This window comes from Tyto alba, unplaced genomic scaffold (genome assembly GCF_018691265.1).
Source record: "Tyto alba isolate M040663 unplaced genomic scaffold, T.alba_DEE_v4.0 Super-Scaffold_6, whole genome shotgun sequence".
Taxonomy (NCBI): Eukaryota; Metazoa; Chordata; class Aves; order Strigiformes; family Tytonidae; genus Tyto; species Tyto alba.
The window spans coordinates 41,806,679-42,066,661 of record NW_024881327.1 but is presented as its reverse complement, the minus strand read 5'-3'; the positions used below and the strand labels follow the sequence as shown (position 1 = coordinate 42,066,661).

At 38.8% G+C, this 259,983-nt stretch overlaps 2 protein-coding genes across 5 annotated transcripts; one reads left to right on the top strand and one right to left on the bottom strand.

The window, feature by feature from the left end:
• Positions 1-34,291: 34,291 nt before the first annotated feature.
• On the bottom strand, positions 34,292-209,228 carry STK32B (serine/threonine kinase 32B). 4 transcript variants are annotated; one of them, XM_042808432.1, is made up of 13 exons: positions 208,929-209,010; positions 202,299-202,451; positions 179,556-179,611; positions 171,010-171,161; positions 116,872-117,045; positions 91,564-91,601; positions 82,479-82,568; positions 67,490-67,593; positions 62,883-62,999; positions 61,690-61,815; positions 57,554-57,685; positions 56,717-56,781; positions 34,292-34,875 (listed from the first exon to the last, which is right to left on the bottom strand). In XM_042808432.1, exons 4-13 carry the CDS (start codon positions 171,126-171,128, stop codon positions 34,737-34,739), a joined length of 1,104 nt encoding a protein of 367 aa, XP_042664366.1. In that variant the 5' UTR covers positions 171,129-171,161; positions 179,556-179,611; positions 202,299-202,451; positions 208,929-209,010; the 3' UTR covers positions 34,292-34,736. The 4 variants fall into 4 exon arrangements, with proteins under 4 accessions (XP_042664366.1, XP_042664362.1, XP_042664363.1 ...); XM_042808428.1 differs by lacking the exon at positions 202,299-202,451 and having other exon boundaries at positions 208,929-209,228; XM_042808429.1 differs by lacking the exons at positions 202,299-202,451; positions 208,929-209,010 and adding an exon at positions 208,613-208,665.
• Positions 209,229-234,941: 25,713 nt separating this feature from the next.
• CYTL1 (cytokine like 1) lies at positions 234,942-237,621 on the top strand. Its single transcript, XM_009976377.3, has 4 exons — positions 234,942-235,186; positions 235,294-235,338; positions 236,661-236,789; positions 236,949-237,621. Exons 1-4 carry the CDS (start codon positions 234,968-234,970, stop codon positions 237,030-237,032), a joined length of 477 nt encoding a protein of 158 aa, XP_009974679.2. The 5' UTR covers positions 234,942-234,967; the 3' UTR covers positions 237,033-237,621.
• Positions 237,622-259,983: the final 22,362 nt, after the last annotated feature.

Genomic DNA, 259,983 nt, shown 5'->3' with positions numbered 1-259,983 from the left:
TAATCCACGCAGTAAAAACTGACCTACTGGCAATGATGTAATTTATTGAAGAAATTATTCTCCTTGCTGGACTAATAAACTATAGCTTTTTGTTATCATTTCTTCAACGTGCACCTAAGTAATGTTATCTTGCAGTCTGCATTCACTGCACAGCGCATCCCGTGTGCCCAGGGCACTGCTTGGGCACAACCTGGCTCCCGGCTCGGGATTTTCAGGAGGCTTGTTAGTTGTGCACATACTCCTTGGTGTTGTCATTACCCCAGCTTTTTGCTCATGGTGTGATCCCTCATGAAGGACCACATAGTGTTTGTCAAAGCAGAGGTATGCATTGTTAGGGAACAAAATGGTGGCACCATATAAAGACTCAAAATTATTTTGAGATACTTCGGTCCTTTTAAGATTAAATGGGCGCTTACTGGAATGTTTAAAATTGTCAAGGCCCTCAGTGTCCACAGATTTAAACAGAATCAGTAGCCATATGCTTCTGGACCTGTACAACTCTTTGCAGTGGGGTACGTAATTATACACCAGAATTTCTGCTGTGTCATACTGTGATCCTGTCATTCATGTTGTATGCTGTAGTTTCCTCATGAATGCATTTACTGAAGTCTAATTAATTTGAGTAATGAACTTCTTTTTGCTACATTTCTTAGTAGAGTTGAAACAAAAATCACGGTGTCAGATAATAGCATGATGCCTGCATAGTTCCCCCTAGAAAGGATAAGATTTTAGAAGATTGTTTATTCTCCTTGCAGTATTTTTGGCTTGGCATAACAGAGATGTAGATACTAGATTAGCATGCAAGACGTGTTGCTCACTTAATTGTTTAGTTTAACTCTAAGATCAAGCTTTTATTTAAAAGATTTTATTTTAAAGGTTTTTTTCAGTAAAAAAGATCCCACATGGTGAAAAACATCTTAGGGAAGATGTACACAAAATATTGTTCTGCAGAGATTGATCTGAAAATGTTTCTGTGAAACATGAGTTGAGATTTCCTACAATAAGTTTCCATTTCATTTCCCTGTCCTCAGTATTATGTATTAATTTGTTATAAAGTAGAATACACACACTAAGCCTAATGAAGAATAATTAATACCAGGGATGAATGACTGAATATTCTGGTAGAGACCTTCAACATTGTGTCAAAAAGTCAATCAATCAATTAAAAGTGAAGATACATATATGGACCTGGCACTTCACTACAGAAAAATGTGAAAATGGAAGTAAAAAGATTGACGTTTTTGTGGAATTGTTATGTTTAGTAGAGAACTTTATCTTCACTTATTGCTAGTTTTGTTTTCAGATTAATTTTTAAAGTGACAAAGTCTCTTTAATAAGGTCAATTCTGCAAAATACTCGTTTGCTTTATTTGAACCTGGGGAAATCATGCTGCTTTCTTTTATTATCTTGTATTTACCCAGCTGCTTTTTTAACACCTTTATTTCTTCTGGGGAATGTTAAGGTTTTTATGCTGTTATCTTAATACAGCCCAGTGCCAATAATTACACTGCCTTTCATCATCAGCTCTCACTTCCTGAGGGATTGACAGCAGGATTTTCAAAGCACCAAACGCCATGCCCGCTCAGCCGACCCAGTTCCCTCTCTGCCCTATGCTGAAATGTTTTGCTGCTGTGCTGATATAACTGGTGCAGACATAGATGGACCAGCATAAAGCTTATTTTCCTTACTGAATTATAAAAGCTATGTTGTCATGGGCTGTTGAGAGCTGAATGAAAGTTCACACGAACACGTGTACCAGCTGAGCAGCATCGTGCAAGTGATGAACATTATGCTTCTAGCCGAGTACTCCAGGTAGGATCCAGCCTTTGGCACCTTCTGCTTCTCCACTCAAGTCCTCTTCTGCAAAATGGCTGGCAAAGGCCACCAGCTTAGGTCTTCAGTGCTCTCTTTCCATTTGCTTTCTTGTTGTTCACAGGGAGAAAGGCTGGGAAAGTCAGGCTCAACACTTGTGAAAGGGTATACAGTGTGCTTACCATTAGTATTGCAGACAAGCTGTGATATAAATGGTCCATTTAACAAGAACTGATAATGCCCATCTCTGTGTTTGAGCAGTCTGTGCTTGTTGATGTATAAAACTACTAGTTATTTTTCCCACCTCAGCTGTACCGAGAAGCTTCAGAGCCATGTTGACTGAAAGTAATTTGTTTTCCCCAAGGTTCAGATAATCCTCTAGAGAGCAAGATATAGACATTTGGTTATACATGCAGGGAAGTGAATTATATTTTGAAAAAGTCAACTTCTTTGGAGCATCTTTAATTATGCCAGAGAAGCTGACTTCAAAAAAGAGGATGTATATTTTCAACAACTTTTGTTTGAAGGAAGATAGCTGAATAAGAAAATAAGTTAAAACCTGGAAGTGGCAGGTATTCCAAGCGAAAATAGCACTCGGAATCTGAGGGCAGAACTTGGTAAGTTTGAACATTGATGTTTGGCTTTAGTCCTTGATTTTGTGCAGTTGAGAATGACATAAATATGAGAATGGTTTTGTAGTTACTCAACAAAAGTATCCCTATGCAGAATATTTCAGAAGGAATAAAAAATTACTTTCAGGAGTATGAATTGAAAGGCCATTAGAAAATATTTTGAGTGGATAGATGTGCAATGTCTGTATTAATTAGAATAAATGTATAATTGTCAGATTTTTCCAATGTATTTTTCTTCTGCTTGTGGCTTGACCATCCCTAGTAATTAAATCTGGTCAAATCTGCCAGCAGATTTTTGTTCATTTGCTATTGATCACTGGTAATTCATTGCTCTAAAATTACCGTCTTGGCTGAATCTGCAAATTGGACTTTATGCATATTGCATACACAGGAGTATGTTTGTCATTTCTCTTTGTGTACTGTAGAAACTGGGTAATTCAGGATTGCATTACTGAAAGTGATCTTTTTCAAAGGGACCTCTGCTTCCGCATCCTTGTGGGATGCTCCCTGACTGGTTCAAACCTGTATGAATACCTACCTTTTTAAAACATTATTACTATTTTTATTTTCCCTTTAGTTATATGGTTAAATGATAGTTTGATGAACACTGAGTAGCTTTGTGGTTAGCTAGTGAGCTGCTGGTGTCCGAGTCTGTCTTGGTGGGATACTGCACACTGCTTTTCTGCACACACCTTTTAAGAAAAATACCACCCAAGCCCTCCTTACCCTCCTGCCCAGCTAACGCAGTCCTTCCAGCTGTAGAGTACAAGTGATTTGAGGTGTTCAGAAGAGTCTTTCCTATAGTGATAGATTTTATCAACTTCATATAAATCATATACAACATTTTCCCCCTTGCCCATAGTTTTTTACAGCAGGGTAACGTTGCTAACCATGTCTCTAATTCATCATCCATGCCGTTCTCAGGACCATACACTCCACATATCTTTAATGGCATTACAATGTTTTCTTCAGACAGTTCCTTTGGCTGATTAAAACTCCTTCAGATTTTGATCTTGTCCTTCAGTGTGCTTGTTGCCTTCCCCAGTTTGGTATTGTTCACAAATTTTATAAAAATACTCTTTATTTCATTTTCCAGGTCATTAGTAAAAAGAAATGGAACATCTTCCAATTTTCAATAAAAGAATCCACAGTTTTTAGCAGTCATAATAAAGTAGAAGGGAAATCAGAAGTAATCCAAGACATGAGCTCACATCTTCAGCTCATACCTGCAGAGAGGCAGGTTTTAGACAGAGGCTGTCATACTGTCGTGGTTTGAGCCTGATCGGCAGTCAACCACCGCAGCTCGTCACCCTCCCTTCCCCCTCCCCACCTGGGAATGGGGGAGGGAATTAGGGGGGTAAAGGGGGACTCACAGGCTGAGATAGGAACAGTTTAATAATGGTAATAAAACAAGAACAATGACAATAATAGAAAAAAAAAAATATAAACAGGCAATGCACAACGTAATTGCTCACCACCTGCTGACCAATCCCCAGCCCGTTCTCGGCCAGCGACCCCGAGATACCAAGATCCCACAGTCGCAATCCCAGAAGCGAGCGAGATTGAGAGAGAGAGAGCTCCTTCCCAACCAACCCTCCTCCATATAGTGAGCATGATGTCCCATGATATGGAATATTTCATTGGCCAATTTGGGTCAGGTGCTCTGTCCATGCTCCCTCCCTGCTCCCTGTGCCCTTGCACACGGGCAGGACATGGGGAGTCGGAGAGTCCTTGAAGTCTCGATAACAGCTGAAAACATCAGTGTGCTATCAGCATTCTTCCCATACCAAACCCAAAGCTAAATCCAAAACACAGCACTCTTTTAGTTCCCAAAAAGGAACATTAACTCTATTTCAGCCCAAAACAGGACACATACCTTTGTCCTAATGAGTATCTAATGATCTATTTTGTTGCAGGGATACTACAGTGTAAACCAAGTCATGCGGTGCTCTGCAGGGAGGAAGGGGAGAGATGTTTTTCTGCTTTCAAGTACTGTATAAAATACTTATTGTGCCATGTTTAAAAAAACACCAACAGGATTGCTACAGAATCAGTATAATTTATGCAGCTTTATTGAGAGATACAAGCCTTTGAGCAAGCTCTAGAACAATGCAACTCTTTTGCAGTAGAGGAGAAGCCCCACATCTAACCAATTCAGTTGATACAAATGTTAGATTCACAATTCTGTTTAGTAACATTTGACTTTATTTGTATAATAAGGCAACATGCTGTTAACATGATCGTCTTTTGAAGGGATATAGTACTACTTTTTGTAGCATATGTTATTGGTTGCAGAGATACCAGAACAAATGAGGTCCTGGGTTCCGTGGGGGACCAGCTCAGACAGTGGTGGCGGTGAAGAGCTTTTTCTGCAGTCAGAACCTGTCAGCACCATCAGTACAGTGCTGATCTCGAAGAGCTCCAGTTTGCCCAGCTAGTGACAGCAGAGCTGAAATTATGGAGTTCTCCCGGGGTGAAGAGAGTGGCTCTCTGCAACAGCTAGTGATGGCTGCAATGTGCTAGAAAAAATGTTGTGTTCCCTGTTAAGGAAGATAATCCTTGGGGGAGTCTTTTCTTTTTTTTTAATGAGGTCTACTAGCAATATTAAATATATAAATATAGGCTTACTTTACAATCTCATTCTTTCTTCTACATCCAGTCCCAATTATATAAGCACTAAGAGGCTGCTTACAGCATTAGGTACATATCTTCAGTTTCCAAGCCCAGATTATCATTCTGCTTCCGGTGAAGACATCAGTTTTCTGATTCCTTTTTCCATCTCTGCTCAATACTCTCAGGAATCAACCAGGATGAACCTGTTCTGTACAGGTCCTACCTCACCCTCCAGAGTCTCTGCATTATTGCACGGAGATGTGTACCATGTCACAGGCAATAAGAGCCAAACACCTAAAGGCAGCCCTTGGCATTTTTGCCAACTCCTTCCATCCAGATTTGTTTTTTTGTTGTTAGTGAGTTAAACGAAGAAGCCTGTGTGAATCCCAGAGGTGGATGAATAAAGGTCTGGGAACTGAGACCCCAGTGTACTGCATTACACTTGTGAATAAAACAAGTGAAAAATCTTACCAACACTGGGATAGAATAAGGCAGTTTGCAGCCAACTGTTGAATATGAAACATGGTCTCTTGTGGGAATTGACTCCTGAATAGCACTGCAGTGGGGAGAGAGGGTTCATGAGCTGTCCATCTCCTTCTAGCCAGGCACAGAAAAGCGGTGAGTTCCTGTAGGCTTCTGATGCAAAGTAGGAAGCTGTAACACTAATGGAGCGTGTGCTGACAAAGGTCTTTAAAAGCATCTTGTATGTTGCTGTCAAGAGTGAAGTTAATTTCTGATACCAAGCCTGGACTGTGGAATGAATAAAATCAAATTACAAAACGACTTTATTCTGAGAATAATTGTGTTACTGCCTTTTTGTGTGTGTCTGGGAGGTTTTCTTCCTAATTGAAGTGTATGAAGAGAACACTTCTAGCATTTGGAAATAATATTTGCCAAGAACATGTGATAAGAAAACTATGATAAGAAAAGGTCTATAAGTTTTAAGGAGAAAAAAAAACCCTGCAGAAATCACCATGCTTCTTCCTGTCTCCTCCAATATTTATGCATATATATAGTTCCTTAAATGCAATAATACTATTTACATGAATAAAGATGTCAGGATTTGGTTAATACTATCCCTGTACACTGTGATTCGGTGTTGTATCAGACTAGAGAGTAATGCACATAGTCCTGCTAGCGTGTTCTGGCTGGCAAAGTGTGCTCTGTGCACTGGTCATGTGCTGCAGTTTGTTTTGCTTTATTTTGACCATCTAAATATCACGGTGTCTAATTGAAGCTAAATGTCGTGGCTTTCCCCATAACTGAAACAGATACAGGCACTACCTTAGGATGCTTCATCTAACACCTACAACAAGCTGTATGGCTTGTGTTTTGAATAACTCTCTCTTACTGCTTTGTTACTAAATGAAAAGAGATGAGGAACTGGGAAAACTGTCTCCTTACTATCAAGCAGGAAAAAATATTCAAATAAAAATCTGTTTCTCCTTCTGTTGAACTTTTCTGCTGTGTGTAACTTCTACAAAGCAGAGAGAGAGGTACATTTTCAGTGTGGGTCTCAGAACCTTTTTACAGAGAAGAAACTGAGTGTCAGACATCATGGGTAGGAGGGAGAAGAATTATATTTTATTAGACTAACAAGTATACCTGGCCAAATATCTTTTCAGCATTTAAGTCTTTCTTCAAACAAAACCAGAACTTTTCAGCTCCTGGCTGCAGTTGTCGTGGGAACAATTCCAAACAAATATGTGATTAGAGCTGGTCAATATTTTTAATGAAGAAATGGCTTTTATTGCAAAACCAAACTTGTTTAACACATATTAAACAAAATTGGAAATAAAAAACATTTAGTCTGATTTGTTTCTGCTTTCCTTTTTCCTCTTTTGCTGAATTCTTTAAAATGGCTGAAAATCTTATTTTTTCTTTTTTCCTTGAATTTATGAAAATCAGCCTTTTTTAATAGGGCAAAACATATTACAAAATTCTTGGTTAAAAGAGTTGGTCATTTTAAACCAGTTCTTTAGGCCTAAATCCACAATCTTGTGACCTTGTATTAGTGACAATAATAGGGTATGTATTTAAGTATCCAGTAGCCAAAACGTGATCTTCAGTGAATTCTCTGCTACAGTCTAAGGGCACCTATATTTCAGAAGCCTTGAACCTTTATTTTCCACAGTTGCCTAAACTTTTATTAGTAATTATGTGCCAATTGTCCCAAAGTAGTCTGGTCTCAGTGGGGCTACTTAGCTTGATGTTTTATTTATCCTGAAACATGTTTACCATCTAGAAATTAGATGGGGCTAGCTCAATCAAATGTCTTAATTTCAGGGACTAAAAATGCCGCCACAAGTTAGTGGGTCAAGAAACATGAGGCACCAAAGTCATTTGTGGTCAGCGTTTGACTTGTTCAGGACCGTTGGTGCAGTCAGTCTGAAGGGAAGCTGAGTAACCCCTTTGCTCTTTACCTGTTGATGTTAAGCAATACTTTAGACTATCACTTCATCATTATAAGATTTTTGAATGAGTGAAAGATTTCTGGCAAACAAAGTTTGGCACTGTCACACTGAGAAACACATCTTTGCTGAAAGCAATTCACTTACTGCGTGGAGCAACTGCTGCCAGTTTGCGTGCCCGCAGCTCTTGCTCCCTCCCCAGCTTCTGCGAGCAAAGACTGAGGCTGAGCCCTGGGGGGAGTTAGGTATGGACCCTTTACAGGAGACCAAAGGATATTAGGAGGCCAACATGCTCAGGATGTTGCCGTGCTCAGCTGTAACATGCTGTGCTGTGGGAGAGAGTCTTGGTTTTATCACTGTAGACTGTGTTAATCAAAATGAACACCAACAAATCTTTAGACTCCTTTCATGACAGTTAATATCTACCGAGCATAAAAGGCTATCTTGAAGATACATTTGCCTGGGAGTTCACAGCTGTATTGCTGACATAAGAAATCTGCTAATTCTTGTTGAAGAAGATGCCATTGTGCCCAGCAACGCCTGCTGCAGTGGGCTGAAATGCAAGCAGTTACTCATGTGCCATACAATTGCATTACAGAAATTAAAAGTGTTGATCATCTCTTTCCATCAGTCCCAAGCGGAAATTTTATATTTTGTTTTGTTTTTTTTTTTCTTAGTTCTTCCTGAGGCTTGAATTAACTAACCAGCAAGCTAGGTATGCATATATACTTTATGAACAGTGGTGTTATATTACACATCTGTGAAAATTTCACTTGGAGCCAGATCTTGAGCACAGATCCATTAATGTTAACAGATGTAGCTTAAGTGATGCCCTTTGAAGGTCTGTTGATGATTCATATGTTTCTGCTCCATTGGTTTTTTTTTTTTTTAACTTCTCTTTTTGCTTTAGCATAAACATATAAACACAACGAATAAATATATCTGTGCATAATTTATGTATTGTAACCAGAAACAAATCCTTAGACCTGAAATCCAGTTCTGCTCTATTCATCCTTGTATACCTTCCCACTGACTAGGGAATTTTCATTTCATTTGATTCCCACCACAGTTAAACTGAATAATCCTAATTACTCCTTTGCGTTTGGACTGTTTGGTAATATGGAGCAGCCTTGCAGGGTATGGAGAATTGCAGGTGGAATGGCAATTACCAGTCTGATACTGCACACTGTGGGTGTGTACATCAAAGTGTAATTTGCATCTCTTACTTTTACTCACTTTGAGTTATTTTTATTCTTTTAAAATGCAGTTCTTTTTGTTTCAGTCATATGGACTTCACACTATTTCCATTCCTCCAATATATTTTTTAAATAAAACAGTAGAGAATAGTGCTCCTACCATTTAACAGAGGGAAAAATGAAGCTCAGAATAAATAAATTCAAGGAAAGAGAGAGTGGTCTTTCCAGGAGGTGCTATTGTGTAGCATTTATCCCACGAACCTCGGTTATGAGTACATGAAGCCATCCCTTCCCAACGAGGGTTGAAGAACAGCTGGTGCTATTTCACAGGTGCCCTAAACACAAAGCCTGCAAGAGCATTTTTGGGAAAAAGAAGGCAATAAGAGAAGTACTTCATGAGCATGCAACGATTTGAAGGAAGAACTGAAACTGTAACTTCAGATAACACAGGCTGGTTTTTAAAAAGAACATCTTTATTACTGACATAATTTCGGTTATTCCTTGAGAATACTGTACATTTCAAAAGTGCTTTAGTTTCTATGCCACTGTGAAGCTAATCACTTTTTAAAAAGCTAATCACTTTTAAAAAAGGTGATTGCAAAGAAGTTAGTGTAGAAATTAAGGGCTATCAAGCCAATTCTACCACTATTTCAGTGAAATGTGTGTGGAGAAAGAGAGGGATGTGATGTGAGTTTCTCTCAATGAATAAAAACCTGTTCACAGGGTTAAATGAATATAATGTCAGATCTAAAATTCACAGGTATGCATAGACTCACCAGGAAACATTGCAATCAGCATGCAGAGAGCATAAAAGCTTTAAAAAGACGTCTCTGGCTACATCCCTCCTGAAGCTCTCTTTCAGGTGGTAGTTCTTGAATACCAATGAATTTCCTGGTCTAGCAGACTAAGCACTGAGTCAGGAGTAAGCAATGGGTGCAGAGTTATTTCTTATATTGTCTTGGATTAGTCACTTCATATTTTGTCTGAAGTGCTGATGTTAATAGCATAAAATAATGATATTTAAATTGCTGTAATCATAACTGTTGATTGTAGTTGATTGGAAAATAGCTATTCTGGTTGCTTTTTCTTAAATAAAATTTTTATTTATTTCCACAAAGATCACAAAAGTAACATTTTGAGCAAACGTCAAGTGTTCTGATTAAAAATAGGTCTCCATGCTCTGCTGGGATTGCAGTTCAGGACTGTATTCCTCATGCTGTGCTATGGGCAGGGCTCATTAACTGGGCATAGGGGAAGACACATATTTTAATTATTTCCAGAGTATTTCAGACCATGAATTCTGGTCTGTGCATTATTACCAAATGGAGGTACAAGCGATTACTAGGAAGGGAATATTTGTAGAGGCTTAAAACTCAAGCTGGCTGAAGTATGAGTCCTTATTATACGAGTTTTTGCAAGCAGTATAAAACCCTAAACCCGTCAAAACAAAACAAAAGGCCTACCGCTGCCACCAAGATCAAAAGTTACCTGGAAGACAACATGAAAAAGAAGCTTTGATTTAAGCTTAACTGGTAGACAAATTGAGAGAACAGGTTGTTCCCTGTCTCAGTTCCTTCCCTTGGTCCATAATTTTTCAGGTGGTGTGAAGAAGGCAGGCGGACTGACAGGAGCGAGCCCATATCTGGGGGCTGTTTGGATATCCCCACTGTGCTACATCCCACTGTGCTACATCAGAAAAAAAAAGGAGAAGGAGAAAGAAAAGTAAAAAACCCAGCTATTTTTAGCAACAGCACTACCAGCGAGACAGCAAATGTAGTTCTCTGTGTAGTGCTCTCCTAGTCTGAGATTTACCAGATCTGGATAAGAACTGAACATCTCTGTTACTCTTTTGTCTGCTCCCATTTTGCCTTTTGGGAAGCAAAAATAGCCTCAAAGAGCAGCAACAATTCTAGTTCCTCTCGTTTCCCCAAAGAGACAGCTAAATCCTTTAATGCCATTAAAAAGGCTGACAAATAAATGTATTTTTCATTTAACAGAATTCATCTCTACAGGTGAAGGGAAAGAGGTAAACATCATTGTTAAATTGATTTTCAATTTGTCTTTTACTTTTCAAAAGCTTTAACAGTTTTCCTCGCCTTCTTTATATCTTTAAGATAGGGTTAAAAATATTTAATGGAAGTTGTTGCTATGGTGCTCATACCAAGGTGTCTGAATTCATTCCTCTGAACCTTGGTTAGTGCTTGTACATGTTTACAGCTTTGTCTGTCTCACTCTGTTTGCTCTATCAAAATTAACACAGTGCACCCCAGCTGGTAGAGGACATGCGCTTGGTTTTGCCTTGAGAAGATGCAGAATAAATACAATGTGAAAGAAAGGCCTGCAGGAATTTTTTTTAACACTTCTCAAGTGTTTTCAGAATATGCATGTGCAGAGACAGACATGAGAGATGCTATACTTGGCAATGTTTGCAAATCAGGGGACAAATTATTTAGGTTTTTTTAATAGCTTTATGGAACTGCTTGGGCAGTCCTTGCCAGCTGACATCACAAAGAGGTATTCTTGAATGACATCATCATTGGAACATTTTAGGGCAGGAAAAAAAAAAAACAAACAACAAACCACAGTGTGAATCTGATCTGTGCCATAGGTCCCTGCTCCAATATTAGTAGTCATCTTTTTTTTTATTACTGATTTAATTTTTTTTTGATGCAGACATTACACAGGCTCTAAAAGATCAGATGGTCTCCAGTTCTTCCTCTGGACACAGAGCAGAGGAGAAGGTCTAAGGATTTCACAGCCCTTCACACACCTTGCACCTAAGCACTGGCCAGGGGCAAGAGGCTGAGCTCCAATTCCAGCCTTTGTGCTAAGGAGTGGACATGCTGCCAAGCTCCACTGGTGACAAGGGTGGCCTTTCCCTCTGGAGATGCTGCCCTTTCCAAATATTCTCCTGCCCTTGCACACACGAGTGCCTGCACACCCACTGTGTGTTTTGGGTTTGTGTGTGGCAGGATTTTGGTAGCGGAGCAGGGGGCTACAGAAGTGGCTCCTGTGAGAAGATTCTTGAAGCTCTCCCAGCTCCAAGTCAGACCCACCTGTGGCCAGGGCCAAGCCAATTAGTGTCTGCACCTCTGCAATAACGTATTTAAGAGAGGAAGAGTTGTGATGGAGACACCTCTGCAAACACTGATGTCAGCTGAAGAAAGGAGGAGGAGGAGGATGGAGGTGCACTGGAGAAGAGACCCCCCCTGCAGCTTGTGGTGTGAGGGCAGGCTGTCCTCCTGCAGCCCTTGGAGGTCCATGGTGGAGCAGAAGCCAAACTGCAGCCCAGAGAGGACCCCATGCCAGAGCAGGTGGCCAAAGAAGGCCGGGACCCTGAGGGAAGCCCTGCTCTTGTACTCTGTTGGGAGTATTGCGACCCACAATGGAGCAGGGAAGGAGTGTGAGGAGTCCTGCCCCTGAGGAGGAAGGAGCAGCAGAAACAAGGTGGGGATGAACTGACCACAGCCCCCATCCCCTGCACCACTGCGGGGGAGGAGGTAGAGAAATCAGGAGCAAAGCTGAGCCTAGGAAAGAGGGAGGTGTGAGGGGAAGGTGTTTGTAAGATGTGGTTTTGTTTCTCACTGCCCTACTCTGTTTTGATTGGTAAATTAATGGTGGTGGTGATGTTCAATTGATGTTCTTTTTTTCTTCCCCAATCGAGTCTGTCTTTTGCTCATGACCATAACTGGTGAGTCATCCCTCCCTCTCCTTGTTTCCATCCCCAAGCCTTCTGTTTTATTTTCTCCTCCTCATCCCTGAGGGGGAAGGAGTGAGTGAGTGAGTGGCTCTATGGGGGTCAGTTGCCCTCTGGGCTTAAAGCACAACACTGTGGCACTCAGGTCATCCCAAAGACACAGCATAAGACTGATAGCTTTTCTGAACACTCTGTCAGGTCAGGGTTTGAGTTAACATTATTGTACTCTTACAGAATTAATAGAGAGAAGCCCACTATGAAATATTGCATAATTAAACTGCAGTCTGTATCATAGCAAATACCTTCTATTAAAATGTCCATTTTGGAGTTGAAACATTGTCCTGGTTGGGGCTGGACTAGAGCTCCTGTTGGTTTGGCAGCCGGAGGAGCTGCAGCACCCTGAGACCCCAGGGGCTCCCCAGGTCCCAGTGCCCTCACCTGTGTGCGGGGGCGGGGGGAGCACAGCTGGAGGGCTGGGCCCCGATTGGCCGATAGTCCATGTCACATGACATTGTGCTCACTATATAAAGGCAGGAGTGGGCTGGGAGGGGCTCTCACTTCCGGGGGCGTGGCTGTGGGGCCTTTGTGTTTGGGATCACCAGCTGGGAACAGGTGGGTGTTGGTCGGCGGGAGGTGAGCAGCTGTATGGTACATTACCTGTTGATACTGCTGTCAGCATATTATTCTCTTACTGTTATTAAACTGTTTTTATCTTAACCCGTGAGTCTCCCTTTGCCCCTCCGATTCCCTCCCCATTCCCAAGTGGGGGGAGGGTGGGTGAGCAACTGTGTGGCATTTAGCTGCTGAGTAGGCTCAAACCACAACAAACATGTTTCAATCTAAAAGTGCTACTTTTTCTGATCAAAAAGTGCTATTTTTTCTATAGACTGTGCTGAACTACACTAATACATGAGTGAACACACACACGTTGAACTGCAAGAGCTTGTGTTTCTGACAGCTATACATCATTTCCCTTATAGTTCTCTACTATTCCTCCATTTGTGAGCTGATGGCAGTATCTGATATTAGTTTAGGAAGTACCATCAGTGGTTTAGGTTGCGTATTTGTTATTCTCCCTCCTGAGATAAATCTGATACCCTGAAGAAATACAAGTCAACAGGTATTGTGCGAGATCTGCTGTTGTTCTGATTTAACATGGCAGCATTTTTCTCTGTGACATTGAAATTTTCATCACTGGATAATCATATTTGTTCCAAAATAAAGGCTGCTTCTTACTGATAAATTTTTAAAAGTGTCCTTATTGCTAAAGAGCAGATGACTTCAGAAATGTGGAATGCCTATATTAGAGGAGAAAGAGTAGAACACCAGTCAATGGGAATGAAGGTCTCTGCTGAAGTTCCTGGTCTTGGTGGTGCAGCCCAATCACCTTGAATGCTCTTCTTGGAGCCAGGTGTGGTTTATGTCTTGGCAACAAGAAAGTATGTATGTCCTGGAAAGTTTATTCTGAAATGCTGTAAGAAAGGCTTTAACCGGTTCATCCAAAAGTCTTCTGAAGTCAGTGCTGTGGTACCATAAGTTAATGACAAGGGAAACCCAAGAACTGGGCAGGCAGGTATCAGCCTTTCCCAGCTTGCAACTATTGTAGCTCTCTGACATTTGGGTGTGTTTTATATGTTTTCAGTGGGTTTCTCTTTCATCTATTTCTCCACCCTTGTATCCATTTAACTTTAGCACTCACAGCATCCTTTGGTGACAATTCCATGGGTCTGTTTGCTAAGCAGCACATCATTTTGTTTGTTTGTGTAAATAGGAGTTGACATAGGACATAAATAAGAGCATGCCAAATCCCTTCAAAGAGAGTCTTTTCTGCAGCCTGTCCATCTTCATCTCCAGCTCTGGCGAGAGCTGCTCTCTTGCAGCCACATTCCTCCTCAGAATGTGTGGGTACCAAAGGAAGAAATCTGAATATGAAACTTAGCACCACATGGCATCACTCAGAGTTTACATGTTTACTCTTATCCGTCTTATTTCTAAGCTGTTGATGCTAATTGATAAGAGAAGTAAAAATTTCCCTCCTTTATAACAAATAATATGAAAATGTCACTTTGAAAAATACCTCCTAGTAGTTTGGTGACTGACAGTGCAAGTTTTATCTGCCATAGTTTGTTTTTGTGCAGTGCTTATCAATACAGTGTCTAAACCTCTTACAATGCAGCATGACAATTGTTTTCTAGGGAAGGATTATCTTTCTTTTATGGAGGGAGAGCTGAGGCATTCAAGGTCTGGTCTAGCACTCCGGAAAGCTGGTGACAAACCTGTTCGCTAAAGGTCAAACCATGAGTCTCTGGCAGAGCTGAAAACAAGTTAACAGCTCGGTACTTCAATCTCTGCACCATTTTCTCCCTCTTTTTCATGATATTTCCAGTTTTTTAAGTGTTTTCACTTGACAGAACTCACTCATTCATCTATATCTCTAAGATAATGTGTTATTAAAATATTTTTGGCACCTGTAATGTATTGTCTGCTTAATATTTGTAATCAGTTAGAAAGTGCAGTTTCCAAAATGATAGACTAGTGGGTAAAGGAACATAGATAAATTTTCATTTTCTCCAGGGATCTAAAGCATTGGCAGCATCAGACTGTTATTTTATTTTCTTGAAGTAGATCTAATAGGGTAAGCCCCACTGCGTTTTGCTACCATTTATACATCCCAAGTTTGTTAAAGGTTTTCTCCAGTGATAAATAATCCTCTAATATTTTTTTTCTGTGGCAACAGACCATGTAAAATTGAGTTTTATATGTGAGAAAGAAATATCATATAGTAGTTGTCCTCTCATACTTATTTTAACTCTTATTTTGGTTTTGCAGACATCAGAAAAAGGTATATTCTCAAAGCTCTTGTTTTAGTTTATTTTCTCTGCAGGGCAATCAACTTATTTTTTCTAGGATACTGAATGACATGTCATTTTTAAAGTGTCACAATCTTCCCCCAAAATAGTCTTCAACATTACTGTGTTTCTTTCTTTCTTTCTTTCTTTTTTTTTTTTTTTGTCCCCTTGATTCAATTTAATAACTCTATTACTGTATTTATATTCAGGGAAAAAAATTTTACTAGCACAGACATTTTTCTAAATTCCTTTTAAAAATTTAATAGAGTTCCAAAGAAGGGCAAATGATGTGGGATATGAGCAAGAATGATAGAATCCTGAATGAATATTGCTAAAGCAGTAATGAGAAATAGTCAGAGATTGTTAGCAACATAGCAGTCGTGGAAAGAGATCATAACTTGGTAGAGCAGTTCTTGCTATTAAATGTTACCATGGATTTAGATGATACTGCACACATATTTGCAAACAACTAAAAAACTAGGACAGAACTAATATAACCAAACCCATATTTTGGCTAACTACTAGTTGGTTGTGCTAAAATCTAGGCAGAGTGAATCCTGAACAAAAATGGTCTTAATGAAAAATCAGTGTTTACCAAGAATTACTGCCTTCTGAAATGCGATAGACCACAACCATTGCCTGAAATTTAATAGTGAAACAAAGACCATGATTCAGGATTTCTTAATAACATTGGGAGGCTTTTCATGCAATTTAGAGAATTTGGGGTCTGGTCATCAGTTATTTTTTGGAAACACATTTTGTCAGTCAGTCTGAAGTGCCTGGCATGGCTAGGTCTCCTAAGTGCTACCACTATTCTTGGGGAGGTGCTATTCCCTTTATTTATATAACTCAGCCACAGCAACTACCAACAATTGAAACACAATATTATTCTCTCCTTTTTGGTTTCATAGTAAATTAGTGCTGAATTCTTTGGCCATTAAATCATGCAGGTCACTACAGATATTTACTATTAAAGTGCAAAACAGTTCACTAATCAATCAACTGCATAAAAGCCTCAAACAGAGCAAATAAAATGTTCAGATGAAACTATTACAAAATCTATTACAGCAGGAAGTTCATTTCAGTATTTCAATTCATTTAATTAAGTGGCTAATTCAATTAGTTTAGGCTTATTTTAAAACAGTGATCTGAGGACTGAATCTCCAGGTTCATATTTTTTTTATTTCTGTTATCCCTTACTTCTTCCAGGCTCCCAAATACCAAATGTCTCTTCATTGTAAGTATCACTTAGCTTTGACACAGACCACTAAGTGTAAGTCTTGCATACGTTATTTTTGTGTTTATACCATATAGGCTTAAGTTCCTGTGCTGAACAATCAAGGGATTTTCCGATTTGCTGTACAACTAAAAGCTGATTTTGTTCCTCTCTTGTTCTAAGGTCCCCACAAAATGCATCATGGCTGAAGTGGAGTGGGGTTTAGCAGCAAGCCATTCTTGAAGAACATTGACAAACTTGCAGATGAACAGGCCTCTGTATGCAAATGTTGGCACCCTAAATATTCCCCCCTTAGCATTTAATATGTTGGTAACAGGAGCTCCGTTCTCTGTCAGGTCATCTTGGGCTGAGGTTGCATTCATCTAAGGTCAACAGTGTGGCAGATCTGGATGGCTTGTCTAGCAGATGCTTTACAGAATACAAAATGCAACACAAACACAAGATTTTGGTGTATAAATAAGGCTTTTGTGGATAAGAACACTACTTATAACCTTCCTTTTATTACATTATAATTTTCTTTCACAGCTTAAAAAAAAAAAAAAAAAAGGAAAAAATATACACCTAAAATACTTGAAGTGCTGTTGAGCTACTCCCATGCACACTCTGAATAAATTGTTTAGCTGATGACTCGATCTAATATCAGTCCTTTTCCCCATGTTTTCTGTAGGCTTTTGTGTAACACAGCTCCAAAAATTGTAATTTAATAGGACTAGCCTGAGGGCAACTTTGCCATAACACAGGGCCAAATTATTACAGTAATCAGCTAGCTGAGAAGGAGCTTGAAGGAGTGGAATGCAGAAAATGAGCCTATTTTTTCAAAAGTGTAGGTGTTTATGGAACCTGTGGACCACTTCTATCATTGCTAAACAATAAACCAAGCAATTGAATCTGAGCATGCTAAATACTTAAAATGTTTTTAAGAGAGTTGGAGTTTTTTCACTATTGAGATTACATAATGGAACCAGTTAGAAAATTTTCTAACCCTAGTTTACATTCTATGGGGTACTCTTCTATTTCAATTACTTTTTGTCTTGAATTTTGAAATACCCTGCAAAAAATATTGAATTTTGCCTCAGTTTGATTTTCCTTGTTCCCAAAAACAAATCTCAAAGTTTTTATTTGGAAAAAAATGAATAAAGAAATATGAAAAATCTTATTTTAAAAATATATAATCTCACTTCTTTTCGGATAAAGTTTTATTTCTAAACTTGCCAGAATTCTTTTAGAAACTTTCTGAGCATTAGTATACTTAGAATTTCCACTGAAATGCAGAGATTTAATTCAGGACCATTATATCTGCCATAGGCTGCTGTAAATTTCTGTATCTGGTTTTCACCCCCATCTTTTTATCTCTATTTGCAGTGAAAATGATGGTGAATTTTATTTCTAGGAAATAAAAGATTAATACAGAATTTGTTCCAGCAAAACCTGTGGAAGGATGAATATCATTAGAATAAGGCACATTTATTTGAATTTCAAGAACAAGTGTGATAGCTAGACATCTACTATTCCAAGAAGTCTTTGTAGAAGCTGCAAGAAATACTAAAAAATATAATTACATCCTCCAAGGGAATCCACCCCCAGAACAAACTAGCCCAGTGATGATATTGACTTTTGGTTCTGTCTAGTATAAACTGACTCATCAGTATTTTTCCCACCTACACATAACCCTTATGGAACATGAATAAAATGTGAGTAAAGATACAAGATTACTATAGGAAGAATGTTATTGCTGATGAAATTGAAACGTCTCTCTATCTCATTGGAAGTGGGTAATTTCAAATTACATGCAATTGGAGTTCATAAGTGCTGTTTAAACTGGATTTTTGTGGTGTAACCAAATGGAGACTGTGTTGAAGGTACTCCTATATATGTTACCTGTTTCTTTTTGGCAACCAGTAGCTGGACCTGAAACATCAAAGGGCTTTGTACTCCCTAAGATGAGTCCTGCAAGGGCTCTGTCTCCTTCTTTGTCAGATCTCCAGGTTAGTATTCTCTCCTTACCCATTTCCAATTTCTAGTTAGACACTGTAGATTATACAATCCTAGGAGATATCATGACTCCTCTTAGGCTTTTAAGCTTCAGGGAGAAGGTTACCAGGACAGAATACAGTTTCCACAATAACGGGGGTAAAATCTTGGTCCCATTGGAATCAGTAGTAAAACTTTCATTGATTTCAAAAGGATTACAATTTTTTATCTAATGCTTTATAGAAACATAGAACCATGGAATGGTTTGGGTTGGAAGGGATCTTAATGCTGTGGCCTCTCCCTTCAGCAGCTCTGTCTGGGTGGAGGCATCGGCCATCGCCGGGGTGGATGGTGCAGACCCTGCAGCTGGAGCTGCAGCCTTTGCTTTCGGCCCTGTGCCTTGTCAGCCCCTCGCTCTTGTGAGAGTTGCTGGCTCCTGGTGGCTCTCTGCACTCCCCCGGGGGTTCCCCCGGCTCAGGAAACCCCCCTTGCTTGCCATGATCCCCCCTCCGCTGCAGGATGTGCCTGCACCAGAGCTGGTCGCCTCGGCAAGTGACCTCTATGGTACCTTCTTTTGCTGTAAATACCAAAAGATCTTCAATGACAGCTGAATTTTAATTCTCTCTAGAAGATGACAGTACCAGCAGAATATGTCAGGTTTCTGTTGACCCCAATAAGCTAGGAGAAGTCAACAGCATCACAGCCATATTTCTTGGAAGGAATCGAGGAGCAAAGCTGTTCTCTTCATCTGATGTAATTCAAGAGAGAAAATTGTCCGTGCTGCCTAGCTTATGTCAGAGTCAAAATTCCCATATTATTGTTTTTAAGCACTGTCATATGACTACAACAGTTTGCTATGGTGAGCATGCATGAGAAGAAAAACATAAAAAACTGTAAAAAACCACGAAGTTATGTAAGAAATATGATAATATGAAAAGGGTGAGGTTTTAAAATGGAGAATCAAAAATAGCAAACACAATGACTTGACATTAACAATACAAGAGAATAAAACGTTTTTCATCATTAGTTTTCACCTTAGGTGAAAGCCGAAGACTAGTAATACCATCTAATTAGGCAAGTCTGACAGACTTAAAAGTACATGGGAGGACATAAGAGTTGTGTCTGTGTGCACTAAAGACCTAGATATCTGAGAGTTCAATACTCCATCGGTTTCCTCTGTTGAGCTTAGCAGAAATGTGGGATTCAGACAAAGCAATCTATGCTATCTTAAATGATGATCCCAGCAAAATATTTAAAATAGAAAGCTACTCCCCAGTCATTAACCTTTTCCAAAAGAACTTAAAAGTTCCTTTGCAGAGGAATTTCAAAGTGACAATATAACTGAACACAGGACAATAACAAATGTGTGGTAACTCTGGAAATTAGAACAATTCATTATTAGGCACACAATTAAGAAAGTGGTATTAATAATGGCTTACAGTGATAGTGTAATGTCAGAATAAAACAGTAGTCAGATCCAAGATGCCTGGCTTTGCAGAGGCATTCCCCCCCAATTCCATGGGCAGAGTGGAGAAGCAGGGAAGGGGGAAAGAGTCTCCTCCAGCTCAGCCAGTATACGTGCTGGTGGGGACCAGCATCAGCCCCCGTAGGAGAGGAGGAGCTCAGAAACCCTGTAGCTTTTTTAGGCTTTGGGTCCCTTGCCCACCTGGACTGTGGTCCCTGCACTGTAATTTTTTTTATGAAGGCTCAGCTCGTTGCTTTATTTCAAGCCACAGCCTGAAGAGAAGAGACATCTTACCTTTTGTTAAATAGCAGTCTCGGTAAGTGCAACATCTCCCTTAGGCTCAGGCACACACATTGTCATGCCTCAGGAGAGTGAGCTCTCACCGCCAGGATGCAGGAAGAGGTAAAATGGGGGCACGCTCCACATCTCATTTCATACAGTGCTGCCGTGTGTAAAAGGAATAGATGATTTCTGCAGCTGTAGGTGAAGGGATTTGGTTTTATTCCTACCCTCAGCTTTCCCCTGTTGTTTACCTCTAAGCATTTACATGCAAAATCTGCTGCGTATTGCCAGACGTGTTTGTGTGCTTGCTGGTGGGGCTCCTGTTACAAGCTACCATACTGTGTTCAGAAACAAGGATCTTTAATGCTTGCTCCTGAAGTGCAAGTCAGAATCCTAAATGAGACATTAAATTTATATGGTTGTGCACTAGAACATTCAGCATCCACCGGGGCACTGGCATTGCCCAGGAATCTGAAAATCTTGTTATAAATCTGGGATGTTGCTTTTCTCATTATTTGGGTAACAGAAACACTCACTGACCATAAACACTAGCCATTAGACAATCCACTGTAGAAGAGACAAAACCTTTTTGAAAAATACTGTTTTGTTTTGTTTTTTGTTGTTGTTGTTTAAAAAAAATCAGAAATTTTCCACTGAGTCTGCTAAATTGCCTTTGGACTTTCAATCTGGTTTTTGTGGGCTCTTATGCCAAGCCTCCTTTTTTTGGCATTCTCTAACTTTTCCTGGTTTTCCATAACAATCTTTTAATAATATGTTCTGTGTATAAAATACTAGCTCTGTCAAGAAGGCCAGAAAACCGGGATTCCACTCTTACTTTGAGTTGGTATAAATTTTTCAAGACAGCATGTTCTGTTTGACCATGAAGATTTGTAGAAATTCACAGGTTCCAAGGGAATATCTTGGTTTCCATGAAATGTTGAGGGGAGCTTTTCCTGTCATCCTGTTCCCCACCTCCCTGAGTCCTAGCAGTCCATAGGTGGCAGCTTTCCTGCCCTCCAGTTTTTGGGGGACCAAAAGCCCCTACTGTGAGAGTGCTTTGACTGTTTTGTTCATTTTTCATTTTATTCATATCTATATATGAATAAATGAACCTTCTGGTCCCCAAATGATGTTTTTGGAAGAACGTCTTCCTGGGAGCTGGTGAGCTCTAATCGTACAGTACCTCATTTGCCCTCATGTTTCCTCACCAAGTCTGGAAGAGTTGGCTCTGTTGCACAGACCTCTGTTCCCAGTAGCTGTATTTCCCTTTATTTCCCTTTCTTTCTCCATGGGAACTAGAGAGGGATGAGATGTACTTCGCTGGAGGATTCACAGTGTTGTCTAACTCCAGAGGAACAGTGAGAAATCTGGTCACTGTAAGGGAATACGACTCACTGGGCAGCAGCTCTTCCACCTGCTCCTCACAAGCTTGTTTTGTCAGATCTGCCTTCATCCAAGGTCTCTCCCTGCCCTTGCTCCTTGTGCTTCTCCTCTCCTTCTCACTTACTTATCCCTGAGCTCCTTCATCTGTGCTGCCTCTCCCTGCCTGAGCTCTGCCAGCAGTTCCAGGCTCCTGGTCTTGCCTGTCTTTTGGCGGTGTCCCAACCGTAATTTCCATCCCAGTCTCGTCATGTAATCTCAGAGGAGATTATTGCCTCTTATTATTATTGCCTCTTTCCTTGGTTTTCTCTTTCTCTTTTCCCAGACCCAGCTTCTCTGCCCAATCATTTTCAGCTCTTTTCCTGCCTCACCACCACCACCTTTGCTACTTCTCCTCCAGGGGCACGAGTCCAGCTCTCAGTTCACAAATACAACTTGGCGGCATTGAGTGAACCGTATACCAAAGAAGGTTTTCATATCACACACTATTTTGCTTTAGATTTTTTAGTGTTTTCCTGAATTTGATGCAACAGACTAGTGTGTCTTGTTATCACAGAGAGGATCAAGCACTCTGTGACCTGTATTCCTTCTGCCCAGATTACTGGTGGTAACTTGGTTTTAATTGGGTACAAAACGCCTACCAGAGGAATAGGATATACTGAGATCCTGAGAATTGTTTGTGTCTGAGGCTGTAAAGCATTTGGCTTTGATTTTACCCAATTCTTTAGATGGCGTGAACTTGGGATTATGCTCAGGTGCCATGTGTGTTTGGGCTGGGCCTTTGCAGAGAGGCCCAGACTTTGGGCTGTGATGATTTCTTTGCGTTGATTTGCAGGTGTGCAGTGGGGAAAATGGGTGAGAAAGATATTAGAGATGAAGACAGCTTCTTTAAAGGCGAGTAAAACACCATATAGCTCTCTATCTTCATTCTCAGAATGGGAGGAATGGAGAAATCTAAAATTCTCTTAAAAATAAATCAGATTGAGCTATATACCAGACTTAGATAGAATAATAATTACTGAGTGGTTAAAATTAGAAAAAGAAATAAGCTATGGAAAATGCAATGTTGTAGGCAAGGGACCAAAACCTACTTATAGATAAATGATGTTTGTCTATATCTCTGTTCATGTTTAGTAGTAAGCAAAAGACTTGACTTTTTCATTAGTGGCCACATTTCCTTTAGACTGTCTGTGGGAAGGGACTCCATTCTGCACTTCTCTAGCAGACACTGATGTCTATTTAACAGTGTTAATATCAGTCATGATAATTGCCGTCAACATGTCAGAAGAAAACATTTTGATAGATTTCCATTCAGCAGTTTTACCTTTTACCTTGAAAATAAAAAATACTTCACCTGACACTTGCTTTAATGTTGCTGTTTTGGTCTTCCAATGGAAATGGATCTATAATAGCACTAGGTGGCTTCTCTTGCATGCTTTAAATTGAAGAGACCTTTTCAGGCAACATGATTTCCTGCTAAAAGAACAAGAGACATAGTGCTCCTTACTTCGGGCCCACTGCACTTTCCTCTCTTTCCTCTACATTTTGTTGTTGATGGATGTGCTGGATTTGTGTGTGTGGCAGGATTTCGGTAGCGGGGGAGGGGGCTACAGCAGTGGCCTCCTGTGAGAGGCTTCTCAAAGCTCCCCCGGCTCCAAGTCACACCCACCTCTGGCCAGGACTAAGACAATCAGCGACAGTGGCTGCACCTCTGTGAGAGCATATTTAAGAAGGGGAACCTGGGAGGATGGGTGGGACTTGTGAGGAGGAGTTGAGAGGAGAACACCTATGCAAACACTGAGGTCAGTGGAAGGAAGGAAGAGGAGGGGTGGAGGTGCACAGGATCAGAGAAACCCCTTTATCCCGTGGTGAGACAGCAGGGTCACCCCCTGACACCCATGGAGGTCTGTGGTGGAGCAGAGGCCGACCTGCAGCCTGTGAGGAGCCCACACTGGAGAAGGCAGCCATTGCCAAAGGAGGCCGGGACTCTTCGGGAAGAAGAAGACCCCGCTGCTGTAGTTTGTCACTGAGAGGACTGCAACAGGCAGGGGTGACACATATCAGAGCAACTCAGGAAATGCTGCAACTCCTGGGAGGGACTTATGTTGGAGAAAGTTTCTGTAGGAATGTCTCCTGTGAGAGGGGGACCACGATGGAACAGGGGAAGAAAGCAAGGAGTTGTTCGTGTCCTCCCCCAAGAGGAAGAAGCGGCAGGACTGACTGCACCCCCATTCCATGCCCCCTGTGCTGCTGGAGGGAGAAAGTAGAAAAACTGGGAGCAAAGATGAGTCAGGGAAGAAGGGAGGGGTGGGGAAAAGTGTTTTTAAGAAGTGGTAATGCTTCTCACTGTCCTATTCTGTCTGTTAAGTTGTTGTTTTTTGTTCCTGTCTGTATTAAATTTATGTTCTTTTTTATTTCCCCTAACAAGTCTGTCTTTTGCCCATGATTGTAATGGGTGAGTCATCACTCCCTGTCCTTGTCTCAAATCCTGAGCCTTTTGCTTTATTTTCTCCTTCCCAGCTCTGGGGGGAAGGGCGAAGTGAGCAGCTGCATGGTGCTCAGTTGCCCTCTGAGATCAAATCATGAGGTCTTTTGCGTTATTTTCTACTTCTCAGCGCCAGGGGTGAAGTGGGGAGTGAGTGGCTCTGTAATGCTCAGTTGCCTTCTGAGCTCAAGCCATGACAATGGACTACCTTACAGGCTGGCTGAATGGTGTTCACTTGACAATTATTTTTGCATATGGAATGAACGTTCTTAACTTTATGTACCTTGTCTTCCCCTGTGGTACACACTTCTGTCCTTCTGGCAAAATAACATTCTGCATAACGAAGAGCTCTTGCTAATTGAATTTTGTATTAAAAGGCATTCCCCTCTTACCCCACGCACTATGCCAAATTATTCATGCAACAAAAGGGATTATTCAGTGTGATTGTATTTTGAATAATGTAAATTCAAAGGCCAGCCTAATTTCTCATATGTCTTAAAACCAGGAAATAGATGTTTTTAAATGTACTTTCATAAAATGGTTGGACTTTCCTAAGAAAAAGTTTGCCACCTAAGTAATTGTATAGTGAAAGACAAAAACCAAAACATATAGACAACTAAGATTTGTTGGAGCAAATAATTTTCTTCCAACCAATATGGAAAAAAAATGCCTGAAATACATCAAAGCTAACAGTGAAATAGAATTCATTCTCATTTTAAAAAGATGGAACTGAGGAGCCTTCCAGTCTCTTAGGATCCTGAATTACAGTTTGAACACTTTCATATGAATACTGATTAGAGAGCAATAACTTTTTGTCCTGTAGCTCATCTTGAGACCAAGTAATATAGAGGTGGAACTTGAACAGCATATATTTTATAGTTTTCTTAATTTTTGAGTGTATTACATGCACTGTGCTTTTCTTTACAGTCCTCTATGTAATGGTATCTTGATTTCTTTCACAGCTTTTCCCCCTCATAGTTGAAGGTTTGTAAGATGATCATGTTAATCTCGAATTCTTCAGAGACTGAGAAAAAAGAGACATGTTTCCTTCTACTGTCTGGCCACTCTCATGGAAGGACACATTTTAAGTTCCCTGGACTGTCAAAAGTTTCAGACTCAAGTTTTTCTGGATGATTTTTTTCAGTCTTTAACTGTCATGGGTATTGCTAGTCTAGGAGTATACCATTTCTAGGACAGCTGTGCATCTGAGCTAGATGGATGCCTCATTGCCTCAAGGGAGGTAGGACTTTTAGATTTACCCCAGTGCTTAGGACATTTACTGGTGAGCTCTGTATGTCTGACACAGCTTCTCAGGTCCTTGAGGTGCCTGTGAGGTCTCCCTGTGAAGTGAAGTAAAATAAAAGAGTAGGCTCTAAGTAGGCTTCTGGATTTCCCTGGGCTCTGTGGTTCAGGCATCTAAATTTACAGCACTTGAATATTTTAGCCACTTAAGTCCCTTAAGAGAGCTACCACGTAGTTCTGAATCCAGAAGATCCAAAAGATACAACTAAGCCTGAGTCCAGAAAGGACAGCCAACGAAATTTTATGTGTCCATGGCAGAAATGGCATCCATTATGTTTCTTTGAAATAAAAAGATTTACTGTCACTAAATCTAATAAAAATTTGATTTTACCTGAAGGCAAGACTTGGTGAGAAGCAAAGGCTCTCAGTTCAGAGTTAAGATGAAATTCTTGGGAGAGAAAGAGGACCTTTAACATACGGACATTGAAAGTAGGCAAAAATAAAAAGGTGAAGAAGGGAAGTTTAAAAAGCTTCAGAAAATTCTGATGGAAACTGACAGAAATTTATCTATCTAGATAGACATATGTAGCTTATGATAGCATGAGAGAAACCCCATTGTGTACAGTCTTGTTGCAAAAAAACTTTCCCTATTAATATGGTACATCCAGGTAACAATAGTCTATGACTGGAGCAACATAAATATGTTTAAATGTTTGTTTTATGCCTAGTCTAGCCTTGTTATGTCAAGGAAAGCACCCTTACTCAGGAAAACATGGGATTTAACAACAAAATATCAGATTCCAAATATTGAGCCAGAGTGTTTTTCTGTCTCCTAGAAGCACTCCCTTCTCTCCAGCCTACCTTAAATCAATTTCTGTCTTTTCTGGCAGGAATTTTGCAGATCTCAAATCCCTGGGGAGAAAGCAAGAAAGATTTTCTTTTTGAACACTCTTGGAGATGTGGCTGCATTATTTCTCATTATATTTAAGTGCATTATTTAGCTTGGAAGATTGAAGTTTCTGCCACCCACTGACAGGAAAAAAATCTGGTTTTTATGCTACAGATGTTTTCCTATCCATGTTTTGACTTGCCACTTGTAAAAGGTTATACATTCCAAAGCTGTTGGTGAACGTGAGGCAGATGAACTAAGAAGTATCTGTCACAGCCAACCTTTTTAATTACAGATTAATATATCACATAATATGCCACATAATAAGCAGACCACAGTGTAAAAGATCACAAGGATGGCTGTATTATTTCTATGGAAAGAGCTTTTGAATAAATGTCTTCAAGAAAAAGATGAGCATATTTTCAGCAGATAATACATTTTAAATCTCATAACATTCGCTTGTGAACTGATTTAAATTTTAATTGAATGGATGTGAGAGAAGTTTTTATTTGAAGTGTACTAAATGGAAAAGTTTTAAGTTGTTATTCTCAAGTAGTACAAATAAAGTAAATATCCCTTTTCCTTCAAGGAGAAAAATACAGTCAATTAATCTGTTCATGCATATGTATGTTCTTCAGGAAAAGCAGGGATATGTCCCTGATATAGATACTGGCTCAGTAAACCAATAATCTTGGTCCTACCAATAAGAGAAGCAGTTCAACAGGGTGTAAACTGAAAATCGGTATTGACACATTCAAGGTTCAAAGGAACAAGTTTAGGGAATTAGATGCATTGCTGTAGCACAAATCCACTAAAACCATGAAATAAAGTATCTCAGCACTTTGTTGTGTACATAGTTGCTCAATGCATACCTATACTTGAAAAAAAAAAAAAGAAAAATCCTTAACTCATTAAAAAAACCTCTTCCCAAGACCCTGCAGTAGTATGAAACATGGCAGTATGAAATACTAGCAAGTTCATGCATCTTAAAAATGATAATGCAGTCTCATATGAATAACTTACAGTCCTAGTGGGGCAACTGTAAACAATCAGCACAGTTCACAGAGAAGTTTTTCCAGACAGGGACAGACAATGTCTTAGAGTCATACAGAGCTTCGTTTGTGTGGAAAGATTGAAAACCCCATGAGGGGAAAGCACAGGAGGGTGTTTGTATAGTGTGTTGCCAGGGGAATGTTTGTGTATTTAAAGAGGAGGCAAGTAACAGTGAGGATAATATGAAGCAATGAAGGATCAAGAAAAGGCTAGTTGTGTGGTCCTATTCATCTTCCAAAAATGAAATGGAATAAAATTAAAGAGTGATAATATGAAATAGTATTATTTTTTAAAATATAGTTCACATAATTTAACTGTGGGTTTCAATGTTATTTCTACAAGTTTTAGCAGATACTTTTTCTTGAAGACAGTAATGAGAAGAAGGTAATGAAAGTTACTGTTATCATATGGGAGCACACTATCAGTTATATACATTTACGGGCACTTGTCTGCCCCGATTGAGTGATTATACTTCTCATTTGCAAAAAAGCTATGCTGCTTATTCAAATAGCTGCACCTATAAGATGGTGAAAACATATTTCAGAAACCTCTTTAAAATACATGTTGCTTTGCTGGTTGTCTTGCCCTATTTAGTGTTCTTTCTTTTTTATTAGTGTTCAGTATTAATGTGTGTCTCTCAAAAATGTAAAATTAAGCCTGGTACTTCAGTAAAAGGGATGCTGGCTACAAGGAAACCCTCTGAAACCCTCTGACCAGTGGATTTGGTGGAGTTTCAGGAGGCTCTAAGCATTTCCAAGACCTTTAATTCCTGGAGTTTGTGACTCTTCTTAACAGTGACAGTGTAGATGGAAAACTAGGTCTTTTGTCTAACGGGTCAATTGGCGGGATGTATGTCTGTGGATGGTGTTTGGCAGGACTTTGGGAGGGCAGTGATTGATCTGTGACAGTCAAAATGGTGTTCAGTGGGTATCAATTTCCATGCTGCAGTATTCGCACGTGGATGTTTGCACTCCATAGCCTGGTGGAGTGAATGCCCCTGCCAGACCATGGGAAAGGCAGGATTTATGGAGAACCGTGCTGGTTCTTGAGAGGGGGTGCAGAAGCGACAAGCCAGCTGTGATGACAGCTCTCTTCCTCTTCGCATACTTCTTCATCTTAACTCTTCACAACTCTTTTTGATTTAATTCTGCAATTGCAGAGATCTGCTCAGTGAAACAAGCCTCTTGTGGTCCAGCTGGCCTAAGCTGGAGAGAGGACAAGGCACCGATGACAGCTAACGGTGTCACAGCAGCCAGCTCTGCCCCTGCTCCACTCCCTCAGCCCTTCTGCTACTCTCCAAGATTACATTAGCCTAAGCTTTCAAATATAAATGGGAAATTTCTGGACTTAAAGAGACATTGCATACTATTTAATGCAGAAAAAGATCCATAAATCTTCATTATATTGGTGCTCATTACATTTAATAAGCTGATTTCACCACTACCTGCTTCCCTGAACACTTTCTTCAGTTTATCTCTGGCTTCAAGTTATATCTTATAAAGATAGTTCAAACTCTAAATTCCTTGCTGTAGTGTCTGACTTATCTTAATGTGTGGATATAGTGTTTATCATGATAGGGCTCAAGACTTAAAGCATTCTCTCATTACTAATTAACCACACCAAAATTGCCTCAATATCTTAGCACGTTGTCTGGAGAATATTATCCTCGATATAGAATTGTATAGAAAAGTTATAACTACTAATTAAATTGTGTAATACTCTTCCAAAAGAGATTTTTCAAGTACAAAATAATCACTGTGGGAAAATTCCAGGGATGTAATATAGAACACATCAAAACAATGAGAAGATAAGAAGCAAAACATTCTCCACAGTGCTAGTTCCAACATATTTTTGCCCATGAAAGTGGCTATGACTAAATCTAATGCCATTCAAAGGGCACTGATTTTACATAATTCTGTATTCGTGGGCATACATTTTAGAAGGACTTGCATTTTAGAATTGTTCTCAGTTGTATTTCTCTTAATGGGTATTGAAAGCTACAGTGGTTTTGGTATGTTTACTATATTGCTTAAAGAAAACCCTAAACACTGAACAACAAAACTTTCTGCCCTTTATTGTGATTTTGACTCTCTGGGAGGACTCGTGAGGACCGTTTGGCTACTTTGTAAAAAATGGTTTAATTGAATAGATAAATTCCTCCTTCCCAATTAAAAATGACAAAAAAAGGGAGTTTGTGACTCCGAGCCAGGTTCGTTGATGTATAGGGCATAGCTAGTATCAGTCATTATTAAGGTCCTGATTGTACTGTGTGTTTTCTCACAAACACAAGTATAGCAAGCTAATTTGCATTGCTAAACAAATGCTAAAAACATAAAATAATTTTTCTTTCCTGGGCAGAGAGTAGTTGATCTGATCATTAAAATATAGATAAACAGAAGTAAGTACTCTGATAAAAGCCGAGATATTTAAGTACAGTATGCATAGGAAATTAGTTATTTAGCTACTAGTATGCTCTCCAGAAGAAAAACTGCAAAACTTTTGTTTAAAAATCACAGCAATCTATTGTGTGGGGTTTTGCGTGACACCAGAAGGATCTATAAAAGCTTTACATTATTTCTCATTCAAAATTTACCACAGGGCCTGTTGGCAGCATGTCCTAAGAGACTGAACTGCAACTGCTGTGTAAGAGAAAATAATTTCTGCTTGTCCTAGCAGGGCTGATGACTTTGGCTCCAGCAGCTGCTATAAATTGTTGTTTCTTTTGCTGTACAAGAAGACAGAATCTGAGCAGCCCAGCACTGCAAACAGGTGGGGTCTTGCCTTTGCTTGCTTCTTATTCAGAGCCTGCATAGATGAGTTTATTTAGCCATGGATTAAATCTGGGACAGATATAGAAATAATGGGGATTATTTGCAGACAATGTTTTGTTTCAGGTCTCCTCCTGAGTCAGGTGATAGAAAGTGGAGGTTCAAGAGGATACCTGTGGCTTTTTAATTAATTGCTTTGAATATCTCCTTGCTTTCCATCTCCCACCAAAACTGTAAATGTACTACTCCAAAACCTATAAGCATCTCCTATGTTGGCAGACGCTTCTTTTCATAGCAGAAGTGTTGGCATAGCTACCTATCTGGAAAACAGAAAAATGTTTTGGGTCCTATTCAGCCAGCCACAGTTCCTCAGTACATCCCAATAAACCAATATTTAGGTTTAGTTTAAACTGTCAGAAATCAGTTTGAAATTACCATCATATATTTCTGAAAGCAGAAAACATCTAAATGAATGGAATGGTTGGATGGATCGGTGCGTCATATTTCCTCTATTATGTCTTTTGATGTAATTTTGAATAGTGTGCCAAGATTTATAACCAACCCTCCTAGTCTGTTCATCCCCCCACACACACACTCCCCCCCAAGTCTACAAGAAAAACTTCTGGAAATATCTCATTAATCATTTTTGTCAAGACTACAGATGAAAGAAGCCATTTGTATTTTATGACAGTTGGTAATTAAACATTTAGAGTACGGTGCCAATATTTAATACACAATGTAGAAGGAGCAAACTGAACAGAAGGTAAATCTGGCAGAGTTTAACATGGAGTGATGCTGTGGGAATGTGCATGTGTGATCAGAACTGTAACACCATGGAACAAGTGGCATTGCAATAAAATGTTGTAGCAGTAAACTGCTTTTCCAGATGTGTTAGACTTTTTTCCGTCTTCCCTGGAACAGAAATGAGAAAAAATATTTTACCCTTGAAATGACTTGGAGAAACCAGATGAGACTTTGGAAGTTAATATCTCTGGCTGCTTTTGCAAAGCAATAAAGCTGTATAGAACAAGGGAGTCCCAAGGAGTTTCTTTTGGTTTTATGACTGCCTTGCTTTGCTTTCCCCTCCATCTCACTGAGTATTTTGTGAAACCCTTCTATGTCTTATTTAGGTTGCCTTCCCTGATTTTATTTCTTCTGGAAAGTAAGGTAGTATTCATTGCAAGTGTTTATTTTTGTGTAATTTCTTGGCCTTCTAATACCACTTTTGCATGTAAGGATAAAAACTGTTTAAACAGCTCTGGCTCCTGTTGAAGTGATCAGAAATTTTTTCACAAGGATTAGACTGCATCTCCACAAATTGTGCCATCACAAACAAGATTCATCTGACTAAATGTCAGTGCACAATGTGCATGTCCACATCTGAGCTATGTACGCTGACATTATACTGCATGGAGGCAGAGCTACGGGGAGAACCATCTGCTAAAAGACACAATCAAGACAGAACAAATGCACCACATCCTAAACCCATCTTTTTTTCTTTTTTGTTTTCCTCTTTATTTTTGAGACTGGATCTGGCTAACTCAGCTGCAGGTGTGCAAGTTTTTCTTATGTATAAAACTAGGGGAGACAAGTCCCAGCCAAGCACTTCTCAGGCTTATTCCCAGCCTGTGTGACTTCTTGTAGTACAAGTTCTGTCCTCACAAGCACATACTGAACAGAATGACCTCTCTTCTTCTGCACCATTATCAGGGTCTCCCATGACAGACTAGTTTCTTACAGCTATGTTGGTCAAAAGGAAGGATGAACTAAGAGTATAGATTGCCCAGAGAGGTGGTAGATGGCCCATCCCTGGAAACACTCAGTGCCAGGTTGGACGGGGCTCTGAGCAACCTGATCTAGTTGAAGATGTCCCTGGTCATTGCAGGGGGGTTGGACTAGATGACCTTTAAATATCCCTTCCAACCCCAAATATTCTATGATTCTGTGATTCTATGATTCTAAATTGGGTCTCTGTAGTATAGCTGAGGGTACTCTCTGACCTGTGTAATAAGCAGACAAAGATAATTATATGCAGCATAAGGTTCAGCTTGCAGTCAGTGAAAATGCCATGGACTCTGGATAAATCTGACTGGTGTAATGATTTCTTTTTTTTTTTGCAAACAGTAGAGTAGTTTGAGAAATGATCGTGTAGCAACAAGCGTGAAATTAAAGTGTCTGAGAGAGCTTGCATTCATGCACAATACTCTGCACAAACATATTTAAATAGATGTCATCCATTGTATAACCAGGCTTCTCTCAAAAACAGCTTTGTCAAAGACACCCGATAGCCAGCCAGATCAGACTGCAAATGTTTGGTAGAATCTTGTTTCTAATTAGATTCTATCTGCAGAAAACTCCCCTGATTTTTAATAAAATTATTGATGAACTTTTTACTTCTAAAGCCTGTGGATCTTTCATTCTATAAACTTTACATTCTATAAGCTCAGGCTTCTCATTGACTGTGTGCGCATTAGTGGGCAGCTCAGCCTGACAGGAGAGGCTCTGCAAAGCAGGGCGGTAGGCGACGCAGACCTGACATGCACATGAGACACATTTGGGGAAGTTTAATTTTGAATTTGCTCTCACCTGTTCTTGTGGTCTACAGGCCTGAGGCTGGGTGGATGGCATGACGTGGTCTCTTGGAGCACACTTCTGGTTTTATATTATCCAAAAGGAATCTGATTTGGGATGCTACAATATGAACCAAAATGCAGCAGGGCTATAAGATTGAGACATTAACTTCAAAAAATGCCTTCCCAGACTGAATTAAGGTGCTAGTATAGTTTCATCCTATGTGGTTGATGTACAAAATCACCCACAATAACTCTTCTTGCTCAAAACAACTGTAATCATAGAAAAAAAGCAAATGTGCAATTGCCTTTTTTTTCCAAATGATTTTGCAATTGAAAAGTTTTACACAGAAAATATTAATAACATACTGGCCTTGTTTCCAAAAACTCCATGGCTCTAATCTATATTACCTGATACATCATGGATCCTGCAAACATTTACTTAAGAGTAATACCGTTAATTTCTGTAGGACTACTCAAGTAAATAAAACCTTTTATTTCTTTCCAGGATCAAGATTAGGATCAAGATTCAGATCAAGATCCAAGATCATAATGCATTTTGATTGGAACAGAACAATAGGTGTTTCCAGAAATTATGTGAAATGTTATCGACTTTGGTCCTTTCCAAGTGAAACCAATATTCAGCAAAAAAAAAAAAAAAAAAAAAAAAAAGAAGAAAAAAAAAAGGCATTATAAGAAGGGATGGGCATGAAATGATTTATTCTGGGTAATGACATCTGTTCTCTCATGACCAGAGAAATTCTGCTTCTTTGCTTGAACCTATGATTTTTTCAGTCTGTGCCCAAATTAGACAAGTAGCCCAATACCACGCTCATGACAGATGTAAAATCTTTACCTTAGTACATCTGTAAACTGCTCTATTGTTGATAGGAACACCATATCATTTAATGGAGCAATAAAAATCTGTATTTTGTGAAAAATTTATGACAAAAATTACATATAATGTGAAACAAAATTTTAAAATAGATTCAATTACAAAGAACTTTGTTTTGAAAAAGATAGAATGGAAACAATACAGTAAAAATATATTATTACAAATAAAATGTTTTTCGCTTCCAAAACCCAACTTATTTGTTTTTAAAAGTTGAAATGAAATTTGCTTACGGATAGTAACCCTTAAAAATAAAAGCACAATAAGACAGAACAAGCATGCATTTATTATCAAAATGTGAATGTACAAGTTGTAAAATACCATAAGTGTTTGGAATTGTGAGTGCTGTTTAAAAAAAAAAAAGGCTTTCACATCAGCAATACTTTGGATAAAGTATGTTTCATTCTATTCAAGATGGTTCTTATCCAGAATAGATCCATGAAAACAGACACATATGTAACTTCACGTTTTATAACACCTAACTATGGATCTGAGCAATTGTTAATGCTTTTAGCTCTCCTCACTAAGCTGTTTTTCAACTCTGGCTCAGTCAGCCTATTGTTACAAATCAAAAGGTCTTTCTCTGTCACAGTTATCATACACTACTAATGTGTCTGATCCTGCATCCACTAAAGTCACTAGCAAAACTTTGACTTGGCCATAGTCACATCTTTTACTACAAAGCAGAACGCATGAAGTTAAAGAACAATGTGAATACATTCACGCTGAAACATTTTCAATGGACTTCAGGTATTTAAATTAAATTATTCAGTGTTTGGCCTATTTGACACTACATTCATGTGTTTATATCATACACATCCCATAAACTCAACAGCAGGTGCTCAGAGACGGCTGTGTCCAGCAGTTTCACAAGATTCCAAACTGGACCAATTTTAATTAACGGAGACAGAATGAGTAACATAAAGCCTTCAAGATCAAGCTGGCCCCAATATAACTTTGTCTCTTACAAGTAGCCAGAAACACGGTAATCTTTGAGAGGCTGCCTAATGAATTGTTTCAAGTTTTCTTCCAGGATTTTGAAAAGGAAAGTCACACTTATAAAACTTCATTTTGTTGCTGATGGTCATTTTTCCAGTGGCAGAGTCAAAAGAAGAGCAGGGTTGTACGTGGAAAGTCTCAGCCGGTGTGCTCTGTGGGTTTGTCCTTGGCTGGGGAACCTGCTTTTGGAGGAGTCAGATGTCCCGGGATCCGAGGGGTGAAGATGAAGGCATGGGTGGAGATGATTTTTCCTCACCCTGCCAGGGTGGAATCATGTGTGGGGCCGTAGCTCACTAGCTGCTGCAGCCTCTTGTGCAGCCATGTCCCAGTAAATTGTTGTTACGTCCATCTTGGAGTTTCTCGTGATTCTGAAGGGATGCTCTGCTGTCCATGCTGGAAGACTGTCCACTTTGATCCTGTTGTCTTCTTAATCTGCCAAAGGTTAAAAACACTGATGTAGCTACCATGTGCAGATAGCTGTGTAAGCATGACAGCCCTTACCTGTCTTGTGGATAGCCACATACACCTGTGTATAAAACAGATTCCTGCACCATTCAATCTCTATTAACTCCCTGAGCTTTATAGCTGCCGTTTCTTCTAAACATTGATGATTGCTTCCTCCTAAATATGTGCAGTTGGGTCTTGATCTTGGTCAAATCCGGCTCCCGTTAAAGCCTTTCATAAATAGCCAGCAGAAAAGAGTGCTCTCTCTGGCTTTAGCACCTCTGCTCAGACTGTAACTTGACAAAGTTTGAGACTAAGAGCTGTTGACTGGGCACACACTGGCAGTAAGCAGCTGCTCCGCTCTGCTGTACTGCAAAATTATCAGTAACCTCCACCAGTACAAGAGAAAAAAACATGAGGTGAAATGATATTCTGTATTCTTCTTGTTATTACTTCATATGTTGTCAAAGCCTCCTAGGTCATTTCAAGGAACAACAACAAAATCCTATATTTAAAGACTGCAAAGTTATCTTCTTTTGACATAATTTTCTAGACATCAGCAACAGCCTTAACAGCACCTGCAGTCCCCACCAATTGTTCTATCACCAAGCTTCTCAGCATTTCTGTTCAACCCTGGTATCAACTTCTGTGATTTTACTGTGATTCATGTGATATTCAGTGTTTTGCTTCAAACACAAACACAATGTGAATACTTTCAAGAAGGGTGTTTCAAGAAGATTTATGGGGAAGCTATGAGGTAGAGAACAATTTTTATTGGAAACATGAACAGCTGATCTTTTGGAGGATTTTTTCTCTGTCTGTTTCTTTTCTCAAAATGCAAAAGAGCTGCTCACGTATTCCTGAAACGGCATCAAGAGTTGTCACCAGAGACACTATGGAGGAAGCTCTTTGTTACAGTGATTGTAAGTGATGTATATGATATACTCAAAAAAAACTTTGCAAGTAACATTTAATACATAGAAAATACTCAATAATGGAAAAGCATGCAAAAATTAAATGTAAAGGCTCAGTTTCAAAGGACAAGATGCTTCCAGGTGGCATAAAGACTATAGAGACTATACTGAAGACTCAGAAGAGAATGTGAAAAGACATGAAAATTCTGTCATAGCTAAACAGAGGAATAAAGGAGACTATTTAAAACAAAAATAATGAGAACACTCTCCAAATAGGTTAAATTCAAAAGAGCACAAAGTCAGGCACATTAAATTAAAAGCTATAAAGCAGATTGTAAAAAAAAAAAAAAAGAAAAAAAAAAAAAGAAAACAACAGATTAGAAGAACAAATTGCTGAAAGAATAAAAGAACTATGATGGTTACCCATGAGTCCATAGGATGACTGAGATATTAATCCATAGGATGGTTGAGATATCTCAACCAGACCAGTGTTCATGACAAATGAGCTTAAGGACATGCCTTTCTTTATGAGAAATTTGTCCATCATCTCCAGTCAAACCATCAGTCAAACAGCTTTAGAATCAGTCGTTCAAATGACTGTTGACAAAGCATCAAGATGGCGGATTTTCACCCAAGGGCTCTAAGAAAACTAAAATATATAGTTCCTCCACAGCTGAATGGAGCATGTAACTTACTGTTGAAACTGTCTTGGCACCAAGGAATGGAAGACAGCAAATGTGATGGCTTTAAATTTTTATTTATTTTTGTTTTAAATAAAGACTTTATAAAAGATCCAGGGGACTACCGGGAGAGTAATCAAATGAGATAAAGTCTTGAAACAACTTAAGGTCTGAGCTACTGGCCCTCGCAAGACTAAGGTATTTGTAGGCATCAAGAGAAAAGGCTACAGTGCTTGGAAACATGTTACAGACTATGCGTTGCAGACGTGCAAACTGATAAATAGTGGAGTGAGACAGATTTTTGCTCTATGGAGATCTGAGGAATCATTGTGTTGATCTAAGACATGCAAGCACTTTCTCCCTGAATTTTTTTAATATTTATTTCGTTCATAAAATGCTGAAAAAGAAGGCATTTACTGTACTGCTAAAATTAATGAGGAAATAATAAGTTTCTCAATAACAGCTTACAGCAGGAAAACACCAATTCATTTTTTTTGAAAATCACTCAAACTGGCACAAAGGCAGCATGTAAGGAGGAGAGTGGAAAAAGGAGAGAAATTAAGCCCACACTGAGTTCAAAAGATACCACCGACCAGCCTTGAACTTCCTACTCTCCACAGAGGTGGCTTCTATTGTTGATTTATTTCCATTATTTTCTTTTATCCTATTCCTACTCCCCAGGTTTATTACTGAAGCATAATTAGACTATGGGGGCTCAGAAGTGCTAAAGAAATAGATTGTTTTAGCAGTGCTTCATTCATTGTCTTCCCTTTTCAGACATTTTCTGTTTCCATATCAAGATTCACTACCCATATTTACAAACTATCTAAGTAAGCAATAGGTTATTAACCTGATGATGTAGCAGAAATTTAACTGTTATTTAATTATTTAATAATTTATCAATCACTTTATTCAGTGATTAAAATTACATTAAAGAGTTCACTATAAGGCGTTATTATGGGCATACTAACACCTACTTACCAGTGTGCCCTGGGGGCTGGGGAATTGGACTAAGAATTGGGAGATGCTGATTTTGTTTCTAACTCTGTCACCCTTTGGACAAATTACAGCCCTTTTCTGTGCCTCAACTTCTCTCTTGACAAGTAGAGAAAATGTAGGGGGGGTAAAGCTGAGGGGGAAATATATTTGTCCAGGTGTCCCATGGTTTGGAGCTCTGGTCATAAATCTGAGTTGAGTAAGTTGTGACTAACAAATAGAAACAAAAAGAACACAGAAATCATGCCTGGATTGATGAAACCTTGTGTTCTTATAAAACCCATGCCCATAGGAGATTTTTCTGGATAAACTGGTGACAGAGCATGTCATAGGCTTGTACTTGCAACTCTTGACTAGGCAAAGGATGCAATGAGCAGGAACATGCCAAGCAATGTGGGACTTTTCTTGTATTTGCACATTGGATGTTGAGTCATCTGCTGCTGAGAATGTTGGAAGCTGAGAGTTTTGTGCCTCTAAGTACTGCTCTGTGCCTCACAGGCCTGAATGAAATGAAGAATTACAGTCTGGTGTCTCTGATAGTTAAGAAAAAAGGCACATATAATCAAGCAAGATGTAATTACACTGCATATGTATTTTTATATATATATACGCATTATTGAATATATAAAAATACAAAAGTAAAGAAAGCAGACTGGCTAAAAGCTAGCATGGAAAATATAACACCCAAGCACAAAATACTGCTACAACTATGTCAGGCCATAGTGAAAATCACAAACATCTAATGAAATTGAGTAGCAAACTTGGGGACAACCAGGGAAGAGTTTATAGCTCAGCTTTGTTCACTAGATGAAGAAGAATATTGAAAGTTTGTCTTTAGGCTGCTTGGTAGATAAGTTCAATGAAAAAGGATGAAAAGTTGCAGTTTCAACATAACTGTCAAAATTTCAAATTTGCTAATAGACTAAGGCCTCTTCCCAAACCACTGCAACTTCAGCAAAAATAAAATAAGGTAGTTGGTCTATAGTTCAATCTATCTCCGAACTTCAGATAGGCTCAGGTCAAAACCTAAACAAATCTCATCACAGCAGCTGTGTGTGCACAAGCAGTCTCTTCAGTTAAAATGTTGGGCAGTTGCAGAAATGAAATTTATGTCTTGTTTGTGTATTCTTGTGCATACAGCTTGTGCCAGAGCTGGAGAACTTTTCCATCAGATGTTTTCAACTTTTCAAAAACATGGATACATCAACATGGTTTGTATAATCATGACAAAATAAATGCAGTCTGGGCCATTCTGTTAAAAAATGGCACTAGTGCAATAAATCATTTGTAGGAAATTGCTTTGCAGTGAATGACTTATCTTGCCTTTAAGCTGATGCAGCTACAGGCTGTGATAACTTGATAAAGGCCTAGGGAGAATGAATGGCTTGATGGGGACTTAGTTGTGGATCTGAACCAGGTAGCTGTACCTGTGCTGAATACTATTGACTGAGAATAAATGGTAAAATGGCCAGCTATGGATGAAAAAAGTGAACAAGTGGTTCTAGTGGATAGTCATACAAAAAAAAAAAAAAAACAAACCAACTCAAACTTGGAAGGAAAAGAGGATGAAAATTAGTTTGAACAGTGTCTATTACAATTTTTCCATGACAATTCAGTACAAATACATAAGTAGTCTCAGAGGCAGTTATGTTAGAAATTCAGAGTGTTCTACTAAACCAACAAAGAGATAAGCTGAGTTTTCCTTCCCTTCACCATTGATCCATGCAATACTGATAGTGTGTGACACTGAGTGTTGAACAGCCTCCTCTCCAGCGGCAAGGAAGAAAGAGGCTGCACCAACTACTACAGGAACGCCTCAAGAAAACTAACTGAGTCTTCAGTCAAGTCTTGGGCTTCTTCAGTACTTCTGGTAAAGAGATAGTGTCTGTGTGAGCTATGGAAAGGTTTTAATGATTCTTATTATCTCGATACCCAGATATTATAGTAGAGTTCCTGCAGTATTGATTTCCAGTGCTGGATCTTGGCTCAGATATTGATCTGTGGAAGGACGTTCAAAGGACAGGGAAAAATTGTTGGTCAAAAAAATCCTGTAGCAATATAGAGCAGTGGCATCAGGTTTACAAAATGTAGCTTCTGTGTTCGAGACCTTTATGGAGGCTGTTACACTGCCTATCACACTTGTCTGTTTGCTTTGGCCAGACAATATGTTGGTGCACAATAACATCTTTGTGCAGCTGATGTACTGATCAGTGGGTCTTGCCAGGCTGCCAGTGTGATACCGAAGCCTCAGAAATGAGAGATGTTTCAGGAGATATGCACTCAGGGACCACTGAGGACAGAGTTTCTAAAGACAAGAGAGTTCAGGTCAGGCAGAACTACCACTCCTGTGAGACTCCCACATGTACCAGGTCCTACAGGAAACTTCTTATTACAGATAATTTGCAAGTGAGTCTGCCAATGTTACAGACCCAGTGTCCTGGGTGTGGAGGAAAGAAAATTCTCTGAGTGGACAGTGGATTTGCTTTACCATTTCTAGATTTAGCATTTTACCTTGGCCTACTGATATTTCAAAAACTGGTGAAGAAAACAGATATTTTTGCTGACTGTTTGGGGTAAAGTTGAGCATAAGACAAGCTTTAATAACTGTAGCTTTATTGTTGGAAAAGAGTTCTATTAATGGAAACTTTTACATCCCTTGAAAGAAGTCCTGAGGAATAGATAAATCTGTGGAACATTTATCCCAGTTATTCTTCACAAGGGAGTGGGCCTGAGGTCAGAACAGATGAGGCATATCTATGCTAGCTTTTCAAATTCATGAATCCTGGGATGCAGCTTGTTAAATAGTTAGAAACCCACCTCAGTTCTATGATTTAGCAGCTATACAGAAGTAATGATGATGTCTTGTCCAGATGGCCTTGCTAGAAGGCTAATTCTGAATACATCTGAATCAGGAACAAAAAATAACCTATCTGACATGGGGAACGGCTGTGCTCTGAAAGAAACTATTTCAACTACATATCTCTGTGTATGTCACTGTGTTTTGTCTACTGGAGCACAGATACAGAAGTTACGAGGGGGATTTCAGAAAAACAATAAAGACCCTTATGTCCAAATCCTGCATTTTTAGAATATCAGTTGGTAAATACAGACTCTTTGGAAAATAGTATTCTTTCAAAATGCAACACTGAGAACTTTTAATTCTCAGTAGAAAAGCTCCAGCAATGAAATTTTGTAAAGGAATTAGAAGAAGCCAGAAAGTGACAGATATAGGCTTTGTTTTGTTATATCTTGGTCATAGAAAATAGACATATAGAAGTTATGCCATATAACTAAAATTGCTGGATGTTCTGGAGTTGCAAAAATTCCAGCCTAATTGCAAATATTTTTTTCAGAGTGGTACAATGATGTAGAGGCAGACTCCATAAAGTAAGAGGACCCTCACTATAGCAATATCTCACAGGCATACTGGGGAATACTCTGCATGTCTAGACAAGGTAGTATCTAGTCGTAGATAGCCAAGGCTGGAGTGAGATATCTTGCCACTGAAGGAGGCAAGGTGTCTGTTTGGTACCCCCTGTGTACAAATGCAAAGAAAAAATGCCTAGATGAACGAATCAGATGTGGTCAACAAGAATGCTTCCTCAAGGTGGTGATGCTTTAACTCTTCTCACCCCATCACCGCCTGCCCCTGAACACAACTAGTCTACCTTGATGATAATTTAGCACTGTTTTATCAAAAGGTCCAGAATTTGCTTTTTGAAGAAATTGAGATGGTTAGTGGTTAGTTATATCCCTCATCAGCACTGGATTCCTGCTCAGTTGCACACAAAACAAAGATTAAATTCTCAACCCAAACAATTTGGTAAATTTATGGCATTCTAGGGGCCCACAAACTATGTTCCCATCCATCTCCTTTATTTCCAGTCAAAAGGTGTAAAAAGTATGATTTAATGGGACTTTGGAGTCTAACTGTGTCAGTAAGACTTGCTTATTTCCTCCTTGTGAAACAAGTACAGAGTATGTCCTTGTGTTCCTCACATTTTGGAGTGGTTTTATGCAGAGCAACTTGTTCTGATAAAGAACAGAAGGATTTGGATGGTGAAGACTCAAAAGAACTCACACAGTCACCTCGAAGTCCAGCATCACCCTTGGTATTGACAACCTGGAGCATGATAGGAAGCATAAACAGAAGGCTGCTGGGTAGCTTGAACTTTACATACTGGTATAACAGTCATGAGAAGACATATATTTTTTGGTTGACCTCTCTGACCTAAATAATGAGTGTTCAGTAGTAAATAGGTGGTAGACAGGTGAAAGCTAACAATGTTGGTCATACCAACTTACTTTCTGGATCAGCTCACCCAGCAGCCCCCAAAAGACTCTCTTCCCTTGGTTTGACACTGAGTAAAACTGTTCATGGCACCCACAATCTTTCATGCTTCACCCAGAAAACCAGAGTTACTTCCCCAAGCTCATGCAAAGCCTTCTATTTTGTAAAATCCTTTATTTAAGTTTGATAGGACCTCATGCACATCAGTAAAAGTGCACATACTACAAAATCGAGGCAATTTTCTGGCAGTAATATGTAGGTCTTACAGTATGCACACATCTTTTCAAAAATAATGGGTTATATGCATGTGCATCCTATACTCCACTTTGAAAACTTCCCCCATTATTTTTCTGACATCATTTTAACATAAATTGCAGACAATGAATGTAGAAATGTTGATAACCAATCATGATTTCTGGGCCAATAAACAGCTTGGCTTGTCACCTGGCTGACACTGTGGGGAATAGGAATGGAGTCTGATACATAGAAACTTAATAATTTTCTGTCTACATTTTAAAAGGTTTCTCTTATAAATTGGTCCTTGTTGTGTTCTATTTTTGTAAAATTGAAGAAGCTGGTAATATTTTACAACTGTAAATGCGTGTTACTCGTTCTCTTATATCTCCATTGTTCTGCTTACTAATTCTCATCTGCCAAGTTTTCATTCAACTACATTTTTCAGTGAAAAGGTAAAATAAAGAAGAAAGAAGTGAGTAAAGCATCCTGATCAGGTTATTTTTATCTGAATAAATATATTTGGGAGAAATATTGTTTTCAAAACCAAATAGCCACCAAATATATCAGAAAAGAGTGAAAATTCCTGTATTTCCAACCCAGGACAATTTGCTTTCTTTTTTAAAAAGTTAACAAAAATAAACTGAAGAGTTGAATAGAATTTCAGGAAATTTGCTAATTTTACACTTCCATCCATAAAGCAGAAAACACTAACCTTTGCTCAGTGTAAATCTTAAGGAAGCATTCTAAACACGAAAGAACAAATACAGTACTCCTGGATTGTCCACATCCTGTTGGTGTGAGCTGAAGATCCCATCTTGCACTTTCATGCTCAGGTTTGCTTCCCAAAGAAATCAGGGTGCAGGGTGAGGCACTGGCATATGATTAGAACACGTAAACAGAGGTAAGTCTCTAGCCAAAATCTGCAAAATTCCCCAATTTGAAAACAAGTGCTCTGATTTCACAGCAACATATATCAGAACAAGTTGATATAATAATCCTGCATAAGATTAAGTTACCTGTTAACCTGAACCTCTGCCAAACTATTCTTCCACTTCCCATTCCCCAGTGATACCTGAGAGGGCTCTCATGGCAGCAAATACAGTGCTGCATGGGAATGTCATTTCTGTATTTTAGGCATTGGTTACCTTCACACCAGAAGGTAAAATGGTGTAGGAACTGATGCCTGTAAGATAAGTGGTACAAGTTGGCTTGAATCCATACGAATAAACTTTCTAATCTTCAGAGTTGTATTTCTGCTGCCTATTAGGCAGCCTTTGGTCTATGCTAACCTCTGAAACATGAAGGGAATTGCTTTAGAGAGTGATTTTGCCCTGGGAAAAATTATGCCAGGGAGCATGCTAGCAACTGAGCAGTATGGAAGATTGCCTATATTCTGCCTTTAAAAGATAGACAGAAAACAACAATGAAGGTGGAAAATGATGGCTAAGGAAAAAAAAAATAGTAAAAATGGAAGAAGGAGAGTTAAACACCTGAAAAATGAGGAAGGATTCAAAAGAATTCCAACTGTGGAGATCTAATTAATTAAACTAACTAATTATATAGCTAATTAAAATGATCTCAGAAGACAGCTGTATATAGCTAATGTTCTTCTTCATTAAAAAAGCCTCTTTACACCTAACAGAAGAGCAGTAACCATGGCAAAGTTAATAGTGGGCTTTTCTTTTCTTTAACTTGTTCAGAGTGATCTCAGTAGTGCTTTCAGGAAAGAAGAAATCATTGAAAAGTGTATGAATTTGCTAAGCATTTTCAAGTAAATAAGGAAGACACAATCTTGCTCTGCACTAGAGGAAGCTTGAGGCAGACCAGGACAGACTTAAGGACTGACTGGAGCAGAGACAACACTCATCACTCAGTGACATCAGCGCTGAGTCACACAATTCCAGACTGAAAATTAGTCTGTAAACTCAGATAATTTCCCCTCACTCTACAGTTTGTGTAGAGAACCAATGTGTGCAGAGCCACTTTAAATGAAACAATGCTTCTGTGTGTGTGTGTAATAGCAGGTATGTATTTTGGTAGACCTGAGTCCAAGTAGTAAACCTCATCAAATCACTAGCAAGAGTGAATGTCGTGAATCTTTAGCTCTTCCTGGATAATGTTCACACTTATAACTTAGTTGTTCTTAGCCTCCTGCCCCCATAGCTAGGTACACATGGCTCAAACGGAGTTGCCCCACAAGTGGTGTTTGGAGCTGTAGGAGATGCCCTTGGTTACCTGACGCTTAGAGAGAGCAGGCAGACGCAAGAGCAGACCACCGACGACCTGTGCCTGTTGGACTGGCAGCTAGGCATTTAGCTTTCAAGAAATAAACTGACCCCACAACTGTGGGATGGATTTTATGCCAGCTAACTTTAGACAACTGGAAGATTAGTTCAGGGTCTCTCTACAGGATAAATAGAGGCACTAACATAGATTAATTAGTCGCACTCTATGTTATCTAATATATGTGTCACAGAACAACCTTGGGTGATAAAAGTCTCTCCTCACTGACTACTAAAGGAGCTTAAACTAAATAAATGATTTTAAAATTGATTAGTTTAAATGAATATAGTCTTGTTGCATCTCTAGAAAAATAGAGATACCTTTCCTCTCTGAACCACAGATTCAGGGCCCTTCCTGTCTAGCAGCTGTATAAGCTCACTACACACTACACTGCTTAGCAGAGTCAATTTGCTTCTGGATTAGAGCTAATTTACACCCACACTGTTCAGGCATGCAGAAATTAAATAGCCCCATCAGCCTGGAACATAGCACACACCGATAAACACTGCCAAGAGTTGGGTAATGAAGTCACTGAGGAGCACAGGGGTGCAATTGCCTGTTCATCCATGCAGACATGCCTGTAGCATATTCAGGCTCTATGTATGCCAGAAGTGGCTTTTCTGCATGACTTGGACTGTATCTTGAAAAATACTTTCTCTTCTGATTCCCATTTATTTCAGATACCTCTGAAAATCTTGTGTATACCCTTTGGGGTAGGAGTTGTTCTGCATCTAACCAATATTTAACTCAGTCTGTCTTCAACCCCAAATGTGCACTGTTGGTACTGACTGCTTAGGTAGAAATAATCATGATCTCAGGTCTGTTTTCCTAATACACTGTGACGTATATGTTTTCATAGTTCAGTAGATTACCATGTAATCATCCAAATAACTCTGTTTGAACTCCATTTAAATTTAAATGACTGAGGTACAGACTAGAAGTTATGCTTTATTACAGCTGAATGTGAAAAGTAAAATTTTGGAGGAAGTATCCTCATGTAGCACAGATGTCTTCTCGTACCACTGACACTCATGACATTTACTCCCACCCTTTCCAAAAATCCTTGGGGAAATATGCTTACACCAGGGGTAATTGATTCAGGTTGATAGTTCCTGATGAGTAATTACACTCAGTAAATGCCTGTGAATATAATTTTCTATCAACCAGCAATTTATAATCAAGCATAATGGGTTCAGGTGCACATGCAGTGTGAGTGACGTGAAATACTAGTATGTGGAAGTCAAGTGACAAATAATACTGGATGCTGTAGCATGTTGACCTGCAATGTCTTGAGATCCCAGGCTTACCCTGGGAATTGAAAAAGCAAAATAAGAGTGGAGAGATGAAGTAAATAAATGAAAACATCAAATGATGTGCAGCCATTTAAGAAAATGAGACTAAAACAACTGATTAATGTTAAAGTCATGTTCAGACTAGTAAGGTAGATGTCTCTTAGAAGTAGGTTATTGTCCATCCAAGATCAGGTGCATCCTAAACCATATCTGTCTTGTTCAGTCACATTTTAAGATGTGAACTAGTTTTTCTAGTCTGTAGATATGTCTGAAGATCCATGTGTACAAGGAACAGGAAAGCAGCTATGAAATTTCCCAGTAATGTATTGGTTGTTAGACTTTGTGGGACTGCAGGGAGATAATTTTCTTTCTAGATAGTCAAAATCCATTTTAAAATCTACAGACACTTGTCCATGAATAAGGATATTTCTTAGCAGTGTGAGCCAAAACTCATTCTCAAGGAAGATATTAATTTCCCAGTCTGCCTTTGGTGTGTATTCCGAAGGAAACAGACTCACCCTTTTGTTCAGCTGTCAGCAGATGGATGGATCACAGGAGTTGCTTTGAAAGTTGCCTCCTTTATTCTTCTGGTGAAAGTTTCAAGATAAAGTGATCCTTTGGGTCAAGTCTAAATGAAATATATGGGGAGAAGGACAATTCTTTGTCTGCATCTAGAGATGGGTCTAATTTAGTGGAAACATATTCTCAGCTACTGCCATCCCCACCTGGACCTCAGGGTGGGAAGATTTTACAGAAGAGCTGAAGAGGCTTGTTATCAGACAGCAGATCACAGCAACAAGCAAAATTTTGTTCAGAGACTGAGAATTTAAAGACATATAGTAATGTGATACCTGTGAAATGCTTGCTGCCTTTGCAGTGATGGTGATACACGTCTGCAGCTCTGTGGCAGTGGACTGGTGTGACAGATTGCCACAGCAAAGCAGGACTGGATAAAATGGCAGCCAGCCATCAGTGAGACGTGGCCATTCAATCCCATATCATTTATTTTCTTTACCTTTCATGCCTTTCCCCGGGTGCTTAGAATATGATCGTGGTTGAGGTGAGTGAGGAAAATTTTAGCTGTGACAACCTACTTGCGTAGCAGCACTGCTTTCCTTAATGTAGCATCTCTAATTGAAACTGCAGCTCCACGGGAGCCATACAGCCAATAATTTAGGAATTAAGTTACGTGGAAAACTGTACTGGGTTTGCATGGCAAGGTTTTGGTAGTGGGGGGCTACAGGGGTGGCTTCTGTGAGAAGCTGATAGAAGCTTCCCCTAAGTCCTCCAGAGCCCATACCAGCCGGCTCCAAGACAGACCCACCGCTGGTCAAGGCCAGTCCCATCAGTGATGGTGGTAGCGCCTCTGGGATAATGTATTTAAGAAGGGGGAAAAAAGTTACTGTGCAACACCAGCAGCAGTCAGAAAAGAGGAGTGAGAATATGTGAGAAAAACAACTCCGTAGACACCAAGGTCAGTGGAGAAGGAGGGGGATTTGGTGCTCCAGGTGCTGGAGCAGAGATTCCCCTGCAGCCCCTGGTGAAGACCATGGTGAGGCAGGTTGTGCCCCTGCAGCCCATGGAGAACCCCACACTAGAGCAGTTGGATGCCTGAAGGAGGCTGTGACCCCATGGGAAGCCCATGCAGGAGCAGGCTCCTGGCAGGACCTGTGGACCAGTGGAGAGAGGAGCCCACACTGGAGCAGGTTTGCTGGCAGGACGTGTGACCTCTTGCGGGACTCGCGCCGGAGCAGTCTGTTCCTGAAGGACTGCAGCCTGTGGGAAGAACTCACATTGGTGAATTTTGTGGAGAACTGTCTCCCGTGGGAGAGGCCCCACACTAGAGCAGGGAAAGAGTGTGAGGAGTCCTATCCTTGAGGAGGAAGGAGCAGCAGAGACAACAGGAGATGAACTGACCACAACGTCCATTACCCATCCCCTTGCACCGCTACAGAAGAGGAGGTAGAGAAAATCAGGAGTGAAATTAAGCCTGGGAAGAAGGAAAGGGTGGGGGGAAAGGAGTTTTCAATGTTTGGTTTTATTTCTCATTATCTTACTCTGATTGATTGGCAATAAATTAAACTAATTTCTGCAACTCAAATCTGTTTTGCCCATGATTGTAATTGGTGAATGATCTCTCCCTCTCCTTATCTCAACCCACGAGCCTTTTGTTATATTTTCTCTCCCCTTCCCAGCTGAGGAGGGGAGTGATAGAGCAGCTTTGGTGAGCACTTGGTGTCCAAACAGGGTCAACCCACCACAAAAGCCAGTCTGGCTCTGCCTGATTATTGGGACCTAACAATAAACAGTCTCAGACTGGAATACGTGTCTGGGAGGAGGGATGGTCCTCCCTTCTTCTTGCAGCAGCAGGTTTCCAGGAGTCAGAGCCTGTGAGTTGCCAGGGAGCAACCACAGCCTGTGCTGACTTCTCTGCTGGCTCATATCTCTCCACGTATCCCTCATGCACTATTTCTCTGCTGAAGTCCAAAATGTAAATTCACAAAAAGTCTAATTAACTGTGCAGATCTTTCATTCTCTGATAGATGGACCCCCCTCAAAGAGGAGACTTAGCTGGTAGCTTATTTGTGATTGCACGGTGTAATTCACAGCCCTTAGTTAATCACCAAACCTCCCTACATAACGTGTGGTGAAGGTGGGTGCCTAACACAGGGATCCACACTTGGTATTGAACACCAAGCCATCTAGGCTAGTCACTAGGGTGCACCCACAACAGGAGTATGTATTACACTCCAGGTGGGACATAGGACAAGTATCTCTAGCTGGATTTCACAGCCCTGAGGAGTTTGCAGGAGATGGGTGCCTGATGTCCCCTAAAACACAGCAAGGAACAATCTCAATCTTACCTAAATCTCTTACTGCCCTAAGTCTGCTTTACTTTCCCTATTTCCAGAAAGGATATATATATGTGTTCTTCAATATATGCATACATATACGCACATATATATGTACATTTTACTGTGCAACCCTTATGCTATTATGAAGACTCTGTATGAAGATGGAGGCCTTATAACCAGTGAGAAAGTATAAAAGCACATACCCAGCTGTTCCATCTAACAGAGATTCCCATGTCTCATAGTGGCCCATTTCAGACATCAGTGGACGCTGTCATAGAACAAGCCAAATGGAGACAAATGTCTGCTGTGGCATATCCTTCTCATTTCTGATATTTCCAGACTTCCCAAATCAATGGGTGCATTGGAGGTCTCATGTCTGTTGGACCTTGATGGATTTTTTTTCCATTAATTTCTCTAATTATTTTTTGATTCTTTTTATATGTTTAACATCCAAAGCATCACTTGGCAATGTGCTGCACTGCACAAAAAAAGCACTGTTTGTTTTCTTTTAAACCTGTAGCCTGATAATTTTGAGACCTTGCGTTATCAGAAAGAGTGAATAATCATTGCTTAGTCATCTTCTCAGTAAGTTTCATAACATATTATTAACCAGTTTCTGTCTTTTCAGTTGACTCTTCTCTGAGTTTAAACTAGTTCAAGCCTACGAAATCCTTCAACATGAGACATGCCACACCTCTGGCCAACCCCATTTTTCTTTTTTTGCAACCATTCTAAGTCCTCTGTAACTTTTTTGAGATAAGAAAGCAGAACTGTACACAGAATAGAAGATGCAGGTGTATGTATATGAACATACATCTATACACACAATGACATCATGTTCATTTCTCTATAGCTTTCTGTGCAGTTTTGAGCATATTAACACCTTTGAGCATATTAACACCTATTAGCTGTTCACTAAGCATTGTGCTATCCGCAGTCTTTTCAAAATCTCTCTTCTTCATAACTAAAGCTAATTTAGAGTCTATTGTCCTAAAGGTAAAATTTAGATTATATTTTTCCTAACATATTTGTATTTATCAGTACTGAATTTCAGCTGCCATTTTCTTATTACCCTGCAACTCAGAAGCATGACTATTATTATCTACTGCAGGTCTTTGCAGTCAGATTTAGTTTTGACCACTCTGGTATCATAAGTGGAATTTGTCACTTCATCATTCACCTCCCTTTCCAACTTATTTATTAATATATTCAACAAAGTATCAGAATGACTGTCAATAATATTGTATCATTACTGGCTTGTTTCTGCATTGCTTCAGCAACTAGCCCCAAAATGCTTTCCTAAAACAGGATGAGTTCAGTCTTCATTATTCATTCTTAATTTATGGACACTCATGACAAGTGAGAATTTATGCTAGTGCAGGACATGAAGAGAGATGAAGAGAAAGCATGAAGGTAGTTTCCTATGGTCACTGTATAGTCATGACCTGTTATGCAGCCTTGGTTTATTTGTTCCACAGAACCTATTAAAAAAAAAAAAAATCTTAGATGGTGCTCAGAATCATACAGTTTTTGTTCATCTTTGAAGTCTGAGATGTGCAAATGAAGACTTTTCTCTGCCTATGAATTGACATTTGATTAGTTTTTATGAGATGTATTTGTGTTTAGTTTTCTGTAAATGGAAACACATTGCTGGCCTACAGTGCTGAGGATCTGCATCTGTTATCCCGATCCTTCCAGGGCCATGTTTTGGCACAGAGAATGCTCTGATATATGTACCCACACACAACCTTTCATTCCCAAAGTTTCATGTCCTTTTGGTGAAGTGTAACCGCTACAATAATATGGTTACTTGCTTGGGAAAACTTTGGCTTTTTTTCCTAGAAGGCTTTGAAAACAAGGTTCCAGATGCTTCATAGGCATTTTTTTTTTCTTCCCTTATTAAACTGTGAAGGGAACACATTATTGAAATGATGGCTTTTTGTAAGACTACTCTTTTCTCAAAAAAAGTGAATTTGAAGGTACGCCTACAGAAAAATTACTATCTTGGACCTGCTATGCTCAAACCTTCAGGCAGCTTGCCTCACTGAGAGTGGCATTTGGACTGGCAATTCTAAGCCAGTAATAATGAGCAGGAATTAAGTGCAGAAGTGAAAGGGCTGGTATGACCAAGCAGCAGTTATTAGTGCCCAAAACCAAACCAGGTTCAATCATGTTCAAAACGGCATCTTTCTAATTAGGTGAGATTGCAGCAGCAATCTCCGAAAGCATACATATCCATTAGAAAAGTGTCAAAAAGACATCAGTGAAGAGAAGTGAAACCATTTGAAATGCTCAGAAAAAGATGGATTTAAACTGAATTAAGGTCAGCAGAAGTGGCAAGAAAAGAAAAGTTGTGCTGTAGCTTCATCCAAAAAACATTTAGATATTATGGGGATTATGATAATATAAATATCTCCAGAGACACTAAGTGGCATAAAATATTTATTAAGACAAGTACATTCAATGAGGTATATTGTAAATCATTATGAATATTCAATTCTGATCAAACTGAAATGAAAGAGATCACTCAGGGACTCTGGATTTGAATCTGAAAAGACAATTGAAAGGAAATAAAAGGAGCTACAAAGAGACAGATGATAAATTTGATCTTATAAAAAATGAAGAGAATATTAAGCTTTTTATCTATGATATGGACAAAATCAGACAACATGATTTTAAGCATTTTAGTAGGCTCAAAATACATTCCCTCAACTTTTGTTGTTTATTCTGGGAACAGAGAGCTGTCTGTTCACCTAGAGCTATTCAATACCTTTTAGGAAAGAACTAAACAGTAGGAATTATAGCAGAAAAAGAGAGGGAAATACGCAGCAGCCATCTGACTGCTTTAGTTTGTGACAGAATTGTTTAGTGTGGTTACACTGAACAAATACTGAGAAGAGAAAGCTGCAAGCCTGTTCAGATCAACGGGGATTAGGCAGGTGAATATCACAGCAATGACATTTTATTCAGGATATTAGTATTAAATAAAAAAACATCCAATTTCAGAATCATAGTAAGTTTTTGAAAGTTTCCACTAGAATTGTTAAAAATATGGATATTTTGCTCATTGATCCATTGCATTTAATAAACTAGTTTTACAGAATTCTAACCCATTTTCATGTACATTGGATATATGAAATACATGTTCTACTCAGTAAAAGGTGGCTATATGATTTTACTTTCATTAGCAGGCTGACAATTTTGCTCAAAAGTTTGTGAAATGTCTTACTGAAGGATTATTCTGCCTGAGGAGCAAATATTTCATGTGTTTTCTCCTCCGTTCTTTGTTTGCTCACCTATTTAATCTTAAAGACATCTTTCAGGGAGAAGAGACTCAAGAACCATAAGGGTAAGAAAAAACAGTCCACTATAAACAAATATTAAATCTATTTCTTCATTTTGGGATATTTCAGGTTTTGGTCATCATAAACAGATGTAGATGTACGTGAAGATTTTTTTTTAGTGATAACAGCACAAAAATAGCAAAATAATCTGTGCTTAGCTTTTTAATAAAGCTACAAACAAACAGTGTGGCTTTACCTGTACAATCTTTCTTTTGCCTCCCCCCCCCCCCCAAAAAAAAAAAAAAAAGTGAAAATATAGCCTACCACTTCTAAATGAGATTAAATTCTTGAAAAATTGTTGTTAAGTCTATGGGAATACACAATCAGTTACTACAGATTGTTTGGTGCTGCATTTCTAGATATAATACAGCATCTATCTGTAGAAATAGATTTAAAACAACAAAAAATTATTTGTCAGCAAAATGAGGCAAACAGGTCCCTGAAATCAACTTCAGATCATATTCTCCAGCTAAGTCTCAGTGTGTGGACCATTCTTTGATCATGGTTTATTTAGTTTATATGTTCAAAACTAAGTATGAGCTTTTACTGAGACTCTTAAGAATAGAAAATATTTCATGTAGCACATTCAAACTTGGATTGTAAAAGGATTTTACTATGTTATTTTACTTTGGATCAGGACAGTGTGTACCCCTCTTGTAAAGGTATTGGAAGACAATGTTAGTGTGGACAGATGACATACACCTGTGTCATATCAGAAGGCACACATGTTTTTTAATTTGTAGCTCACATCCACTGAAATATTGATGTTAATAAGAATAAAGCCTTCCATCTAGCAACACTTCAGCCACTGTGGTATGTGAAACACTGGAAAAATAAAATCAAGATAAGATCAGCTTACAGTGTAAGGGATTTCATTCTGGATGCTTAATGTTTTCCTGCACAAATGAAGACGAAAGTGTAAAGCTACCTCTTCAGAACAGCTTAGCCATTTTATGTGAAGTATAAAGTATTTTCAACCCATGAACGTTGCACATGCCTAAAGCTGCTCCTTGTCTGCTGCTCCATTATTTGGAATTGTATATGAGTGCCCCAAGAGGAAATTACACTGAGGGTGGAAGATGAACATGGCCCGCATTCGGTTTTCCTTAATTCCTATCCTTTACAAGAAATGGTGTACCATAGGAATGACTTCACAGAAAGACTTCAGAACATGCAGGGTCTATTTTGCACACATGAAAGCAGTATTCCCTTCACATTTCACAAATTTCCCAGACTGTTTTATAGGATTAACAGTAACAGAACATGCTTAGCTGAACTGAAACACAGAACTACCATGGACTTTTCTTCTATAACTGCTATTTTTAGTACACAGGACAGTCTTTTGCAACTACACAAATCTTAAGACAATGGGTTTGTTTCATCTTCTGGAAACTTCTTTGTTTGATAGGCTTTTTCCACAGAGAAACTGGGAATAGTTCGTCTTCCCTTCATTCCTCCTCATCTTCCCAGTGAATTCTGAATAGTGTCAACAGAAGATGTTGTGTGATCAAGAGCGTGTAATTAAAGATATACAAATCTAACTTTTATTACCCATTGCTGATAATCTCTGACTGCACTTCTTTGTCTACAAGGCCCTGTCCAGTTAAATCCAATATACAGAAAACCCCCATCTAATATCATGGCTCCAAGTTCTCCTTTCCTAATTCCTATTTTAACAAAACACATTTGCTCTATCATTCTGCAGTGTATGTTTGTATTCTCTGATGGTATACACCATCCTACTTTTTTTTAATTCTTCAGATCTTTCATCACGTCTCATAACAGTTCAAGCCATAGATATCAGGTACATAGTTAAACTATAGTCCAACGAAATGAATTGTATTCAAGGACAAAGTAAGACTTACCGAGAAGGTAAGTCACCTGAATGCTGCTGGTAAAGTCATCTGGAAAAATATCAACCGTTTTAACTGAGTCTACTCATGTGAAAGCTTGGCTTAGCTAAAGTGGACTCTTTCTTCCTCATGCACTCATCTTGCTCAAAACATTCCTATAAATAGCAGGTTCCAATCACTTAACTGTAGAAAGCAATAGAAAAGTTAAAACGTGCACATTTTCTTCATTGGTATTAACTTAAAATATTGAGTTGATTCATTCAGCCTCTTCAATTATTTTAAAATTGTTTTAGCCTAGCAAGCTTTTTCTCTACCTCTCCCACAATCTTATCTGCAGTCTAAGTGTTTCTGATAGTCTCCTGAGATTCTTGGAAATAAAATAAGTATGGCATATTTCAAGATTTGCAGTATCTCTTGCAGAATAAAAGATATATAGTGAAAAAGAGACACAGCCTGGAAGTATCAGCAAGACATTCAATAAAAACAGATTCTGCTTTTCATAGCAGATATTTTACAAATATTGGATTACAAGATGTTGTGGAATTGGGATGGTTAACATTGCACTCTAACTACACGTTACTGCATGACTTTATGTTGCTCAATTAGAAATGTCTGAAATTCTTCCTTGAATCCTTTAAGTTTGGGGATTCTCATGTTTTCCTTTGAAAGATGGGCTAATTTTTTTGATTCACACTTTCTTATGTTTTATGTAGTGTTTTGTGCCACTGAAGTAAATTGAGCAGAAGGCTTAAATCACAATAAAATGTATATATTTGTGACTAAATAATATCTAATGAAGTATGCAGATATTTTCAACTAATAGACTATATAAGAAATTCTGCTCTATGAAGAGGAACATGGAGGAATATCTAAACATCTAGGTGCATTAATCTGAGACTGACTTAAAGTCCTGCTTGGGATTGACAACTCACATAATGATATGATCACATATTATTGGATATTGTTTTCATAGGAATAGTTCATGTCTTTCAGCATCTGCAGATGTTCCTTAAGAACTTGATCAGCCATGTATGTGGCTTTGGAAATCCATGTAAGCACAGCTTCAGCCTATACATACAGCCTTGAGGGCATAGAGATGTCTAAGGAAACCCACCGTGAATTACTCTGGTGTACGCTGTGTAGCCTCTTCTCTCTAGTATGATATCTGAGTCTGTCATTGCTCTTATTTTGTTCTCATTAACTTGAATTCACTTTGCACTTCAAAAATTTCACTTCTGCTTCCCCTCTTATTAACATTTTTGTCTTTGAAAACTATTACAGAAGTCTCTTCATGTCCTTCTTCAGCTCTAATAGAATTTAAACAAGAAATTATTGTGATCTGGCTTTAGACAATGAAGGATCTCTTGTAGGTCTACACTAAATATTTCTCCTTAACCTTGTCAAAACCAATAAAGAAATGACCAAAACACATGCTGTTCTGAATGAAATGCATGTGTTTTATCTTTTGCTTCCATTTTACTTGTACTCCATTTAAACTCCTCCTTGATCTCTCATCAGTCTCTGATAGTCCTTTATAGCTTGTATTACTGTAGTTGTGCAACATGAAACAATGAAAAAAAACTTATTATCCACTTAAAAAAAATCTATAAGAATCACATGGTAGAATAATGTCAAAAGAAATTGTTCAATGCTAGTGAATACACATGCAATGGGATTTTGAAAGTGTTTTGCAAAGTCTGGTATTTTATTTTATCTTTCAAAAATTGATGTATATTGGGTTTCCTTGACATATGACTCTGGAGTAGGTGAGAGAGTCATATCTGGAAATGAACTATTTGTATGAACAACATCTTGGAAACACATTAAATTGATATATCAATGTAATATTTTTCTAATCTTGTTATCATTATCTTAATAATTGTTATTTTTGTGGGTTAATAAAACTCCTACAAAGTTCAAACATTCCCTACTTCACTGATACCAGAACTGATTCAGAGGAGTCCACCAAGATCCTTCTAAAAACCTTTTATGAGCTGACTTTGTCTGGCTTTTCTTGTTTATGGCCCTTACACAAATATATTACTATCTTGTGTTAGAGATTGTGCAAAATAACATAAAGAATCTGTTGGATCTTCCTTTTCTTTGTAAATCCTCACAGTAGTGTCTGTGAGCAGTCAGTACTGAGCATAGACATGTCCCAGAGATTGTAACAAGAAAAATGGGGTTGTCTATGCCATAATTTCCTTCATGACATGATGTCAACGGTTCAAAGCTGACAATCCGTTTCCCAGTTTTAATTACAGAAGACAGTAATTACCTGCATTGTAAGCATTAAGTAAGATTGTCATAACTCTTTAATTAATTCTAACATTACACAACTCCATTAGAAAGGCTTGCAGATATAATTAGGTCAAATAAAATCACTGAATATACTTGGATGAAATGCAGTAATTTGACCAAAGACACAAACAACTCCCCTGTTATGAGCTGTATCTGTTAATACAAATGGGTCCATAGTGGCTGCAACTCAAAGTTAGTAAACTATGTGAAATGAAGTGCATTAATTAGGCCAGGTAAGTTATTGAAATCTATGGGATTTAGACTTGTATTTCTATGAGTTCTGGCTGACTCTTAGACTAATAAGCACTTGCTTCATGTCTGTTATACTTCTAATATTTAGTTCTATTGAAATTACTAAAGTTGAAATAAACTTCTTTTATGGTGATGAAGTATGAATAGTGCTTCCAAGTCAGAACACTGCAGTTCATATCATTAAAATTTCATGAGTTATCACTTCTCTTGGCTTTGTTCAAGTTGTGAAAAAGCAGCCTCTTGTATTGTATTGCTTTTGCATAATCGTTAACAGTTTCACTGGAGAGTCTTGGTGACATTTATCTTCTCTCTCTAACATACTTTCATCACAAGCACTTCTGCTTGTTTTCAGAGATGGAATAACTACAAAGACAGAGACTGTAAGAGGAAGAAATCAATGGAAATCCAGCCTTTTAGCCCCCACTGCTGTGATCATTAATCAATTTTCCTTGCACTGGGAGAAAAAAAAAATATAGTTCTCAAATTAATTTCAGTAGTGAATGCTAAACAGGCATTAAGAAATGCACTTACTTCTCTCTGTTGAATATGATGAATTCTTTCCTAACGGTTTCCAAGCACTGCTGCAGGTGTATGTTCTTTAAAAAACAGCATGAATAAGTTGATTAAAAAAGGTGGAAAATCATAGACAAAAATCACAACAACAGAAACAATACTGAACCAAAAAGCTTATGAATGAATACTTTCAAAAGATATTCTTAAGACTCTTCAAAAGTGGGCCATGATAGAAAAATCAATCTTTATTTTGGAAGTTCCTCACAAAGAATTCCTAAGGACTTTTACATCTGATAGCTCTAAGAACAGCTTGCATGAACATTCAAAATCATTAGGAGTAGCAACAGAATTTATAAAACCTCACTGAAATGAAAATTCAAGTCTGAAAAATGATTATTTCTTAATCTTCTCAGAAGTTTAGACTGTTTATACAATGCATCTTTCTATATGGGATACATTAGTCAATACTGAAAGAGACAGCTTTAAAACGTGTATAAAGAATGAGCTTTTTACTGCATACTTTTCATTTTTGGTACTAGCAGTAGATAAATACTCCTTGTAACTATGTGTCCATGTGTGGGAAGTGTATTTGCCAACTGTCAACACTTTTTCATACGTTAAATGAGCATCTGTGAGAATCTTAAAAATGATTACAACTTAAACATGCTGTTACTATTTGACTGAAATAAATGGTTGCTTTTCATCTTGTTTTGGAGATGGTTTATGCTATATGTAAAATGACAGACATAGAGGTTGAGTCTATTTTCAGAGATGATAAAACTGAACTTAACTGAGTTTCTCTATTGAAGAGTGTAAATGAAATGCCACTGACTTCAGGCACAATCTCCAGCTTACCAGTGGGCAGGTTTCCTTAGCTCCATCTTTGGATTTGTTTTTGGCAAGTCGTTTTTTCTTTTTATGTAGAGGCTTGGACTCCAAAATCATTTCTTCAAGTTCAAATGTAGGATCACAGTTCAGTCTTCCTTTCTGGTACAAAAGCATTCAAATTTACTCATTGAAGTATCACTGTGATTTTTTTTAGTTTGCCTGGCAAGTGTTAATAGCATTAATAATGATCCAGCTTCCCAACCACATCTATATAATGAAAACTGTCTTTCTAGGCCTGGAGTGATGTTTGAATTTTAAATAAAGGAGGCAAGATGTTATAAAGCAATTCCTACTTATATACAGATGTACTCCTAGAGTGACTACAATTATGTCACTCCAAAGGGAGTCATTAATCTGGCCCAGTCTTCATCAGAATATCAGTTAGTGCTGTAGAACATAAGTGGCAACTGTAATAGTACAGGAGTGATGGGGAGTACCTCTAAGACCTTACTTGTTAAAATCTGATTTTCTGAAGAGTTGCAGGTGGATTTGTTTACTTAGCTCCAGTCCGTGATAACAAGGGAAGGAACAGGCCTTATTTTGTTAGCAGCATTTATATCAAAAAATGGTTCATTGAATCATAGAATACCAGGTTGGAAGGGACCTCAAGGATCATCTGGTCCAACCTTTCCTGGCAAAAATACAGTCTAGACAAGATGGCCCAGCATCCTGTCCAGCTGAATCTTAAAAGTGTCCAATGTTGGGGAATCCACCACTTCCCTCGGGATATTGTTCCAATGGCTGATTGTTCTCATTCTGAAAAATTTTCCTCTTGTGTACAATCAGAATCTCCCCAGGAGTAACTTGTACCTATTACCCCTCATTTTTTCCATGTGACTCCTTGTAAAAAGGGAGTCTCCATCTGTTTTGTAGCCACCCTTTAAATACTGGAACATAGTAACACTCTCCTGTAAACCTTCATTTCTCAAGGCTGGACAGATCCAGTTCTCTCAGCCTTACCTCATGGCAGGCTTCCCAGTCCTTTGATCATATTTGTGACCCTCCTCTGGACCCTCTCCAGCCTGTCCACATCTTTTTTGCATAGCGGGGACTAAAACTGAACACAGTATTCCAGGTGTGGCCTTTATCTCTGCTGGTAATACCCTTGTTCATGCAACTGAGCATTGACTTTGCTACTGCAGCACACTGCTCACTCATATGGAGCTTGATGGTCACCAGGACCCCCAGGTCCTTTTCCACAGAGCTGCTCCCCAGCTGGGTAGATCCCTGTCTGTGCTGCACTCCTGGATAAAGTTTTCCCAAGTGCAAGACCTTACATATGGCTTGTTGAACTTCATAAGGCTGTTGTTAACCCACTCTTCCACCCTATCCAGATTATCTGGTAGGGTAGCTCCCCATTCTGAAGTGTCCACTTCCCCACTCAGTCTACTAATGTTGACATACTTCATAAGGGAACACTTGATCCCAACATCAGGATAACTTATGAAGGTAGCAAACAGTGTTGGACCCAACACTGACCCCTGGGGGACACCACTTGAGACAGATTGCTAGTTTGAAAAGAAGATATTTCCTACCACCTCCTGGGTGTGGCCTGACAGACAGTTTCCGACCCATCACACAGACCACTTGCCTAGGCCATAACGCACCAGTTTCTCTAGGAAGAGGCTGTGGGGAACCATATCAAACACCTTGGAGAAATCCAGGTAAGCAATGCCCACTGCCTGCCCCACATCAACTGAGCAGTTTACTTTGTTACAGAAGGCGATCAGGTTTGTCAAGCACGGTTTGTCCTTGATGAATACGTGTTGTCTTTTCCCAATCACGTGCTTCATTCTAATCCATTATGCCTTTTCTATCCTATCCAATCTATTATGCTTTTTCTTATCCTTTACTTACATTACTTAAATATTTTGGATTCTCCACTTTTATGTTAATTTGTGATGCTTGAACCAAATCTTAAGATTCTTTGTTTTATCAGGAGGTCCTTTTTTAAGCAGGATGATTGAAAACACCATTTCTATATGGTTATTTCCTCCCCTGATTCTTTTCAGATTCTTCTTTAATTCTTTTCAGGTTCTTCATTTTTTCAGATCATTTCTGCATAAAAGTTTATGGGAGTATAGTTTATGCCTTGAGGGGTTTTAAAAATTCTATTCATTAGTGTAGGAAAGCCATCTCATGACAACATTTGGGATAAGTCCTTCCTCTCCTATTTAGGGATAAGAGCTAGGGTATGGCCAGAAAATCTACAGTTCGGCTGAACCCAAAATATTTTTTAAAAGACATGACTTGGTATCCTAAATACTGGATCAGTGTTTTGCTACTGCTGCGATCAGAATAACATGAATTCCTTTCTTCTCATTCTCTCAAAGATTTAAAAAAACAAAATCAAACAATTTGAATTGTGTGGTGGAAGATCTTAAACGCAGTCTGTTTTCCTCTGGGACTTCTAAGACTTCAATCACACCATCGTCACTGTCAAGGTGGAAGTACTATGATAAGTCATATATAAATGGCAGATATTATTTAGTAACAAAAGACACTATGGAGTAAGACCACATTAGAAACCACTTGTATAACTTGTGGTGTCCTACAATGAAACATCTGATTTAGAGATCACTCCATCATTTTTATTCCTAGCAAAGTCTGCATACTCAAAGTATAATATTAAGCTCTCTGATGCCTTTTCCTGCATACTCTCCAGTCAGGTTTAGTGGAAGTTATTTGGTTTTATTAATGGAGGTTTATAACTTATTTATATTTATAAATGAATAAATATTTACATTTAATGACTATCAGTTCCTTTCCTGATCATATACAGTTTTAAGATTTGTTTGAACCCGCAAAAATGCATCACTTTAATTCTAAATCTTTAAAAATGAAAGTAAATTACATTTAAATAATTTCTTGCTTCCTTTATCAAATATTTAACAATACAAAAGAAACCTACTAACAATTTATGACTCCAAGCTAAACCATAAAGAAACACATGTACTAGCTAAGTAAGAACAATGTCTATGGAATCAAACTACACAGTGAAAAATTAAACAATGGGACCTTCCTACCACAGGCCTCCATGTCCGTGTTCTAAAATGCCTAAGAGGGACCTGCCTTTCTCTCCACCTTTTGTGCTAGTTACCTGCTATATTCCTGTTTTTTGTTCTGTTTTGTTTTGGTTTTTTTTCCCAAGATCCCTGAAGGAAGCCCTGCTTACCCACCCATAGATTTCTTCTCCTGCAGGATGTTTCCAGGAAAGGCTCTTGTTAGGTGCCAAGAAGCACAGCAAGCACTGTCTTGGCAACCCTCCTGGCTGCCTTTGCTCCATTAGGCAGTGCCCTCTCACCCTCAGCTTCTGCAGGGCTGGATCCTATCCCCATCAGATTTAGCAAGAACTCTAAGGTGTACCTGGATAAGGACAGGTTCTAGCTATTTCCCCTTCCTCATCTTTATTTACACTTGCATAAAAAAAAAGATTATAAACTAACCTTAGTATGCTACAAATGTATTGTGTGAAGAAGAATCATGGTGCAATATGACTGAACAAAGTGGAGAAGCATGTTAACACCACAGTTCTTGCTTTTTGTTCATGGCCATCAAATCCATTTACCTTACAAACGATCAAAATGGAAATATCCAGAAAATACCAACAAAATGGAACCACAGTATAAAATAACCCCCACCAGATTCCCTCACAGAATCTGAATGTTTTAGAATAAGAAACTGTCACAAAGGAAATAGGTCAGTCTTTTGGAACGGTATTTTTTAAGTGAAAAAGTAGCAGCACACTGGGATGTTAAAAAGTCTTGCAAATATTATTCAGATGCCTAACTTTCAGAGCAGAAACAATCTTCTTGGTATTCTTTGGCTCAGAGTTAACTCTGACAATCATTTGCTCTAGCAGCTGAAATGTAAAGTCTGGAAAAGGTATTTTATTTAGAAGGGAACAAAAAGTGAACCGAGGTTAATTAGTTTTGTTGTGATCTAATGAAATGGGCCGAATTTTCCCTTGGATATGATTGAGTAAATGAAAGTAGAATCCAAAGTAAAGCTTCTGTGAGAAGTAAATCACTGAAGAGCAATAAATGCAAGCATAAACAAGTAAATCAGCAGTGATAGTTAAAGTCAGCATTTGGTTGACTTACATTAGGAACAAAGCCTGGGGTCACAGCTTTCTCTAGAACAGCATCCCAGTTGACATCAGCTAGGTATGGAGAGCTTTGGATGTCTGCAAGGCTTGAAAGACGGCACTCTGGGTCCTTAGTGAGGAGCTGTGATCAAGCACAAGAGATGCCTCTAAGGGATGGGATGCCATATAAAAGAGTAAATGTATCATACACATAAATTGTATGATACAAAATTTTGAGTAAGAAAAGGGCTAGGGAATCTTCTAACAACCCCTAGATGTCCTAATCTAAAAAAACCAAAAGTAATAACTCATAGGATATGAATGTAATTTAATTGCCACCAGATAGCTGTTTCAGGCATGAAGTGTGCAAATGTATTAGTAACAAAAGTCTGTTTACAAATACACAAGAGTCCAAGTGACACAAAACATCACAGTTCAGTGCCGCCTAACAATTTGTATTTAATATTTAATTTATTGGAAGATATAGTTACACTGAGCATCCTGGCAGCAATTAAAATTAACCACCTCATTTCTCCATCTATCAAAAATAGAATGCTCATTGCTGCAAAGGAAATTGATCTTGTATTACTCTATTCACACATTCACAAACATTTCCTTCTCAAATACCAGTACTGATGGTCTGAAATGCCTAAGAGACAGATGAACCTTGCAGCATGGCCAGAAAACCAAACCAAACATATAACCGGGATTTGAGGAAGAGAGTGAGTTCCAGGGCTGTGATGCATTCAGAAAGAAGCTTGTCTTGTAGATTAGTGTAATTTACAGCAAAGTAGTTCGACTTTTGTTGTTGCAACTATAGCCCTTTTTATTTCTAAGGTCCCTGGCTGGAAACTGTGGCAGAAATTCCCACATGCACAGCTATGGCTGGAGAAAATGGGGCCAGGACACAGAGTGGGAATTACTGATCCCCAAAGTTTTGCTCACTAGTGAATCAGTTTTAAAATAAATAAAAATATTAGATTTCTATTTCTTTGAGGCCATGAAAAGCCTGAGACTAAGTCTAAGAATAATCCAGCTTCTCAAGAGAAAATACTGCACCACCCACATCCTGAAAAGTCTAGGAATAAGCACTGCTTTCTTAGCCTTGAGATTTTGACTACCTAATGTGTGTCCTTGACTCACATCTCTGCATTGTTGGAGGGGCTTCTGGAAGAGAAGAAAGGACAGAAGGTGTTTGTGTTTTCTTACCTTTTTCAGTAGTCCTATCATGCCCTTGCACCATGCAGATGAATAGTGAACTCTTTCTATCTTGAACATGTTGAGTATCTCATCAATGGGGGTGGCTGAATGAATTTCATAGGGCCTCTGGGATAAAGTTAAATCAATATAAAGTCAGCATGAATGGATAAAAGAGTGTAGACAATTCTCATTTTCCTGAGCTCAGTATTGTTTATACTGGAAATATCAAAACCATCAAAACATTTTAGAACAATTTTGAGGCTAATCCTTCTTTGCGTGTGTGCTTTTCTTTGGTCATAATGAATGTAATTACTCATAGATGCATTTCCTCTGCAATTTTTTCTCTCATGAAGAGAAGTATCAGTTCAAATGAGATGTTTGAATAATTTTGTTGCTGGAGGATTCTATGTGAAATATAGATTATTTATTTTTTATTTGTAGTACTAGAATGTACTTGTGATCTAAACCAACAAAATGAAAAAAATTGTGACTGGTGAGATCTGTCATCCTGATTTTGCTGAGTAGTAGATAGAGAAATTTAAAAATTCTTACAAAAAATCTGTGTAAGAATATAAGTAAATAAGAAAATGGTAAAAAAGTAGACTCTCCAAATCCTATTCCTTCTCCTTCTCCCTTTTTGAAATCTAAAATTAACTCATTACATGGACCTATGGATTATATGGACCTGCTGTCCTGTGTCTATTTGTGCCTGAATTCTTCTATAAGTGAAGAGAAGCCCTAGGCTTCACAGTGCTTTGTTCATGAAGATTGCTGTGATTTATCTGTTATTAAATGTGGCATTTGGAAATGAAAGTACTACATATAAATTTATTCGTATTATTTATTGTGCACATATTTTTTTTAAGACGTATTTGTGAAACAACTTGTTAGAATGATACTCTATATTGATGTATTTTTTAAGCAAGGATAGAGCATGGATGGTTTGTGAATTAAGTTGTACCCAGCAGGTGACAAATATGTGAGATCTGCAGCCAAATGCTGTCATAGCAGCAATGTGTGAATTGATGCATCATAATTCCTACACGACATAGAGTTACCTACTAATCCAATATTCTCAACAGCAAAAGGCAGACACTCATTACCTTCACTAAGAACTGAATAATTCCTTGAATTTTGATAGCATGTACTAGTACAAGATGATAATTTAATGATATTTCTAGGTGCTAGTTATCTAATCTGATAGTGGATTGGAGCCACTCTTCATAAAGGCCCAGAAAAGATTCTTATATTGAGAAGATTCATGAACATGTTTGACTTTGAACATATGTATGAAACTAAGTCCATTGCAAGGCATTGGGATGTAATAAAAATAAATCCAAGGATTGCTTAAATCTTTTTGCTTTGATTCACATTCCATTAATCTGTTGTCATTTAGCTGTATCATGTCCATATGAATTCATCAGGACCTAAATGCCTGCTCTGAATACATCATTTTCTTGAATCATGTTCAAAACTGTCATTTGAAAGTCTGTCATATGCTTTTCCCTACCCATGGTAATGCAGCAATAAAACAGCTATTAAAGATGAAAGGTTAACATTCTGTCTGTTGTTAGGAAGTAACTACTGCTGATTTAGACTTGATATAATGATGTGACCAATATGATCATTGAGCCAGAATTTACACCAATTGTTGGAAATGGTGATCTAGCTCTAAAAATAACAACTTGAAGGAATAATGGATAATTGAAAATTTTTCTGTTAAGGATCTTTCTGCCCATGCCTTTTTCCTCACTGGAAAATCCTTAAAAAACTGCCTTATTTTAAAGATTCTTAACATCATGCAGTCTTGGTTTTTTGAGATTTGAAGAGTTTTTAGTATTGTTATTAGTTAGTTTGAACTACAAATGACCATTATAAGCTTAGTCTTTTGAGATCCTTCACACCTAAATCACCCAGTTTTTTTCAGCTATTCAATCCACTTGAGGGTCAGATCCCTTCTGTTTTATTTTGTGAAAAAATAAAAAGAATCTGGTTTGCCTTTGTTCAGGATGTTTTACCCAAGTTTGTTGTAAACTGTTCATATTACAGTGAAAGTCAGAGTCCATAAATCCAACCTATTACCTATTTCCTTCACCTTGTCTCTCTTGAGGGCATGGTATATACAGTTACTATAATATTTTAGCAGTTGTCTATAGCTTAGGAACAGACTGACATGTATCATGGTTTTCATCATGCAGTTTAATTTCAAGGACTTGGACAAAAAATCAGTGTTTGATGCAAAGCTGGATAACCAAAAAATGGTCCAGACATCTCCGTATTGGATGCAACCTACTTCTGTAGCTACGGAGCTGTTTCTTGGCCACATGGCAGTAGAGAGCGAGGCGTGAGAATGGTTGCAGTGCCTTGGCCACCCTGAGCGTCCTCTGAGGACTCTTCCATCTCATAACAGTAGAGGCAAATAAAAACAAAAATGCAGCTCAATAAAAAGCAACTCCTTTTTTCTTAGCTCATCTTGACTTCAGGCAGTGTCATATGCTATGCACAGCTCGGAGGTGGAAAATGATGGAAATTTCTGATGCTTCTCATTTCTAACGCTCCTTCATTCCTTCTCTCCTACCTTCCCCATTCACTAGCACACACCATGCTCTGACTGCGGAAGGTCATATCTCCGGGTGGCTCTGCCCAGTGCAACACTCTCCTTTTTCCCCAGGACTGTTGCAGCAGGAGCCAGTGGGCTGCTTGAGCGCCCACCCATCTGCTCCGTGGCAATGGGTCTCCCTTCTCACTGCTGAGCAAAGTGCTGTGGGAGCGTGGAGGAGGAGGGGGCTGCCCACCTGCAGGTATAGCTTGCAGCCTTGTACGCACAAGCTGCTTCTTTGCAGCCATCTGCACGGGGATGCTGCAGCAGATGGAGCTTTGGAGCTCACAGTTGTTGCAGAGCACAACATGCCTCAGGTTAAGCACATTTCCTCAACCTGCCACTACTTCTCTTGTCATCACTCCTGTCAGTTTAGGCCTTGTCTAGACTAGAAAAATTTAGAAATACAATTCAGGAAAAAAATACACCTTTTCATAGTCCACAAAAAGACACGGGCTGCCAAGCCACCCTCTGGTTTGCTCAATGGGCAAGAGCTGCTCTTCAGGAGAAAACAAGCAGCTGTTTTGGTTGATTGGAGCACAGACAGATGGCAATGTTTTTATTTTTAAAAAATTTTGATTTAAACTCAACTTTGCTTTGTCTGTAGCCAGGTAGTCTTATTCAGAAAAAACTGTATGGATCTTGGCAAATGGATACCATTCTATACAATTTTTAATTTATTAAAATGACTAGGTGTCTTCTGTGATTAGACTTGGGAGTTCAGCTTTCCTTACACAATCATTCATTGTGCTGCTTTCTTGGAGACACTCACTGGTGAAAGAGTTGATACAAAATGAGCAGGATATTCTTTTAATTTATTTTATGTGCAGCTAGTACTACTGTCTGTGACCAGGGTTGAGAATGTATTATGCTTATCACTGCCAGACCTTAACTGTTCAGGTTAAAATTTTCCATCCTGTGAAGAATGTCACCTTAAAAACTCAGTAACTTTTGAGAATGATGGTAGAGGAAAATTGCAAAGATTTTTTTTTTTTTTTAAAGGATTTTAATACTCCTGTGCTTTGAGAGCAAGGACTGAGATTTGGCATGGGAGAAATCTTTGTATTGAGAGCAAGATTTTTGCTCTTTCTATGGAAATGCAAAATAGATTAACCAGGTTTTAGGCCTTTGAAAATTGTAGCTTCTGGATTGAAGTAGCAATATTCAGACTCTCTGAAATGTAGTTTTCCACCTAAAAATGGGAATAATTGTTTGTCTTTATTTCTAGTTTCCTTTGTCTGTCATTCTACATGAAACTGTGAGATTTTCATGGGATGGACTGTCTCACAAACTGCCTAGCAGGACAGGGTAGCGGTACTGTAGTGTTAGTGTCATATGATAACAAATACCCCTTCCCTTAATGCAATGTAATAAAATCCTCTTTCCCAAGTAGGAATTAAATATTTTTAAAAACCCAGCTACTTTAGCTATGACATTATCCTGAAATAGTATCTAAATTACTGTTTTCCATAGGGAACAGTAAATATTTAAGCAACCAACTTCAATCCTTTGAATCAAAATGGAAAAGAATTTTCCATTATCTTCTGTGATATTTGATCATGCTCAGGAAGATTTTTCATTAAGCTTATTCACATAATTGATTAGATAAGTAACAAGTGCTTTGGCAAATAAGCATTTTCTATAGTTGGGCCAAGCATTTTAGGATATTACATTAGCTCTTTTAAGGTATTAGCCAAGAGAATCAAAGACATAATAAAGCCTGAAGTAACTCAACTTCTATTCAGAAAAAAAAAACATTCAGCACTGTGGAGCAGCCATTAAAACATTAGGCCTTTCCTCAGCTAAACTTAGGCAAACTTTCATAATGTAATTGAAAATGGGGTGAAAGTTTCCCAAGAATGTTTGCAGCTGTGAAAGACCTAGGACAGCAATCCTGATCTGAGCCATAACCTCGTCCATTCAAATTTTATCATTCAGGGTGCATTCAGGGGCACTGCAAACTTTGGGACTTCTGTCAGTCAATGTATTAAATAATAACAAACCCCATCATTCTTACCCAACCCCTCAGTAATTCATATGCTGTAATTCCTAGAGACCACCAGTCTACTGGGTACGAGTATCCTGGACCTCCATCCATAAAGGCCTGGAACACTTCTGGAGCTACAACAATAAATAAAATCAAACAAAAAACTTTATATTAAGGTTAGACTATGGATCATTAACATTGACAGCTGAAAAGTGAATAAGGATGCAATTAACTGGAATTAAATACATTTGTAAGCACTGTATTTTTAGGATACAGTTTCAGTTATTTGGTTTGCTGGCAACAAGTAACCTTCACTGGTCAGGATTTTTCCAAAATCAATACTTTTATATGTTAATTCTTACTTGGCCTACTTAAGTTGAATGTTATATGAATAAAAATAAGTAATAGGAGTGGAATCCTGAATGGAACTGTGAATTGGAATAGTTAGGGTAAAACAAACATTTTATGGGACCTGCAAACGAGGTGATACTTTATGGTTGATGGAGATGTTGAACACGGTAAATCTCACCCTTATGCTACACTTGGTCTGAATTAATCAGTTGGGTTTTAAAGGTAATCAACATAGGAAAATGGTAACTAAATACAAAATTGTATGCATGAGAAACTCTGTCATGACTGGAAATAAACACACAGTCAATAAAGTAATGAACTCCATAAAAAGAACTTTCCTGGGGGAAAAAAATGATCTTTTCAAAACAAGGATCCAGTTAACTAATTTCAGAAAGAAAAACATACTAAATAATGCCACTGTAGTTCCTTCAGAAAACCATACATAAATAAGAGGATATGAAATGAAATGAAAAGTCAGTCATGCTGTCCTAATTATTTCATAGCAGAAACTCAGTACACTTTGTGAAAACAACACTTTCCCTGGGGATTTTTTAAACAACACTATCACCGACCATAACATTGTGCTAGATTTCAATTACCATGTGAGCCTCTTCTGGCCAGGATAGTGAGCCTAATGTACCACATTACCACCTGATTACCATGGCATCACTTCCTAATGGGCATACTGCAATGAATAATGTTATCCGGTCACACTTACTTCTGGCTGGAGGTTTGGGATTTGACTATGTATGGTATTTAGAGAATCATCTTTAATTCAAGGAAAGGCATTCCTTTCAGAGGAGTTTTTGCAGCTCTTGCCTTATGGATGGCAACCTAACAATTTACAGCTCCAGACCTGACTTCAGAAAGTCTTGAAGAGACAAACCTAATAGAGGATTTTGGCATTCATGAACTAGTTATAGAAAGACCCTAGAACAAAAAGTAACCAATGAATGAAAGTAGTCCTATACTCTTTGCCCAGCAGGACTATCTCTAACATATGTTTGGTAGGAGAGCTGCAGGCACCTAAATAAACATTTTTGCCAGGATATCTGTGTTTGTAGAATAGCTGACCAGTAGATCTCTGGCATAGGTAAGCTTGTGCAGTGATCCAGTATGGCATAAATCAACAATGCCATAGAAACCATCACACTGAGTTAGCTCTGCCTCACCTTCAGATGATATAGCTTCACTTGGCATGCTATATCTTCTGATGTACTTCAGATCTTATTTGCATGCTGCTGGGGATCTGTGTAATCTACATGTGTGTGATCTGTCACATAGATGTTAAGAGGGTAGGCAGGATTTTTTGTGTTACTTTAGTGGATCAGTGCACCTAAACTGCACATCAGGCACCAAAGTCATATTTTGAATATCACCATAGGTAACTCATATTGAAGGTTTGCTTTATTTATCCACATTTGTTACACTTTTTTGCAAACTATGCCTAGATGATATATAATATCTCATTACAGAAAATAGCCTTTGTGGTCTTTTTACTAATCAATATAGGTATAATATTGGTGTCACTCTTTCTTTTATAGCTTTAACATTGTAATAATGAGACGGATCACTACCTGATTTCTGTGAGATAGAGATGAAAGTACTTTATTGATGTAACCTACAACATTACCAGAAAGGTACAGCTGTTTTGCTAATTCAGTGACTGAGTTATCCACTTTTATTTTATTTGCTTGTTCTAAAAGCTTCAAGGTCAAGTCATCCCACATTAAGCAGATCAGCAGAAAATGCTCTCTTTTGCCCATGGGCCCTGGTGTTTTGAAGATCTGTTTTCTCACCTTAAACTGATGGCACCCTTAGATCAGAAAACTGGCAGTTAGGCTTCTGACTTTTAAAGCAGATAGTCCCTTTCCCCCTGCTTTAGCAGTATTATTTGCAGTCCAGCTGGACTGCCTCTCTGCATTCAGTCAGCTCCAGTAAAGCAGTTGTAAGCACCTGCTTCACAAGATGAGGGGGGACTGACAAAAGGTGTAATATGATTTACAGTATCTTACGTGCAGGCTTTTTTCTCAGGGTGAAATCTCAACCCTACTGAAGCCAAAGGACCTCTCTCCAGTTTGGTAAGGCTGTTAAATACCAATCACACACTAAGCTTGTGCTTAATGTGTCTGAAAGCCTGGCTGAACTGAGACATTAGGTGCAAACTGTGGTCTCCAGGCTGTACTGGAGATTTCTGAAGTTTGCCTGCTCATTCAGAAACAGCATGATTTTACAGAAAGACAGCAGATCCTCCAAGTGATGGGGTTAGCCGAGCTCTGAAGAACTAGAGCTGTGAAATAGAAAATGTAACATTCATTTTTGCTGTAAGAAATAACTATGTCAGGAGAACCAATTCAGAGTGCAAACTGGACAGGATAAAAGCAAATAAAAAATCTGAAAGTTAAAATTCTACACTGATTTTCTTCAGGATCGTTATTGAAATAGACTATCTGTAATCTTTTAACATTTGAATTTGATCTCAGGCTCAGCTTAGACAGCCATACTGCATCCTGCTGTGGATAGATTCTTCCAAAGGATGACAAGATTTGAGCTCGTCAGCTTGGAGCAAGGGCAACAGCTCTGCTGTGTGCACCCTTTCTGCACACATCAGCTCTTATCTTAACAGATTTAGGATGAGGATATCTACATTTTTACCCCCATGCTTCTGCCTAAATGCAAGGATTCTGCCTGCAAAAGTTCATTCATGTGAATAAAAGTGAGAGAGTGCATGTAAGAATGAGAGTTTCAGATATTTTTCCTCAAGCAATTTCTACCAAACAAAGACTTTTCAGGAAAATATGTGGTTTTAATACTGGGTCTGATCCTGCAGATTCTTTTGGCTGAGGGCTCCTGAGGCCCCTGGAAACATAGAATTATAGAATCATTTACGTTGGAAAAGACCTTTAAGACCATTGAGTCAAACTGTTAACCTGACACTGTCAAATCCACCACTAAACCATTTCCCAAAGTGCCACATCTACAAATAGGGGCATCAAGGCTTCCATTCAGTATGTAAGACAAAAACAAGCTGACAATTTGATAGAGAGCACATTTTAGCTTGTCAGCCTGGAAGTGCAGACTTGTGATTTCCCGAATCACCCTACGGTCCTGTGATGCTAATGAAGCTCAAGCAACCACCTTCTCACAGTGAATCTGAGTGGGGTGATGAAGCCGTCTAAGGCCAGAAGTCTCAACAGAACCTTTACAGCCTCTTCCTCTTGGCAGTCATCATGCATGAACTGCATGGGCTCTTCACCTCCTCTCAGACACCTGGAAAACCCGTCACCTAAAGTACTGGGGACTTTTGAAAGTCTGGATCTCAGAAGCAATCCAGTCTTTTGGTTTGGGTGATTACTCTTCATGTGTGTCAGAAGTGTGATCTGACACCTTTCACGCAAGGCTTTGATAACTACAAAGACAGAGCATTTCAAAACTAATGTCATTCCTAGCTGGGAATTTTAACAGGGCAAGCAAGAAAATCAGGAATGTTTCTGTGTCTTCTATGGTAATGAGTAAATGCAGATATTTGATTTCAGCAACTTGACAAGCTAAAAATCCCCTGATTGTTTTTTTCATCTCTACATCTATATTTTTTTTTCTTAATAATATACCTTTATGCTTTCACTGTTTATCTGCTTCGCTTTCTTGAAAAATGACATAAAACGAACCCATCTTTGTTCTGCATTAAGTGTGCTTCAGTGCACATCTTTGTTGTCCCAAATGCATTATTTACAGTTAATTTTTTTTGTCCAATACATTAAAATAAATCCTCTTCAGAGCTCCGTCTTTTGATGCTTTCGCACTGTATCTTTCTAGTAATATCATATCACTGCAGGCTGTAGGAAGTAAATAAATGGTTATTTCTCTTTAAAACAAAACCATACTGGAGAACAGTTAATAAAAAATTGAACAGGAAAGCAAATCTAGTGAGCTTGCATCTGTCTCAGAAGCAGTGGTTTCCCAGGATATCAATACTTCTGTTCTGTGGGTTTAGCCATATTTGGAGCTCCAAATAATCTTGTGAATGAGAGAATAGTTTCTGACAAATTCATTTGTATATATAACTACCCAGTGCAATTGTCATATCAGTCAGATGATCTACAGTGTAAATGATGTAAAGGATGCATCTCATGTTGTATGCTTATTTCCCTAAAGATCTGTAAAAAATATAAAGTACAAAACTGAAATTTTACTCAACTAGTTGGTAATTATGCACCCTATTTGTGGAAGATTATCAATATCTAACAGTACGATTCGTGAGCTTTAAATAAAATAGAGTATCAATATAAGTGCAAACAACACTGAACCCGATTTTCACTATTTCTTCCTACTGGAAGAGCATTTTGTACATAGGCTACTCCATAGTTAAACTATAAGTGCTACAGGTCTCCGAAATTCAGGTCATTTTAACTTGGTACCCAATGGTGAATTTGAAAATGCCATCTGTGATAAAATAATCAATTTGAGGTCTATCACTTAGCATCATTGGCACAAAGAATAGCTGTTATTATTTTTGATCGAGCATACTGGTTTAATCATAAAGATAATTCATCAGACTAAATCATAAAATTAAGAGCTTGGAGTGGCTCTAATATGAATCCTAAATAGCACAATGTGACATTTCTTTTCTGATGAACTGATCTGAGTTTTATTTCCTTAGCAAGAAGCTAATCAAAGAGCGCCTGGTGTACTTGCCTACCACTACCCAGGAGACTGACAAGTGTTGATTAAGAAGCTTACAGAGCTATTACTTTGAAGCATCACCGACTTCCATAGGCTGCTTTGAAACTTTGCAAAATTGGTGAGAGGGAAAGTGAAGTGAGATGAATACATTAGACTCTTCTTCAAGTAGCCTTCACTACATACTAACAAATCAGTATATTTAAGCAATAACTTACAAGTGAGTCTTGCAAGATTGATTAGCTGTAAGGAGCTGATTGTCCATGCATAGCTAAATGTTGCCAATGAGATCTGGTCATTAATTCCTACAAAATGCCCCAAGTCAATGTTATTAATATGACAAATTGAAAATAAAATAAAAAATAAAGTCATAGTGGGTTTTGAATGTTCAAGTTCAGGCGGGTATATTGAAAACATTTTTCAAGAACGAAAGTGCTGACATCAGTTTTCCAGTTGGCCAGCTAGCACCTTCTGTAGTCTATTTGCATCTCAACAGAGTCCTTATGTCAATAAGGGGAATCAAAGGTTTGTGGTGTATGGCAGGGGTTGCAAAGCAACACACTCCGTCACAGTTGTTGTAGTAAAATATACCTCAGTGGCAGGTGTTTTATTGCAATGCCTGAGATTTCATAGAGAAGTAAAGAGATTCTAGTGTCACTAAGTGAGGTTCAGCATGATACCATGTTGACAGGTATCATTCTCCTTCTTCATATTAGTCCCTGACCTTGCAAAAAAACCCCAAAGGTATATTTATATAGGTATATAAATATATATCTCTACATATATATCTAGATATATACATAGTATATATACATATAAATACTATGCATAAATGTGTGTGTATACGTATGTGTATGTATATATACACATATATGTATATAATATATGTGTGTGTATATGTATGTGTGCATGTATATAAATAAATAGATAGATACACATATATACAATGCACACAGTATAAAAAATATTTTGATTGACTAGCATGGGATAAGCTGTTAAAAGCACAGACCTTTCCAAATTTTAAATGTGTGAATGACTTGATGTACATAACACATTCATGGCTTCAACTTGCTGAATCAGGCGTAATGGAAAACTGAGTTGAATAAGGAATGAACTTGACTTTTGAAATAATATTCTAAGAACCTTGGACTGAGACGGTTCAGTAAAATATTAACTGCGTTCTCAGCAAAGTGATGAGAAAATATTAATTTTCACTTTCCTCTGAAAAGTAAATTCAGAAATCAGTAATTCTTCCCGGTCATGGTTTAAATAGAAAACAGAAATCAAACTACAGTGATGACAAGTCATCTTCTACTTAAAGTAGAAGCTGTTTTAAGAGCAAAACAGAATAAAACAAATTTCCTCTCCTTGAATGTATATGTGGACTTGGTAAACTATCCGTTCACCTCCTACAGTTTACTTTCTTATGTGGTAAAAGGGTCTAAATTATAATGGACAGATTTCTGACTCAGAGCTTTACACTAGCCAACTGCTAACTTCTATTGTATAAGGCAAAGTGCTGCTTAAAGCGTGACCATGATGGGTCGGCAATTTTCCAGTGTGAGATCTAGTGTTATAGCAGTGTAACTTATTTTTGACCTTTATTCACATAATTCACCTCAATAGTTTTAATATTCATATTTAATATAATTATTCAAAGTAAATATTTTAGAAATTATTACCTGAATACCTATACCGCATTTAGAATTCTTTATTAATTCGCAGTATGCCTATACAACCTCTCCTGCCTTTATTCAGTGTGCTATCCTCATAAAACCCTCTGCATTACTCAACCACTGAACAGAATCCACTTTCTGCCCTTGTGTTTGCACAGAGAAGCCCTTACTGGTTGAACACCTGGATCAGCCTCAGCGAAACAACCTCAAATGGCTAGCCCCACTGGAAGAAAACCCAGCAGCAATGAACATGTCATGGTCTCCTCCTACAGAATATGCAATTATAGAGAAGTACCTTCCTTATTCCACCCAAGAGCTCACAGTGGCTGCAGTGTGAGTTTTTCTAGCAACTTGTTGAAAGGGTTGTGTCCAAAAAATATCCCTTTGCTGTTGGGAAGATTGGTCCAGTGTATGGACAGCAGACAACCTGCCCCAGTACTGAAATGAACTGGTTGGGATAACTGGGGATTCGCAGGACAGATTGTATCCTGACACATTAAGGACTATTACATACTCCTGCCTCAAATACTCCAGGTTAGCAGTTGTCTTTGCATCAGTTTATGCACACAAAATCCTGAGGCCATTGTGTGGTTTGACCAAAGACCAGGACTTATGCAGGGGACCCCAGTGCCCCACGGGGCTGCTGGAAGTCCCCGTGTTGCCGTCTGCCACCGCTGCTGGAAGTCTCTTCTCCCTCAGATCTGCCTGCAGAGCTCTGTATCAGATCAGGCCCTTTCAGGCAGGTGAAAAAAAAAAAAAAATTCCAAACCAAAACTACCACTTGAACTCAGTGTGGGTTTTTTTTTGACTGAAATAGTCAAATAAATGACTGTATTAGCAGTTTTTCTGGAAGATCTCAAAGGACGGTAGCAGGTCAGAGAGCACAGAGAGGTGAAAAGCAGCTGGAGACAGTAACTTCTTTCCTGATCTCCTGAGGTTTTTCAGCTGCTTGTGTGCCTACTCATTAAAGCCAGAGCAGTGCCAAAACCTGAATACCCACTCGCAGCTCAGTGCTTAATCCGCTCAGCTGCGGTGCTCCTAGCACACGATGAAAACTCCATCAGTACAGCAAGTATATATTTCAGCACCACAAAGCCTCACATGTTCCACTCTCAGTCCTGGCTTATCAGAACAAAGAGAAGCCTCCCAGCTCGTGCTGGCATCATGATGTTTCCCTGGCATCAAAAGGGCAGGTAGTGGTATCACCAGTGAAACTCTGTAGACAGGCAGTCAAACCCTCGGAAGGAAAAGGGTGGGATTTTTAAAAACCTAAACACTTCTTTAACTAAAAAAGCAACAAGCTGCAAAGCACTATTTAATTTCAGATCACTGTTTAGTATGAGTGCAAGGAAGACCAAGTTTGAACATCTTTGAAAACCCAACTCCAAATTTGTCCCTGCTATATTGTAACTACATCAGGAACAAATTTAGCCCTACAGGATATTTTTATTTTACCTGTAAGGTTGATATCAGGACATCCACTATCTTTCCTCTGACTCCAGCAGTACTCTCACAGTATTAATTAATAAATATGGATGACTCATACATCTCAGGAGTTCAGTGGACCTCTGTAAATCCACACTCCTCTGGTAATCTCAGGCGTACAGACATTCTTCACTGTGACAGCAACCTATGAAAGGAGCTGTGAAAACCTGAGATAAGAAGCTGAAACTTTGCACATAACTTATGGCTGATTTTATTGGCTTTGGATTTTTGTCAGGTGTATTTATATGATAAAATGTATTTTATTGGTTTGATTTGAAATAAAGTCATGGTGCATTATTCGGATAACTTCAGCCTCTGCTGAAGAAAACCATGAAGCTTCCCTATCTAACTCCCTTAACACTCCTACCACCAGAAACAGAAAAAAAAAAAAAAAAAAAAGCAAACAAACCCTAAATCCCCCAAATTTATAACCTGTGAATGGAAGTTTTTGCAACACTCGCAAATAATATACAGATGTATGGAAATTGATCATTCAAAAAGGATATATTTCAGTGAGTAAAAAGCATGGGCTGTAGGACTCAAATACATCTAAATTATGTCAGAGTGAGCAATAAACAAAAGACATTGTCAGTAATGCTTTCTAGCTATTTTTTTAACATTTAATATTTTGTTTTGTAGTTGACCAATGTGTTGCAAGTGGAGAGGGCCACTACTGCAAGTGGCTACCCAGTCCAGAGCACATTCTCTGAGACATGAGCATATTTCTTGCAGCCTGCATGAGGGACCAATATAAGAAACATTTTTTATTTTTTTTTTCTCTTAAAGGTGGAACAGTGTTGAAAATGGAAAACCCTTACAAAGGTGCTTCCAACCAGGCAAATGCACGCTTTCTTTAAACACAAGAAGCCTAGTGAATAGGAAGAAAGGAATAAAGCTACAGCTGAATAACCCAGGCACAGGCTGCTGCCAGGGACCATGTCCTGCCCTGCACTGGTTTTCCTGGTCCACATCCCAGTACAGAATGGAGAGGGCTCTCCACAAGTGCTTGTGTTGGTTTGTTGGCTGCAGACATGCCTGCCAAAAGTCATCGAGGTCTCAAAGGACATTTTGCATTGCTTGCCAGTGTAGGATGACAGCCTAAAAACTTATGAGTTTTCAAAAACTATTCCTACAATAAGACCTTTCACAAGACCCTCAATCACAGGTGTTGCAGAAGGTTTAAGCAGTGTATTTGTAATGAAAAAAACACGCTTGGGTGACACACAAGTTTCCTAAACCAGCTTAAGGCACACATCGTATTTCACAACTGCAGCTGTCTGAACAGTATGAGACAGAAACTCTGAACACGCCCTAAACACTAAGAACCTGATTTCACTTCAGCATTTCAGGTCAATGGCTTCGAGAAGTAAAACTGCAGAAGCAGCTGGAAGTAGCTTGTCTCACCAGGCTGTTGGCCTTGTTCCTTTCAGATTCACTGTTGTCCATGTTTTTGTTGCCTGTATGTGGCAGGTATTTCACTTGTCTGAATTAATCAGCTGGGAAGGGAGAAGGTAGAAAAATTACCAGGGTTTCTAGAGCAAGATTCAGGTTCAGATACATTGCATTCTGTGTAACCATTTAGTAAGTAGGGAAATAGGCGGGGAAAAATTCGGGCTGAGAAAGACTTAGGGGCAAAGAGGCTAATGTGAAATGGGATTAAGCAAAGGCTGTAGAAGCTGACTCACACCATGCTAGCATTACAAGATAGGTATCTTAATCAGAACAGCTAGTGCAGTTTTACAACAAAATATCAATTCACTGTGTTTTTTCCTGGATACCAGTTTTATGCAGTTATGCTGCATGTGAGTAAATTCTAGCAATTTCTCAGCCTATTTCAATCAGATTTCAAATAGGAATTGAGGCTTTAGAGATAACATTTTTCTGTTTATTTTCTTGAATTGGCCATTGGAAGAAGTGAGAAATCCTATAAGTACCTCTACTAAAGGAAAGGCTGTAGAGTGCCCTCATATCTGATTACACATAACAGGATCCATATGGGAGTAAGCCTTTATAAATCTCCAAGAGGGGGGAAAGGTTTCATTGCATCTTATACCTTCATCACCATGAAAGCCAGCATAGCATAAGGTATGTTTTACATGAACCACTAAGATTCCTTGGTTCTGGTGTGCAGCAAGTACCTTGCTTGAAGGTGATTTTGTCTTGTTACACCAAGGTTAAAGTGTGGTTTAAATTCCTGGTAATGAAATCTTACTACCAACCATAGAGCCAACTTCCTAAATTTTTTTTTTCTATTTCTCTCATTGTCTAAATGGCTTAAGTGAAACCACATGGAAAGTCTTTGATATAGTGTTAAAGCCAGAAATCATACGGACTTAAATAACCACCAGGAGCAAACCCAAAACTTTCTTAATTTGACACTGCAACTGAAAAGTCTTTGTAGCATTTCACTAAATTTATGATTGTTCACAAAATTAATGGTGTAAACCAAAAGAGGAAAGGAGATGAAATCAATGCACTTAGAAGAAAAAGCAGCACCAATGAACGTCTGGCCATATCTGTGAGACTTAATATTTGAGGTTTACTGCAGCTTTGATACCCAAGCTGTGACACAGGGAATCCTCACCCATCACTTTTCACCTGAAGCAGAGGATTTTTACAGCTCAAAAAGCTTTCCTGCCTTCTTACAGCTCCAAATAAATGCAAGGATGACTCTTCCAACTCTTTCTGAGTAGCAAAGACTGCACTTGTGGCTTTTGCAGTATTTTTGCATTTCCAAGAGATGAGGAAGGCACACTGGGGAGAAAGTAAGATGGTGGATGGTGTTGTAGTCTCTTCATAAAGGGAAAGAGAGCATTTTTCTAGTACTGATTCTTCTTGTTGTGAGACTGTTGGATATGGGGGAGATCTGATGTGTGAGGAGGAAGGGCAGAATGGCTCCATGAGCTGAGAAGAACCAAGGCAACAGTTTATTAGTGTGCAAAGGTAAAATCCTGTCCTCTTATCCTATCTTGCCCCTGTTCCAGGTCTATAGTTTACCTCCTTCCTAAGGTCAGCTTCGGCTTTCACAGGAACACTCCAGGAGCTTGTTTAGTTGCCTGAGAAGGCAAAGAGGCTCAGATGTCTATGGCACTTCAGACGGGTCAGAGAAATGATTGGCCGTGATGCTAAACTGAGGAGCGATTACAAAAAAATAAGGCTATAAAAGGACATAATCTATCCTGGAGTTTAGTATTTTCCTACCAAATACAAGGACTCTGGAATTTACTAGCAAATGGAGAGTACTGTGGAAAAGGACATAAACAGAGTTGAAGCAGGGTGAACAGGACTTTAGCATCTCTACATTAAATAGATGAAGAATAAACAGATGTTTTCTAAGATGAATCTCAACATTTCCTTTCTTGTACCATTTCTTGGCAAATGTCAGCTACACAAAGAACAAGTTACTCCTCCTTGTGGGGGTGGAAGGTAGGAATTCCAAAAAGATGGGGACATTTTTCATATTTTTAACCTACCAAATCACAGTATTTGACACTCGTTACAGATTTCTGTGCTTCCTGTTGTTAAAAGCTAGGTTTTTTTCTTGTGAGAAAAGCACAGAAAAGAGAAAAACAGAGACCACTAATGAACTAAGGTGGTGGTGGTCCACTGATGTGTGCAGATGGTTTGAAAGGTGCTCCAAAGGGCACTAAGTTTCCTGTTAACTCTCAGCAAAATATCTGAAGAATACACACACACATTTTTGTACAGCTGTTTTAACTAGTCTGCTTCTGATCATTAGCTGACAATCTCTTCATTACACACATTCAGACTATGACAGACAGATGATAAAATGCTAACTGACCCCTAAGCAAGTACTCAGCTTTCTTCAGCTTTCATAATAATTATGCTTTCTAATGTAAAACTGTGCAACTGCTTCAAGATTAAAAATGTAAGGCCATCAAAACTGTCTTTGATTGACTACCAAATTAAATCTCAGAAAAGACTCTATTGTTATGTCTGCTGTCATCATCACAATTAAATACGGAAAACTGCAAAATGGCTACTCTTTGAGGGTATTTTTGAATAATCTATGTAATAAGAAATTACACATCTAATGACAGTGGCTACTAGAACATTCTAGTCAGCTATTTAAGCAGAATGTGTGAGCTCTGAGAAATAAGCTTTTCATAGAAATGCAAAATTACCACATAAAAATTGTTGAAATCTTTTAACATTTCAGTCATCATGTATGTAAGGGCACTTCTGTGAATGCAGTTAGTTTCACATGTCGGTTGTACAGCTTTATTTCTGCATGTGTCAGGGGAAAGTAAAATTTATTGTAGACAAAAAAAATGCTTTTTTTCTGAGTTTTTGTTGTTATAGGTTTTATTATTGTATTTTTTTGTAAATAAACCTACCACATATTGGCAGAAGTGCTCAGGCAAGATCTTTTTAAACTAAAGCTGTTGGTGTGAGGTTACAGCATCCCTTCCCCTCTCTTTTCACTACAATGAATAGGGAACCTGTGGTGCAACATCAGACACTCAGGTACCGGCTTATGCAGACTTGATCTCCTAATGCTCTATATCCCATGCCTGTGCAGTGTTGGCCATCTCATCTAAGTAGCGACACTGAACTAGACACTCAACTAAAGCTAACAAATACAAAATGCTGAAGAAATTTTAATCTAAAACCTCACTCCTCTGCATAAATAAGATGCTTGAGTCAGGACTACATAAAATGTTTCTTGGTATGTTTTCAGTACATTTATAAGAGTAAGCTAACAAGCATCAGGTTGGTGCACTGGTCCTGAGCCCAAGTGGCACAGTCTGCTCACACACATGCTATTGTAACCTATTAACAGCCCAAACAGGACAGCTTTGCACAAGCTGCTCAGGGGCAATGGGCTCCAGCCCCTGCTAACTGTTGATTCATGACAAAATCACATTTTATCTGAAAATACAACTCTGCTCCAGTGCCTGGGACTGCTCTGACACAGGCATACAGCTGGTATGGAGGCATCTTGCAGATGCCTGACTGCTTCATGTGCAGGTTGGTACAGTGTTCTTTGTGCTGTGAAAAACATAAGTGTCAATTCCTATTTCTTGGGCTCATGCTTTTACTCCACCCATGCTTTTATGCCATCCAGAGGGACTTTGGCAGGCTTGATAGGTGGGTCTGTGCAAACCTTATGAAGTTCCACAAGGCCAAGTATAAAGGTCCTGCACATGGGCTGAGGCAATCCCAAGCACAAATACAGGTTGGGTGTTGAGTGGATTGAGAGCAGGCCTGCAGAGAAGGACTTGGGGGTATTAGTGGATGGAAGATTGACTGTGAGCCAGCAGTGTGCACTCACAGCCTAGAAAGACAACTGTATCCTGGGTTTCACTAAGAGAAGTGTGATTCTCCCCCTCTACTCTGATCTTGTAAGATCTCACCCGGAGTGCTGCGTGCAGCTCTAGGGGTTCTCAACATAAGAAGGACTTGGACCTGCTCGAGTGAGTCCAGATGAGACCACGTGATGTGATGACAGTCTGAGAGAGTTGGGGTTGTTCAGCCTGGGGAAGAGAAGGCTTCAGGAAGGCCTTATAGTGGCCTTCCAGTATTTAAAGGGGGCCTACAGTAAGGCTGGAGAGGGACTTTTTACAAGGGCGTGTAGTGATAGGACACGGGGTAATGGATTTAAACAAAAGAAGATAGATTTAGATTAGATATAAGGAGCAAGTTCTTGACTGTGAGGGTGGTGAGGCACTGGCACAGGTTGCCCAGAGAAGCTGTGGCTGCCCCTTCCCTAGAAGGGTTCAAGGCCAGGTTGGACGGGGCTGGGAGCACCCTGGTCTAGTGGAAGGTGTCCCTGCCCGTGGCAGGGGGGTTGGAAAAAGATGATCTTTAACGTCCCTTCCAACCCAAACCATTTTATGATTCTGTAATTCTAATATGCAGAAGTGTGGTGACTCAGTGGCCTTTGGATCCCTGAATGACATTTTCATAATATGATCGTTTACTGATATTTTACCACTGCATGGGTGTTAGATGTAGTCTGAGCATGTCTGCGAGAGAAAGTCTCTTGGAAACACACATATCTGTTAGTATGGTTTCCAGAACCCAAATATATTTAGTCTTAAACTAGTCAGCTCCTCAGGCAATGACAATTCCGTCTACAGACAAAATTAAAACAGCAGATGTGTAGGAAGCCACAAATAGGACAAATTACACTTATTCCTAGTCATTGAAGCTAGACTAACTGGTGAGACAAATGACCTTCAGGATATGCCTACTGTCCTTCAGCTCCAGGGGAAGTTTGAATTATTAACTTAGCCAAGATGCTTAATTTTTAGACACATGAGGACAGGTGAACTGAGTTTTACTCTCCCAGCCTTCAATCTATCTATGCATTTAAAATACATAAATAAAACATATAAAATGCCCCTAAAAGCCATAGGGCAAACACTTAAGTGGTAAGTTACATACAGCTTTAATTTTAAACCGACACATTTTTGAGGAACTCATCATAGCAAAGCAATTAAGGATGTGCCTATATACTTTTAAGCTCACATTCCATGTTCTCTGCTAGATCATTGCCACAGTGGTGCAAATATAATCATATATTATTGTCTCCAGGTGTGGGGGTTTTCAGGAAGTAACACAGTTGAAATTCTCCTGAATTTGCTTCACAAAACCAAATGGAACCTGACTAGAACCAAGCTCCTGCCCAGTCCCTCCATCTCCAATGTTTTTCACTGCTAACACATATATACTGTCAAAAAAAAAGAGAAGTTGATCATATTTACTATATGCATTTGCAACTTAAAGTACTTTTAATATACCATTAGTCAATCTTAATATGTGACTTTTCTTACATTTTTAAAATGGTCTTGAAAACTTACCCATATAGGGTTTTGTGCCAGCCATAGAAGAAGCTTTTTCTGAGCCTTTCACTATGGTTGCTATGTTAAAGTCAGTGATGTGAACATGTCCTGCAATTACACAAAGTAAAAACAGAAGTTAAAATAGCACATCATAAAAATATTCCTCCCTCTGTTTAACATTTAAGTGATAATGGAAAGAAATTAAATTGGAAAGATTCATAACAATTCATGGAAACTTGCTATTAAATGTTACTCATAATTAGAAAAATCATATTGGCAGAAAAGTGATAGAATACTTTTCTTGTACATTTGCATCTACTACCTGTTCACAGTGCTGAACCTTTATTACTGATCACCTCTGAACCTTCCCCTGCTGTGGACGTTAAGAACAGTAACTGTTTTTTCAGAGCAGTAACAGGCACAAGCAGCACGTGAAGCTATGTGTGAAATCTACCTCTCCTTATCTCCACCTAGAGCACCCCTCACAATCTCAGGTATTTGTGACATCTGTCTGCTATCACATCCACTGGAGGTTACTATCAGCCTGGCTTTTTCTGAGTCTCCTCAGGGCAAAAAGGAAGCTGAGAAGAAAAAGGGTATTTTTATCATAGAATAACTATAAAATTAGATCCATGGTAGCAGAAGAACGTGTATGTAGCAGCAGCAGGTCCCAGATGATCACTCATTTGACAGCAGTATGCAAGATGAAAGATAAGTGACAGAAGTCAGCCTGAGGACTTGCTGCCTGACTAGCCAGACAGCTGATTTAAACTGAACTAATCAGGCTGGATGGCCCAAACCTGCTGTCATTACTATTTTCCTGGGGTAGTTTACAACAAGCATAGGTTAAATTTCTCCACCACAGTGAAGCAATAGTTGTTAATCCTGGCTTGCCATAGTCAGGTAAACAGAATATAAATCCAGCCTGAAAGTCTTCAGACTTTCAATTTTATAAGTCTTCTGTTAGGTTTTGAATTTCCTCTTAAGGACTAGTTTTATACTGTGGAATAATGCAGATATTATGCTCTCTGTGATTACATCTGGCAGTGCCATTGTGGAGGACAGAGTACACGGAAAGGTATTCTCTTCCCCGGTTTAGCTCTGCACTCAGATCAGGATTAATATATCATGTGTTGAACTAAAGTCTTGAGTGACAGGTTCCTGTGATTTTTTTTTTTTTTTTTTTTCAAGATCTCAACCTCATTCAGTCCATAGAATGGAGCAGGCTTTGGGCATGATGCAGTTATTAAGTGAGGGAGGTTGTTCCTGTGTTTGCTGACAAAGATGAAAAGAGCGTAACAAATGACTGATGTTGAACAATACTGTGGTGCCTGATGGAGGAACAGCAGTCTCAACAAAAGATTATGCTGCTCTGACAGTCTAAGCTAGATCCTGCTCAAAGTCTGCAGGAGATGTATCTGCCAACCTCCAACAAGTCTGCAGCTACAAGTGTGAGCTGAAATTTTCAGAGGCCCCTAATTTGGTCACATCGGAGCTGTTTTTGAAGGGAAGAAGGAAGAAGGCACATCCACTGCTAAACTGAAAGCTATTTCTGCAAATGGGTGACACAGTAAAAGTTTTTGATTAAATTGTTTGCATGTTTTCTGCGCTTTTCTCAAAAAAACTGCTTACATTTTATCAACACTTTCTTTCTGAGGCACCCAGCCCAGGAAGACGTCTGCACATAGCAGATGAAAAACTGTGAGCAGACGAAAGCCATCACTTTATAAGGGGCAGGAGGTGTTAGGCTGCCATAACAAGAATAAGTGTTCACAGCCCAGCCTGCCGTCAGATTTCAAAGTGGTATTCCTTCTTCCTGATGGCTGGAGCATAACATGTTTGCAGTTTATTTCTGCAGTAATAAAACACCATGGCAGAAGGCTTCTTGAAAATGATAATTGAACCACATACAGCCACCTCATGGCAGTAGTTTTAAGCAATTCCATGTACACTGAGGAATGAAAAGATGCAAGGATCTCGGCAGACTAATACTTTATCTTTTTTTGACAGATAAATATTAAGTTCTGTCATTTAAATGACAGCATTGTAAGTGATGCTCCCTATTAGAGTGCCAGCACGATAGACTGCTGCAGAACACCTATCACATAATATCCATTCAGACTGATTCAAATAGTTGATTTGTAATGAAAATTGCCTCTCCTGCAGTGTATTGTTTTCTCTCCCTTTTATTAGATTTCTTTTCATTTAACAAAATCAAAATAGCACATGTGAAATGTTGTATACACTGGTTGATGGTTTATCTTAAAAATGCTTTACTGCAAGGTAAGGGATGGATTGGGAAGACAGGTTCTGTATAGCTCCTCTTCATCCTGCTGCCGATAGAGCAGCAATGGGCAGCTCCTGTACATACAGCAGGGAACAGCAGAGCCGTGTCTGTACTGCTGGAAAAACTCTACCTTTGCTCTTCCCCATCAGAGGGTCACCCCACTGCTCAGAGGGCTGCTAACTGGCTATGGAGGGAAAGCAAGGTGTCCCATGGGCTGGCGGACGGCTGTGCTGCTGCAGGAGTTGCACCCAGCAGCTGGTGGGAGCTGGGGGCATGGAGAGAGGCTGTGTCTGGAACCAAGTCACAGTGGGGATGGTGGGGAGTAAACCCTCTGTGCCTGTTGGCAGTGGAGGAGGGCTGGAGGGATGTTGAGGTTGAGCTCTGCCTGCCTGCACGCACCCCTGAATGGTTTCAACTCTTTTAAGCCTAGTGATTTATTTGTTTGTGGGGGTTTTTTTGTTTGTTTTAAAAAAGTTTTTAATTCCTAGTGTGAATATTTCAAGAGACAGTTAGACCCCTATTCTCTATAGGAGTCTTCCTAATCAGCCTCTCTGACATCTTTTTACTGCAACTGTTGCATATAGGAAAAGGAAAGTTTGCTATTGCTGCAGTAAATATGCTGGGATACCAGCTACTTCATACTGTTTCCAAAATTTCAGTTCATGGGAACTTTTTATCATCTGAGCTTCACAGTTTGTACTTGATCTCTCTTTCTGGATATTATTGTGAATAAATAAATGTCAAAATCTAGTTTTTACCCTGGTACAATATTGAACTAAGCAGTACGTCAGTGACACTTTGGTTTAGCTTTTAAGAGCTGTGAAGCAAAGCAGTAAATAACAGATTCATCAGTACCTAACTAAATTCAGGTATCACAGGAAAAGAGCTCTTGCTTAATCCCAATGGCTATATGAATCCATATGATAATAAGATGATGGTGGAGAGAAGGGAAGAAAAGACAAATGACCACATTCCTCTGACTCTGCAAAGTGACTTTTTCAGATCATCACAGACTGCACAGATTTCACATAGGCCAACACGTACATTGCAAGCAGAAAGTAGCTCAGTGGAAATTGTTTCCAAAACTGCATTCCTACAGTCAACTTCCAGTTAAGGCTTTAACAGGGAAAATTTGCAAGTTAATACCTATAGCACAGTGTATGACTTTAAGAAGCTTTATGCATGCACTTCAGAAATGCTCTGTGGCTTTTATGCCTCACTTTTCCACATGGCCTGAAAACCCAGTATCCGAGGTAACCAGCAAATAATCTTTATTTGGACTATTATTTAATTTTTACACAATTCATAATGACTATTAAAACACGTCCTGAAAGGTGGCTGAGGCTGGCTGGCTAACATTTAGCAGAGGAAAATGTACATGAATTCAAACCTCATTGTCTGGAACCAAAGGGGTGAATGAGAGGGCAGAGAGAAGAAATGCCAAACTGGAGTTAATGCCACAAATTCAGCATGCATCAGAGCTGAAATCTCAACACAGTAACATTTTGGAGCAAATTCATATATGGTTTGCCCTCAGAAGGTCAAACCCTATGAACAATTTTAAAAGCCTCTCTCTGGGTTCATCTGTACTCTGTACAAGAGCATATACTCATATCCACGTGAACCTGGCATGACTTGGTAGTCTGCCACTTATCATCAGGGAGATTGTTAGAAACCTTATTCTACGCTATAGATGGGTTCAGCGAGGCTGTGAATTTCAGAACGATAGGCTGTTTAATGACCATATAGGGATATAAAAGTTTCAAATTTATTTTCAAATTGTAGATAGCTTCAGGTGGATGAATTATGCTGAGAACATTCATCTTGTTAATCAGCATTGGAGTGTTAAATGAGATACAGTCCCTGAAAATGGCCTGTGGGTATGATAATGACCAGCACTAGTTCAGACACACCAGGTATATCTGTAGTGGAGAGTTTCTGTCTCCCAGAAATCACTATACAGTAATAATGTTGCCAGTTCTGTTCAGAAATTAATATCAGGGATCAAAATACTGAATTTATGGGTGGGGTTTTTGAAATAATTTCTGGTTTTAAGACCAAGATTTCTCATTAGATGCATCTTTCAATTTTGATGTTAGTTTTCAAATGAGAGCTAAGATTCTCATGTAATCAAGGAAACAGAGTTTTAAGGAAAACTTTGATGAACATAAACCAATATAATCATATATAATAAGGTACATACAAATGACAGCTTAAATCTGCCTTTCTCATAAGAGAAATTATTACTGAGTAAAATTATCACTAACAGATGCAAAAAGCCAGTCTAAAAAACCCACAAACTTGATAAAATATAATTATCCCTGTTAAGTCTAAGAGTGAAATATTAGGTCTGTGATTTCAATATGTTGAACCACCATGAAACAGTTTCAAGGCTAGAAGTAGGAGGCATTCAGTGCAATTAGCAGGTAGCAACTTCAGAATGAACAGATAGAGTCTTCACATAATCTCTGTTTAAGTTAAGGACCACTTTGCACAAGATGTTAAGGATGTTAAAAGTTCCCTCCACTAAAGGAAGCAACAGAAAAGACCATGGAAAAGACCACTGAAAGTTATTAAATGTGTGAAAACCATATCTAGCTCAGGAAATGTCCCAGTCACAAAAGGTTGTATGTTGGGTGAGTATGTGGGGCAAGTACCACAAAAACTTGTCTCATTTTATATCCTGCTCTGTCATTGACTTTTTGGAGACTCTTGGAGATAGGAAACTCTTCTGCTCTGAAACTGAAAGCCTGCATATTTGTAACAATATCTATGGCAAGAGAGAGGGACAAAAGGACTGGAGAAGTGCCTTATAAGAAACTAAAATGGCTGAGTCTCTTCAGCTGACAGGAGAGTGCTGAAGGAGTTTTTGAATATCATGAGGATTGTGATTGTAAGCTATTATTCACCAAATACTGCAATTCTAGATGTAGAAGATGTTTTTTTTGAAAGAAGAATGTTTCACAACACATAAAAGAAAACACTTTTCTTTCACGAAGGATGGTGAATTCCTACAACTTGGAGGTTGTAGAGGCCAATAACAGCAGCAGCTTCGAAGAGGCAGTAGACCAACTCATTAATAAAGATTCATCCAGATTCTAAAGAGAATATACAGACATACTCTAATATCCTATTACAAAAACTGTGGGTGATAGAAAACACTAAAGCATGAGGTGACCAAGTGGCAAAGAGCACACTCCATGAATAGCATCTCCCCTTGACATTGATTGTGACAAAATACCATTCAAGGTCTTGGGTCTGACCCACCAGGGAGTTATTCCATGGTAAATGAAGGAGGGACTTTGCTGGGTCTTATGAAACTATGTCCTGAAAAACTTGCCTGAGAGGAAATCAAACTGTTGCAAATTTCCTGCAGAGTGTAACAATGGTGTGGTCACTCTGCACAATGCAAAACTTGGATGCCAAAGTAGACCCTCATGATTTCTGCAGAATGACCAGAAATGTTAATATCAATGATGCTACCAAATAGCTATAGAAATAATATTATGATCTCTGAAAAAAAGGCAATGAACTAATCTCTATGCCACTACTTGGGTTTGGGGTTTTGTGGGTTTTTTTCATTTTTGGCATTCTACATCTCCTCAGGCTTCATAGCTAATAGATCATTGAAAGATTTAGACATCTTTAATGTCTTTGGTATTTCAGAAAATATACAATGTGGACAAGACTTTCCAGCTTTCAGTTCTAAAAGCTGTCATTTCAGTTATATTGTTCTAAACCATTAAAATGAAAGGAATAGGAGAGGAAACAGAATACTGTTATCGAGATAATTCTATAATGTTTTTTTCCTGTACAATACAATAATAATAGCTCTCCTGACCCATCAGGTAGTCCCTTCAGCTATCACTGGAATGATTCTGTTTCAAATGCATGTTAGCAGAACAGAGCACTACTACTAAATTCAGAGATTAGTGTTAGCCATAAGAGGAAGATCTTTCTGGGAAAGCTGAGAAAGAAATGTAACAGAAGAGCTTCATGGACAGCATTCATCTCCTTAGAGACATCTGATTCCAGTTCAGATAGTGAACCTTGAAACCATCCCTATTTTCTCTCCTCCAAGTTATATGGGATGGAGAATGTCTTCATCAGACCAGGCAATTATTTTCTGGTAGGGCATGAACACTATTTTAAGTAGCTGATTGCCCCATTCTCATGTAGCATTATGTTTCTCATGATCATCAAACATTTATTTCCATTGATGCATCCAAATTTGTGCTCAGCAGTGTTGAGATGTGGCTTTGCTGAAAAGTATGGGAATATTCAGACTTCGTCTCCCAGAATGATTTTGTATATTTTGTATATATTTTCCTGGATTTTTCTTTGTAAATTAGATTGTTCATTTTTATGGGTTAATAAAAATCTCCTGTTTTCACTACTTTTGTATTCCTGAGTTATGTTCCCTAAGCCATACAGATAAACTGTAGTGAAATGAGTTTTAATGAGCAGAACTATCTATAATCTAGGTATATGTTATGAAAGTCAGTCAATCTAACTGCTTGAAGATGCAAGGCAATGTTAATGGCATAACACTTCAGCCAAAATAGGTTTCTTCAGAGAGGTCAAAGAAATCTAACTCACTGAGATAAACTTTCAGTCCTAAATGTTGTGCATATGTGTTCCATAATACTTTGTGTAAGCACAGGGTTTTTTATGCACTGTAAGAAAGACCTGGGGGTAAAGTCAAGCATATAGGAAACTGTTGTGCCATCTTAGAGGCCAGAGGCTAAAATAAAGTTCCTTCCTGTGCACCTAGTTAGACTTGTATTAGGAGAATTCGTTATGCTTCCTTTACAGTTTAGTGTATTTATTGTGCATATATTCAGCACATTTTTCCATTAAGTGAAATCTGATGATTCTGTAAAAATGATGTTACTAAGTTACAGCTTAATCAAAGCTTTTATGGACTCCAATGATGGCATTCATCTTGCAAAACATACATCTATAAGGAGGATATCTGTATCTTCACTCAAAACTTCTAGATATTGGTCACCAAAGAGAAATAGATACTGGTGTATAGTGAAGACATCCAAAATAGAACAGATGTTCTAAAACACATCTATGTCTTTCAGTTATCTGTAAAGGAAGCCTGTGGTGATGAGCATGGTACAGACACTTGCCCTACTGATGTCACCTCATTTAGTGAGTTGAAGTGTGTGGACCCTTCTCTGGGTTGAGAGAATTACATCTTCCAGACACATAACAGGTCTGTGAACCAAGGATCCATGAGTTGATTAATTCTGCTGACCAAGGTCTATCTGCAAGTCTGGAGAAGCATGGCTGTTTCACAGCTTGTCTGCAGGTGCGTGATGAGGGAGCAATATTCTGCTGCTTTGCAGAAAAGGGGCTATCCATCCACAAATTTCCAAGCTGGCTACAGATAATTTTGTTGCTGAAGTGCTTATAATCACAAAAAACTTCATTTTGCAGTATAACGCTCACTCTAGTGTAGCTTATTCTTTGCAACACTTGAGCCCCCATAGGAAAGCTCTCACAAGAGGCTGATTTTGTGCAGTAATTGACCTTGATGAGGGGCAAGGAGAGATAAGGGCAACTGTACTTCGAAGACTGTCAATCAGATTTAACACACTTGTAGTTATTTCCTGTTGCCTTTGACATCTTTAATTCACCCAGGACTTAAAGACAAGAAATTTCTATTTCATGCTTATTTGCTGATATTAGTGTCTAGGGAACATTAACACTTATGGATCTGAAACATTAAAATCCTGAAGTTCTAGATGGTGTAAAACTTCAACATTACTTAGCTTTGTTGGCTTCTGTATTCCTAGAGTGAAATCCTAGCTGTTCTCATGTTACCTCTCTAATCAACTTTAACTTGTATATCCAGCAGTTCTGCAATGGATTTTGAAAGGTAATGGTAATGTTGGCATCATTTCAGGTTTATCTTTTCTCAAAGATTAACTGCTTTTAGTCAATTTTTGTGGTGAACAAAGCACAGCAAGACAAAGTAGCTAACACACATCTCCTTTTTCCATTTAGTCTTCCTCCTGTACATATTTCTGTTGTAACTGATCCAAGGTTAATGCCTTCTTTACCTCTATTTTCCCATGTTCTACCTATGAACAGTTGCAAAAAGATGCATGAGGTTTTAGCAAAATACTTCATAGATAGCATATATGTGTAAAATTTAACTTTAAAGAAATTAGCTGCCTTCTTTTTTTTTTAACACCACACCTTTTTTGTTTGAGATGATGAAATTAGTACTGAAAGTTCAAAGCTGATTATGTTGTCTAGTCTTTTTTATGTTATTTAAGTCAGAACTACATGTAGAGCCATAAAAATTTTGCAGACTTAGACACAAATTTCCAAAATCCGCATCTAAACTTAGGAAACTAATTTCAGATACCTACATGAGAAATAATTTGCTATATGAAATTTCTTAGCCCTTCAGAAGTTCTGAAAGAGGAAGTAAGTGCTTGGTACTGTTCTACTGATAGGTCCCTAAAAAAGGATTATGGTGATAACAGTAATCCTGTTAATAAAATATTAACTTCTTTTCATCACGTGTCCCTGCTGATCTCAATTTATATTAAATTCCTTCTTCTTCAGGTCTTGCAAGTGTCAGATCAGCATTTTTTTTTTTTTTTTTTTTTTTTTTTTTGCAATAAGAGGGGAAATTACAAAATCCACATGGTGGACAGAGACATTTTGCAGAGAAAGTCCAGGTTTAGGTAGGAACCCGGCATCTGAGGCTGATTTACATGGCATGTCATGAGCATGTCACTATGATCTCAAGAATTAGAGATATCTGAGAGAAAGCAGTCAATATTCACTTACCATGCTCGTCCAGTAATATGTTATCAGGTTTGATGTCCCTGTAAAATAAAGAAAGGAATGCTTTACATTTCATACCCAAAGAAAACCTGCAATTTTAAAGATTTTTCCCATCTGGTTATGAGGGCCAAGTAACTTAATTCATTACAAAAACAATGAAAGTCATATCATACATAAAGGCAAGTGATTTTTATCTACATCTTTTTGCTGCCCTAGAAAACATGAATACTAAAGAGGGTCTCTAGACTTCCATTTCATGTGGTTTTGTTTTCATATGTTTAGCATTGACATGGATTTGGTTTTCAAGATCATGTACTTTATTCTTTATAGCAGTGGAAACAACAAGAAGGAAGATTTGTATCTAGGAGGTGCCTGATTGCCTCAGGGACTCTGCATTTGACAGACCCAAGAAATCATTTAATTGGAAACACTGGTGATCTACCCTTTCTGCCAGACTCTGCTAATCTGCCATGCTCACATGCATGATCACTCACATATTGTAGAGTCCTGCTAGCTATTTTATGCTAATTGGGTAAGTCTAGCAGCTCTCCTTTTAGACCCCAAGTCCTCACATGGCTGGCTGTAATGGCAGGTACTATGCTGGGGAAAGGAGCAAGGATAAGGGAGGATGGAGATTATGATGTGCTGAAGTATCAGCTCAACTCAGCTGTTCTTGGCACAAGAGAATAACACTGCCCTAGAGTGATTCACTTTCAGGATCATTTTCTGTTGATCTAAGCTCATGCTGCTGTCATGAGGGATGGAGACAGCTTTTTCTCACCGTTGTTGGGCATTCCCACCCTCTTTCTTGGTCCAGCGTCTTTGCTTGTGCTGTGGACCTGTTCTGGAGGAAATGCATCTCTTCCCTTTGCCAGCACGGATCGGTCCCTGGTTTGGCTCACCCTGCGGCTTGGTGAGTGTGATGAGGCAGTGTTGTGTGGAGCTGCCTTTTCACTGGCAGCCTGTGCTTTGTGCAATTTCAAAGCCGTGTTCTCAGTGTGGCATTGCCAGAGTGGGAGATGCGTCAGTTCACCTTGAGCAAAACATTTGTCCCTTAGGCTGAATTTTCCACTTGTCTCAAAAGACAAGGCACTGTAAACTGTCAAACTGCTGAATGAGTCTGCAAATGAACTTCAAATGCTTCCACCTGTGTAATTTCTTTTAGCCAAGAGATGGCTTGATTATTCCAATCTAAACGTTTCCTGGGAAATCTTGTCCTAACTGAAATACATACTAATATGTACTTAGATTTTGCTAACAAGTTTTTCCCAATGTATCCATAAATGGAATAAATAAAAAAATGATGCAAAAGGAAAATGTGTTACACCAGAACACTTTTGGGGTTTTTAACTTTAATTAGAGAATTACTTCTAAAGTGAACATCATATGACAATAAGATAGCAATAACAATTACGATATGTATATTGCTTGCATGATATGAGCTCAGTCATCACCCAAACTCCACACCTTTATTGGCAAGTGAAGGAAGCTTACGGTTTAGTATACTGAATTCCACACTTTCTAGCCCTTCCTGAGAATCATAGGAAATTGTGAAATACACTAAGACTATGTTTACAATTTGTGCAGCAGCAGCTGGGGAAACGTAGGATAAATAAGGAATTACTTAGAATCATTCCCTGCACACTTGGAAATAATATAGGATGTGTATGTGTGTAAAGAAAAAGATCTCACTATGAATTACCATCTGGAATGGAAATTTAAAATTATACCAATATTTCAGTGTGAAATACTCTATTTCCCCTGCACAATTTACAGGCTACTTATAATTGCCGGATTCAGCACCAGCTCTAGTTCGTGTGATATAAGGGGAAATCTCTCCTAAAGCCCATATCATGCACAAACCTACAAACTCTGACTACTCTTTCCTCTCCCCTGTAGTCACTTGTCATATTTACCATCTCAAAACAACCTCTCCTTTCCCTGATTTCACATGTGTAAAGTTGTGAGTTACAGAAAAACTGTAGGATTAAATATCTTTGCTTATATTATAAAACTTCTATATGGTAGAATTATTGTAGGAAATTCTATACATTTTTATATGTAATGTTATATCTAATGTCTCAATTGATGAGATGGTTTTTGGAAGAGATACTGTTCAGCTGGTATCAAATATGTTTGCTAGTAACAAAATGTTCTCTGTTTTTTGATAATTCTGATAAGATTTGGAATTGTGATTTCATGTTGAATAGTCTTTTTAGTTGATCTATGATTTGAAAATACAGCAATGACTTTTGATGGAAATAAGCACATCATAGTTTTGACTGTTGAATTAAATATTTTAAACTTTGTCTTCACAAAGTTTAACAAGCACAATCTGACTCTGCAATTCTCAAGTGGGTAAAAAGATTGAGGGTCACACCCAAGTACATTAGGGCATTTCTATGGCTTCCTACAATAAGTGATACATTAAACATCATTCCAAACTGAGAATAAAATTGATCCAAAGGAGAAATTCAGCCTTATGAGCTATTGCCATGTGTATAACAATGCAGCACCTAGGGATAGCTCATTACAAGACTGTGACTTTTCTATTTTTTTTTTAAGAAGATGAGTTTAAATAATTTGAATATCTGCTATGGTATTTCACCATTAAAATGACTATACATTTTTATTACCACCAGAAAAGATATTGACCAATTCACTTGACAACTGTATGTATCATCAAATATATTCTTCATGCAGTTGCATCTGTAATGTTCAGAAAGTTGAGTGGAAAGCTTAGATCTGTGCTTATCGTTCTGTGACTAATTCAGGCAGTGGCTGATACTTAATACAGATGCACACAGACATAAGGGATGTTCCCCCACAGTGGACTCTGACAACTTTGCTCGTTTTGCTCAGAGGCAGGACTGTAGCTGGGGCAGGTACAACAGCGTGTATTACCTTGCACAGAGCAGCCCAAACCCTCAGTCCCCTGAGGCAACATGGTAGACACATAACTGTGCCTCAGATCTCAATATAGGCTATTTTAAACTGCTTTTACAGCAGATGAAAGTCAGGGGCTAACTTAAGCCAAAAGGTGAACACATTTCTTAAGTAAGATGCTGCTGTTTTGGGATCAGATGCCTGGAGATGCTCATGATGCATAGATTCACACGGCAGGTGCGAAAGAAAAGCACACGGTCACTGTGAAGAGCATGCCTTCCAGCAGCACTCTGCTATGTGGTTGTCCTCAGTTTACAGCATGGCACTAAAAGCGCTACTCTCCAGAGGGAGCTTGTTGAAAGCTCCAAAGGCTGCAGAAGAGCAAGGCCACTGCTCTGTCCTTCCACTGACCATTGCCTGCTAGGTACAGGGCCGGGAGGGTTCAACACAGTCAAGGGGAAGATTTAACAGATCTAGGAGCATTACAATTAAAGTTGCTGGATATATTCTGAATGGAAGGCTTCCAGCATCTGTTATACAAAAGACAGATAGTTCCTTTAAATAAATACTGAAGTTAAATTAATTTAAATAGTAAAACCACTGTTTATGTAGGAAGGAGGATTTAGAAGATAAAAACTCTTTAGTTAAGCAGTTTGAATCCAAACATGTTAACTAAGTGAAACTCTGTTTTGACTACACATCAATTTTTCAGAAAATATTTTTCCATTATCCAGCATGTTCAAACAACAGGGTGTGAAAATCAGTGCCTTAACTTCAGGGTTTTTCTATTATACATTTCCTTAGCTAAGAGAATAAATTGAAACACTAATTTCATAATCCAAGTATCTTGAACCAGCTCATAAAAGAAATTGAAGGACTTTTGCAAGGAGCAAACTCACTCACAGTTGGGTTTCAGAAGAGCCCTGGACTGCCCTTCAACCATTCACCAAGCAATGACCAGCAGAGTTATGTCAGTGTCCTTGACAATGATTTCATAAACACAACTTTCTCAGTCTGTAGTGGTGCTACTCCAACTATTTTTATACACAGAAAAATCACAGCAATGTAGAAATGGGAGTAGAGAAATCTTCAAAGTCTTTGCTCAGTGACAGGACCAGGCATAACTAATATAACAGCAGGAACAAGAAACTCAGAGGTGTGTACAAATGAGAAAATAATTGGAAAATCACAGTTTAATTGCCACTTGTTGATGTTGCCCATGAAACCATTTCTATCTTTCTTCAATTGCTTTAGCTACAAATGTCAAACAAAAACTGCCTGAAGGATGAAAGTACAGTAAAAAGGTGCTGCATATAATTTCCAAGTAGGAAAGAATGATTAATAGTCTGTTTGTAGCTTCCATAATATCTAGGCCAAGTGGTCATCCAATGCTTGAAGATATTCCCTCTGCATGGAGGAAAACCATGAGTGTGGCTCGACTTGTGTTCACTGCATATGCCAGAGTCCCCCGAACCCCCTGGAAAGGCTCACAGTGGTTACAAAGGACTTAGTTTCAAGTATCTGCAGTTTTAATTACAGCTTACATCAATGTTTCCTTCTGATGTCACTAAGTGGGGTAGAAGCAGCAGATTTCTAAATTAAGAAGTGGAGAAGTCATGCAGTCTTCATTATTGGAGGTTTTCAAGATCTGACTGGTTAAATTCTAAGCAACCTGGACTGATCTGAAGGCTGACCCTGCTTTGGGCAGAACATTAGACTAAAATCCTCTGAATGTCCCTTCCAGCCTGAATTAATTTGTGAGTCTATAAAAAATAATGTATCCAAGTTCAAAGTCCATTGTTCTTATTCCCATATCTTTTGGCTACAAGGAAGTTCATGAAACATTGACGAGACCTGGGAGAGGACTGGAATTTAGCAAGTCTTTGGTATAGTCCATTGCAATTGGAAGCTAGTCAGATCCTCCACATATTAAATTCTGTCATGGGGCTTGAATGCTCGTAAAGAAAATAGTAGGAATGAATAGCCTATCTTCAGCATGAAAGGAGGTTAAAATTTAAATGCTTTGCAGTTCAGCACTGGAGAGGTGTAACACAATATTTATTAGCTACGTGAAGTGGTAAAATTGTGAAGATTATTTCACCTGAAGAGGACTCTGAGTAACCTCAGTAAGAGTGAGCAAAACTAGGTGATTATATTACCAGTGCCAGATGAAATGAATAAGCACAAATTATATATATATCCGAATCTGAATTACTTATTTGGATTAATGACCATAAATAACCTTCCAGAGGTCACATTTTGGTGTCCCTTGTGTAGGTCAAATAGTTATAGAAAAGAGTACTGAAAAACGTGTGATGGTGCCAGCCAGGAGAGCTCTAAAGCTTGAAATCCAGAACAATCTCCAAAAAAGTTTCACTTGTACTGCTAGAAATTAGTAACCAGGACGTTGTAATTTTTGGTCTTTACTGATACCGACTGGACTTGAAAAGTCAATCTAGAAATGAAAGGGGTGTGGTTGGTGAAGTCAACCATGAATTGCCCAGTTTTCTCAAGGAAAAAATGTAATGGCTGGTTCATTGACTACCACTTCACATTGATAACTTCTAATTCTAAGTAGGTTACAGAAAAATGTTGAAAAAAAAGTTTCATGCTGTAATTTAAAACAAAGGTAGGTCCTTCAGGTTACCTGATTTCATAGCATCTGAAAGAAAACAGTCAAAAAAGAAAAGATCTGGGGAAAGCTGACCAAAAAATTTCCCTGAGAGTAAAGAACAAATAGTTAACAGAAGAGCTCTGTAAGATGCGATGTGACAGGCATATCAAATAATAAATAGTATCTAGATGGTCAATAGAACTTTTCAATTTGCATTTGGAACATGAAAGCAAGGTTCATATTTCACAAAACCAAAGTGAACTAAACAAGCAGGGTTTTATTTATACAACTGAGAATTAAACTCAAGTTGATTACTACAAGACATAATTGCATAAAAATGCTTCAGAGGCTTAAACAAAGATTTAGCCATTGATGTGAATAACACAACTACCAGCTAGAGTTCATCCAACTTAACCTAACTGATGTAGGAAAGCACTTCTACAGCAAGTACAGATGCTGTCTTCCCTTCACCTTTTTGAAACACATCAATAATGCCAAACACAAAGTCTACACTTTTCATTAAACCTGTGAGAACTGAAAAAACTAGCACTGCCCATCTGTTTTATTCTGCTTTTGTATTTTGCAGCAAACATACAAATACCACAGGCTTGGTTTCTGACATTTTAAATTTGATTAAAAATGATTTTTTGATTTTGACTATATTTTCTCCTTATTTCAACAAAAACTTTCCTGTGTCTCTAACACACAGACAGCTGTTCTTTGCCAGTCCAAGCAGATTTTTAGTATTATCAGAGGAGATATTACAGTTATAACAGCTCTGATGGGTCTGAATTCACATGTATAATAACCCCTCACCCTTTATTTGGTATCAACAAAAATCTGAAGTACATTCTTTCAACTTTATATCTGACAGATTTCACTCTTTGTCTTGCTGTCTCAGAGCAGGATCTAATGTATTATCACATTTCCATCCTCTTGAGCTTCTAAAATCCTACAGAAATATCTATGAGCATTTCAGATGATAGGAGTTTTACCAGCATGACTTATTAGGATTATTTCCACTTTGTATTGATGATTGGTTTTCTCTGAATGAGGACCATTGAGGTTTCAGCTCTTCATTAGCCAAAGGCAACTTACAGAGAAAACTCAGTTGTGTACAAACTCATGAAATGAGGTCTTAGATTTTTAAAAGCAGCTCTTCACTGCTTTTATTTGACTAGACAGAAGACACGTACTCATTTCCATCCAAAGTACAGAATCTAACATATGAACAACGTGTGTGAGTTGAAACAAGGTTCAGACTAGATATAAAGGAAAACTTTCACTGTGGGGACAGACAAACAGTGAAACAGGCTGCCCAGAGGGGTTGTGTGGTCACCATCCCTGGATTTTTTTCAAGACATGACTACATAAATCCCTGGGAAGCCTGCCCTGATGTCATCTGATTGTGCTTTAAGAAGAAAGTTGGACTAGAGTCCTCCTGAGGTCCCTCCTTATGTCACTTTATGTATAGACAAGTTCTGCAGGGAGCAAAGAGGGCTTGCTCCACCCTTCAGAACAGGAGCAACAACTGAGTAGCTTCCTATAAACCACACCTAGTACTACAGACCATAATGAGCCTCCTCCATGGGTAGTGGCAAGGCCTAGATCCTATTGTCAATAAAACTCCATGGGCCACAAGATATGACTGTCTGTCTGGATGTGGTGAGCCCATATTTATACATGCATCACTAAAATTAATTGGCTTACAGTTAAGGCAGCCCATGCCCTTGCAGAATGCAAGGGTTTTTTTCTCAGAGATCGTTTCAAAGTATCCAACAGAGAAATTAAACTGGATGCATTTTGCATTCTCATAAGGATGCAAAAGAAGCAAGATCCAGACAAAGGCCTTTGAAGTCAATGGAAAGGATTATACTGGCTTCAGTAGACATTGTTTCAACCTTAATAAACTTTTTCTCATATTCTTCTCTTTAGTGCTGACAATCTATGCATGTCGTATAGGATAAACCTTGACATACGGAGTTTAAATACTTTTTTTCCTAATTATACAGCTCATCTCTTATATTAATATTTTCTCCCTTATGCATAAATAGGCATATGAAGTTACTGTTTTCACTGGGGGAAGAGAGGTAAATTGTGTTAAGATCAAAGAGAATCACATTAAATGATTTTTAATCTACAATGACCTTCATAATCCTGATTGCCTTCTCTTTGTCAAAACAGTCCCAACAGTCATGACTGAAAGTGAGCATAGAATTGTATTCTTGCATATATGGAATTCTATATGATGACTAGGAGTCTGCATTGACTATTAGATGCAAGTGATAAAGTGTAGAAGACAGCTGCTACTATTAAAAAAAGCACAGTATAAAGCAACAACTTCTAGATAACAACCTCAAGTCATGCAGGGATAATTCCAATAACCTCAGTTTACTGAATACCAAATTCTCTCAAATATTAAATTATTCTCAGTTGTTTCCTCATAAGCCATTTATATACTACAGAATATACCTGACCAGAGCCTTTTATTTTTTATTAGGTTTTTTTAAGTTTAGTTAGTCAGACCAATATTTCACATTAAATCACAAACATATATCTGCCATATGATAATAAGATAATGTGACATGAATAGTTCTGGACAATTTTCATTAAGATTAATATTAGCTGTAAAGTAGTTCTTAACAGCCATAAAAATGGCAATGAGTTGGAAAATAACAGTTTCAGCTATGGATTATTTGAGTTCACATGAGGTTCATCACTATATCAGAGCACTGAAGTGAATCATATCATATATTATAAAGAGGTTGCTCCCAGCTATGGAAACAAATGTGAACAAATTTTGATTTTTACAGATGAGGACCTTATTTCGTTCCTAGTTTATAGTTAGATTCACAAATAATGCACACGTCCAAGGAGTACAGTTCATAATGAAAGTGAGTGCATACACAGTGAGGTTTTCTTATGGCAAATTTGTTGAAGTTTTGGATGAAAGAAAAGTCAATATATAGTGGCTGCTGTACAGCCAAGAGATGAGTTTCATCAGAAGTGTTTTGCTTCTGTAAGGGCAGCACAGACCTGGACTGTGCAGAGTACCTACCAAGGTGCTTGTTTGAGAAACAGCCTTAATGAAGTCTGATGAATCCTCTCTTCATCAACACCTCATCACTCATAGCCTTTTAGTCTTTTGTTCCTGACCAATATCCTTCATAGGTTCAAGAAATATTCAATGGTATTAAAACAAAACCATAGTAAGAATCTTACTATAGTAAGAACATAGTAAGTTCTTTACTGATACTTCCTATCAGATGGATGAGAATGAAAGACTTCCAACTGCTCCAGACCTCTGATCACCAGTTCACATACCCCTCACTTAGATCTCACCAGTAATTGCTGCCACTAACTGTCCTTCCATAAAAAGACCTTCAGAGCCTTCTGTTCCTGCTCTAATGAATGCTATGCCATGCCATGACCCTCTGAATCACTATAATTTTGAAATTTAAGGACTTCAGTAAAATTGAAAATTAGCTGAGAAGATGTGGTATTAGGTTGCAAGAGATCTGTAAAGAAAAAAACACCCTGTAGATATTTGTTTGTATGAATTTGTATGTGTTTCCACAAGGCACCATATCTGACACCAAAGCCACCAGAATAATTAAGTTCAGAAACAGCCTTTCACAGTTCATGGTGTCTGACTAAAACAGGAATTAGGAAACAATGTCTGTTAATAAAAGCCACTGGTCATAGGTGTGGACAGTAAACGCAGAAACAAGTGACGGAGATGATGAAAAATTAAAGTACTAGTCCTGATCTTTACATATTTAAAATTGGGCTAATTCACTGACAACCAGAGACAAGCTACACAGGTAATTTATTGTTGCATGGCTTTTGCTGAGCTGAGCTATTTAGAGGAATAAAAAAGGATGCACTTTTTTTAGCTATTTCTCTCTTGAATAAGGAAAAAATTTCAACACAGCACTAACTCTGCTTGAAAGCAAAATAAACTGTTATTTTGTGCCATGATGTCCATGCATAAATTTATCTTCTGAGAAGCGAAGGATACAATAATTCATTCAATCAACTCAGTCATTTCCATTTGCACTTTCTGGAGTGTGTTATAGACAGAGAACTTACATTATCAAAGGGCATCAATTCCAGTGTCCTGTTTTAGTCTGAAATGTCAAAAATCTAAAACATTAACTAGTTTAAGTTCCATCCAGTGGAATTTAGTCAGCCCCATCTCCATCCGGGAAAAAAAAAAAAAAAAAATGCATTTCAGACTCCAAATAAACCATGGGTCCAAATATGTAGTTTTGCAGTGATTTACCAGGTACAGTTTCAGAATCATAAAATTCCAGTAGAAATTTTTTTTTTCAAATAAGTATATGTATGTGGATAGATAGATATCAGGAGTCTTAGAAAAATTAACCCTTTCCTTCAAGAAAGGCTCAGACTAACAAACCTTATGACTTCACCGGTAATCTGGTTTTATCACAGTGTTTTAATAGTTTTATGATATTTTAGTTATATGTTAAAATCTCATACTACTCATTAAGGCAACTTTTAAGTCTAGAAATAAATAGAATTCCAGATAACTCTGAAAAAAAAATGAGTAAATGTTTCAGGATTTGAAAATCATTCCATAAAACTGAAACGCCTTTGACAAGATTCTATATATTCAATCCCAAATAATATATTTATTACCAATCAGAAATAGGTAAATTTTTCATTATTCAATCTGTGATGCATTATTCATGAACCTGAGGTACTCAACAAGTCAGTAAGCCTTGCAAAAAAAATGTTTTTACTGTGTTTTCCTATATAAAATCTTCTCTTCTATTTGAAATCTTTTGTTTTATCTGTAATTCCCACCCCAGATGGGATTTAGTGCACAAACAAAATATCCATAACTACTTCTAACTAATTATCTGGTAGCATTCATTCATATGATACTAATCAGAATCATATCATCCAGCTCATTATCACATTTTGGAGCCTTTTGCTTCTGTGTGGCAACCTGTGTGGCCATAAGACTATTTTCTAGTATTTGTAAAAGATATAACTGCTGTAATAATTATGACAAGTGAAAAAGCTCTCACTAATGAAGGCCTCTGAAGATGCTACCTCTTCCTATGTACCTCTGAAGAGTGCCTGGACACCTGGCTCAAGGCTTGGGATTGTAGTACCTGGATATATAGAAATATGTTACTGTGATGCTGAGTATTACAGTGTCTCTTTTTCCTTTTGAGTTTAGTACTACTTTTTACCAGATGTCCATGAAGATGTCTTGGATTTTCTTAACACTTTTATTAGCCAATTTTATATAACTCTGAATATAAAGCTGTTTAAGGCAACAAAACATGCTTATTTACAAATACCTCAACTGGAGCAAGCTTGTTATTTTCCAATTTTATCTCCATTTGGAAAAATACAATTATGAAAATATCTTCAATTCTCTACTTTTAGCAATAGGTGGCAGTAATGATATCTACATTTTTCTGAATGGCCAGTGGTCTTTGGAAACACTGTATTTGTCAATTTTAACATAGAGAAATAGTTGTAGTAGATATCGTTATTCCAGGTTGAAGATAAATGGCCTTTTTCAAAACAAGAATCCTATAATGAACCATTCATATTTCTGGATATACATTATAGCCAGGTAATAGTCTTCTTTGGCTAGGTTCAGCTCCTGAATTTGCATAAATTCTAAATTAAAATAAAAATATTAAACACATAATATTTCATTATGTTGTTCTTCCTGAAGATCCAATATGACTTTATCACAGAGGTAATTATATACTACAGTAGCAAGAAAAATAGGTGAAAATTCTTATGTGCTATAAAAGCTAGAAAGATTTGTCCAAGGAGAACATGAACCTGTACTTCGCTTCCTCTGTGTTGCATTGTATAATGTCTCAGAGTCTGGGATTGGAAAGTACCACTGCTGCCATATAAACTGAGATTTTACATAACAAAGCCCAGACTGTTATCCTGGATTCCTCTTCAGGACACAGTGGATCTTTTCCAAGTGAACACTAACCAACACAAAGAACTTGCAGACAATCTGATATTCAGTTGTCATCTTGCATGAAGGACTCAAGGTAATGACAAATGTGCCACTATCTTTACTAGAACTGCTTTCTAGAGCTAATGCTAGATGTGACTACAGCCCTTAGACTCTTGGGTAGCTCTGAGGGGAACCTTGAACAGCTGTCAACACTGTCGTGATGCCAAAACATCACCACATTTCAAATAAAAAGTATTTTCAGCCAAATGCTTCTCCAGATCACATGGAAGAGTCATGCAGAATCACCAAGTAGCAGTAATTTGTTAATAATCTCACAGCCAATGACTCTAATCTTTTCAGTGTTGTAGCATCAAGTATTGCTGAGACCTTCTGTGCCTATGAGCACAAGGGTCATACCCCTACATGTGAATCAGCTTTCAAAACAGGTGACATCTGACAACCACAGGAAGTGTATGACTCACTAACTGGACACTAACTGGAGTGTGGCATTTGGAAGGAATTTTTTGGTCCAGCAGGAAAGCATATACATTGCAATGGTGATGTATATTTTCATGTTATCATGTGAGACTTTCTGACTAGGAATAAGAGGGAGAATGTACTCAGTGTGTACTCTGACAGCAATTGCATGAGTATCTGTCTCCTTCCAGTAAAAGGCATAGGCCCCCTTCCAATTTGCATAAACAGAAATCCATGCATGAAACTAAATGAGAGAAGAAATTGATGACATTTGTCCTCTGCCTAACAAATCAGGAGAGCATTGTTACTGATAAGCATGTTTGGTTTATCTGTTTTAAAAAGCTAGCATTGAAAGTGTGGTGGTTTGCGACAGCTGAAATTTGTATCGCTGCTCCTTTGTTCTTCACTGCATGAAATACAGAATAGATCCATTCAGATGTATCACAACTCCAAGAATTTGCTCAGTTTATCAGACAAACTCAAAAAGAAAATATACAGAATTCCAGACGCACACATGTGCTTATGTCAGCCACTGTTCATAGTGTGTAATTACTATATAATATCCCTGTAATTTGCCTTAAAAGCCTTACCAGCTTCCATATGTAAAAGTTCATCAAATGCCTGTTAGAACAGCAGTATCCACAATAATATCACATTGTTTAACAACTGTTTCCTTCATCCATACCAAAGTGCAATTAATTGCAGCTAACATGGCAATTAAAGTACGGTTCGGCATGGTGGACTTCATGTGCAGGCCATGGAAAGTGACAGGAACTTCCAAAGGTTTTAGGTTTTTGGCGAGTGCATGGGCAGTCGTCCCTTATGCAGCACTGAAGCTTCTCATTAAGCACATTTTCTGCTGATCCAAGCTTCAGCAGTACAGTGTAGTGGGGAGAAGGGCTGTAGACCAGCAAGTAGAAAACAACCATGCAATGCTGTCTTGTTCAGTCTGACCTGAAACCCCAAATACTAGCATGAATATCAGACTCCCCATCACCCTCACTGCTGCCTTCATCTGCTGCTGGCTTGTGCCCATGACATGAGAACCATGGGTATAAATATTTGGGCCTTTATTCCTCAAACTGACTGACTCAGAACCCCATAATATACACAACTAGGATATATCACGGAGAGGAGCCTGAATATGTTCCACAGTCAAGTGAGCTTTGATATCCTGCATATGCTTCCTCTTATGGATGGTTTTATAGATTTAATATATGTAAAAGTGAACTGCAGTAGACCAGGATGGGAGGTGCAGAGTCTGTTCTTGAAAAAAAAACTAGTATTTGGTAAATGATTAAAAAACCTGACCTGCTACTACATGAAATGTCAGTAGCAACTGGCAGCTCTTGTGAAATCCACCAACAGATGAATTAATTCTATGAAACAGAGGGGAAAATATCTGATTTTATGCTGCATTTGCTCCATCCAACCAATCTTTAATATTTTGAACAGAAGTCTCATGGCACTTTTCTACCTCCAGCCACACCTATCCTGGAAAGGAATATAATAAATTACTTCTAAGAATAACTTTGGATGCTTTTAAGAAGGAACATTTACAAAGAAACTCACAGAGCAATAAATATGTGCATTCCTGCAGATTGCTTTTTAAGATAGGTGAGATTTGACAGGCTAGACTTGACCCAAACCACTGCTCTTACTCCAGTACACCACTTTTTAAGAAGTCTCCCTATTCTAAGAGACGGCAACAACATATTGCTTGGAATCAAACAGCCAAGTATTCCAACTTCTCTTGGTAAGGAATGCAAGGCTGGCAATTTTACTTGAGTCCACAGACTGTAGTAGCAACCTCCTGGTTAATATCACTAGGCAAGAATATAGTATGGGTGAAGGTGTGTTTAAACCACACTCTTTGAAGAGAAATTGCTGCTACAGTAACTACTTGCATTTAAATTATTATAAGAATTATTCTTGTTTTTTACTCAACTGAAATTAGAGATGAGATTCAGCTCTCAGATTAAGATACTTGAATTAGATCCTATTTTGAATTAGGTGTCTATATTCCCATTTATAGTCCATGGATATATAAACAACACGGTCATTGGAGTGTAAAGAGCTATTCAGATGACTGTCCGGTTTTGGGTGAGCTGAATATCTTTTTAAGATTCTGTTGGTTGCATTGACTAAAAAAAATATAGACTCCTGCATTTAGATCTTGGTGAATTGTGGAATAAGTTTTTAAAAACATAAAAAATATTTTGCATGCTGTGTGAAATTATGAAAACAACTGGGGATGTTCTCAAGTCAAATTACTGTAATGTGTTATCACAGAAGCGCAGGCAGGTATCTAAGCCTCCTGCAGGAGTCACACTTCTGGCTCTTATTGTCTTGCTTGATGTCATCTCACGCCATGAAGAATGTAATACTTCATATGTGATAAATTGTGCTGTAGTTAACACGCCTGGCAAGCTTAAGAATATTTTTAGTTACCATCAAATAAAACATCCTCCTCATTTGCAGCATGAAAGCCTCTGAGGCTCTATATAGTCTTCTAGCCAGGTGAGATTAAGAGGTTGATGTCAGAGGAAGGAAGCCAGGGGTTCCTTGCTTCCCTCCAGGCAGGTGGCCATCACAAGCCCAACTGTCTGTGGCATGCAGGGTACCTGGCACTGCCACACAGACCTGCATGTGTACAGCTGGATCCACATGTCATCTCAGGGACATTAAATCTTGTTTGAGGTGAGAAAACCGGTGACCAAGTATCTCTTAGGAGGGAAGAGCAGGCAATGACTGAACACCACCATCCTTCCCATTAACTAAAGAGCTACACTGGTTTGATGCATATGTTCAAAAATGTAAAAAAAAAAACCAACCCAACCAAAAAACAACAAAAAAACCCCAAACAAACAAACAAAAACAAAACAAAACAAAAAACCCTAAGGCTTAATAATTCATTTTCCCAGCTTTAGATCTCATATGCTATTCCTTTTTGATGCTGTATCTTCCAAAACCAAATATTAAGCACTAATGTTAAGATAAAAGACTTGGATGGAAATGGACATCCTTACCTATATGCTCATAATTCTTAGTTTCAGCAGTAGAGGTACTTTGGGACTCAGAGAAATAAGATGGAACTTTAATTAGTGTTCAACTCTTTATACGTACGTAAGTGCATGTGTTTGCATTGGGGTCCATCTATAGAGCGTTTCTGTGGCTGAGTAGGTTTGCAGAAGAGAGTTGAAGGAGCACCATCAGTGAAAAATTCTGCAGCATCTCAAATTAAGAGGCGAGCTGTGAGTCTACGTGGATTTTAAAGGCAGAACTCTAGAAAACTAATACATTTAATTAGTGTACAAGCTGAGAATCGCAGCATTCTGGCAATAGGTTTTCCACTCAGCAAGTCTTGCTAAGTGACTATATGAGTAATTATTACTGATTATTGACAATGAGTCCATTATTGTTCATTGACTTGCATTCAAAATAGAACTCTGACACTCGCTGAGTAGACGTATTGGTCTGATGTTTTTTAAGAGGACCATGTCTTAGTTTTTGTAACAACTTGAGAGAGCGACATAGCAAATCTAAGACTGCATTTTCCCACATCAGCATCTATTCTAGGAATACACAGAGAGATTAATTTTTATGCCAGTGTATTAATTCCTATCTGCAGAACTCTAAGCAAGGTTTTTCACAGCTGGTGAACAAAGCTGTTTGACCCTGACAATGATCAGAAGAGACAGACAAAACCACTTCAGTAAGCCTTACCCTTCTGACCTGAAATTCATATGCTAGCATCGATCCCCTATTTCCCCTGTTACTGCACACTGCCCCCACTTCATGATGCCTCTCTCCCACATTCTCCACTCTCTCTGGTCACTCCTGATTTTGGCTTTTAGTGTCTGTCCCTCTCCACAGCAGCTTTCTCTTGCCCACACTCCTCACCACACTGCACTCCTCAGTCTCTTCTTTAGCCCTCATAGTGCCCCTCTGGACATCTCCTCTGCACTTTATGCAGGGAGGTGATGTCCTTTTTCTTCCTGGTACCACCAATTCCTTTCTTTCTTGCTACTGGTTCTCCAAAGTGCAGCTGTTCAGCTGGTTGAAAAATCATCTATGTTCACTGAATGTCCAAACTGTGAACTCACATTCAGAACTGTCCAACCAGTTTGTTTTTCTGACACTGTTAAAAAATGTGCCATTATTTTTCTTGTAGTGTTTTTTATCATTCATGAAGACTTTTATCATTCCAGTTCCATTCCACATCATTTGACATTGAATGATAACAACTACAGAGAAAGATGAGATTTTAAGCAGTGTTGGTTTTCACTAAAAACTAACAAAGTTTGAGGGCTGAATAAAGCCACAGAAAAATATGGTTTGAACCTCAAAATGTTTACAATCTAAACTAAACCTGACAGCACAGTAAAGACAGCATCTGTATATAGAAAGAGGGCCCACAGTTTTATTATAAGAAACTTGTATTTACCTTCTAAATTAGCTGTGCGCATAATTAAACCACAAAATCTAAAACAAATGTGTGAAATGTGCAATAAGAATATCACTGAAATAAACCATGAGCCTATAACATGATTAGACACAGAATAGTCACTGTGAAAGGAAAAAAAAAAAAAAAAAAAGAAGCTTTAGCCTTGCGTTGTTTTCATCATTAGGCTAGAAAACAACTCCTCTGCATTCAGAATACCGCCAAAGCTTCATGGGTATCACAAGATGAACAGATAAATGACTGAATAAAAACTGGTAGCCACTGGACAGAGGTTATTTCTCATTCTTCTTAGTCTGACTGTAAAGATGATTTTGATCATCAGTGTAAAGAATGACCAAATTCACCAGAACATAGTTTAATAATTTTTGATTCTTTGAAAGTGCACCACCTACCAAATTCTGCTCTCACCTTGCAAGGTCTCAGTTTGGCACCTTATTTCAAAGTCTTTCCCTGGTGACAGCAGTTCTGCATGTGCAAGAGCATTGCAACTGCTGAACTGCAGGCTTGCCTTGTCATCTCTGCAGTGGGAAAGTGCAATTATCCCCACTGGGTCAGTAGGAAATTGCCCCAGGGATGAGTCTAAGCTGTGCAGGCACGTGTTGGGAGAAGCAGAAGCTCATCACTGGGACACCCTGTCATACAGCATCAAAGCTTTGAGCTGCTGTGCTTTCTCCTCTGTAAAACCCATCCAAGGCGGGTTGGGACAGAATTTCACAGAGGCTATAGAAATGTTTGAAAATAACCTCGAGAGAATGCCCTGGGGAAATCCCCCAAAAGGATATAGAGAATAAATGCAAGAGAAAATAATTAAGAAGGCAACTTCAGCAGAACAAATCTCATGGCAATCTGTATCTTAATTATGGTCCCTGCCCACCAGATGATTTGTTTTGAAATATGAAACTCTGTCAGATGATCAGTATTACATCTCCCACTCCTTCTGGTCCCTCCATACATCTGCTAAATCAAAAACTGTACAAAGCAGACCACATCTCACCTGAAATATCAAAGCTGTACTGAAAGCTGGTGAAAGCATTTCTAAGGCAGGAAGGATGCTTAAATTGCAATATCCTTTAGTGAAATGACTTCTGCCACACCATAGACAATCTACTCAATTCATGAGATATAAAAGACTATTACACCCATGAGGAAGTAATGTAAATGTGCATATTTTGCCCTATATCTTTATTATTTTGCCATATATATAAAAAAAAGAAAATTACATTGTAAGGAAATCTACAAGGGAGCGATAGAATACTACATGTATGTATTGCTCATCCAATCTGAAAAAATGTTGCAACCACTAAAACAAAAACAGGAGAAAGAAACAATTATCCATATGCTGCTATTGGTTTACACTTTGATTAGCCTAAAGTTTACAGTCTTTTTCCATATTCCCTTTCTCCATCTGCATACTTTAATCAAAGGTTTAATTTTTCTTCAATGACTCAAGCACATTGCATGCAAATTTGCCACTTAAGTGGAGAGAATATGCCTGCGTACAGTCATGATGTTGTGATTTTCCAAGATGCAAACATATCAGAATACATTTAATATGACATTAACACCAAAGCTTTGGAAAAAAATGATCAATATTGTATCAGAGGGGGTTGGATTTTGTTCTTTCCCCTGTTAATTAAAATTTCACTTTATTGATAATTTGATCTTGCTGGTGAGAGGAGATTTCTTTAAGCCTCTCCTCCCCTCCCAGTTGGCACAGAAAGGTTGGGGCAGCAGGTGGGGTGTGGAGGGGCACAAAACCAGGGTAAACCAAGCAGTGCCATATGAGGCAGGCAATTAATACTGTGGATACTCTTATGCCTCTCTAGGAATGCCTAATCACTTTGATTACTTATTTAAAATTATTTAAATGTGATTATTAATACTCTTGATTATTATATTTAGAATTACAATATCAACATTCTATTAATATGGTCATCTTTGCTAGTATACATAAGTTGGGAGTGGATGCCTATACTAAAATCACTTGAAGCTTTAAAGCAACACCAAGAAATTTGTCTCGGATTTCTGTGAAAGATGTCTCTGATAACACCCATGCTGCATTGGCCACAAAGAAACTAACAATATACTAAAGCAGAAAACTAGAATAAACCAGATCAAATTTGTGAATGGAGACCTGATATAATCTTGACTATAGAGCTGTGCTTCAATTCTGTCAGCATCTTCTGTTTCAGTGTCTGAATCTATGAAAATGATTCATGATCAAAATTTTAATATTGAGGAGTGGGGAAAGGAAGGAAATCATTTAATTTCATTATCCATCAATAGGGTGATAAATTGTATTTCAGTACATATCATGTGACCTGAAGACGGCTTGGATAAGACTTCCATTCCTAAAAGGTAGGTTAATATAAGGGGATTATTAATGAAAACCAGAAAGAGGGAAAACAGTAACACAGACAAATGACAGCATCTCATTTAGGTGGTGGGGGGTGGGGGATGCCCTGCAGGAACTAGAAGCAATTCATTAGAAAGCCATTATAACCCCAGAACAAAAGTAAAGATGGCCTTTAAGAAAGCCCTCTGGAAGACAGACATAGATGAAAAAGCCAAGCCAACATTATGCTCCCTGCAGCAGTGACTGGAAATACAGAGCATGGAACTGGCAAAATGGTGTATAATTTCTACATGGACTTTATATGTTCCCTTTGAACACACCCCACAGAAAGGACTGTGCTGAGCTCAGGCATCAGTGGCCCTGCTGGCACCTCCACGATGCTGGCTGTGACACTCACTGCAGCAGCAAGCTCTGTGGCAAGGTAATTCCCTAGTAGCTTTTTGTTGCCCATTTTCAGAAACATTTGTACCTCCTGACATGACAGAGAGACTGAATTTGCTTGAGTGTCAGTTTCTCTATGCTGTCTCCTGTTCATGTGTACTTCTCTGTGAACAGCATGAAATGCTGATTCCTCCTATGAAAATGTGTTATCCTGCTCCAAGAGAGTTGTGTTTTCTGGTAGTGAGGAGTATGGAGCTACAACTAGTAGGAGCAGATCAGACGCATATAAATCCACAATCCTTTGTGATGGTATTGTAATTTTAGAGTTTTAGAAAAAAAACACTAAGATTTTTCATGTTTATTTTGTTGGTTGCAGCTAAACGACAGTGAGGGGAGGGAGGATTCAGGAAAACCTTTAAATCTGTGTAAAAATTACAATTCAAATACATTTGTTTGAAATTCTTTCTAGTTATGTTATAGAAGAAATAGTAAGACATAACTTTTTCTTCTAGATGCGTGTCACACACTCCTCTATGTCTAGATCATATCCACATTTGTCTGAGTGTTTTTAAACAGAGAAGCAAGCAATAAGAAAATTAACTACAATCACAGAAATTATTTTTTTAACGAAGAACACTTGCATCTAGCACAAACAAACACTTAGGATGGGCTTGATTTAGGTCATCTTTGGCCACTGGAAGTTTGTCACCTAATGCTGGATAGTTGGCCAAGCTCAGGCTACAGTTCAGATCTTCTCTCTCTTGACATTGACTGAACACCTAAATTTTAAATGATGTAGGGCTAGTGAGATGACTTTTCTTTGGCTAAACAAAGTATTTCATATAAGTACATTCTTACAACTTTGCAATAATGAGGAGGATGAAAGAAAGGGCCAAGGGGCAACTTCATCTACTCAGTTGAAAATTGCAAGGAACCAAGCAATCCCATGCTGACTGCGATGAGGAACCCTCAGCGATGGGGTATGAAAGGCGTGAGGGTATGGTGTTGGTCTTCTGGTGTTTCACCTGAGTGATGAAGGGAGCTAGAACTATGCCCACAGTAAACGATGATATCAGTGCCAGTGGCAGGACTAGAGCACCTGATGGGGCAACACACATCTCAGAGTGTTCTCTGTGTCTCTTCACCAACACAGGCAGTTTTACTTCATTTGTAATCTAGTCTCTGGATATTGAAATCTCACTGTGTTTCCAAACCAACTTCATTTATTTGCAGTATGTCATCTGGTATATCAAATAACTTTTTCTTTTACTGTTGCCACACAGAAGTAAAATTAATTTGTTCTTGTAGGTAGAGAACTCCATTCAGAAATTGAAATACTTGTTCTCTGCATATTCATATCTTGTGATATCTACTTCTTTTTTTAAGGACATGACTGAGATTTAAATACCTTTTTGTGCCTAGAATTTGTGAATCACTTTCTTTTTGATCAGTGCTGGTTCATAAGCATTCAGCAGGTTTTCTGTGCTTTGTTGTTTGCTTGGTGTTTCTTCTTTGGTTGGTCTGATATGTTTTCTATTTTGCTTATTTTACATAACTCATTGCTCAGTTCTTGCAATTTGTCCTTGGAAATAATGTGGGCTTGAACATGTTTAAAGAACATAATACAGTAACATGGAAGAGACATGGGAAGACAAATTAAGAAAATTCAATGGACAGGCCGCTTGACCTGTTATGTTCATTGGTAGTTCTTATGAACACTAGTCATACAGTTGTTATTTTTTCCCGTTTCATCTACTTCAGACACTACTACATTTTATTCTTCATCCGCACATGCTTTCAAGCAAGAAAAACACTACTAATATGAGCTGAAATCCATAAGGAAATGTGTCCTTTTAATATGTCCTGGTAAATCTCAGGTTGGCACTATTCTGTCTATGACATCTGTGAAAAACAACAAAGGGCAAATTCTCCATTTTCAAATAGTTTCCAAACCTATTTACTGCTTACATACTAAATGAACAGTGCTAGGAAGGAAACATTTTAAATTAGAGTTTGTTCGTTTGGTGTATGGTGTCACAAGTGAGACTGGGAAGGCCTATTTTAAAGAAGAGTCTAATCATTTAGACATATTTCACTAGACTGCTGGACACCTTGAAAGGCTCAATGGTAATGAACAAACAGGCATCTCCTACACCATAGCCCAGCTGAGCAGTGCTGAATGATGAGTACATCTTGTCTAGCTGGTAGCAACAAGGGACCCTTACTCTGCAGTGAATCAGCTGGCAGAGGAAAATGTAATGCTTGATTTGTCACCATTTTCTGTTAGCTTTTGCCCACCGTGCACTGCTGCTGAGTAGCTGTTCAGAGCTGGAATAGCTCCTGGTGCTACTCTCCATTGGAAGCAGAACTTGCAGGAATGGAAGATGGAGTGGTGATCACAGTAGCCACACAGCACAGACTCTCCAAACCGGACTGATTCCTGTCATACGGTGTGTCAACCAAAAATGTAGATGCATGCTTATATATGTACACATACACACACAAATGGTTTTGTATTATAAAACCCCACTGAAACAAGAAAGCCCCGGGCATGCAGATCAGACAGCTAGTCCAGTATCCTAAAATCATGCTGGAAAGTTACTGCAATTTCCTTTCCAGACATCTGCCATATCCAGCCTGCTTTCTGAGCAGATGAAAACTGACGGAGCCAAATGATGATGAAAAGTTGTAAGGGCAATGCAGTTAACAGTTGCCCCCACAGAAAGAGAAAATGTCATTTTATCAGCACAAACGTGTTACTTGGGCAGCAGCCGCAGCACCGCCGGGCCAGCGCTGCTCTGAGCCAAGGCTCGAGCTGCAGGAGCATCCTGGGAGAGACAACACTGGGGCTACTGCTGGAAGAACTAACTGAATGAAAATGGGCAGCCTACTTTGGTGAGGAAGCAGGTGGTTTTATTGAAATGTATGAACAGCAACATTTATGAAAGGAGGCTGAGTTACTCATGGCTGAAATAAGTTTATTCACCCTTTGATGGGAAACTTTTGTCCAACACATTATTCACTGGTTTATACAAGCAGTGCTGGAAAGAATGTGTTTAGTCATACCATCTTGCAACTTGATGTCTGGTAATGCAGAACGCCAGATTTGATCCAACATTTAAGAATGAATAAGACCATGTGAATTGTCAGAAGCCTTTCTCTGTGTACTGAATCCAAAGGTCTATGATAAAAACCACTCATCCAGCTTTTAAATAATTACATTTACATTTAAGAAATGTAGATAAAATATTGTTACAGCAGAACTGTGGGGGAATAAGGGTTTGTGATGTAGCCATTACTCGTGACCAAAAATTTAGAGATATCTCAATATTAAGTTAGCTGTTGTGTGAGTTAAGGGAAAAATTTGCTCAGAATAGTCTTAAGGTCATAGTTTGAAACTTAGAGCTTTTGTTTTTAAAGTGTTTACAATTCTGGCTGAACATCTAAGAAAATGCAAACATTTACAATAGAGCTGCAAGTGAGACACACAGTGCAGCATTCATTATTGTGCCATAATAAATAAAATCACTATTGCAGAATTGTGCATGACAAATATGGATTTATATACATAGATGTGATTAATAAAAATTACAAGTTTCATAAACTTACCAGACCAGTAGTAGTTTTTACACTATTTGTGGTTAAAGTTGTCCCTGCAGAAACAATGCTTCTATTGGTGAAATGATTGCCACATTCAAAGTACACAATGCTAATCACATCAGCAAATGCAGAGGCATTGCAAGGCATCTCCAAGGGGAACTGGTATAGCACGGCTCTGGACACTTCTACATCCATTCATTCATGCTTGATAATTCCTGTCCTCTCCATTACCATTTCCTTTTATAGAAAACTCCTGGGGCTGCAGGTTAATCTCGAATAAAACATTCTGTCATGTTGCCGGATGCAATAGTAATGGAAACCTGAACACATTTCATACACATCTGTAAATATTGAGGAGGAGTTAAGCTCCTGACTCATACACCATATATTCAGCTCTTTTTAATACTGCATCTTGAAAATCCACCTACCCAGTCTGATGAATCATTCAACCGTTCTTTCTCTGTAGCCCAGACAAAATTTAGTAGGGGGCTCTCTCAATTGCTCTGTGACTCACTAACCTCTTTTTTTTTTTTTTTTTTTCACCTTTTGCTGCCAAAGCACTCATTTAAAAGTAAAAGATCTAATACCATTTTGTAGGTTAGTGTGTGAATGCTGACTGGAAGGACTCGGTCACAATGATATTGCTGATGTCTGCTACCATGAAGTATAAACACCAACCAGCTCACTGGTTTCATCTCTGACCAAGGAGGTGTGTTTGCAACAATAAAGTAATTGCTACACGTCTCTTCACTGTGCATCACTGCTGGCTCAGCTCCTGAGCCAATTTATACCAGCATTGCACTCTTGATGTTAGCCATGCTGCAGAGATTTATGGCAGCTGAAGTGACAAACAAACTCCAGCACTTGCCCCCAAATGGAATCAACAACCAGCTCCAGACCCCCTTGCCTACAAACCAGTGTTAAAGCCAGTGATGTTACTCTTTGCTACAATCAGTACAAAAGAAAAAATTAAGTAAAATCAATTGATTACTAGTCATGATTAAGTAAAACAGAGGAGAATAAAGTGACTTGCCCAATTTCATGGTTGGATCACGGCAATGCATACACCATCACAAAAAACTGTAAACAATCACAATGACTTCAATCCAGTTCTTCATTCTCTCAAGACATCTGCCACCTTTCACAGGCTTTTCTCTAAAACAGTTTTAAGTCACAGGCTTGTAGCAAAATACAAGTTTTGATTATGAACTTGATTGTCTCATGAATGTTTTGGCAGCCTATTTGCATAAAACATCTCGTCATTAAAACAAGGGTGAGAAAAACACTCATCAATTTGTTTTTCACCAAGAACATTCCTTAAGGCATAGAAACAAAGGTCAGCTGAAATTCTGAGCTCCACTTTTAAAATATTCACGCAGAATGGAAAATGTATGCAAATTACATGGAAATGTACTAAAATAATAACAGTGTGCTAAAGATACAAAATTTCAGAAATTTCTTGCAACATTTGTGGGCATTTTAATTGCAATCAAAACAACTGTTACAATGTTTACTTCAATATTTTCTTGCAGAGTTTCAATAACACAGAATACCCATCTACCACTGTACCTCAGATCAGAGAGATTTCATATGGACCTGCCCTCTTCAGAAAATCAGATCGCACTTTTTATTGGCTCTTTCAAAATTATGAGGCAGATCTGGTAGGTGGATAGAATGAAAACTGTCAATTAATATACTTGGAGGAATTTGTTTATACTGGACACTAGAAGATCTTGGTCTCTGAAACTCATATGCAGCTTCAGTAACACCCAAAACTAATTATTTTTTTGGATTCAAACTACTTTAAATCAGGAAGGAATATCCTGAATTTAGCCTAAAAAGAGTAAAATAGAGGCTCAAGCCCATAATTTTATAATTTCACAGTTGCTGTGTTAACATAAAAAGAAAAGTTATCCTGCTGCTTCAGTTAAATGCCAAATTGTTTAAGGAAAACAAACATCCTGGTGCTTGGCACATATTTTTGACATGAATACTATGATTGCCAGCTGTAAGGCAGTAAAAATAATAGGCTGTTGTAATCTAAGGAGTGCAAAAAGGATGCACCATCTATCACTGTTCCAATTTATTTCTACTATTTCCCTTATTTCCCCACCTCTTTTCCTTCTGACCTTCATGCAGATTCTGCAAGTAAACAAATTATTCTTTATTCTCTGCCTTTGGTTTTGTGACCTTTCCCTGATGTTGTTGTGTGAAGCTGTTGTACTGGATTTGTGTGTTCAGGAACACTGGGGCACTGGAGAACTAAAAATAAACTAAAAGCAGCCAGGATGCTGTTGTGGGTTGTATTTAGTGTTTAAAGACCATAACAAAAAGCATACACCATAGTATGAGATCAGAACAAGAAAAGGGTAGTATGACAAGGTTATGGGGCTACTGAATCTCTGAGGGCAGAAAGAAAACACTTAAAAAACCTCTTCAGAGCCATGTTCCACCCTTGGATAACAATTAAAACTTTTCAGAGGTTTTGAATAAACAGAGCCGTGTAATCAGATATGTGATAAAAGTCCAAAAGCAAGCAGCCTGTCCTTCAAATGAAATTCACTCACCTGTGAATGATGTGATACCTCTGCAAATAATCCAAGGAAAGCGCCAGCTCACAAATGTACAGCTTAACAGTTCCTTCATTAAAGTGGACGTTCTGCTGCAAATGGTAACGCAGATCGCCTCCGAGTAAGAGATCAACCACCATGAACATATCTTCTTCATCTTGAAAGGAATACCTGAAAGAAAGAGTTACAGCTGAAATCTCAGGGCCACTGATGCAACCAGAGCCATGCCCTGGAGCAGCTCTCAGTAAGTTGACCTGTTCATGGTAAATAAGTCCATGATTTGCTCAAAAGGCATACACTGATTTCTCACTGCTGCGGTCTCATCCTGCAACCAGATTTTGATTGTGGTGGGACTTTCTGCATAGTCAAGGCAAGCAGAGCTTGAACTGCTGCTGTACTACTATCTTATTTTAACCATCGATTAAGACCTGAATGTTGGTAAAATAGCATTTAAAATACCTTTCAGGCTTTTACATTTTTAATTAACCATGTACTCATTCAGTTGACAAAATGGTGTAATAAAGAGCAGCAATAAAATGGAAGGCCCTGAAACACACATGGTATTGACACACGTACAACTGTAACTCAGTGCCTATGAAAAGTATCCTGGCAGGATCAAGATCTGCTCTCCCAGGGGTATTTTCCAGATTCAATAAATACACGCAATATTCTATTAGCTGAGTATTTTCTATAGCTTGCAGTGTAGCTCCAAATTCAGTAAGAAATAAAACTGTAATTTTACTTCCTTATAATACATATTTTTTCAGTCTGCAACTTATATCTTATAAACTGACAGAGTCTTCATGGTTACTGACTGAATTCTTCTGGACCCTTTCCCAGAACTGCCTGTTGAATACTCTGAGGACCAAATTCCGATCTGATTTAAATCCTGTAAATCCAAAGGTGTAGCCAGCCAGTGTATAGTGTATATAGTGTGCTTCGACAAGCAGGAATTTCCATGTGTTTCTACTTAACTTGGCTATGTTGCCATTGCTCTGTTTATTTCTGATCTGAGCGAACTGACAGAAGCTCTCTGGTTTTCATTTCTTAATGCAACTGTCTGAGATACAGTATTTTAGATTTCCCAAATGGGGAATGGTAAATACCTTCTTTCTAATATAAAGTCACTCTTCTCTTAGAAATTAGTTTAAAATTCATTTTGATGTGAAGTTATATTAGCTTATACCAGTTGTGGATGTGAACTGCTGAGAGGTGATCCACAATGATAGTGCCTCTTCCATTGCCTTTTTTCCCATTAGATGTGTAATATTTGTTGGCTACAGATGTGATTCTGTTCTCCCGAACTGTAAAATATATGCTAAGGAAATGAAAAAGAGTGGGATTCCAGAAAATCTGTGCCCACCCTCCCCCAAAAGGCAGAAAAGTCTATATTAGATTATTTTAATTGACAGTTATGTGGTTTCACTTTCATTCCCAGGCTTGCACTTTCCGAAATGCGGCACTGTTTAGGGGTTGTCACAGATGGTTCATTTTTGAATTTAAATGCTTTTGAGTCTTTCTGAACACAGTTCTGAGAAGTGAGTATCTCTAGGTACTCTGCTCTTCTGTTGCATTTCTGTATGCCTGCCAAATGTCAGGAGGGGAAAGCCATTTTATTTTCATTAAGTTTACTTCTCAATAAGTCAAATCTCTGACTTAGTAAAGTAGTAAAGTAGGTGGCACATGGTTTCTGCTCACCTCGAGAGTCTCAGATTTCATAACACACACATTTAAAAAAAAAAAAAAAAGCTTCAATTACATTCAAATTACTCTGATTGTTGCACATTACTGAGCCTGGAACAATTGCAAAAATAAGCTTAAATATGTGGTTATGTTTAAGATATTTTCTTTTTTGACACTGCTGTTATTTTAAATGAATTAGTTTTAGCATTGAGCAGATGTAATGAGAGATGTTATTTTTTCCCTTCAGATACTGTTTGAGTAAAGTGTAGATTTTGTCTGGTTTATATATATATATATATATATATATATATATATATATATATATAAAGTTCAAAAAGAGAAGTTAAAAATTCAAAACTCTACTTAAATGTATAATTGAAATACTGTGTCTAGTCTGGGACTAAAGAGCTCTTGTGATGTCTAGAATCGTATGATTACATATCAGTAAAAATGCTTCTGATACAACTCTGGTATTGAGAAGGAAAATGTCCTGAGTAATTCCTTCAGTGACTCAGCTACCATGAGGCAGAGGGTGAAGGCAGGGTAAAAGTGACTGTTGTGAACTTGCTTTTAAATTCAATGGCTATTCCCATTTCTGGCAAAATGATGAGTGTGTTTCAAAGTGTACACATTAATATTTAGTCTAGATAAAAGAGCCATCAGAACAATCTGGAAATAAATGTGAAATCTTGTCCACATCCAGGTGAATGCTAACACTTGATGGAGCTGGGTTTTCACTCCAAACATGTTTCTGCTTATGCACTCTGTTTTCCTGTGCTTGTGAGTGGGGTGTGGTAGTCCTTTGTCATCTCTCAGTCAAGCTTTTGGTGCATCTGTGAATTGTTAATGATTTAACAGAGAGATCAAAAAGTTGAACTGGAAAGAACTGGTACTCTATGCCATTTCATTATGTCAGGAAATAATTCTGCATAGAAGAGCATGACTACAGTCAGGTGCAGACGGTTGCATGTTGATTCTGCTCACACTCCATAAAAATGCAAGAGAACCACACTAGGTCAGACTAGACATCTAACCAACGTGGGAGTCACCAGAGAGCAGATGCTCAGGGAGGAGCAAAGAACACTATATATGGAGATATATAAAGCTTTCCTTGAGGATTCAGCCAACGTCCACTCATTCACTGCTCCGGGATTCTCAGAGACTGTTTGGCATCTCTGGGAATTCAGATGGTGATGACGAGAGGTGGGTTTTCTCCAGGGACCTGTCAGGCTTGTTAGTGAATGATTGGTCTCCTGCTACTACACCTTGCCTCTCAGGTAAACATATTAAGGTAAGTACATTCACTACAAACAGAGCTACAAGGCTTTCAGAGGTGACAGTACCTCTAGAACAAAGTGTTTTGAACCCAAACAGGAAAAAAAAAAAAAAACCAAACCAAAACAAAAACAAACCAAACTTGAAGAGATCCAGAAATATGGCTAATGTTTGCACTTAATAGCCTTCCTGCATCAGACACTTTTAAGATTTGGATGGACAGAGCGCTGGACCATCTTGTCTAGATGATGCTTTTGCCAAGAAAGGTTGGACCAGATGATCCTTGAGGTCCCTTCCAACCTGGCATCCTATGATCTGTCATGACCTGTGAATGGAACACAGGCCAGTTTTATTTAGATGTTGAGGCTAGAATGATTCACACTGACACAGATCTTGAGGAGCTCTGTATATCCTCTCCAATGTTCTCCTCTTTCACTTGGAGCCAGGTTTTTCTTTCATTTGTACTGATATATATATGGTAACTCTGATGATCCTGTCAGAAGCATTATATATTCCAGTATAGTTAAGATATAAGCTGTATAGGCCCAGTTTGAAAGAACAGATACTCTGGATGGATATGTTCAGTATATCATTAGACTTTTTCACCCACTCTAAATTATATTGCACCTGACACACATCATTATTCTAATCATATGTACATAGCCATGGATAATGGCAGTTTCCCTGCACAGTCAATCCAGTTGAGTCACACCTGCATGGATGGAATTTCTGGATCAGACCACAGTGTGATTAAAGGTGCTGCAAGACCATTCCAAGAACATTTCTGGAGGGTAAATGAGTTCATCCCAGTGAAATTATGTGTCTATGACCTAGAGGAGAGCTTGGATACAGCAAACAGCAGAAGGTCCCTGGAGCTGATGGCCACTCCACTAGGTAGCTCCTTCAGCTACACATTTCCAAGATACTGAAAGCAGAGGAGGATTTGCTCCAGGTCCTTATTGTGCAGCTGGGTACTGAATGATGTTGCTCCTGCTCTGTGTTAAGAACTCACAGGAACTGGTGTACCAGCTCCTGACGGGTTTGGTTTATCATGGCCACAAGCAGTGTAGTCCTCTGTCTCTCTCCCTTACACAAATACAGTATTCTTTCTTTACACAACGCATGAAGTATTGCCTTTTAACTTCTTGGGTTTTCAGTATTTCAAGAAATAAGTGGATTTGATTTAGTGGTCTAAAAATTGAAATTGACAGCAAGTGAATTATTTGCTATGGGAAAAATTAATCTTTGAAAATATAGCTGCAGGTTGGGGAGGGGCTGGTGGCAAATTAGCCCAGTGGAGATTAGTTTTTTGAGTAAGCACTGTAATTTTACTTTTGTAAGCTTCTTATCTGCTCAAACACAAATTACATACAAAAGAGTTGATTGTTTTTTGAAGTAAAATCAGAGGTTGTTTGGGATTTTTATGTTAACCAGGTAACTGAGAAATACCTACTGAATGAATTATAGCATTATGACTGATATTGAATATTAATAATACATTACTAAGTTACTGTAAAGACAAAATTTTAATCCTCCTTGAAATGAAAGAATAAATGACTTGGAGTAAATTTTTTGTTTGTTTCTTTTTTTGTTTTCTTTTTTTTTTTAGTTTCACGAACCAGTCATAGGAAAACTGTTCTAATTACAAAGCTAGTCTCTGCTTTCTCTTGCTTGAAGAAAAGTTTTAATACATTAAAATCAGCTTTATCCAAATTAAGATAAAATAATAATGGCCCTAGAAACAGTAAATTGGATTTTTTATTATCTTCAGACTAGAAGATAAACTACCATTGAATAAACTCCTCCATGGGAACAAATTTAAAGAAAGTACTTTCTAAATAAGTTATATCTGTTTCCATATTTATATTTGTATATTTGTTTTAATAATATCTATTTTTTGTATTTATATCATATTTATATTTATTATTCGTATCACTGTCTCTTCACAAAATTAGTTACAGATGAATTATTAAGATCATTTTTTCCCTCTGCATTTCTTCATCTTAGTTAGCTAGGGTAACTTTTTATTGAAATCCTGCCAGATGAGGCATCCAGTATCCAGAGTTCTTGTTTCATATGTATTACCTGGTGAAAAGGACACCATGATGGATATTCTATATATGACTTTAACAGTAAAAACACATTACAAAAATGTCATCATTAAGCTGAAACCAAACTTCATAAATCTGAGGTAATCAGTTAAAGCAGGATATGCACAGTTCAGACATTCAGATAACACCTCTGCTCTGTACTGAATATGGTAAATTATTAAGTCTTGGTAGCTCCTAATTACAAATTTAAAGAAGGATCACTTTCTAGTTTTCCCCTGGTAGCATTAAGAGGAGCTAATTTCTTTAGTTACATGAATTCCCAAATGACTGTAGATTTTTCCAGTGTAGATGTAGTTGTCCCAAAACAGTGCAAAGCAGAGAGCTGTAACAGTGCCTTGGTTCCTAACTTTACAGTCAAAACAGGAATGCCAAGGGTTTGGGAAGAACTGGCCCTGTGTTTCAGTGGCTTGCGGGTTCCCCCTGTGAGCTCTTCTCAATTCCTGTTGCAGAGCTGCTCAACATTGGCCTGGATTAACAAAGCCTTGAGGAACCTTCCAAACTCTCTCTTGCTTGTCCAAGAGAAAACAGGTGGGTAATGGTTTGACCTTCATGAACTGGTCAGATTGGTCTCCTTCAGACAAATCCTGTGGCTGCATCTGAAATGCTTACTGCAATTTCATGGAGATGTCTGATCTATGTCTAAAGAAACCATCTCACCCAGACACAAGGTTAGTTGTGGCACCTCAGCATTGCCCCCTTTGTGAAAGCAGAATTTATTACCTCTGGCAAAGTATGAGGCTGGTCTGGTTAGTCTAGTCTGGCTTCCTGAACACCCCTGAGAGGTGCATGAATGTACCAGCTCCACTTCCAGCTTCACTGGTGCTGGTCTTGAGTGTTCAGACAAGGTTTGAATTACTCAAATTACCACTAACCCAGTTTGTCAATGGGAATTTCCTCTCTGTAGGAAAGATTGTTTAAGAGCAGACTTTAAACTTCACAAAGGAATTCAAATGCCGGAGCCCTTAACCCAAACCAGGCCCTAAGGGCTTGAAGCTCTGATGTTTCCAGGGATCTCCAGATCTCCTAGAATCTTTATCCCACAACAAAATTTCCAGAAGCAGTAGACTGCCAATGCTATATCAATCTCCTAGAAAAATATGCCAGTAAGCTGTGGATCCTAAAGTTTGGGGAACCCTTTTCATAAAGTACAGCAAAGCTGAAAATTGGGATTTTTACTTAAGGACAAGCTCCTGAATGACAACCTGCTTTCTGCTGGAAAACCAGTGTGAATCATCAAGTTACCACAGATGATTCTGCTTGGTTTTCACATATATAAAACAATTTTTTACCATCAAAATAGTTACTGGCTTTGTTTTGACATTATGTATAGTTCTACATGACTCCTAATTTGACAGAGTCATCTTGCTACATTGCTAAACAGAGGAAATCAATGCTGCAGCTGTATTTGCATAATAAAGATGCCCAGTGAATGTCATGAGCAGACTGAGACAATAGTGGTTTCTGCAGAGCTCTTAAGGCTTGCACAAAATAAGAATGCATCAAAACTGCCTCTGGATAGAGAACAATGGCAAATTCTAGTAGAATCTCTCTAGGAAATATGAGGTGAAATGGTCAGGGCAGCACACTCAGAAGACTAGACAAGGCACAGCAAATGCAGCTGCAGGTGAGGCAGGCTGAAATGGGGATGTGGCTGGCCAGATGTGCTGCCCTCTCACCCTTCCACGCAAGCACTGCTCCAGGAGCTTTCCCAGTTCTTCTGCTTGTCCTCGAAGCTTTTGGGGACAAAGAAAACTCTTCTGTACTCTCTGCATGACACATAGCATAAAGAAGTCACCATGTACATAAGTGACAATAATATAATAATATTTATTAAGATTAATATTCCAAATAACTAGGATCCGATATCTAATTGGCTTGTAGTCTGTACAAGCAGAGATTATATACGAAGGGGTTTATATTTTGCTGAAATAGAAAATCAGTATTTTATCTTTCCTTTATAAAATGAAACATACAGTATAGTGCAGTCTTACTACATCTATTTACCTGAAAGAAGCAAACAACTGAACAAAAAAAAAAAAAAAAAAAAGAGGGAAGAGGGAAATTTGTAGTCTGTATGTAACGCATGACAAGCAATATGCATTAGGTAGCAGACAAATATAAACAGCTTGAATAGATAGTAAAAAAGCAATTACAAATTTAGTAAAAATTCACTACTTTAGCCTCTAAATCTAAGGAATTTTGTGCTTGGAATTGGTAAGAAAGCACTTTAAAAGCTAACAAAATTAGTAACATTCACATACTATAGATAATACCATATAGAAATATTTGTTTGCTGAAGGAAAACAAAACCTGTGTGACATTAAAATATAGCATAGCGTACAGTACTTAAAATTCAAAGATATTACCAATGAACTTATGAGGTTATAGGCAACCTGTATTATCCTGCAATTAAGAAGATTCTGTCATAATGCCCTTATGCAAGCAGAGGGCATAATTACTGATCCTGGTGTCTCTATTTCTTGATATGCTTGCCTTGTTTTGTTTTTTAATAGTCCAATTTGTGTAACTGTGTTGCAGAATACTCCTCACCCATTGTTAAGCAGCTATAGCTTCACCCAAGACTTGCTGTATAAAAAAAGAATATATTGCTTAAAGTCTTGAATACATTTGCAATTTGACAAAGAACTGTACACTGAACAGCTAGGTAGAGAAGAAAATTACAGGTCCAAAACTCCCAGGTATAGGTAAGATGGAATATAATATAGGTATAGTATAGGCTGGCATAGGTATGGGTTATAGTATAGTATCAGTGCCAAAAATAGCAATTTTGTTAATTCATACATCAAATTGTTACAAACCTGCCTGTGCTGAAAATGTATGATGAAAACTATTTTACCCACTGTGACTGGGAATAGCGAATTCTTATCTTTGAGCTACGTATTTCATAAAATGAGATGTTCAAGCTAATCAAAGTAATGTCAAGTTTGTGTGTTCTGCCAATCAAAGACAAGCCTCAAGAGATAAACCTCTAAGATTTATGAACTTCATAAATACAAGTATGCAAGTATTATGAAGAAATGTTGGAAATGTTCCTTCATAATGTCTGTTTTGCTTACATTTCTATAGACTTCTTCCATCCTTTGGAAAATGGATAAACACTGGTTATTGGAATTTGCAGTTTGTGCTTGCAAAATATTTAATAGAAGTCCATTGTTGCAAAAAATGGAAATAGGTTTTTTCCAAACTCAGAAAGACAAGAGTCTCCAAATGCTGTTAAGAACAAAGGACAATTACTTCCTTTATTTCTTTATACATAAATAAAAATATCTTTCAGGATTATGTAAGACAACCTTTGAGAGCAGGAAAACTCTTCTATAAAGAATTAAGTTGTTTGTGCTTATTCGAAATACCTTTTCAAATTCTATTTAGTTCTGATGTGACCAAATGGGACAGCTAAGAAAAGAGACTAAATAAAAAATAGCCTGAAATGAAACTAAAAGATGCCAAGAATTTCTGTCTCAACAAAGGTAGTAAGAGACATATTACAGACTTATCAGCATAGTATATATTCATATAACCAACACCAATGAGTATTAACTCATTAGCTAAGGTTACCAATTAGAGACAGTTTAGTATTAGTCCACACATGCAGGAAAAATCTTTTTCTTGGTCCAGGAGATTGAGGAGGGGAGGCCGTAAACCCCCTCTGATCTGAGAAACAACTGCTTATCATTCCTGTGTGCACTGCCACAGCATTCTGCTCAGCTCATCATGAGCTACGCAGCCATGCAACAGGCAGGCAACAGAGAAGGGTGATGAACTAAGAATATAAAAGCAAAATACAAACCAAATAACTACAATTTGTTGTTTTAGTATGCACTTCGCTTTCACCTAATGAAATAAGCCTCATTAATGTATTTTTACATATGCAAATGACAGTTTATCAATCAATGCTGTTTTGAACTGTTGAAGTTCTTTTTAAGCCCTGATCATTTGAGATGGTTTGCTTTAGAGCAGCTTCTCTTGTATTCATTCATCTGGCTCTAATCAACCAATGCTTCGCTTTGTCTAAAGTTCTTTTTTTCTGCCTCTATTTTACATTTGCTAATGGAGGATGAGGTCATTTGAGGTGTGGGTTATGGTAATAACTGTAGATGTTTTGTTTGTCCTTTATCATGGTGTCTTCTCCAGTATGGTAGAACACATGACTGTATGTAGGTGGTCATCTACTAAAGTAGAAAGAGTTCTCACTGTCTAGACTCTTTTATGTTCTTCTAGACTGGAGGTAAAGAGTTTAGCACCAGGGTTTGCATACAGACCACAGTTGTGTAAGACACACATCTTTTGCATTGTGATTAAGTACTGTCCACTGCATATTGACAGATGTGTAGATTAATTTGGGACGGAAGGGCTCTCTGGGGGTCAACAAGTCCAACTTCCTACTCAAAACAGGGTTAATTTTAAACTTAGGTCAGGTTGCCCAGGACCTTGTCCAGGATAGTTTTGAAAAACTCCAGAGTTGGAAATTCCACAGCATCTCCAAAAAGTGTGTTCCAGCCACTCATTGTGTTTTGAAGAGACTTTTTGCTTATAAACCGTTGGGATTTCTCTTGCTGCACCATGTCACTCTTGTTGCTCATCCTTTCAGTATACCTCTCTTTTTTAAAGAATTTCTCTCCATCTGTAGATATTGTTATTTTTATGTCATCACCATGTAATGGTTTGAGCTCAGAGGGCAACTGAGCACCACACAGCCACTCACTCCTCACTTCCCTCCCAGCGATGAGAAGGGACAAATAAGCTAGGCTTGGAATTCAAGATAGGACTGGGAGGGGAAAATCACCCATTATGGTCATTATGGCAAAAGGCAGACTTGTTAGGGGAAGGAAAAAAAAGCATATAGTTATTACAGACACTAACAATACTTAACAGAGTAGGACAGTGAGAAGCATTGCCACATCTTGAGAACACCTTCCCCCCCTCCTCCCTTCTTCCCCGGCTCAGCTCTGCTCCCGATATCTCTACCTCCTCCCCCCAGTGGCGCAGGGGCAGGGAATGGGGGGGTGCAGTCAGTGCTGCCACTTCCTCCATCTTCAGTGGGGTGAGCTTCTGGAACTTGTTCCCCCTGCTCCATCGTGGTCCCCATCTCACAGAAGACAGTCCTCCACAAACCCTCTCCGACATGAGTCCCTCCCGCAGGCCGCAGTGTTTCTTTACACTGCTCTGGCATGGGACACCAACCTTCTCCAACTGGAGTCCCTCCCATGGCTGCAGCCCTTCCCGAGCTGCTCCGGCGTGGGACACCCCCGCATGCTGCAATCCTCCCAGCACTGAATTACAGCAGCGGGGCTGCCTTCTCCCACAAGACCCCAGCCTTCTTCGGGCACAGCACCTTGATCAACCAGGTGAAACACAGACCATAAATCAGTGTCTGCTCCACTGTAGATCTTCATGAGTGGCAGGAGGGGGCCACCCTGCCATCTCACCACAGGATACAGGGGGGTCTCTGCCCTGGCACGTCCCCCCTCCTCTCTTTTTCTATTCCTCCACTGACCTTGGTGTTCATGCAGCTGCTGTAACGCCTCCTCACAAGTCTGACTGCTCGTCACCACATCCCTTCTTAAATACATTATGGCAGAGGCGCAACTGATTGGCTCAGTTTTGGTGCAGAGGTGGAGCTGACTTGGGGCTGGGGGAGCTTCGAGAAGCTTCTCACAGGAGGCCACCCCTATAGCCCCCTCCCCTGCTACCAAAAAACCCCATCACTCACTCAAACCCAGGACACACCACCACACCCTTGGGTAGTGGAAGACTACAATTAGTTCCCCTCTTCAGCTTGGCAGCGTCACGTCCCAGCTCTGCTCTCTAATCCAGGAGCAATGATACTTCTCCAAATCTTGTAGAAAAGGGCTGGATGAAATTATTCCAAGGAAGACCACTGCAGGAGGTAACGTTTGAGACAATGAGTGACATCAGTTGAAACCTTCACAAACATTTGTTTGAGGACTAGAAAATTTCAGATAAATAGGATTATTTTTGGTTCACTATGAACGACTGAAAGTAGAAAAACTACCATGCAGCCATACTGCTAGCAATTATTATGAATCTGACAACATTTTTATTCCCATATATTAAGTGATCCATTTTTCCAAGTGGTCCATCTCTAAAAGTGCCTTCTGATAATTTGTTTTTCAGGAGAAAATTAATTAGTTTTCTGGCTCATTTACTTGTATACTTGTAGGCTTAATGGCACAGTCTCATGATAAAGTCTGTGTTTTTTCAAATATTATTAGACCAATGATAAAGACTTACAAATGAATGCAAAATAGGCTCATGTCTCAGTCTATTTGTTTAGGATTTTTAGGAGACTTGAATGCAATGTCATCAAAGCTCATTTTAATTGTTCATCTATAACAAAAAGCACGGCAGCTTTCACCAAGTTCACTCAGTTTTACTCTCTGAGTCCAAAGTCAGCTTCATTCTTCATCATTTTTTTTCCAACTGTTTTATCTTTCATATATATTTTGTTGAAGGGATTAAAGAAAAGTCCTCACTATATCCCATTCTATGTATAGCCTTCTTTATAGTAGGTACATCACAATTACACAAGAGCTCTATTCTGGCTGAGTGGATAAGAGCATATATAGAAGGCACTTGGGATTTGCTGATGTTCTCATCTGAATGCAGTCTCTAAAATCCATTCAGCTGTGTTGGAGTTGTTCTGTGACTCGGCAAATGTTCGCCAAGTTCTTCATTATAATTTGGCGTTATTATCACTGCCAATTTATATCACTTCATATGCACGTGGCACCACAGCAGTAGCAATTATTTGTATAGTTCCAACTAGTCTCTCTTGTCCCCTGCTTGTCTCAAACACATCCAATTAAAGCAAGCAACAGAAAGCATATGTGAAGAACTCTGGGAAACTACTCACACAGAAAAGTGCCCCACGACCAATACAGGAAACAGCTCACCAAGGGAAAACAATAGGTTCTTGGGAAAGATGTGGACAAGGAAAAAGCTCATTGAGAATAATATACTGAAAACATGGACTGAATTTGAGATACAAGTCCAGAGTTCAGTCTTCAACTTGCAAATCTTGGTATATTTGTAAATTATTGTCCATCCTGATGATTAGAAAATCAAGGAAAGTCCATAGGATGCCAGCGTGGGTGAGTAAGGAGATCCTAGCTGAACTCAAACAGAAAAAAAGAAATGTACAAGAAGTGGAAGTGGAGGCAGGTGAACCAGGAGGAACACAGAGTCGCTGTCTCATCTTGAAGAAGTAAGGTTAGTCAAGGCTGACTTGGAGTTGAGTTTGGAAAGGCATGTGAAGGGCAAGGAAAAGCTGGAACGAGAAAAACCCTAGGTAGAGAATTATCAGGTTAGGGAGCAATTAAATGAACTGGACATACATGAATCCATGGGGCCTGATGGCTTTCACCCATGAACACTGAGGGAGCTGGCTGATACAATTTCAAGGCAACTGCCAAATATCTTTGAAAATTCATGGCTTTCAGGAGAGGTGGCTGAAGACTGGAGAAAAACAAATGTCATTCCCATCCTCAAGAAGGGCAAGAAGGAAGACATGGGGAACTACAGGCTGGTCAGCCTCACCTCAGTCCCTACGAAGATGATGAAGCAACTAATCCTGGAAATCATTTCCAAACACATGAAGGACAAGAATGTAATTGGGAGGAGTTAACACAGATTTACGAAGGGGAATCTCCTGAAGTTCAACAAGGTGAAGTGTGCACCTGAGGAGGAACAACCCCATGCACTAGTACATGCTGGGGCTGACTGACTGGAAAGCAGCTTTACAGAAAAGGATCTTGTGTTCCTGATGAACACCAGGTTGTCCAAAAGCCAGCAGTGTGCCCTTGCAGCAAAGCAGGCCAGCAGCATCCTAAGCTGCAGTAAGAGGAATGTTGCCAGCAGGTCAAGTGAGGTGATCCTTCCTCTCTTCTCAGCACTGGTGAGGCCGCATCTGAGGTACTGCATCTAGTTCTTGGCTTCCCAGTACAAGAAAGAGTCCAGTGCAGGGCCACAGAGATGATTAAAGGACTGGTGAATTTTTCAAATGAGAAGAAGCTGGGAGAGTTGAGACTGTTCATCCTGGAGAAGGCTCAGGGGAGATCTCATCAATGTGTATAATGGGTAGAAATGAAGAAGAAGAGAGAGAAAGACTCTTCTCGGTGGTGCCTAATAGCAGGACAAGAGGCAACAGGCACAAATTAAAGCACATGAATTCCATCTGAACACAAGGAAATACTTCTTCATTGTGGGGGTTATCAAACATCGGAACAGGTTGTTCAGAGAGGCTGTGGAGTCTCCATCTGGGGAGATGCTGAAATCCCAGCTGGGCAACCTGCCTTAGGTGACTCTACTTGAGCTGGGGGTTTGGATTAGATGCACTCAAGAAGTCACTTCCAAATTAAAGAATTCCGTGATTCTGTGACCTTTCCATTACAGAAGCTATCTGATTGGCTCCCTAAACTGGAGCTATATACAATAAAAGAATTGTTGAAGAACAGAGTTTAAACAAATGTTTGCCTCATGGAGAATTTCCTGTTTCCCTTTCCTATTTCTCACAACCTCATTATTTGTCATTTACAACATTTTATTAGTGGAAGATTAAAAAAAAAAAAGTTATCAACATTTCTAAATAGAGATAAACACTAATTACTAAACAAGAATATCAACCAGACCAAGTAACTGTTTCATAGTATTTAACAACAAGGTTTTGCTGGGCAACAGCAGCTATTGGGAAAAGGCTGTTGCAGGTCTCGACTCATACTTTTGTGAAATCCGAAGTTCGGCAGTTGATCTTATTATAAATTACAACAAATTATTTCCAAACCCTCTCTATTTTTAACTTTAAACACTGCTCTGTCTTAGAGACAATTTTATAAAAGTTTCTTTTCAGGTTTATGAAGTAAAGAAACATCAAAGCTGCAACACTCACCATTAAGCTTCAATCATAAAAAAATTTAATCTTCAACACATGAAAAATTTCACTGAATGAAAAGCAAATGAAGACATTTTGGAGTTAAGAATAGGCATAAATCTTTGCTGTATATAACCTTAGACACTGCAGTGATTGTGTACGTGTATCTGTATGCATGAAGCACTGCATGTGTTGAGAGGCTTAAAATAGTGCTTTTATTTTTTATTTATTTAGACATGAACCAGTCTTTCCTCTACACAAAACCCTTCATTTTTCCTTGTACATGAACTAGAAAAAGCAGGTCAAGCTTACCTTGCCCTTGTACACCTTCTGTAGTTAGTTGTCTCGCTGGAATTGGACAGATTTCCAATGACACCCTTCCCTCTGCTTGACTTCGCTGTAGACTAAAACCTCTACCTGCTACTGCAATGAACGGTTCATCTTCTTTTGATTTTGTTAGAAATAGCCAAACACTGTTCAGAAAGTTTCCCACAGAATCTCCTCCACTCCAATACTATCCCTAGTGAGGAAAACCAACCACTCAAAAGGTTTCACACAAGCACCTCCTATTTTCTGTAAATAAACCAGTTAATTTAAATCCGTGGTGCTGAAGCATAATGCTTTCAATCAAATGTAGATGACTACTAACATTTTCAGTGAAACCAGACATTCCTCTTAGTATATTATACTCCATTTTTTAATTGTGAATATTTCTAAAATGTTCAAATAAATTAATCAAGTTGGACCAAAATATTGATCACTCAGTTGAATCTTTGCTAGCTCATTTCAGGATTACCTTCTTAATTGGCATACAAGTTATTTTGCAAGCTTTACGGACCCAAAAGGTGAAGCAAAAATTGGAATAGTAATGTGAAGGATGTAGGGCAAAGCAAATCAGGCTTATTGCCTCTGTGTTGTTTTAACTGAGGACAGAAAGCTGTTTTGAGTTTCAACTTAAAGCTAATCTTTTCCCCTACAAAAATATGCTTACAATCAATTCTTCTGCAAGGACTGTAAGATAGCAGTGTGATTTAAGTGATTCCCCAAGCAGCATGAGCATACATGAAACCACCTTTTCCTTTTACTGTTGTTTCTCACCCATAAACCAAATCTAAGAGAAACATTGGAAAACATAGAAATAAAGAGGGTTTGGTTTTCTTTCTAGACCATTATTCATAAATCCGACTGAGCAAGAAGTCAACAACTTACTAGAATTGAGTTTCTTAGACCTAGTTTTGCCCAGACTACTTTCAGGCACATTATTAATGTGCTCTGTGTTAGAAAGTATTTTCTCTAGGATCACTGTGTAGTAAGCAGACAGTCCCAATTGAAGGTGTGCTAACTACTCTCTAGAGATGCCCTCTTTTTTTCCATTGATTACAGAGGTAGACCAAGGGGATGAGGCTGATGTCTGAAGTCAGCTGGGAAGAACTCAAGTCCTCTAGAGCTAGTCTCTTCTGTTTTGGGAAGTTCCTAATATGATCAGCACATCACATTCGCATCTAATGTTTGACCGCTACATAAGGGTTGATAAATATGACTGACAGTGAACATTTTTTGTTTGATGAGCAAAAGCATAAGATAGCATTTCTAACTTATGCTGGTTTTACAAGTGCTGAGTTGCTTCCTTTAGATGTGGTGCATATTTTGCTTCTGATCACTAAATTGATTTTACATTTAGCTCCAGGAAAGCAGACCTTCATCTATTCACATTAAAAAGAGAGGAGAGGTATTAAGTTGCAAATACAATGTTATGATTCATAATCCAGGAAAAAGGCAAATAATGAAAACTTCTCTAATTTTCTGCCTCTCTTCTTCAACCCCTTATGAGGAAGCTATTGGTTAATGTTCAATTTTATGTAAATGACATTTTCTTCTCTAACAAGAGCAAGATTTACTACAAGGAGATATGGAAGTGAGGAGCCCTTTAGGTTAGGGATCCTGAAGTAGGATGGAGACTCTTTAAGACAGTTATAAATATAAGAATAAGCAAAATTAAATAACCATAAGCACTTTACCAGTGGTTTGGGTTGTTTTTTTTTTTTAAAAAACTTTTTCTATTGCTATCTCTACATTAATACCATCATATCAGTAAAACCTAAAAGAAGAAAAGCTGCTCAAAAAAATCATCATCCATGCAGAGCACCTGGCACAAATATACCAGTCAGAGAGGATATGCTTCTTGGACCTGTCTGCCCAAGAATGAGGATTTTGTGATCTCATAATGTGAAAAAAAAAATAGCAAACTCTATTTCTGCCTGTTTTCTCTTTGTTTAAATATTCTGGGAACTTCTGTTAATGATTCACTGTTCTTTATTTATTGTAACTGCCACCAAAGAGTAATAATTTTGTCATGGCAGAATTTAATTTCAGAATATGAATAATCAAATCTTATTGTCACTTTTAGACCCAGCATCTTGTTTTCCCAATTCCAATTATAGTTACAGTAAATGTTAAGATTTGTTATAAAACTGAGATAACTCTTGCCTTCTTAGTTTACAGTTGAGTTTATTAAGTTGATTCAGAGCAATCACCAAGAAGGAACTTTAGTTGTCAACTACTATCGTTCTGTCTCACCACAGACATTTAAATTTATTCTGCAAAATTATCTGTCAAGCTTTCAGTGTTTACTCTTGTTTTTTTTCATTTTAACATGGCACAGTGATGTTATTTGTGGTAACATTGCTCTGTTAACCTACAGAGGTGCAGAGAGGAGGAGCATGTCAAACAGTCAGGAACAAGAGAGAGACTCCAATGACAGCAAAGATCACTTTCGAAAACAGCACTGCACTAAGGAGGGATCATTAACTTCAGGGCTGCACCTATGTCATCAGGTGTCTTGCTTCCTGATGTAAGCAGGAGCAGATATGAAAGAGTAATACTGAAAGCAACATACTTCCTCACCTGCACTACTTCCCAGCTTCTACAAGTAGGGCTTTTTCAATCACTATTTATATATTAAGAATATAACAAAATACAGCAGATATTAATTGTATACAGTAGCTATCTGGAATTACTGGTGTCTGTCAGGAGGACTTCCCTGGCAGCATGTCCTGCACCACAACAGGCCTCCTGCCAAAGGTAGGTTGTGTTATTGGTCAAGAAGATGAGACAGAGAATAAGTTGAATGCAGTTGTTGTGGATGACCAAATCTGCAGCTGAAGAGCTACAGTCCTTTCTCTGTATTGCTGAGCCAATGGCTAAACAGTTCTTTTTTCCAGTGGCTCAGTAGGACAGGACTGAGTGGTGTTTCCTTTCCTGACCTGTCCTGCCTCAGCACACGTATGGCTTGATCTTACCCTGAATTTCTCTCAACCTGTTCCTTTATAAAGAAAACAGGAGAGGGGAAGGAAATTTAAACAGTGCTTCAAAATTCGATTCACTGATGCTCAAAACATCCATGGAAATCCCAGGGGTTTATCCTTTTTATTTTTTTTATAACCCTGGACCCAAGCACTACAAAAGATGGTAGAAATACTACCACAGCCAGAGCACAAGAGTTTTGTCACTAATAATAATAATAATAATAATAATAATAATAATAATAATAATAATAATAATAATAATAATAATAATAACCATATGATATATATATATAATAATATATTGGTCAAAAGGGTTTCTGGGGGTATAGTAACCCAAGTACTACCTTTGGAAATTTCCTGAGGAAAACTTGCAGCAGGAGCTTCTGAACTTCCATGCTGCTATGGAACTTGTTCCCATGAGGTGTAGGAGGTGCACCAGCCTGCTGATGAGACAGCTTCAGAGCTGGGCAGTCCAGACACTGAAGTGGGTATAGATCTTCTGCCTCAGGCAATCCATCAGTCTGCATGTGGGGGAAAGAGGCAGAAAGCCAGCCTGGGAGCTCACTCTTCTTCACAACCTACCAGCAAGGATTCTAGTCTGGCTGTCTAACAGTCCTCCAGGCAAGAAGGGGGCAGGATTCCAACAAAATTTTGTCTTAATTGACACATGGCTTCAGAACATTTGATTCACTTTAATTGAGGTTTTCCTCATTTTCCTGGAAATAATTCAGCCAACTCCAGTAACAGCAAATTTATCTTACTGCACACTAAGAGAAAATCATTATAAGCTGTCCCCTCCAGTTGTATTTGTCTTAATTTGAAGTAATAATTGCAGTGGATCTGACTCTTGGTGCTAAGGCTGGCAGCTACAGCTAAATTGGACAGGACAATGGAAACATTATATTCCTTTAATAAGCTAGTATGAGACTGAAAAACATTTTGGGTTGGGACTGGAACCAATAAAGAAACACCGCTTCATTGTACACATTAACCAAGGCTTTTAACAGAGGCTGATAGCAATTTACACACTATAGCAAATGAGAGCAGAAAGATACTTTTAGAATACAAATATGTAGTCTGAAGCTGTAAATTTATCCTATGATTGGAAGAGTCAAATAATTGCAGAAATCACTATTTGTGAACACGTGTTAACTACAGTCTTGAGTACAGATTCAGAAATACAGTGGAAGCAGTCAAGAAAGCTGAAATTCTGAGAATGAATCTGGGTACTAAATACAAGACTGGTAAGGGCAAAATATTAATTTCTTTCTTAGTCTCACTTTCCTCTGTAAATCTTAGGACACATCTTTGAATAAGCATCTAAACTATCAGGAAATTGTTTATACCTATAGGTCCATGCATCTGTGTAAATATGGAGTCACCTATATATACCCCCGAGCATTAGACTAATGGGATAAATCTCTCTGTCATCTCTCCTTTCTTCCATAATGATGACAATATTCAGCAGCCTCACAGACTTCTGGTGAGGAAGAAATTATGAGTGCAGAGCATCCTGCACATCCTATTGAGTCTGTCAGCCTGCCATTCTTGTTTCTGGTGCTGCCTTAGGAAAGTATATTTTAATGCAAGCTGTAGGTGTGGCTGCTCTGCAAAACAGAAATGAAAAGGAAGAAAGGAAGTGGTGGCTTTGTAACCATGGGCAAGGCAAACAGTGGCCTTCTGTTGCTGCTCTGCTTTCTGTCAACAGCAACCCTTTTTAACATGAGCACAGCTCTTCTGGTATGCCTGGGTGGATCTCCGGGTCAGAGATTTTTGCAGTCCAGCTTTCCAGTGGAGGAGCAATCAGTCAGCATTAGTTTGAGATGGAACAGACTGTTTGAAATGGATATTCATGAAGAAACCAATCTGAAATTTCCTTAGTTTTACCTACCAGCTTATTATGTAGGGAGGGAATGAAGGGCACATGCACCACTGTTCTTAGAAAAGACCAGGTGATCTCTGTTTCACTTCTGAACAAAAATACTCCAGTTGCCAACATGCAGGAGAGCAGTATAGGCTGTGACACTGACCAGCTGGTCTTACACACCCAGCCTGCAGAGTCCAAATCATGCCCTTCCTTCCTTTCCCTTCTCTCATTAACATGGGTCCCAAGATCCCCACCCAGGCCTCTGCTTGTAGAGATTTATATCATGCTACTTGGTGCTAGAGCATCTCCCTTCCATTTTGGCTCTGCACCAAATCACGTCCACCCAAATTGCTTTCCAGTGAACCATCTCTGATTTAATCACTGAGCACTGACTTCACTATTTGCATTAGTTCATATAGAAAAGCAGATCCAAACTGGAATCCTTAAAGCAAGACTTCTTACTTGCTGAGAGGCAGGTCTTTCAAAAAGAAGTCCAATACTTTTTGAGTATAACTGACTGGTATTTTCTTACTTATAAAACGAGGAAAGAAAATCAATATTTAATCAGAAAAGCTCAAAAGTAATCACATCTGTAATGTGACATTTATAATGAGGCATATGTGATGACAGTCGTCTTTCTGAGATAAAAAAATCACCTCAAATGAATCATCAAGGTCGTAATAGTAAGAATAAAAGTGGGTTAATACAATTATTTTCCCAGATGCCACTCTAAATCGCCTTATCTCACAGCTTCAAGGCTTCTGTCACAATATGAAAGAGAAGTAATTAATAATAAAAATATGCATTGCATTCACACCCACTGCACAAAACCCTACAGAACTCAATAAAAACAATCAACGCAATTACTACAGAAGAAAAAAAGTACCTTTAAAAGATCTAATTAAAGACCTATAAGGAATTATGAATCATTTGTTTCTTTCTTTGACACTATTATAAATATTTTGCTTTGTTATTGGCACTGCTGATGCACCAGTTCTCAAAAGTATGCTCCAGTGGGAATGAGAAAGGAAACAGATGAGCATCAGCAATTAGTGAAATGTTAAAAAACTGCACAATCAGCTGATGGCAGCATGAGGTCATCAAGGTACCGGCAGTACTGAAGTTTGGTCTACATGTCAATGGCATAAATTGTGTATGAAATTAATGTTTAAAAGGTGGAAGGAAGCCCTCTGAAGCACCAGAGTTTTGTCAGAGAGCACACAAAAAGGACAGTGGACATCTCTACCTAAATATTTCCAGATCAACAGTTTGTCAACTGGGAAAGTTACATTTTCAGTACTTTCTACAAGTCCCCAGCTATTTTCCACATCAGAGGTATAACTAAATTCTGTGTAGCAAATTCTTTGCACTAAAGTTCTGCTCATACTTTTGTCAGACCTGCTGACGTGCACATTTGAATTTTTCAAATATTCTGAGATACGCACTTTCTACCCAGTTATAGCAAGTCTTATTTTTCTAGTTATCTACCCTTAGGATTTTTGGAGGAATAAAATAGTATTTAGTTAGCAATTCCACCTCTAACAAGTGGATTAGTCTTTTTTTGGCATTTTGCTGTACTGTGTAACAAGAAAGTTACCAAAATACATTTTGACAAGTGATAAGTATCCAAGTCTAACTTTTATTGACTTTGCTTATATATAATTACTCCATACTGGGTAATTATTTGTTTGATTCCCAGCATAAATGCTTTTATATTTATGTGTATTTGACCAGTAATTCACAGGAAGCCATTGGTTGGTTTTGGTCTATATTTACCCTCTTGTCTATTGCATTTCAACACAGTGGGTCAAAATCGGAATTTTGTAACTTTGGAGAATTCTGAATGATAGTCGTGGTTTAGGCCTGGTTGGCAGCCAACCACAATGCAGCAGCTCTCTCTCCCTTCCCCTCCGGCAATGAGAAGGGACAGAGATCCAGGCTTGGGGTTTGAGATAGGACTGGGATGGGGAAAAATTCCCCTTTATGATCACGAGCAAAAGGCAGATTCATTAGGGGAAGAAAAAAAAGAACATACATTTATTACAGACACTAACAACACATAACAGAGTAGGACAGTGAGAAGCATTTCCACATCTTGAGAACACCTTCCCCCCACCCCTCCCTTCTTCCCGGGCTCAGCTCTGCTCCCGATATCTCTACCTCCTCCCCCCAGTGGCGCAGGGGCAGGGAATGGGGGGGTGCAGTCAGTGCTGCTGCTTCTTCCATCTTCAGTGGGGTGAGCTTCTGAAACTTGTTCCCCCTGCTCCATCATGGTCCCCATCTCACAGGAGACAGTCCTCCACAAATCGTCTCCGACATGAGTCCCTCCCACAGGCCGCAGTGTTTCTTTACACTGCTCTGGCGTGGGACACCAACCTTCTCCGACTGGATTCCCTCCCACGGCTGCAGCCCTTCCCGAGCTGCTCCGGCGTGGGACTCCCCCGCATGCTGCAATCCTCCCAGCACTGAATTACAGCAGCGGGGCTGCCTTTTCCCATCAGACCCCGGACTTCTTCGGGCACAGAACCTTGATCATCCGAGCAGGAACAACAGGCCACAAATCAATGTCTACTCCACCATAGATCTTCATGGGTGGCAGAGGGGGGCCGCCCTGCCGTCTCACCACAGCATACAGGGGGGTCTCTGCTCCGGCACACCTCCCCCCTCCTTTCTTCCTCCGTTCCTCCACTGACCTTAGTGTTCATGCAGCTGCTGCAACTCCTCCTTACCAGTCCGACTGCACGTCACTACATCCCTTCTTAAATACATTATGGCAGAGGCGCAGCTGATTGGCTCAGTTTCCAAACAGAAGTGGAGCTGACTTGGAGCTGGGGGAGCTTTGAGAAGCTTCTCACAGGGGGCCGCCCCGATAGCCCCCTCCCCTGCCACCAAAAAAACCTCCACCATTCACTCAACCCAGGACAATGATAAAACTTTCTAGGAGCCACCATTTCTTCCCCTTTTCATAGTCTTGTCAATTGTTATTCCTATGAATGCCAAGATGAAGCATGTTAAGAAGCACAAGAAAAAGAGTTAATATTAGCTGAATGTTTATTTCCTGAAGTCAAATTAGTAAGAATTACCATTTTCAAAGTGCCACATTAAGTTCCTAATAAACTGATTTTACTAGATCAGCACACTGGTCATTTTTAGTTTAGATCCAAGCTTTAAAATACATGAATTCAAGCAATTTCAAACCAATGTAATTTTCCAACCAACCCCCAGAGAACACCCAATTTCAAGGACAACGCCAAATCAGAGAATCAATCTCTTGGTTAAAATAAAACCAAAGTGCTCACACATTACAGCAGTAATCTTGTCTATTAAATCATCACTGTTGTCACCTTAGCCAGAACAACAGACCCATTTCTTCTCAATAGAGTTACTGTCCCTCACTGGATTTTCTCCACAGTTATCTTCACTGCCCAGAAACATGTTCCAGAAACTAATTTTTCATCTGAAGCCATAACCTTCTTTTTTCTTATTGTTCAGTTCAGCTTACCAAGAGCAGGTCCTCTAGAAGACGCACATGGGCAACCTGCTCCATCTCCTCCTTCTGTCTGTCCACATTGCACTCTGCCAACAGAGGCAACCTGTGAGAGCCTATGAGCAGTTTAGTCTTACAATATTGTCATGGGTGCTAGTTTTTACTGGGCTGGACTTGTCAATATCAGAAGAAAAGCTGCCTAAATCCACTGCTTGCTTTGTCCATCCATTTTTGAATACAGTGGTTCCTTCCTATACTCCAGGAGTCATGAGATACAGCACAAATATACTGAGCTTTGAAAAATATAAGATATTAACTCCCTGCAAAAGCAAGTCTCCTTCAGTCGTCTTTATACAGGAAAGGGAGAAATCTTCAATGCCATTAAAGAGAAGGAGCATCACACTGATATGAATTAAAGAATTAATAGATCTCATTTGCAATACTGATTAGTGACCTCTAATTGCATTCATAACATCCCGGTGAATTATGTGGGTAACACTCATGTCTCCATTCTACCAATACTTATTTAAAGCAATAAGGTAACCTAAAGTTGCTCAGAACTGTTCATTTAACTCAGTAGCGGAATTCCATATTAAAAGGTCAGGATTTCCCAATTCCTATCAGTGGGCATACTCTACCATAAGAGTTCAGCTCAGCTCTACCATCAGGTGAAATAAAATGCAGTTCAGTGTCTTGGTGTGTATCATTTAATTATGTAAAATACTCACTCAGTGAATGTAATTGCCTTTCTCTCTAATGGCTGGTTTTAATTAGGGACCAGCTCATTAGTATGTCACAGGTGCAGTTCTTCCTTAAATACTCTGGTAGAAAATTGGGATATTGATATTTCAGGTGGTTTAAAAGAAAGGGGGGAAAATTTAATGATCAAAACCTCATATTTTAATATGCATTGCAGAAAGACTATCTGAATGTGTCCTGTAATGCTGTGGTCTTTTAATGTGCATAGTATGGCAAATTTCTAAAAGACTGAAGAGATGTAAGAGTCAGGACATTCGGAATTCACCAGTGAAAGTGATATGGGAGACAAATGAGTTTGAAAATCTAATGGAGATTTGTTAGACTTAATAATGAAAACAATGTACTGCTTCTTTAGCTGAATTACCAATGTTTTAATCAGTAGAATTGGTAATTGTCAGCTACTGCTCATAGGAAATGAGTGCTGTTCTGACAGAATGGTTTCTGGGCTATTGCATCTGCAAATATAATTCTCTACTGGTTGTGTTGTGATGTTCATTTTGAATCATGAGTAGTTGACTATGAGTGGCACATGCCTTTAGTTGAACAAACACTTTGTGCTATTTCTTACCACTCAACTCACGTGTAAGTGATTTCATAGCACAGAAAACAGTGAGTGTTGTCAAAAAGGAGGAATTTAGTCAGGAATGTTATCCCAGGCCAATACAAATAAGCAATTAAGATGAGTACTGGCATAATGACAGCATATATGTCATGTTTTGCATAATTTACAGAGAGTATCTGAAAATTTTAGAAAATATACAAATTTTGGGTAAGGTGTCTGAGAGTCTCTGTCAAAGAAACTAACTGCCAGCTCACCTGTAGACCATTAACTAAGAGAACAATTATTTCAAGTGATCTAAACCACCCATTTTATACACAAACATCTAATCTCTTCTACCCACCAAAAGCAAAAGTAGGTATTTTACATACTTTTGGAAGGGAGAACGGAGAGATTGAGAGCAATCAATTAGCTGAGTTTTCTTGAGGTAGAAATGACTGCAAGATCCCATAAGAGGTAGTTGATGGCACCACATTCACTCTTTACTCCTTCTTTCTCAGAACTAAGCTGTTTGAAACTGTTCAGGGAATTTAACTGTTGGAATAAAAAATTAGTATAAAAATTTTCAAGGTTATTTTATTCATTAATCAACAGCATTTTCCCCCGTTAAGCCTGCAGGGGATACGGTATGATTTGTGCAGTAGGGAATACTGACAATGTTGATAAACCAGAGACACTCACATGCTCCTGAGCCATGATATTTAAATACAAATATTGTGATTTTTAAAATAAATAAACATTTTCAGGCTTTTTTTTTTTCTTTTTTTTTTTTTTTTTAAACTTTCAATTAATATATTTGAGCTTTTCACAGCTACAAGATAGTCACACACTAAGAGACGTGCTTCAAATATGAGTTGGTTTTCAACAGTTCCTCAGCTCCCAGAATTATAAATAAATAAAAATAACACATGGAAAACAAACACCATCTTTCAGATTTTCTCAAATACTTCAGCAGGGTTCAGTTTTCCTTATTCCACAATATTTCTTCTCCTCTCCTACGAGCACTCTGATCATTTGGAATTGCTTCTGAAGGGCTCATGCCACTGTTGTCTTTTGAGCCTACTCAGCAGCTAAACACCACGCAGTTGCTCACCCACCCTCCCCCCACTTGGGAATGGGGAGGGAATCAAAGGGGCAAAGGGAGACTTGCAGGTTGAGATAAAAACAGTTTAATAACAGTAACAGAATAATACACTGACAGCAGTATCAACAGGTAATGTACCATACAGCTGCTCACCATCTGCCGACCAACACCCACCTGCTCCTGGCTAGCAATCCCAAAGACAAAGGCACCACAGCAACACTCCCAGAAGCAGCAGCCCCTCCTGACTCACTCCTGCCTTTATATAGTGAGCACAATGTCACGTGACATGGACTATCGGCCAATCGGGGCCCAGCCCTCCAGCTGTGCTCCCCCCGCCCCCGCACACAGGTGAGGGCACTGGGACCTGGGGAGCCCCTGGGGTCTCAGGGGGCTGCAGCTCCTCCCGCTGCCAGACCAACGGGAGCTCTAGGCCAGTCCCAACCAGGACAGCCGCTCAACTATTTATTCCCTTTGGTGAAAAAATGTTTTGTCCAAAACACAGTTTAGCCAATACGTATCTCTGGGCACTATTATTTTACTTAACAAGCATCAGAAATTTTCCCGAATTATACTTGATTCAAGTGGTTGCTGATTTTATGGTTGCAGTTTTTGCAGCCAAGATGTCAAATTTGCAAGCCACTAAATCCTGAAACTCAGCTTCTTCTTGACATGGAAAATGCATGATGAAGTACTGCATATTCTGACTTTGATCTGAACATCTAAGCCTTTAATTTGGAGGACATATACACATGAATCAAAGAAATTTTATACCCAGTGTTTCATACTTAATTTCAGTGTAGCAGAGTTACAGTTGCACTAGTATTTCTGAACTTTTACTACTTGACTATGTATGGAATGGAATGAAAGAGAATTATAGCAGGAGGTAGAATGGGATTCAAGCTCAACTCTGGGTTTTGAATTATGGATGGCTGCGTTATCTTTGCATGAAGAGAAAGTCAAAGTAACAGCTAATAATCTGCAACAGAATCTAAATATACAAGGAAAGTTAAATTAATTTACAATATTTTCCATTTTTATGGAAGACAGAAAAACAAAACCTAGCAAGAAAGATTACTTTAATTTGTATGTTAGAATAGTACTTTGAAGAGAAAAACAACACATGGAAATACATAAAGGGAGAGCAATGAGGGAGAACACTCTCTCAGCAGGGAATTCTTCAGTTATTTGTCAAAACTAGTCAGATAGTTCCACACAAGAGAAGTAAACTATTTCCTAACAATTGGGAGATATTCCCAAACAAGGAATGAAGCACAAGGAGAAAGTTTTCAGGAGAACAATACCACAAGCTTGTTGAACCAGGCATTTTCACTCTGTTTAAATGAACTTCAAATATCTCAGTTTATAAATAAGACACAAAAGAGCTTGAGAAGCCTCTGGTAGACACAAAGCATTTGAGATGATCTTCATCAAACAGTATTTACATCCCACATCTCAAGCAGTGAGACACTCTCACACTGCAAGTACACACTAGTATTTCCTCATCAACTCAGAATAATTGCTTCTGTTCTTTTATTTACTGCTTTCAGACATTCTCAGTATACAAAAACTCTTGTAGATACTCTTGAAGAGGAGAGATGAAGAAGATTCTCCTCTTGAAAAAGATTATCCTCTTAGTAGGCTACTCAATGCTTAAAAGAGGAAGATGACGCTTATGAGACTTTTGAGGTTTACTCAGAGCCTTCTCTGAACCTTCTGGTGTTTAAAGCAGGTCCAGGACAACCTGGCCAACATGGAGCCACAGGTAGAAAATTTTAAACAGAATTTTTTTCCTGAAAAATAGGACTCAAAGAAAAAAGCTCAACAATCCCTCTCTCTCAAAAAAAAAAAAAAAAAATCAAACAAATAAAGAAAAAACAAACCAAAACAAATAAATCTCTACCTTGCCCTATCTGCTCATGGCGTTACTCTGATTTTTGACCTTCTTATGAGAACAGACATACAAACAAAGGGCAAGATATGAAGTTCTGGTCCATTGAGTATGAGAAACATTTCAAAATGCAGGCATCTGTGTACAGCTAGTAGTCAGCAGCTGCTTCATATTAATGGTTATGAGAGCAAGTGCTGACTCTTCCCATAGACGAGAAATAAGACCACACTACGCTACCACGACAAAAGGCCTTTTCTGTACTGATACCTTATACAGTCATAAGTTTCATCTATATTCCACCCATGTACAAATGACTTCCCATCAATCCCCTTGGCATGCAAGATCATCCTGGTAGACCCTCCATGCCCAGCCATTCTTCTGAATCTAGTCAATACACAGTGAAAGTCTTTTAAATGTGACCCTGGGGCTGCAACATCACTGAGCGCCCATGCTTGAAGCACCATTCAAGCCATATTCATCTAGACTTAAGCTAAAATTTAGTAGAAAAAACAAATCTTTTCTTACAAGTTCATCAAACTAATAAGGAAGCTATTAAATTCTATGATAAGAGTCATCTCCACATATACATGGATGCAAAAGAGCCCAGAAGAGCAATGGAACAAGGGAGAACCAAACTGTTCCTTCACCTGGCTGCTCCCAGGGCTATATCATGAATGATACTGTAACCATGCAGGTTGATTGAATCACCTTAAGTCACTGGGAGATGCTCTCCAGATGATCTTTCAGATTGAAATTGGGGATTTAAAGACCAGGATTATGGGATGCAGGGAAGGGGAGCAGGATAAACAACCTGGGATCTGGTTACTGAAGGGGCACCATAAGTCTCCACTGGACATGCACATGTCTCTGAGTGAGACAACAGGACAAGCTGGCTACTGGAGGGACCAGGAGTTTCCAGACAACTGCCAGGGAGACTGGGATCTGTGGGACGGCCAAGATTGTTGTTTGCATATGTATGTGGCTCTGTCCTCAAGGCAGCTGGAGATGAGAGGATCCAGGACTCATTAGCTGGGTCAGCTAAGAAGTACATTAGACCACCCAGCTACTAGGCTGTTTAAGGGCACTTGCTGGAGGGCTATAGAGTGTGTGTGTTCATGTACACACATTGCTGTGTGTAAGGCTCGGGGTCAGTATCAGTAATCAGAGTGGGTCTGTGAGCCTCGGGTTCATATGTCCAGGTGCCAGCAGAGGTGAGACTGGGATGCAAGGGCAATTACTAGACTACTCAAATCTCAGTCCAGCTTCCAAAGGGATCCACACTGTGTATATACATATACATCTTCAGCCTTATTACTGGTGAGATGTGATGAGGCATGGAGCTTTACTGGGCTACCAGATTTATTTGGCAACCCACAACAGAAACAGTGATATTTCATCTTCACAGCAGAGAAATTACACCTGTGACTATAAGATTTTGTGAGACCGTTCTTTTAAAATTATGTAGTGAAACATGGACACTTTTAAAACCCTAGTTATTTTCATTTTATGGATCTTTTTTTAAGAAGCCCATTTACTGATGTTATTTCAGTGGTAAAATCTGGATAAGAAAAGACATCTTTTCAGACTTTAGCACATATTAACATGCTTAAAGGTGTTCTGTTAACAGGAGTGGTATCATTTTATTAATTTTTACTTTATGCTTTCAATAAATAATTTTCAACTACATTTTGCCCTTGTTCACTGCATTTTTTCATTGTTGATTGGATGAAGTGTGTTTGCAGAGTAATTGTTGAACATTGCTAGCGATCATTGAACATGATTCTTCCAACAGTAGTTGCTGGAATGAAGGATCCAAGTCCAAGACTGGGTTATTGAACTCTTATATTTCAGCAGCAGAATTTGTGCCAAAGCACTCCCTGCAGAAGGGAGAGCTCTGTTGGGGCTAAGGCTGCTCCTTTCTCCTCCTCTCCCTGCTGCCAGCAAATCTACTTCTGACAGTTATTTAGCTGGTAATGATGGGCCCTCTTGAGAGTCTTCCCTTAAATCAAAGGCATTCTGAATAAAACCATAAAATCTTGTGCAAAACTGAGTTAGAGGATTAGACCCCACAACACTCATTTGCTCAGACTCAGAAGAGAACCTAGTCCAGCAGGCATGCAAAACACCCTACAACTAGAAGCAAAAAAAAAAAAAAAAAAAAAAAAAAAAAAAAATTACTGATTTCTTTTACCTTTAATTCTGCAGAGAACACTTCTTTTATTCCTTTCACAAAGTGCTAGGAAGACGAAAAACCCATGATCCCTTCTTTCCATGAGACACACCATGTGCTCTAAATTACTCTAGCATCTGTTGAGCTTAAATTACTCTAGCATCTGTTGAGCTGCACAAAGATTAACCAGGACATTGCTGAACTAACAGAGATTACTAATTATGAAAGACCTTACTAGGCTGCATCTCAGGAAAGCCTGTAACAGATCTCATTGTTGAGCCAACAAACTGATCATGAAGAAATGGAACTGCATTAGTCAGTAGATGGCTGCAGCGGTTTTCCCTCCCTATGCCTTTTTTTCTTTTTTTTACTTTTTTTCCTATTTTTAAATTTTTGTTGTTGTGGTTTTTTTGTTTTGTTTTGGTTTTGTTTTGTTTTGTTTTGTTTTGTTTTGTTTTGTTTTCCCAAATATCTCCCCTGTATTCTTTGCTCTTTAGTCACTCTCATGGAAAGTCCCTGAGGCTAAATTAACTACTAAGGTGGACCAGTAAAGAGACTATAACCAGGGCAGCCACAGACAGATACTGAGATAGCAGTTCACATAATGTCAGTTATAAACTTGTTATAAGAAAGAGATCTGTTTTGTGAAAACAGAAAAAACCTTATTATCACCACCAGCTGAAAATTGGCAGCATGTATAGTTGGAACCGATGTGAGTGGTCTTCACATTGCATTAATAGGAGAGTGAAGTTCTGGGTAATGATCTTACAAATGCATTGACAACACTGTGGATGCTTGGGGCAGATCAAGGAAAAGAGGTATGAAAATTGAGCTGTCAACTTGAGATGTCAAGTACTTGATAAGGAATTTGAAGATTTGGTTTTATTTCTGCATCAGAATGTGTGATACAACTGGCAAAACATTTTACTTCTCTTGGCCTCTAGTTGAAGAGATTCTTTTGTCTTACCTGTTTGGTACAAAGACCGTGCTTCACTATATGTGTGAGCTGTACCTAAGATAGCTGCTTGGTATGTATCTGAGATCATTAGGGGGATAGATCAGTGGGGATAGATAAAAAACAGTTTTCTGTTCATGACCAAACTTGTCATTTGCACATTTTATTTCAGTCGTAGTCATGCAAAACCATGAACCTTTTCAACTCCTGTCAAGTCAGAAATTGTGCTGGAACTGGCCATTCTGGTTTCACTGAACAGATGGCCAGGTCCCCAGATCTACCAGGACTTTCCCAAGCCAGGGACACCAGGACTGCCACAACCATGAGCTGATTTGAGTGGCTGCTGTGTGCTCAGAAGGGATCAACCAGCCCTTGAGACACCAGCCCCAGGCAATCTGCTTGGCCAAAGCAACAGTCAGTATGTCCCAGGACCTCCAGGAAGCCCCAGCTCCGAGTATCCAATGGGAGAATAGACAACACCAGTAAAACCAGGTACCTCACTAGCCATAGATTCACTGATCTTTACCCTGAGGGCCCCCATTTCTCTGTGAAGACCCAAAGACACAGACTGAGACACAATCAGAGCTGCCAGTAATTTACCAGAAAATCCTAAATAATGTAATGGTGTGAAAAATCTTGGTCGTCCTGACTGAAAAGCTTAGATGAACTAAATCTTCATTATCAGTAGAAGATATGTACAGCACCTACAGCCAGTACTGACTGTATCTTATACCCACAACCAGTCAGGGCACCAAACAAAACTGCTATTTTGCTACTGCTGTTCCCTTCTGTAACATACATGGGTATGAAACTAGGCAGAGTCAGTACTCATTGCTTTCTATTGTTGTGCTGTGATCTGCATTTAAAGCAGGATTGAAATTCTACTTTTTCACATTTTCAGGCCAGATTCAATCAGGAAAACACAACACAAAACTCTTTGTGGTACTCCTGCTTGCTGCATAAAGTTTGTGAGAGTATTTTTTAATTTTGCAGGAGAGACATTAAAGCACTTCAGTTTGTCTCCAAGACAAAACGTTTCCCTACATCCTGAAGACCTTGGTCAACAAAAATAGTCAGGCTTCCTATACAAATACATTCTCACAATGTCTTTGGGATTAAATCTCAGAATTCAATTAATTCTAATTGTGAGCAATCACTTCCCAGATTCACTGTAATTTAAAGAGCTGTGCAAGAGGCAAACAGAATATTCTAGATGCCCAGTTTCTTATTTTCTCCAATACTGTTGCCATAATTCATTATGTATGTCCTATTTTTTTTTTGGACTATGCTTACAGCTTAGATTTAGAAATAACCAGTGGGTTATCTCCCCTAGCCTGCTCTAAAACACAAGTCAGAAGAATTTTATTTGAGCTTTCATATATTGAGCATAGTAATCTGTGTGTGACTATATAAACTAGCTTCCAGGGATTTAAACAGATTGGGCTCACTTATTAGATGGTATTCATGAAAGAGTGCAAAAAATTCTCCAGTGTGTACAAACAAGCTTAAAAGAATGAAAATTGAAGTTCTTGCAAGAAGTTTATGATATTTGCTTAATCTTTAGAAACAACCTGTTTTGTTTTGCTTTGTTTTGCAAAAAAACCTCAACCCTCTCTGTTAGAATATCAGTGATACCAGATCTCTGCTTCAGGATGTGAAAACCAAACACAACAGTGTTCATCATGCCCTGAAAATGTTCATAGCCTTTTTTAAAAAAACACAAAACTATTACAAATAAAAAAAAACCTAATCAAGATAATCTAAAGCAAAAAGGAGCAAACCAATGTTTATTCTTGCATTATGGCTGCCATAAAAACAAACAAACAAACAAACAAACAAACAAAAACAAAAACAAACAAACAAAAAAAAAACCCAGATAATTTTTTATACATTACTCTATTCACCTGGGATTTGTAGATTTGAAGACCTCAAAACAAACTCCTGCTCAGTATGGAATGAAACCATAGTGTACATCATGTGATACTCTGAGATTAATACGTATTTTATAGGGAGAAGATAAAAAGCAAAGATCATTTCAGCTAAATTGGTCTTCCCTGAAATTAGGCATGAACAGCAAACAACATCAATAGACAGTTAATGTGGTTAAAGTTATCTCCAAATCCACTACACAAACTGCTTTTCATCAGGAAATTTAGACCAACCTGACTAAATCTGAGTTCTGAAATCAGATCTCCTAATCTATAATTGAATAAATAACAAGTAACATTCAGAAACCCACTAACTTTCACTGCAGTAAAAAGTGCATGCACTAGACCACACTGCATCAGACAATGTAACTATATAGTTTTTGTATGTTAAAGGTCCAAGCTGAGACTATATGATCAACCCCTCAACTTTTGAAGCCTAAACAGACATTGATGGAGTTATCTATAAGGTTTAACTTTACACTTCTCTTCCTGCTGCTGCTCCAAAGGATACAAATATTGAGAAAATTAAAATTAAGGTGAAAAAACTGAAATGACAGTAACAGTAAGGGTTAGTAACACAGTCCAACTAGTTTTTAAACCCAGCATCAGAGTAAAATCTCTGACCTCTTACCAAAGTAGTTGGTAAACAAAGGAAATATCAGTGGCAGACAATGACATCTTTCAAACCACTCCTAAAACCTTCAAACCACTCCTAAGGGAGAGTGGTGATCTGTGGGGCACATATCTCCCAATGAAAATATTACATTCTCAGTCTTTCTTAAAAAAAAATTAACTGTGACACCCTTATATCCTGCATAGCAATAACACAGTTCCAGACAAACATTGCCTGAGGAGAGATGTGACAAAATACTAATTAAGGGGCTGCTTATTTGTGACTCCTTCCATTGAAAGCCAAATATACACACATTTTGCGTGGAAGCCTTGACAGCAAATATTACATTTGGGGGGACTGATAAACATTCACTTCAACAAGACATTCCATGATTAAACAAGCTTCTCCATTTCTAAATAATTTTGCAAGAAAACATGGGCAAAGTGAGTAAAACCATTTAATTTATTCATTACATGGGTCATTAGCTTTTAATTTCTAAAAAGCAAACTTGTCACAGTATTTAGCTAGAATTATAATTAAAATACATATAAAGGGACTTTCACTCCCATGGCCTTTATTTTTGTATTTGAATGACTAGCAAACAAACAACAAGCTCCTAGAGGAGGCTGTGATTACATTACCCTATTAGTTTGGTTCAGGACCATGTCTTGCATCAAACCAGTCTTGGACACAAGCTGTTTTGGCTTTTTTTTTTGATGAAGGCAAATTTTAAAATTGATGGTGTCAGGATAGAATTTTAAATATAGAAGAAATAAACATAGTCTGAGGAACAACTGATCAGTATCACTTCTGAAAAATGGGCTTTCCATCTAATATGTAATCTTAAGATGTTAAAGTCTTTTCTTATTTGAGAATTTGAAGAAAAAGTTGACATCTCTGTGTTCTGTGAAATGCTTTGAGAAGAAACTAACATGAATCATTTTGACCCATAGTACAATATTTTAAAATTATTGCAGTTCTTTACAACCTGTATGTATTATAAACTAGCAAAAATCTAATGAAACATCTATATTTCATTTTCATTATTTATCACTGATTATTTTTAAACAAAGATGACAAAATATATCTAACTTCGAGGAATATATTTAAGTTTTCCTGTAAAAGATTGAAGAAGATGACAAAATTCTGACTCTGTCCGGTAAAAAGAAATTATATTTTTGTGTAAAATAGCAACCATGAGCATTGCTAATGCACTACTTTCTCTTCTACCACAGTTTGTCATTTACATGATATCCTATACTTTATTTTCCCAGTAGAATAGCAGTGGGGTGAGCATTTGATAAGATTTTATGTTGTATTTTTGGGTTGTGGTTTTTTCTGGATGAAGGTTTAACAGTTTCTGATGATAGTTTATCCCTTTCTCAAGATCCAAAATTACAAGCAAAATAAAATAAGCAGATTCATACCAGTGATTTGTTTCATGGAGAAATGTAAATACTGTTCTTCTACCATTACTAAAAAATATCTGTTTCAGTAGAAAAAGTTCATTTGACCTATGGTTTCCTAAAGTTAAATTTTTTCTACAGAATTGTGACACTTTTCTGAGAAGAAACATAAATGTGTTAACCTGAAGAATGACTCCCGCTCAAAGATCAAGGACCCATGAACCATGTGGCCAATACTTGATAATTGAATACCAAATACCAAAAATACTAAAGAGATTCCATTTCACAGATAGATTGCATAAACATAATACCATGAATGCAACAAACTCAGTCCCAAAAAGTCTTTTGAGCAGTTACTCCAGAACACTGATTTGGAAAGGATTAACACATTTCTCTGTTGTGACTTTGCCAGTGCTATGGATATCTATCCACAGCACAAAACATTTTAGGGCAGACTTTACAAGAACAACACAAACAATGATGACAAAAGATTTCCTGTGGGATTCCTGAAACAAGCATCAGACCCAGGCAGCGTAATAAAAGAAGCATGGCCCCATTCCTCTTATTATTGTTTTTATATATTTACAGGGTCATTCAGAAATCAGCCTGACCCGCCCAGTTCTACCCATCTTATATTATACATGAAACAAATTTTCAATATAGCAACATTTCATTCACTGAATATATAATATTTCAGAATACTATATAAGTTACTATATAGAATTGCATGAGACATAATACTAGATATTGTATTATATATTCTATTATTATATTAATATCCATAATGATATTAATTTTAAGTGATACTCTTTTCCAACGTCTAATAGAGTTCAAGGAACCTAAAGAAATAGTTACTAAATAAACATTAAATTTACTGAAAAGTACAAAATATATATAGTAGCTATGTCTGGTACTTTTTTGCCTTTAACCTGCTATAATCCTTTCCCTCAGAGCAAAGAGGGCATGAATATTGCTAATTGCTGTAAAAGTATGTCACAACTGAATGAAAGTGTTTCACACCCATTCTCTAAGGAAATTTATATAGCACTTGAAACAGCAGAGACTTCAGCCAAAAAAATGTCTGCTAAATTAATTATGTGCTGTTCACAACTTTAAGTGCAAGACAAAAATTACAGTTGCTAAACTGCTAGTAGTAAATTCACTAGATCTCAAGAACCTCTTCCTGAAGTGGAAGAAATTTTCGTCTTTGTTGCATATATATGTTCCTTTTAGTGTTGTGGAAACTGAGGCTAAATAACACTTAGGGTATGTTTTCCTTACAATACTCTTCAGGAAGTTGGGATAAAGTGTGATGTACCCAGCAAAGACCATACACCTAGAGAAAAGGCAAATGCCACTGATGCATTGACAGTGCATGTGACAGCACTCGCCTGTGCACTCCTGAAACTCAAGAAATTCAAGGGTAGGGATAAGTCTAGATGAACGTTAAGTGACAATTCTTCTCCCCACAGTCAGCTCCTGATCTTTTATCTGCACTAGGGATAAATAATTTTGGCATTACAAATGTATCCTTCTCTTTTCTTATATAGATAATAACTTCAGCTGAAAGGGGACCATAGTCAGATTCATCAGATAGACACATGCTTCACTGGAGGAAGGACAGGTACCAGTTCCTTCTACCACTGCTTATTCATTTCTCTGAAACATAAACATTGTTCTGATAACCTGGCTGTTTCCTGTTTAAGCAGATACAGATCTGGCTGCTGAAAGTGCCACACAGATATATCTTTAATTTCCTCTCTTTCAGCTGCTGTTTATGACTCACCATTAGCAATTTTAATTATAAAAACCTCCAGTTATCATTTTTGTATTCTACTATTATTACTCATTACTAAGTACCTAACTCTATTTACGATGAGGTAATTACTGTTGTTGTATGATGACAGTCCTCTATCTTTGATTTAAACTATTAGAATCAATGGTTCTGCCTCTAAACAAGCCACCACCATAAAATATTGATCAAATAATTTTACACACAGTGGATGGAAGCAGTATAATGCAGATATTTAAGACCAGCAATTAACAGGAGACTTTTCTGAACATAATGGCATTTAAATCAGTAGTGGATGTCTGAAAGGACAAAGATATAGTTTTCTATGGTATGAACTGTAGGGTGCTTACCGCTTAATGAGGGTTAGAGCTTTTCACTGCTCTGAACCTGGTCCTTGGATACTGATTCCAAAATAATATTTGTTGCATGGTGCCTTAGGTGCTTTAACTACTGTAATACTGAGGAAGGACCTTTCATTTCCAATTATGTCACCCACCCTTCAAGTGTAACCTTTCATTTGTATGCTCCAAAGGCACTGTGGCAGTGCCTTCACCCCAAGAGAAAGCATCCTAAGTGTCTTTGACTCCAGGGAGCTGCATTAACAGATTCTTCAGCATTGTGTTTGTGGATTGGCCTCTTAGCTTTTAGTCTGTAATCCCATACTCTTCACATTCCCCTTGCAGCTTCTAGTTTGTAATTTTACAGCCCTGTAGATAATATAGTATATAATAATTTATATCTCCCCAAAATATTAACTAACAATATGGATGTACAGAGCATAGTAGCCAGTCAGTGTACAACACATGCACCTGCGCTTGTTTATGAAGGCTAGTGCCATCTTTGCCAGAAACCTCTGCAAGGATTAGGAGCTATTGAAATTACAGGTATTGGTACATTTCACATAGCATTTTATGCTGTCTTATTTTCTCTCTTTTTCGCAAACAAGAAGGGAGTTGAGACAAAATAGTCTTTAAGAGCTTTAAGAGCTTTAAGAGGTATTTACTCTAGTTTGTGTCAGAGGTCAAAACAGCATTACAGCAGGAGAAGGTACCACTTATTGGAATTATGATTGTTCCTGCCCTCAAGTTACCTTAGAACTTTGGCTAAAAGGCTTCTTCTGTAGATTACTTAAGTATCTGCTGCTTCTCAACTGTTTAGGCATACTTCTTTCCTTCTGTAGCATATTTATTTTTCATAGTAAAAATATTCCTGGCTTAAATATGAGACACTCCCATCTCCCTGGACCCCTGTAACACTGGTCTCAGCCATACCTTGCCTGACTTGAAAGCTGCTATAATTGTATTTTTCTTTACAAAAGCTTCTGCATTGTTCCATGCTTTTTTCTCCCCTCAGGACTTGTGCTTTCTGTGGTAGTTTCATAGATGCACCACACTACCACATTCTTTAGAGCCTCTAGGCATATTTGTTCTCAGATCAGTCTCCTGAATCCAGAAGAACAGGATTCCAGATACTCCTTCCATACCCCTTTACAGACAAAAAGTTAATCATACCTTCATCCCCAAGACTTATTGTACTGGGTTTGCATGTCAAGGTTTTTGTAGTGGGGAGCTACAGGGGTGGCTTCTGTAATAAGCTGCTAGAAGTTTCCCCTATGTCCAACAGAGCCAGTGCCAGCCAGCTCCAAGACAGACCCACTGTTGGCCAAGGCTGAGCCCATCAGCAACGGTGGGAGCACCTCTGGGATAACATATTTAAGAAGAGGAAAAAACAGTCTCTGCACAACACCAGCAGCAGTCAGAAAAGAAAAGGAAGAATATGTGAGAGGAATAGCCCTGCAGACACCAAGGTCAGTGGAGAAGGAGAGGGAGGAGTTGCTCCAGGAGCTGGAGCAGAGATTCCCCTGCAGCCCCTGGTGAAGACCATGGTGAGGCAGGTTGTGCCCCTGCAGCCCATGGGAGTCCATGGTGGAGCAGATCTCCACCTGCAGCCCACAGAGGACCCCACGCCAGAGCAGGTGGATGCCTGAAGGAGGCTGTGACCCCATGAGAAGACCGCGCTGGAGCAGGCTCCTGGCAGGACCTGTGGCCCCATGGAGAGAGGATCCCACACTGGAGCAGGTTTGCTGGCAGGACGTGTGACCTCTTGGGGGACTCACGCCAGAGCAGTCTGTTCCTGAAGGACTGCACCCCGTGGAAGGAATCCACACTAGAGCAGTTTGTGAAAAGCTGCAGCCTGTGGGAAGGACTGATGTTGAAGAAATTTGTGTAGAGCTCTCTCCCATGTGAGGGACCCCATGCTGGATCAGGAGTGTGAGGAGTCCTCCCCCAAGAGGAGGAAGGAGCAGCAGAGGCAATATGATTAACTGACCACAACACCCCATTCCCCATCCCCCTGAGCTGTTGGGCAGGAGGAGGTAGAGAAAATTGGGAATAAAGTTAAGTCCAGGAAGAACAGGGAAGGGGAAAAAGTGTTTTTAATGTTTGTTTTTTCTTATTATCTGACTCTGATATGATTGGTAATAAATTAAACTAATTTCTGCAAGTCGAGTCTGTTTTGCCTGTGATGGTAATTGGTGAGTGATCTCTTCCTGTCCTTATCTTGATCCATGAGCCTTCTTTTATATTTTCTCTCCCCTGCCCAGCTGAGGAGGGCAGTGATAGGGCAGCTTTGGTGGGCACCTGGTGCCTAGTCAGGGTCAACCCACCACACCTATTTCCAGAAAGATCCATTACCATTCTCACTGTCATTATTTCTGCTTTCAATTTGTTTTATACTCAGATTATGTCAGCAGTACATAGAGGAAGAGGCAGAATTACTCTAAAATAAACTGAGCCAAAGGGGAGGGTTTTGAGTATCCCCACAAATAATGAACCAGTCTCTAACACTCTCCTGTAATTCCTTCTCTTTGAATGCATGCTGTCACCACTGTAATCAGACTTCTATTCAACTCAGCCACTTTTATAATGACCTAATTCTCCAATACATCCTGTATCAGGAGGTTCAGTTTGGGCTTTCATTTGTGATTCTTTTTACTCTCATCACATCTTTACACATCAAACGCACTTTCAGAGTTTTCTTTTTTTTTCACATAGCTACCTCATCCGTACATCCATCCTCAGGCCTACAAGTGCCTTGTTTTCTTCAGCAGCCAATGCTTTGCTTTCCTAAACTGTTAACAGAAGTAACAGGTTTGCCAAAGCAAACTTTTCTTGTACTCAGTGGACCTTTTAATTGCCAAAGGCAGAATTCAAATAAATCAATTTTTGCCTGGGATTTTTCCTTAAAAGGCAAGTAATAATAGCAACCACTTATTCCAGTCCACTGTTAGCTTATTCAATGGAAGTTTATAATGTGTATCCCAATTAAACCTTTCAACAGGACCATTTGTCTCAAGAGTCTTGGATGTGATCTTGTCTTCTCTTCCACTGCAGATGTCTCTAGTGTCTGGTTTTCTTAAAAAACCCCAATTAAACAAGCAAGTCCTCCTTCCACCACTTGAACTCCCTCCAGCGTATACATCCTTGTGCTGTTTAGTGGTTTAGTTTTTTAAGCTGTGCAGAGTTTTCTACCATTTGTGATGTGATCTCTCCTATATGCAGAAAAGGCTATAAGGTACAAAATCCCATTTCTTATGCATAGCACATTACCCGTTTGGAGAAGCAGCGTGGGTATGTATCTGAACTTGCTCTCTGTAAGATATAATGAAGTCACTTGCTTGAGCCTTCATAGCCATCCATAAGACTACCTCTAGAAGGACTCAGGGTCAAGGTGAGGGTGTTTGGGGAGTGGGTGGAGCACACAACTTTCATTATCTGATGATCTTCTGCGTACCACCAAGAATGAAGTCTTATCAAAGCAGACTGTTGAGACAGCTCTTCCCAGCTGCTGCTAAGTATTTTTCAACTGAATGTGCTGGATAGTTGAACTGGGTTCTTTTGCCCAGCTTGTCATAAAACATGACAACTGCCCTGCAGGTGTCTGATCCCAACTTTTGTATTTTGAAGGTTTTGCTGCTTCAAATTTATCTTAGAAAAAGCAGCAACTTCTCCGGCTTGTGCCAGCGAGAGACAGATGCAATACCTCGTGTTTAGTTACTTTTGGAGCTATTTTAGGAGATATACTTACAGACTCTGATGCTCCAGAAAGACAGCTGATAACAGGAGGAGATATTCTGCATGTGTGTGCTCCAACAAAATGTGTCAGTACTTTCCATCACACAAAACAGAAATAACATTTTTGAAGTGTGAGACACTGTTCATATGAAGTCAGATGACCATTTTGAAGAAGGCTGTCATATTTTGTAGACCTAAATCAGATCCATTTGACAGAAAGATGGTATCCAAACCAAATTTCTCCTCTGTCAGCATTTAGGAAAAGTTACAGTGACTTCATATTTCGCCTCTTTACAGTTCTACATCGGGAAGCCTCCAACTATACGTGTGCTACAGGCTAGCACTAATGCTTAAGAACAGTAATATAAATCATATGTTTAAAGAATTATTTTTCGATACACTTGTTGCAGTAAGAAACAAGTATGTCAACTAGATTGTTGGGTGTGTCTAAACTCCTCTCATTTTTGCCTCTTAAATGAAACAGTGAGCAAATCCATCAGACTACAATTTGCAGGAGAATCGAGGGCAACATTAGAGAATCAAGATGTTTCTGGATATTGATATTTGGATTTTTTCTAGTATAATTAAGAGATTTAGAAAAAAGAGAAAAATTACATTTTAGTCAATATGCCATTTTCTGTTAATTTTTCTGTTAAAACTACTTTCAGCCATCTCTATATAGATTTTTCATATAAATATCTAGTTAGGCTTCAGCATAACAGCTTCTACCCTGCTCTTATTACTAATATTACTGCATTAGTTAGGATAAAAACCATTACTGGATTTGAATAGAGTACTCTGTAAATAGCAAAGAGTCAGAATTGCAGGCCAGCATCCCATAGTAGTTTACATTTTTGCAGAAGACTGCTGTAAATGAAGAGGCAGCAGTATAACATGTGCCCAAACACTCAGATAATCTAATTATTTAAATGTACTTCACATTTTTAAGGCTAGTGACCAGAATGCAAATTGTCAGCTTTAACTATTGGCTTTGACTGATTTGTCTCTCTTTGCTGTCATGGAAACCTACATTAAATTAAAGGCAAAGAAGCAATGGAACCCAATTAATGTCCCATGCATCTTCTGTACAGTAGAAGTATTGGGCAGTTATTTGTAACCTTATGGCAGCATCCGTTACATACTTTTCAAATACATAGTTAAAGGATTGCTGCTCAAATAAAAATTGTATTCCTATAAAAATATAAATATATAGAAAGAGAAATAAGTCAGAAGTACAAGATGGACAGAAGAGACTACTTCCTTCCTTCCTCCCCCCTACCTAGATGACATATTTTGAGGGGTAAATTTAAAGGAGAAAAGGCTATTTTTAACTGTTCTTTCATTTAGTAAAATGCCTGAAGCCTGGAAGTTTCTCCATAAGAGCAAGAACCAACTTGTGTTAGAAGCAAGAGCCTGTCAGGTTGCCTTGAGAGGAGACACCGGGGTGTGGGCACCAGTAGAGGGAGAAAGCATCAAATGGTGGCAAGAGGATGTTAAATAAATGGCTGAGAAAGCAGGATCTCTCCCTATCAAACACTACTTTGTCATCTGACTTCTTTAATTCATCCGTGTATTGTGATAAATCTGCACTTTATTTCCAGATCTGATTTTTTCCCAAAGGACTCAGTGTTTGAAGGGGTAGGAACTACCATATCTTACTTTTCTACACTGTCCTTAGAAGAAGGCTCTGCAGGTGCAATGTTTCACATGGTACTTTTATGATCTTGTTGCAGCTTCATGTTAAAAATTCAGTATTCACTAAGAATGTGGAAGAGGGTAGAAGGTAGCATGGATGAAAGTCCTGTAAGCTTAATGGGAACTTTTCATTATTTAAACAAGTTCTCCAAGTAAGGCAGGAGATAAAGAGAAATACTTTTCTTTCCAGGTTAATCAATGAATAGTTATAGGATTTTGTCTTTATCACTGAGTCTAGACTGTGACAAAAATCATCCTGTTTCAGGGAAGGAGTTGCTTGTTGGACACTACCATTTAATTTCACTATAACTATACATTCTCCACTTCCAGGAGTTATGAATAAAGAAAACAAAGCATATTCCCAAGGTTAAACTGAATTGATTCACAAACAACTAATTAAACAGGGGAAAAAAAGTGTTTAAGCAGGGAGTATATCAATTTCTGCTGATGTACCACCAAACTGTCTGACCGTGGCAGTGATGGGACCCCAGTGTCAGCTGCCCCATGCTGTCAGCCTGGCTGGGAGCCTTGGTCATGACTTCTGCACTTTTCTGTGCACAGAGCTGGAAAACACTGCTCACAGTGATGGTCCCCAGCCCAGTTACATTTGACAGCTCTGTTACTCTGAATCTACTGGCAGCATCCTTAATTTCTTGTGTCCTATAGCATATAAACAAGTCATGCCTGCGAGAATGTGGAAGGTGTTTAGCAGGGCTCCCTGCTTGGACAGAGTCTGGACAACAATTTGGACCGTCCCTTTTTTCTTCTGTCACTGGGAAAGAGCACAGACAACTCAGGAGAGCACAAGAGCCTTGGTGATATGCTACGTTCTCAGAGATAAAAGCAAACAAAAAAAGACTTTCTAGAGTGTGAAGTGAAACTGTTCATTAGAACAGTTACAGAATAATTAATATAGGATGTCATTAAAGCAGGCTATACTTGTCAAAGGTTGTGATAACACCAATTAAAGGTATTATTTAATCTGAATTGAAGTACCAGCCATTGCCACTAATTAGGAAGTTAATGAGCATGTGGCATCACTTGTACTAAATAGACAGCAAAAGAATGAACCACATGCAACTCAGTATTTTTTGATGGGGCATCCTGAAGCTGACATATCAAAAGACTATTAAAAAGGTCATAAGATACTCTTGAATTATTTATAGAAAGGAGAAAATAAAAGAAAGAAAAAAGGAGATATTAAAAATACTTTGTTTATCCAGCCACATTTCAGGAAAAAAAATAAACTGTTTTAAAGAGTTCACCAGATACGATCAGCCTTCATGCAATGAAATGGACTGCCAGCCAGATGACTCCAGAGAATAGTGTGACTGAGAGGAACAGGAGAGGATACCCAGGAGACTGCATGTGAGCAAGCATTTCTCTGTATGTCACAAGTGAGTGATAGACCTTGCTGAGCAGAAAAAGGCTTAACATGATTGATTATGAACAGAAGCAGATGCAGTATGGAGTTGTTTAAGGGCTCAAAGGAAAATCAAATACAAGTTCACTGGCAGAGTAGTGCCAACAGAAAAGTTGCATTTCTTCAACATTGAAATGGGTCAAAGAGTCATAAAAGTAGTACTTTTTCTCCTGTTACTCTGAGTGAACCATAGATTCATCGAAGTTTGGGTTGGAAGGGACCGTAAAGATCATCTAGTTCCAATCCACCCCCTGCCATGGGCAGGGACACCTTCCACTAGACCAGGTTGCTCAACGCCCCGTCCAACCTGGCCTTGAACCCTTCCAGGGAGGGGGCAGCCACAGCTGCTCTGGGCAACCTGTGCCAGTGCCTCACCACCCTCACAGGAAAGAAATTCTTCCTTACATCTAATCTAAATCTACCCTCTTTCAGTTTAAAACCATTACCCCTCATCCTATCACTACACTCCCTGATGAAGAGTCCCTCCCCACCTTTCCTGTAGACCCCTTTAATCACTGGAAGGCGGCTCTAAGGTCCCCCCAGAACCTTCTCTTCTCCAGGCTGAACAACCCTGACTCTCTCATGTTGTGCTGTTCAGCTGCCCCAGGCTGCTGAGGTGGCTGTTGGTCACAGGACTTCTCTGTCAAAATGCACGTTTTAGAGATATTTACTTGGGATGCGGAGGAAGAGGTCTTAATTTCTCAATATCACACATGTATGAGGTGGCCATCTCAGAGCTAGTCCCAAAGCCACACGTCTTTCTGTGATTCTAGATACTCACAATATTATTTTGAATGTTTCATTACTTTTTAAAAGCCTGCCTTATCAATCTTTTTGTATCTTTATATCCTAATGAATAGTGCCAGTTTTTCAGTACAGCTAAAATTCTTGTTTCCACTTGAACATATGCCAGAAACCCCTACGCTTCATTGATATAATTCTGTAATTTATTGATCCCAAATATGGATCTGAATCAGACTTTTGTCTTCATTATTTCATAGGAGACTTGTTAGACACCATATGTCACCAGACTTTTAGAATAGTGATAATACCACTGTAATTGTTTTGGTTAAGCCCATACTTCACTAGGCTACTTAAATGCAGGCAGCTAGAGCATGGCTGAAGACGAATGGAATACCAGACTTCCCAAATCTAGTAAAAATATGCAGGTGTTCACATATGAACTCTGGATCATCCAGTAAAGCTGTTTCAAGAAGTGAAAATTGTCCTACCTGTCACTTATATAGAGCTGGTTTTACTGACTGCAAAGAAGTAATGCTTACCCTTCCTTAAGGAATAAAGTACTATACTGTCAAAACTACAGATGAACAATAATAATAAGGATAATTTTCGAGACCAGCTTAACGTATTTTATCCCTCTCTTATGTTAATATCTGAACTTGTAAATTCTATCTCTATATTATTCTAGGGCCTTATGAAGCTTAACTCCTAAAATTCCTTTTAAAAGCATATATCTTAGAATATGCTGTTCCATTTTTATCATATCATTTGATCATTTATCATTTACCAAATTATTTTCTCTATGAATTAATATTTTGGATTCCAATATTATCTTCAAATAAATGTTATTTTCCTCAAGGAAGTATTTCAAGTGGTCTAGTTCAAGGTGAACAAAATATTTTGGTTATTTTTAAAAAATGGTTGCAGTTTTCAGCTTCCACAGGCAGAACAGCATGCACAGAGGTCTACAGCTCATCTCTCCTCTTCTTTGGAGAGACCTGAGAAACAAAACCTGACTTCCTCTTCTGCTTTCTCTATTTTTAAATGTCGGTAAAGGATGTTCAGACCTTGAAGAATCTGTCTTATGCATCAATATTGGTCATATTTTCTTATTGGGCTAGACTTTGTACCCACTGAAGGTAAAAAATGTCTTCACCTTTCATCCCACAGTTCACATCCCTCACCAGTCTCATTATCACTGCTATTTGCATCCTTTTTCCCAACCCATCTGTTAGTGAGCCTGTGAAAGCTATGGTCAAGAAGAGTTACCTGTAAATTTTATTTTGATTCTTTGTTTGCCAAGACTCAATCCCATCACCTCGACTTTCTGTAAGAAAGAATTTACCTTCTGTGCCCTGGGTAAATTCTAGTTCAGGTAGTTAGAGAGAATTTGACAAGCAGAAGTAATTTTCCTCCTGGCCACAACTATTTTGCAGAGAAATTTAAATAGTCATCATCTTCAGAGCTCATGACCTTTCCTTGGTCAGGACATAGTTTGTAAAAAGTATATCAGTAGAAAAGGAACCTTAAATCCTCTTTTATGTGGTGTCTACTTATGAAACATGAGAGTTAGTCTCTTCTAATGAGAACTTTACACTGCAAAACTGTCATTAATTTAGAAACAGGATACCATTAATCATTTTCTGAAGTCTTAGTATCAGCTTCTCAATGCACTTTACAAGTACAATAAATATTATTTTAGTTCAATAAAATGGAATTAAGAGCACACTTATGTCATAAAAAGATGTAGTTGACTCTTAAAATAATAAAAGCTTTGATAAATTTTAATGACCTAAGGCAAAGGTTCCCCTAAGCAGGCAATGTTAAAACAATAATGCATTACAGAATTTCCTGCTTTAGTTCAATCCTGCTTTAGTATTTGCCATTTTAAATACACTATTTGGTATAATTCTTACAATGCAAAATTTGAATTGCCTTACACTCAGGTTCTTTATTATTTATTTATTTATTTACAGCTCTTATACCTATATAGTCAGACTTATGGTTTCTGTTCTGTCCTTTTGGATACTTGGCCATAAAAGTCCCCAGCTTTTAATATCTGGTGACACGAAAAATAGACTTGGCATTCTAGCAGAACTAAAAAGGAAAGATCTGACTCAGAGAGTTAACATATTATCTAAAATATCATTACGTGCTAGTTCCATGGTCGTTTTTTTGTTTTGTTTTTAGTATTGGTGCCATGACTTTTCCTTCAAGGAATTCACCTATGTGTTTTATCTGGTTTGAAGTAAAAGTATCATCACTAAAACCTCAAATATATTCTAAAGTAAGCTAGGAATAATTTCCAAGACATATTAAATCACCAGTAGTCTCCAAGAATAACTTTAACGTTTTTGGACTAGGTGTAGATTTGTAGGATCTGTTCAGTGTAAAATTTTTGCAGTGAAAGTGTTAAGTACATATTTTTATTCTATAATGATCACATGAGAAGAAGTAGCTATTTCAGCAGTGTTTAATATAAAAAAAGGATCAAAATTTAAACTATGCCAAAGGCCAATTCCTGCTTTTATGAGGAACGCATTAAAGTCCAAAGATATATATTTCAAGGTGACAGCAGTTTCTCACAGGAAACAATTAGTCACCAGAGCAAAATTCAATATAGGCAAGCTCGAAACAGTCTTCTAATACTGACAATTAGTATAGAGTATGAAAATCAGCACAAAAATACATAACTGTTGGATCATGCATTCATCAGTCAGTGAAGATGTTACAGCTAACATTATTTTAGCACAAGCATACAGAGGTTACCAACTGGCAGTGTTGAGTCCAATATAATTTCACAGCCAGAAATAATATCCTGAATATTTACAACTCAAGATAAATCTTTCCTATATTCTCTTCTTCCAATTATTCTACCCTTCCTGCTGCTTCATCACCTTCTCCTGCTCTTTTTCCTCCATCATTATCTCTTGTAATGCTCTGGAGAACAGACATTTTTTTCAATCTTAGATATAAAACCTCTATACCTTTACCTATTCCAGATTTACATTAATGCAGTGATGAATTGATCTAGCTATTTGAGGAAAGTACTCACCCTTTGCTCCCTCTATAGCAAAAAGTTCACCCATATAAGCTCTGTGCAAGACACTAAATATATCTTTCTCCCTTTATTTACAATCTCTTCTTGCCTGAAATGGAATCTCAGAGGCCATCAGACATCTAGAATGGCCTAGGATTACATGGCCTGGGGTTCATGACCTCAGTTAAATTCATGAAAGTAAGAAATGTATGTTGTATCAATAAACATGGCAGTGTCTGTTCTCCAGCACTGAGACCAAATGGCACAGAAAAGTCCATGCCTGGACTACTAAACTGTCAGCTTTGAAAAAAGGGTGATGATATGCAAGCTTCCTACTGGGAGCAATCTGTCTGTGCCTGAGGTGCTCGTGCCCCAGCTGACAGCTAGGCTAGGAGTAGGTCTAAAAATATTTAGCAGTATGGAAGAGTGTGTTCGAGAGTCCAGGAAGAACACCCAGTTTTAAATTACTAGTATAGACACAGCCAAAGAAGGCAACATCAGAGTCTTTTTTCCCATAAACCAAGCTTCGAGCAGCTAGGTACAACCAAAGAGAGCTAAAAGCATTGAGCACCTTCATTACTCTCCAGGAAAACTGAGTGTTTGTCAGGACCTGTTGTTTCATGACCTTTTGGTGATCCACCACATTACATCTTTGGATGACATCGTAACATCTTGACCTTCCTTTTCAGCAGGACTCCTCACTGCTGTAGAGGCAGTCAGGCTAGTTGCAAACGCCCAACTGCATCTTAACAGGAAACACCGTAAGTCCCCTACTCCCTTCTATAATTTTTCTGCTAGATCATGGACTTTACTCACAGATTTTACTATGGAGTCTCATGAAGCTCAGAACGCTGGTTATATTAGATAGCAGAAAATAAATTTTCCATCCCCTGTATGATATTTTCACTCCAGACTGGGTCTACTATGTCAAGGCAAGTTACACAGCTAAAACACCACATACACTAACCAAGTTCACCTAAGACTGATCTACACCACTTCCTCTGGTTGCCTGGGGTCTGTGACAGGCAATTGATGCTCCTTGATTGGCTATTTTCAGCTCCACCCAGCAGTAAAACATTTGGCCAGGTGTTCTTGCTCTCCTAAGTCTGTAGGTTTATGCACATTTCTGATGCCAGTTTGAGGAGCAGAGCTGTGCTATGGGGCAGTCCACGGTGACATTTCTCCCAGCCTATTTGGGAAAGGACACCTGGAATGATAATTTCCAGCTATGTCTATGTACTTGTCTGTGCATTCAACAACCCATCCAACACATGAGACTGAGCAAATAATGTTTTTCTTTCCAGAATGCTTTTTTCTCTTTTTTAAGTCCCCTTTCTTTTGAAGACAGATTGGGGTATTAGGTGAATTCCGAAATGCATAAACACTTTTACTGTAATGTGTGTTCTTCACTTGTTCCAGTTTTCACTGGATTTGAAACTTAGTCTTACTCTAGCTGGTAACAGTAATGTACTTTTGTAGATTTGTCTTATGAAATACATACAGTTCCATAGACTGGTGAGTAGAAAGAAATATACATCAAAATATAGAACCACTCTGAGAATGCAGTGAACACTCCTTTATGGGTTGTTAAATGTATCAAACATATTGTTCTGTCTATAGTAGGAAAATGACCTATAAGTTGACAGAAGTAAATCTTCATCCTTCTCCCTCTGCTGCCTTTGAAATTGTTCTGGCAATTTAAAAAGTATTATAACAGCTTTAAGCAAGGCTATTAAAAATAAGATCACTTCAATGTTCTAAAAGTTTTGAGGACTGGTCCAAAATTTTTTTTTAGATTTTTCTGTTCCACATCAGAGAAACTATTTTGATACATGATTTTTTTGCAAAAAATCTCCGCAGTTTGTGGTAAGATGTATTATTTTCAGAGCAGCCAGTGGATCTATTCATGTTTGAAGATAACTCATGTAATGACAAGTCTAGCCACACTGGTACATAGGGAGTAACCTGGCTCTTGGCTCAGTCCTAATGCATGTTGTGAGCAAGATATTTAAAACATGGATCCTTTCAAGAACACTTCTTATCTTGCCCAGGGGACACCCGGATATTTGGGGGAAGATAAGCATGGATAAACATGCTGGATCATAGAGGGGCACGTTGTAGTCTCGAGGTGGGACCGTGTTAGGAGCTGACATTTCTACAGCTCATTCATCTATGCTTGAAATACACAACATACAAAAGGTCTGATAAAAAACAGGACTGCTTTTCATTTTAAGAAGGAATCTCTATTATCAGAAATGCCTCTAACAGTGATAGAACTGGCTACAAGGCTCACATATCTTTAAGCATTTATCCATTTTCATTTCTAAAATGATGGTTATAAATCAACCCCCAAGCCCTTCCTGAAAAACGCTGTTATCCTCCAAGCTATTATGAGCATTTACAGAAGAATGTCTCTTTTCTGTGTCAGATGTTATGAAAGACAGTTCATACTTCAAATAATATGATTTATAAGTTGAGATTGTGAAGCTATATTTAATAAAGCTCAGAGAAGACACATGAGCCTCAAAAAGCTTTCTAATAAATATCTTTTGGAGTTGAGATGCTACCCTTGTTTTATATTACCTGTTTTGTATTCTTGTGTATGCTGGGGGTACTGATGGATGCCAGCAGAATTACCCACTACAGAAGGCTTACCTTCTTTCCTCTTCCTTTTCCCTCCACAAGAATTTAACTAATGACAGATTGCTTTCCCATATCTCATTACTTCTTTGTGCAGTCACCATGTATAACTAACAAGCTTTCCACTCTTCATGTTTGTTTCCCAAGTTGCCAAATTTTATCTTTGATGATGTAATTCCTCAAGGAAAGATTCATGTGCTTGGTTGTTATTCATTTTAGTTCAAGGAATTGTTGGGACATTTACCACTATATTAATTTTATTATATATCTTGAAGATTTGGATGATTATCATTTGAAAATGAGCAGTTCTGGTCAGAGACTGTCCCAAAAATTCATGAAAAGTTTGTCATGAGTGGAATTTCCTCCAAATATTCTTTTCAATATGGATTTGGGCTTTGACATTTTGAATTAAAAGAAATAATATTTCATTTCAATTCATCCAAAAGCAAAAATAATAATTTTGAAGACACTGAAGTTCTTACAGAAAACAATGCTTTGAAAAAAATGCAAGTAATTTGATAATAAAATTCCCTAATTTTATCATCATATGTATCCCTTCCAGACAAAAGAACAGCAGATCTGATCAAGGCTACCTACCTAAGTCTTGCTTTTTACAACTGGGGATTAGGGGAGGGAGGTTTCAAGGGGAAGGGACAATGATATCAAAATAAGTACCTAATTTCCCTTTCAAATCAGTGGAGAAATGTAGGTTTTTCTGAAGACTTTTGAAGTGTCATCCAGACTGGTCCAGCTGGCTAACTACTTTTCATTGAGATTGCGAGGGGCAAATAAAATAGATTCATTTCTATCAAAAAAGCTGTTGCCACTATCATCATTTTGCATAGCAGACAAGTAGTCGGTTCATCTAGAAAGCAGGAGACATGAATCTAGTGTCCCTTTAGTGTGGGCAGCCAGATCTCCAATTTTTCACAGACTAAAAGACTGTTTAACTACAAGCCCACAAAGTTTTTGTGCAAACACACTTTATTATGGTTCTCCATCCCAAATCTGTTTTCAGTTTTAATATAATGACAATCTAATGTAAAAGGCACCATTTTGGAAAAGTTGTTCACCACTACTCCTCTTAGTCTGAGTCCTGCCAATATCGAATTTCTGACTTTCTCTAGGAGGGTTAGTGGTTTTTTTAGTTGCGAACAGAGTGTCAGTGCCTGTCTACTGATGTGGGGGCTGCAGCAGAGCTTTTGATAGAAGATTGGTACTTACATTCTCAGAATATTTACTTCTGAATATCCTCAGGAAATCAAAGTTGGATACCCTGGCTAAGTAGGGAAATACCAATTAAATTTAGTAGGCTGATGAGATTTATGAGTTTTAGTGACAAAAACCTTACCTTAGGCAGGATTTCTGAAAACTGTTATGCCCCCTTAAAGAGTGAGATAGAGCCTAGAAAGACAGACTAGTCCAAAACAGCGTGGTCAAAAGAAACTCAGCATTTACATGAGCTTTAGCTGTGTTATTTCCCATACACCATGACATAACTACTCCTCATTAAATTAATATTCCAGTTTGTTAAATAAGATAAAGTTAGTAGGTCCTGTTACGGCCCATTTGTATATTTACAATGCGATTAACAAAATGAACAGAAAAAAGTCTAACTCCAAAAAATGAAACATAAATGTAGCTGCCATTACTGTAGAAGAAATGCAGCTTCAAATGTTTCCTTCCATTAGTATGCCAGGAATTGACTCATAAGATGAAAAATCATGGATTCCTGCTAATCATCTGATGTAAGTTATAGCTACAATGTAAATATATTTGATGCAAATTATTATTGCATCTAAACTTCAAGTAAAAGTGCATTAAACAAGCTGCTAATTCACCAACAATCAATGAAAACACTTATTTTAAGAGATTACTGCTGGGAACACAGAAAATATGTTTAAGAAATATTCTATTTGTACTTGCAATGTTCCTTTTTTTCATAGTAGTAAATGGACAAATAAAACATAGTTTCAATTATTAAATAAATAAAATATAATTAGTATGTTCAAGAGCTTCATATGGCTTAGTGTTAATAGAACAGATGTGATTGTTATTCATGGGTCACTTGTGATTTCTGTGGTTTATCCCTGTTGTAGTTCAATAACAGAAGTCATTATTTGAAGGCAATGTGTCTTCACACATTTCAACATCTTGAAATTCAGGCAAAAGTTGAGACAGAGTTGAAGTCTGGAACATGCTACTGCAGTGTGCAAGTGGTGACACTCCAGAAATATATCAGAAGCTATTTTAAAGTCATTTAGGATTCTGCAAGGCTAATTATAGAAACATATTATGGTCCTGATACAAAGAATGAGTAGGATCTCCTACTCTTACTTAGCCACTGTGGTTATCATAGTAGATAAAACATGGTGGGGAGTATTTCTAAGCACTCAGGCCAGCTGGCAGGGAGCAGCTCATGCCTCTGCTAGGAAGTCCTTGCAGCTGAAAGACACCAGCCACACCACATAGATCCATGGGACACTGTGACTCTGGAACTACCTCGGGAGCTGTTTGGGAGGGGGCTGGCTCACATGAGACAGGAGCACACCAAGCGCCAGTCCAGCTGCATCAGGCAGCACCTGGCAATGTTTCTGGATGCTGTTTCACTTCCTATAGCTTAGCTGTACCTTCACACATTCATGTTTTGGCCCTAAGGAGAACCAAAGTATATCATCCACATAGGCATTTCAGGCTGTGAAGCACTCAGATGCTAAAGCAGCAGTGGCCAAATGGTTGCACAAACAAATTGCATAGCTTTGCAGGACTATCCCTAAATGTGAGCACTGATTTTAGATCTGGATGTAAGTCTTCAGATTATGCCATGTTCTTCTGTCTCATACCATAGACCTGAAACCTAGCCTTGGCGACACAGAGACAGGGCTGTTGGCTGCTGATCTAGGTCACAAGCTTTAATGCAAGTGATAAATTTCAGGCCCCATCCATGGGAGGTGACCTGTCATTTATTAAATGATCTGATGGGAGGGCAGGCCCCCTCTGTGCCTTCTTTTCAAAGAAAAATCTTGTCATTCTACCTAATAAGCATCCTAGATAGACTGGTCAACAATAGTCACTGGTAGAGACACTGAATATAGAACATTGGTAGTGCACTCTAGGGTACTAAATTTATCTTTCATTTTCTAAATTTCTCATATAAACATATAGTGTAACATTTGAGTCTTGAGATCTTGTGACAGTATCTCAGAAGTATGAGAAGAATAAATTAAAAATTTATGATAAAAATCATCATCACACCCAACAGATTTTAAGGTATTGCTTATTTCAAGCTTAATCTTTAACATGAAAATAGAAAACAAGAAAGGATATAATAAATATATATAGCTGCTTATAATTCAGAAATTGTAAACTAGCATACTTTTTGTTTCACAATAAATATTTGATCTTTAGTCATTCACCAGTGTTATGTTTACTGAAGTATCTTGCAGATCACATTAAACTATGACTGTTTCTGCACAATGCCTAGTTACACAGTGGTAATCTCTGCCACCTCTTGATAAAGAACAAAAGTTTGTGTGAGTTCAGAAGAGATTAGACAATTGCATGAAACAAAATTTCACAGGCTCTTAAGCACAGAGATACCACATTTTTGGTGAAGAAGGGTACAGGCTTCTGGAACCTTGGAAAATATACTGGGAAAATGTATTACAGTCACAATGTTTACATATTTTTCTTTAAGCCTCAAACAGGATGTTAGGTTAGCTCAAATATGAATACTCATGTCAAGTGTAGAGCACTTGAGACATATATATGTGATTAGGTCCTTTTTGAATGAATTTGGGGATCAAATGCTTTGCTGGTATAAGTGAGTGCAATTATACTAACGCTGTGTTCTCTCAAGCCAGAACATAACTTAGCTTTTAGTTTATGAAAGGTGCTAAGCTGACAATAAGAAATTTTTCACCTGTATGGGTGAAGAGTGAGATAAAGGATGGGCAAAAGACTTTAGTCGTTGACCTCTAGTAAGACAGGTAAAACTCACAAAACAGGTCTGTTTGCACTGTGACCATTTTCAGTCAGTCAAGCTATCCACAAACAAAAAAATTTTCATATTATAGTGGTCTATGTCTTCTTTTTTTAAATTATATAGGTCATTTTTAGAGAAAGGAGGCAAAGTCTGCATCCTATTACTACTATCACTACATAAAAGCCGGCACATATTTTAAGTTGATGATGTAGTTGAAGCTAGTCATTACCTGACCAACATTTTCTTACACTCATATGTGACCAAGGTATTCAGTGGCTAGCACAGGGAAGATAAGAGAAATTCCTTGTGACAAAAAGATGCTTTTCTGTTGTTCTATGCCAGCCATTTTTTAAGAGTAATTGAGTTTTTAATTTACTCTGAATCAGCTGAAAAAAAGAATATTTGAATGGTTCAGTTAGATATTCTACAGATGCTTAGTCCAGGTATTGTCAAAAAGAAATTATGAAGCTGGACAGAACAACACATTTCTACACACTGCTTCAATAATCTGGAGAGAAACCAAACCAGAAATGATAAGGTGAATGTGATGTTTAAATATACCAGTGCAAAAAGGCACCTTTAAAATACTAATGAAAAGTAAAACCCTCTTCAAAATCTTAATACCTTAAAAAAGAGTTCACCAAAAATTTCTCATACTTTTCAGCTTTAGACCCTTTCATAGTTTGAATTGATTCAGCAGTAAGGAGAAAACCAGAGATCCCCGGTAGAACTTTAAAGCTTTGCTTACCATAGATTGACTAGGAAGGGATGCTCCAGGCCTTGCATTATCTGTAGCTCACGAAAAACATTTCGAACTTCATCTCTCTCAATGCACTTCTGTTTATTCATATATTTCATGGCATACATTTTCTTGGTGTCTCTCTTCTGTACAATACACACCTAATTGACAACAAAGTGAAAGAGAAAGATTAACACCTACAGAAAGGAAACTCAGTTGTGATTTTGAAAAAAAGGAGCATTTTATGATATTTCAATAATCCAGATCTGGATACTACAATCTAGGAATGCCTTCAGAAAGTTCACATCACAGCTATGCAGGATTCCTTGTAATAGATGGTAAATGATACATTAAGAAAAGAACAACCCCCACCTGCATAAGATGAAATGGGGACCCAGAAAAGTGGGTTCAGAAGTTACACAGTAAGGCTAGGAATACACTCCAATTGTTTGAATCACAGGCTATTTCATCAGTCACAGAAATTACTGCCTCCTGTGTAAAAAAATGCACAACCATTGTCCTCATTCCCGCAAGTCGCTATACACATCTTGATTACTGCAACATAAACATAGCCTACATTCAGAAGGCTCAATATTTCATCTAAATATTAGAATTATGATCCCTTAATTATTGTTGAAAAGAAAAAGAATGCTCATATAGAGATTCATCATAATATTTTTGAAGTCACAAGAGACCATCACAATGATTTAGTCTCTGGCAGTAAATTTCTTTGTTTTCATTTTTTTTGACAAAAGTCAAATAATTTTGCTAATGCAGAAAGAAAATCCTGCAATGGGAGTTCAAGAGAATTCCTATGTAAGGCCTAGATTGTTTACCTTTTGAATGAAGCTGTAGAGTGTCACCAGCACTACATCCAAGAACCATCATTTTAAATATGATTTCTGGCAACACAGAAATATAAGATTGTTCTGTGTCTCATTCCCAAAGCTGATGTAAATATCATGTTTGTAACAGTCCTACGTACCCACTCAGAGCAAAGCTATATTCTCAACAGATTTTTGCTCTGAAGGGTTTTTCCTGCTAACTGATCAAGACTTTTTAAAATTACACTCCTAGTGTGTCTTCACAGCCGAGAGAATATTAGCTGAAAATAATATTTTAGTGCAACATTTATATTACTGATACAGCCATAGGCTCCAATCAGAATTTTTCATCATCAGGACTTATACAGACTATGTACTGGAAGTGGCTAATTTAGACATCACAACTCTGTAGTGTCTAAATTCAAGGGTATTCTGAATTCACTTAGTGTTGACACTATTTATATGTACATTTTCATACATACACACATGCATACATATAGACTCACATATTACACACATATAAAATTATAGTATACATACATTAAATTAGTGTTCAGAGATCAGATTGTATCATGGTGCAAACCAAAAATAAATCCTTTTGTTTTTTGAGTTGTATTTTAAGGAACTTTTGTGCTCAAAATTCAGAAATGGTCCAGAGATACTAAGACAACTTCCCACAGCTGAAACCTCTGACTTTAACAAAGTGTCATCTGGATTCTGGACCTGGTGGTGAACCACAGGCACCAGGGTGAGGACCTTAGAGAGACCTACTGTGTGGTAACTTGTTTCTTAAATGCAGAAGAATCATCACCATATTTTACTTCCCCTACCCTTTTTCAGTCCCTCCAAGAAGAACAAGACAGTGAAACCAAACCACATTTATTTCTCTGCAATTTTATCTCCATTAAATGTGTCCTTGAGATCAAATCTACTCCAAAGAGAGTAGTTAATAGTGTACTTTTAACCTATTATGATAAGGTATGATTAAGCAGAATTTCTAATTACCTTTCCTAATATCAGGAGATATTCTGTTAATTAAGTAAAACATAGATGGTAAAGTTTTGTCTTGAGCCCTTCAATGTTGCACAATGGTGAGTACCAAAATTTTGTTTAATTTTCCTCCTTGGGCTGTTATGGAATGTCTGAATGTTGATGCCCTTAAGATAACTAAAGGTTTGCACTTATATGGAAAGAACCCAGGCTGTGGAACAATGGGGAATTGTGGTTGGCCTTTTGAGGGAAGAAGTAGCAGGTGGGGTTTAACTGAAATGGTGGGATGGAAATGAATTGTTCAAGCTTCCACAGGTTGTTCAAAAGTATAAGCAAAATTGACAGGGGCAATTCCTGGCATACTGTCTGAGACTATGTGGACACTCTAATGTAGTGAATCACATTATAAAGTACATTTATGGATTTTGGCTTGGAACCTAAGTCCAGAAGTTCATTCGCTTACATGAATTTACAGTATGATTTTCATATGACACTTGGCCAAGACTGAGGTGTTTGCAGATGTCTCCCATTACATAAAAAGCATCCCTGTAAAACTGTTGACTAGTGAGACTGCTGAGAGAATGGGGTTTTACTCAGCAGAGAGTTGCAGGTTTGACTAATGTGGCAAACTAGGAACATATACAGCACCTAAATATGCAGTGTAAACAGGTTTTGAAACACCACTGTGACTCCAGAAGGGACTTACTTCCCTTATTTTCCATTAAAGACAAGAGTATTCATCACAGTTGAAACAAACCTTCTGTTGTTAGTAGAAGCTTGCCTAGCATACAGCTTTAAAGCAGAATGATGGTAAACATTTTCTAGTAATGAATACCTACACGCATCTTTTAACATGGCTTCAAAATCAATAGGATTTTAGTGAATAAACTATAGCTATCTCCTACTAAAAATCAGGAAACACAAGCTGCACCCACATTAATGCTATTGTGAAAAATGTCTGACAGCTACAACAGCACTGAGTTGTGGTGGAGATCCTCCCTGGCATTTCTACCTGGTGGCTGTCAGCTCTTCTGAGTAGGACATCAATGGGCTGAAACTTTTCCACTACTGCAGGAAAGAAAGGAAAAGCCCTCAAGCTCTCCTCAAATAAGCAATCTTAATGGGAAAGGTTTAAATTGTTTCTTGTTTGTTTGTTTATGGTTTAAATTCTTTCCAAAAGCATCATTCTAAAATAGGGAAAAACAGGTGCTCTGGAACCTCAACAAACAAATTCTGTGATAACTCATTATTGTAGAGGTCTGCAGAATTGCCTTATTTACACAAATCCATATGGAAGCCTGTCACACTCACATTACTAAAACATCCTTCTTCAATTTTTCTGTGAATATCATTTACCAAAGTCCAGACACTCAAACTGATATCACTGCTTCAGCAGTCTCCATAGATGATGCTTCAAACCAAATATAAGTGTCATGAACTCAATAGCTATCCAGGCTCATAGTCAGCAGGGAGTGACAGGCACATCCATCTCTACCTAAAGTATGGGTCTAAATAGGTTCAAGCGACCATCTCTAGAGTAATGGCTTCTCTTCTAAAGTCCCCCTAAAGAGACTGTAGATGACTAGATTGGATGTAAGCAGCTGTGTTGTACATGTTTAAAGGTAGGCAATATGAATATTAATTTTCTTTGGAGTTATATGGTGCTTATTTTTAAAAGTCTCTTGTGAAAATATTCTCTTTCTAAAGATGTTTTTTTTAATATGTCTTCGCTGTTATTACAGGGTTGTATCTTTTTTATATCTGGAAGAAGGCAACAATGAATTGCCTTCAAAACTATTAGATTAAAGGAAATTTGACCAGAGTGTGACTTGGAGACCCTTTCCCTCAGATCCAGGGGAAGAAAACTGCAGGGCTAGACTTCATTTTTCAGGAGCAGCATATACTATGGTCCACTTCTAAGCTACCTTCTTGGATTTCCTCTGATATCACATACGAAAAATAGAGTACCTACAGATTGAGTCTGATCTGCAGACTGAGGTCACACAGCCACTGAGACTGCTATGGGCTATTGAAGAGCTAAGTGAAGCGATAGAGTTATGCTGAGCAAAACTGGGGCAGAATTTGTTCATGGGTTGCTGCAGAAATCTGCATAGTGCTGTGTTGGCTGAGCAGCCATATGTAGCTCCAGAGAAGCTCTTCTCAGAGCAAAAGATGGAGATGGATGAAAAATTTGACTTGCTGCAAAACACAGATTTCTCCTGTTTTCCACTAACTTCAAAAGACTTCTAGCTCCCATGTGCTTGGTCTGGAAAGAACAGCAGGGAGTGGGCACACTTAGTCTCAATAAAGTCATTTTGGTCTGAATTTGGTACATGAATGCTTAGAATTTTCAAACTACCACATGATATAGTTTCATGACAGATCATGAAGAAGGAGAGATGCAAAACCGCAGTCAGAGAAAGTTCGTCTGTGCAAGGTCAGTGTCACGTGGAGAGCTGGCAGCTGGAGTACACACTTCATCCATGCTCCTGTATCATAACATTATGCATCTTAGGTCAGTAGATTGGATGGGGAAGCTATAGCTGCCGTAAGTAATCACAGCCCAGCAGAGGGGCTGTGGCACCGCATGGGCAGAAGGCACTCATCTAGACTTATAGGACCACAAGACACAAATCAGCTATATGTATCACACTCAGTGTGGGAACTGACAAATCTGCTATGAAGCATGTGCCTGAAATACTGCTACCTTGTCTATTCTTACTTACATGCTCTGAAAAAACTAATGCTCATAGTCTCATGTTACAAGTAGAGTTGGAAAGATTTACACAAAGAGGCTGGAGAATAGAAGTCATAAGTTTGGCTTTACACTGACAGGGAATTTCCTTGAAATAAGGCATTTCATTCCCAGATTCCCCTGAGCAAACCATAACAGCTGGAGCAGGGACCAAGCATCTGCTTAGTATCATTTCATATTAACTCAAGCAAAAAAAATAGGTGGTTATCCTGTCAAAAAATATTAATATCTTGAAGTTGCGTGTTATGTTGTTTTTAGGATAGCAGCATGTTTTTTCTGAAATACTTTGCATATTATTTAGTAAAGTACCCTCAGTCAGTGCAGACATGATTCTGGGCTCCCATCTGTTTTACACTGGTGTAATTTCAATTACTTCAGCAGAGGAAGTCACTGTTTTATACAACCATATTAATCTGAATTAAGTCCTGTGTCTCATCATCTTAGACAAATAGGAGAAAGAGTTTGTACATTGAAATCATAATTTGAATTTAATTTAAGGAGGTCAGATTATTCTATAATATACCTGCTCCCATGAACAGAGGACTTGAAAATTGGTACTATAATATCCCTGAAAACTAGTTGTTGCACCTGAATATAAACTATTTTGTGGCAGTAAACCTGTAATGATATGGTTACTGTTGCAGTAAAGAACGACAGTTCTTGTATGTCACTCCTAGTCAGTTTTGTACTTACTGGGTGATCTTCAAATATATAAATTTTTGCAATATTTTGTTTGATAAGAATGATGGCTCTACATATAACAAAATGGAAAAATTTATCCAGATTAAACATGAGAGAGCACTTTTAGGGTACCACATGGCATAAAGAAACAGCTACTTAGACCAGTGTTCAGCATTTTTGGTTTGAATATTTTAAATTGTCTACTTCTGAATTGACTTAGAAGGCAAACATTTACTATAAGAATAAGAACTTTTGGGACAAAATTTCTGACTTGGTCCACTTCAAATGTATTTTGAAATACTAATAGCTGGAACATGTCAAGCATAAATAGACTAAAGGACTTCTGGAAAAATAAATATGTTACATATGAGGATGTCAAAGCATAAGTGAAGAGCTACCTTCATCTACTGAGCAAAGCAAGGTCACCGAAGCCAGCAAGACTACTTTTGGAGCAATGCCACAGACCTTGATTGGGTACCACTGTCAACCTTGCAGCAGCTCACAGGTGTGTACCAGCATCTGTATGTACAGATATGTACACCAGGCATGTATACATGTACCCAGGAGTGGGAGCAAGTATTCAGTGAGTGGTCACATAGCATTCTGCCATAGCTTGCATGCCATTTGGCTTGAACAAAGAACCACTGACTTACACAGAAGATGTGGCTGTGATGGTCCTACACAGGCTCAGAGCTTACCTTCTTCATCTGTCCCTTACCAGCGTGCAAGCTGAGCTCTCAGAAGATGCCTCTGAAGTAAGCCTGGTTGTTTCCAGAAACAAGAGCATGCTCCTTGTTTCTCTGCTCTTTACATCCATTTCCTACCCTCTTCACAACTGCTGTGATGTATCTTCACTTTTTTTTTCCGGGGAAGATGATGCTACAGTGCGTACAAGCCTGCACCTGCTCTTAACATGTCCCTAAGAAACAGCGTGTGCTGAGGCAGTGGCTTACGGCAGGTGGCCACTTCTCAGAAAAGACAAGCTCTCGAGATACAAAGCATTTGATACCGAATGGCCCGGGATCACCTGTAACAGCAAATGTTGCTACTATGAATTGAAAATGCCAAAGGAAAAGGCAGGGAGCTGTTTCCTGAAGCCAGCTGGGAGGGATAGAGCGAAGCTGCTGAAGCAGCCGGCCCCGATGGAGGAGGTGAGGTGCTGAGGATCACCTCCAGCTCTGTGCCCAGGAGCGAGCTGAGCTGTGTGGAGTCTCTGCCATATCAGGTACCTCCTGCAGCAATATCCTGCAGCGGCCTAAGGTTGCTGTAGCAACCAGAGTAATTTAAGAAATATTGAGAGACACAGAGAGAGAGATTGTACCAACAGCAATAAAACAAAAAAACAGAGAATGTCTTAAAACACCATGCTGCTCTCAGAAAACAGAAAAGGCCACAGAGCAGCCATAAAGGAAGAACGCAGTTTAAGGAAGGCATGATACTGAACACGGTGTTATGTGTTGCAGGATGTTAGAGCACAATAGACCCCAAACAGTAAACAGCAAGTCAATAGAGATTAGAGGTCTTGCATCATTTGTTGACATTTTCTGCTGCCAGGTACTTCCAGAAGGACAGTAATAGGAAAAGTTGCCAGCAAAGAGGCTTCTAAATGAATGATAAAGGCAAGACTGACTCACAGAGAAAGGCTCTTGAAACAGTGACTGATTTAACATGTTGTGCTTTTGGCCATGGTATAATAGGTCATTTTAAAATGGATTTCTTTCTTTCTTTCTTTCTTTCTTTCTTTCCCCATCTGTGGAAAGGTAATTCGTCAGGAGCTTGCATTCATATGGGAAAAATAAGCTTGTTATGCCAAGGACTCTTCTGTTGTATTTGAGAGCTGTGAAATAAGTATTTAAGTTTAGAGGAGACTTATGCATGAGTCCTTTCTTGCATTAAACTTTGTCTCCGGCTTCTGAAACTCTATTCTCACCCATACATATCCCCCAAGCAGGTTCACAAGAACATTGCAACCATATGAACCTGCAAGAAAATTAGATGTTTCTAGAAATATCATAGAAACATTCACCAGTTTCCTGAATGCCATGGAGGAGAGTGGATCAAAGATTGACAATCAAGCCTTCAAAAAGCACTTAGGCTTGTTTTATTTTCCTGCATGGTGTGGAAGGGTGAGAGACCCTTTGAAAGGGCAGAGACAGTAAAGGTGTGAATAGGGAAGTTTTGAAGAAAGAGGGGTGCAGGTGATCTTTGTGAGCACCAGCGTGATTTAGATGTATCTTTAACTCCTTATCCTGTGCCTAACTTGTACTCTTGGACCTCTAGTTTGATATGATTTTCTATCACTGTATTGTGATAATAAACTACCACAGATTTCCAGCTGCCCTGATTTTTAATCTTGAATACCATTTTGTACTAGCAACATATTCTCCTATTGACTTCAATAAGGGTTTCTCTTGGAAACTACTGAACCGACTAAGGACCACACCATTCTGTGAGAAGTGTTTCTGGTCTCTGTAAAATGAAAGTCATTTTTCTGCATGGAAGGCCAAGAGCCAGCAAAATCCTGGTGTGTTCTTAATGCATAGCTACAGAAGTAGCTCACTGGCATTCAGCTGGCATATACTCAAGAATCATTGACATCAAGATCTAGATACCTATTTCTTGATCTGTTACTGAAGTTATATTTAACCTTCAAATGTATTCCTGCGAGTAATGGTTTCTAATATTTTTATAACATGATTTTCTCTGACTGCATGGCCTTCTATTTGCCCATATTAAAATTTAAAACCTTGTTATAGTCTTTATTATAGGAAAGAAAGGTCATCTACTCATGTGTAAACAAACCATTAATCTTCTCTGTTTCAGCAAAAGCCTGTTGAATTGAACAAACATTTACTCAATGATTGTAATTACAGTGTATGTCACTTTATACAGTCCCAAGTGTATTGAATATATGTAAAATGCCTTTAAAATACTGCAATTATTTTAAAGACATGAATAAGCCCAGAGATTTAAGAACAAGATAACTCTAGTGGACTGTCTAAAAAAGTGGTCTGCTCCTACTTCTTTCTTTGGTTTTGTCTTGGGGAATGATTTATAAATTCTGCTAATCCCTCCCGAGGAGACTGATTTACTATAATAATTTTTACTCAATTAATTTTAGTGAATGTATTGTAATAGAAATAATTTAATGAATAATCAGAGACATTTCATACTGATGATCAGATGTCTTTAAGAAGTAGAAGGCTATAAAACCTACATTCCTTTACCCTAGTCAGGTGACACCAGAAATACGCAAAGAAGTTCTCTGTTAGAATTTTAACTGCTAAAAATAAATCGATTCTTACCTTTCCAAAACTCCCTTTCCCAATAGCACGCAATATTTGAAAGTGGTCAAAGTTAACTGCAAAATAAAGGAGAGAAGAAAAAGAAAATAGTTTGTAGAGTGCTAAGTCAGAATTCAGATAAGAAAAGAAGTTATAATGTTTCTAACTGATGTCATTTTTTCATGTGGTATTTACTCTTTCTCTTAAAACAGCAAACATACTTAATAGCTAGCAAAGAGGAAGTTTGTTTTAAAATATGCTCCATTTATTTTATTCCTCAATTCATCTTGGCCCAATGTTCCCAGCGCCCAGTATCTCCAAAAAGAAACATATCTCTGTCCTAACCAAGTAACAAGACATCAGTTAGCATTACACAATCATTAGCAGAACCTGCTCAGCATTTTCCAGAAAGATTAAGATCTAATAAAAGGGTACTGAATAATTCAGGTAAGGAACACCATAAAATACACAGTAATATAAGGATAGTATTGATAAGTAATCACTGTGCAGAATAATTCCCATATTCTGTTACAGTGATGGAAGTTTGTCCCATGATGAGCTAGCAGGATCAGCCCCTCCAGACTTTACCACCTTAATACAATACATAATACTAATATAGTAAGACTATTCCATAGACGTAACAGAAGTTTCTTTTAGGAGCTTTCATTTTAGCCTGGCAGTAGAATAGATTTACTCCCACTTCATGAAAATCTGACAGCACAGTCTGCCCTAGACACTGAAGTGGTTTGCTGTGAGGTGAGTGAGAGATTTCATTTCTCAGAAATGCCATTATTGCTGGTGTTGCATGAGACTGATCACAGCATGACCTTCAAATCCCTGGTTTATTGGTAGGTCTAGTGGTTTAAAAAAAATCCAACAACATCATGAACAAAATTGATACAGAGCCACTGAAACACAGCCATGACAATGTGTGATACAGTTTTTACAGTCACTTGTCAGAAAAGAATCATACTTAAAGCTAAACTCAGTGAACCACGGTTGACAAAGTTCAGTGTGACTTAACAGGATTTTTTTAAATTAAAACTTTCTTATGTTCCTGGCTTTGGTCATGTACCTCTATCTATGCACCCGTTATTGCTGTAACAGGATTCAGCAAAGTTGTGGAGACAGACTGTCACTGGAAAAATGTGGTAACATGAATAAATACAACAAAAAATGTGACTTGCATAATTATGAAGAAGAAACTCCTATAAAACTAATAATACTTTAAATGTTTGTTGAATCCATTGTATCAGCTCAAGCTAAGCATTGAGTAGGAAGTTGCAAGGTTGATATATCAAGTCACTGAAAAGGGCTAAAATCTTATTTCCCTCTTGCAGTAATATCTCATTTATGTTATTAACACCACTTATAATATATTTAAGCATTTGTTTATTTATGCTTGCTTACTTTGTCTTCAAGGAAATATGGTTGCCTCTTTCATTAGTGCAGCCATAGCAACCACCTTCCTGGTAATTGCTGGAGACCAAATCAAACCCAGAGCTGACAGAGCTGAAAGCAGTAGACTCTATTCTTTAGCAAACAAAGATGGTAATTGTGACTATAGCAGTTTTAGGATTCAGATACTAAAATGAAAATGCATAACCTTGCAAAGGATTTATAAGCTGCTTGGAAACTGGAAAACAATTTTGTGCTGAATCATGTAGGGTGCTAGGGTTACCCATATGTTTAAGAAGCAAGATTGTCTGTCAGTGACCTGCAGCTGGGGTCTCTGTTGACAGTCTTTACCAGTAGGGCACTATCTTGTAGTTCCTGCTGGTCAGTACTGGTCTGACGGACAAGATAGTCAGTTTAGCAGAACCACGCTCTACATTGGCTTACAGCAACTTAAATCTTGTTCCCACAAGTTATCCCTTGCAAGCGCATGCCCCTGAATGGAGGATTTGAGAGCTTAATGACTGTGATCTTTAAGTTGATGCTTAATTTAGGTAGGAATGTAACACAGAATTTAAAAGGTTCAAAACAATATGTTAATCTCATTCATTTCTTCTATAGGGAAAATTCAGCAGTTTTTCCCTCCAGCATGCTAGTGCTGTCTCTGTCACTCTTCTGCTTTCAAACCTTCTGATACTTCCTCTTTATTTTAACAGTTTTTAACAAACACATTCCTTAAAGAAAGCTTAGTTTGAGTTTTTTCTTTACTTTGCAGTCATTCAGCAGAGGCCAGTTCACCAAAACAAAGGGAAAACTGTTGAAACAGTCTGTAACTACCTAAATTTCAGTCAAGCCACATCTCAGTAAGACTTGACTATATTATTGTCCTGAAGCCTGGCAGGTTTTGAAATGCATCAGTTTGATGAATTATTTTGTTTTTGCAAAAGTAAGATTAAGCATTTACTTTTAGATACGAGAAGGACATTTTTTTATTGCCCATATAATTTCTATTCTATTTCTCTGTACTTCCTTCTTTAGCAGTGTTTATTGCTCTGAATGACTACATTAATTTATTTTTTTAATTGGATTTAACTGTAAATTGAACTTCCATAAAGAAGAAATTATTAAATGAGGCACTAGACCATGGAATTTAAGATGGATTGTTAGTAAGTTGAATAAGTGGTTAAAAAACATAGCCATGGCATTTGATCAAATTTTCTCAATTTCTATGTGTAACATAAATAGAAAGTGGGATGTTACACTTTCAGATCATCATTAAGATAAAAAGAGTATTTTCTTTCCGTAGTTCACTGTCCCATAAGCCCTATTTAAACCAAGGTACAAGGACTGTAACATGTTTTGTGCAAGAGAAAAAAAGTTAATTTTAAGTGACTGTGAAACTATGTAAACACACCTGAGCCTGTATTTGAAATGAGTTGGGCTCGCAGCCACTGTGGATTTCCAGAAAGGTCTAATTCACTAAAGTGACACAACTTGGACCCTTTTGATCATTCAAACATACTCACAAGACTGTAGATTCAAAAACTGGGGAAGTTCCTCCCTTGGGATGTGAGGAAAGAATAAATAAAAATGGATATCTTTGCAGTTGACACTAGTACCATATTCAGCTGAGTGAAACTAAGATTCTTTAAGCAACAGTCCCATCAGCAATAGACCAGCCATGCAGAAGACACATTAACATCCCCTGATGTTAATCACCCTGATAAACAGTGAATGGTCAAGCGAAGTTCACTGCCACCTTATTACCACATTAGTAATTTTCCTCAGGTGTTTTTAATCTCACACTCTCAACACTTTTGGATAATTTTGTTCATCACACTTTTTTTTTTTTAGATTCTGTATGTGCTTTTTCTCCTTTTTGGTGAAAATTTAACACCAATTGGTCACCACTTATTCTGAGAAGAGTTACAGCTCACCATGACCCCTGGCATTTCCAATGTTTAAAATATCATCAAGGTCAGCTGCTGCCATTTCATCTGTGCAAAGAGAATATCACAAGTATTGTATTCTTGTCCTCTAAAACATGAGATGTATAACTCTTCTGGAGCTTCGTGTAGCTAATGACATTTTTCTAGCACAAAGCCCTGCTGAGATAATGGTGTGGCTGGCAGAAGGACACTTTCTCCAGTAACAGTAATATGACTACTACTGTTTTGAAAATGGCTTTCTTGGTATCTTTTACTCAAGAGGAAAAAAAAAATATTTTCCAACTTTCTGAGCACTTCTTTCATTTTACTACCACATTATACTTTGGAGATCTTAGATATCAGCTCTGAATTTGAGTCTTAAGAGTATGGACATTTTTCAGAAATCCAAATTAGTTGATATTGTCCTCAGCTAATTTTTCATACAGGCAAATCCATAGAATGAAACTATGAACATTAACTACAGTATGAGGGAATTTCCTTTCAGTTTCACTGATTTTAATAAATTTGGAAAAATCAAGAAGTATTATAATGTCCCCTCCCATATCTCCCACCTTCATCCCTAAAAAAGTCACCCCGTATGTTCAAAAAACATTTATTTGGCACACTAAGGGAGAAAATAGATCAGCATTTATGACATCTGTTATATAATATGGTATTAGAGTGATGGATGCCTGTTAATTTCAACAATGAGCTATATATGTGTATAAATTAAAGCATTTTGTTTCTTTCCATTTAGTCATGCTCAAATAAACCTTAAATGAATTCCATTGCAGAGCTTCAAGTCTCTATTAATAACTTTAAGTGCAAGTATACCTTACTTTGATTATTTTCATCGTTTTGAATTAGCCTCATGTAAAACACTTTCCAGTAGTTTGACCTTGAACTAATAAAAGCTTGGATTATGGTAATGGGATTCACAAGCTGAATGGAAGGTTGTACCCTGATTGCCAGGAAAAATAAAAAAAAAATGTGGTCCTAGCCATTACAGATATTTGAGCAAATTTATTAGTATATTCAAAAACCATCAGGAATATTTAGAAGGATGGTGTAGTGGTCCATGACCAACTTGTACACAAGAGCCTCTCTACAGCCACAGCCTTCTCATGTGACAAGTGCTTCAATATCTTCTGCCCCTGTCGGTAGAAACATGAATCATTACACCTCTAAGCATCTGTAAAAATAGGCATAGGAAGTAGTTTAAAGCTCAAATACACGAGTAATCAGGAGGGTAACGACAGCCAGTTCAGGCAATAATGATTATAAAAACACCATAAAGATTGAAAGCCATTTTCAAAGTGTGAAAAGTGTGCAGCACTGTGGAAGTAGAGGTACAGAAATCAGTAGATGATTGACCCAAATCCCACACATCAAGTTGCTGCAGAGCTGAGAACAGAACCTGGCTCCCACTTCAAACCACCCCATTTCTCAGGTACATCTTTCCAATTGCATGAGCACTGATGGAACAGACATTTGATATAAAACTTTCTAGGGAAAGATAAAAGAAATATTTCTTGCTCCACTGCTCCCTGAGGATAAGGGATAATTTGGGGAAAATATGCACATCACAGACTATCGGGTTTTTACAACCATACTGTGAAAACACTGGATAGTTTTAGTGGAAATGACTGGATAATGGTAGAGGAAATGCCTATTACTTTTCTTTTAATCAGCATTATATACATAATGCTATATAGTAAAACAATGAAGTCTTTTATATGCATACACTTCTACTGCGTTATTCACGAGTGGTACAGTGATTTGAATAAAAAAGAAAAGAAGTTACATCAATGCAGATCATTACATGTTTAATTTATGACATCACACAAGAACACAAAATTTCTACCCTTTCATTTGTAGTTTTGCTAATCTGAAATATTCTCATGTTACCTGTCATTTGTTCAAGTGTAAATTACATCTAGCTCAAGAGGCAATACTCATATTGGATGGATTCTACATAAACTGACAACTGTTGTTCTTACTGCATCTGAGGAATATTTATTACACGTATATGTAATTAGTCCAAATATACTCAATAACCATTACCTGAAATAACTTTTTATCTCCAAGAGCAAATACCCAATCCAACATGGTCAAAACACAGGCATACACATGCTTTGCATCATAAAAAGGAATTTATGAACCTTTCAATTCAAGAAAAATTAGAAGAACTTGACAAGCTAAATCTAGACATTCTCCTTCCCTAGTTGCGTCCCACTGATTTATTTGGACTGTCTGACAGCAGCCAAAATCAAAACATGACTACTAAGGCATTAAGAGTAAAGCCATATTTGTAACACAATGAGCATTTCAAAACACATAGCTTCATTGTTGCTGATCTCGTCAGAAAACAGAAACAAGGAGATCTGATGTGGTCATCAGACAAGAAAATAGATTTTTATTTAAGTCTGACCACTGTCTTAAATGTTGTAGGTCTGTTTCAAGGTGTTTTAAGGCATTCTGTTTCTATGTGAATCAGGAAAACAGAGTAATAACTAAATCAAATTTTCCTTCTAGATTTGGCCTGTATCATTTGACCTGAGACTGATTGGACAGCACTGTTACTAAGATTTCAAACTAGTTCTGCAGTCTTCTTTATATTTCCTCCTGATTTTCAGATTCTCCAGCCTTTTCCAGAAGGCACCATGATGCTGGGCTGATAGAACCTCAGTAGGTCTTAGCATTCATCAAAGCTTGTTAAAATTGTTGCTGTACTTCCACACAAAGACACATAAGATAAATAACCAAGTAGATACAGACATGTATATTCAGTACTCATGGTGGAGTCACCAGATTGAATGGACATAGACAGGACAAATATGAAGAGTGCTTAAAAAGTAGATTAAGGGACTTAGGGTAAAAAAAATGCTTAGGGTAGTCATAAGGAGTCACATTCCATCATGCTCTATTCATGGCAAGTGCACTAGTGAAGAAAGATACTGTTTCAATTACGTATGAAATGAATTTTTGTTGACAGAATGATAAAGTCAGGCATATCTTTGACATGAGCAAAGAATATGAAATCTGTATAGCTTTATCAGGTTTCTGAGTGGAATGAGATATTCCTATACATTAATTGATTGGGGAACCTGCTAAACAGAAAAAGTTACATAACTGAAGGACAAGAAAAGAGGAGTTTCAGAGCAAGTTTTATCTCATTAATGATGAATCATGGTGTTTTCTATCATATTTAGGGGCTTCACATTTAAATTACATTACAGTGTCTCAATTCTTCAGGCTTAATGAGTAATTTTGTCTCAATATAAACTGCTTCTAATTATGTTAATCACTTTTTATAATTGTCCAGACTGTATTGCAATTAGAAAGAATTGAAGATCTTTGTACGTCAAACAAATTTTATTTAAAATTCAGCTAATTTTGCTTTGAACTTTAAAGTTCATTTCAGTCTGATCATGTTTGCAGACTGTATGTTTGGAAAATGTAATTCCTGTCTCTTGGTAATGTTGTGGTTTAAACCCAGCTGGCAGTCAAACCCCATGCAGCCCATCATGCACCCTGCCCCCCACCTGAGGGATGGGGGAGGGAATGGAAGGGGTAAAGGGAGGCTCGTAGGTTGAGATAAAAATAGTTTAATAATTGTAATAAAATGAAACGATAACGATAATAGAAAGTATGAACAGGTAAGGCACAATGCAATTGCTCACCACCCACCAATGGATACCCAGCCCGTTCCTGGCTAGAGATCCTGAAATACCAAGATCCCAAAACCGCAATCCTGGAAGCAAAAGAGAACCTCCTCCTTCCTGGCCACCCCTCCTCTGTATACTGAGCATGACGTTACATGGTGTGGAACATTTTACTGGCCAGTTTGGGTCCAGAGCTCTGGCCGTGCTCCCTCCCAGCTTCTCGTGCCACCTGTGCCCGGGCAGGACATGGGGAGTTGGAGAGTTCTTGATCTCTCAGCAACAGCTGAAAATATCAGTGTGTTATCAGCATTCTTCTTGTACCAAATCCCATACTGAATCCAAAACACAGCATCGTCCTAGCTACTAAGAAGAAAAATTAACTCGATCCCAGCCAAAACCAGGACAGGGAAGTTCTGATACTTGAACATTAGTTTACACTCAAACTAAAAAAAAAAAAAAAAAGGCTCATGAAGCAAAATAATTATGACTATTGATTTGAAAATGTAATTTTCCTACTTTATCAATTTAACTAAAGTATTTAATTTTGGACTGATATAATTTTTTCAATTTTAAAATATCACAAGCGGATTACAACAATAATCAGCTTCCACCCTGATGCAACTCCAGAGGTTCAGAATAATGTCCATCTTGCAAAAGGAAATACATACTTCAGTTTCCTCAATCCAAGTGAAACATTTCTGTATTATCAAAAGACTTTAATTTCAGACTTCTTGAATGATCCAAAGTGGTTTCTTCCACAGTAGTTCAGTACTATACTGTGCTTCATTGTGATGATGACTATGCCCATCTACGAGATGAGTTCATTGGCTGGACTGTATCTCCTGTTTTTATATGCATAGCACTTGCATGATGTACACTTATTTCACTCAGAGGTGTGTTGGATTATGGGAGATGTAAACAGATACAAGATTTGGATCTACAGGAGGGGATAGGAGTGTCAGACTCCAATACCTTTGAAGAAGCGTCATATCACAGAAATGTAGTCTAGCTTGAACTGACTCAAAATGAAAGTAATTTGAAAAGGTAAACTTGAATTCCATCCAAACTTTCAAAACCAGCTTTGTTTTCCCAGTATACGGCTTAATTTTTGTAAAGGAAAATAACAGCATTTTTATTTGGCAAAAGTTTAATTAACCATTCAAATGTTATTCAGAGGAAAAATCTGTTCAAAAAAAAAAAAATAAAACAGATTGACAGAGTTCCTTTTTACCTCCCATCTATGTCACCTTTCAAACATGATGAAGTGGAAGCAACCTCTTCCCTAGATTGCCAGAAATGGGGAGAAAATCTCAATACTATGATACTGGAAAAGTATCATTTTATACCTCTCTTAATTCTATATTCTGTCAATAAATAGCTGATGCCATATATAAAAGAGTGGGCTAAATAACATCTGCTATGATGCATTACAGGAATTCTTATTTCCTTATGTTAATCCTCCTACAAGGTAGTACTTCACATGCAATTTAGCTACACATCAAATTCACAGAATATTTAGATGATGCATGGTTTGCTCATCAAAAGCAGTGCCAACATCATGGCTTTCTACACTGCATTCAGTGAAATCCACCTCACATTGTATCATTAAAAGTGGGGGGGGGAAGTTCCTAAATGGCTGGGGAATTTTCTGAACGTGTTAGTTAAAAAGAATATTGGAAAAAACTACAACAGTCTGCCATTTTCCAAAATCCTATAAAAACAAACTAGAAGAATTTGGTGAATCAGCTACTGGTTTACACTGTTAGAGAAAGAGGCATGTGTTGTCACAACCAGAAATAAATTTAAAATCCTAAAGAAAACTAACATTTGAAAACAATTAAGCTGCTAAAGAAAAAGGATACTAGGACTGATTCTCAAAACTTTGCTTCCCTTTTAATTCTATAAAATAACACAAATCCTTTTCTAATGCTATTCTGTAAAAGCTGTGAAAGAAATTAATATGTGATTTTGCATTCACAAGGAAACTGCAAATCCTTAGTGAACAAGAACCTGTTTGAACCCAGGATTAAACGAAAATTTCTCTCCAGAGCTCTTTACACATCTAATAAGGGAAAATAAAATCATACTGCCATTAAATACCTATAGTCTGAAAAGTATATCAAGTGGCTATCTGAAATGTGTAAAACAAAGATTGCTCCTTTGGCAAATAGTACAAGCTGCAAATCATTAGAGGTTTTCTTTGAGAGAAGCTTGAACTGAATGTCATCCGACAATCTCAAGACCTCTTCTGAGAAATTTGTGATATATCACCAAAACAAAACTAAGAAAAGTCATCCTGATGCTTTGAGGGATGTGGGTGTCAACTTCTGTGAGCCACTGGGAGGGATTTACAGGTAGCAGATACTTGTCAACAAGCCATTGACGTCAGCACAAAAAGTCCTATAGCCACAGACTGCAGTAGGATTTTGATCTAAAAACACTGTCATTCATTTTTGCCAAAAGTCTAATGAAAGGTTGCCCTGTGGTAACCTTAGTAAGGGCTTCACCAGAAGCTCCAGGGACTGCAGGAGTTGTTGTGACTGCTATTCCAGAGAGGAAAAAAAGGAAGTTTACTGCTTGGTGGAAGGTGTGGGAATGTTTGGTAGTTGTTTTGCTCCACAAGAATTTTAACACTGATTTGATGAAATTAGTTATTTCTTTCTGAAGGACTGAGCACAAATAGGTGTTTACTGGCATAGGTTAATTATACTGATCTGAAGAGCTCTTGTGACTGCATATCTCTCCCACAGCCCATCTTGGGAACATTAGATTAAAAAATAAAGTCAATTTTCTTGGCTTTATGCCTCTTTAAAACTAGTCCAAAATTTAACCATAAAAATTCATAATTTAAGAGTCTAGTGTACTGCCTCTAACATATTCAGACAGGTTACTCTGTTTCAGAGGCATACACAGATACTCTGAGCTGGCTGGAAAAAAAAAGAGTGAAAACCAAGGTTTTTTGCCTGCCATGGTTTGCTTGAGCTAATGTAGGAAGAGATGAGAGGGGGAAAATATTCTTTTAAATAAGTAATGTTAATTCAAAAGATAAAAAGCAATAGGAAAGTTCTGATCTTCTGATTTTGATTCCAATGAAATCAAACAGAAAATTATCTAGATTTGGAGTCTTTCTGACCTTTTTGCTTCCTGCCTGCTTTCCATTTTGCCTCTTTTCCACTGGAGAAGGAAGTGAAAGAATTACAAAATCAAAAGGTCTTCACTGATCTCAGCTGAAATTAAAAATTTCTCAGAATTGATTCATGATGATTTTTGCTTTGTTATTATTGTTGTCTATCTGTGTCCATGTTGAGGGTGTGTGCATTTCTGATTGTTTTCTTTTTTTATGAAATCAGAATGTTTCAAGAAATATTACTTTTCATTTTGCTTTTAGCTTTTCACAGGAAAGATTTCTATTTTCAGACAGCCTAATAATGAGAGGCAGTGGAAAATACTTATATTTCCCAACATTAGGAGTATAACTTATATGCTTTAGAGCTTACACACAACAAAACTTCTCTCTAAGACCATCTTACCAACACTGTGTTTTAGCCCTTCTTTATGAGCCTGGTCATGTGATGCAATGACAAGAACATATGATCATCCAGGTAAAATACTTGCTCTTTGAAAGCCTCACAAGAAAATGCGGTAATTATATGGACACTATCTCTGGCACATTGCAGACAGCAGGAACAGGGAGGAGAGCAGGAGCATCCCTTTTGATGGCAGTATGGATGTTTGGATTAAGCTAATTGTGATCCCTTATGATAACCTACAAGGCTAGTTTTGTTAGAAGTCTAGTTTCAAGGATGGTAGAATGAGCTAGTCACATTCATAGGGGAGTCACAGTACTTTTTAGTACAGAGTTTATGTATTTTACTTTTCCAAAAAATATTTTATATTGAAATAGATATCAGACTCTGATCCCTGTCCCATTAAAATATACTGACCCTAATATTTGCATTTTCTACTCATGCACAAGTGAGCACAGGTGATAAAGCTAAAGACAAATTTAAAATTATTTGATAAGCAGGTCTTTTGGCTTACATGGCAATCACAAGAAGGCAACCAATTAGCCTTCTGAAAATTAGTAGGAATCATAATAAACATCCCATGCCAGAAAGATTTAAGCTAATGCAATCTAAAGTACAACTTCTATTCTTTGAAGGCAAAGTTACTGTTTTAAACTAATTAATTTTAAATGGTTTCTTATTAATAAACAAACAAACAAACAAGTCAAATAGAGCTGGCAGAGCTAGACAGAAAATACAAGGAACATGAAATGTGTTTTGTCATTGCAAAAAGTCAGCTGGACAATCTAGTAGGGATCAAGCCAGGTTGAGAGCATATCGTCATGGGCAGTGCAGTATGAAACAGGAAACAATGACTATCTATTTAGCATCACGACTGATGATATGAGTTGTAAAAATTAGCACAGAGGAGTATATGTTTTACTTGTCTTTTTTGGGGATAATGCAAGGTCTTCAGAAATCCCGATGATGACTAATGGTACAGCAATAACCAAGGAGAAGCTTCCCTGACAGATACTTAAGTTTAAAATAGCATCAGCTGAGACAGCTTAAAAAGGGACAAAATAGAGTAGTGACAAGCATAAATGGAGGCTAATACTGCAAAAAGGCAATTCGATTTATAATAATTCCTGCCCCAGGTTATCATTTAAACCAAAAGGCATCAACAAGTCCAGGAAGGGGTAGAACTACAGCATAGTGCAGACTTGAAGTGGAGAAAAGACTCCGACTGTGACTAAGAAGAGACATCTGTGCAGAGATGACCCCTTGCAGGGGAACCACAGACAAGACATTCTTCTACTGCTACTTCCATGCCCAAGGAGGTGGAGGGGCACTGATATGATCAGTCTGAAAACAGTAATGTGGTACCATAGCCTGAGAGCAGCAACTTGAGTGATGATGATGGGCCATCTTGATTGCGTGGGTCAGTTTAGTGTAATCCTTCAGCAGCATTATTTTAAAGCAGCCCTTCTAAAAATCTCATTAGTCTTCCGTTATGCTGACTGGTTAATCATCCAAATATTAAGCTAATAAGAAAACTGGACTTCAGATACAAGGGCTTTCACTTTTAGATTTAACAGAAAACTGAAAGGACTTTACACTGCTAAATCTACTACTGTTTTTCAACAAGCAGCAAATAGCCACAGACTGCTGTGAAAAACCTGCAATGAATGATCAGGGATTTTACATATTGGTGTATAACTCAGTGCTATGAAAAATATCATCAGATGTCAGATGTTCCTCTGGATGGACTAAAATATTTTAAAAATTCTGACCTTTGTTAAATAGTCATCACTGGTGTCTGTCAATGGCCAGAACCTGGCCTAAAGGCCAGAAAAGCTTTGGGTGATAGTTGGAAACAGTTACACATAGTGCTGTAGAGATGTGCACTTCTTGTGCACAGGATTCATTGTGACTGGCCACATGAAAGCACATGATTCTCTCACCAGTTTGGTTGATGTTGAAGTTATCTGATGTGAAGAACTGGAATTATTAGGTTATTATTAAATCTGGTGCTGACTTACGTCCATAGCTCTGACCTCATTGCCACATGAAAATGATTAGAATTTAGTTAGGCAGTGTCAAATCTTCAGAATAACCATAGTTTAGTTTACCATAACAGAAGGTCTTTGCAACTGATTTAGCTGCATCTGCATTCTGTTAGCATATAGCATTCAGGTAACCTAATTTCTAGTAGAAAGGTTTCTTTTGCATAAACTAACTTGTTTTAGTGGAAAGTAATTGGAACTTCTGATATCATCTTAATCACTCATCCATGTGTCCTATTATAAAGCAGTAATTTATAAAATTTTACTATTATAAACTCACAAGTCAGTGAATTATTTTTTTTTTTTAAGATCAGTGAAAATTTTAATTAAAGGTCCCTTTTTGTTCCTATGAAAACAGTTTTGTTTTGTGACAAGACAGAGATTTGGTTCAGAAAAGCTATTAACTTAGTAGCAACACTGGAAACATCAAAAGTAGTCAAGGAACAACTGAATTGATGTACTAGACCTTACCACAGCCAGTGAATAGCAGGGAAGCCTTTGTGTGTCTCCATGCTGTTCACAGCTTTTTCAAAGGGTAAACTTGACACTGAAGCTAAGGAGAAAAGTTTCAGGACCTGCTCAAATGTAAAATGTCTTGAAGACCTTTCTTAAGTGATACAACATAGTTACTGCTTGTTGAGAAAAGAGAGTTTCTGATTGACCATGTTGCTTACTTACGAATGAGCTTGCAAAAAGAATCTCTGAAATCTATTGCAAGGAGAAACAGGTTGACAGGTATGTTCAATGGAAAAGAAACTCTGTGAGAAAATATATTGCTAAAATACAGAAAGACTAAATTCTACTTTAACTGTAATAGACTTCCCTGTGAGATGAGGAAACACATAATAGGTTATGAAGCATCTTTTTTCAGCTAGAAAGTGGGAATATTCACCTCTCTCAGAGTTACTATGAGAATAACCTCATTAGTAACTGAGCTGGAAGGATCTCTGAGGGAAGTTGCCATGGGAATAAAATGTCAAATTTCAGTGGACCAAGCTGTTCTCTTCTACAATAAAATTTACTAGAGTGATCCCCAGGTGAAGGAAAATTCTTTAAATTAAGTTACCAACAAAATCCTCAGTGAGGCATCAGTCAATCTTATCCCTGCTGAGGTCTCCGTAATGCCAAAAATGCCAGGGGGAAACCAAGAAACCTCTATCATTTAGGCTCTTTTGGACAGTGGCTCCTAGAACATTGTTCTTGAAGAGCAGGATTTCAGAAAATGAGACTTGGTGCTATGTTAATGGAAGGTTAGGGAGCCATGTGAACAGGATTTTACCCAAACACCTAGACAAAGTATGAATTCTCCTTCTTCATTCTTCCAAAAGATCCCAAGAGATGAGGAGTCTCTCTCCAAAACTGGATCCGGAAGAATTATCTCTTCTATTTTTAACTACAACTACAGGTGAATTAATGGGGGCAAATAAGGACACTATAGAATCTGAAAGATTCACATTTCAACTGGAATTGCTTCCCATTTAGTGTTTTTAAATCTAACTAACCTCATGGGCTTCAAATGAAAGATGTCAGTTCTAACCTGCAGCAGAAGTGTGTCTGAAGTGCAGAGCCGTAAGCTTGTTTTTCATTTGTCATTGCAAGATTAAAGCTCATCAGTTTGATAGCATTGATGTTCCCCTAGGAAAAACCATTCAAAAGAAGCAAGCAAATGTATGGGTTAGAAATGTGGCTGTCTAGGTCTGGTTTATCTTTTAGTATTTGAAAATAGTATTGAAATTGCAATTTCAAAAGCATTTGAAGATCATTTCCAAAGCTGTCCAGGCATTTGTGTCTCATGGTGCTTCCTCATCAAAAAAGTCACAAATATCAGTGGGAATAACAACCTGTGTCTCTCAGGGCTCTGAGGACACATACTGGCCTTGCTGGCCATGGCCAGCTTCCCCTGCCCCCTGCCACCACACTGCCCATGGGCTCAGGAGCCCCGTTGCAGCTCAAGCTGCTATGGAACAAGAGCAAGACATGAAGTGCACCTTAGCAAAGCCATGGCAGGTCCCCACAAGGTTCCTCATGTCTCTTCTGAGCTGCACATCAGCTCGGTCCTCACCCAAGCCAGATTGCAGGTACGTCTGTCTGGCCATGCACCTCAGCTGCCCTCTGGACTCTTGTCTGACCCCGCTTACACCACTGATCTGCTCTGCTGGCCTGGCCTGGGGACAGGGCGGCTGCACCCGCCTGCTCCTGCAGCACCCCGGCACTTCCACAGCTACAGCCTGGGCCATGGTCTTACAGCAGTGGGAGCCCGCTGCAGGCAGTAGGGCTGCACAGCAATAGCTGAGGCTAGAGTGGGGACTGGACACAGGAACAGCTTCCTCTCGTTAAGGAAAAAGGCAGTGCTTAATTAAATTAGCAGCACATATAGGGAGTACATTTGAGTGCCAGCGCTCCAGTACAGAGGAGTTAAAGAAAATTTGAACTATTCTATCACTGGCCACAATGAAGCACCTCAGAGTCCAGCAGAAGCTAGATGCCTCTTACAACAGACAGATTTCCAACAAATGATTAAATAAAAGAAACAACTTACTTTTAAGAGGGCTGACCCCTCCATTAACTCTATCCATTAGCCCACCCATAGTTATCCATCCTCTGCAATTAAATGACTTTCACTATGTACTTCAGCACTCAAGTTGCGTCTTATTTATAGGTCTCTTAAATTTTTAAAACTAAATTATACTTCTAAAAAAAAAAAAAAACCAACACATTTTAAGGATGGAACCTCAAATCCAAAATTCTGAGGTTCCAGAGAGACTGATCTGAACCTGTCTTTATAGTTCTGATTCTTTCAGTTGTCTGGAGCCAAAAAGAAGCTGCTTTTTTATTCTAGCTAGGATTCTTACTATTTCATTGTGTGAAACATTTCATTCATAAGAATCACTTCACTTTGTCTGCCATTTTGGAATAAAAGCAGGTCTCCCAAAGGTTTTCTTACCTACATGTTCAAGACCAACCTTTTGCTGATCCAACATGATTGAATTTTCCCATCTTCAGCTGAAGCAATATCCTGACTCATTAGTTAATACTAAAACACCTTTCTATTTTGATACTTCACTTTTTGTGACTGTTTTCCTTCAGGGTGTATAGGAAGGATAGGAAAAAAACCTGACAGTAACAACTGTATTTAACTATAAAGAACTTGCAGAATTTCAGTGCAATACAAATTTCTTCATCTCGAGGTTTACAGATAAATATTTAATGATGGAATTGGTAGTTTTGGCACTGAGGCTGAAAAGGATGGGTTGACTGCTGTACGTACAATGGCCACCTAACTGCAGAAGTTTTTTTTTACTTGGAGCTGATGACATAGTGTCTGAGCATTGTGTTGGTTACCTCTGGGAAATCCTTCCAGTGATGAAGTAAAAATAACTTCAGCCTGATAGAAGTATGCTTATTTACACACAACAAACAGTTACACAAAATCTAATAGGACCATGCATTGCTGAAAACGGTAAATATGAATAAGGAAATCAGGGCCTTTGTCTTATCTATCCACTGATAAGATTAGGAGTGAAAAATTAAATATTTAAAGCAAAGCAAACATAGATACACTCACAAAACAAACCAAATCCACCTCATCTCCATTCCTAGGCTTTCCCGTCAGCTGGCACAGAGGTGATTGAGGGGAGGAGGAAGACTTCAGGCCAGTCACAGTTCCCAGTTTATGGCTGGGGGTTGGAATTAACACTAGAAGGTCAATAGACTCTCTAAGACACAACGTAACTTATAAAGATTTACCTTATATCATCACATAACAGGAATAAATAAAAAGATTTATTTCATTTAGAGGGTGGGTAGCTGACAGATATTAATGGAAAGCACATAACTTCTAATTTTAACTACAGAGGTTATTAGGTGCAAAGCACAAATAAATAGTGAACCTCAGCGGATGAAATTACTCAGTGTAGCAGAAGGTTTGTTAGTCTTAATGCCTGAAACGTTCGGAGGTATTAAATGTGCTTATACCAATTCTGTATAATCACAGAAATAGAATCTCAAGTTTAATTATAGATGTTAGGTGAAAATAATGAATATTGGTGACTCAGTTCTAGAGTTCCCTACTACATATACTGTGTTTGTTTTGACAAGGGTAATGTACATATAAAAATATCTAGGTGTATATATAGAGAGAAATATATATATAACTATTCTCTAAAAATATATGTGTATCTCTTATATTTTCTTAACTAGGATAAAATAGTAAATCAGTAGATCAGAGCTTTCTCTGACTATTTATAAAAAGAATAGTAAATAGACTAGGCTTCTTCACAGTGCAAAATGGAAAGCTTTCAAAATAGCAAAAAAAATATTTCCCACCACCAGGTCTATCCTTTCTTTCTTTTTTTTTTCTTTTTTTTTTTTTTTTTTTCATCTTAATCAACAAATACAGGTGGAAAAAGGACTGGAAGACTAAAGGCTAGAAGAAATATATTGCACATGACAGTAGTTAGCAGTCTTTCCCAGGTGATCTGTTGGGCTACATTTTTCTTTTCTGTATTAGAATGTAGCACTGCAGGAGGTTCTTTGCAACATCCAGGATATCCTGTCACTCGAAACATTAGGATGTCGTTGATCCACATAAGTCTGTGGATCAAAAGATATATATGATCTACCTAGCAGAGGAAGGTTAGAAGGCTGAGAGCTGAGCCTATAGTTACTCATTAGCATTTGTATGCCCAGGGAAGAATTCAAAATTCTCTGCATCTCACTAGAAATAGCTGAATGCCACAAGCATTATCTTTTCTCTGCAAGGGATAGCAATGACACTGAAAGGGTTGCTTTCTATTAATGCATTTAAAATCCATGCCTCTGTTCCTTCTGACACCTGTGAGACAGACTGATGGCTCCTGGCGTAGGAGAACCAAAGGTCTGAAGTCAGAGCAGCACTCACCATTAAGTGCTTGAAACCACTGGAAACATGGTATCTCTTCACTGCCATATATCACTTAATCTTTTCCAAACAGCAGACACAGCCTCTCCTCACTCTCAGAAAAGCCTTGCAAAAAGCCATTTAGAGAGAAGATGCTATCCTAGCAGCAGGTAGAATTTGCCTAGCCACCAGAGAAGCTCCACTTGCCCGTCCTTCCTCCCACAGCCATGGCCAACGGCTGCCCAGGCAGCTGTTCTCTAGCTGCTCTCTTCTCATGTTCTTCAGTAGAGAGCTCCCTAACTCCAAAGGAATAAGGATTGCCCTGCTGAAAGTTTGGATCAACAGGAAAAGTTCTCTACTCTATGACTCTCTTCCAGCGAAATCTCACAGCACTTAGTAGTGGTGAAATTTTTCTTTAACAGAAGATCAATAAATCCTGCAAGAAAGTCTTTCAACACTGAGATTTTTGCGGAGAATTTCACACTAAAAATATTTCTCTTTCTAAGGTATTTTTATCTGCTATTATTATTTGCACCATAAAACAGTGTAGTTCAGTAGTTTAGCTTAAAAACTTAAGTAAAAGACCTCAAAAACATGTCACTCGGCAGGAAAAGAGTTAGAAATAATGGCATAAATGGCATACCGTTGCTGAAAAATCACATGCCAAGGTTGAGAAGAATCTCATGAAGCTGCAGAAGACTTTTGGCTAGTCTGTTCCTCCTGTTATATCCAAACCAATCTCAGTAAAGGGTAACTTTGTTTTACAGAAATGCCCTGCACATAAGCTTCTGTAGCTATCTCTGTAGTTTTCATATGCTAAAACAGTCAAACATGAAACTGGACTTAAAATAATGACTTTTTTCTACCTCTCAGAAAGGATCTTTTGATTAGGTTTTGTTCTTTGACTTCAAGCACTGTGTAGCAGATCACACTGCCTAAGATGTGGTACTGCCCCAAAAGTGTTTGCAGGCTTTACATCTTGGAGAGAGATTTATCTAAAGCTAACCCCAAAAGGCACAAAAACTGTCTTCACAATGTAATGTGAAAACAATCCACGGGGAAGCAGATAATTTCAGAAATCTGTGAAGGACATTCAGAGGCTAATGGTGATTTTGTGATTACATTGCACCTCTGTTTTAACAGGGTGGCTAAGAACAGTTTTCATTGCTCAGCAAGGGGGTCAGAACAATATCAAAAGGAAATAATAATTACTGGAAGGATTAACTCAGTTTTCATTTAAGATCTTAAATAAGGAACAGCAAGTGTTCCCTTCTCACTGCAAAAGTAGGAAAAAGAAGGAAAATATTTTTTGTCCATTGCAGTCTATAACATCATAGCATATTCATCTTACTTAATACAACAGCCTTTCTTACATGGAAAAGTGTTAGCAATCCAATGACAGAGCCAGTGCCCTATTTCATTTACAAACAAATCAAGCTAAAAGTGATAGGGCAGAAAAGTATATCAGCTATAGAACTTAGCTAAAAGCTTCCAAACTTCAAAGAACTGAAATTAAAATAATTTTTTTAAATTAAAAAAAAAAAAAAAAAAGAAAGGAAGTGAGAAAATGAGAGAGCAAGTGGAAATAAACTCAGAAGCAAGAAAATACTGCCAGATTGAAGTAGGAGGCTAAAAAGCATAGATTTAATTCATATTTCAATTTGAGTCAGATAAACAAACTGTAGGGTAGATTTGATGAATAAATCAAACCCAATCTTTTCAAAATAGAAAAAGGTAGAAAAGGATTAATGAAATATAAAATACAGACTTTTATGTCATGGTATGATAATATGAAGAAAACATGGTTGTATAAAATTTGGGAAATACATTTCAGATTCATCAACTATGTTTAGTTATCAATCAAGCCTTAAAAACATGTATAATAGTCTACCACCAATCCTAGTAATGCTTTCTAAGAAGGGTTCCTTCAATTTAAAAGGAAAATGTCTTTGTCTTAATTGTGGAATGAATTAAAGTAACTTATGTGTCTATATTGCACTTAATAACCATGTCAGGAAATAGAATACAACATTTCTAAGAATTAAAGTGTTATAGAATTTGATATTCTTCTGTCAAGACCTGTGAAAGAGATCATAAGAAAGGGGTGTAGGAGGAAAACTGTTTAAAGATAGAAAGATTTTTCCACTAGTTTTAGCAGAAACAAATTATATGCAAAACCGAAAAAAGAACCCCGATAGACTGAATAAAAGTGAAATAAACTGAAACCATAGAACCATTTAGGTTAGAAAAGACCTATCAGGTCATCAAGTCTAACTGTAAACCTCACACTGCCAAGTCCACCACTAACCCATGTCCCTAAGGGCCAAAACTCCAGTAAGCTTTCCTTGGTTGCATACTGCTAGGTTTCCTGACAGAAAAAGAACGCTAGATTGGAATATACAGAAAGTTGCCAGCCTCTAGGATTGAGATGGTGATATCAGAAGAGACATAGATTTTTCTGAACACTTTTTATGAAATTAAAATTTCCAGTGGTTAAAACAAAACTGTCCAATTGTGTCACAAATCCTAGCCCGTCTGTTCAGACTGTTTCATTTACTTATGGAAATACACAAGTTGGTAAGAGTCAATGTGGAAATTAAGGAAGATAAAGATGAAGTCAAGCTGATCAGGTGAGAGAGGATTACAGTGTAAACAAGTTTTCTGATTGTTGGGGTGGAAAATTACTTATTTGGGAACAAAAGGAAGTCTTTGTTTCTGTGATACAAAAGTACACCCCTACTCTTAGAGTCCTTTGTTGCTAGACACTTCAGGTGAACGCTGACTGCCTAAGGGAATAGGCCAATATACAACACTAAGACTTTTTTGAGGACAATGTAAAAGCAGTCACATGCTGCACTTTCATTATATTTGTCGGAGTCTGGTAAGTGAGGAATCTGAAAGTGAAAGCCTGGAAGTACTCACCAGTGAATCAACAGATGCCTTCGTTCGTTCTTCTCCAGGTATTTGTGTTTTATAAAGGTACAGTATTAGTATCTATCAAAAAATCCCCACCTCCATACAGAGGAAGTACAATAAAAACCCATTGACTACATATGAAAAAGAGTAAGAACTTTGGGCGTACCATATAATGTCGTACTGTATACATGTGATGTATCATTTATATAGTATAATGTTAATTTCTAGAAGTTTAAAATTAAGTCAAAGGATGTTCCATGAAATACTGTATTAAGAGAATCAGTTCTAGGTCCTGATAAATGTATCAACATTCAACCTTCTCTTGTACTGAGAAAGTATAGACATCTTGGGCCTTGATGGTGCCCATCTGCAGATATTGTGTGATATGAACAGGCATTTCTGATAAAGGAAGTAGATTCCTGGGATCAAATGCAGGAAAATAAAAGCCAATGTTATTCTTCAAAACAGCTAATGTATTAGAGACTGAATCCCAGAGAGTAAACCGGCTTTGTTCTTTAACCAAAGGAGAAATAAATCAAGATATTTGCCTGTTCTGTTTCTGCAAACACCCTGTATTTGTTATTTCTGCAAATTGTGATTGAGCCCAAGGAAACTCAGAATATGATTTAGTTAAGAAAACAACATTTATTGCTAGCACAAGTTTTTGATCTTTGCAGAATAATAATCTTTTACTTTTTCCTGGTGCAGGGAAGCTTACATATACACACATATGCACTGTTCAAAAGTACAACAGCAAATTCAGCAACAGCTCAACATGGGCTTATATTAGGCAGTAAGTAATGTAGTTTAAGGTAATTGATTTAACTAGTTTATGAAATTAAGCAGAACTGTGATCAAGAGAGATCAGGTCCCTGATGTGCACGCTGTTTACTACTGCTGTTCTTCACCCTCCAGAAAGTCCTTGCCACTCCTGCTAAGTTTGGTAGGTAAGTCCCCTACTTTTTGTCCCCTCCCCTCACATGTTTTACCATGAGAGGATATTGTGGAGCTCCACTACCAGGCTGAACTTGAAGTTGTTCTTTTCTTTTGAATATCCTCTCAGAAATTTTTGCTTTGATTTATTGATCTCAATAGCAACCTTTTTTCTTCCACACCTTCCCCACCATCTCAGCGTTAACTCACTCCAGCTAGGTCGAAATACTGTGAAACCTCCAAAATGAATTTGACAATCTTTTTCTCTTTTTCACCCTTCAGTGCTTGATCCCAGGTGTCACTGCCCACTAGGCTTTGTATCAGGAAGGTTTCTGCTTCTGCTTTCCCAGCCTTGCCATTTAATGAGTAAACTAGAAAAAAGAGTCTTGTGCTGGGCCAACAAAACCCCTGCCTTCATTCTTATGCCCACATTCAGAAGAGACTGTACAAAGACAGTCCTAATAGGGTAGGACCTACTTTATTTGAGTATCTATGAGCAAGAACATAATTCCTTACTATTTTTTCCTCCAAAGATTTTCTCAGACATCTTCTAATTCAGTCAGGTACAGCATTTGATTCCAGGCTGAACTTCCTCCATTCACTGGACAGCAAGTTACACAGGGTTCACAAAAAAACTGCATTCCCCCATCACTGCTGGCTTTGTAACCCACATCTACACATCCACATCAAGGAATTCTTTCACTTTCATGTCAGATGCTACCAGTGACACAGTGGATGTAACACTGGGCCCAAAGGGGGAGAGAGACCTCTTCCCCCTTGTTCTATGGGAAGGTGTCAGAGGGCAGTGGAAGCAACCAGCCTCATGATCTCCCAGGCAGAAGTGAAAGACTGATATTTTCAACTCCACTGGAAATTAAGCCAATATTGAGGAGTAGAGTCAGTTTAATATCTCTGTACATTTGAACACCATTTGTCCATGGGAAAACCAAACATTTGCTTTTCAGTGTGATGCTTCTTCCATCATTTGGCTTCTCCAGTCCTGTAGAACCCACCTCTCTGAAAGCCTATTTTTTTGGCACAGAAAACCACAGCATCACAGCTGTAGGAGCAGAGCCTTACCTTTTCACTGCAAGAACCATCTGTGGGCAGGGATGGGAGACGATTTATGAATTTGTAAAGGAGTGATTATAAAAGCAATAGTGTTGAGATTTGCACGGTAATCTTATTTTCTCATCATTTATTTCACATTCAGAGTTTTCCCTGATCTTGGACAGGAGTCTCTAAGTTTATCTTGTTTGATGCTTTGTTAGCTTTGAATTATTTATACTTAGTTACCCAAAGAGCCTATCTTGACATCCAGGCACACAACATAACACACATAGCAACATGGGTAAAATGTTACCTGTCCTGAGCACTTACACTTCTTAGATAACCAACCACCAAGTAATTCATAGGTGTCATGCCAACCACTTGTGTAAAATCTGGAAGGCTACAAAAGTAGCAGCAAAGACTTACATGATGCCTTTGTTTATGACAGATGTTCTGACAAGGATGTTTCCATCAAGGCAGAAAATTAAGTCTTGAAATTGAAGAAAGTATATTTAGGGAGGATCTTGAAAATTCATCTGGTCCATCTCTAAGCCATTTCTGGCAGAAACTTTGTTGTATCTGGATGACGGTAAAGTAAAATAAATTTGATAAATACTTTAGCTGTCCCTTGAAAGAGTTGTAGTTCTAATCCTGACAGTATGAGGTAAATCAGATATTGCACAACACGTTTAGGACAGTCAAATGAAGGAACAGAGATGCAGCTCGTTTAAATGAGCAAGAAGTTAAGATAGAAGTGCCAGATTCATCCTATTTTGCTTTACAGTTCTCTGGTGAAAAGGGAAATCTGTGATCTAGTATTAAACTTCACTAAATTATCATTTAGTATCTGAAGAGATCTACCTCATTTGTGTACGTTGAACTAAAGCTTTAAGAAGCTTTTAAGACTGAATGGTGGTTGCAATGCCATGATATACCTTCTGAACCTTCTTTGGCACAGACCATGTAAACCCTTCAGACAGTTTGGCAGTTTGTCTGGAAATACCATACTGTTCTTCTGTGCTCTCCTTTCTCTCTCTATTCTACTATCGCATACCACACTGTAACCGCAATCTTGACACTGATCACTATTTTGTTCTGTTTGTACAGACACTAGCATTAGGGTTTCTGAAATGTATTGCACTACACATAATGATGGCTTCATGTCTAAAGTTCAATAAATGCAAAATAAAATTGTATATAATTCAACATGGTAATAAAGCAAAAAAAAAAAAAAAAAAAGCAATGGTCTGGATCTTATTTATCTAAAACCTTGATATCCAGCATAAAATAATGCCTTCAACAGCTGTGTTTTATCCATTTTTTGACACAGAAGTACCTTAAAGCACTTTTTGGTCACAGTGTGGTATTCCTACCCAATCCAGTTCTAAAAGAGAATTGGAGAACTCATCTTTGCAAAGGAAAAAGTAAAATGTTATGTAACCTGCCATAGAAATTGCATGAACAAACCAAAAAATCCAACAGAAATATTAGTCCCACTTTGTCGCTTTCACTATATTTATTACTTTCACTAACAAAAGTTATTTAGATTCTAAACCCTTTATTTAACTGTTCTGTAGGGCTATGCTTTATAAAACAATTCGTTTGAAAAAGGATATGTTATTAGTCTCGTGATTCAAGCTCTTTACAGTTGTTATATGACTGCCTCAGACATTAGCCATTAGAGTTTTGTGGTGTCAGGCTGATGAGCATTGTCATATTGCTGACAATAACTGGACACTGCATACTCTGTTTTGAATCTGAGTTATTTTGACATTTAACTGTTGCTTTCAATTGGTTCTAAGTGAAGCCCTTGTGTGTCATTCTTCCCTACGTCACTTTTATAGTGCTTCATTTTCTGCTGCACTTTATACAAACTCAGACATTATGTTCTGAATTTAGCTACCTGAATCCATATTAATTGCAGGCCTTTTTGTTAGGTTCTGTATCTATTTTTTTGCTCTTTTAGTACAAGAGGGTCTTTTCAGCAGCTGGTCATTTAATAATGATGTTTTCTGTAACTCACCAACAACTTAAAATCCCTCATTTAAGATGAAGGCTTTTCTAAAGAGGAGAGGTAGAAATCAATTTTAAATTACAACTTAGAATTTAAAGTTTAACTCCAGAGGATAGATAGTGCATTCTCTAGTACATAAGATTTCCATTGAGCTCTGTAGTTATGACACCGCAGCAGAATGAAGCCTTATGACTCAGGCGAAGCTGTGGGACTTCAGCATAGTAGATTAAGTAGATCCATCAGCACTACAGTGAATCAGGGACAGGCCATGTAAAAATCAGCCAAGGCATGTTGCTATGCCTCATTTCCCTCACACAAGACTACAGGCACAGCATGTCACACTGACCTCCGCAAAGGAGTAATCAAGCTCTATAGCTTCAGGATGCTCACTGAAAAGTGTCTTGGAAATACATATTTGCTTTAAATGTAAAGTCGTGTACTGTAAAAATAAAAACAAGCTCTTTAAAAGTTCGGTGAACTTGTTTCTAAAAGTAACTGTAGCAAAACTGACTTTTTAAGCCCCAAATAATCAGATACAACTGCCATATCACTTCACAGGACCAACTTCTAGCCTCTGACACTTTTGTTTCTTACCCTTTCCTCTTTATCTTCTACCACAATACAGGCAAATACGTTATTGCTATTTGGTACTAGTAATATCTCTACTGAGTCAGCTCCTTTATAAATTACCCTTTTCTTCTATTTCACTTTCACCTGTTAAATATCATTGAACTTTTAACAGAACATAGTCAAACAAATCCAGCAACAAAGATACTCTTTACAGTCACCAAACTATTGCTAACATATTTGCTACTTATGATATTTACTGAGAATTTGCACATAACATTTACCAATGATGAATATTCCTCTTGCCTTTCTATTGCCATTCTTGTGAATTTATTGCTGTTTCTGAAAAGATGAACGAGGAAAGATGTATTCTTTTGCACTCCTGCTATTAGTACTGGATACACATATTCAGGAGAGGAGAGTTGTTACGAGACTAGGAAATATTCAAGGTACAGAGAGTCAACGTTCCTATGCTTCAGCAATATTAACTAAAATTAAACTGTTTTCATTTTACCTGAGTGCTGAATTGACTACACAATTAGTGTAGTATCTAGCTTGAAAACACTTTCTAAATGTTTGAAAAAAATGTTACTGTTCCAACCCATTAAAATATCTAGCTTTCATTAGAGGTAGAGATGCTACTACACCAGACCTAGTTGTCTATCCAACTTATACAGCAATAAAAATCAAGAAATGAAACATGTTTTTCCATTGATCTTCTTTAGCTAGAGTATAAACTCTAAGCAAACAAAGAATTATGTTCACTGGATTTTTCTAGCTCTTGTTGTGCTTTAACCTAGGCTAAGAGGGAAACTTAGATAAATACAGCATGGATTTACTATTAATTGTTTGTGCAAGAGTAACCAGATACTTTTCCTTGGCAAGAAACTTATTTTTTAGATGGTAGAGTTGGCTTAGATTTCATTGTTCTCAATTTCAGTGAAGTGATATATAAGAAAGTATGAGCAAAACTGAACAAGGTGGGAATTAGCCGGCAAAATGGAAGGTGGGTAACACAACGAAAAATGTTATTTTGAAATGGGAATTATGAGGCTGATGGGGGTTAACAGCAAAGGAGATGAAGTCTGGAAATAATCCAGCTGCACACTTGCATGAAACATTCAGTGGACTTGATAACTGGCATGGACCTGAGGAGAGTGGTGATAATACAAAACACTGGTAAAGTGATGGAGAATCAGAGCATCACAAGGAAAGACATGGGTGATCATCTTTGAGAATACGAATAATAGAAATGGACCAAAATTCAATCATGCAAAATGCAAGGTTATGCACGTAGGAACATCAAAAATTTCTGCTGTAGATTGGAGCTCATCAGTGGAAATTACTGAACAGGGCAGTGGTGGGCTAACTGATCACAGAGTGACTAAACTATCTACATATGTCCATGAGAAGGGAATATGTAGTAACAGGCTGTACCAGGAAAGTTATTTCCAGTAGAGATCAGGATGTATTGTTTCCAGCACAAGGTCTTGGTGAAAACTCACTTGCAATTCTGTGTATAATTTGGGTTATCTGTGTGCAACCAAAACAAGTTCAAATGCATGCAGGTGGAGGTCACAGGGGATGAAAAAACAGTGGAAATAAGAGAAAACTGGAAGAGGATATCTTACAAAACAAAGAGTGAGGGAACATTTTTACTGTCTAGCAAAGCACTGGAGTAATCATGGAGGGAGGAGAGCTGTTTAAGCTAACAAAAAAGTTGAAATAAACATAAATCTTATAAATAGGTTGAGTATCAGGAAAACAGATGTTTCTAACCGTTCAAAGAGTGAAGTTCTGTAAGATCCTTCTAACAAAAATAGAACATAGAGAACAAATATAGCTAGTTTTAAAATGGTATGTATTATGGCCTTTAAAAAGATCAGTGTATGATAATGATGTGTTATGTTGTCTGTGATAATTGGGGATTTACAGCACGCAGTCCAGCCTTCTGGATGGATCATGTTTTATTATCCTAAGCATGGTGGGGAGTCTACATACAACCTACAGTTTTTAGATCTACTCAATGGACTAACACCTATTCTTATTAGACAGAAAGTCAGGCAGTACCTGGGTGCTCTTCAGGTGCTATTTCCGTGTATTTCTTTGTTAAGTGGTATACTGAGTAACTTGTTTCTATGATTTACAAAGTGACAATAAATGGGTTTAAACCTCTTTTTCCAAAATTCATGTTTTATTCTACATCTATCATTAACATGTACAAACATAAAATGGCAATACTTTTTGCAGCTCATTTTTCTCATTTTATAAGGCAGCTGTGGCATTACACACAATACACTAAATAGCTTAGTTTCTACTATGCCTACATATTCATATACAACTCATTTATTCCAGTTCTCTTTGAATTGATAAGCATTGTCATTCTTTAGCAAAATTATACCATCTCAAGAAACAAATCTTCTCTTTTGCTTTTGCTTGCCTATTTTTTTTTTTTCATATTGAGTCAAACATTGTGGAAAATAGTGACTTGTGTAGCTACTAGTGGGAATATGAAATACAGCTTGATTTTGGACTAAACCTTGTAAGACACATTTTCAAACAGGAGATTGTTTTCCTATATTTATTTAGGTAATTGGGAAAATGCCATCCTAATAATAATTTATAAGTAGTATAGGAAACAGGTTATTGTTTCAAAAGCAATGGACTCTTCTGAACCAGATGGTTGTACCAAGCATACCTTAAGAGCAAAAAAAGCAGTGATGATAGGAATATTCATAATGGGAAGAAAAACAACCAAGCAACCAACCAACTAAACAAACAAAAAAAAACCAGAACAAAACAAAAAAAAAGAGGGAAAGGATAAATAATGACATAATAGAAATCCATAAATACTTTATGGATTTTTTTTTTATTAGGTATTAATAATGGCTGCATTACCAAAATGTTTTCCTGAGGGAAAAAGAACTAAGTGGCATGAAGTCTTCTCTGCAGTAATTTACTATTGAACTTTGTTCATTTTGTTCAAAAACTGCCCACAGCCTTGTCTCATGGAAAAATAAACTGAATAACAATTCATGGAAACTGCTAACTCAAGAAAGCCCAATCAGAAGACCTACAAAGGCAAAGGCATGGCTATTTTTTTACCTTAAGGTGTCTAGACAAGATTAACACTATGCTTTCACTCTTGGGTAATTCTTGGTGAGTTACCTAAAGGTTTGCAAGATTAATTGCTGATGATCAAGATTTTACCTGGAGGAAAGGTGTGGGAGGTTCTTTCTCTCCCACTTGTTTACATAGCGTGACCAATGGTAAATGACTGAAAATTTGTATCAGTATAAGAAAATCACAGCTATTGCACCACAATACATAAATAGTAAATAATCTGTCCCATTCTCCACACAAACCTCATCAAATACCTCTTCAAGCTTTTTGAAGGAATAGGGAACGATAATTGTATCTTAAATGCAAGTAAATGTGTATTCACCATTTTAAAGCACTTCACATGCATTTAATGTATTTCCTCCCTATTCGCAAAACAATACAAATATCTCCACATGTCCTGAGCATGTATGAAAGAGCATACATGGTTTTGATTTGTTATGAACCTCAGAAATGCAAAACAATGTGATAGTCAATTGAGGCACAATGACCCCCTAATAAAACACATTGGGAACTTCCGGAAGATGAATATACTCAAAGTTAAACTCCCATTGTCCAGATAGGCAACAATATCTACCCCTTAAGTAACATTAAAAACATTTCTAGTGATAGCATACAAATATCTGCTTCCCAAGGGTGCAGTGTTCTCTGTGCTCCAAAAGCCAAAATGATTGTAATTGAAATTCATTCACATAATTCCAGTTAAATACGGTCTACATCCGAAAATGGCATGGCAATGCATAACTAGTGAAGAAACACCGTATTTTATGCAAACTTTTCCATTGCATTCCAAAAACTTTACAAGATACACTTTCTTATGAGGTATTATCTAGGCAGGGAGAAAAACCTGAGTGCTAGAACAAGCTAAAAAAAAAGTTTCGGACTGTAAAGATGATAGAAGAAGTGTATTGACTGAGCGAGACATCATCATTTAAAATGGGCAGTGGGCGAAGAGACAGCTACAAATGAAAACAGCGAAGAAAAAGCGGGCATCCGCCTCCGAAACGATGCCCGTTCTTAAACGCCTGCACAAAGTTACCTGCCATGTGCTTAAACCCCGAGCGACGGCGTGCGAGGCTTCGGAACGATGCCCAGCTCAAAGCAAATACCCACGCGAGCGGTGTGCGCGGCTGAACAAAGCGGGGCTCTCCCTCCCTCCCTCCCTCCCTCCCTCCCTCCTCCTCCTCCTCCTCCGCCCCCGCCGCCGGCGGGCGGCTCACCCCGCGGCGGGCAGCGGCCGGCGGTGGCTCCCGGGGGGGGCGCGGCCGGGCCGGGGCCGCCGGGCCGGGGCAGAGGCGCTGCCCTGCGGCCCCGGGGCGCGGCGCGGGCGGTACCGCGGACAGCTCCGCACTCACCGTCCTCGTTCTCGTCGAAGACGGGCGCCCTGTGGGAGTGGCCGCCCCCCATCTTAGTCCGCGGGCGGCTCCGCATCCCCCGCCGCCAGCATTCCGCGGGGCGCGCCGGCAGGCACCCCGGCGCCGGGGCAGCTGCCCGCCCGCCCGCCGCCGCCTCCCCAGCCCCAGCCCCGGCCCCGGCCCGGCCCGGCCGGGGGAGCCTCCGCGGGGCTAGCAGTCACCCTGCGACATGAAAGCGATCCGTCTGCCCCTAGCAGAGATCGCGGCTGGCTGGCGCGACCCGACTTGGCCCGTCTCTCCTCGCGGAGGGGCAGGGGAGGGAGGGAGTTAGGAGGGCGGGAGGGAGGGAAGGAGGGTGGGAGGAAGGGAGGGAGGAGGCGGAGGTCCTGCTGCTGGTGCCTTTTGGTAAGCGGTAAAAGCTGGATCTACCTGGATCCTCGCGGATCCTCCCTCCGCTTTTCCTCCTCCCAGACCTCCGCTGGGGAGCGCGGAGCCCCCGCGACCGCCGCTGCCCGCCGCCCCGCACGCAGCTGCTCGGGCCCCCGGCGGGGCGGGCCGGCCCCGGCAGCGGAGGGCTCCCGGGACCCGGGGCGGGTGGGAGGCGGGGCGGGGTAAGCGCTGCCTTGGGTCAAGATGGTTTTGGGGTTTTTTTTGCCTCCCGACCTGGGGGTTCGCCAGTTGACCGAACTTCTCTGAGTTAAGAAAGGGGAAAAGAAAGAAAATGAGAGAAATTGCCCGCCCCCCCCCCCCCCTTGCCTTCCCGCGGGGGACCCCCGAGCGCGGGCAGACAGGCTCCGGGACGGGGGCGGGGGGTGTCGCGGGGGGGGGGGGGCGGGGCAAAACGGTGAGGGGCGGGGCAAACGGGGCTCCAGGCCCCACAGCGCCACCTGCCGGCGGGACGGGGATATGTCCCCCCCGGCGGAGGAGAGGGGGCAGCTTTGGGATTGTCATTCTGGATGGGCAGAAAATATATATGTGTGCGTGTATTTATTTATTTATTTACTTACTTACTTAATTAATTAATTAATTAATGTCAACATGTGTATCTTGAAATGACTCCGCTGTAAAAGAGCATTTGGGAAAACTACCAGAAATGTTAAGGTACAACATGAATCACTTGCTGTATAGAGAGTAGTGAGGTCTTTCTAGAGTTTATATTGATATTTATAAACAGAATATTTGTCTCACCCCCTTCCAAAAACACTACTGTTAGCAACTTTCGAGGTGAAGTAGAACCAATGACTTGTGAAACGTCCTCCAAAGGGAAATAGGTTAAGAAAGAATGTGTCTACATTATCATTGCATCCAATTCAAAGTCTGTGCAGTTCCTGTAGGAGAAGCCCACAGATGAAAAATCAGATGGAAGTTGCATTTTTGGTTTCTCCACCGTTAGAAGAGCAGCAGAGATAGACAGAATGGGAAGCTGAAGCCAGGGTATATGTATATTCATATACACAGGCCAAAAGACTCTAATAATCTCCTGTATCTCCTTCAGTATAGCTGTTTAAAGTGGGAGAACTTTCAGCCTCTTTGCTTACAATTTTTACCTGCCTTACTTTTATCATTACCTGGCTTTGAACCCAATATAGCCCTGCTATAATCTTTCAAAGAGAGGTTGATTAGAATTGAATGCAGTGAGTAAGAACCTATGATGTGTGGCCAAGAGCTCAGAGCACCTGGGCAGCACCTACAAACCCAGAGAGCTGATAAATTTAGACACAGTGATATTTTTCCATCAGTAGACATGGACAGATTGTATCACACGCTGATATCCCTTCCTTAAATTATTTGGTTTGCCACTATTTACATGTGAAAGCCTTTGCAAAATAGGGAAGCTTTCAAAATGTTGACCCGTGACTATGAATCTAAAATGTAATCTGGAAAGCACCACTTGCTCGTTGTTATTCTTTTGTTTATTACTCACCCATTCAAAGATTTAGTCATCCAGTCAAAAGCAGAAACAGTATCATGTTACTGAGATTATGTTCATTCAGTCAGAAGACAGCAGTAACATGTAGAAATCATTGCCTTTCAATTCTTTTCTGGATTAACTGGCAAACATGGTACTTTACATAATTTCATTTCCTTTTGCATTAGCAAAGAAGGACTGCACTTACAGTTTAACACATTTCAGCCAATAAGAATTATCTACCTGAGTTAAGGGCTTACCTCATGTTAATGTAATTGCTTCAATTCACATGAAAATATTTTAAAGTGACCTTCCAAACAATGAAAAGAGGAATGAGTTTGCCAGTAAACCCCCAGGCTGGTCACTGTTCACACAAGAACACAACCACAGAATACAGACATGGGATGAGCAGCAGCAGTTTGGGATTCCTTTGCATGCAGAAAATATAAATTCATTAAAAATTACTAAAAAGTGTCTCCAAGAGTTACTCTATTTCTTTTTTACATCTGACTGCCTCCATATAGACTAAAAAACTAACAAGTCTTCTGAGATGTCTTTCATGATTTCATAAGACAAGGCCCACTATGAACCAAACCAGATCTAACAATTTACAGAGCAATGAGTTTTCTTCATTAATTAGTCAGTGCTACTGGATTGATGTGTCTTTTTGACTCTTATATGGATTAACACAGCTTTGAAATTCATTTGTTCTTGGTTTGTGAAAACTCCTGGCTTATGTTTAAACATCAGCATAGCTAGGAGGTTAAGACAAACAGCATGCTGTGTTAATGTGAGATGTGAAAAATTAACATACATTAATAAAGTATTGATGAGCCATTCATTTGTGACTTGTTAATTGATAACATTATATTCCTTTATAACTCTTGCACCTGAATAGTGACAGAGATTATCCTTCACAGTCATTTTCTATATAAATACACCAGAAAATGATAGTCTGACAAGAATTTCTGGGTTTGCTATTCTGAAGGCAATCCAGTGTATTCATTGCTACATTGCGTTTGCTCTGAACAAAGATTTGCTTGTACCACATTCACCAGCTTCCTGGGAGCATCAGCATTTCCATAGCAAAATCAAGTATTGTTTTCATAATGATGTCCAATGGAACAGAGGGCAACAAGGCTAGGTGTATGCTCAAAGCCCATCAAAGACTCAAGGAAAGCAATGGCAATTTTTCAGTACCTTTGATGTGAATAATATGTAACCTTGAATATATAGACCACTTATTCACATGGTCCCAGTCTCCCCTTTGTCCTTTGCAACCCAGAATACATGCTAAACTCTGAACAGACACATAACTTCAGTATCTTTTTTTGTTAACACTACCCAGAACAACCTGATTTCCACTGCATCTGCTCCAAATTTAGCAACAACTCTTCAGGAACAATTACTCATGTGTTTTTCCAAATCCTCTTGTAAATCAGAAATAAGTCTGAAATTCTATATCAAAACGTCATGCATATCAATGAATCTCTCTGAAGCCTGAGCATTTTCAGAACAATTAAATATTTACTCTTCTGGGACAGACGTTTCTAAGCTACAAGCAATCAGAGTTTATAAGTCTTGTAAGACAGAACCAAATCCAACATCTCATGCTTATTTGTTCTCCTAAAAGATAATCAAGTTTTCCTTGAGATAAACAAAGTTCTGACTTTAAAAACATGATTTATTTTTAGCAGGTAAATGCTGCATAGCCTATGCAGAAAAAACAGTAGGGAAAAAGGACAGCCTAATAGAGCTTTTTTTCCCCTTGTAAATGAGAACCTGCAATCAACGTGAACACCATTGTAAGATATTGTTTTACATTTTCATTTAAGGCTTATGTTGTCTGACTTAGATTAATAGTGATTTTTTTCAGATATCTGTGCAGAGTCAGCAGTAAAGAAAACCAAACATGATTACGCTCCTTTGCATTATAAAGCTTCCCTTAGGGAATTCGGCAGTTTAAAGCCAGTACTTCTGTGATTACAGCTTTTGTATTAAAATGCTTCTGATGGGACTTACAGGGTAATCTTATAGTTCTTGATTTCAAAGCATACCCTGTTAATATGCTATATATGCAAATTGCGGAGCGTTTACAATTACAACTCGTCTCAGAGTTAACAAACAAGATATTAACATAGTATGTCATATCTTTATGATTATGACCTTTCCCTTCCCTTCCCTTCCCTTCCCTTCCCTTCCCTTCCCTTCCCTTCCCTTCCCTTCCCTTCCCTTCCCTTCCCTTCCCTTCCCTTCCCTTCCCTTCCCTTCCCTTCCCTTCCCTTCCCTTCCCTTCCCTTCCCTTCCCTTCCCTTCCCTTCCCTTCCCTTCCCTTCCCTTCCCTTCCCTTCCCTTCCCTTCCCTTCCCTTCCCTTCCCTTCCCTTCCCTTCCCTTCCCTTCCCTTCCCAGCATATAGCAAAGCTTCCTTTACTTTGCCAGGGTTACAACCTTGCTGAAAGGCAGTGGTTTAGTTTGGCTTCCCAACCTGCTCTCTCAGCTGCTCCTTCCCCAGCAGTCCTATCTCAAATCCCCAAGGCACAAATTTAAAGCATAACGCAGTTTTGAACTAATCCCAGTATGGGTCATCCAGGCATGGATTTGCATGAGGACAAAAGTGGCTCTAGCCTTCCCATAGGAAAAAATAATGGAGGATGACATAGACCGATAGACAAGTTGTGCAGAATCAAATCTCATGGTTAGATTGTGAGTCTTTTCACATCCTGCATTTTACAGGGAGACCAACAGCATTCAATAAGGTTTATAAAAGGCTGCCAGCCAGCTGCTTCTCTTGCACTGCATCTGTGTGAACACAGCACAACTGTGGCCAGTACTCGGAGACCTGCTGTATCCTCAGCCTTGTTTCAGGAGAGAAAGAAAATGTTTGATCCCAGCTGAGGTTAGCAAATCTTATAAATCCTTTACCATATCATCTTTGAAAGGTGTTGAACATAAAGGGCAAGAAAAGCAAGGATGCCTATGTAATTAATATATTAGAGAGAAACTAGAATTATTGATTTGTACGGAACCCTAAACTGATAAAGTAGGGTGAGATGGTTCTGTAGTACATTGAATACACTGGGGTCCAAATTGCAGTAGCTTTCGGATGGGGTTTCTAGATAAGTTCTAGTCTTACTTATCATATATACTTTACAATACTGTGTTATCAGCCAATTAATCAAAACATATTAAATTGCATATATGCACACTAGACACCATTCCAGACAGCAATGACTCTAGAAACAGTCCCCAACCTATTGTGTATATTCAAGGAATGGAAAGAAACTGAATTTACCAGAATCTGAGATCAGGAATGATTACAACTCCAGAACTGCTGGCCCCAGTTTAGACATATTACTACTGAGTCATGTTTTTGTAATTGACTTCAGCCACAGACTGATCAGGTCCATTATGACTATCTCGTGATTTGACACTGTTACACTAAATATCAGACTGATAAACGCTAAGCAATTTTCACTGCAGTATGTAGCAGAAATAACTTCAAAATAGAAAGCATTTTGTTCCTTTATAGCTTTTACCTGTTTCTGTGGAATTCAGCATAGCATGCATTATGTATTTTCTTCAGCACAGAAATAACATAGAAAACTTGTGAAAGTTTTGTCTAAGTTCCTTCCTTGGTATGACTATGTTTTGAAATCCATGGTATGACAAAGCAAGACCTAGCGGTTACAGTTAGAATTTGAGAAACCTGGTGTCAGCCCTCTGCAAGATTACGTGTGTCTGTCCTGTTATGGTCAATGACAATACTTTGGTGTGAAACAGCTGCAATGGGAGCAGAGTCAAGCCATTAGCAATGTGAGACAAAAAAAAAAAAAAAAACAAAAAAACAAAACAAAAAAAAAAACACTGAAAGATTGGTATTTACTGCATGCAGGTACATCAACAAGAAGCATGGGCAAAATATCTTCTACCTGGATAGGATCTGATCACTGCCTTTGGCTTTTTATTTGGAATGTTGGAAAGGAATCTTTCTAAGCCAGTCGCGGGCATCAAAACACATCTATGGCAAAAGATTTTGGAGACCATGGGACCTTGTCGTGATTGACTTACTACAACATCATGTGCTTGAACATGGTGACGTTCAGCTTGGTCATGAAACTGAGACCAGAGACCCCACGTTCCACTCCTCCTTCTCATGATCTGTAACCACTGCACACTTTTTCATCTTTCTGCCAGTTGTTTTTATGTACAAATTATATTTTTCAGAGAAGACTTCTTGCAACTTAAGGAAGGGTCAAATGAAAACATCTTAAGTAGCTTTCCTTTCTTTAAAGAGACAAACTGGTTCCAGTGCTAGGGCTTGTAGGAGTGAGTGTTAGTGGAGAAGAACACAGCCAAGCAAGACCAGGAAAGATATACAGCCCCAGAAAGTCTCCTGAGCAGCTGCGTTGGCTTTTTCTCCAGCACAACTGTTACAAGGTCCTGCCAGTAGCCTACCTTATCTCCTGCCCCTCCCCACAGTAAATACTCCAAAGGAGGTCAGACTAGATCTGTGCTCCCTCACGCAGCCTGCTCTGGGTGCTCTGCTGCTCGGAGGTGCAGCCATCACCCTGAAGTGTAACAACCCAGCCATTCTCTGTCACAGCCTGTACAGGCCCTGTGCATGTTCCCCTCAATCTGAGATGTTTAATAAGCTTTAATGCATAATGATTTTTTTTCTTCCTCTCTTCATGTAATATAGCTGTATCTGGAGCACTGGGGATTCTCCATTAATAGCTTGTGCTTTTGTGTTTTGTCACATCATTTATTGTGACCAGTAATTTATCAGTAGTATTGACTGATGTAAAATTATAGACTTCCCAATCTTTCCTAGCCTGCAGAGTGTCTTTCAAGAACTCATAAAGTAGCTCAAGTGATGAAGAGCCCTACTTCGCAGAATAGTTAAGAGGCTGCTCTTTTAGAGCTATTACATTTGGGCTATTAAGGCAAAACACTAAATAGTCCTGCCAGGGTGACTTACAGCTCTCTTCTTCCTTTTCTTCTCAGGATTATAGCTATATTTTCTCTTTCTGTTTTTTTATTTGGACATAAAACACTAAAACTGCTCAAGACATCTATTCTCTTCTGAGAGATAAGAAAATATAAGAAGTTCACAGTTTGGAAACTGAAATAATCTGCTGAAGGTCACAAGATAAACCCATGCAAGTTGAACTTTGTACAAGGAGCCATGATGATTTTGTATACAGGTAGCTGAGCAATGAAAGAAAGAAAAATTATTTGTTCACAAAAGTGGTACCTGAAGGAACTGTTATTAAAATTAATTGGATCTGTAAAATAAGGAAAACCATTATCTGCTGAATATGCCATTCAAGTTGTTTGCTAAAATCTGTCAGAGTAAAGCCTGGAGAGATGCACTCATAAATCGTTCAATTTTGCAGCAAAAGGGGAAAAATTCACATTCAAATTCACAGAATCAGTAGACAGAATTTGAAGACTGGCATGTGTCTGATCAACAAATTGGATGAGAATCCAAACTTTTGTAAGTGTTCTTGAAATTAGTAAATTTATAATTTTTCCACTACCTTAATTGCTTAGAGGGTAGAAAATAAACACTCTATGATAATTTTCAGAAAAAAGCTACAAGAATAAGACTGCGGCCCAAGGAAAGATGTCTAATAATTACATGTTTTCCTCTGGTTTGTTTGTTTTGCTGTTTTTCATATTTAATCATATCTCTCTTTGCCCTTATCTCATAAAGAAATTTGCTGCACACACATTTAATATATGCATACTAGAGTATAATCAGTGCAATAGGATGGCAGAAGAGACAAAGTAGGAGGAATAGGTTTCAATGTGCTTGAGAACAACATGGCTTTGGAAAGTTAAAGATATGTGCTTGCACCTTGTGAAAAAATAGCAGGAATTATGTATCTGGCACCTTGTAATTTACCTTTGGCCACACATAAACATGGGAAAGCATTTTATTGCTTATTGGTATTGCATTAACTGAAGTCATATGCAATTAATGCAAGAGTTCAGTTATCTGTCAGAATCTTGTTATATGGCCAAAGTCATCACTAATCTTTTAAAATTATATTCTCATGAACTAATTGAGCTCCTTTACCCCCAGATCATACATTAGTTCAAGGAAAAAATGAGACTGATAAAGTTTTCCATGAAGGTATGTTTATCTTTTCAGCTCTAGGATTTCCCTTGAGTGAAACTACTGCAAAGATGCCCCGAACAAACATGTCCCCTAGGACTGGGACCAGATGCTTTTTTTTTTTTTTTTCCCAGCACTGGCTACAGCTACACTACCAGTCATTACTGGTTTGATTTGATACAGAAGTGCACTTTTAAAGCAAATCTCACAGTTGAGTCAATGTATTGTGCTTTGCACCGTGGAGCAGTCTCAGAGCATAATCTGGATGCCTTCGGGTTGAACCAAAACCAGAAGGTGCCCTGTAGGTGTGCACCTAGTGCAGCCTGACACGTACTGGGCAGTCAGCCCACAGCATCAGACTGGAGGTAGTCTAAGTGAAACCCCCAAAACACAGTTTGGACATTATAGCCTCAACACCAGCTCTTTCCCATTCCAGATCTGCTCCCACAGCGCTGAACTGAATGCTAATACAGATAGAGAAGATATCTCCAGGCTTCTGACTGCCTGGCCTCTAAAGAGGTTATAGGCCCAGTTTCGTGCTTTTTTGCCCCTTGCTGAAATTTCTGCCATTATATCATGGACAGGAAGCAGCATATCATTAGACTGATTGCAGAATCTATAGGTTCTTTCTTTCTTCCCTCTTTAAAAAAGAAGAAAATAATTCAAAAATGTAGCTTATGGAAAAAACAATTGGTGAAGAAAAGTCTCTGTTATGTACAGACACCTCAGCATTTAGTTCTGTGTTACACTCTAGCTTATCTCAATTTACATTCAAGCAACAATTCAAACAGAAAAATGTGTAAAAGTACCAGGAGAGTCATCCTACTAAAAGTCCTCAATACAGTGCATAGATGCAGGCAACGAGCAGACTATAGCCATATACATCATCTGTCCTTAGCAACCAGTCAGCTGTGAGAAATGAGCCTGACTCCTGGAGTTAAACCTGCAGGATAACATACATTCACAACAGCAATTTTTTTCTTGTTAAGGGTACAATTGGACACCCAGTTTGGAATAGTCTTGTTTGGTTAGGAAGGGGAAGGAAGTCTTTCCACATAGCCTAGTCAGTGCAGAAGTGTAAAATCAGTTATGTTCACCACATCTGGGGTATTCTAGGATTCCTAGCATATGCAGCCCTGTAGACACCACTGATTTGATGCTGTCTTAAGTCCTTAATATGTGAAGAAGTTCCTCATCATTCTGCCACGGTTCCTTTATTCAGATACTATAGCACAGTTTTCCTCTGAGAAATGTGTGATGACATATTTTAATTCAGGAAGGAAACTACCATCAAGGATTGAATTCACATTTAAATTACACTTTTGTTTTACAAATCTTAATTTTGACATTTTTTTATGCCTTGAAAATTAATTTTTAAATTCAAAAATAATTAAACTTTTAAATAAGTATAAATATATCAAACATTATATTATCATATTTATATTTATTTATATAATCATTTTATATGTCTGATATTCTTCCAATTCTTTAGGAAATAATCAGCCAGGAGAGAGGAGAAAAAATACACCCAACACAGAATGGTCCCATGACAAATTTCTCCTGCTTTGATACAGAAATGAGACTGATGACAACTTGGTCTTGATTTTAACATTTTTCAGATTCACTGTAATCTTCATAGTTGTGCTTATCACCCTTTAAGGCTATTTATTTAATATCTTTCCTGACTTTCTTTTTTATGTTTTTGTACTATTCCATAAATGAGAATGGAGGATGGAAGGTAATACACCTGTATATTTGAAAGTATTTTCTACAACTGATGACACAATGTAAGGTGTGATTTTTATATGAAACTTGTGATTTTACCTCTCTTTAAGGATGTTTTATAATAGCTTTACACTGAATCTGTGAGAACAATGGCATTCATAAAAAATTATAAATCACACTAGAACCCTAGATATGTCACCAGCTTCCAACAGGATCCTCTTCTAGGTGCATATATAGGTGGCTGTCTCTTCTACTTCTCAGCAAACATTTATGAGTAGAGAGTTACGAATGGCCTCACTGCTCAGCAAATGCCAATGCTCAGTGACTGCCACCTGCAGCATCTATTCCTCTGTCGATGTGTGGATTCCCTATAACAAAAGCCTCATTGTGCCTTCAAGCTGGAAAATGAGGCTAAAGTAGTGATGAAAATGGTGAACTGGAAATTAAAGAAATCAAGCTGAAAAAAGCACGGTTCTTGCTTCCATTGCTCTGAAGCTGAAATCTGATTAACATCACCAAAGGCAGCCTTTCAAAACTCTTTCATTTGGTACCGAGGTTCCCAAAAGTTGCGGTCCCTTCACATCTCCTGAGAAACATGAGAGATTTTTCAACTGCAGGACAAAGGAGGATCATGTTTCCCACCCAAAGGGCTTGGGCCCTCAGCCCAGAGAGGAGAAACGCTGCAGCAAGACCATGGGAAGGAATAGAGGTTCCCACAGGTAGGCAAATATTTGGGTTATTTTTCTGCAGGAAGAAAACGATTTAACTTGCTTATCTGTTTTGTTTCAACTCGGTTTGCAGCCTTTGTCTTGCTGGGCTGGGAGATGGGGATTTGGGATTTGGAGCACATTTGTGTGCGTGAATGAAGTCAGAGTGTGCTTGCTTGGAGGCAAATGTGTTACTGGTGTTGCTTGCTGTGACGCTGCTGCTGTTGATTGAAAGGAGCCTGCTGTGGCTTACTGCTGAAATTACGGGAATCTTCAATAGAGTGACCGACAGCCCTCAGAGGGGGATAAAAAACACAGAAGGGAAAATGTTAACTTAAAATTATGTTGGTGGTGAAGCCTGTTGTTTATATAAAGTGCTCCTGCTATGAACCCAACGGTGACCTTTTCTCACATAGGGCGGTGGAGCTCATTCCAGGCAAAAGTATTTGTGAGTGTGCTCACAAATGAGTATTTTGCAGAAGTCCTAGCAGTTTCCACCTGAGTCACCTCCTGAGAACGGGGTAGTGATAAGAGTGCAAAGGTCCAAACCACCCCAGTTTGTGTTGATCTACTATGACCCATGGGCATAGCAGCAATTTTTGAGCAAATAAATACTGTTACTGATTATCGACATAACATTTTCTGTTCCTCTTCTTTTCTCATTGCTTTGGATCTCTTCAGATCACTAACTACACAGTGCCTACTTCACTGGGATCCTTAGATTCTGGTCTTACATAAACACAACAACCATACTAGTGGTTATGCCAGAAAATGTCACCTCTCAAAATACAGCACAAAAGCATTCAAAATCTCCCCTTTTTCAAAAAGCTGGGTAATCATGCTTCTTAACTGCTTTTAAGGCAATTTGGTTTCAGTTGATTGCTGAAAATTAATAGACCAGAAAGCATCTGGTTTTCTTAAGAAGGGTACTACAGGGACTGTTTGGAAGTTAATATGTCCAGAGGAGTCAGAATACACCTCCTACATTGCACTGACCAAGTGAAAACTGCGTCTCCAGCAACACGCATCCTGGCATGTAGACTCTATTCACCAAGATACCTGTGTATAGTTAACCTTTTCAGATGTGTGTATGTGCTCTACCTGTGTGAATGGTTAACAACAGAAATGGTAGAGTGCTCAGGAACACAGTGTGTCTTAGAAAGGAGATAAATTTGGTTATGTTCTAAATCTGCTCTCTCAAGTGGGAATGATTCATTGATGCCAGTAGACACAACAGTGAGGAATCCACCATATTAACACAGATATTTTTCATTTACTGATTTCATAAAGCAAATAATAAGCAAGGTGTGCAATTGCCAGACAAGGAAAATACATTGTTATTAATGGGTGTAAGGAAATAATCTTGGGAGAAAAATGACAGTAGGTTGAACAGAGAATTGTGTAGAGGTTATAGCAAAGTTCTGCGACCCAGAGATCATCTTTTCACCTTGTTTGCACAGCTTCTAGCTCAGTGGGAGTCATGATCTATGACTTGGCCCCCTAAGCTGTAATCCATATATCAGCGCTAACAACATATGTCATCTGGAAATCAGTCTTCAGCTCTCAGCAGCATAGTAGATAATCTTATGTAGTGTCTTCTTATTCTGTGTTTGAAACATCCTGCAGTAAGTTATATTAACAGTAGACTTCATTCTCTTGCTGGAGGCTGTGAGTCAAAAGACAAAAAGAATTAAGAAAACAAAGCATGCATAAACAAAACAAAATAAAAAATCATTACATTCCCTAAGGCACCTATGCTTCAGAAGGACAAGTGGCCACATGGTTTATTAAAGATGATCCTGAATTATGCACTAAGAACTCCAGCATGGAGTCAACCAAAGCATAGCTCACTTGACTAGGCAGTTACATGCAAGTATTTGTCCACAACTTTTTCCAGGCTTTTTTTCTTACCATGTATGCTGTAGGCACATGCTTGCACACAGTTTCAAGTAGAAGAGTGCTCTTACTGAATACAGTAATATGCCTCAATTCACATGTTCTTAAGAGTTTTGCTGGATGTGGACCTTGAGTTTCCCACCAAAAAGAACACCAGCTTCTTTTAATCAGTGCTTTCTTTAAAAAAGAGGTCAGCATCAGATGCTGATCTCTGGCACAGCTAAAACTCCTTCATGTATTTCACTGGAAATGCAAGCAATTTATATACCAGTTCTATATGAAGAATCTCTCAACATCAGCAGTCTAATCCAAAATTAACTTGTATTTCTTCCAAGAATATAATTGTCACACCTACTGTTTAGCATCAGCTTAAGCAGCAGAACAATCCGAAGGGGAAAGAAATGCCCTCCTTTACATTATTCTTATCCTAGTTTTTAAGTATCCGTTTTCTAATTATTAGAATCATTCACTAAGAAATTATGGTATGTTCAACACTGCCCAAAACATATGTGAAAACTTAGTCCCTACCCAGCAGTGTCTTTGAGCAGCACAAGCTGCAAAATCCATTGCAAGGCTTGAGATGTTTTTCTCTCTGAGCACAGCCATTTTTATATATCACTCCAGCATCAAACACTGGCACATCTCAGGCGTTTTGTCTACTTAGGACAGGACCATCCACCTTCTGGCTCTTCCTCTGCTCTGCTGCCCCTTGGGGGAGTTGGTAATGGAGGCAGCACCACGAAGGCAGCCATTGAGCTCCCTGGAATGAAGGGCTGTGATCCTCATGGGATTTACTTGGGCAGCAGAGGTGGGACACCTGTCATTAGGGCTGGTTGCAGAGGCCTTTCTCATGGTTTGGCCTCATGTTTGTTCATCCGAGCTGTCTGCATCCAGCCCACAGTTCCCTGTTGTCTTTCTTTCCTTCCTGAGGTCAAAACCCGCAAAATAAATATAATTAAGTAAATGAAAAGCTCAATAAATAGATGTTCAAAAAATAAAGAAGATGGATGGATGGATGGATGGATGGATGGATGGATGGATGGATGGATGGATGGATGGATGGATGGATGGATGGATGGATGGATGATTGATAGATAGATAGATAGATAGATAGATAGATAGATAGATAGATAGATAGATAGATAGATAGATAGATAGATAGATAGATGTGTTAAATAAATAAAGCTAAAAAAAAGAGAGCACTAGGATGTCATTCAGTTTAAAAGCAGCTTTGACCTATTAGTAGCTCCATTTCGGGGCAGAAGCCTCATCCTAAACCAGGGTCAGACTGTATCTATTCTCCTGTTCCTGACACTGGCTGACAAGAGGGATGCCAGAAGAAAACAGAGCTTGACTTTCCTTATAGCTCTATCTTCAGTGAGCAAAAAGAAAAGAATGCATACAAGAGTAAATATACATCTATGTCTTCTTTCACCTTCTGTCTTGCACAGTTTTTCCTCCATAGTCACATGCTGGATGTTTGCATTGCAGCAAATTCTGACTTATGACAATTGCCACTGCCCATGTCTGTCTCACACATGAGGAAAACAAGTGCTAGATATGCAAATTCTTCTATGTTTTTTTTTAGTTTTGACATGTCCAGAGGATATAGGGCTGTCCTTGGGCAGTGCCTTCAGTGTTTGGAAAGTGCCTGCATTCGTCCAAAGCCCCAGCTGGTAAAAACAAAGAAAAATGTGAAAAACACGATTCAACATGCACTGAAGTACAGACTGCAGACCCCGTACTGGTTTGTTTTCTGTTCAAGGTTTGAATTCTTCTAATACAGTGCCTGTGTGTGTGTATGTGTGTGTGTGCTTTGGCTTCAATATTTCCTGGAGGAATGTGTCCGCACAGCTAAACAAAATACCTCCCTGGGGGCAGCTTGTGCTTTACAGTTGCTGCAGCACAGAGAGAAAATCAGATTTTACAAAAACAGAAACAGAGTACATCCTGCCAGGGTATAAGAAAAGTTTAATGCTTGACATCATTGATGGCCAAATTATAACATCAAAAAATATTATTTTACCCCAGTGCATTTAGATCAGGATCCTTGAAACCTTGCCTGTCTCTTTGGGAAAAGTATAGGAGATAAATACGTGAAAATAATCAATATTTCCTACCTATAAAAGCACTACTACCAGGCACCTTTTCCAAGCCGCTTTTTAAACATGTTCCACATGCTTTGTAGGTCACTTTTTTCCCCTGAGGCTTGGTCTGTTAACAAAGAGGTGTATTAAATACAGATGAACAAAAAGATCAGCTCAGAGCTTTTCCTTGTGGTTACAAATGCTGATTCCTCTACTCAGGCCTGACACCGGGTCTCTCAATGAGGACTCAGCATCCTCAGAGTGCAACAAATACATTTAGCCTTTTCATAGCAATTTCAACACTTGATAGCAAGGCTTAGAAAATGCATCTCACTAAAGATTTTTTTTTTGTTCCTACTCCTATCAAAGTATAAAGCTAAGCAGATCTAGTTTATTGGCATCAAGAACCAATGCACTGTGTTTGGAAATGTAACCCTTCTTTGAAAAGTATGTGTAAAACAGAATCAAAGAGTCTGCTTTGATCACTTTGATACTTTCCTGAATGTTGTTCAGTTTCTTTGATTCTATTCGCTCAATTTCTCTTTGGTGTCAGAGAGAAAATGATGTGGACAATGCTATCGTTCTCCACCCAGCACATTGTTTTATTACAGAAGTTCATGTACCAAAATTATGCAATAAGAAGAATTGAAACTGTGACTTTTTAACATGAACAAAGTTGATGCCAACCTTTTTTGTTAGTGTGCAATTAATGAATAAAACAGGTTGATGTTCTAAGTGCGGTTCATAGCGTGGCAGCTGCTGTGCTGCCTGTACATGTGCTTTTCACATTCCCCCGGAGCAAACCCAGCCTTTCTGAGAGCGCCGTGTAGCTGCGCAGCACTGCTTGCACAGCAGTTTTAATGCTGCATTCAGGCTGGGGTCTGGTGGGACGACTGTACTTCTCTGGCCAGTGCATTACTGCATCCTTCTCTGGCCTGGCCTCCAAGGCCTCCAACCTCTATTAGAGACAGCTGTGGGCTCTCTCCTAGAAAGCCACGGACCATTACCTGATGCCTCTGCAGCTTCAATTCTCTTATCAGTCAAAGCAATGGCTACTGGTCAGCAACCAAAGCAGTGCCCAGTCCAAAGGGCAGAGGCAGAGTTTCCAGCTTGCCTGAGCTCTGCAGTGCTGGTATGCCTGGATTTCTACTTCTTGGAGCAACTGGGATGTATATGCATAGAGAGATTGTCTGTAGGACCATCTCCCTTTCCATCCCTGTTACAAAACTTCCTGGTAACAGCTATGGAAAAATGGGCTGTGAATAAGGGAGGCAGGGCTGGGCCTGGAGTGCCCTGAGCCACAGAGCCAGCAGCCAGCTTTGCCAGAAGGGAGGTAAAAGGAAAAAGGGGAGTAGAAGGGAAAAATGCTCACATTGTTCCATCTCTCCTGTTCACTGAATATTCTCACTGTTCTTTCTGCACCCCATGCAGACTGAATTCTTCCTCCTCAACCATGGGTGACCAAAAGTGTATGTAATATGCCAAATGAGCAGATCCCTGCTTTTACACCGTGGTCAGTATCTATTTGTCCCTGCTGGATATAACTCTTCTGACACATCATAAGACTACATTCGCCTTTTTCACAGCAATTCTGACTAGTGGTTAATATTTATCCTGTGATAAATGATAAAATACGTAGTAATAAACTTAGAACACTTTCATTGCCATATAATAAGTTCTTGTATTACAGTAGGAATTCTATGCAAAAACTCATAGCCAAACACATAATCCTATTGGATTTAATTATTTCCATTAATCCAGTCTCTAGTGATCTTTATTTATTTCTTTGAGCTGTTCTGACCTTCTGTGTTGATATTGGGTCCTAAACTTTTGTTTTAAGTTGTCAGTGGAGGGGTATACGGTAATATTTGTCACAAAGGTAGATTGTGATTAATATAGTAAAGATAATGCTTCAGCTGTATGCCTTTGTGTTACCAGGAAGTCATTATTTCACACGAACTGCTTGGTTATAAGGTAGACGATTAATATATTAACTCTGGATAATTTAAGGTAAACAGACAGTGTTTTCCTTTAGTATTTGCCCAAGATTACTGGGGAATTGGTCAGCCTCTTTCCCTCTTGTGCACTCACACATACTTTTACCCTTTTTTTGGTTATTTATTTGAGGAACAATGTTTTAACAAAGAACATTTAAATTGCCTCCGAAAACTTTAGCATGACTTTACTTTTGTATACTCCATGTATATGTATATCAGAAGGACACTTTACATTTCAAAAGCAACACACTTCTCACAGCTTTTTGAAGAGGGCTTCTTATTTCAAGAGAGCTTCTCATTAGCAAGGGTAGCCTCAGCTCTCAGCAACAGAAATCACTGCAGTGACTCACTAGCTCTCATTGCTGATAAGATTGTTTTTTGCCCCAAATGCAGTTTGCCTGGTTTTCAGCTTGGGAAACTTCTTTAAATTCACCAGTGACTTTGTCAGCTAGACAACAACAGCATCAGAGTGTGAATCACACCATTTCAATGGGCTGATTGTGAAATAAATATGAACAGGAACAGCGGGGGGTGGCTTTTCTTTAGCAGTCACAGTTTCCTTTTCACTATATGCCCTTAAAATGCCCAGGCAGCCTATTAGCAGAGGGGAAGATTGATAGAATTGCATTTACATTTTAAATCAAGCCAAGTTCTCACTTCCCCAGCCACAACCCTTCTAAAACATCAAACAAACAAACAAACAAAACAAGAAAAGCTGCAGCCAAATTGAAAAGGGGAAAATAAATGTTCATTTGATTAGTCTTCTAATGGAAATTAGCTTAATGGTCCAACATTAAAAGTATAGATGTTAAAGACCTTGGCTTGTTCTACACATGAAAGGCATAACGCTGCAACTGGGGTGATTCTTCACTCAAAATACTCCTCTTTATGCCATCCCTCGGTGCTTTCCTCAGTACATTAACCAGCTCTAATGTTGTCTCCATTCTGTATCATTATTTCTCTTTCCTTTTGGGAATAACCATAAGGGTAAAGCAAAACTTTATAAAATCGTGGGAGTAAGTAGGTGCACTGTTGCTGAGAAAGTCCCCCAAGCCACCCTTGAATCTGACTCGCCTTTCACCCAGCCGGTAGCCATGAACTCCTATCCCTCCCCTGGCACCACCAGCTGCCCTGGGCACCCCATGAACCTGCTTGAGAACCAGCGGGGCAGGCAGGAGGGCCCTGTTTGGCACCTCCTTCTGGCAGATGTTCTCAGAACCACCTGTGGAACGCTGCCTACACCCAGCCAGGTGGATGGGGGCAACACAGAAACGCCTCTGCTGGGACCGCAGGACAACCTCCCAGCATAGACGAGAGCCGGCTGCAGGCTGCCCTCTTGGTACCATAGCGAGCTATCAGCTGTACCATGCATGCGTGCAGCTAAATTTCATCTATCTTCAACTAGTTATTTTCTTAGTCACCCCACTTAAACAAATACAAACTAAAACCACACTTGTAGGGACACTTAGTCATCTGGGAATTCATTACATGTGGTTCAGAAGCAGAAGGAGATTCTTTTTCCTTTTTTATTTTTATCAAAGGGATTTAAAACAGAAAAGTTGCAATGAAGAATGAAATTCAGGTTTAAATGACAGTTATGTCCAAAAGACAGTCTGGTATTGACACTAGTTTCTGACATGCTCGGATATTTATTTTTTCTTTGTTTCAAGGCAAGTTGACAGAACAAAAATATAATTATTAAATTTACTGATTTTCTTAAACAGAATGAAACTCCACTTATTTTCATCACTTCTGGATTTTACCTAGTACAGCAGATCATCAACTGTTCTACCCTATTTTATACAGTTCTGTTCTGTAGACGAGTATTTACACCTGTACAAGGTACTTGTCACATGACTTGGGTTTAGGGCACTGGCAAAGATGACTTTGAACCTGTGTTGTATCTCCAACAGACAGGACTCCAAAAGGTGATGCTCTGTGAGAAACAAGAAATAAGGCATCTGATTTATTCATGCTGTGGCTTCAGGGCTTTTGTGCTACTAAGGCCAATGAGCTGAACTCAAGTTTTAATCTAGAGTGAGAATGTGGATCTGCAGGAGTCTGTGACTTGTGTCATTGATTTCAGTGATGGCAGGATTTCTTCTACTATGCTTAAATATAAATCATGAAAAGCAGTGTATAGAAAAGAAAGTAGAACAACAGAGACATGATGTATTATATGGACCCATACTTTACCTTCTCAGCCAGCTGAGATGAGAATTTATTTTAGCTTGCAGTTGTGCCAGCCTGCTGGAAGAACTGTTGTTTGTATCTAGAAATTTACACAGCAACATAAGCTTTGACATTTGCAGGTTTCTAAGCAAGAATAAATAGAAAACAGAGCCTGCTAGCATGCTAAGCAGCTACTAAAAAGCTCCCGTGCAGGCTGAAGTTCAGCAGCTAAGTCACTTTGGATTCCTATTTGGCTTGGACTGGGTTGTTATACAGAGCTGCACTTTCAGTCCCATCCATTTATTTTCTTTTAGTGACATAATACTTCTGAAAGGTACAGGAATACCAGTCCTAGAAAATTAAGTCCCTCATCACCTTGCAGATTAACCACAGCATAGACAAGAGCTACTTGGAGGGACAACTTCTGAGACCAGATGGCTCAGACCTTGATTTTTTTCAGCCTTTGAATTCTCCAGTGGGCTTTTATCAGGGGACATATTTGATAGATTAATATATTTATTTGTATCACCTCTGATACATTCCTTGCTGGCTGACATAATTTTTCATCAAGAGTGTAATTAGGGAGGGTGGGAAGCTGACCAGCAATGATAAGACCTGGAGCTATCTGCCACATTAGTGTGTGCATGTGGAGACAGGGGGAGCAAGGGCAAGGGGAGGGCAGGAAAGCATGAATAACTTGCTTTTACTGCTGAACTTTGGTCTAAACCTGAACAAGGCTCTCTCCCCAAAATCCTGTTACTGAGGCCCTGGGCCCTGATTTCAGTGTTAATAATAAATAGTATTACCTTAAGGTAACTTGTACTGCACACGTGAGTGGTCTCAAAGCCCAGACAGAGCGCAGACAAGGCTCTTGTGTGCTACTGGGGGGAAAGGAGGCAGCTCTGTCTGTGCCCATGCCCTGCCAGGGAGCTGGGCTGAAAGCACTGCTATTATTTCAATGGAGAGGTCTGCAAGTTACTCTAAGTTAAAATTGCCTTTTTCTTAGCAAGGCAGTGAAGGCTTAAGACTCTAAATCCTGCATTACTTGAATCAATAAGCCTTGCAGTCACTGAAGAGTATCACTGACAGCGCTAAAACCGCGTAATCTCCCGTCTCCTTGGTGTTGATGGCTGCGCTCCCACAGAGTCTGTGGGAAATACCATTATCCCTATCACACAGACAGCAGCCAAGACACAGACAAGCTGAGCTACATCTGCCCTGCGACAGACACTCATGCGGACATCTCCGAGCCATCCCAGGCACTGACACCATGCTGAGCCCCAGATACCCAGGGGGATGCAGGAGCCTGATGCCCGAGCCTCTGCCCTGCTGCAAATGCAGGTTGGACACACCGCCCCGCAGAGAGTGCTGGTAAGCACAGCCAGTGTCAGCGATTCGGTCGCTGGTCTGAGGTAGCACAAGGAAATTATTCCTGTTTCCTAACCCTGCTGGCCTGTCCTGTCTCTGTCCTGGACCACAGGACTCCCCATTTCCATATGTTTTCCTGCCGGGAAAGTGCCCACTGCCAGGTTCTTGCTGGCAAGGCCTCCAGATTTCAGAATATCTCATGTCTTTTTCTGACCCAGATGGCTTAGCTGCTTCTATAACCATGTTATCTAAGAACAGGCATTTGAGCAGTAACATCTGTTTCCTCAATATATATGTAAATTTTTAAAAATAACAACAGCAGTTTGGTAAGAAGAAACCCATACCACTGAGTAAGCAAAGAGGACTTTTGCTGAACTCTCATGGCAAAATGGCATTGCAACACCAGCCCAGCAACAGCCCTGAGGTCCTGCCTGCCTTGCCCATTGCCCACAGCTTGGTCAAGACATTCAGATCACTGGCAGAGACTTACTGCTAGAGTGAAAGAGAAAAAGAGACACGTTGCATTATCCTAGCTTCAAATGCAGGCACACTGTGTTGCCATAATCAGCTTTGCTTCTGTACCAGGGCAGTGGGTAGCACTGTGCATCAGCATCCCCCAAGATCTAGGGCAATGTGCAATTGCTGCACAATCCCTATCCCAAAATTCAGTGCTGATGAGTATAAAAAATGTCAACAAAATGCACTGTTGCACAGTGAGGGAAAACATGACAAACAGAGAAGACCTTAATCAAAATGCCAGGGTTTCAAAAAAGCTTTTATCTGAGATTGAAGCTAGCAGGGCAGTTTAGCTCTGCTATGAAGCAAGAAGTGGCACCTTTGCCACAAGAGCCAGCTGAGTCACAGGGCTTTGAATTACTTCTTAAATACACACGGCTTTCTCTGTAAAGCACCAGTATACTCTTGCTATTTTTCAATATAATCAGAAGCGCATTTCATGAGGTGCCTCATGGCAGCTCCTGACTATTTTAAAATAAACATTTTCTTTAAACAAGTGGATTTTGGTATTAGGAAGTGAGCAACTTGAAAGGGCTTTTGTCAAAAGTTGGTGGAGGCCCTGGTAGACTGTTCAAACATGGGAGGAATTTCTCCCTGTATAGTGAGTCCTTTGACTTTTAGAAAAATATTATTGATGAGTTTTCAGTAACTTGGAAGCAAAAGGACAACATAACTCAAAATTTTTTTAAAAAAACATATACAGTTATGACATGACAGGCTTTTAAGTTTCCTCTCAGTCCATGTGTCTGCTTTTGCTATGGAACATTCCTTATAAAAGAGTAAATAGATGCACTGTAAATAACACTCGGGGCCGTAGTGACATCATCAGTCCCAAGAACCGATGCAAAACTCAGAAAGTGTGTGTCCAGAGCCCTCAAAGTCCTCATATCCTCACTGAATTGAGGTGTATGGTAATAGTGTGTCTGGGGTGGAGATGTCCACATCATGATGATCATCACAAATATGGTGGTACTGACTGATTCCTGCTGTGTTCCCTTTTACTGCCAGCCTGGGTGTTGTCCCACAGACTGGAAGGGCTGTAAATAGCAGCTTTTCCATAGAGGCAATCCTTAGGTGAGTTTTGACTTTCACATATTTTGATCTTTGCCCCTTCTCCTCCTCTAGCTCTAAAGACTATTTCCACTTCCATTTTGAATATTGTCTCTAAGATGCTATTAGCCTTTGTGAAAAACAGCTTGTGTTTCCCTGTTAAATACCTTCTCTGCCCAAGGCAGGGTATGTACCAGAATTAATAAGTGGCTTTGCATAAGTGACTGGATCAAAACAGTCACTGAAAAGAGAGTCTGGAGTTTCAAGGGCTTCAGTAATTGTGTATCTGGTTCACAGTCGTGCCAAGTGCTTTAGACTGAATGGACTCCCAGTGCCTGGTGTCACTAGCAAGTTCTCCTGCAGTCCCCAGTGAGCTTCTCAGAGAAAAAGAAGTTATCTGCTCATGTCTGGACCATAAATTGAATGTTCTCAGAGCTCAAGGATAATCTTGCTGATGAGCTACAAACAGAAAATAACTGAGAAGAGAGTATTTGTCTTTTTTGAACAGAGTTGCATATTCTACATGCTGAGATGTGCAGAAGTGCTGATGAGCTAGTAGACATTGGAAAATATCCATCTGGGTCAGAGTCAGCTATGCATGTAATCTGGCCCAGGGAGGAGAAGATTTAGGTGAGGAAATTAAACTTTGGTTCTCCTTTTTTTTTTCTGAAAAAATATGAATCCTTTTTTCCTAGTATTTCTAAGGGTAGTTCATTTATTTAACTATTTGAGGAGACATCCATCACAGGTGGATTTCCTTGATTTAGTTTATATGGGATCAAAGAGAAATCACAAGGCAGTAATACTGCAGCTGATCAGAAACTTCAGAGCAAATTACTCCAGCAATTTTGCCCCTTCACAAAATAGAGAGTAAGTTTTTTATTTGATTAAATGCTTTGCAGAGGCCTGGATCAAACCTTTGTTTTGCTTTCTGAGCCAAGAAGAGCTTGGTCAGTCATCAAGTCACTGTTTGTTCTGAAGAAGAAACTCAATGGGTGGACCATTTCCCATGCCTGTTCGTGGCAAAGCATCTCTGCAAGTATGTGCACTGAGCAAATCTCACTCTTTGCACAAGTCATGGGTATGCAGGCTGCAAGCATGGGGCCAGGCAGACTTCAAATGCAAAGACATGAATGGTGGGTGGCAGTCCTTTCCTCCCTCTTCCCTTTGTCACTACCTCAGAACATGGCCATCCAACCCAACACCCGGCACCTTCAGAAATTAAGAAATACATGAATTCCAGGTCTCCCACTTTTGGGGCAAAAATCATAAGCACTCAGTGCTGGACTTTTCCTCCTCTGGATGTCTTCTTGGAGCTGAGGGCTGTAACTGCAATAGGTGACGTTCAGCACTTATGCCAGGCTCCCTCAGACGTGACATCTGGGTGAGGCTTCTGAAGTATGGGGTTCTCACCCCAGTTTGGGAGACAGGGTATTGTTTTAGGCTATAGGAAGCTACATGCTTGACTCTCTGGCCCTAGGCAAACAATGTACAGCTCAGTTCATAGTGTAATTCCAAATCGGTGTTGACACCTTTAACATTATCCCATAATAAAGAGAGAGATTTTTAAGTTGCTTTCAGATGCCTGAATATGGCCTGGACACAGGACTTGGAGAGCTGTTTTTCTGGTGACAAAGAGTGGTCATGAGGCCATGTTTGTCACAGTCACTGTGACACGTATCTTTTAGAACATGGTACATAGTGTTTAATTGTAGTTTGAAACGGAGTCATCACTGTAGGCTTAACATAGATAAAATACCAAGAAAAATAATAGTGCTTGCACTAAAAAAAAAGAAAAATAACATAAATGCTTCATTTTGAAGTTGTGCTTATCAGCAGTTGGGCTGCTGACTTCTTTTACTGGGAGAGCATTTATACTGTTCAGAAGATTACTCTTCAGGCAGAGCAACTACGTCTTAGCAGCTTGCCAAATGAGAATGTGGTAGAAGGATAGTATTTCACTCCTACCCTCAGCTACTCTTTACAATAATGAGGTGGCATTTAAGAGTCTGTTTTTTCACCAGAAAGGCTTACAGTAAATAACATGCTTTCCTTGGACATAAACTAGGTAGCTGGATCTATGATCTAGCTGCTTGGGGCCATCTCAAAATGTTTCATGTGTTCTTCTGGCTGCTTCATTCACTTACCTAAGCAACTCCCTTTCCTGAAAATAAGACCCAACAACTCATTCACCAAGGCCAGTCCTAAATTCCCCACAGACAGGACTTCCAACTTTTCTTTCCTTTCCGAGTACCTACCACTTTAACCACTTTCAGGAGCACATGATATTACTGAACCAATCATTATTTATGAAACCAAAAAAACATATAACAAGAGAGTAGAAACTAGTTTTCAAGACTCTGATTTTCTCTCTAAAATGGCTGGTAGGAAGCCCCTTTCTTTTACAGGTGTTCAGTCATTTCCCCTTCTATCACCTTCAGATGAACCTTCCAGGTCTGCTGCAATGCCAGGGGATTGCAATACTGTATCAGATACTTTACTCTTTCAATTAATATCTAGTTAGAATCCAAATTTGAAAAGGTGAGGTGGGGGAGGGGGGGGGGAGGTGGTAGCTTGTGAAATAACCAGTTCTTTGTTCAAGGGTACCTCCATTTTACAGGACAATTAACATGTAAGAACAATATATGTTCAGTCTCAGGCCTGCATCTCAGCATCTGGATTTCTCATCTCTGTCTGGCATCTAATAAAAGAACAGAGATTCATAAATTCAACTCAGAAAGCAAAATAATTGTTATATATTTACGACAGCCATATAGAGATGTATTAATTCTGTCTGAGACCACAAATGTGTAAATATACAGGTCTCCCCAAGCAGCCATAACAAGCATGATTGATTTGATTAAGAACTCATGAGCATTTGCATAGTTTAAAAGAGAAAATGATACTAGACCTGGGAGGCTTCCTTTTTAGTGCTAAAATTTCAGACCTGCAAAGGATATTGATACTGCAAACATATGACACCAGCCCTGGAAGGATTTCTCTCTAGCTGCAACCTATATAGTCCTACAGCTGTACGTTACATTTTCATGTGTATTAGCCTTGCATGGCAAGGTTTTGGTAGTGGGTGGCTACAGAAGTGGCTTATATGAGAAGCTGCTAGAAGCTTCCCTTCTGTCTGATAGAGCCAATGCCAGCCGGCTCCAAGATGGACCCACCGCTGGCCAAGGCCAAGCCCATCAGTGATGGTGGTAGCATCTCTGGGATAACAGTAAAGAAGGGAAAAAGTTGCTGCATGACAGCAACTACAGCCAAAGGAAGAGTGATAATATGTGAGAGAAGCAACTGTGCGGACACCAACGTCAGTGGAGAAGGAAGGGGAGGAGGTGCTCCAGGCACCAGAGCAGAGATTCCCCTGCAGTCCCTGGCGAAGACCATGATGAGGCAGGCTGTGCCCCTGCAGACCATGAAGGCCCCCACACCAGAGAATCTGGATGCCCAAGGGAGACTGTGACCCCACGAGAAACCAGCGCTGGAGCAATCTCAAGGCAGGACCTGTGGACCGGTGGAAAGAGGAGCCCACACTGGAGCAGGTTTGCTGGCAGGACGTGTGACCTCATAGGAGACCCATGCTGGAGTAGTCTCTTCTTGAAGGACTGCACCCCATGGAAGGGACCCACACTGGAGCAGTTTGTGAAAAGCTGCAGCCTGTAGGAAGGTCTCACCTTGAGGATGTTCATGGAGGACTGTCCCTTGTGGGAGGGAGCCCATGCTGAAGCAGGGGAAGAGTGTGAGGATTCCTCCCCCCTGAGGAGGAAAGAGTAGCAAATACAATGGGTGATGAACTGACCACAACCCCTACTCCCTGTCCTCCTGCACTGCTGCAGGGGAGTAGGTAGAGAAAATTGGGGTGATGTTGAGCCCAAGAAGAAAGCAGCAGTGAAGGGAAGGTGTTTTAAGATTTGGTTTTATCTCTCAATATCCAGCTGATTTGATTGGTAATAAATTAAACTGATTTCTCCAAGTCTGTTTTGCCCATGACGGTAACTGATGAGTGATATGTCCCTGTCCTTATCTTGACCCATGAGCCTTTTGTTATATTTTCTCTTCCCTGCCCAGCTTAGGAGGGGAGCAGTTTTGGTGGGTACCTGGTGTCCAGTCAGGGTCAAGCCACCACATCAAGAAAGCGATGTATGTGCCAAAGTGCATACAGGATCAGGGCCTATGGCACTTTGATAACCTGGGCTGTTTCTTACACATATTCTGTTGCTTGAGATGCTCCCTAGGTTGTTTTCTTTCTGTAATGAAATGTGCCAGTAGTGTTTGTTTTTGTTACCCTCATTCCCTCCTTTCTCTGCTCCGGGCAGGGAAGTGCTAGCAGCTCAGCTCTGCCTCATAGGTTGCAAGGAAATTTAAAACAGCAGCAAGCTGCTGCTCGGACCACCCCCAGACTTTTTTTTTTTTTTTTTTTTTTTCCCCATTGATGCAGGAGACTATTTAATTGGGGGCTGACTTGTCAGACTTACTCGTTGATGCTTACCAGTAGCTGCCTAACCACTAACGGTGATTTTTTTTCCTCCCTTCCTCCTTTGGAAAAGCTCCCCACAAGGAAGATGCTGCTGAGCCTGGTTGCTCTGCTTTCTGCTGCCCTGTTAGCCAATGCAGCCCCTCCAACTTGTTACTCAAGGGTGTTGTCTCTGAGCAAAGAAATCACGGAGTCCTTTAAGGAGTTACAGACCTCCAAAGCTGTGGTGAGTCTACGTAAAAACTGCTCATGCAAAGACGCTGCAGGTTGCTTGTTTTTGACACAAGTTTCTCTCAAAACAAAATTGCAGTAGCTCTTTCTTCTTTCCTGCAGGACTCATGTGTGGAGATGCTGCCCAGGCTGTACTTGGATATACACGTAAGTTTTCACACTTCTTTCTTATGTTGTGCAGTAAAAGCAGCTAATGAAAAAAGAATAACTCTTAAGATGTACCCCAGAAGAGTGGTTTGAAACATATTTTTAAAAGCTTAATTAACTAGACAGATGAATGACCAAAAAAAAAAAAAATCTCTTTTTGAACCTTATTAAGATCTATTGAACTTCTAAGATTTTACTTGTTTAAACATTCAAAAATGAGGAAATCAGTATTTTGAAGTGATTATCATTTGTACATTATTTGTTGTGACAGAGCCTCTTCAGAAGTTAAATATGGACAATAAAACTTTGAATGATATTTTAAATAAAGAAATGCAGAATAAGCTTTCTTCACTCAATAAATCTACTTTGTTTTATATCATGAGTGACTTTTGGAACTGCAGTTTTAATAGAAAGAAGTGCAGGAATACCTTGCTGGTTTTCCTGTTTTAAGTAGTCACTTGCTGAATCCCAAAAGAAAAAGTATGCCTGAGGATATGGAAGTGTGATACTGAGAAAAGACAGCAGTAGTCATCTCCCTCCTGCACACATATTTTGTCATAGTGTTCTGTCCTGGGATGTTCCACATATTTTGCTTCTTTTCCCAGTGTTTCACTGAGTAACTAAAAGGTAAAAAATATCAGACAAAGCAAGACATGTCTGACACATTGTGCCAGAGGCAACTATACCATCAAGTTTTGTAATTCAGAACCCTCTAGATCCCACTTCCAGAGCTGCCAGTGCCTCACTTCATTGCAAAGACAAGGAAAGTTAGTCCAGTGCCTCAGTTTCCCCTGCTTTAAAGCAAGAGCTATCTGCTTCACAAGGATGTTGCAAAATCCATGTTGGCTATGCTTTATTTTGATAACACAGTCTGAGGTAAAAATTACTGCCTGGTGCTCACTGTATTGCCTATTGTATGGGAACAGAAGAATTGTGTCTGTGAGATCTTGATATTTTTTTCACCAGATAAATCAGGTGCTCTCTTAAAAGTGACACAGTGGACCTATTCTGAAGGTAACTCTACCTACTATAGGAACAGATTTGATTGTATTGGCACTGCTGCCTCCCAAAGCACGTGAGAAATAAACTGACAGACCAAATCTGTGTCTGTGCACATTTCCAAGCAGTTATTTGGTCCAAACATCTTTGTTATGAAATACTGACGGTGAATTTTCCTAACTAAAAGTTACATTGATTACACATACAGAGAGGTAGGAATTCAAGGTTCCCACAGAGGCAGTAAGAATTTTGTAAGTGGTGGATGAAAACCACAAATCTGTGTTTGTGCAGAGTTACACATACCTCTTTTGCATGCTTTGCAGAATTACTGTGTGTTGGCAAAACTCCGTGATTTTGTGGCCTATCCCAGATGTGAGAGAGTGCTTGAAGTGAGCGAGCTGAAGGAAAAAGCCCGGAGCCTGTACACCATCATGATCTCCTACTGTAGAAGGGTAGGTCAAGATATACCAACATAGTCTCTGTTTTTAGCCCTCTCTGTGTCCACCCTGTCCCCTGAGCAGCAAAAGTGGATCAGGTTCTGCACTTCTCAACATTGTGCTATCTTCTGCCTTCTTCCTTATAAATGTTAGCCTTCTCTTCTGTTTCTCCAGGACTTGGTGTTCCTCACTGATGACTGTGACGCTCTGGAAAATCCTATTCTGCCTCACATTGAGCCCTCCATCATTGAAAGCTAAAAGGGAGTCAACCCAAAAGTTGCACATGGGAAATTTTCAAGGAGACCAAAAGTCAAAATATATATATATGCAGTCAACTACAACATTAACAACTAAGATCTTTTTCAAGCACACTAGCACTATTATCTCAGACCTACCCATTTTTCTCTGCCTTGACAGGAAATGAACTGCATGCCTTGCATACCTACTGAGCTGCTAGGGAAAGTACGGTTAGAGAGGATTTTTTCATTTGGCAAGGTATGATATTTCATCTTAGCCAAATATATAAAGTATGTTTTGTTTAAACATTAGATACTAGATTTTTTTTTTTTACTCTTTTATGAATAACTAGATTCACATAAAGAAAATACACTGTGATCAGTATTGTATCCTGACTTAGTAATTCTTCTTTATTAGATGGGCAGGGAAGGGCCCATATTTGTTTTTCTTAAAGTGTTTGATAGAAGTGTAACTCAGTACTGGCAGATGTGTCTCTACCTGTATAGCTCACATATGTATGCTGATAGTTTTTGATGTTATACTTGTAAGAATAGAGGTGAAAGTAACCTGTCTGCGTGGCAAACTAAATAAAAACAGCTTTCTAACCCAAGATGCTTGTGTTATATTATGTCTTTCAAGATCAACCAGAAAGGTGTCATTCTTATAAACTTACTTTTCACAGTCACTTGCAAGTTGTTTTTCACAGCATAAGCCATCTTTAGCTTTGTTTCCATATCAATGCAAACTTTGCTGTGTCTGCATGGTTTGACAATGTGTAAGTTTCTAATGAGCGAATCTTTCCGTATTGCAAACAATTTCTTTGATGAAATTAGTGGATATTTTTTTTAAATACTCTTTCTGTGTTGTGGGAATGCAAGTTGTTGGACAGTGGCTCAGAAAACCTACTAAAGGTTTCAACAGATTGTTAAAACAGAGCCCATATACTGAGCTACTGAGATTAGTAAAATTTCTAGACAATAGTTCCAGAGTCATGGGTCCCTTCAGCATCTACAGGACATGAGACCTTTACATCCAGCAGGTCTTTGGTGCCAAGATAGAAAGGATCTTCCCCATATTCTTCGAAGCAGCTGCTATTACTCCAGAGACTCCCCTCCTTCCCTCTATACAAGTGGTTCCTCTCTCTCCTGTATAGTATTTGCTGGTCATTCATCTACAACACTGCCAGCCCTAGTGACCTAGTTAATGGTCTCACTATGTCTTATAAAACACCCATCTTCTGCAATCATGGGATTATGAGACAATCGCAGCTCCTCTATTGCCTGTCATCCCAGTGAATATCTGATGGTATAAACCAAAATGATTGACACCTGCTATGGAAACAAGTGAATCATAACAGGAAAGATATGTGCAGGGGGAAAAAAGTTTTTTTCTTTATTTTGGAATTACCCTGTCTTGTAGAAACTACTAATCTGATTTTAGCTACAGAAAATCTCTCACTGAACCACAGAATAAGGGTGGGAAACTCTGAACCTGGGAAATATACAAGGGGAAGAAAGTAAACGAGTGTTTTTCTTTCTAGTTCGTTTCAATTCTAAGTGTACATTCAAGGAATGTACCTGTCAGACTGTACTTCTCACCTGAAGATGAGGTCCTCATGTGCTAACCCTACTAATCCTCTAGATAAGCCATTCTGCACACAAACAGCTCACAGGGGTTCCACTCAGGCATCACTCCGGGCATCTGGTAGAGATAGTAGCAAGCTCATCAGTCTGATCTTATACCAGTCTGAACTCAAAAATCTGCAACAGCTCAGATAGTCCTACTACCAGAAAAATCATTGCTTAGTTTGCCTTTTAGGATCCTTCTCCTCTCCAAGCCAGCAACCTCTTGACAAGATCCTACACACTCTAGAGATACCAATGCCATTTTTTCTGCATCACCTGTCTATGCCAAAGGCCAACTCCTTCAGCAGCAGCTATATCCTGGAATAAGGACACCTCATATCATGCTAGAAGGAAGCCTGATACCACACAGGGTGTGGGTAAGCACTAGCAGCTCCCTGGCTCAAGAAGAAATGCAGGTGGAGTTGAACCATTTGCTATCAGACTCTACATTCAAGTTCTTCCTCCCTCTAATCAGGGGCTCAACAACCACCTGGGGAAGGAAGCAGTGCTGGGATAACATCAAGGCCTGTACACTTTCATACAAGTACCAAAACCACATCACAGCCTCTGCTTTTCATACCTTTATACAAAGATAGCCATGGACATACCTTGCAAGAAAGTGTGGTATGGTCGCCACAGGACATGGTGTTTGCAGAGCTAACCCGGGCACTGGGCGGTACATGTGCTTGGAAGCTGGCAGCAGAAGCTGTTAACTTTTGGCTGTTTTTTCCACCTCCAGATGTCATAGGTTTTAAACACAGTCCTGTTGTAAAGCTTTTGTGGTGTCTTGGCAAGCAAACTGCAGAGCAAAACACATTTCCTTTCCTACAGAAGCCCATGCATAACTGTCCCTAGAACTGGGCCTTGGGTTAAGTCTGTGCAGATAACCTTGGAACTTCTGTCCCTGCATTTTTCCTGTCGCATGGGCACACACTTTCTGAAATGAAGTATTTGATGAGGATTTTCTCATGGATCTTCTCATAATTCCTCTTTATCCTGCTTTATCAATGTAAATAAGGCTTCCCTAGTCCATTTTGATGGAATCCATGATCCTAACTCCAGATTTCTCCTGTAATGTTCCCGTTCTTCCAACCACCTTTTAAATGTACTTTCTTTTGCTTTAGGCTGATACATTTGCAAGGAAAATGTAGCCTAATTTCTTTGGGACAAGATATCTTTCAAGAAGTCTTTGAAACTGGAAACAGAGTAGAAGTCGTTACTTTATTTGCATTGCTTTAGATAATAACTTCAGCTTTTTCACGATGGCAAGGACACACTCTGCCTGCAATACATTCTTAGCACAGTTACTTACCAACAGCTCAGTTCTGAACTGTTACATCCTACTTCTGCAGAAGCTGAGAAGAGCAGCTAGATGCTTTAGGGACTGTACCTGTTTGGATGGACCTTAAAAGCCTAGCCTCCATTTGCAGATGCTGTATATTTTATTCCCAGAATCAGATTTGTCTGGTCGTTGATGTGCTTTTACAAGTGTATTCCCTATGGTTTATGCTGTGACTCTCTTCATATCTTCTGTCATTTTTAATGAAAACTGTGCTGAAAGCAAAGCTGTGCTCTTTCAGTTCACAGTAACCTGTTTTCACTCAGACTGTCTTAATGAGATTTGTGATTAGATGAACCCTTTTTATGAACAGCATCTTTTTCCAGGTTGTCATGGTCCAGGGGAAAAAAACATTGATAAAGAGATCTAATGCACTTGTAATTTGCCGAGAAATCATCCACTTCTCCCTGTCAGTAAGATAGTAAGTTTACCAACTTTTAAATTTACCATTATACCAGGTATATAAAGAGCAGTGGAGCCATTCATGTAGCTGAGCATTTATTCCTGTAACACAGAAGCCCATGCTCATTAGGGCCTCAGCCAACAGGGAGACTGTGAAGGGATCAAGGACATATTTGTTGTAATTTGGCAACTGGCATCTTGCCTAGTTATTGCAGAATATTAGTAAAAGCACATCATTAACAAACTGCACTCAGTTTGTATGATCATTAGGGAAGAATTGTAGAAAAACAAAACAAAGCATATGTTCTGTTTTCTTGCCTGTTAAAGGACATTTGTCAGAAGGAGCAGTCAATCCTAGGACTAGATTTTCTTTTGCAGACTTCTATCTACAAAAAGCTTCATTACAGAACAGTCCTAGGACTGCTAGACTCTCCCTCATATTATCATATGGAATCCCAAAGTAGACAGAATGGTAGGTCTTAAAGACTGTCTCTGCAAAATTATTCAGATTATTCAAATTAATTTCCAATTTTGCCAAAAAGTTATATTATGGATTTTTCTAGAACAAGCTCCTTTCCCATCTCTTTTGTTCCAGTCTCAGTCACGTGGGCTTTTCTTAAGTAGGCACTGTGGTCACTTTAACTCCTCATACATTGTTTTTTGGTGAAACCAGGCTAGGGACAAGGGCTAGCAAATGTGTAATCTCCAGCCACAAACCCAAGTCAGGAAAGATGGTAGCTTTCAAACAGATAATTAGATGATTCAAGGTGACAAGATTCCACTGGATAACATGTGACTTGCTAGTAATTAATAGGGTACAAATCAAATACAGCCTTTTTTTTTAAAAAAAAAAAAAAAAAAAAAAAAAAAAGGCAAAGATAAATAACAGTAATGCAGCTTTGGGGAGGAATTTGATCTTTTAGGTTGTACACTTTGAAGCAGACTGTTACTTTGTCCGAACACCAGATTTAGGAGTGCCCATTTCTCCATTGCACCTTTCCTTGTTTCTGTGTCATCTGTGGGTTGAGCTAATAAGATGCTGACAGAGATTTTCCAAAAATTTGCTACAATGCTAAGGTGTTGTAAATAATGTTACCTTACAAATATTTAACCACTGTAATCTAACCAGTATTTTTTCCACATTAGAATTTTCTAATTTTTGGAGTATATGGCAATGTGAGTAAAAATTGCAATGGGCAAGCTACATTGACATTATTTGTGCAACTTTTTGGATTCATACTCTTCTTTTAAGCTTGCTATGGCCAGGAATCTGGTGCCACTCAAGATTTTACTGTTAGCCCACCAGAGTGAAAAAAACAGTCTGCAAGGGTGCTGTTGGTAGCTAAGTCAAAATTCAGAGACAATGTCCAGAGAAAGGCCATGATCTCATTATCAAAAGATTTTTCATGGTCTGTTTCCTCAGCATAGGTTAAATGTATATCCTCAGATAAATAACATAATCTAGCAATGAACAGAGAACCAAGTAAAATATCTATCTTTTGAAGACAGATAAATACATACATATGTACCCTGAAATCTTGTTTCATGTTCTCAAGTCCATAAAGAGGATGTATTCAGACAGACAAGATTTTGAAGCCAAACAGATGGTGGGGGGAAGAAAAACCTCTCTAAAGATATTTTGCAATATACTGAAATATATCGACGCTACTTTATTAATATTCAAACCTTACAGAAAAGAAAAAGCCAGTCATAGAGCAAGAAAGAAGCTTGAGTCCTTCTAATGCATCCCTTGAGCCCAAGACTAGCCTGGCTATCCTAGGGCATTCCTGATAGCAGTTTGCCTTAAAGAAAAAGATTATCTAGAATGCCCACAGCAGTTCAAATCAATCCATTCCAGACCCCCTGCTATGGCTTAGGCCCAGAGAGCAACTGAGCACCATGCAGCAATTCACTCACCCCTTCCACCTCAGGAATGGGAAGGAGAAAATAAAGCAAGTCTTAGGATTTAAGATAAGGACAGGGAGGGACGACTCACCCATCACAGTCATGGGCAAAAGACAGACTTACAAGAAGAAAAAGGAACATCACTTTAATGCAAACACTAACACCACCACTGAATAGACAGAGTGGGACAGTGAGAAACATTACCACATCTTAAAAACACCTTTCCCTCAGCCCTCCTTTCTTCCCGGGCTCAGTTTTGTTCCCGATTTCTCTACCTCCTTCCCCCCAGCAGTGCAGGGAGAAGAGAATGGGAGTTACAGTCAGTCCACTGCTCCTTCCTCCTCAGGGGGAGAACTCCTTGCATTCTTCCTCTGCTTCAGTGTAGACTGCTTCTTGTGGGAGACAGTCTTCCATGAACTTTCTCTAACATGAGTCCTTCCCACAGGCTGCAGCTGTTCCCGAGCTGCTCCAGCATGGATCCATCCTGCATGTTGCAGTCCTCTCAGAGATGAACAAAAACAGTGGGGGCTTCTTCACACAGAGTCCTGGCCTCCTTTAAGCACAGGTGCCTGCTCTGGTGTGGGCTCCTGTACAAGCCACAGGTTGGCCTCTGCTCTACTACGGACCTCCATGGGTGGCAGAGGGTCAGCCCTGACATCTCACCACAGGATACAGGGAGTCTCTGCTCTGCTGCACCTCCCTCCACTTTCCCCCTCCTCCTTCCTTCCACTGGCCTTGGTGTTTGCATAGGTATCTTCTTCACAACTCCTCCTCACAAGTCCCAACACCCTCCCAGGTTCCCCCTCTTAAATACATTATCACAGAAGCACAACCACCATCACTGATTGCCTCAGCCCTGTCCAGAGATAGGTCCAACACTGTGGACCCCTCCCCTGCTACCAAAAACCCTCCCACACAAATCCAGCCCACTCCCCTTTTGTCACAAGGTTTTACTTGGTACTCAATTTGTCCTCTCAAAATTTAAGCCCATTGCTTCCTGCTTTATTCATCACAGAAACATGGACTGGATTGTTCTTTTTTGTCTTTGCAGCAGACATTAGTACATTCGAAGAGTTCTGTCTCTCTCTCCCTACTCTATAAATTCAATTCTTTCCATCTTTCTACATTGATCAGAGGTCTAGAAAACATGACCCTTCTTGTTGCCTTTCTTCTAGCTGTATCCACCCTTTTTGAAACACAGTGCTAGAAGTTATCATCCAGCTGAGGCTTTATCAATGTCAAGAAGTGTAGAGAAAGATTTATTAGTAATGTTCTGACAACAGTAGATTACAAATAAAAACTAATCTCCAAGAATCTGAAGGCATCATTACACTTTTTTTATTTAAATTTTAAGATTAATTTTAAAAGTTAGAGTAAAATTGGCCTCAATACTCTATAATGAAGAAAACATTTGGGGAAAAAAAAAAAAGCAACAGATACTGAAATATGATGGCTGCTCCATGTGCTGTACAGGTAGATATAAAGTCTGCTGGAGGTAGTGACAGTATTTGAATAGACTATGCAATGAGGAACCATGTTTTTTAGGTTCATATAGACTCCACAAAGTGATCTACAACTCCTTCCCAGTACACTGTCCTAGATCCTGGGCTGTCAAATCCTGTCAGAACTGAGCCATGTGGATGTGAGGTTACTTTTGGATCCCTACATTAAATGTCTTTGTGCCTTTCTCTGGCACTGTCTGACATGAAACAGTTAATATCCTAACTACTAAACATTTATGTTCCTTAGCAGGGTGGCTGCAGCCAAGTTGCCTTTTGGCAGTGGTCTCTGGTCCATGCTATCTCCCAGACCACATGCAAAGATTGTTTGGAGGAGTGGCATCTGCCCCAGGTCAAAACTGTGCACAGAACTGTTATAGCAATTTTCAAGTATAGCCAGGCATGTTTCAGTATCTGGAAATGTTCCTAACACTGAGCAAATAAATAAAAGACTGATTTTGAAACTCAGCATTTCAGTTGTTCTTTTGGGAGAAGAGCTGTTCTTTCCAGATTGTTAACCCATTTCATATTATTACTGAATTAAAACACAAACCCTGAAGTAGTTCAGGGAACAGACCCCAGACCTGCCCAGTTTCCATATGACTTTCTCATAAGATAGGTACCAGGTAAAAGAGTCAGAAATGTCTTATTCCTATTGAGAGAGAAAGGGAAGCAAGAATGTAATTTTTAGTAAACCAAGGTCAGAGAGAAGCACTTCTAATTATCTAGGGAGGGAAAAAATGTTATTTAAATATAACAACTTTGTTTATTTGCTTTCCACCGTTCAATACAGAGGAAGCTTTTCATGCCGTTGCAGAATTTAAGCTATTTTTCTCCACTGTGAGTTCTCTGAGGTCCAGTAAGTGCTTAGCTGTTGCTGTCTTCTTATGACAGCTAGACAGCCAGAAGATGTGAGCTTGGAAAGCAGGCTGTTTATCAAAAAAATTTCCTTGATCAGTACACAGAGGACAGATCAAGGAATAAAAGAAATACACTTAAGCTGTTCCATAGCCTCCCTCTTCTCATGAATAGGTCTGAGTTCATAAGCCCAGTCACTAGCAATACATCTGGGAATTATTTGCATTTTATGTCCCCAAGCAGTTCTGTTTGTCTTTTAATTTCTGTAAAGTGTATTGCTTGCGTTAGTGTCCTCCTCTGAAATTTTAATAACGAGCCATAATTTTTTTTTTTTTTTTTTAAGATGACCTATGAACTCAGTTCTAGACTAAAGCATGTAGTGAATATCTTTTGTTTAGCCTTTACACAGCACCGTGTTGTATAGCCTGGGCCTGGCCCCTGACTGACTAGTGAAGTTCAGAGCTGGGCTAAGCCACAGCTACTTCTGGGGTTATAGCAGACAGTTACATTTTCATAGCATCCTTCTTCACTCAGCACTTTTATCCCCTTTAAACACTACTGTCTCATTTTTATTAAGGTTCTGAATGCGTAACACTGGAATAGTCCTAGTAGCTTGCAGCCTGAGCTTTGCCAGGCCTTGTATGAACTCTAGGAGAAAGTCTGTGGCCAAATTACTTGCAGCATGGGGTACATATGCCATCCCTGAAATCCTCTGCATCAAAGGTAAAAAGTTTAATGAAGTAATACATGAAAAAGGAAGAATGACACAGCAAGACAGTCTTCAGGAGGAGCAAGGCTGGATGAACTTCCACCATGGCCACAAAGAGCAGGCAGAAGGTCAGAGCCACATCTTTCCCATCTCCTACCCCACAATTCACTGCTCAGCACTTTTGAGAACAAATGGGCTTATCTGGCTACCTAAGATAAACCTGACATAAGCCTTGTCTTTTTGCCATGACCTTCAGAATCAAAAGTTTTTAGCTCATCCTAAAAGTCACTTGGTCACTTTGTTTGAACAGAGGGCAGAGGATAGAGATAGGATAGAATAGCCAGGAAAGAACATCCTGCACCTTTGTTCAAAGAAAGATGGTTCAGTTTCCACAAAACTGTTTTCCTCAATCAACTGCAAATGCATCAGACTTGCTTCAGTCTCCTCTAATGGCATTTTATCACTTACGTCCTCACAAAACAGTTTTATTCAGAAGAGAAATTATGCAAATAAAATAATTTCCAATCATCACTGTCTGCAAAGGAGGACAACAAATAGTTTCTCTCAAGTAAATCTATTGATAAGTGTAATTATGCTATTAGGCTTTCTCAGTCACCTCTTCATGCATACAGTAATTACTTTCAACTTAGAACCTTTCATCAGCATGTCATAAAAACATGGATAAAGATGTAGACAGGTAAAGAAAAGATCACAAAGTGATTTATGTACATAAATTACACCTCAGAATACCTCTGACAACTCAGAAAGAGATTATTAAATTTAGGCATTGATGCCTCTAAATCCGACTGCTTGTTTAGTTATTTAAATGCAGTTTTGAGGATCTACCTATGAACACTGGCATAAACAGCTTGCCTAGGATCAGACAGCAAATTGATGACAGTGACAAAAATAAAGCATATGCCGTTTGAGCTTCCTCCTCCAGCACTCAAAGCACTGCCTTCATCCACATGTCCTCATGTAATCTAGGATTGGCTCTTGTGTTTACCGACAACCAGCATTTTACACAGCAAATAGATTACTATTTCATTGTGCTTGGCAAGCTTTTGACCAAAGTTAGATTTGTGGTCCAAATTTAAAGTGGATTCTTATTACATATGCCAGAACTGGTTTGAAGAAATATTTCCTCCCTGATAAAGCTCTTGTCAAGCCAATGAAAGGCCAGACTATTCTCTATAATATTTATCTCCCAGTGGCCTATACAGGACACATAATATTGAAAAGCAAAGACCTGATGGTAACAGCAAAATGTACTTCACAAATTGCTTTTTGGAAAGAGCATCATCCAAAATTCAGCAGCAAACAATAACTTCAGAACAGCTGTGAATTCCTAAAAAATGTTGAAATCCTGCAGAACATTAACAAACAGCTTATACTGGATCCCTAAAAGCACATTGATTTGTTATTAATGTCTTCAAAAGCCAATTCTGTAGCCACCACCACTGAGATCATATGATGCAGGTGTCTCCATATGCTTTGCATGTTTACAGTCAGACATCAAATTAGACTGTGTGATAATGCCTCATGCCTCTTCTCTCTTTTACCTGGGTAGTCAAATGATATTTCATACAATAACAGTGCTGAACAGCTGGTTAAAGTCAAGAAGCCTGTCAGGATCTGAAGCCACAATTCTAATTAAAAAATGAGAGAAAGGAACCAACAACATTTTCAAGAAGTTTCAGCTGCGGTGTTACAAAAACTAGTATTTTAAAAGGGATTCCTACTGACTGTCAGAATATATTATCAAGAGTCCAGGGTATAGGTCAGATCAAATAATTGATGCCAGTAAATGAGAAGCTCTAGCAGGCAGTGATATTTCCTTTTATGCAACTGTACAGAACAGTCAATACCAGAATCTTACACAAACATGAAGTGTAGTTAATGATATGTTCTGCCATAATGCAATCGCTGTAGGACTGGATGCATTGTGGGATGAATTCATGGGGAACACTCATAAAGAAATATATGAAAGGAAAAAGAAATCAGAAACGCTCTGAATGATCCACATGTCAGCTATGCTAAAAGATTACTCAAAGCCTAGGACTAGGCTCCATAACTAGTCATGTGCTGTAAAATACCTTTATGCCATGCACTTTACATTGCTTGTTCTCACTGAACATTCCTGGTGTTTTGATTCTGCTACCATCTGTTGTAAAACCTATATGATGTGAGCAGCAACAATATTTCTCTTCGTTCTCACAAAGCAGAGGTTCAATTCCACCCTTTCTGCACTGAGTCCGAATGCAGAAATTCCTTAAATCATCAACTGCATTCATTTGGGCCAAACTGCAACAGCCCTTCTTCATAGGTAGTCCTCAGAGCCTGTGCTGCAGCTTGCCAGTTACCCAACTCCAGTGATCACAGATATCTGGCTATAGATCTATTGCTCCATCACAGAACAGCTGAACAGCCCCAGCATGATGCTGTGGTGGGGACCATGCCATCTCACAGAGCTCTGCACTCAAAAGGAGACCCACAGGAGGAGACCAACCAACACCCTACACCGTTCCCATCATGCACACTCTCTCATGAGTCAGTACCATGCTAAAACTTATGCAAGGAGTCTGCATGGGTCATAAATTAAAAAAAGAAAACAAAACAAAACAAAACAAAACAAAACAAAACAAAAAAAAAAAAAAAACCAAGGTAGCCTTTTATTATTGCTATTTGAAGCAAGTTGATCTGTTAAGATATACATAACCCTTCTTCACTGCTTCAATCTGGAAAAAACCCACTGTGTCTCAGCATCTGAGTCACTGAGCTAGATGAAATAAAAAAACAGCAGAAACACAACTATTAACTTTTGAAACTGGCTGAGTACTGCATAAGTTTTAACACCACATTTACAGTGAAAACAGTGAAGTTGGCAACAATAACTCACACCTTTCCTCTTAGTTTTTTTCTAAACTTAGTCTCCTCCTTGAGACTGTGTGCTGCTTTGTCCAAACTGGCTTCAAAATCAAGCTTTTGGCATTTCACTATTTTTGCTTTTCATCTATGCACAAATTTATGACTTCTACTCACCAAGTCAGACTGCAAAGTCAGAAAGCTGCTGTGTGGACTATTTTTCTCTTCTCAACTCCACTTAGCTTCATTGATTTTGAAATCTGCCTCACTACAGCTGACTCAGGGTTTATTATTAACAATAGCCAGACACTTTTTGATGATACTTGATGCTGAAGATAGTTTTGGATAAATTGGAGGAAGATTACTGTAATACAAGAAGGAAAAAGGATCATCTTTGTCTCTGTAAGTCTGGAGTATGAGAAATTTATTGCCAGGTTTAATTTATCTTTGCTGGAAGATGCATGAACTCTAAGAGATAAATTCATCCCAAACATGCAGAAAACAGTACACCTCATAAAAACTGTGTTCATTTATCCTTTTGGTCAAATCCTGTAAATCAAACCCCCAAAATGTGATTTATAAATATCCTATTATATTATGGAAGTTGCAGGTAGTAAATCTATTCCCCTTGAAATTACATTCCCTGTGCCTCCTGCTTTTCAAAGATGTCTTTACCCGTACCAAAAACACCTAAAGGTCTGCATAGGTAACCAAGGAGCTCCTTACAAAACTCAAGTATACAAAGAAAGCTCACATAAGATGGAACTGGGGTCAGAAGATCCAGGAGAAATGTAGAGACAGTGTCTGAGTATGCTGGGACAGGGCTAGGAAAGCCAAAGCCCACCTGTAGTTGAATCTGGCAAGGGGCTGTAAGGACTTCTATAGGTACATGGACTTGCATTTCTCAGCAGCATGGACCCGCTGCTGAAAGGGCAGGGGTAGCTGGTGACAAACAACATAGCAAAGGTACTCACCGCCTTTTTCACCTCCATCTTTACTGATAAGATCAGCCTTCAGTAATCTAAGGCTGCAGAGACCAATAGGAAAGTCTGGAGCAAAGAAAACTTATTCTAGCTGGACAAGGATTATGTAAGAAAAATTTAAACAATCTGGACACACACAAGTCCATGGGGCCTGATGGGTTTCATTCACAAGCGCTGAGGGTTGATGTCATTGAGAGGCACTCCTACTTTCGAGTAGTGTAGGAAGGATTTGGAGCAATTTCAGGCTGGTCAACCTCACATCCATCCCTGAGCAAGTCCTCCTGAAAACCATTTCCAAACATATGAAGGACATTAATGTGATTGGGTGTGGTTGGTATGGACTTATGAAGGGGGAAATCATTCTTAACCAGTCTGGTAGACTTCTACAACCAGATGATGAGAACGGTAGATGAGGGAGAGCTGTGGATGTTGTTTATCTCAACTTCAGAAAGGCTGTTTCCTTGAAACACTGTTTCCCCTAATAATATCAAAGGCAAACAAAAGTACAAACTAGAGAAGTGAACAGTGAGGTGGATCAAAAATGGGGTGAAATACTAGGCTCAAAAGACTGTGATCAGCAACATGAAGTCCAGTTGGAGGCCAGTCAGTAGGGATGTACCTCAAGGGTTGATACTGAGGCCAACAGTTTCTGCTTGTTGTACAAGTCCTGCACCTAGAGAGGAGTAACCTCAGGCACAAGTACACACAGGAGGGCAAGAGGCTGAAAAGCAGCTTTGCAGAAAAGGACCTGGAGATCCTGGTGGACATCAAATTAAACATGAACCAACAATGCGCCCTTGTGACAAAATGGTAACTGTGGGCTACATTAGGAAGAGTGCTGCCAGCAGGCTAAGGGAAGCGATCCTTCCCCTCTGCTTCCCCCACTTACTCTTACTGTGAGGGTGGTCAGACACCAGAAGAGGTTGTCCAGAGAGGTTGAGGAGTCTCCATCTTTGCAGATATTTGCAATGCAACTGGGAAATTTCCTGAGCAACCTGCTCTAGTTGATTCTGCTTTGAACATGTGGGATGGACTAGACTTTCTTCAAATCTGAACTGTTCTGTGATTCTTCAATTATATCCATGTGTTTTTTGCAGGCACATGCTCCTCTTGAGCAGTACCAAGGAATATAAATTATTGCAGTTCTACCAAAGATATCTGAAAGGTTTATTTGGTTCTCAGCAGGGAAAGGTCTCTATTACAAGCTAGTCTATATAACAGACTCCACTAGGGCAGTTTTTCTTCTTGCAACATTTTCCTCCAAACTATTAATTACTCTGACAGAAGGATTAAATATAGACTTGGTCAGAAGAATAGTTTCAGTAGTAAGAAAGGACAATATTTTTAAACAGCTCATCTGGGATTTTCCATTTACAAGAGGTCTTGCTAATTTTTGCACTTGCAAATAGTTTTCTGTTAAGTCCAGCTTTCAACAGCAGAAAGAGTTGCTTCTGTCATAGAAGGGTCTGTGGGGAGGAAAACCTGAATAGTATCTTTATTTGCAGGAAAGCCATCTTTCTTGAGTAAGAAAAAACAAAACAAAATAAAACAAAAAACAAACATATAAAAAAAACCCAAGCATTGTGCAAGGGCACAGAATTGAATAGCACTTGACAGTATGGAACAGGCTGTACCCAGGCAGTCGTTCCCGGAGTTGCTGCCTTCCCATGCTTGATTGCTTCCTTTTCCCTTCTCTTCTGTGGCCACACACTTGATATTAGGAATATTCCTCTAGGGAAGACACGCTATTTCCTTTTGTCTCCTTTTTTAATTAAATTTATAATTGAGTCCCTACAAAGAAGAGATCTGAGATATCAAAAGTAGAACCATCACCATCTCTTGACAGTATGGAATGATGTGAAGAAATGTGAAAAGCCTTCTGATGCTCCTAAAACCCATGTTGTATTTTTCCCTCACTAGGAGGAACAGTTTGTTAATGAGTAAGTGTTCCCTGGCTCCGTAGGGAATACAAGGGCTTCATATCCCACCAAACAAACTGTTGTCACTTGTTACCAACTTGTTTAATGACTGTGGGCTCAGTTCAACAAATCAGATAGATGGCATTCATTGAATCTATATTTAAATGCTATGCTGAGTAGGAATGGATTTAAATACACAGAACAGAATGAGCTCCTAACTGGATCTTCCAGAAAAGTTTTGTAGGGAAATGTGTTCCCAGGCAATGCAGCCAAGTAAAGTGTGCCTATTTTACTTAATTCCCTTATTAAAACCAATGGTTCATGATATCCCAGTAAGAGAATAACAACAGCAAGCTTACATAAAATATTCTCTTGAAGGATATGAATCTCCTTATATCTAGGGAAATCAAAGTCTCACGTCTCCAAGTGCATAAATACTAACTGAAATAATACAGGGACATACTCATAAATTAACCTTTATGAGTACTAGCAATGACTTATAGACCAATACATTAAAGGAATCATATAACTGAACCATTCCTTGCAGATATGTAGGTATGAACAACATCAGTTGATTAGCCCCTCTGAATTCAATAGATTATTCTGAAAAGTTATCCAGTATGCCTAAACACCAAACTGTCCAAAAATTAAACACTCAAATACCTTGAAAAAGTCTGGACACAAGAGTCTCAAAAATAAGATCAAAGTAATAGAAACTGTCAGGAAAGCATGAATAAAATTGATACCCACTGTAATTGAATAGAAACAGATTAAAAAGACTTAGGGAATATTTTGTCTTCTAGCATAAAAAAAAAAAAAAAAAAAAAAAGTGAGGCAAGAAATAGGGCATTTGCACAACTGTTACTCTGTCAATTTCTATAATCACCAACAGAGATTAGAGTCCCACTGTGCCTAACAAATTAACTTGTGGTGTAAACACCATATCTAATAAAAACTAATGAGTGGATTGACTTCCACTTTAGAGCTTTCTGAGACATGTTTGATTTCTGGAAGTTAGAAGTTCTAGCTCTGAATGGTCACATCCAGAAGAACAGGATAATTCAGTGCTGTTACAACACAAGTGCAACAGCTGTCCCTCCTTCTTCTACCCTCCTCCACCCCAGACACTCATCTCAGTCCACTAGTGCTGATAAATGCCCAACTTTTGTAAGGAATATACGTACATACATGCATAAATACATACGTGTATATATTTTTTATTTATTACTTTTCCCCTGAACTTACAATCTATTACTGCAACCATAAATACAACATTCCATCACCTCAATGAGCCAGGCATCCCAGAAGTAGATACCACAGAGAAAAATAAAGCCATAGGACAGCAGAGAAAACAAAAAACAAACGTGCTTTATTCAGCATCACCAGAGGCAAGAGCAGCCCAGGTCAAACTATGAAAAGTTACAGCCAAAAGGTCACCCCATCTTCTTCTTGCTTTAGTTCTTTTCAGAGCTGCCATTTTGAAGGATATACCCACATAGCTTGGAGTGTTAGTGTTTCCTTTGAGTCTGGTCAATGTTCAGTGCTCCAAAGCAAGACCAGGTCAAAGTCTGAATGAGGATGGCAATAGCATGATTTAGATGGACAGAACTAAAAGCTCTATTTAAAAAAACAAAACAAAACAAAACAAAACAAAACAAAACCAACCAAACAAACAAAAAAAACACAACAAAACACCTCGACCTGTAATTCAGCACACTGATCCACGTAAAACTGTGTAACTTAAATTTCCTTCAAATCTAATTATTAAAGATAATATTTGCAAAGTTTAAGTTGCAACAATTGAAGTGAGGACAGTTCATAGATTCCTGTGCACCACAGCAGTCCTCTGTTAAACAATTATTTTTGTCTCCAGTAATTGGTTTATCTTGCAATAAGAATTTTCCAAAGAGATTAATTCTGCTTTGGAGACAGCACACTAGTGGTGAGATGAAGAATCTTATTCTAGGAAAGAGAATGTTTATTGAATGGCTGTTGTTCTACCACTTAAAGCTTACTTTTTTCTTTTTCTTATCCAAAAATGTGACTTGAAACAGTCCTATTTTGATTACTGAATTAATAAAATCATACACATCAGTAAGGACTTCTCTTGCTGCATATCTTGATTTGTTAAATGATTGCTTTAGCAATTCAGAGGAAATTTCTCAGGACTTGCAGATCTGTGCACTGCTCTGACACAAAAAAAGAAAATATGTATTGTTTAAGACTAGATAAGTGCTAAGTGCAAAGCAAAGAAGAGCAGGTTATATTAGCAGTACGCTTGTGCAAAGCAACAAATGATATGGATAAAACTTGAGATTGGGAAGAGGAAAGGCTTATCTAAAAATAAAGTTTAGGAAAGAAGGAAACCAATTCTGACAATCATCTGTCCAACAAGATAAGCTTGAGCTCAGAAAACTCCCAGGCTTTGGTGGAAGCAAGTCTGCAACACTTCTCTGCCTGGTCTGTAGGGATGAGAAGATGCCCTTACTGGCATTTCCACATATGGGACCAGCACTACCCTCCTCACATGCCTGACAGTAACTCAGGTCATCAAGATCTGTGGAGAAACTTTCTTGGGGAACATCAGCAGATCTTTAATAGCCTTTGAGGATTCACTGGTGCCTGGACCAGATGTGTGTCTGTGCAGTCCTCCTGCCTCTAAATGCCATCCCACCTCCCTTTCATACCTCTTCACCTCTTCACACACACAATATATCAGCTCTGCTACCTGCTGCTGTGAAGACCCGTATGGTACCTCTTCCTTTTCTCAAGCACCTGGCATGGATATAGGCAAAACCAAATGCTTCACAGTAATGTGCAAAAATTTCTGTTCTTTATTCAGATTGAACATGATGACTCCAGTTCCATGGTCTCATAAAGCATTGTCTTTTCCCTCAGGTTTTATGAATGAAATCTAAAAAAAAAAAGAAGTCACACAGAAAATGCAACTCACAACAGTATTTCCCTTCCAGGCTTTCTTGGAGCTAATTTTAAATCCAGTTACAAATTTCTACTAGCTCAGAATCATCAGCGGGGGGAAAAAGCCTCCATATGCTCCCTGACTTTCTAGTCATCCCTTTTCTGCCAAGGAAACAAAGTATTATTGATAGAGGGAACCAAAATCCCCCCACTGCCCCTCCAGAGAGGAGAGACAGGACATGCATATTTATAAACATTCAGGATATTCAGCTGTCACTCAGCTCTTGTAAGGCCTGAAGCAAGTCTCTCTGCGACTTGTCCCTCAAGACAAAGGTCTGCTCTCTTCTGCACCAAGGCACACATCTCAGGCAGTGTCAAACTGAAGCCCTGTTCAAAAGTCTTCCGCAGACTCCCTTCATTTCTGTCTCATTCTCCCTTCAGTCTCATCCCTGTCATGCTCTCTCTTGCCAGGTCACCTTCCAGCCCACATCAGTGCTTCTTTCCTCCACATCTCTGTCTCCACTTTCTTCAGCTCTCTTTTCCTCACTCTTCCTCCCACTATCCCATCTTTCCTTTCCCAAAGCTAGATCTCTTTCCCTGTTATTTATTTTAAGCCCCCACTTTTCCTTTGCCAGGCCCTTTTTTTGCACCTCCTTCCAAGGATGATGGGAAGAGTGCTCTGTGGTCTGGTGAGTCACCAGCAAGCTCTCCCACACCTCCCCATGCCACCCCCCCATGCTTCTCCTCTTCACACCAGCACCCTGGGCAGCACAACTCACACAAACGGCTGCAGGAGAAACCATGTTTCAGACATGACAACATAATGCAGAGAAGTTATCCAGTTCTCCGAGAATGGCAGAAGGAGAACTTCTGTATGCTGATACTGAGCAGTAATGGGATTAATGCATTTCATTTATCAGTAGGCATCAGTCCCAAGGAAGAGCATTTGTGTGTGTGATGGCCTTTAAGCACATACATCCAATTGACTTTGGTGGGATTTCCCACCAGCCATACTTCAGCACATGCACAAATGCCCTCTGGATCCAGAGCAAACACAGACACAACCCTGGCACAGCTGAATTCCCACTTTCACCAGCTGCTGAAGACAGCCAAGGAGCAACTGTGGCTGTAATACAAGTTGTCAGAGTTTGAGGGTGGGGAGAACAAAACAATGCAGTGGCTTTGTTCTGTTGCAGCAACATCAGGAACAAAAGTAGTAAGTAGGCAAGGAGGATGTTAAGCAGTTCTCCCTACCCTATCCCCTCCTACCCCCCCATTCAACACGTGAATTAGCAAGTTTTTCCTGTTATTTCTCATACACATACATTTGTGAAGAATATCCCCCACAGAAACATCCTTTCTGTGCAGACACATAAGCTTTCAAGTTGCAAGAGTCACTCTTAGCAATGGCCAAATCCCTTCCTGGTTAACACAGTTTTAAGACCAGAGGGATTCTAGCTCGAGACACATTGTCAACACTCCTAACACACCAAATTACCTAACACCATAGGTAGCTTCCACAGTGATTTTTATTTGGCATATATATCAAGTATATTAATGTTAGTAGATCTCTAAATGAGCTATGTCTTTAATACTGTTCAGATAGACATCCGTGGAAAATGGAATTTCTTAGTATTCCCCTTAGATTTTAGAATCTGAGACACAGATTTTATTTACCATACAGCCATGCTGTGTTCTGTTATTACTGCTAACTAGTATGTACTGCCATAATAAACCTTTTTCTCTTGTCGGTGTAACATTCTTCCTCCAATCTCTGATAAGACATCACAGCACCTGCTCCACAATACCCTAGATTTCTCATCCAGAAATCTGGTCAGCTTATTTTCAGTGCAAGAGAATAGTTTATTGTCTTGCTTTAGGGGATTGTGATTCTATTTTTAATTAAAATAGATTTATATCCTCCTGTTATCACCAGGTTCAGACTGCATTTTCTCAAAATGGATTCAGGCCAGAAAGAAATGTGAAAACAAGCAATGAATTCTATTAAACATGGAATAGGGTGTTTTAGCTGTATTCACAAGCCAGCTTGGTTTTGAGGTTTAACCCAGCTCTTGCAAAGAACACCCAGTCCTTTCTGCATTATCAAATTTGTAAGATGTCTTCAGATTATTAAAAAAAAAAAAAAAGGCAAATCCTATTTCATTCTCAGAAGATTATTTTTTCCTTTATCTTCAAATATGCTTGAAGTCCTCTATTCTTGCTAATTCTCCCACCCCTTTTAAGGCTTAACTTTTAAATCAGTGAAGAAAATTCTTTGAAATTGACAGGATTTAAGCTTTTCCTTAACTTCTTTGTTTGGAAAAGGATTCAAGGGAGATCAGTTCTTTAGAGACCTTTAGCATCAAGAAAAACCCCACAGCTGCTCTATTTCAAATGTATCGAAAGAGGGCAGTGTCTTTGCAATAAAGTAATTCTCCAGTTTTCTTGAATGTTGGGGTGACATTTAGGCCTCAATGAAGTAAAAGACTTCACTTATTCCTGCTCCCTTGGAATTTGGATTTCAGCCCTTCGCATCATCCATTAGCATAGATCATTGAAAACTTGATATTCTTAAATTAAATGGCCACCCTTTCATTTCCTTTCAAACCCAATGACTCACCCCATCTTGTTGAAACTCAGGCAGGCAGACAGAAGTGAAGTAGCTATTATTTTGTTTTCTGCTATTTCTTTTCTTCCTCTCAAGGATCTTTGCTGAGTTTTGCCCCAGCAAGCAAATTACGGCGTGCAATGGGAGTGCTTGTGCAGTGACTCTGGAAGCTTCCTCTTTTCTCACTAGACCTGCTTGTTAAAGCTTTAGCAACTGAAAATGTCTTTATTCCTCCTTCTGTGGGGGACAAAGGGAGATTAAATGCTGTCAGAAAGGATGGATACATCGTTTCAGGTAGAAGATACTCATCTTCTTGGTGGCATTTAATCTCTCTTTAATACTCACATGGACAGCTGGCTTTTTGGTTTTGTAAAGCTCAGGTATCTGTTCTGTTGGATAAGCAACTCAGGAATGAGGATTTCCTGGGTGGGATGGAGGGAGGCACTGCTTCAAGTCTGTACTGCCCCACTTTGTGAAGTATGGCAAATCATGCTCTTAAAAACATCAATACAGATGCAAGGCAACCCTCCAAGAGTTGCTGCTGATTTACCCAGAGGAAGCACAGTCTAAGTCTGATCCACAGCCTTACAGACAAGAAAAGTTTTCCAGAAACATTTATGGAGTATGTCCCCCCCAGGAATGCAAATACACCTTGAGACCTTAAAGAAAGAACACCGTGTTAACTTTGGACATGATGCCTTGCCTCATTTTACAATGTGAAGTAATTTAACTCCTTGTCAGGCTACAGGGAATAAGGTGACAGCACAGATGCTGGGCAATTAAAATAGAAGTGTATATGAGGTGAATATGACTAGTGGCTGGTTACTTACTGGTACCACGTGGAGCACATCGTTTCACTTGTGTTTCAGTGGTAGCAGCACTCTGGGTGAAATGCTGCCACAGCTGAGATTTAATACCCCACCTCCGATGTTTCCCATCAGTTCAGGAGCTGAGCACCAGAGGACTTGTAAATTTCCCCCTTTCACAAACAAGCATTCCCATGTGCAGTGGATTTTGTTGTGGGAAGGGGTTTATAGGCCAGCACTTAGTACCATCTGGTCAGTGTTTAACAAGAAGCTGAAGCTATAATGTGAGCGTATTTTATTCATTCAAGGGCTCTCATCCTGGCTAGCAGCCAGGTCCCAGGCTCCCTAAGCTATTTTCCCCTCCCCATCATATGCTTTAGAGACTGATGCAGTTAAGTTAAACATTGACGGAGCAGGCTCTCAGATAAGTCATCTGTCTCACCTTACGTACCTGTCTTGCAGTCACGATCCTTACCTTCTTCACCCCAGAGTTAGATGCTGGGGTGACAGACATGTTTGTGGACACAACTCCTTCTCCACCCATGCCAGAGCAAGCAGCAATGCCCTGCAGCCATTTCCTCCATCTATTTCAGGCAAGTGAGGGGTTTCAAAGCAGACTCACCTGATCTAGTGGGGCTGCTGCACTCCTGCACACATACTCACCCCATCCTTTGCAAAATATGTTCATTTTCAGGCAACTCCTTTTCTGCACTACCTCACCCCACAATTGCCTGTATGCCAGTGGCGGGGCAGGAGGCAAATTCACACATCTGGTGAGGAGAGAAGAGTCTGGTTTGGATTAGGATGAGTTGCTGGGGAATCCTGCTCTTGACTGCTGCAAGCTGCCTCGACCCAGGAGATGTGGAGCCACGCTTAGGAGGAAGCATTAAGCCTCAATGAAAGGTAGAATAGGTTTGGGTTTGACTGAGATGAAGCTAATGGAGATGCATGGCTTCCATGCACTCAGGACAAATGTGTCCACTCTGTCAGAACACTCTCAGGCTGTTTGCCAAAGCTGGTATAGACATACCTATAGCTTATCTTCTTTCTGCAGAGCATCTTGTGCTCTGCAAGCACTCTACGTGTCCAATCTGCACCCACTCAGCAAGTCAGCCTGGAAGACACACCATTATCATGTGTCCATCCTGCCCTGACTGATCCTCAAGGCTACAGAACCTCTCAATAAAACAAGACCTGAAGACTGACCCTATCAGGGTTGTACTGAGAAATCCATTAGACTGAAGAATAAGTAACCAACAATTCGTCTCCCTCCTGATTCTTCAGAAACAGAAAGTATCATCGAAGAGAGTAGGAATTACTCTCTCCAGTACATGCAGAACACAGTCCATAGTTCAGTTGTCAGAGGTTTTCCTTGAGCACAGCCCAGAAGACTTGAAAGCCTTTGATATTAACTGGAAAAGGTCCCTTACAAAATAAACCAACCAATCTTTTTGTGACTCTAATCTCAAAATGTTCTTCCTCATGGGGATTCCCAGCAGTTCTGCGTTTGGAACCCCATTTCGCCTTCTTTGAAATGGGCCCAAAGGCTGGAAAATAGTGCCTGTAATTTAAGTAGCTGAGGCATTGCCTCCTCAGCATTGTAGGTGTCTGACCCCTCTTGTTTAGGAGAAAGTCTTAGTTTTTTTCTTCTCTTCCATTAGTGAAGTGGGGGAAGGGGGGTTGTTGTTGTTGTTTTGAGGGTGTTTTTCTCCATGAAAGAGACTTTCCAGAGAGTAGTTAAAGTACCCGGCCAGGATAGTTATGAATTTAGATATTTTTGTGGCTACAGAGTCCCTGAAAGTAGGCAGATGTGGATGGGATCATATCTGCATAAAACTCACCTAAATCCCCAATAGAAATGATTATATTTTTCACCAAGAATTTCCTCCCTTCCATGTCAGTTGAACTGTGATGAACTCACAATAATATTCTAGCTGAAAGCTAGTAAACAGGCAAATAAATTGCTGTTTTGTGCACCCAAGTTTTTCACTTCCCTTCTCCTCAATAACTGCATTCATCAAACCAAGCAAGATAAAAACCCCATAGAACTACTCAAAATAGTCTTCCAGCCAACATACTGTTTTTTCTACCATGTCTACTACATAAAGACTGTCAGTAATGAAAAGTGGAATTCACCTCATCAAATCAAGTCTACAAATTTGCTTGAGGATAATAGGTCATTAAAAAAGCAGATACATATTTGAGGCCAAAATTAAACACCAATGTCCAGCTCTTAAGAAACACAGCCAATGTTACTGCTACTGTTTATTAGCAATCCTAGAAAAGCTCAATCAAAATGTTTAAAATACTGGATTTAACTTCTAGTCCATCTGACCTACCATCTCATGTTTGGTAATAATTCTTATCCTGTGCTTCAGAGGAACTGGTATTGCAGTGTTGTAAACAGAAGGAATCTCCAGACATTTAAGACCCAGAAGCAATCTATTTATGCTCAAACACTCTGGTGTTGCTCCCATTGACACTTAAATGCCTGTTGATTTCAGTGTGGCAGATGCTTAGACAAAAACTGTTATT

Coding starts and splice junctions, on each gene's coding strand:
- CYTL1 (XM_009976377.3), top strand. CDS start 234,968: ATGCTTACCAGTAGCTGCCTAACCACTAACGGTGATTTTTTTTCCTCC. Junction 235,339..236,660: donor GGCTGTACTTGGATATACAC/GTAAGTTTTCAC, acceptor CATGCTTTGCAG/AATTACTGTGTGTTGGCAAA. Junction 236,790..236,948: donor TGATCTCCTACTGTAGAAGG/GTAGGTCAAGAT, acceptor CTGTTTCTCCAG/GACTTGGTGTTCCTCACTGA.
- STK32B (XM_042808428.1), bottom strand. CDS start 209,004: ATGCGGAGCCGCCCGCGGACTAAGATGGGGGGCGGCCACTCCCACAGG. Junction 82,569..91,563: donor CATATTACTGGACGAGCATG/GTAAGTGAATAT, acceptor GTGTAATTGCAG/GACATGTTCACATCACTGAC. Junction 63,000..67,489: donor ATGAATTACTGAGGGGTTGG/GTAAGAATGATG, acceptor ACTTTATCCCAG/AGGCCCTATGAAATTCATTC.